This window comes from Microcaecilia unicolor, chromosome 3 (assembly GCF_901765095.1).
Source record: "Microcaecilia unicolor chromosome 3, aMicUni1.1, whole genome shotgun sequence".
NCBI classification, from domain to species: Eukaryota; Metazoa; Chordata; class Amphibia; order Gymnophiona; family Siphonopidae; genus Microcaecilia; species Microcaecilia unicolor.
In genome coordinates, this window is record NC_044033.1 from 85,165,444 (window position 1) to 85,370,856 (window position 205,413).

At 43.9% G+C, this 205,413-nt stretch overlaps 1 protein-coding gene across 5 annotated transcripts; it reads right to left on the reverse strand.

Annotated features, from left to right (window-relative positions):
* Nucleotides 1-36,665: 36,665 nt before the first annotated feature.
* On the reverse strand, nt 36,666-198,254 carry TOGARAM2 (TOG array regulator of axonemal microtubules 2). 5 transcript variants are annotated; one of them, XM_030196133.1, is made up of 20 exons: nt 198,123-198,254; nt 155,109-155,191; nt 147,504-147,635; nt 141,932-142,210; nt 121,447-121,661; nt 120,421-120,620; nt 118,039-118,085; nt 102,933-103,060; nt 96,324-96,477; nt 90,444-90,608; nt 85,692-85,833; nt 74,086-74,191; nt 72,114-72,349; nt 60,050-60,208; nt 57,523-57,640; nt 53,580-53,683; nt 44,554-44,752; nt 43,268-43,484; nt 38,307-38,393; nt 36,666-37,899 (listed from the first exon to the last, which is right to left on the reverse strand). In XM_030196133.1, exons 2-20 carry the CDS (start codon nt 155,134-155,136, stop codon nt 37,643-37,645), a joined length of 2,973 nt encoding a protein of 990 aa, XP_030051993.1. In that variant the 5' UTR covers nt 155,137-155,191; nt 198,123-198,254; the 3' UTR covers nt 36,666-37,642. The 5 variants fall into 5 exon arrangements, with proteins under 5 accessions (XP_030051993.1, XP_030051989.1, XP_030051991.1 ...); XM_030196129.1 differs by having other exon boundaries at nt 102,870-103,060; XM_030196131.1 differs by lacking the exon at nt 198,123-198,254 and adding an exon at nt 192,617-192,673 and having other exon boundaries at nt 102,870-103,060.
* Nucleotides 198,255-205,413: the final 7,159 nt, after the last annotated feature.

The following is a 205,413-nucleotide window of genomic DNA, read 5'->3' on the forward strand; positions in this document are numbered from 1 at the left end:
TTCCATTTCAATAGATGCCAATTTCTGTAAGAAATGTGTACTGTCCTTAATGTAAGATCTTATTTTTGGTACTTCAATCTTCAGAAATGCATCTAGGAACTGTGATAAAGGCTCTAAAACAGACTGTCAAGCAGATAGAATTGGTCTACCCGGTGGTTTGGTAAGATGTTTATGTACCTTTGGAAGGAAGTATAGAACTGGTGACTGGATGAAGGCAACAGAGAAATTTTTTATCCCTTACAGTAATAAAACCCTGTTGCACACCTTCATCCATTATTCTCTTGATAACTGATTGGAGGCATTTGGTGGGATTCAAAGGCAGTATCATGTAATTTGAAGTATTCGTCAACTGCCTAAGGCCTTCCTCAATGTATTGTTGTTTATCAAGAATTACAATCGCACTGCCCTTATCCGCCTTTTTAATGACTATAGATTCATCTTTCTGTAGATCTTGAATGGCGGCCGATTCGTCTTTACTAAAATTATATTTCCTTGGAAACTTAAAACCACCTTTCACTCTCCATTTGTCAATGTCTGCAAGAACCATTTGCTTGAACATTATTAATGCTGGATCCATCGGATTCTGTGGTCTCCATGTTGATTTTGGATTAATGATGGTGCGTTCATCCAAAGAGTGTGCATCTCCAAAGAAGGTCTTTAAATGTGATGTCCTCATGAATTTCTCCAACTCTACATTGAATTGGAATTCATCGAACTGCACTGAAGGAACAAAAGAGAAGCCCTTTGCCAATACACTCTCCTCAATAGTGGACAACTTTCTTGTGGATAAATTAATTACCACTGATTCTTGGATTGCGATCTTGTCCACGGTCTGTTGTTCCAGCCCCCTCTGTTTCTTCTTTTCCTGTTTCCTCTTCCCCTCCCTCTTCCTAAAAAAGTCTGTTGTTTGTTGGTATTGAGTGACTCATCACTCCCACTGGAGGAGGAGGAAGAGGAGCTTGAAGATGCCTGAATACTCCCTACAGCAATGTCCACACCGTTTATACATCCATGAATAAACTCTGTTGTTAACATAATCTTTTTCATTTCTGCCAAACTTCTTAAGCTTGGCTTTCTTAATATATTCATGAAACTTATCTAGAGTTTCCTTATATTCAGACAACTGTTTGTTAAAATCTTCCAAAGGGCAATTGTTCTTAAGGGCCTGAATATCTGCATCTAGTTCTTCCTTCAATTTGTTGGATTTCACAAGGCTACTCTCAATAATGAGCAACATTAAATCACATGAGTACTTGTTCAAAATGCAGTTCCACTTGTCCATAAACTCACTGTCATCAGTGAATACCTGTGGTGCTTTGTTTATTCTCAATCCTCGTGGAATATGTTCCACCTTACAATACTCAACTAGTACTCCACTGTTCATTTCCATTTTAATGATGGCTTTATTCTTGGAAATCACATCATTCCAACTATTGCTGGTGACAACAGTCTCTAAGTTTGAAAATTCTGTAGGTAATTTAGATCACTGGCCCGTTCCATAGAGAAACTGTACGCTGTGTGCCAAGAATTAGTAGACATACTGATTAGAATCAGATAACTAAGTCAATAGACAGTATGGACTGTTAATCCTGCTAAGGTAATCTAATACAAAAAAACTGAAAAACAGCAAAACACAATCTCAAAGGGTCATATGAAAAGAGATTGCACAGCAATAGCTAACTAGTGGGAAATACCTTCAGAAACCAAGGTCTTTGCCAAGGTCTGAACACCAGGACACTGATATCTACATGAGATTTTTTTGTGCCTGTGATCTTGTCTCATTCATAGGGTATAATATCCCACCTGTTTTCAAACAAAACTATTCACAACAAAACTAATGATTTGAAAAACATAATCAAAAATTATCTCATCTCACGATTTCCAATATCATCTTTATGCCGATGACAACCAGCTTTATCTCTCCACACCAGACATCACTGTGGAAACCCATGCCAAGGTATCGGCCTTCTTATCCGGCATTGCTGCCTGGATGTCCAACCGCCACCTGAAACTGAACATGGCCAAGACCGAACTTATTGTCTTCCCACCCAAACCCACTTCTCCTCTCCCTCCACTCTCTATCTCAGTTGATAACACCCTCATCTTCCCCGTCTCATCTGCCCGCAACCTCAGAGTCATCTTCGACTCCTCCCTCTCCTTCTCTGCGCATATCCAGCAGATAGCCAAGACCTGTCGCTTCTTCCTCTATAACATTAGGAAAATTCGCCCTTTCCTCTCCGAGAACACCACCCGAACCCTCATCCACTCTCTCATTACTTCTCGCCTTGATTACTGCAACCTACTCCTCACTGGCCTCCCACTTAGCCATCTATCCCCCCTTCAGTCCATTCAGAACTCTGCTGCACGTCTTATCTTCCGCTTGGACCGATATACTCATATCACCCCTCTCCTTAAGTCACTGCACTGGCTTCCGATTAGGTACCGTACCGCATACAATTCAAGCTTCTCCTACTAACCTACAAATGCACTCGATCTGCAGCCCCTCCCTACCTCTCTACCCGCATCTCCCCCTACGTTCCTACCCGTAACCTCCACTCTCAAGACAAATCCCTCTTTTCAGTACCCTTCATCACCACCGCCAACTCCAGGCCCCGCCATTTCTTCCTCGCCTCACTCCATGCTTGGAATAAACTCCCTGAGCCCATTCGCCAGGCCCCCTCCCTGCCCATCTTCAAATCCTTGCTCAAAGCCCACCTTTTCAATGTCGCTTTCAGCACCTAACCACCATACCTCTATTCAGGAAATCTAGACTGCCCCAACTTGACATTTCGTCCTTTAGATTGTAAGCTCCATTGAGCAGGGACTGTCCTTCTTTGTTAAACTGTACAGCGCTGCGTAACCCTAGTACCGCTCTAGAAATGTTAAGTAGTACTAGAATTCCAACAAACATGAGTCAAATGAGAGCCAGGAAAGGGAATGACAAAGCCAAAAAGAAAACCTATCCCAAACTAACTGAGTGGATGTACAATCAGTATACACCTGCAAACATAAATGCCATGCAAACAAATTAATGGGTGAAGGTGCCTTGATCAAACACAGAGCACACCCGTATCCCTCCACCCTTGCCAAATTGTCCACGACCTCTCTGTCTGGAATGGAAACATCTGAAAGCAGGGTGTGAACCTACACAGTGGCTACAACCATGTCAGTAATGACATCCTGTTCAATCACAATGCCCTGCACTGAAATGGAAACAAAAATTGCCTCCTTCCCCACTCGCTCTGGAGGGTAATGGAAAAGAAGAACTTGATCCATGCAATGATCTGGACATAGGACGTCTCAAGGAGGACCCAGAAATCGCTCACTGAGCCCCCACCCGCCAAATGCTCCAAAGGCAGATCCTGAATGAAAGGAGCCGACCTTCGAGGAGGTTATTTCCATGATCCATAGGTCAACATCACGAAAACCCCAATGCTCAAGCCTGGTCCTTGGTCAAACTGCACCGAAAATGCTCATCATAATTGATCAAAAACCATCCACCATTTGTACGATATGCATGCAAAATTAAATCAGAATACTTCAACAACTGAGGATAAAGCACGGGTCAAGCCTCCCCTAACACACACTGGCATAAATATGAAAAGCCAGCATCCAATTGAATATTGTTTTTGGCACCCTCGCTTTCCTTCCCTTACCCTCATCCTTAGAACTATCCCGCTTTTTATCAGACCCCTCCTGCTCCCTAGACAACAGGGAAAATATATCAACATATTTCCCCCTCAAAATCTTACGACACAATTTTTGAGACAGCTGAAAATCCAAGGGTGCTATTGTACAGAGTGTATGACCCTGGCCTCATACTAGAGCCACTAGGAACAATGCCACGCTACACATGAGGCAAATCCTGAGAGGATGATTTTGCATAATTAACAAAAATATTAATTTAAACTTTAAGATAAGTTACCAGAAAACACAAGTCCTAGAGATGCCTTTCTATTCTTTTCAAAAATGAAGCCAGTCGGTGCCGAATTACCCTCGGTAAGCACTTAGCCTTACCCTCATCCAATCCCAAATGTCCGCAGTAATTCAGGACTTGGCAAATAATCATGGCGACGACACACATGATGTAGCAAATCCATTATTTTCGTTCATTGCCACACTTTACAAAAGGCCTTCCCGTCAATTTAACCAACCTCCAAAATTTTGCCACAAGCGGTGACAGCCTAGTCTGTCACTGCTCTCCCCCCCCCACCCCCCAATAAGCTGCAGCCTCTTCAGCCACCTAAACATGGCCTCCAAAATATCATGAATACTGCTAATGAAAATATCCTGCCCATTTTCAGACAAGTGGATTCCATCTGACCGATCAGGACCATTAGCAGAAATCAATTTGTGGGTATGAACCAAACCCCCTAAACCCACAATAAGCAGTACCTCAGAAATCACATGATTTTGAAGGTGCTCAGTAGCTGCTACTTTCCTCACCTCCTTCTACACCAAATGAGGGAGGATACAAGACCACACTAAACATGCAGAAGGAAAAGAACTTTTCACCACAGCCGAATCCTGGTTCATATAATGAATTAAATCAATCCCTTTCACCCGGCATAAGTCATTCCCCCTAAATGAATTAGGCATCAGCTGATCCCACAGCATCCCACGAATCCCCAGCAAGTGAATCTGAATGCCTTGTTCGCGCCCCACTGGGACTCACGTGCCCCCTTCTGGGCCCAGAATACATGTGAATGTACCAAGAGCCAAACGCAGAAATCAGGAAGAAAAAACTCTGAAAAAGAAACTCAGAAAATAAATTAACAAGCATAGAATCAATAAAACATTGCATGTAACCCCAATAATGGTGGGAATGACAGCACATCAAATGACGAATAACATAAAGGCAACCCCCCCCCCCCCCCCCTCACTGTGCAGCAGATGAAGCCATCCCAATATGAAATGAGTAAGTCCCCAAATGGAAAGGCTCAAAACCCAAATAACAAAGATCCACCCGTAAAACAGCAGCAAACTGAAAATGAGTCAAATGACTCCAGTTCTCATATACCAGCCAAAGTAAACCACCAAGCGGACGTATCTAGACATAAGCCACAGCACAACGTACTGTGCAAGCCACCAATCCAGCAGAAGTTCGCAGATGAACCCAGGTACCCCTAACCGCCTGGTCTGCCTTAGAACGTTGAAGCTTCAAACACAAACTCCTAGGCCAGTGATGGCGAACCTATGGCACGCATGCCAGAAAGGGAATGCAGAGCCCTCTCTGTTGGCATGCGGGCCCTCGCCTCAGCCAGAGTCGTACTGCCACTCATAGGCGCCGACTCCGTGGGTGCTGTGGGTGCTCGAGCACCCCCAATATTCACCCACCGGAAGTTCGTTCCCTCCATCCCTCCGAGTTCTAGGGTCCTCGTCCATCCTTCCCTCCCAGTTTCAGGGTCCTCCCTCCAAGTTCCAGGGTCGTCATCCCTCCCTTCCAGTTCCAGGCCCCCTCCCTTCGAATTTTAAAAATCATCTTGACTTACCTCATCGGGGTTACGGCGGCCGGCAGCAGCAGTAAGAGGCGTGCAGGCTTGGCCCTTCTCTCTCTCTCTCAGCTCTGGTCCCGCCCTTGCGGAAACAGGAAATGAGGGTGGGACCAGAGCTGAGAGTGAGAGAAGGGCCGAGCCCGCACGCCTCTTACTGCTGCTGCCAGCCGCCGTAACCCCGATGAGGTAAGACAAGATGTTTTTTTAAATTCGAAGGGAGGGGGCCTGGAACTGGAAGGGAGGGAGGAAGGGGGAGGGATGACGACCCTGGGAATCGGAGGGAGGGGGAGGGAAAGGATATAGAGAGGGAAGGGAGGGAGGGAGGGGGGCCTGGAACTCAAAGGGAGGGAGGGGGACCTGGAACTGGGAGGGACTGAAACTGGGAGGGAGGGAGGCCTGGAACTGGGAGGGAGGAAGGGAGGGACGACGAACCTGGAACTGGGAGGGAGGGCCCTGAAACTGGGAGAGAGAGAGGGACGGACGACGACCCTGGAACTCGGAGGGAGGGAGGCAACTAACTTCTGGTGGATGACTATTGGGGGTGCTCGAGCACCCACAGCATCCACGGAGTCGGCGCCTATGAGCGGCAGTACGACTCTGGCTGAGGCGACGGCGCGCGTGCCAACAGAGAGGGCTCTGCGTGCCCTCTCTGGCATGCGTGCCATAGTTTCACCATCACTGGCCTAGTCTGAGGCAACGGCGCGTGTGCCAACAGCAAATCAGTGGATCCATCTGCACGCTTTGAAGGAGCTACCAACTCTCCAACATAAAAAACGCCAAAGAAACAAACTGTAAATGCCAACTGAAAAAGAACCATCTCAAAATATGAATGACAAACCTACCTCTCTATCTGGAATGGAAACATCTGAAAGCCGGGTGTGAACCTCCACAGTGGCTACAACCATGTCAGTAATGACTTCCTGTTCAATCACAATGCCCTGCACTGAAATGGAAACAAAAATTGCCTCCTTCCTCACTCGCTCTGGAGGGTAATGGAAAGGAAGAACTTGATCCATGCAGTGATCTGGACATAGGACGTCCCAAGGAGAACCCAGAAATTGCTCACTGAGCCCCCACCCCCCAAATGCTCCAAAGGCAGATCCTGAATGAAAGGAGCCGACCTTCGAGGAGGTTATTTCCATGATCCATAGGTCAACAGCACGAAAACCCCAATGCTCAGCCTGGTCCTTGGTCAAACTGCACCGAAAATGCTCATCATAATTGATCAAAGACCATCCACCATTTGTACGATATGCATGCAAAATTAAATCAGAATACTTCAACAACTGAGGATAAAGCACGGGTCAAGCCTCCCCTAACACACACTGACATAAATATGAAAAGCCAGCATCCAATTGAATATTGTTTTTGGCACCCTCGCTTTCCTTCCCTTACCCTCATCCTTAGAACTATTCCGCTTTTTATCAGACCCCTCCTGCTCCCTAGACAACAGGGAAAATATATCAACATATTTCCCCCTCAAAATCTTACGACACAATTTTTGAGACAGCTGAAAATCCAAGGGTGCTATTGTACAGAGTGTATGACCCTGGCGTCATACTGGAGCCACTAGGAACAATGCCACGCTACACATGAGGCAAATCCTGAGAGGATGATTTTGCATAATTAACAAATATATTAATTTAAACTTTATGTTTAAATTTGTTTATTAATTTACAACATATTCATAGTAGAAAATATTTTGCAGTACATCAGGGGAAAAGAAACACAAATAAACATGTTTTATAACAAACTCTTCTGTGCGAATAAAACAGTACAGTACAAAGGCAAAGGGCCTTATCTCTGATGGCCCCATACCTATACCTCCGGCAGCCAGAAAGGCTACTCAATGAGCAGTTCTTGCTGCTGATCCTTACTGCCATTCTCAAGCAGACCTGTGTAACCGCCAGAGGCTTTGCTGAAGAAAAACTGTCATACCAAATTAGGTGTCTATTAGCACCCCCGGCTCACCGGTCCATACTGCTAAGATTTGACCAAAACAAGTTTACAGCGCTTTCCAGAGTAAAGAAAGTATTGTCACGCACCCCTCTTACATCATAGTACTGCACTCCTAAGGTTATATAATGTAAACTTAACATACCTCAGATCCCCCTTCCCCTCCCTCACCCACCTCCCGCCCTTCCCACCCCTCCCCTTCCCAGATAAGCATATTTATATTTCTATCGGGAGTAACCGCCTTCGGTTCCAACACACCTTGTGGAAGCTAGCCAGAGTTAACGAGCAGACTTCTCCCACGGGGGCTTAACATCTGTAAGTAAGGAGACCAGATTTGAAGAAAGCGCTGTCGGCGTTTAACTGAGGATTTAGACTCTCGGGCTTCCCAAGAAGCCAGGAGATGAACCTGGTTCCTCCAATGCCAATAGGCAGGGGCCTCCGGGGAAGTCCAGTATTGCATAATACATTTACGAGCCACCAAACACAGCTTCCTCCCTAGAAGGGTCGCCGGTGCTCTATTGGGAGCAAAAGACCCGGACTGGTCGATCAAAAATTGCCTCTCATTACCCTGGACCTTGACACCCAGCCGCGCCAAGAGGCCTCGGACACGCTGCCAAAATGTCCGAACCTTAGGACATTTCCAAAGAGCATGGTAAAACGTGCCCGGGGCTACTTCACATTTAGAACAGGTATCACTCCCTGACCTTTGCATGTGGGCCAGCTGCACTTTGGTCATATATCCCCGTAATATAACTCTATACCCACACTCTCTCAATCTTTCGTCTGTAACTAATTGTCTAATCCCTTTCAAAGAAGCCACTATATCCCAGGATGCCAATGAAGTCCCAAGGTCCTGCTCCCATTTAACTTTAATTCTCTCATACTGTTGTATCGGCCTCCTACGAGCCAGGGCCCCATATAAATCAGATATCGCATGTCTTTCCGTCGCCAGATCCCTGAAAAACTCCTGTATCTTGTCCCCCAATTGCCCTTTCAAAGCTTCTTGGGGCATTGCCTGTATATAGTGCTGAATTTGTAAATAAGCAAAATGATTTCCCCAATCAGACCCTATCTTCTGTTGTAAGACAGCGAACGACACTAGACCCCCCCCCGTTCCGAAAGCAGATGTTTCATCTTTGTAATACCACGCTGTCCCCAACTCTGAAATATTGGGTTACCCATTCCCGCTTCAAACGCTACGTTCCCCACAATCGGAAGTTGGTCTGAAATATTTGGATGTCCCCCCAACTGTTCAACCCACCACTGCCATGTTAACCGGAGAGGATTGAACAGTACACTGTTCCTAAGATGTGGGGGTATAGTATTTCGGGGTAGGTGGAGCAGTGCAATCATGTCATGTGGCGCTAGGCATGCCCGTTCTAAGTGTACCGGCGTATAGTACTGTGTTAAATCAAGCCAATCTCGCACGTGTCGCAGCAGGCATGCCTGATTATATAGGAATAGATCTGGGAACCCTATGCCCCCTTGTTTCCAGCCTCCCACCAGCAAGCCCTGCTGCAGCTTTGCTTTCTTGCCGGCCCAACAAAATTGGCCACACAAGCGATTTATATGCTTTAGATCTTTCTTTGTCAGACGTATGGGCAAGGTCTGTAAGGCATATAGCCAGCGTGGGAAAACCACCATCTGTATCAAATGAATCCTGCCCATTAAAGACAAGGGTAAACCCCTCCAAGAGTCCAATTTATCTCTAGTGTAATCCAAGAGGGCCTTAATGTTTAACCGATGTAGTTCTGTTGTTTGCATCGTAAGACGAATACCAAGATATTTAAAAGAGTGAATTGCCCAACGTAAAGGAAACTCTTCCCCCCACTCCTCTGCGCCTATCGTTGGGGATGCCAGTGCCTCAGACTTATCCAAGTTGATCTTGAAGCCTGAGTAATCTCCATACTCCCTAAACGTTTCCAGTAGCGTCTCTAAAGACACCTTCGGGGAGGTCAAGTGAACGAGAAGGTCGTCCGCGAAAGCTGCAATTTTAAATGTCTGTCGGCCCATGCTCACTCCTTTAATCAAGGGATTTTCCATAATGTCACGGATAAGAGGGTCCAGCACCAGCACAAAAAGGAGGGGAGACAGGGGACAGCCCTGCCTAGTTCCTCTTCTAATAGGAAAGCTCGCCGAAGCTATTCCATTGACCCATATCGAGGCGCTTGGGTTGGCATATAAGGTTTGAATTGCCTCGATAAACCTGCCGGAAAAGCCATAGCTTTCCAACGTGTCAAAAAGAAATGTCCAATGCACCTTATCAAAGGCCTTTTCAGCATCAAAGCTGACTAGCAGAGACGCCAGACCCTTGCGTTCCCCATACTCTAATGATGCTAAGATCGCCCTCAAATTTTTGCTTACCGCTCGTCCCCCCACAAAGCCCACTTGGCTCTCGTGTATCAGCCGGGGCAGAATTCTTGCCAATCTATTTGCCAATATTTTTGCCATCAACTTAGTGTCATAGTTTAACAGAGATATGGGCCGATATGATGTTGGCTCCAATGTATCCCTCCCCGGTTTGGGTAATACTATAATTTGTGCTCTATTCAGGTCCAGCGGCATAGCTTTCTGATCTATCATCTGATTTAAAAATTTAGATAGATCCGGAACAATAACCTCCCCCATCATTTTGTAAAATTCAGCCCTTAACCCGTCCGGGCCTGGGGCCTTTAACAAGGGGCTCTGCGTTATGACCATATGCACCTCATCTTCCGTAAATGGTTGATTCAATTGTTCTCGCTCTCGTTGGGTAAGCTTAGGGAAATTGAGGTTATTTAGGTACATCTGGCTCCCCAGACCTTCGTCCTCTGGGGGGGCGTAAAGATCTTTATAGAAGGTCTGAAAAATATTACAGATATCCCTGTCTGCGGTTTTAAGACCTCCTCCCGTCCCTCGAAGGGCTAGAATATGTTTGGCACCCCCTTTTTGTTTGAGAAGCTTGGCCAGTAGTTTGCCTGCTTTGTTACCGTGCTTATAAAGCATGTATCTATAATATATGTGCGACTTGCGTGCTCGCCTATGCAAGAGTTCGTTCAGTGCTGATTGTAGATCCAGCACCTGCTGTTTGGCCTCTGCCGTATGTGTGTCTCCAAACCTCATCCTCGCACGACAAAGCTGAGCACTTAATCGCAGTATCTGCCTATCCCTGGTAACCCGAACATAGTGCACGTGGCTAATAATTTCCCCCCGGAGCACAGCCTTTGCGGCTTCCCAGAATAAGACCGGGTCTGTCTGATGTTCATGATTCTGTGTCGTGTATTCCACCCAGCTAGCCTGCAAGCGCCCTTTTAGTATGTGGTCCGTATAGAACTCTATGGGGAATTGCCATCTTCTGTCTCTTCGAGCCTGGCCACGTGGCTTCCACTCCATATAAACCCATGCATGATCAGATATCACATATGGCCCTATCTCTGCCTTCACAATTTCCCCAAACATCTGACTGGAAACCAAAATATAGTCAATACGCGACTGTGTTGAATGAGCCCGTGACATATGCGTGTAATCCCTCATACCCGGATGAAGTACCCTCCAGACATCCGTCAGGTCTAATAACTGGCTCATCTTCAGTAGACCTCTATTATTATGATATGTCGCGGAGTTGCTTGGGACTGATTTGTCTAGTGAGGGATCCCAAACTGCATTAAAATCGCCCCCTATTATGAGTTCAGTGTGCGGCTGCTTAAGGAGGAAGTTAGTTATCGTTTGGAAAAATTTTTTGTCGTAGTTGTTAGGGGCATATATATTACCAATAAGTACTTTTTGCATACCTACCGTGGCCTCTAATAAAACATATCTTCCCAAGGCATCTACTAAGAGAGGGCGTATCTCCAGTGCTACACCTTTACGGATCAGAATGGCCACTCCACCTTTTTTCCCCTGTGCATGCGCCGCTACACACTTATCTACCCACCACGTATTAAGTTTGACATGCTCTGCCTGCGACAAATGCGTCTCTTGTATCAATGCAATGTCTATGTGATGTCTATTTAAGTGCTGCAAGATCTTGGATCTTTTAATAGGTGAATTTATCCCCCCCTACATTCCAAGTTACAATGTTCACCATACCTCAAAATTAACCAAAATGGCATATATTGCAGAAAACTGCGATAATTGTGGGAGGGGACATCCCAGCCTCTGTCTCCCCCCCGTTCGCTCTCCACCAGCTACTCGTTGGCCAGCCTCCGTAACATGCATCCCCAGCCAGACTTTTTCCATCGTCAGTGCCCGCTTACCTATCTGACTCCCATCCAGCCAAGCATACAAAGGGACCTGCCTAACCGCGATTACTCCCGACTCCCAAAGGCCTAGCTTCAATCTCACCCCTTCCCTTCCCGCTCCTTCCCTCCCCCCCCTCCCCATCCCCGTTCCCCCCCTCCCACTCCCCGAACCCTTAGAACCGGACCCACTTGCTGGGACCATAACTTCCTACGTCTCTCCCTCCTCCCCCCAGAACCTCCGGGCAGGCTCCAACTATTCTCCAAACCAAGGCTTAATACCCCCCACTTGTTATTTCTTCTATTAAACATTCCTGTGTAAGTCTGAACCTATTAACTTACAGACTCATATAACTTTAACCTTTAAACATATCCCATAACATTCCTCATTAGATCAGTTCTTACGCCCGTGGGCGCCCGTTGATATACCAACTCTCCAGATCATCCTCTATTCATGCTCTGGTCTGCCTTCCTCTGCTGACAGCTCCACTCCTTTTTCAGCCGTCCTCTGGTCTATCCATTTCTAGCTGCTTTAAAAGTTCTTGGGCGGCTGCTGCAGTCTCATATATCTTAGTGGTACCTTTATAGGTGACCCGCAGCTTTGCAGGGTATTGCAGCGCAAATCTTATTTTCCTCTGAAACAGCTTAGAACATAATTCCGAAAATTGGCGCCGTTTTGCTGCTACGCCGGCGGAGTAGTCCTGAAAACATCTAATTGTCACTCCTTCATAGATCAGAGGGTTCCCGGTTCTGAACCGCTGTAAGATCTCTTGCTTTTGGGCATAGTCCAAAAATCTCAGGATGATTACTCTTGGCCTGCCAGCTCCTGCACTCTTCTGACCCAGCCGATGGGCTCTCTCAATGCGAATCGGCCCTAACGTTTCTGGGAGTTGTAGTTCTTTACATATCCAGGTAGCTAAGAAAGTCTCCAGGCCCCGTTCCGGGATACTCTCCGGGAGCCCTACCAGACGTACATTGTTCCTTCTCGACCTGTTTTCCAGGTCCTCCACTTTATTTTCCAGCGCCCGCAACTGATCTTGTATCTGGCTTTGTGACCCTTCGACCACTGCAACGCGGTCTTCCACTTCCGAGACTCGCGATTGAAAGGCCACACAGTCTTTCGACAGCTCCATAAGCTGCGTCTGTACGCGCTCTAATTTAGCGTCAATCGGGGCTAACCGGCGATCCAGTAGGTCCTCCATCACTGTTCTCATTTCTGCTGTAATTTCGGCTATCCATGCCGATGAGACCGACGATCCGGGCGGGCTTGCGGGCGGCGCCATTTTGTCCTCTCCTACCCTGCCACGGAGTCTGTCTTTCGGGGCGGATTTCGCCGCCATTTCAATGTCAGGCAAGACAAAGAGGAAATCGCCCGAACTGTAGCTCTTTCTTCCGCGAACCCCGGAGAGTTGTAGTCAAATTTATATGTTTTTCACGGCTCTTGGGGGGAGATAGGAGCCGGAGAGATTTCCCTTTCAACCTCTCACGGTCATGACGTCACCGGAAGTCTCCTTAATTTAAACTTTAAAAGATAAGTTACCAGAAAACACAAGTCTTAGAGATGCCTTTCTATTCTTTTCAAAAATGAAGCCAGTCGGTGCCGAATTACCCTCAGCAAGCACTTAGCCTTACCCTCATCCAATCCCAAATGTCCGCAGTAATTCAGGACTTGGCAAATAATCATGGCGGCGACACACATGATGTAGCAAATCCATTATTTTCGTTCATTGCCACACTTTACAAAAGGCCTTCCCGTCAATTTAACCAACCTCCAAAATTTTGCCACAAGCGGTGACAGCCTAGTCTGTCACTGCTCTCCCCCCCACCCCCCAATAAGCTGCAGCCTCTTCAGCCACCTAAACATGGCCTCCAAAATATCATGAATACCGCTAATGAAAATATCCTGCCCATTTTCAGACAAGTGGATTCCATCTGACCGATCAGGACCATTAGCAGAAATCAATTTGTGGGTATGAACCAAACCCCCTAAACCCACAATAAGCAGTACCTCAGAAATCAAATGATTTTGAAGGTGCTCAGTAGCTGCTACTTTCCTCACCTCCTTCTACACCAAATAAGGGAGGATACAAGACCACACTAAACATGCAGAAGGAAAAGAACTTTTCACCACAGCCGAATCCTGGTTCATATAATGAATTAAATCAATCCCTTTCACCCGGCATAAGTCATTCCCCCTAAATGAACTAGGCATCAGCTGATCCCACAGCATCCCACGAATCCCCAGCCAGTGAATCTGAATGCATTGTTCGCGCCCCACTGGGACTCAAGTGCCCCATTCTGGGCCCAGAATACATGTGAATGTACCAAGAGCCAAACGCAGAAATCAGGAAGAAAAAACTCTGAAAAAGAAACTCAGAAAATAAATTAACAAGCATAGAATCAATAGAACATTGCATGTAACCCAAATAATGTTGGGAATGACAGCACATCAAATGACGAATAACATAAGGGCAACCCCCCCCCCTCACTGTGCAGCAGATGAAGCCATCCCAATATGAAATGAGTAAGTCCACAAATGGAAAGGCTCAAAACCCAAATAACAAAGATCCACCCGTAAAACAGCAGCAAACTGAAAATGAGTCAAAGGACTCTAGTTGTCATATACCAGCCAAAGTAATCCACCAAGCGGACGTATCTAGACATAAGCCACAGCACAACGTACTGTGCATGCCACCAATCCAGCAGAAGTTCGCAGATGAACCCAGGTACCCCTAACCGCCTGGTCTGACTTAGAACGTTGAAGCTTCAAACACAAACTCCTAGGCCAGTGATGGCGAACCTGTGGCACGCATGCCAGAAAGGGAATGCAGAGCCCTCTGTTGCAATGCGCGCCCTCGCCTCAGCCAGAGTCGTACTGCCGCTCATAGGCGCCAACTCCGTGGGTGCTGTGGGTGCTCGAGCACCCCCAATATTCACCCACCGGAAGTTCGCTCCCTCCATCCCTCCGAGTTCTAGGGTCCTCGTCCATCCTTCCCTCCCAGTTTCAGGGTCCTCCCTCCAAGTTCCAGGGTCATCGTCCCTCCCTTCCAGTTCCAGGCCTCCTCCCTTCGAATTTTAAAAATCATCTTGACTTACCTTATCGGGGTTACGGCGGCCGGCAGCAGCAGTAAGAGGCGTGCAGGCTTGGCCCTTCTCTCTCTCTCTCAGCTCTGGTCCCGCCCTTGCGGAAACAGGAAATGAGGGTGGGACCAGAGCTGAGAGTGAGAGAAGGGCCGAGCCCGCACGCCTCTTACTGCTGCTGCCAGCCGCCGTAACCCCGATGAGGTAAGACAAGATGATTTTTTAAATTCGAAGGGAGGGGGCCTGGAACTGGAAGGGAGGGAGGAAGGGGGAGGGATGACGACCCTGGGAATCGGAGGGATGGGGAGGGAAAGGATATAGAGAGGGAAGGGAGGGAGGGAGGGGGGCCTGGAACTCAAAGGGAGGGAGGGGGACCTGGAACTGGGAGGGACTGAAACTGGGAGGGAGGGAGGCCTGGAACTGGGAGGGAGGAAGGGAGGGACGACGAACCTGGAACTGGGAGGGAGGGCCCTGAAACTGGGAGAGAGAGAGGGACGGACGACGACCCTGGAACTCGGAGGGAGGGAGGCAACTAACTTCTGGTGGATGACTATTGGGGGTGCTCGAGCACCCACAGCATCCACGGAGTCGGCGCCTATGAGCGGCAGTACGACTCTGGCTGAGGCGACGGCGCGCGTGCCAACAGAGAGGGCTCTGCGTGCCCTCTCTGGCATGCGTGCCATAGTTTCACCATCACTGGCCTAGTCTGAGGCAACGGCGCGTGTGCCAACAGCAAATCAGTGGATCCATCTGCACGCTTTGAAGGAGCTACCAACTCTCCAACATAAAAAACGCCAAAGAAACAAACTGTAAATGCCAACTGAAAAAGAACCATCTCAAAATATGAATGACAAACCTACCTCTCTATCTGGAATGGAAACATCTGAAAGCCGGGTGTGAACCTCCACAGTGGCTACAACCATGTCAGTAATGACTTCCTGTTCAATCACAATGCCCTGCACTGAAATGGAAACAAAAATTGCCTCCTTCCTCACTCGCTCTGGAGGGTAATGGAAAGGAAGAACTTGATCCATGCAGTGATCTGGACATAGGACGTCCCAAGGAGAACCCAGAAATTGCTCACTGAGCCCCCACCCCCCCAAATGCTCCAAAGGCAGATCCTGAATGAAAGGAGCCGACCTTCGAGGAGGTTATTTCCATGATCCATAGGTCAACAGCACGAAAACCCCAATGCTCAGCCTGGTCCTTGGTCAAACTGCACCGAAAATGCTCATCATAATTGATCAAAGACCATCCACCATTTGTACGATATGCATGCAAAATTAAATCAGAATACTTCAACAACTGAGGATAAAGCACGGGTCAAGCCTCCCCTAACACACACTGACATAAATATGAAAAGCCAGCATCCAATTGAATATTGTTTTTGGCACCCTCGCTTTCCTTCCCTTACCCTCATCCTTAGAACTATTCCGCTTTTTATCAGACCCCTCCTGCTCCCTAGACAACAGGGAAAATATATCAACATATTTCCCCCTCAAAATCTTACGACACAATTTTTGAGACAGCTGAAAATCCAAGGGTGCTATTGTACAGAGTGTATGACCCTGGCGTCATACTGGAGCCACTAGGAACAATGCCACGCTACACATGAGGCAAATCCTGAGAGGATGATTTTGCATAATTAACAAATATATTAATTTAAACTTTAAAAGATAAGTTACCAGAAAACACAAGTCTTAGAGATGCCTTTCTATTCTTTTCAAAAATGAAGCCAGTCGGTGCCGAATTACCCTCAGCAAGCACTTAGCCTTACCCTCATCCAATCCCAAATGTCCGCAGTAATTCAGGACTTGGCAAATAATCATGGCGACGACACACATGATGTAGCAAATCCATTATTTCGTTCATTGCCACACTTTACAAAAGGCCTTCCCGTCAATTTAACCAACCTCCAAAATTTTGCCACAAGCGGTGACAGCCTAGTCTGTCACTGCTCTCCCCCCCACCCCCCAATAAGCTGCAGCCTCTTCAGCCACCTAAACATGGCCTCCAAAATATCATGAATACCGCTAATGAAAATATCCTGCCCATTTTCAGACAAGTGGATTCCATCTGACCGATCAGGACCATTAGCAGAAATCAATTTGTGGGTATGAACCAAACCCCCTAAACCCACAATAAGCAGTACCTCAGAAATCAAATGATTTTGAAGGTGCTCAGTAGCTGCTACTTTCCTCACCTCCTTCTACACCAAATAAGGGAGGATACAAGACCACACTAAACATGCAGAAGGAAAAGAACTTTTCACCACAGCCGAATCCTGGTTCATATAATGAATTAAATCAATCCCTTTCACCCGGCATAAGTCATTCCCCCTAAATGAACTAGGCATCAGCTGATCCCACAGCATCCCACGAATCCCCAGCCAGTGAATCTGAATGCATTGTTCGCGCCCCACTGGGACTCAAGTGCCCCATTCTGGGCCCAGAATACATGTGAATGTACCAAGAGCCAAACGCAGAAATCAGGAAGAAAAAACTCTGAAAAAGAAACTCAGAAAATAAATTAACAAGCATAGAATCAATAGAACATTGCATGTAACCCAAATAATGGTGGGAATGACAGCACATCAAATGACGAATAACATAAGGGCAACCCCCCCCCCCCCCCTCACTGTGCAGCAGATGAAGCCATCCCAATATAAAATGAGTAAGTCCCCAAATGGAAAGGCTCAAAACCCAAATAACAAAGATCCACCCGTAAAACAGCAGCAAACTGAAAATGAGTCAAAGGACTCTAGTTGTCATATACCAGCCAAAGTAATCCACCAAGCGGACGTATCTAGACATAAGCCACAGCACAACGTACTGTGCATGCCACCAATCCAGCAGAAGTTCGCAGATGAACCCAGGTACCCCTAACCGCCTGGTCTGACTTAGAACGTTGAAGCTTCAAACACAAACTCCTAGGCCAGTGATGGCGAACCTGTGGCACGCATGCCAGAAAGGGAATGCAGAGCCCTCTGTTGCAATGCGCGCCCTCGCCTCAGCCAGAGTCGTACTGCCGCTCATAGGCGCCGACTCCGTGGGTGCTGTGGGTGCTCGAGCACCCCCAATATTCACCCACCGGAAGTTCGCTCCCTCCATCCCTCCGAGTTCTAGGGTCCTCGTCCATCCTTCCCTCCCAGTTTCAGGGTCCTCCCTCCAAGTTCCAGGGTCGTCGTCCCTCCCTTCCAGTTCCAGGCCTCCTCCCTTCGAATTTTAAAAATCATCTTGACTTACCTTATCGGGGTTACGGCGGCCGGCAGCAGCAGTAAGAGGCGTGCAGGCTTGGCCCTTCTCTCTCTCTCTCAGCTCTGGTCCCGCCCTTGCGGAAACAGGAAATGAGGGTGGGACCAGAGCTGAGAGTGAGAGAAGGGCCGAGCCCGCACGCCTCTTACTGCTGCTGCCAGCCGCCGTAACCCCGATGAGGTAAGACAAGATGATTTTTTAAATTCGAAGGGAGGGGGCCTGGAACTGGAAGGGAGGGAGGAAGGGGGAGGGATGACGACCCTGGGAATCGGAGGGATGGGGAGGGAAAGGATATAGAGAGGGAAGGGAGGGAGGGAGGGGGGCCTGGAACTCAAAGGGAGGGAGGGGGACCTGGAACTGGGAGGGACTGAAACTGGGAGGGAGGGAGGCCTGGAACTGGGAGGGAGGAAGGGAGGGACGACGAACCTGGAACTGGGAGGGAGGGCCCTGAAACTGGGAGAGAGAGAGGGACGGACGACGACCCTGGAACTCGGAGGGAGGGAGGCAACTAACTTCTGGTGGATGACTATTGGGGGTGCTCGAGCACCCACAGCATCCACGGAGTCGGCGCCTATGAGCGGCAGTACGACTCTGGCTGAGGCGACGGCGCGCGTGCCAACAGAGAGGGCTCTGCGTGCCCTCTCTGGCATGCGTGCCATAGTTTCACCATCACTGGCCTAGTCTGAGGCAACGGCGCGTGTGCCAACAGCAAATCAGTGGATCCATCTGCACGCTTTGAAGGAGCTACCAACTCTCCAACATAAAAAACGCCAAAGAAACAAACTGTAAATGCCAACTGAAAAAGAGCCATCTCAAAATATGAATGACAAACCTACCTCTCTATCTGGAATGGAAACATCTGAAAGCCGGGTGTGAACCTCCACAGTGGCTACAACCATGTCAGTAATGACTTCCTGTTCAATCACAATGCCCTGCACTGAAATGGAAACAAAAATTGCCTCCTTCCTCACTCGCTCTGGAGGGTAATGGAAAGGAAGAACTTGATCCATGCAGTGATCTGGACATAGGACGTCCCAAGGAGAACCCAGAAATTGCTCACTGAGCCCCCACCCCCCCAAATGCTCCAAAGGCAGATCCTGAATGAAAGGAGCCGACCTTCGAGGAGGTTATTTCCATGATCCATAGGTCAACAGCACGAAAACCCCAATGCTCAGCCTGGTCCTTGGTCAAACTGCACCGAAAATGCTCATCATAATTGATCAAAGACCATCCACCATTTGTACGATATGCATGCAAAATTAAATCAGAATACTTCAACAACTGAGGATAAAGCACGGGTCAAGCCTCCCCTAACACACACTGACATAAATATGAAAAGCCAGCATCCAATTGAATATTGTTTTTGGCACCCTCGCTTTCCTTCCCTTACCCTCATCCTTAGAACTATTCCGCTTTTTATCAGACCCCTCCTGCTCCCTAGACAACAGGGAAAATATATCAACATATTTCCCCCTCAAAATCTTACGACACAATTTTTGAGACAGCTGAAAATCCAAGGGTGCTATTGTACAGAGTGTATGACCCTGGCGTCATACTGGAGCCACTAGGAACAATGCCACGCTACACATGAGGCAAATCCTGAGAGGATGATTTTGCATAATTAACAAATATATTAATTTAAACTTTAAAAGATAAGTTACCAGAAAACACATGTCTTAGAGATGCCTTTCTATTCTTTTCAAAAATGAAGCCAGTCGGTGCCGAATTACCCTCAGCAAGCACTTAGCCTTACCCTCATCCAATCCCAAATGTCCGCAGTAATTCAGGACTTGGCAAATAATCATGGCGACGACACACATGATGTAGCAAATCCATTATTTTCGTTCATTGCCACACTTTACAAAAGGCCTTCCCGTCAATTTAACCAACCTCCAAAATTTTGCCACAAGCGGTGACAGCCTAGTCTGTCACTGCTCTCCCCCCCCACCCCCCAATAAGCTGCAGCCTCTTCAGCCACCTAAACATGGCCTCCAAAATATCATGAATACCGCTAATGAAAATATCCTGCCCATTTTCAGACAAGTGGATTCCATCTGACCGATCATGACCATTAGCAGAAATCAATTTGTGGGTATGAACCAAACCCCCTAAACCCACAATAAGCAGTACCTCAGAAATCACATGATTTTGAAGGTGCTCAGTAGCTGCTACTTTCCTCACCTCCTTCTACACCAAATGAGGGAGGATACAAGACCACACTAAACATGCAGAAGGAAAAGAACTTTTCACCACAGCCGAATCCTGGTTCATATAATGAATTAAATCAATCCCTTTCACCCGGCATAAGTCATTCCCCCTAAATGAACTAGGCATCAGCTGATCCCACAGCATCCCACGAATCCCCAGCCAGTGAATCTGAATGCATTGTTCGCGCCCCACTGGGACTCAAGTGCCCCATTCTGGGCCCAGAATACATGTGAATGTACCAAGAGCCAAACGCAGAAATCAGGAAGAAAAAACTCTGAAAAAGAAACTCAGAAAATAAATTAACAAGCATAGAATCAATAGAACATTGCATGTAACCCAAATAATGGTGGGAATGACAGCACATCAAATGACGAATAACATAAGGGCAACCCCCCCCCCCCCCCTCACTGTGCAGCAGATGAAGCCATCCCAATATAAAATGAGTAAGTCCCCAAATGGAAAGGCTCAAAACCCAAATAACAAAGATCCACCCGTAAAACAGCAGCAAACTGAAAATGAGTCAAAGGACTCTAGTTGTCATATACCAGCCAAAGTAATCCACCAAGCGGACGTATCTAGACATAAGCCACAGCACAACGTACTGTGCATGCCACCAATCCAGCAGAAGTTCGCAGATGAACCCAGGTACCCCTAACCGCCTGGTCTGCCTTAGAACGTTGAAGCTTCAAACACAAACTCCTAGGTCAGTGATGGCGAACCTATGGCACGCATGCCAGAAAGGGAATGCAGAGCCCTCTGTTGCAATGCGCTCCCTCGCCTCAGCCAGAGTCGTACTGCCGCTCATAGGCGCCGACTCCGTGGGTGCTGTGGGTGCTCGAGCACCCCCAATATTCACCCACCGGAAGTTCGCTCCCTCCATCCCTCCGAGTTCTAGGGTCCTCGTCCATCCTTCCCTCCCAGTTTCAGGGTCCTCCCTCCAAGTTCCAGGGTCATCGTCCCTCCCTTCCAGTTCCAGGCCCCCTCCCTTCGAATTTTAAAAATCATCTTGACTTACCTCATCGGGGTTACGGCGGCCGGCAGCAGCAGTAAGAGGCGTGCAGGCTCGGCCCTTCTCTCTCTCTCTCAGCTCTGGTCCCGCCTTTGCGGAAACAGGAAATGAGGGTGGGACCAGAGCTGAGAGTGACAGAAGGGCCGAGCCTGCAAGCCTCTTACTGCTGCTGCCAGCCGCCGTAACCCGGATGAAGTAAGACAAGATGAATTTTTAAATTCGAAGGGAGGGGGCCTGGAACTGGAAGGGAGGAAGAAGGGGGAGGGGTGACGACCCTGGGAATCGGAGGGAGGGGGAGGGAAAGGATATAGAGAGGGAAGGGAGGGAGGGAGGAGAGCCTGGAACTCAAAGGGAGGGAGGGGGACCTGGAACTGGGAGGGACTGAAACTGGGAGGGAGGGAGGCCTGGAACTGGGAGGGAGGGAGGGAGGAAGGGAGGGATGACGAACCTGGAACTGGGAGGGAGGGCCCTGAAACTGGGAGAGAGAGAGGGACGGATGACGACCCTGGAACTCGGAGGGAGGGAGGCAACTAACTTCTGGTGGATGACTATTGGGGGTGCTCGAGCACCCACAGCACCCACGGAGTCGGCGCCTTTGATCGGCAGTACGACTCTGGCTGAGGTGACGGCGCGCGTGCCAACAGAGAGGGCTCTGCGTGCCCTCTCTGGCATTCGTGCCATAGTTTCACCATCACTGGCCTAGTCTGAGGCAACGGCGCGTGTGCCAACAGCAAATCAGTGGATCCATCTGCACGCTTTGAAGGAGCTACCAACTCTCCAACATAAAAAATGCCAAAGAAACAAACTGCAAATGCCAACTGAAAAAGAGCCATCTCAAAATATGAATGACAAACCTACCTCTCTATCTGGAATGGAAATATCTGAAAGCCGGGTGTGAACCTCCACAGTGGCTACAACCATGTCAGTAATGACTTCCTGTTCAATCACAATGCCCTGCACTGAAATGGAAACAAAAATTGCCTCCTTCCTCACTCGCTCTGGAGGGTAATGGAAAGGAAGAACTTGATCCATGCAGTGATCTGGACATAGGACGTCCCAAGGAGAACCCAGAAATTGCTCACTGAGCCCCCACCCGCCAAATGCTCCAAAGGCAGATCCTGAATGAAAGGAGCCGACCTTCGAGGAGGTTATTTCCATGACCCATAGGTCAACAGCACGAAAACCCCAATGCTCAGCCTGGTCCTTGGTCAAACTGCACCGAAAATGCTCATCATAATTGATCAAAGACCATCCACCATTTGTACGATATGCATGCAAAATTAAATCAGAATACTTCAACAGCTGAGGATAAAGCACGGGTCAAGCCTCCCCTAACACACACTGACATAAATATGAAAAGCCAGCATCCAATTGAATATTGTTTTTGGCACCCTCGCTTTCCTTCCCTTACCCTCATCCTTAGAACTATCCCGCTTTTTATCAGACCCCTCCTGCTCCCTAGACAACAGGGAAAATATATCAACATATTTCCCCCTCAAAATCTTACGACACAATTTTTGAGACAGCTGAAAATCCAAGGGTGCTATTGTACAGAGTGTATGACCCTGGCGTCATACTGGAGCCACTAGGAACAATGCCACGCTACACATGAGGCAAATCCTGAGAGGATGATTTTGCATAATTAACAAATATATTAATTTAAACTTTAAAAGATAAGTTACCAGAAAACACATGTCTTAGAGATGCCTTTCTATTCTTTTCAAAAATGAAGCCAGTCGGTGCCGAATTACCCTCAGCAAGCACTTAGCCTTACCCTCATCCAATCCCAAATGTCCGCAGTAATTCAGGACTTGGCAAATAATCATGGCGACGACACACATGATGTAGCAAATCCATTATTTTCGTTCATTGCCACACTTTACAAAAGGCCTTCCCGTCAATTTAACCAACCTCCAAAATTTTGCCACAAGCGGTGACAGCCTAGTCTGTCACTGCTCTCCCCCCCACCCCCCAATAAGCTGCAGCCTCTTCAGCCACCTAAACATGGCCTCCAAAATATCATGAATACCGCTAATGAAAATATCCTGCCCATTTTCAGACAAGTGGATTCCATCTGACCGATCATGACCATTAGCAGAAATCAATTTGTGGGTATGAACCAAACCCCCTAAACCCACAATAAGCAGTACCTCAGAAATCACATGATTTTGAAGGTGCTCAGTAGCTGCTACTTTCCTCACCTCCTTCTACACCAAATGAGGGAGGATACAAGACCACACTAAACATGCAGAAGGAAAAGAACTTTTCACCACAGCCGAATCCTGGTTCATATAATGAATTAAATCAATCCCTTTCACCCGGCATAAGTCATTCCCCCTAAATGAACTAGGCATCAGAGTGTATGACACTGGCGTCATACTGGAGCCACTAGGAACAATGCCACACTACACATGAAGCAAATCCTGAAAGGATGATTTTGCATAATTAACAAATATATTAATTTAAACTTTAAAAGATTAGTTACCAGAAAACTCAAGTTCTAGAGATGCCTTTCTATTCTTTTCAAAAATGAAGCCAGTCGAAAATATTTAATCCAGTGTCTGAGAGGTGGACCCCATCAGACAAATATAGGCCAGGATAATCAACAGCTATCAAATCATGGTAACATAACATAGTAGATGACGGCAGAAAAAGTCCTGCTTGGTCCATCCATTCTGCCCAACAAGATAAGCTCATATGTACTACTTTTTGTGTATACCTTACCTTTATTTGTATCTGTCATTTTCAGGGCACAGACCGTATAAGTCTGCCCAGCACTATCCCTGCCTCCCAACCACCGGCTCTGGGACAGACCATATAAGTCTGCCCATCAATATCCTCGCCTCCCAACCACCAGCCCCACCTCCCACCACCTGCACCACATAACCTCCCATTAGCAATACCAACCTACCCTTCTCAGAATTCACCCTTTTTCTCAAATGCTGTATAGCTTTCATCACACGTGCACCTAATCGAACTCCCCTCGGAATACTATTAGAGCAAGAAGGATTATATTAAGAAACATATCATAAATCTCTAATATATCCATCTTCATCTGTATAATAAGGTCCACTCCCTTAACAATATATAAATCATTACACCCCCCCCCCCCCCCCCCCAACCAAGTGCAGCAACAAAACTTTTGACTCAGTTAAACATCTTCTAGCTTGCCACAAGGAAGGCAGCAACTGGTCCCAGAACATTCCTTGTAGTCCAAGCCAATAAATCCAGAATCCCATGAAAGCCAATCCCAAATATATTCCGTTTGATGAGTTCTTCAAAGACTTCTCATCCCAGAAAACTCAGCGATGGCCACAAATCCAAAGAACAGTCTCCTCACTCCGAAGCACTGTAATGGAGACTACAAAACATTAATGATATTAACAGCAAAGAATGCTAGCACAGATAACACTTATAGCTGGATGACCGCCATCTGCCAATCTTTTGAGTATCAGCTATAGACATCCCTTGCACGGCTGCAGATGAAGCTGCTCCAATCTTAAAATAATGTGTTCTAAATCTTGACAGATTCAAACCAACCAATTTCAAAGATAATTTCAAAACAGTATTTAACTGATCAAAGGACTCAAATCATCATATATGGACCAATAAACTCCCCCATTTCTCCTTTCTTTCATAAAAACTTCACCTGCGTACAGTGGACAAGTGACCAATCCTTTTACTCTCCTTAACATTACAAAAACACCTTTTCCCAACTGACCTGTCTTACATTTCCTAATTGACAAAACAACTTTGTCAGAAGGAATTTTTTTTTGTTCATGTTCACTTGAAAATTTCAATACCGTAAGGGAAACAAACCACAGTTTAACATCATCCACTCAAAGACCCCTCATGGACATGTCTGTCTTTGAATTTGCAACTTATTCACTAACTGTAAATGCACCACAAAATTCCCATGAAAATGGAGCTTGAAACAATTACCAACTCATACTCCAAAAAACAAATTTTCTGGAGCACAGCATGACATAGGCAAACATGCCTTAGCACCATTAACTTTCAAAACAGAGACGTGTAGGATCTTTAAACCCAGTACAATTACAGTAAAAGGCTACCCTGACTTTGACCAAAACACACCCACCACCTTCACAATGAATTGGGTTATCACATTTTTTCCAACAGGAGCACCAGGAATAAACTTCCAATATCCTACTGCCACCCCAAATGTTTTCAAAGCAGCAGAGTAAGACTTCAAAATATTGGCAGATAAAGATTCAGATAATATCTTCTCCACTAATGCAGGAAAGCTACCCAAAATTCCTCTGGCATTCTTGTTGCACTTCTTTCCGCATCCAGAGCAAGCCGCCAAAAACGAGACCACTGAAATTGAGACAATGAATTAGCCAATACATTATTACATCCAGGAATATGACAAGCTTTCAGCAAAACATTCAAATGCAAACATCTCAAAATAATCATATGCAACACAAAGTCAGCTCACAGTGTACAAACTGTCTATTAATAGCGAAAACAACAGCTATATTATCAGATCTAATCACCAATTTTCCGTTACATAATCTATCACTCCACAACATTAAAGCCATCCAAATAGGAAATAATTCCAAAAAGGCTAAATTGCTAGTCCAACCTCATTGAAACCACAAGAAAATCATCCAAATTATAAATGATATTAACATCACCTGAAACCTTCTCTACCACCCAATGAATAAAAGTAGAGAATGCTTCAAAACGAGAACTGGAAATAGAACATCTCATTTGCATATTATCAAAGAAAAACAAAGACTGGAACTTAAAACCAAGCAGATGAAATGATTCTAGATGCACAGGTAATAATCTGAACACGTACTCGATATCTGCCTTCGCCATTAATGCCCCCTTACCACAGTGCTGCAACAGTGACACTGCTTGATCCAGCGAGGCGTATCAAACCGAGCAATCATCAGGATCAATAAAAGCATTAACCAGAGCTTGAATAGGACATGAAAGATTATGTATTAACCAAAATTTGCTATTTTCTTTTTTAAGCACCACACCCAAAGGTGAAATCACCAAATTGCTAAAAAGAGAAGAAAAAGGATCTGCCATCCTTCCCAAATCTAATTCCTTACATAATTTTTCAACCACCACTTCACTGTGTAACATAACACATGAAGCATTGTTTGCCTTATGAATTAACACAGACCCACAAAAGGGGATCTTAAAACCTTTCTTAAATCCTCCTTGCAACAAATCCACATCATTCTTTTTCAGGTAAAAATTCAACTATTCTTTCAAAATAATCACATCAATTGGTGATGGGAGCTTGCAGGAACACTTGCAAGGGGGCATTGGTTTTGGACCAGGGCCCTTAGAAGCTGCGCCTCCTTTGAACTGACAATGGAAGGCTGCATGACTTCCCCCACAGACGGAATATCTGTGCCTAAATTTACAAAATTGACAGGAACATTGCCCTGAGTTAAAATGGAAACAGACATTGTCAATTCCAACCCCTCTACCCCAAACTCCTGTTCCTTACATACTGGGACCTGTACCCGATGACCCTCCTTGAAAATTTTTTATGTCTTTGTCAGACGTTGCTGATTGCTGTCCCCAATGCCACTTTTGTCTCCTACAGAGGAACGTTTTCTCCTTTATTTGGAAGAAACGCCCACCAAGGGGTATCTAAGATGGTGATGATGCAGAGACAGGACTTCAATGGGTTGGGAGTCCCAGATTTTAATAAATATTATTAGACTGCTCACATCAGACCTTTATTTCAGTGGTACAAAGATAAATCCAATGTATGGGTTTGCATTAAGAGACGGGATATGTCAGATCCAGTCAGTGATCTAACTTACAATGGGCACCACTTATTTATAAAATTCAACTGCAGCCTGGTAATCTTGATTAATGCATACAATGTTCTTATGTGCTAGAATATGACCACAGTAGTTGGGCCTGAAACAGTTATCTATGGTGGCCCCAATTCGAGCCTTTCTGGTGTTTGCCCCACACTGGGACAATGCATGTATAGCTCAGTGGGAGTTTTATGGATTGTTTAGAGTTGACCAATTTTGCTCAAAGTGCTCCACTAGTTCTCACATCTGAGAGAAATGTTTGGAGTGCCGTCCTCTGACATTTATTTCTACTTAAAATTACATCACCTACTTCAAGATAAATTGGTTGGGAAATGGGCTGGAGGAAATTAGACTTCTACAGAAGAAATTTTCTATCATGGTGCATCCCAAGAGAAATTGATTTCTAATATTTATACTTTGCTGTTAGGAGGGGAATCTCTCAAATCCAGGTACCAGCAACAATGGGAATATGATCTAGGTGTGGCCTTACTAGTACAGCGTGGCAAATTATTTGGCATATCTCTGCTAATTTGGATGAGCAGGTGATCAAGGTATTATATTGATGGTATCTCCCTCCCACATGTTCTGGCCTCTGTTGGAGGGATTATGGCACTCCAGGCACTTACTTTCACATCTGTTGGGGAGCGCCACAACTTTAAAATCTTTTTGAAGATCTTATAAAAGTTATATTGCTTCTAGACCCTAAAACTTTTCTGCTGCAGTGGCAGCCACCTGGGCTAGATATGTCATAGCCTCCGAGCTCCCCAGCCTCACCCCTCGCGTCTTCCATTCCCACGTTGGTTCCCTGCAGAAGGGGGGGGGGTCACATCTGTCACGCAGCCACCAGCAGCTGACCCCGTCTGGAAACCCGCTTGATGGTGGGCCAAAGGTGCATGTTCAATCGCGTGCATTTCATGAAGAACAGAGGAGAGTGCCACTGAATGATGCCACTACGGGGGTTCTATTTCAGACACCTGGTACCACAACTTGTTGCCTACCACACCTCGTTACCTTTACATCACTTCTCTCCTCTTCCCTGCCAAGCATCATCACATCCAAGTTCCATTTCCTACCAAGCTACAGCCAAGCCAGGTCCTGCCATGCTCTAGTTCCTGCCAGGCTCCAGCCAAGCCACTTCCTGTCAAGCTTCAGGTCCTGCCAAGCTCCAGTTCCTGCCAATCTCCAGCCTTGCCGGGTCTTGTCAAGCTCCAGCCAAGCCAGGTCCTGCCAAGCTCCAGCTTGTCCCAAGCTCCAGCTAAACCAGGTCCTACCAAGCTCAAATTCCTGCCAAGCTTAAGTCAAGCCAGTTACTGCCAAGCTCCAATTCCTGCCAAGCTTCAGTCAAGCCAGTTCCTGCTAAGCTCTAGCCAAATTTCAGTTCCTGTCAAGTTCAAGCCAAGCCAGTTCCTGCCAAACTCCAGATTCTGCCAAGCTCCAGCCAAGCCAGGTCCTGCCAAGCTCCAGCCAAGCCAGATCCTGCAAATCTCCAGCCAAGCCAGGTCCTGCCAAGCTCCAGTTCCTGCCAATCTCCAGCCCTGTCAGGTCTTGTCAAGCTCCAGCCAAGCCAGGTTCTGCCAAGCTCCAGTTCCTCCCAAGCTCCAGCTCCAGCCAAGCCAGGTCCTGCCAAGCTCCAATTCCTGCCAAGCTTAAGTCAAGCCAGTTACTGCCAAGCTCCAGTTCATGCCAAGTTCCAGCCAAACTTCAGACCCTGTCAAGTTCAAACCAAGCCAGTTCCTGCCAAAATCCAGATTCTGCCAAGCTCCAGCCAATCCAGGTTCAGGGCTTGGCAAGATCTAGCAAAGCCAGGTCCTGCCAAGCTCCAGTTCCTGCCAATCTCCAGCCCTGTCAGGTCTTGTCAAGCTCCAGCCAAGCCAGGTTCTGCCAAGCTCCAGTTCCTCCCAAGCTCCAGCTCCAGCCAAGCCAGGTCCTGCCAAGCTCCAATTCCTGCCAAGCTTAAGTCAAGCCAGTTACTGCCAAGCTCCAGTTCATGCCAAGTTCCAGCCAAACTTCAGACCCTGTCAAGTTCAAACCAAGCCAGTTCCTGCCAAAATCCAGATTCTGCCAAGCTCCAGCCAATCCAGGTTCAGGGCTTGGCAAGATCTAGCAAAGCCAGGTCCTGCCAAGCTTCAGGTCTTGCCAAGCTCCAACCAAAGCCAAGTCCTGCAAATCTCCAGCCAGGCCAGCTCCTGCCAAGCTCCAGCCAAGCAAAGTTCTGCCAAGTTTCAGGTCTTGGAAAGCTCCAGCCAAGCCAGGTCATGCCAATCTCTAGTTCCTGCCAAGCTCTAGCCCTGCCAAGTTCTGTTTCCTGCCAAGCTCCAGCCAAACTTCAGTTCCTGTCAAATTCAAGCCAAGCCAGTTCCTGCCAAACTCCACATTCTGCCAAGCTGCAGCCAAGCCAGGTCCTGCCAATCTCTAGTTCCTGCCAAGGTCCAGCCAAGGTCTGCCAAGCTTCAGGTCATGGCAAGCTCCAGCCAAGCTAGGTCCTGCCAAGCTCCTTCTACATCTTATATATTAAGGGGGTGATTTTATAAAGAATTGTTCATGCTTACATGCCAGTATACATCAGTAAAATGCTTCTTATAAAATTAAGCTCTCCCTCCATGTACAACTATACTTGGTGGCACATAGGCATGTACCTGTATGTGATCCAGATCTGGATGTGTTCAGTGGATTAGTTTGGGTGGAGTGATAAAGTACACTTGTAGGTTATAAAATGCACACCCAGTATAAAGGCTTTTGTACTTTGATCTATTGTCATGGCAAAGACCACCATACTTATGGACTGGCTTTCCACTTACAGACCCTCTATACATCAATGGAGAGCACAAATGATATCCCTCTTGTGAATGGAAAGACACGGAATCAAAGATATTTCTTCTTCTATTTTGGGACATGTTATCACCAATAGCACGCAGTTGACTGCTGAATTTTTAATATGTAGAAATTAGTATGTTTTGCTTAGATAAGCTATAACTCAGTAGACTGAAAAGGACAGGGGAGTGGGAGGGGGGAAGGTGGGGCACAGGTGTTGGGATGGATATTGGGAGATAGACCTTGGTTTGTTTAAAATGAGTGTTACCTATTAATGCATTGTCTCCTATGTTTCTGTTGAATAAAAATGAATTTAAACTTAAAATGTATGCCTATGCCTGTACTTCATCCAGACCCAAGCTCCTATAAATATACACAGCTGCATTTTAACCATAATTTCATCTGCTTCTATGGGGAAAATTTTAAGAAGACACACAGAGGGGCATTTTCAAAAAAATGTCTGAATGGAGATGTCCTGCTCTTACAAAAACATCTCTCTCACAACCATTTTCAAACAACAGAAATGTCCAGATTTTCAGTTTGAAAATGGCTGTGAGATGGATGTTTTTGTGCTGAGAATGTACAAAATGAATAGCCATTTTCCAAAATGAAACATCCAATCTGAGCTGCAAAAGACCAGGGAAAGGGGATGGATGTCTGGTATCATTTTGAGAAAAATAGCCATATGGATGTCGGGCAGAGCAGAGGGGTAGCCAAGGGACCTGGGTTCAAGTCCATTTTGTTTTGCAGTTGTGAGCCCTCCAGCAACATAAAAATACCTACTGAACATACAGCACTTCAATAGTCTTCAAACTTGCAGACAGCTTATATAGGGGCCCTTTTACAATGCCGAGGTAGAGGTACTGCAGCACTGGCATACGGCAATCCTGTTCAATAGCAACATAACAGGTAAACTGATTGTTTCAGTGGCTAGCTCAAACAGTAAGGTAACATGTTAGTAGTATACCTCACCAGCATTTCCCAACCGTTAATTATCTTGTTCAGCTACTGTAGTTTTTGAATTTTAATTTTTCTTGCTCTTTTAATATGAGTTCAAATGAGGGATTGGATATCAGTATGTCACTGACTGAATGTAAGTATGTTAGTAATATGGAAATGAAGCTCATCTTGTTAATTAGACTTCAAAGATTTTTGACGCTACACGGACCGTCATGATGTTATCACTTTTATTTATTTTATTATTTTATTTATTTATTGCATTTGTATACCACATTTTCCCACCTATTTGCAGGCTCAATGTGGCTTACAGAGGTCTGTTATGACATTGCCATTTCAGGGTGTTTGATACAATTGTTGATGCAAAGAGATTAAGGATGGAAAGAAGTACTAAGAAAGTAGATATAGAAAGATGACTTTCGGATTGGGGTAGTTTGGTGAGGTAGTATAGTTAAGCTATGGGTCTTCTTTGTAGGCTTTATTGAAGAGATACGTCTTCAGGGATTTACGAAAGTTGGATATTTCGTCGATTGTTTTCAGATCAGCTGGTAGTGCGTTCCACAACTGCGTACTCATGTAGGAGAAGGAGGTCGCGTGTATAATATCGTATTCATGTTAAAATAATCTTTTGGATCGCTTACGATATAAAAGTGCTTTCTGAATGATTAATTTTGAAATTATGCTATGAAGTTTTGATTTGATTAAGTTTACAACCTATGACGGTTGGTTACCTATGTGGTGAGGCTTTAAAATGTGGGATGTGGTATACTCAGTAATGCTGACGCACAGCATTACAGAGTGTTGGATGCTAAACAGCGAAACAAGCACAGTGAGTACTTGATCTGGACATTTCATCTTATGTTACAAAGTTTGTTTTTATACACCGAGTTGCTTTTAAGAAAGGATTAGAGCGGCGTGGTTTGTGACTGTCGGAGTATGCTAAGAAATCAATAAAAAGCTGGATTGTAAACGTGCAATGTGGTTTATTTAGCTCTATACAGATACCTGTTTATGGTCTATATATATAATGTTTATACAAAGTGGGATTAGTGAATTCTTATTCTGACCCTTAACCATGTTGGGCATTCGGAGTACAGTGTGCTCAGTTACATTGGTACGTTTATGTTATAAATGAGGCATGCTCATCATTGTCAAACACGCTAAGATATTTACAAGTTGTAAGTGGGACATAAAATGTAAAAGGAATGAAATAGGCTGGGTCACATGATGCCTGCTACCTGAGAGGCAGCGAGAAGGAGAGGCTCCGCACCCAACCTGCCAATATCTGCTATATTACAGGACTAAAACTCTGATGATCGAGGGGACCTGAGCGTACAGATCCCAGGACCCATCTGGTATATACTACAGGGGGTTCAGTCGAGGTATGCCCTCAAGAGCCAACAGAAAATCGACAAATCCTCCCAGGAGCAACCACAATAAAATGGCGGAGGCACGGCTTGCACAGAACGCACTCCCAGTCCTGACTACAGAATTGGCCCAGGAGATCTCACGCTCAGTCTCTGCCATACTGGAAGACAAGCTAAACAGTCAGCAGTAGATGAGATAAACGAGAAATTTGATTCACACTCGGTACGCATTACAGAAGTAGAGCAATGGCTCTCAGCGAGAGAGGAGGAGGCCCAGAATGCTGCCACGTGGTTGGCGGCGCTCCAAAAGGAACTGGCAGAGATGCGAGAGCGCATCAAGGAACAGGAGAACCACTCTCGCTGGAACAACGCAAGGGTCATAGGACTGCCTAAAACAGTACCGGACAAAGATATCTATGAATTCTTCGCCAAGTGGTTCCCTGAACATCTGGGACTGGAGGAGCAAGGGGGCCTCTTTGGCTGCGATAGAGCACATTGGGTGCGATCCCAGGGGGAAGGTAACAGCAGACCCCGCACAGCGATTGCTCATTTTGTAAATTGGCAGGCAAAGGAGAAGATCTTGAAAGCCTCCAGAGCCAAGGAGCTCCAGTACGAAGGGCATCGCTTGCTGTTGTTTAATGATTATTCGACGAGGGTCGCGCTGTTGAGGAAGGCCATGGCTCCCATGTGCTCTGTGCTTTACAAAAAGGGGGTCCGATTTGCCCTAGTGTATCCGGCCAAGCTGAGAATTTGGGCCGAGGGGAAAACCATTGTTATAAACGATGCGGCTGCTGCAAAAGACTATCTGGACAATTATAATAAAGGGAATGGGCCAGATCCCCATGGACCGGAATAGATAGAGCCCAGTGGAACAGGAGTGGAGAAGGCTGGCGCAACGCTTGTAAATTAGATATCTGGACAGGGGACCGGAGCAGACGGGACTCTGTGAAATAGAAGGGGTGGCGTTGAGCACAACATCAGTGCCTGTTTTGAATCAGGAACTGGAGACCAAAGCCAGACCACAAGGAGAGGTGCAGCGATTGACTATGTTGTGAATACCCATGGAGGTCAGAATAAGGGCTACTGTACAACAGGCTGGAGAGAGTGGAGGACTTACAAATGAAGTGGCTGAGAGGAAATAAAGTTTATGTTATGAGCATATGTTTGAAGTTGGACTGAACTATTACCCTTTCTCTCTTTCACTTCTATGAAATTGTTTGTTTGCTGAATTGTTGTATTTTTTATAGACTGATGTACACCACATTGAGCCTTCCCGTAGGTGGGAATATTGTGGGATATAAATGCTATAAATAAATAAAGTGAGATCACTGAGTCCAAGGGAGGAGTATGGCAAGCATGTCTGGGAAGCGGTCGTAAAGAAAAAGAGGTCCTGCGGGTCCGGCTGGGAGACCGGCGAGGTATATGGTAACTTGACCAAGGTTAAAATGCAAACACATTCACAATATGGGTAGTCTGAAACTCATCACGCTCAATGTTGACGGACTACACTCCCCGATAAAAAGAACTAAGATCCTCTCCTGGTTGAAAAAAGAAAGGGCTGATATTGCATACCTCTAAGAAACTCATCTATCAGCCCTAGAACACCAAAAACTGAGGATGGAGGTGGGTGGGCGAAGTAGGGTATTCAGCCTTCAACTCCAGGCAAAGGGGGGTGGCCATTTTAATTCATAAACAAATACCATTCCAATGCCACAAGGTAATTCAGGACAAACAAAGTAGATATGTGCTTGTTATAGGTGAATTGTGGGGACAGCAACTCATCTTATGTAATGTATATAGGCCCAATGTGTACTCCCATAAATTCTTCTCTGACCTTGTGGCAAGAGTGGTACCCTATTTCAACTACCAGATTGTTATGGGGGGGGGGAGATTTCAACATAGTAGCAGACCCCATGAATGACTGTAAACCACCGAAGTCCAGGGGGAAGAACTGGGAGGCCAGGGGGATCCCCTTCGTGGCCTCTCAATTGGGACTGGTGGACATATGGAGGCTCCTGCATCCACAGGATGGGGAGTTTACATTTTATTCCCATCCCCATGGGGTATACTCCAGATTGGACTACTTATTAGTAACGTCCCCCTTAGTCTCTAGGAATGTGAGAGCGGAGATAGTTGATAGTGTCTTTAGTGACCACCTGTCAGTTAAAATGGCGATTTCCTTTGCGGCAGATCCTGGCGAGAGGGTGTGGAGATTTTCCCCCTCCCTGTACCAAGATAGGGAGTTTCAGGAATTCTTGCGCACCAAATGGATGGAATATCAGAGGTATAATAACACACCGGAGGTGAACGCAAGCACATACTGGGAAGCATCAAAAGCGTTTATGCGAGGCTATGTTATCGCATATGTGGCAGGGAAGAGAAAGCAGAGAGAAGCAGACCTGTTGAGGTTATCACAGAAGTACCATCAATTGAGGCGGGCACATATGTCACATATAAATGATACATTTAAAACACAAATGGCACAAGTCAAGAAACAAATAGATTACATATTGACCAGCAGAGCAGAAAGGGATATATATTACCAGCGCTTTAGATTGTTCAAGTGGGGGGGGGGGGGGGGGGTAGTAAGGCGGGCAAATTACTGGCTAACTTAGGCCCACATGAAAAAGGCAGATCATCTCATCCATAAAGGATGATAAGGGGGGAGTATATACCATGGAGTCCCAAATCATGCAACAATTTGTTAAGTATTATAGTTCACTATATAAAGCCCGGGATTTTGATGCAGATAAGTATGACGAGTTCTTTCAAGGGTTAAGGATACCGCGGTTGACGAGGGAACAACTGGATACTCTAAATGGGCCTGTGAAAGAGAAAGAGATAAGGCTAGGTATTAAAATGCTGAAACTTACTAAAGCGCCGGGACCGGATGGCTTTGGGCCTGAATACTATCACATTCTAAGCGATCTGGTGGCACCATCATTGGGGGCGTGGTTTAATGGGCTAGTGGAGGAGGGATTGACCATACAAAGCAATATGGCCCATATAGTGCTTCTGCCAAAACCTGGTAAAGACCCAGCGCAGGTGGGTTCATACCGCCCGATATCTTTGTTAAATCAAGATGTGAAGCTACTTGCAGCTATATTGGCCAGACGTATAAACCAGGTACTACCGGAGCTGATTCATGAGGACCAAGTAGGCTTTGTCCCAGGTCGCTATGGCTCCATGAATATCATGAGAGCTATGATGGCTATCCAAGAGTGTAAAGGAGATTGTTGCTGTGTCTGGATGTTGGAGGACAAGAGGAACCTCTCTATTCTTTCTGTTCACAGAGGAGAAAGAGAAATTGGGCTACAATTTCTGAGTTCCATCAAAGCAACCTAGCCACCTAGGCTAGTGGTACAGGAACAACTTATAGCATCCACTGCCTATATAGGGTTCCAGAGAATCCAAGAACCCTTCATCTGATCCTAACTACCAAGGACCTCCAGCATAGTCTCAGAAGCCATGTCCCATCCCAACTCATCTTAACCCTACACCTTCCCATTCTGCCCTAGTCCTGCCCCAACCCCTCTCCACTTTATCCTCTCCAAACATCTAAGTCACCGACCACCTATGCAACTCAGGTCAAAAATTAGAATTAAGGATAAATTTGAATTGGTTGAAAAGAATATTTCAGTCTTAGGCTCTGTAACAGTCAGTGGCTGAGGGCAGTAGTCATCATCAATTAATTTTTTTTAAGGATATAGAAGAAACATATTCCTGAAAACTGGCTTCTTGCCTTTGCAATACCAACAAAGCATTAGTCAAAAAATATAAGGTTGCCAGCTGCCTCTTTTTTTTTACTGGCAATATGATCCATTTCTAACTTTAACCCTGTTGCATGCATGAATTTGTAGAAATGCTTGTTGTTGGGAAATCTAAACTACAAGTTTATGCATTCAACAGGATAAATGCAGGAGTTAATTGACCTATTCTTATAAAATGGAGGGAGTTAGCAATAGGGATAGGCAGCTGGAAATTTGTGTTGTGTCATTTCCTGTTTAATTTCTGGGAATTTTCATTTTATTCAGGTTTTCTTGGTCATTGAGTTGCTATGAGAGCAATGTTGTTAAGAGTGTGTTCTCTTTACAAACAGTGTGCACTATTTGCAAGGGGGGGGGCACACTATTCTTGAAATAGTGTGTTCGCTTTTCTGCGTGTACGTGCAACGGTTAGTGCATGCGCACAATTGGGAAAGATTATGCAACCTTTCCAAAAGAATGTATGCGGTCTCAAAAAGCTTTTTTCAGATCCATAGACATCTGCAGAAGGAAATTCCATGATCTAAAAAGTTCATGTACATCACCATTTTTGGATATTTGGCAACAAGACCCTTAACCTATTTTTCTTCTTTCACCTTCCTTGTCCTGCCTCCCATGTTTTCCTCAGCACAGTCACTGTTAATAATCCTGTTTTGCTATATAATTATATGGTCACATTATAAGAAAAAAGAAAAAAAAAGTTGAACAAGTAAAACCGTAGAAAAATATGAGACTTTATTTCTAACTCATAATACAATATGTACATTTAGACCTAGACTCTACCCCAGAGGGGTTTATTTTATGCTTGACTTGATTATCAGGTTATACTAACAGCTGAACCTTTTTAATGTAGGCTTAAAAGACCCAACATAAGTTTAAACAACGACCTGGAACATCACCAAAAATAAAACCTGTAGTGATATTCTTTCAGTCTCTTCCAATTATACTATAGTCAATATTTAAATAGTATTTCCAACTTACCTTTCAAATGGAAAAAGTTTTAATAATTTTCTGTGTTTTGCGGTAAATTCCAAGTCTTGCTCTTCCCTGCTGACCCTCTGGGAGAGCAGCTTCCAGAGAACAGGCAGCTTGACAGGATAGAGTAAGCGGTTACAACAGTGGTTCTCAGCCCAGTCCCTGGGATACATCTAACTAGTTTAGTTTTCAGAATATCTATGATGTATATGCATGAGACAGACTAATGGAGGCAATGCATGCAATTGTGAAAATCCTGAGAATCTGACTGCCTGGGTGTGTCCCAAGGACTGGTTTGAGAACCACTCAGTGGGAGACCCACAATAGAAAGGATTAATTTTTCCTCACGTACATTCGTTTATACATAAGATATACAGTTCATTTTGTCTCAAAAAAAGCTGCATAGCACTATATTATAGCACCTGTATGCCAACACTTGAACATTGCACCAGAGACAGTTGTTGGATTGACCTGGCTGAAATAATGCTTCAACAAAGTCCTTGTGTGTTTCCATGACCAAAAGCCCTAGAATGCAGTGCTTAGCTGCTCATACAGGCTGTGCTGAATAAATCGGAATGTCCCGCAGACAAAGCCTCCTGTACAGGATGATCACGGACTCCAAGTCAGATTCCAGGAACTCATCTGGGGTTTCTTCAGGATCATGTCAAGAAATTATCCATCTACAAGGTGCCATACTGCACACCTTCTCCCAAAAGATAAAGCAAGATATGGTCATTGGTGCTCCGTGTCCATGAGAGCCCGTAGAGTTTTTGAGACATGTTGGGGCTGACTGGATGCGTATTCCTCTAGACTAGATCCCATCTGTTCATACAGAGACTTGATGAGCTTACAGACCACAGTCTTGACATTTCCACTCCTGCCAACCAGGACCCCATTGCCCGTTATGTTGTTCAGGAAGTACCACAGTGTAGGTAGGATATGACGCTCCACAGCTTGAGGTTTCCGGGGATAGACAGAAGCCACCATGACTACAAGACAGAAGACAAAAGAATTTGACATATACAGGCAGTGGTGTGCTGGTAAATTTTTAACAGGCTCTGCCCCGGTTATAGACAGCCCTGCAATTTAGGGGGGGAAGGGTGCAGAGGTGGACTGGGGGCTCTGCCCCCCCAAAAAAAAATAAATGCAGAGTTGGCTATACCTGGTGAGAGAACCTGGGGAGGCAATGCATGACTGTCTCCAGGAAAAAAAAAAGATTTTAAATGTTCCCAGTTTCCAATCTAATTCATGTTTAATGTGGGATAAAATGCTATAAGTAAGTAAATAAATAGATAGAAACTCTGAATGTATTTGAGGATTAGGTTGACAGCCTCAGCCCATCTGTGCAGATCCTGTGTGCGTGAGATGGAGCCTGGCACTGCCCTGGCTACATTACCTGACAGGCGCTCTGTGATATCATTGACAGCTCGTCCACTGAGGAACTTCACCCTGCTTGCGAATGGCTGCAGAAGCCATACATTATCTGAAATAGAAAAAGAACCTTTGAATCATTTCACTATTGCTACTGAAACGTAACAAAATAAAAGCTACCTTAATTATGTTTCACTATCAGACACATAACCATCCAAAAAAGTACCGTAAGTTTACTGTACACCAAGGGAAAAACCATTTTAAATCAAAATGGGGCACGCAAATGAATTAGTTTCATGTATGATTCAATTGTTCCTTTCATGTGCCTAATATAGGCTTCAAGAAGCAAAACACACAAACATGAGGATGTCTCTAAACAAAATCCAACAAAAGAAAGCAAAAGTAGAGGATGCCACAAATACAACCAGCCAAAGAGTAAAAGTCAAAGTCCTTTAATCAAAACACCAGTGACCCCACACGGTCCATGTTTTGGCAGGAAATCGCCTGCTGTAGGGTCACAGTGAAACTTTCCCAACAACAGTAAAAAGACAGGGAAGTCTGTTGCAGAGTAATGATACAGAAAGACAGGTATGGCAGTAATATCGGACAGATGGAGTTACGCAGTAAAATCCAGCAGCAATTCAAAATGGAGTCTGTGATGCCTGAGGCTGGTGATTTCCCGCCGAAACAGAGCTTCACTTATTTTCATCATGTGTAAATTTACATCTATGAAAACACCATCTTCAAGTGTATCTAAATCAAGTAAAAAAAAAAAAAAAGTCCATGATTCTTCTTTGAATCCATCAGGTGGATCTAGATTAAACAAAAATAGTCCATGACTCTTCTCCTTCAAACTCATCAGAAGTCATTGGTGTGGGTGTCATACCAGTTGTTTCTATTTGAGGGTCAGGTTTCTCCCTTATACAGGCAGCTTTTCTGCCTTTATCAACTACTTCTAATTAACAAATCCATCCTCCCCCATGTTCTTGCCTCTTCAACACAGCTTCTACCAACTTCCATGTCATTCTGTTATTTTCAATAGGGTAATGTACCACTGGAATACTTTGGAGTCTTATTTCCCTTTCTAAGAAAATACAATTATCAGGGACTGGGTAGCCAACATGAAGTCTACTTCTAGATTCCTGGACCAGACAGATCAAAAACTTTGTTGAGTTTGGTCCACAGGTATAATTGGCATTATCTGACTTCCTCAAACATGCATACTTGTTCATTTCTCTGCTACTACCACTTGACAAACTTCCTTCTGTGGAGATGGCTCAGATGTGGAACCCTCCTAGCATCTTTCCTTCTTTGCCTTTCAGTACTAGGGAAAGATCAAAAACTCTTCCTCTCATAGGAAGGGTAAACTTGAGATTGAAACTTTCCTTCGGAGGGGGTCTCTACATTTCCTCTCAGTGGGGATGAGTAAGACTGAATCGCTTTCTGCATCAATTTGCTAACTAGAAAAAAAAAGATGCAGGTGCTATAAGAACAAAGAAACAAAAAAACCGAATAGCACCAAATATTAGATAAATAACAAAAATAATAAACAAACAAAACAACTGAATAGCACCAAACATTAGCTAAATAACGAAAATAATAAACAAACCTGACACAACCATATTTCAATAAAAATCTGCATCAAGGGTCAATAAAACTGTAAAATAACAAATAAAAGTCAAGGGAATAAGAATCAAATTAAAGGGTCTTTATTAAGCTACATTAAGCAGCTAACGTAGCGTTTGTTGTGCACAGACTCATGCTACTGTCTCCTGCACTAAAAAAGCAACCACTGAGGTAAAAATCCCATGCTACCTGCCTAATGTGGGAGTTGGTGGGTTCTGGGCATGATTTGGGCAGCAGAGGTGTAGCTGGCTGTGACAGCTAGTACACGAGTCATTACTGTGTGTTAGGTCTCATCTCAAGAGGAAGTGGTAAGTGCAGCAGTCCTCTAGAGCAGCTGTCAAAATTCAAGTGCCAGGCCAGCATACTTGCTGGCCTCCTGATCCCCGTCCCCCTCAAGTTCAGATCTCCCATCCCAATGTTGGATGTATCCAAATCCATACCTTCTAATTAACAGCCCAACTCACTCCAGACAAACCTGACCCCCCCCCCCACACCCATCAACACCCCCCGATAGAGAGCCTGACTCTCCCAGAAAAACCTGACCCTCTCACCAACTCCAAACCTCACCTCCCAACAACAAAACCCCACGCCCCAGTTCTCGTGCAGGCATTCTGGCTATTTACATGTTTTCTTGGTGCCCAAACATTGCTACCCTCTTATAGAATTACCCCCATAGTGGCACTACATGAAACGTTTTCCCTTATACAGGCTGGCTAATTTTCAAAAAGCTTTTTCAGCAAGGTAGGCAGCCATTTATACTGTTTAATGGATTTTAAAAATTGTCCTTTCTATCACATAATAACCTTTGTGGGTCAACGTTGAGAGCCGCCGGTGATCAGCATTTTTGCTGACTGCTAACGGCATCAAACCCAGAGATTCAGTGCCACAAACCCAGAAATTCAATGCCAGGCCCTGGAACTAAATTTTGAGGCTTCCAGAACCAGAGGACACATAACTGGTTGAGTGTGATGGCATAATCAGGGCTTAGATCAGCCATTAAGGTTCATTTGCTACTAATCATTTCTATAGTGCTACTAGATATATGGAGCACTGTACACATTATATGTAGGTACTTTATCTGTCCCTAGTGGGCTCATAATCTAAGCTTTTTAACCTGAGGCAATGGAGGGTTACATGACTTGCCCAGCATCACAAGGACCTGCAGTGAGAATTGAACCCAGTTCCTCGGGATCGCAGTCCCCTGTGCTAACCATTAGGCTACTCCTCCTTCATTTTACAACAGGGTGGGTTTTCCTCCATGTTATATACCCTCTTTTATTTATTTATTTATTTATTTATTTATTTATTTATTTATTTATAATTTTCCATTAAACTCACAAGCACAAACTTGCATAAGTAACATGAGAACAATATCAATTAAGGCATAACTATGAAAAATAAAGGCAATTAAATTCTCTTCTTAGACCACTAAATAATAGGGGAGAATCCAGAAAGTTGAGAAGAACACATTATCGTAACATTTCAAAAAGAAAAAGGCCTGGACGTAAACCACGGTATCATATACATTTCTCTCAAAACTTTCGCCTGGGGATCACTGGGCAATTTTCTTTAAATCAACAAGTTATATACCCTCTTAACTTACTTTTAGTCCAGCCATTTCAGCAACACACCTCAGCTGGGCTCCATCCTTAGGGATCCTTCTGAAAACCTGAAGTCATGGGCCCTAAGTCTGGTCACTAGGGTGGCATTTCTATAAAGGGGCGCCTAGATGTAGCCCAGGGAACACCGATTCTATGGATCCATGATAGAATCCAGCGCATGCCTATTTACACCAGCACTTAACCAGCTATGGGTTACTGCATAAAGATAGGACTCACTTTTTATGTGATCCTATTTACGCGGTTAACCTGGCCAGTTAAGTGCTGAATATCGGCCCTTTACTGGCCAAGTGCCAACTTCGCCCCCAGAATGCCCCCAAAATAGTTGGTTTTCAGTTTGGTGCCAACCAGTTATTTTGAACAGCACTAACCAGTTAAGTGCCACTGACAATTAGCAGTTAGCCCCAAAAAGACGATTTAACCAACCAGGAGCCATTTCTGGCTGGATAAATCACTTTAAATAATGACCCCTCAGTCATTTTGTACAAGTTTAAGAATATATATGAAACATCAGACTTAGCACACAATGGGGTAAATTCTATAAAGTACTAATATTTACGCACCAGATATGTGTGTAAAGATTTGAATACTGACATATAAGCGCATTAATGTCTATACTCTACCTAAGCGCTATTCTGTAACTATATGCATATCTTTCATAGCACATAGTTTGCAGGTAGGAATACACCTGGGTGGGAAGCAGTTACGCGCATAACTTATAGAATTCTGTAAGTTACGTGCATATTTCCCCAAAACTAGGCACGAGCATTTACCCCAGCTATATGGCTGGCATAAGGTCTCATGCCTAAGCAAATACACATATATACTATAATTTCCTTCAAAGAATTATAGCTTAAGTGCCTACTTTCTTTTTTAGAATAGGCTCCTACCATAAGCACATTTGTTATAGAATTTTTTAAAAAAGTTTTTGAAGGAATTCACTCACGGCAGTGTACAGCAAGAATAAGTCAAACATAGGCAACAGACAATTACAGCAGTACAAATAACAACACAAAGTACAGCATAGTATACTACATTACAATATCAACACAATACGCAATAAAACATTTTAATAGCATAGGGTGTAAGCAAAGATGAAACATATAGATAGATACGATAGAGTAACAGGAGTTAGAAAATAAGGGGACTAATTTAGGGACCCTTTTACTAAGCTGCGTAAGCATCTACGCATGCCCAACACGTGCCAAAATGGAGTTACCGCATGGCTACCATGTGGCCCTTGTGGTAATTTCATTTTTGGCACGCATCTGCTACACACACCCGAAAAATATTTTCTGCTGCGCATCAGCTAAGCTCACCAAGTGGCATTTGGCACGCGTAGGTCATTACCGCCCAGTTACCGCATGAGACTTTACCGCTAGGTCAATGGCTGGCGGTAAGGTCTCAGACCCAAAATGGACGCGCGGCGATTTTTAATTTGCTGCACATCCATTTTCGGCAAAAATTTTAAAAAGGCATCTTTTTCAAGTGCGCTGAAAAATGATTCTGTGCGCTCCCAAAACACGCATCTACACTGCCGCAGGCCATTTTTCAGCGCACCTTAGTAAAAGGACCCCTTAAAGTTGCACTTGAGGTCAGAAAAGTGCTTGAATATTATCTCAGCTAGGGTAGGAGTGGAGAAACATGTCCAGTTATAGTATGTATGTTGTAAATATTAGTTGGATTGTGCCATCCTCCTACTCTTCTTAATCTTAGAAAAGCATAAAGAGCAAAGGTTTACCTAAATTGGCAATGAGCTCATCAAGAACCTTGACAGCTGCTGTGTAAATACCAGGATTCTTACAGTTCAGTTTGTCAGTGACAGCAATTATGATGGAGACCAAAACATGGTGCAGACTGTCTTTCAGCAGAGGGATCATGATTACCGTGGACTCCAGTGCATATTGGTTCACTTTCTTATTGGAGTCCTGGAGTCTCGGAGTGAAAGAATCAAAGATCTAAAAATAAAACATAAATAAACATAAATTGCCAGGCAGTAACATGACATTTGCATTGTACTTGTAGTTACTGGACCCTTTTACTAAGCTGTGTAAGGGCCTATGTGCATACAACATGCGCCAAATCGGTACTACTACCCAGCTTGCTCGTGAGCTAGCCAGTAATTCTGAATTTGGCGCGCACCGAATCCCATGGTAGAAAATAATTTTCTATTTTCTACTGTGGGTCGCTTACCCGACAGTAAACAGCAGTTGGCGTGTGCTGCATGCATACCTCACGGGCAGTGCGTGAGACCTTAACACTAGGTCAGTGGGTAGCAGTAAGGTCTCAGGCCAAAAATAGATGTGCGCTGGTTTCAATTTTAGCACATGTCCATTTTCTGGCCCCCTTTTAAAAAAAAAAAAAGGCTCTTTTTCCTAGACACGTTAAAAAATGGTCCAGCGCGCGCCCCAAAGATGTGCTCGCACTACCGTGGCTTAGTAAAAGGACCCCAGAATCCTGTATCACAATATTCAGAACCAGAGTGCTGATGATTTACTGACTGATTTATTTATTTATATACACCGCCTACATGTTAATGAAAACAATCGAAGCAGTTAACAAATGAAATCACCATTCAAAACCTGTCCTATCCCAACTTCCTTAATAAAACCTTTAACATTCCTAGGTACAATTTCCCTAATTCTTGACCTATCTTGATCTAACCCCTTATTATTACCATTGAATAAAAAACTAAGGGGTCCTTTTACTATGCCGTAGTAAGAAATTGCTTTAGCATGTCTTATGTAGGTCTTTCCTGTGTGCACAGGCCATTTTTACTGTGACTGTGAGCTATTTTCTGTTGTTGTTTTTTTCCAATGTATGGCTAATATAAGTGCTAATATTCAGCAGAGATAACCAGCTATCTTTTGCTGAATATTAGCACTTAGCCGGCTAAGCGCTATTTAACCAGCCAGGAGCTATTCCTAGCTGGTTAAATAGTGCTGAATATTGGGCTGTAAGTGTCAATTTTTGCGTTGTTTTTTAAATAGAATCCAGGGGTATGTCCTTAACCTGAAAGACACTGACCTGGATGATGTTCGAGGAGACAAAGTGGGGGTTGTTCTTGCAGTGCTGCAACAGGAGTGTCACTCCCTCCATCTTGTCCTGAAAATCCTTGGCTGTCAGCAAATTGCTCAGCTCTTTTATCTGCTCTGTAACTTCTGCCGTACGAACAGACTGCTGGTGGGTCGCTGGAAGTGACTGTGCCGAAACTACAGAGTCAGTCCTTGATTTAAAGGAAAAGAAAGGTTTATGGTACGGAAGATATTCCAGTGAGAAGAAACAAAACTGCTAAGGTAAAAAAAAATCAGCTAATTGTCATCAAAACATTTACCCCCAAAATTTAAGGAACACAAGTGCCCATCTCTGCCAGAACCTATATGAATGCATTTTAGTAACCAGAATATTAATCCACGACCTGAAAAGGAAAATACTTGGGCCCCACACATTAAGCTTTCACCTACTTCAGGAAGCAGGTGAAAGCTTGGCTCTTCAACTAGGCCTTTAATGGAATAAATAACTAACCTGTTAGTCTCACTCACGCTCACAAGGAGTGCCTCGGGCTGCACATACTGCAGCAGGACATGTTTATCCACTCCTGCCCTAGCTGAGAAAATATTTAACCATCTCTCTGACCTCATGTGCACCTTTCTTTAAATCAGGCACCTTAATTTCTACTATTCTTACTCTCTTACCTATCTATATATTCCAACTTTTCTTTACCCTTCACTATCAATTAAAATGTTCTATTACGTATTGTGTTGACATTGTAAGTAGTATACTATGCCATACTTTGTATTATTTTTGAATATTTTAATTGCTGTAATTGTTTATTGCTCATGTTAGATCTATTCTTACTGTACACCACCTTGAGTGAATTCTTCAAAAAGGCGGTAAATAAATCCTAATAAATAAATAAATCATGCCTGTTTTCCAAATTATAATTACAGGACCCTCATTTTTTACTTGTGGCATCCTCTGCTCTTGGTGAACTGTGAATCTTATCACTAGTTACTCAGTTTGTTTGAAAATGCTCAATCAGATGGAGTAGAGGAGTAACCTAATGGTTAATGCAGTGAGACGTGATCCTGGGGAACTGAGTTCAATTCCTACTGCAGATCGTTGTGACCCTGGACAAATCACCTCACCCTCCATTGTCCTAGGCACAAAAACTATCTAAGACTATGAGCCCACTAGGGATAGAGAAAGTACCTGCATATAATGTGCACAGTGCTGCACACTAACACTACAGAAATAAGTAGTAGTAGTAATGGACCAGGCCCAAGGTGATTTCCACTTAGAGACAAGATTGTGACAGGTTGGGCTCCCTTCTTTCCTAACAGCTGGCTAATTCACACAGGTCCTGGAATCTTTTTTCTATTTGCATTTTGAAATTATATTTCAAAAAAGAATAAAAGGAAAAAGAACAAAACTGACACAAAAAAATACAAAGCAACCATATACATTAATAAATCTATACAGACCGATCCAAACTAGTCCATAAGAAAGAGACATCAGTGGAAAATAAAGAAGATAGAAAAGTTACAAGATTTGCTTTAATGGAAATATTGTCCTGAAAATTCTCTAAAAAAAAAAAACACCACAGTTAAGTCAAAACTGTGAGGTAAGAGTATCCAATTCCTCAGTTAAACTCAGTACAACTCTTAACAGGAATATAGTAAAAATTTCCACAACCATAGCATCAGATGAAAAATTTAGAATCTCTTTAAATTATTTCTTTACAGGAATTTTTAGAATGTACATTTCACATTCTAGACACATTCTCTACAGCCTCTATCCTCAAATTTAAGGTAAGAGAATCTTTAATAAAGAGGATATAGCCTGTCGTCCCCCTTCTCTCCCACTGCTAACTCCCGGCTCCGTTCCTTCTATCTCGCTGCTCCCTATGCCTGGAATGGACTCCCTGAGCCAGTACATCAGGCTCAGTCTCTGGCTGTCTTCAAGTCTAGGCTTAAAGCCCACCTCTTTGCTACTGCTTTCGACTCCTAACCATGACTCTCTTACTCAACACCCTCACTTATCACCTCTACCACTGCAATTTCCCCACCCCTAGCTGTCTGTTCGTTGTCTGTCCAATTTAGATTGTAAGCTCTGTTGAGAAGGGACTGTCTTTTCATGTTAATTTGTACAGCGCTGCGTAAGTCTAGTAGCGCTATAGAAATGTTTAATAGTAGTAGTAGTAGTAATATAGCCTATGGAGAATAAATTTGTGATTCTAATTGAGCAGAATACAGCAAATTAGAGACCACATTAACGAACTTGGGGATCCTTTTACCAATTTTACTGCAGCAGGTAAAAAGCCAAAAAAACAAACAAACAAAAAAAAAGGAAATGGCTGTGCGGTAAGTAAACAGTTGCTGTGCAGCCATTAGCCATTATCGCCACCTATTTAGGTGATGGTAAGGGTTCCCGCGCTAACCCTAATGCAGACATCCGTCACAATGTGACTGCTTTGGGTATTGCTGTGGATAAAATACCTTTTTGCCACACCTTTTTGTTTGTTTGTTTGTTTTTTGAAGTGATGGTTTCTCCTGGCCAGATCCTCCTTTTTTTTCAGTCCTAACTGCTAGAAAAAGGCATACAGGCAGTGTTGCCAGGTGGGCGGTTTTACCGCCCAATTGGGCGGTTTTCCGCGACCCGCCGCGGGAAATTTTTGCCCGCGGCGGGTTGCGGTTTTTTGGCCGGTTTTTTGGGCTTCCGGGCGGCTTTTTGGGCGGCTTTTTGATTTTTTTCGGCTGCGGGGGGCGGGGTTAGTGACGTTTTTGGGCGGGGTTAGTGACGTTTTGGGCGGGGCCGATGACGTGGGAGGCGGGGCCGATGATGGGGAGGCGGGGCTGATGACGGGGAGGCGGGCCCGATGACGTGGGAGGCGGGGCCGATGACGGGGAGGCGGGGCTGATGACGGGGAGGCGGGCCCGATGACGTGGGAGGCGGGGCCGGTGACGGCGGGGGCGGGGCCGGTGACGCGGGGGTGGGGGTGTCAGGGGCGGGGTTTGTGTTTGGGCGGGTTTTGGGCTGGTTTCTGGCCTGGATTGGGCTGGAAAAAAAATTTCTACCTGGCAACCCTGCATACAGGGCCTCCTTCTCCCAACCATAGCTCCAAACTAACATGTACAGAAGAATCTCTGTTCACCTTCAAGTTTCACAGTACAGAAGCCCGATAGGGTTCCAAGGGCCCTTATTAATTTTCACTCTATTTCCATAAGGTGATTAGGCAAAACCTGATCCTCACTCTAAAAATAGGGCTGCCAGCTCCAAGCTTAAGTTTAAAGAGCACTGACAAGCAGATGATCAAAAGCCCCGCGCTGTTCCAAACAGTGCTCTAAAATAGCGCTGGAACAGCACGGGGCTTTACTGCACCGATGATCAGAGATAATTGCATGCAAATTTAAGCACGCAATTATCTCTGATCATGGGGTAGAAGTCTGGGAGAATTGTGCCTGAGCATGCACTCAGCACAATCCTCCTGCACTTGTTTGACAGGTCTGGGCTGTCAAAAGCCCAAACCTGTCAAACACAGGGGCTGGAGGTCCATGGGACCACCAGGCCTCAACCATCCCTGCCCCGAGCAACGTGGGCTAGAGGTCCGGCAGACCTCTGGTTCCCCCCCCCCCCCAAGTTCAGGGAGGGCTAGAGATCCGGTGGGTCTCCAGCCCCCCCAACTCCCCTCAACAAACAGTCCCTGGTGGCCTAGTGGGCGAACAACCAACCCCTCCCCCCCCCCAGCAACAGGGGGGCTGGAGGTCCGCCGGACCGCCAGTCCCCCCGATGATCTCCCCCCCAGGTTCTGGGAGGGCTGGAGATTTGGTGGGACTCCAGCCCCCCTAACCCCCCCAGCAAAGGGTCCCTGGTAGTCTAGTGATCAATCCACCCCCTTCCTCCCTACCTACCCACCTACCCCACCCCCCTACCTTGTGGGTTGGAGGAGGGAGGGTAGCTTGCCTCCCTCCTCTTCCTGCACACTGCAAAATGGCAACGCCCAGCCCTGTCCAGTGTATCCTGGGATGCGCTGGGCGGGGCTATATACCATATAAGAGAGAAAACTCTCTTATATGGTGTGTAGCCCTGCCCAGCGCATCCCAGGATATACTGGGCAGCGCTGGGCACCTCCATTTTGTGGCGTCACAGGAAGAGGAGGGAGGCAGGCTATCTTCCCTCCTCCAACCCACAAGGTGGGGGGATAGGGGGCGGATTGATCACTGGACCACCAGGGACCCTTTGCTGGGGGGTTAGGGTGGGCTTTAGAAGTGTTTCCATTAGTTTACTCACCACCAAGGTCAGACTGACAGGTCTGTAATTCCCAACCTCCTCCTTACTTCCATTCTTGTGTAAAGGGACCACATCCACTCTTCTCCAGTCCTCCTGGACCACACCAGGCTCTAAGTAAGCATTGAAGAGGTCAGTCAGTGGAGCCACCAGAACTTCTGAGTTCCTTGAGCACCCTCGGATGTATCCCATCAGGCTCCATCGCTTTGTCTACTTTTATTTTAGCTAGCTCCTCACAAACACTGTCCTCTGAGAATGGGTCTTGTTCTATCATACATACATCCCCTTTTGCATTTGTTTTCTGTGGTCCTACCCCCGGCCTTTCATCCATGAACACAGAACAGAAATAATTGCTAAACAGTTCAGCTTTATCCTTATCAGCTTCCACATATTCCTCCACTTAACTGGCTATGAAGAACCACATAAAGACAGAAACATAGAAACATGACGGCAGATAAAGGCCATATGACCCATCCAGTCTGCCCATCCTCTGTAACCCCTAATTCTTCCTGTTCCTAAGCAATTCCACATGCTTATCCCATGCCTTTTTAAATTCTGGAACAGTCCTCAACTCCACCACCTCCACCAGGAGGCCATTCCACGCCTCCACCACCCTTTCTGTGAAATAATACTTCCTTAGGTTACTCCTAAGCCTATTCCCTCTTAACTTTGTCATATGCCCCCTTATTCCAGAGCTCTCCTTCATTTGAAAAAAGGCTCTCTTCCTGTACATAAATCTCCTTGAGATATTTAAACGTTTCTATGTCGCCTCTCTCCCTCCTCTCTTGCAGCGTATACATGTTGAACTTCATAAGCCTGTCCCTATAATTTTTGCATTCAAGACCGCTTACTAATTTCGTAGCCACCCTCTGGACCAACTCCATCTTGTTTATATCTTTCCGTAGGTGCGGTCTCCAGAACTGCATGCAGTACTCCAAATGAGGCCTCACCAGAGACTTAAACAACGGCACTATCACCTCCTTTTTTGCTGGTCATGCCTCTCTTTATGCACTCAAGCATCCTTCTGGCTTTGGCCGTCGCTTTTTCTACCTGTTTGAAAGCTTTAAGTTCGTCAGACACAATCACCCCCAAGTCCTGCTCTTCCTTTGAATTTTGACAACACTAGTGGATGCTGTCATTTTTTCTGTAAAAATATAATCTTAGGGATAACTAGTTAATGGGAGTGCAGTTTGATATAATCAAGGCCTCCAGGGCCAGAAGTTGTGGCCCTTGACATTGGCTTGCCAGGTGCCCATAGAACTGGAGGACCCAAGAGTCAAGTTGATGACATACAGGTACATTTCTCCCCACTCCTTACCCCAGTACCCACTCCAACTCTTCCCCCAAAGTTAATGAACAATTATAGAATGAAACATAGCCCAAAAAAGTCATGGCTATATGATATAAAAACCTTCAATTAATGTGCAGACCTATTAGGTCACAATAATCAAAAACTAGACTGTAGATGTGATCCTAGTTTAAACAGAAAAGTTTTTACTGCCTTACAAAAAGGCCGTCTGCTTTCCCCTGATATGCTGAGGGAGTTTATGTTAAACCCACCAGGAGGCATGCTCATGAGTGGCTTTACAATGTGCTTCTTTTATAGGAAATAGAGCGCCTAATTTTCAACACAAATTACATGTTCGCCTGTGGATATTTTAAAAAATTATCCAGTTAAAATCAGGCCATTTAAATTGCTAAATGACCAGATTTTATCCAGATATTAAGGGGCTGGGCTAGGGGAGGAGCAAAGACAATGCCAAAAAATGATCTGTTCAGCAGCAATAATCAGCAGTTAAGTAGATAAGTTATCAGCACAGATTTAAGCCTACCTGTGATCTGACTTAAGATGTATATTCAGAGCTGCAGTTTATATGGAGAGTGGCACTGAATACACATATTTAAGTTAAGCGCTGGTGCCATACAATAACCACACCAGTTGAAATTTAACCCTGTAATATATAAAGCACCTTATTTATTAGCTTGTTATATGAAAATTACAGTTTCAACCAGCAGGAAAAAGATAACTAAACTTCTTGCAAATGGTGCAATTTTCCCCCAAAGGACAGAAGCTAACTAATTACCTGAACGTACTACAAGGCTGTGAAAGACTTAACCTAGTATCACACAATTCAATCTTTCTTCATCACAAGCTGTATTGACATCATCGCCTGGTTTTTAAATGCTCTAAATTAGGGGTGCCTGGATTTTTCAAGCAGGACCACACAGGACATTTCAAATCACTGAGAAGGCCAGGCAGGAATGGGGATACCCTCAGAGGAGAGTTTGATGAGGAAGGCTATGTCTGGCCCTTTCAGTGATTTCAAATGTTGGGGAAGGAGGGAGACAGGGAGGCAGAGTTCCCAGGAATGTGGAAGATAAAGTGAGGGAGGAAGGGGGTTAACCAGCATCTGCTTCATGGGAGAATGGTTGGGCAGAGGCGTACCAGACCTCGATTTTTAAGGGAGGCCTGAGCCCAAACTGGGGAGGCACATTTTGCCCTGCCTTCCAACCACTCTCAACCCCCCGCCGCAACCTCACATACTTAGGCTGGCGGGAGTCCCCATGTCCCGCCAGCAGAATCCTTCCTGCAGCGATATTTGATGCCGTGCTACCTGCCCAGCTTGTCCACCCTGATGTGCATGCTAGGTTTTAGTGAAATTGAGAATGCGCGAAGCTTGCATATGCTCAATTTCACTCTAACTGAGCATGTGTGGGGGGGAGGGTGAAAACAGGACAGGCCGCAAGAAAGCTTCTGCAGGCAGGGATTGTGGACCCTCGCCAGCCAAACCAGTAGACCTTGGGGGCTTTAACCCAAAATTGGAGGGCTCATGCCCCCCCCATGGCTACGGCACTGGGTTGGTGGGTGGATTTCATGACTGGGGTATGTGTGTGGCACACTCTCTCCCACACACACTCTTCCAACATTCTCCAAAACAGCCCTGGATTAACCATTAAGCAAAACAAGCACATGCTTAAGGCACCAAGGAAAGAGGGGCACCATAGAGTTTTCTCCCCTTTGCTATCATGCCCTTAATTTTCACTGCTGTCTGCCACGCTCATTTTCCAACATGAATTTCAGTGTTTTTCTAATCATTGTATATATGTATGATGTATGAAGTTTTGTTTTGTACAATATTTCTCAGTACTTATTGAGTCTTAATGTCTTTTCTGTTAAGCAAAGGGCACCATTGTTGAGCTGTGCTTAGGGCATCAGTTGGACTTAATCTGGCCCTGAGCCAAAAAGTACATATTCCCAGTCCTGCAACCCTAGAGCTGTATTGATGGTGTCCATTTTGTGACAGGTGTGAGCTGGGGTGAGCTGCAATTATAAGGATCAGAGACATTTGGGTGGATTCACTTTTGGAAGGTTCCTGGAGGCAAAGGCTATTCCTGGGCCTATCACTCTCGTGCCTTATTCCTGGTGTCATTGCCACATTTTCAGCAGAGGGAAGGAGGAGGAGGTTCTGAGTAATGGAAAAGCTTTGTCAGACAGGGATAGAGAGGGAAGGACCACTGAGGCTGCAGCTGGGCTACACACAATCTCCTTCCTGGCTGAAATCTCCCAGCTGCAGCAGGGTGACAACATGGAGTACATGGACAAAAAAAAAGCACACACACACACACACACAAAAAAAAAAACCCCAAACCCTCAACTTACTGTGTGTATGGATAGAAAAAACATCAGGCCCTCGTGTCGGGCAGTATTTTAGCGGTTCCCCATTTTCAAGTTCAGATATGACCAACTTCTTGAATACAGTACAAGAGCCTCTTGAGCCAGAATTGTGCCCAGTGCAACATGCCCCCATTCTGCCCACTGCATCACAGCCACCACAGGGGAAACAATGGACAGGGTATGATTTTCATGACCCCCATCTCTCTTGCACTCTGTGTGGCTGCATCACTTGAACAGCCCTTGGGATGGTCATGATACAAGGTGGTGGTTGTGAGACTAAGCAGCACATGCCTGACCCCTGCTGGAAAATGGTTCTTGGTTCACTAGATAAGGAGAAACCTGAAGAGATCCGACTTTGTACCAGCCACACCACAGGCTACTGGAACTGGTATGTCTCAACCACTTGACACATGTGGTACCTTTAATTCTTTTTGCTCTCCTGGCCTTTAAGGTAAATGACTGTGAACTCAACTCACACACTCAGCAACCGTCAGCACCACATGACATCTTTTGCTCTCACGAATGAGACTGAAATCCTTCTAGAGTGAAAAATATCTCTGTGCAATCTTATTGTTCCAGGGTACTCATCCTATAAATCCAAGCAAATTCCCTTTACTGATTGATATTCAAAATGATTTAACTGGTTAAATCACTTGTTCAGGGTTATCCTCTAATTTTCAGTGACACTTAACTGGTTATCACCACTGAAATTTAGCGGTTAGCACCTAAGTGAAAACCAGCTATTTTGGGGACATTCCAGGGGCTGAGTCAGCAGTTGGTCGGTTAAGTGCTGATATTCACATTTAACTGGCCAGGGTAACTGCACAAATTGGACTGCATAACACAGTCCTGTCCTTATGTGGTAACCCATAGCCACCTAAGTTCTGAATATCGACTTAACCGGCTATGCGTTAGCTGGCTCCATACAAACCAGATACTCAGTATCAAAGCTCAGACATGGCCCGATATTGAATATCTAGAAATAACACCAGCGACGGTCAGCAAAACGCTCACCACTGTCAGCTCAATATTGGACCCCCCCCCCCCCTAATTATCAGGGCAGTAAGTAAAGGACAGAGCAGAAACCTACCCTTCGTCCGAAAGCAGGCTGTCTCGGGATGCTGTGGTGCTGCTGTTGCGATGTGCTCTTCGAGTTTTAGCAGAAGGTGGTTCTGATAGACTGTCACATGTTCCCTTTAAAAGAAAGGATAGATTTGTTATATATTGAGGCTCATTTTAAAAGCACATAGACTTACAAAGTTATACATATTACTATGGAACTTTATAAGTCTAATTGCTTTGAAAATGAGGACCATGAGCCTTTGTCACTTGTAGCTCGAGATGAGTTACATTCAGGTACACTAGATATTTTCCTGTCCCCAGAGGGTTCACAATCTAAGGGGTCCTTTTACAAAGCTGTGGTAGAAAGTGGCCTTAGCACAGCCACTACGTGGCTTTCCCTTACGTGGGTCTTTCCCGAGCATTAAGACCATTTCTAATGCAGCTGGAAAATGGCCAATTTTCCATCTTCTAAATTAATGGCCATGAACTAATGTTGCCATTAGCGTGAGGCCATTAACAAAAATTAGCATGTGAGCCCTTACCACCACCTATTTTATAGGCAGTAAGGGCTCATGCACTAATCCTGTGCTTCAGTGGCGTAGCCACAGGTGGGCCTGGGTGGGCCGGGGCCCACCCACTTAGAACTCCGGCCCACCCAACAGTAGCACATGTTTAGCGGTAGCTGGTGGGGATCCCAAGCTCTGCCAGCTGAAGACTTCCCCGATAGTAACAAAAGTGCTACTCTCCACGACACCAGCACCTACGCATGCTCAGTTTTCAGTGCATGCCTGCTGCGGACTGCCAAGCTGGAAAAAAGCATTTTTACACCAGCTGAGATATTTCTTGGGTGGTGGTGGGGGAGAATGCTTGGTGCCCACCCACTTCTTGCCTAGGCCCACCCAAAATTTGTTGTATGGCTATGCCCCTGCTGTGCTTATCAGTTAGAACGGGGCAATGCTGACGCATTGATTAGTGCAGAAACTCCCACTCTTCGCCCCCAGACATGCCACCTTGGCCCAAAAGTTTAAAATATTTTTAAGCACTTGGGGTAGCACATGCACATTTGAAACTTACTGTGGGATGCCTCAGTGCATACCCTGTGTTAAGCCCTTTTAAATTGCAGTAAGCACATGTTAGTGCTTCACGCAGCTTAGGAAAAGGACCTCTAAGTTTGTAGCCAAGGCAAGGGAGGGTTAATGTGCTCTTCACTGTATTTATTTTTAAGTATTAAAACATATATTTATTTTTACTTTTATTTAACTACTTTGACCTAGTACTTTGAACATCAGTGCTGAATTTCTGGATCTCTCTCAGGAATACACATTGTGATGCGCAAACGAGCATTGCCAGTTGCTGTAGTAAAGAAAAATTAGGCACACTGAAATAATACCTATCTTAGGGGGTCTTTTACAAAGGTGCAGTAGCGTTTTTAGTGCGCGCTAAATGCTAGCGATGCCCACAGAACCCATTACCCCTTTAAAAAGGTGAAATTAAGATTTCCTTCTTGGTGAACTACATGTCCCAGAATGCACTGGGCACTTTAGCTCAAAGCAGAGGAGCTGAGGCAGTTTAGGTAGGGGCTGAGTATTCAGCATACTAGAAAAAGCAGTTAAAGGCAATTACTGTGCTGACAGGTAGGAAAGCTTGAGAGTTCTAACAAGCTCGTGCATGTTCAGTTTCATTAAAATGAGCATGCACAGCGCTGAAAGCAGGACAGGGCGCCAGGCAATCTAAGAGCAGCGCGGGACAAACACTTTAGCCAAGGTACCTTCCAGTGGCAGAGGGAGGAGCGGGAGTGGCGGCAGTGACAGGAGGGAAGCGGCAGCGGCAGAAGTGGTACCTTCCAGAGGCCGCAGGGAGGCAGAAGTGGCAGCGGAAGGGGGGAGTGGCAGGGAGGCAGAAGCGGTGGCAGGGAGGACAGAGGTGGTGGCGGGAGGGCGGCAGCAGGGAGGTGGGCCAAAATGTGCCCCCCCCCCCCACACCTTGGGCTCTGGCTCCCCCTCCTGTCGAAGTCTGGCTACGCCCCTGCTAACAAGGCTACCAGGAAGAGAGCACAGGTGCACCCAGTTTTAAACCAGAGACGCTTGGAAGGGAGAGGGGAAGGTTCTTCAGGGGAAGCTCCCACCACGCATCCTCGGGACACCCAGATGCTCTTATGATTGGGATTCCAGCATGCATCCTCGAGATGCTCAGATGCTGTTATGAATAGGATTCTACTGCGCATCCTCAGGGTGCCCAGTTGTAAAATTGCCCCCTACTACAGCAATTATCACAACAAAAGTACAGGCACCAGTGCTTTGGATTGGGTGCAAAGCCCCCAGCTAAAAAACCTATGCCTGGTCTTTGTCCTAATGCTGACAATTTGAAAATACTCCCCCCTCCTTACATATTCATGATGAATATCCTGCAAACCAGGTGTGTTTGTGACCCTTGAGGATCTCATCAGCTGTTGTTAGTTTTGCCATCTCTGGATGGACCTGGTCCTGGCGAATATAAGCTCAAACAGATGTTTATGGAAAGAGCAGCTCACATGCAAACTTTTCAAGTAGGCTCAATATTCCAGCCTGCTACATAGACAAATCAATATTGGAGACTGCTGGTAATACTAGGAATTCCATTTCCATGTTTCATTTCACTTCTTATGTATGTTAATGTGTGAGGATATTAGTTTATTACTTTTAGGGCTAGATTCAGTAAATGGTGCCTAAAGTTAGGCACCAGGATGATTGTGCACTAGGCACAAATTCTATAAAGGCAGTTCCATGCTGAACTGTTGTTAGAGTAAGTACTAGTTTAAATCATTTTCATGCCTAACTTTAGGAGCAAGAATTTACACCTGCAAAGGTTGGTATGAATGCTTACACCTAGCTACTGTCAGGAGCAGAAATAGAAGTATTCTATAGCTCCACACCTAAACCATGGGAATGCCCATGACCACTGTTTCCTCTAAGCTGAGCAGGAGTCCTCCACCTATGTTCCTGCCAGTACGGGGTGCTATTTCACTGTCACATTTTCAATAATGAGTGACAGGCAAGCTTTGCAGGATTCCAGGGAACCTGTGTGTCCTTAGTCACTGAAAATACAATAGTGAAACACCAACCCCCACTGGCAGCAGTGCAGTTTCCCCGTGCAGCTTAGAGGGGACAGTGCACATGGCTTGCCCATACCCCTCCCTTGGCCTCTCCCCCTTTGCAGTTTCACGTAAGTGAAGTTAGGCGCTCAGTTTACAGAATAAGTAGTGCTAATTAGTGCTTGTTAACACCAATTATTGGTACTAAGTTAGTGCCAACTAGCTAATTATGTTATGCACATAACTGACCCTGTTTTATAGGGTGGAGTGGCCTGATGGTTAGTGCAGCGGTTGTGGATCCAAGGACCTGGGTTCAATTCCCACTGCTGCCTGATGGCCTGCAGTGGGTTGAGGCCCTGGGGAACCAGTTTCAATTCCCTCTGCAGCTTCATGTGACCCTGGGTAAATCACTTAACCCTCCAATGTCCCAGGTACAACAGTAATACAATGCACTACTTAAACTGTGATCCCAGTATATAAAGTGCTTAAGTGAATGAAATGAACTAGGTGAACGTTTGCACACCCAGCTTTAGGCACCATTGGGTTTTATGTTTTAAAAATAGGACAATATTCAAAGAGACTTATGTTTAACAGCAGCAGCAAAGAGGATAATTTTATAAGAAGTCACTGAGATTCAGGCAACAAGAATGCTGGCATCACTTTACTTTTTGTGTTGCTGGAGCTTGAATTACATACAAGCTCAGAGACAGCAGAGTCTCATTTTCATTTTTCTAACTGCATAAGGGGAGTTGGATGTATCCAGGCACCCATAACTGAATGGTTGGGCTTTCAGCTGATCTCAAATAAATACCAGAAGGTACAAGCGTGCTGATCCCAAGTAGATACCAGAAAGTACAAGTTGCACATGGCTTTGCTCATAACCACCATCCCATCCACTTACTTTCTGTTTAATGGTAGCCATAATTTCCCGCAGGTCATGAGAGGGGACCAAGCGCTCCATATACACGTCAAACTTTGGGTGGGACATCAGTACCAAAAGCATCTTCCGGCCAAAGAACCTGGTGAAGAACAACACAGTTGTTAGTGGTTGTGCAGAAAGGGAAGCTGGGGGACCAAATCTGTTACATCAGCCTCAAGCCAGAAAACTTGTTTTAGAGTACTCTTAATCTGGTGAAAGAATTAATCATTAGATGGTTTCCAAATTTTCACTGTTTGGTTGAATATAAGGGGCCCTTTTACTAAGCAACATAGAGGGGCATAATTGAACGAAAACGTCTATCTCCATGGGCGTTTATCTCCGAGAACGGGTCCGTGAAGGGGCGGACCGAACCGTATTTTCGAAAAAAATAGACGTCCATGTTTTATTCGACAATTTGTGAGCTGGGCGTTTTTGTTTTTCAGTGATAATGGAAAATGAAAGCGCCCAGCTCAAAAACGAATAAATCCAAAGCATTTGTTCGTGGGAGGGGCCAGGAGTCGTAGTGCACTGGTCCCCCTCACATGCCAGGACACCAACCGGGCACCCTAGGGGGCACTTTTACAAAAACAAAAAAAAAGGTAAAAGAGCTCCCAGGTGCATAGCACCCTTCCCTTGTGTATTGAGCCCCCCAAATCCCCCTCAAAACCCACTGCCCACAAGTCTACACCATTATTATAGCCCTAAGGGGTGAAGGGGGCACCTACATGTGGGTACAGTAGGTTTGGGGGGTTGGACGACTAATAAGCATTAAGCAGCACAATTGTAACAGGTAGGGGGGGATGGGCCTGGGTCCACCTGCCTGAAGTCCACTGCACCCCCTAACAACTGCTCCAGGGACCTGCATACTGCTGCCAGGGAGGTGGGTATGACATTTGAGGGTGAAAATAAAAAGTTGTGAAACATCATTTTTTGTGGTGGGAAGGGGTTAGTGATCACTGGGGAAGTCAGGGGAGGCAGGAAGGTCTCAGACCCAAAATGGACGCACGCCAATTTTTATTTTGCAGAACATCCTTTTTCGGCAAAAATTTTAAAAAGGCATTTTTTACAGGCACGCTGAAAAATGGATCTGCATGCACCCAAAACCCGCGCCTACACTACCACAGCCGATTTTTCAGCGCACCTTAGAAAAAGGACCCTTAAACCATTGTAAAAAGCCTTCTGTTGCTCTATAATGACCTTTTTAGATAGATAAGATATTAATGAGCAATTCTACCAATACACATCTCCATTTAGATGCACCAAGGGTGCGTGAGAGGAGCCTACTTTCCATTAACTAGCATAACCCAGTATCAGCCTACCTAACATTTACACGCCTGCAGTTACACCAGCCACAGAACTAGCATAAGTACTGGAGCTGAAATGCAGCAGAAATTTCTGGAACTTACCCATATGAGTGGGAGACAGACATGCCTATGTCCCACCCATCCTCCACCCTTGTGGACGTCCCCCTTCTCTTGTAAATATGTGCATGTAAGTTAAGCGGGAATGTGCAAAATAGCACCTAGGCACCCTAGCAACACTGAAATGGGTATGTCCATACATGCATGCGTAAGTGCTCGTATTCTAAACATAAACATTACAATGTAACGTGTGCATATATGTGGGCACCTGAGTTATAGAATTGCCCTTTAAATAAATACTATAAAATGCATAGATAATGTAGAAATGAAACATGGCATCCCAGGATGCAGCACGGGATAAGAAAGAAGCAAATCGCCAAAACATCTTTCATAAAAAATGAATTTATTCACCACTAGAGTTTAATACAGTCATAAGCCTAACACAGCCATGTTTCACCCTCCTAAAGGGCTGCGTCAGGGGCTTTATATATCACCCAGTGGTGCAGTGCAAACAATTCCACCTGCTGGACTAAAATAGTTCCTCTCTAGTTCCTCTCTTGAGAAACAGCAACAGCAATCTGTGATGAATATGCAAAAAAAATGCTGTTGCTAGCCCGGCAGTACTTCCTGTATAGCGAGCGGAAGGAGCCCTTGCTTCTTATCCTGTGCTGTATTTTGTGAGTCACATGCCTACCTGTTTTTTTTTATCCCAGGATGCAGGACAACACATACTCTGTAAAAAAAAATGTGTGTATGTGTGTATATATATATATATATATATATATATATATATATATATATATATATATATATATTCTGTAATAAAATTCCCCCAGGAAGGGGGGGGGGGGTTGCAGCAGGTTTCTATTTTCTTTGGAGGGGGAGAAGGGGGACCGGGGGAGGGGGGGAAGGGAGGTCCCACCAGATCTCAGTTTAATCGGGCACCAAAAGTTTTGTGCATTTATTAGCGTGTCTTATCTATCTACAGTTTAGAATGAAGTCTCGTGGTACTACAGTCCTAGCATGAGAGGCTGACTGAGTTGGAAGCCCAAAAAAAGTCAGAAGGAAACTGCTAGGCCACAAAGCAAGTCTTTATTCAGTGATTTGGCAGGATAAAAGGGTGGAATCCCTGAAATCCACAGTATTACCTTGTGTCCTGGTGCCCATCCTGAGTAAGCTTCACTGTTGTCCGCAGCATCATCTCTGTATTGTCTTTGGTCCCTGCGAGAAGTTTTTCTGCCCCGAGCTGCTCCACCACATAGAGCAAGTGTTCTGCGGTACACCTCCGGACAGTACTGTTACGATGGCTGCAAAACCAACAAAGAAAATGCAAATTGCAAACATCCACTGATTTAGCCAAAATAAGGGCTGTTTTACATATTTACCCTTCTAAAGGTTTTTTTCTTTGATTGTTTGGCATGACTGTATAAGAGAAACACTGTTCTCCTCCATATCAACTCCTCTAAGAAAGAAACTGGTCATATTTCTGTTATTTTTCAACCTTTTTTTCTTTTCTGGGAAGAAATGCTTTCAAGTTTTTGTAGGCTTCTCCAAGTTTCCCACTTTGGTAGGTCATCTCTTGCACTCCCACCAAAGTGGAAAATTCTCCAGCTGAGCCACTGCCACCACCAAACCTGTTGCTGCCGCTTCTCCCGACGAGCAGCAGCGGTGGCAAAACAATAAAACACTGGTGCGGGGCCGCAGTCTTCAAGCATGCACTGTTGGTCCTGCCGGCCCCTGCTCCGGAAAAGGAAGTTGACATTAGAGGGATCAGGAAACTGGCAGCGCCAATAATTCATGTCTGAAGACTGCGGCCCCATGCCTGCATTTATTGTTTTGCTGCCACTGCTGCTCATCGGGAGAAGCAGTAACGGCCCACGGGAAACAGAAGACACCATATGGAGGGAGGGAGAAGTAAGAGGTGATGAATAACAGGGGGATGAGAAAAGATGAATAGAAGAGGAGAAATGCTGAATGGAAGATGGGGAGAGAAAGAGGAGATATGCTAGATGGAAAAGACAGAAACTGCTGATGGAGAAAGAAAGAGAGACACTATGGATGGAGAGAAGAGTGGAGATGCTAAATGGAAGGATGGGGAGAGAGAAGGCGCTGGATGGAAGGATGGGGAGAGAGAGAGCACACTGAATGGAAATGGGGAGAGAGAAGGTAGATGCTGGGTAGAAGAATGGGGAGAGAAAGGGTGAAGGAAAGATGAAAGGCTTAAGTAAATTAAGTAAAACGAGGAAAATTAAAGACTGGATAGTAAGAATGAATTACATCTGGATAGATAGGTAGAAAAATAAATTAAATAAAACTGAAAGAAAAAAAGAGAAAAGAAAAATGACAAATGGACAGGAAACCCTGGCAAAAAAGTTAAGAGAAGATGAAGGAAAGCGGAAACCAGCGACTGACCAACACATTTAGAAAAAGAAAAATCTCCAGACATCAAATGTAGGAAAAAAATATTTTTGATTCAGAATAAAGTAATATGTTTAATAAAGGTTGATAAATACAAATAAAACATAAAATGAAAAATCAGGTGATATCTTTATATTGGGCTAATTTTAATACATTTTTGGCTAGCTTTCAGAGACCAAAACTTCCTTCCTCAGGTCAGGAGAAGATATCATAACAGCAGTATACTGTCTTGACCTGACCTGAAGCAGGAGGTTTAGGCCTCTGAAAGCTAATCAAAAAATATATTAGGCTAGTCCAATAAAAGGTATCATCTTATATTCCATTTCTCAGTACCTGAACTAAGCATGCGCGGGAGTGTTGGCATTGCCAACTTCTGCACTACACAAACAGCACGGGAAGGGGCAGAACCATAAGATAGAGTGGGAAGGGCTGGAACATGTGCTAAAATCTCCCTCTTAAAACTTGGGCCCCCTTGATAGCTCTATAACCACGTGAGTGTCACATGTATGATTATCACCCAGTTGGCAAGAGGTTATATGTGTGTGCTTGATGCAAAGAGCTCCTAGCTCTCGAAGAATGAGTCTGTTCTCTTGAGGCCAGAGTAGCAGAGGAACTGAGGCAGGCAGAAAGGTACAAAAAGGAGGCCTAGGGGACGTTGTAGAGAGTCCCACCTCCATTCTGGAAGCCCCTGTGCTGCCTTGGAGGAGGGAGGTCTCCTAAAAGGAGAGCATCACCCTAGTGAAGTAGGAAGTAATCCTGTAGCCAGGACTTGCCCACCAGGGATGCAATATTCTCTCACACTGAGGATGTGTCTCTGGGAGCTTCTGCCCAGGAGGGAAGGGTTAGGACAGCTGTACTAGTTGGTGATTCATTCATTAGGCATGTAGATAGCTGGGTGGCTGGTAGGCATGAGGATCGCATGATAACTTGCCTGCCTGGTGCAAAAGTGGTGGACCTCATGTGCCACCTAGATAGGATTTTAGATAGTGCTGGGGAGGAGCCAGCTGTCTTGGTACATGTAGGTACCAATGACATAGGAAAATGTGGGAGGGTAGTTTTGAGGTTTTGGAAGCCAAATTTAGGCTCTTAGTAGAAAGATAAAATCCAGATCCTCCAAGGTAGCATAATGCTTCCCATTCCACGCACATGACCCAAGAGGCAGGCAGAACTCTGAAGTCTCAATGAATGGTTGAGACGATGGTGCAGGGATGAGGGATTTAGATTTGTTAGGAACTGGCCAACATTCTAGGAAAGGGGAAGCCTATTCTGAAAGGATGGACTCCACCTTAACCGGGATGGAATCAGGCTGCTGGCACTAACTTTTAAAAAGGAGATAGAGCAGCTTTTAAACTGAATTGGGGGGGGGGAGGGGAAGTCAATAGTCACCCAAGAGCACATAGTTCGGGGCTGAGTATCCTTCAAGGATACTATTGAAACAGGATCTTTAGGGAATCCCAATAGAGAGGTTTCAATAATAGTGAGAGAAAGCCAGGAATGTTTAATGGGAAAACATGTAAAGGCTGCAAATTTCAATATGTTTTGCCAAGAATCATTTGGGGAGAAGAAATAAATGTAAATATCTTATAGTTAAATAATGAAGCCTCAACTGTCCAAGGGAAGTCATAGACTTTTCAACAAACCCTTAAACAGATTATTTATCACTGGCTTCTCCTAAACCAGAAAAACAACAGGATGATGCAGAGTATCAAAACAAGGGATCTGTGTGCTCCCAAAACCCGCGCCTACACTACCTCAGGCACTTTCTTCAGTGCACCTTAGTAAAAGGACCCCTTAGGGTCCTGTTTTACTAAGCCGCGCTGTAGGTGCGCTAACTCTTTAGCTCACGCTAAAAATTAGCACACGCTAATGCTAGAGACACCCATGGGTGTTTTTAGCACACGCGCTAAAACGTTAGCACACCTACAGCGCAGCTTAGTAAACAGAGCCCTTAATTTTCCGGAAAGCTATTACTCTATTTCCTGTTTTTCTAAAATGTGGTTGCTGTAGGTTGAATAGTTTTGGAAATAATGTGCTTGCAGATTTACAGTGACAAAGGAAAACATAAGCAATGTTTTCTAAAAAAAAAAAATGATCAAAAAGAAGGTACACCAAAGTGACTATGGTACATATCGTATCTGTTTCTCTCTCTCTGGGGAGTCTCTGCTGCAAGCTGAGCTGGCAGTGGGTCAACAAGCAAAGAGGGAATGTGAACCAGGATTCCCAAAGACCGGACCACAGCAGTAGTAAAAACGAAGCAAAGTTTATTAAACAATAAAATGACTCGACACAACGTTGTGTTTCAGCCAAAAGGCCTACATCAGGAGCCTATGGCTTGAAAACTATAGAGAAATTAAATTTAAAACATAAAAACACAATGAAAACAGAAAACATGAACATATGGAAGTAAACAAATATATAAAATAAATGAGAGAAATATAATATATAAAATATACATGTGTATATTATACTCCATCTGTTTCTGGTATAAATGCAACATATATTTATAGGTTTTCCATGAAGGACCTGATGGAACATTGATATATCATAACAGAATTGATTAATCAAACATAAATGTGACACAAATGTATTGATTAAGCATGAGTACACCTTGACCCATATTTAACAAACTTATAAACAGCAAAAAAATATAACAAATGTAATAAACATCTATAGAGGAAAAAATGCTCACATGGATAAACATGAAGTAAGGCCTTGGTGATTTACCAGTAGGAAATTGAACACCCACCTGTATGTGTTTGACCCAAAAGGAGTGAAATCCACACAGACTTGTGAAAGTATAAAGAAAATGTGTGTGTGTGTACCAAAATGAGAAACTCTGAAAGGACTAGCCTGTATGCTTGATATGAGAAAGAAAGCCAAGAAAATGGTGACGATTGGTTATAATGGTCTGGAAAAAAATATATAATAATTATGATGGTTTGAAAGAATGAATAGTAGAAAAAATAAAAATAAATAAGATGAATAAATAAAAAGTAAAAAAATTATTAATAAACAATAAAAATAAAAAATAAGAAGTAAAAATTAACAATAAAATCTAAGGAGATACAAATGCTGAAAAAGGCTACTGGTGAGGGAAACAAAACAACCGGATGAATAATTGAATAATAATAATGGTGGGAAAATGTGAACGGTATAGGGGAAAAAATTTGCTGCACACACGTGAGTGAAGCAAGAATGTGATACAAGAAAATGATGAACATGTGCACCTTTGTTAAGTGCCTATATAGACACTAGTAGTGAGCAGAAAACCGTGCCATAGCAGTATGGCAGTACACTTCATTAAGAGATAAACAACCAATTTGTGATAGCTGAAGTATAAAAATGAAAAGAGTGAATAAAAGCTACCAAATTGTGCGGGACACAGTAGGCCGAACAAACTGGACGTCTAAATGAAAACATTGGACAGTAGGAAACAGTGGACTAGTAAAAAAGAGAGTATATGCTGCACCATCATACACAACAAAACTGTGGACGAAAATGTGATCAAACCACAAAAGAACATATGTGCCAGTTATAAGCAACAATGTAGGCACTAGTAATAGTGTAGACCAAAGAAAGGTGCTGTAGCAGTGCAGTGGTGCACTGTGAAAAAAGAGGGAAAATAATATATGACACGATCGTTGTAGAAGCCAAGATATAACAATACATGTAAAAATGACTCAGAGCAAACTGTGTCACACGTGAATCTTACCTTTAAGTATGCCTGAATCGTAGGCAAGGCAATGTAGTGAACAGCGTTGAAAACAGCTGTCAGACAATGACCCACTTTTGAAAGAAAAAGTGCGCAAAAAGCAAGGGATGTGACATCACGATGACGTGACACGAGGGTACTGAAAATGTAGATAATTTTGTACAAAACTAAAATCATCGGAGGGGACATGATGGAACCAATGAACATCTAAAGCAGTAACCCCCCCCCCCCCCCCCCAAAATTTTTAAAATAAAGTGAAGCCGTGACGTAGCTGAAATGAGCTATGAAAGGGTGAATGGTTGTTGATATGGTTGAGAGATGAAAAGCACTGCATACATTGAAGTTAAAACGGAGCATGGGGAATATGAAAAAGCAATGTGAATAGAGTGTGTGAGTGAGTGATGTGTAGAGGCAAGTAAACAACCAGCATAGAGGTGTTTAATATGGAACAAATAAAAACATTTTGAACTAGATAATTTAATGTAATTACTTGAAATATTGGCATAATGGGTGAAAGTTGAAATGATAAGAAATATAACTGTCAGTATGAGGAACTATGAAACAATATGTTGTATAGGCTAGAAAAAACTGACTTACCAATTTAATAATCTGCGTAAAGAGTACCTATTACATGATTGGGAAATCAGATGTATCTAGGTTATATGTGAAATGACATATGTTTAGTCAGGACTGTGGCAGAACAAAATGTATTTATTATTAAAGTGTAACGGATGACCAGTTTAAAATAATAAATGGTATACTATTGTGCTGTAAATAGTAACTAAAATTATGTATCAAGGATGAACATGAAAAACCATATACAATAACAGTGATGTTACCAATGGAGAATATAAGATAACAATCAGGCTTATTTTCGAAAGTGATCGCCGGCGATCTATTTCACCGACGACGTTCAATTATGCCCCTCAATGTTACCAAACATTGTGTGACAGTGCCATATACATAAAGTCACACACCTCATGTAGCAAATAATCAATAATCAGTAGCGTGAAATATATAAAATACTTTTACAACCTTGAAGAATGAACATTGAGCATTCAAAAAAGATAGGATAAACACAGTACAAAAAAATAGGACATTTACAGTCAATATAATTGCAAATAACAACCCTAAACATCCATTATAAATAATTGTGTGATGATGTGAGCGACCACATTAAGACATATTTTAAATATATACAAGATATGGTTTGAAATGAAAATTGTATATTAAAAAAAGGTGAAGAATTGCCATTTGTATAGGTATAAGAGCCATATGTTGAATTAAAATATTTATAAGCCTGTAAAACAATGTACATAGACAACAATAGTTAAGAAATGATAAATGAATTAAAATATCATGAAATTGAAACTCACATAAAACTGTACTGAATTACACAGTAAAAATATCAAAGAATAATAATGATAAAACTATAAAATATTATATAGGTTCCTTATGTGTATGAAGACACAATATGCTGAGGGCTATAAACATAACCTAGACAAAATGTGCATGTATATGGAATGTGCTCAAGGTACCTTTCGTGCAGAATCAAAACTGTTGAAAGAGTCTGTATGGGTGCAGATAAGATGAGGACAGATGTAAAACAAATCCTAAAGGAATGGGCGGAAATCAGTTTCATTGTTGAGACCATGGGGACTGAGTGTGTTCACCTCAAAGATCAGTTTCTGTTCTTGTAGTAGGAGTTTGTCAAAATTACCTCCCCTCCACAATGAAACGTAAGTCTGCTGCAGTGTGGTTAGCTAACAAAACATAGTAACATAGTAGATGACGGCAGAAAAAGACCTGCACGGTCCATCCAGTCTGCCCAACAAGATAAACTCATATGTGCTAGTTTTTTGTGTATACCTTACTTTGATTTGTACCTGTCTTTTTCAGGGCACAGACCGTATAAGTCCACCCAGTACTATCCCCGCCTCCCAACCACCAGCCCCGCCTCCCACCACCGGCTCTGGCACAGACCGTATAAGTCTGCCCAGCACTAGCCCCGCCTCCCAACCGTCTCTGCCACCCATTCAAGGCTAAGCTCCTGAGGATCCCTTCCTTCTGAACAGGATTCCTTTATGTTTATCCCACGCATGTTTGAATTCCGTTACCGTTTTCCTCTCCACCACCTCCCGCGGGAGGGCATTCCAAGCATCCACCACCCTCTCCGTGAAAAAATACTTCCTGACATTTTTCTTAAGTCTGCCCCCCTTCAATCTCATTTCATGCCCTCTCGTTCTACTGCCTTCCCATCTCCGGAAAAGGTTCGTTTGCGGATTAATACCTTTCAAATATTTGAACATCTGTATCATGTCACCCCTGTTTCTCCTTTCCTCCAGGGTATACATGTCCAGGTCAGCAAGTCTCTCCTCATATGTCTTGTAAGGTAAATCCCATACCATCCTTGTAGCTTTTCTTTGCACCGCTTCAATTCTTTTTACATCCTTAGCAAGATATGGCCTCCAAAACTGAACACAATACTCCAGGTGGGGCCTCACCAACGACTTGTACAGGGGCATCAACACCTCTTTTCTTCTGCTGGTCACGCCTCTCCCTATACAGCCTAGCAACCTTCTAGCCACGGCCACCGCCTTGTCACACTGTTTCGTCGCCTTCAGATCCAGATTGCCAAACCTTAGACCATTCTTCTAGCTTTTTCAGATCCTTTTTCATGTTTTCCACTCCCTCCGGGGTGTCCACTGTGTTAAAAATCTTAGTATCATCCACAAATAGGCAAACTTTACCATCTAACCCTTCGGCAATGTCACTCACAAATATATTGAACAGAATCGGCCCCAGAACCGATCCCTGAGGCACTCCACTACTCACCTTTCCCTCCTCCAAGCGAACTCCATTCACCACCACCCTCTGGCGCCGGTCCGTCAACCAGTTCCTAATCCAGTTCACCACTTTGGGTCCCATCTTCATCCCATCCAGTTTATTTAAGAGCAACCTCTGGGGAACCGTGTCAAAAGCCTTACTGAAATCTAAGTAGATTACGTCTATAGCACATCCACGGTTCAATTCTCCGGTCACCCAATCAAAGAATTCAATGAGATTCGTTTGGCACGATTTTCCTTTGGTAAAACCATGTTGTCTCGGATCTTGCAGCTCATTTTCTTCCAGGAAATTCACTATCCTTTCCTTCAGCATCGCTTCCATTACTTTTCCAATAATAGAAGTGAGGCTTACCGGCCTGTAGTTTCCAGTTTCTTCCCTATCACCACTTTTGTGAAGAGAGACCACTTCCGCCGTTCTCCAATCCCTCGGAACCTCTCCCGTTTCTAAGGTTTTATTAAACAAATCTTTAAGAGGACCCGCCAGAATCTCTCTGAGCTCCCTCAATATCCTGGGGTGGATCCCATCCGGTCCCATGGCTTTGTCCACCTTTAGCTTTTCAAGTTGTTCATAGACACTCTCTTCTGTGAACGGTGCTATATCCACTCCATTCTCAAATGAACTTTTGCCAGACCATCGCGGTCCTTCTCCCGGATTTTCTTCAGTAAAAACAGAACAAAAGTATCTATTTAGCAAATTTGCCTTTTCTTCATCATTATCTACATAGCGGTTTGCAGTATCTTTTAGTCTCACAATTCCCTTTTTAGTCACTCTCCTTTCACTAATATACCTGAATAAATTTTTGTCACCCCTCCTTACATTTCTAGCCATTTGTTCTTCCGCTTGCGCTTTCGCCAGACATATCTCTCTCTTGGCTTCTTTCAGTTTCCTCCGATATTCCTCCCCGTGTTCCTCATCTTGAGTTTTTCTGTATTTCTGGAACGCCAACTCTTTAGCCTTTATTTTCTCAGCCACTTGCTTGGAGAACCATATCAGTTTCCTTTTTCTCTTGCTTTTATTTACTTTCCTTACATAAAGGTTTGTGGCCCTATTTATAGCTTCCTTCAGCCTGGACCACTGTCTTTCCACCTCTCGTACGTCCTCCCGGCCCGTCAGCTTCTTCCTTAGGTATTCCCCCATTTTGCTAAAGTCAGCACGCTTGAAATCCAGGACTTTGAGTTTTGAGTGGCCGCCCTCCTCTTCAGCCGTCATATCAAACCAAAGCATTTGATGGTCACTGCCGCCCAGGTGGGCTCCCACTCGGACATTTGACACTCTATCCCCATTTGTGAGCACCAGATCCAGCGTCGCTCCCTCCCTTGTGGGTTCCATGACCATTTGTCTGAGCAGAGCACTTTGGAAAGCATGCACAATCTCTCTACTTTTTTCCGATTCTGCAGACGGAACCTTCCAATCTACATCCGGCAAATTGAAATCTCCCAGCAACAGCACCTCTCTCTTCTTTCCCAACTTTTGAATATCTGCGATCAGGTCTTTATCTAATTCTTCCAATTGTGTCGGAGGTCTGTAGACAACACCCACGTGGACAGAGGTTCTATCATCTCTTTTTAAGGTGATCCATATCGCTTCTTCCTTTCCCCAGGTGCCTGTCATTTCAGTTGCCGTGATATCATTTCTCATATATAGAGCTACTCCTCCACCTTTACGCCCCTCTCTATCCTTCCTAAATAGATTATAGCCTGGTATGTTTGCATCCCATTCGTGGGAACCATTGAGCCACGTCTCTGTGATTGCAACAACGTCTAAGTCTGCCTCCAACATCAGGGCTTGAAGATCATGGACTTTATTGCTTAGACTGCGAGCATTTGTGGTCATTGCTTTCCATCTACATTTCCTGTTATGTGCTTCAACATTTGTGATTTGGGTGTGTCTTTTCTCTTTGGGTCCCTTCATATCCTTTTGTTTCAACTTCATATGTTTCTCTTCTGCCTCAGTTCTATTATCAGGATAATCACTGTGATCATCATTCTCTTTGGGTCCCTTCATATCCTTGTGTTTCAACTTCATTTCTTTCTCTTCTGCCTCAGTTCTATTTTCTGGACCATCACTGTGCTGTAATAGAGCAAACAAAATTCTGTAGGGGCAACACTTGTGAGGGCGGATGCTTGTGTGTCACATAACGAAGTCTGCCTGAGCCTACTGTGAACCATCTATTCTTAAGTGGTTTTATTCTTTGAGGTAGTGGTGAGAAGTTATGATTCTGTGCAGTCCTAGAAGCTGCTTTAAGAGCATCCAATTCCTGCTTTACTTTACTGAGCTCCTGTTTTAAACTAGATATCTGAAGGCAGATAGGACAAGACTTAATCTACAGATGATTGGCCTTAAAATTAAAGCACCACAATTGTTACAGAGAATAAAAGTCATCCTGTTTGGCTGAAATGGGTATGGACAGGTGTACTATGTTGGGGTGAATACTCTGTAAGATTGCCTGTGTATGGTTGAGGAGCAAATTTAATGAGTTTTGTCTTGTCTATAAATGAGTGGAAAACCCTGGGGTGGGTGGGATTCTATAAGTCCCTGTGAGTCAGCTAGCTGCTGTTACAATGCAAGCTCTCTAGGGTTTGAGCAGAATGAATGGTAGAGTCTGCTCAAGGAATTTTCAAGATTAAACTTTTCAAATTCCTTTGGAATATAGCTTTCTTTATAGCTGCATACCAATGTTGGACAAGAGGTGCAGATTCTACTTTCCTGTTGATGCAGCTCCTGTGCTCTATGATACGCGTTTTAATTGTTCTAATGGTTTTTCCCACGTACAAAAGAGGACATGGGCATTGATATAGATAACCGGGGCAGTGTTACAGTCAGATGTGTGCTTCAAAGAAAAGGTTTTGCTCATAATGGGATGGGTGAAAACAGTGGCCTCAAGGCACAGATTGCATACACTACAGTGTCCACACTTGCTATGTCCTAAATGTGGAGTGCCTAATGTGGTTTTAATTTCTGGTAGAGTGGAAGGAACCAGATGTTCTCTAAGATTTTTATTTCTAGAGTATGCAATAACCAATGATTTGTTTTTAAAACACTCGAGACCTTCTAGAATATGCCAATATCTTCAGATAGAACGTGAAATGTGTTTAGCCAAAAAAGAATACTTCAGTGTACAAACTATGTCAGGAGCCTAGTGTATCTGCTGGTGATGTGCCTCTGAGGATATCCTCTTGCTGCAAATCTATCGCCCATGAATTGCGCCTGCTGATTGAATTCTTCAAAGTCTGTACAAATCCGTCATAGACGAAGAAACTGGCACAATGGCAGGTTGCTTTTGAGTTTGGCTAAGGTGTTTGGCACTTCTCAGTGATGCTGTCCACTATAATTGTTGGTAACAAAGTTTATAATGCAGGAGATATGTTGTAAGCTAAACTTCTGCTAGAAAAGCAAAGAAATGCTGATAAAAGGTATTTGGAAATAATGTATGTTGAATTATAATGCTTTGTGTAATTATTATGTGTAAATAATACATTAAAACAGGGATCCCATAATAAATAAATATTTGGGTAAGGAGTGGCCTAGTTGTTAGAGAAATGGGCTCTGGAAACTAGGCTTTATGTTCTGCTTCCCCCACTGATACTGCCTATGACACTGGATAAGTCATTTTATCTCCTGTTACCTCAAATACAAATTTAGATCTTCTTTTACCAAACCGCGCTAGCGATTCCCGGTGCAGCAATGCCAACAAAGCCCATTCACTTTCAATGGGCTTTGTCTGCATTGCCATTTGGTAAAAGAGGCCCTTAGATTGTAGGATAGGTACTTCTAATTGAAAAAAAAGATGTTATTATAAATAACCTTGAACTACTACTAATACTACTACTTATCATTTCTATAGCGCTACAAGGCATATGCAGCGCTGTACACCATACACAAAAAGACAGTCCCTGCTCAAAGAGCTTACAATCTATAAGACAAGCAGACAGACAGAACAATTAAGGGTAAGGGAATAAAGAGGTAAGGATAAAAGGACAGGGCAAGTGAGCAGTGGTTAGGAGTCCAAAGCAGTGGTAAAGAGGTGGGCTTTTAGTTTGGACTTGAAAACGGCCAAAGAGGGGGCTAGACGCACAGGCTCAGGAAGTCTATTCCAGGCATGAGGTGCAGCAAGATAAAAGGAACGGAGTCTGGAATTACAACAAAATATGTGGAAAGGTAGTCTAGAAATACAAGATATTATTACTATTTGTGCATTTAAGTTCCAGACAGTAGAAAACTGAATAACTACATACTTGACACCGCCTACTGTCAGGGCAGTCAATGCTTTGGAAGGGCTGACATTCTCCACCATGATTCCCAGGGACCTGTCAGATTCTTCCCGAATGAATTCGTTTGAATCGCTTGTCTTGTGGAGGAGGACTCGGGCAACTTCTTCTACCTCTTGGTCCATATTTTTCTTCATGGCCAGAAAGAGTTCTCCAAGAGACTTAATAGCATGGCGGGACACCTTGGAGCGCAGATTGTTGACCTGACCAAGGGACAGGAAGTGTAAGTTGCATGGTTTGCATATGAACACAGGATAGAGCAGGCCCTCTAATGGTTAGGCATACAGAAGATAAATGAAGATTGCCATTAATTCCACTAAAACATCAATGTTTGCTATAATCCATTCCAAAGCTGCTTTCCATGTTTGAGAACCAAGTACTTATGAGGGTTTATTTTTAACATACTTTTCCTATTTGAAATTAAAATATTTTAATTTAAAAATGTTAAATTTTAGTATGTACAGTTCATTCAATGGCTCATTTTCGAAAGAGAAGGACGTCCATCTTTCGACATAAATCGGAAGATGGCGTCCTTCTCCCAGAGACGTCCAAATCAAAACCCGATTTTGGACATCTCCAACTGCAGTCCGTCGCAAGGACGTCCAAATTTCAAGGGGGCATGTCGGAGGCATAGCAAAGGCAGGACTTGGGCGTGCCTAACACTAGGACGTCTTTGACCCATAATCGAAAAAAGCAAGGACGTCCCTGACGAACACTTGGACGTTTTCACCCGGACGTGTTTTCATTACGAATAAGGCACAAAAAGGTCCCCGAAATGACCAGATGACCACCACAGAGAATCAGGGATGACCTCCCGTTACTCCCCCAGTGGTCACTAACCCCCTCCCACCCTCAAAAAACATCTTTAAAAATATGTTGTGCCAGCCTCTATGCCAGCCTCAGATGTCATACTCAGGTCCATGACAGCGCATGCAGGTTCCAGGAGCAGTTTTAGTAGGTACTGCAGTGCACTTCAGACAGGCGGACCCAGGCCCATACCTCCGCTACCTGTTACATTTGTGGAGGAAACAGCAAGCTCTCCAAAATCCACCACAAACCCACTGTACCCACATATAGGTGCCCCCCTTCACCCGAAAGGGCTATGGTAGTGGTGTACAGTTGTGGGTTCACTGCAGTGCTATCTAGGGTGACCGGCTGGTGTCCTGGCATGTCAGGGGGACCAGTGCCCTACAAATGCTGGCTCCTCCCACCTCCAAATGGCTTGCATTTGGACGCTTTGACATGGACATCTTTGGTTTTGAAAATTGCTGAACGTCAGAAACGTCCATGTCTAGGGTTGTCCAAATCTAGGGACGTCCAAAATTAAGGATTTGGACATCTCTGAGGGTATTTTTGAAATTAAAGATGGACGTCCATCTTTTTTCGAAAATACGGTTTTTCCTGCCCCTGAATTTGGACGTTTTACAAGGACGTCCAAATCGCAACTTGGACGTTTCTTTCGAAAATGCCCCTTTCAGTCACCTGTATATAGAGTCATTCAACAACACATGCATCCAGTTTTTCTTACATAGGCACGCAGCTATGGAATGCACTGCCAACTGCTATGAAAAAAAATACATGACCTAATCAACTTTCGGAAATCCTTGAAGACCCATCTCTTTAACAGAACATACCATAATGATCCATCATTTGAACTTTAGTAAAGCACCGTCTTATCTGTTATTCCATTAATGTTTTCCCTATACATGTTACTTTATACACTATTTTTCCCATGTTTCTTATGTAATTACTAATTGTATATGTTTATTCATTCATGGTGATACCATGATGGAGCAATGTAAGCCACATTGAGCCTGCAAATATGTGGGAAAATGCGGGATACAAATGCAATAAATAAATACATGCATGCAGATTTTTCAGTGCTATCTGAAGGTGCACAGTATCCATGCATAGCATAACATAATGAAAAATGTCCTACCTCCCTTGTGACTGCCAGAGACACGTCGTGAAGTCTAAAGAGGAGGACATCTGAGTGATAGACAGCCAGGCGACTCACACCATGGAGTCCTTTCTCTTTCTGTTCCCTTCAAAGCAACAGTCATAAATGTGAATTCAGGGGTGAAACTCCAATGGCACAATACAGCACTCATCTAAAACAGGTCCCCTATATCTCTCCATACCACTCCAAGACTAGTAGGTTTACAGAGAGATGTGAGGCTCGATTTTTTTATAGGTCATTTAGGTCAGAAAAAAGATATGCAGGTTAGGATGTTCATTGCTACATTTGGAACCTTTTGTAAAATGCTTATATGGTCTTGGGAAAACGTGTACTTGATGCAGGGTCAGACTAAGGCCAAGTGGACCATTATCCTTTTTGTGTCAGCGTCAGTGAACCTGGGAGAAGGAGGGAAGGGGAGGAATTCTGGACACCACGGGGGAGGGAGGGAAGGTGATGAATGCCAGAATATAAACCCTCGGTTCATATTTGAGTTAACACCCCCCCCCCCCCCATTTTTTAAAAGGTGCCCCTTGGCCCTTCTATTGCTTAACTGAAAAGACATTAAGATTCAATAAGTGCTAAGAATTATATCATTATTGTACAAAACATCATATATATTTATAGTGATTTAAAAAACACTGAAATTCATATTGGATAATGGGTGTGGCAGTGAAAGAGTTAAGGGCATGATAGCCTTCCCTTGATGCCCTAAGCCCAAGCTCATTTTGCTTAATGGTTAATTCAGGGCTGATTTGGTGGCACATAAAAGCAAGAGCAACCTTTTTTTTTTTTACAAAAAAATATCTTCTTGACAAAAATGGCATCACTCAGAACTTTGTGGGGGTAATTCTATAACAGGATACCTGATATGTGCGTATTCTAGAATGGAAAATGGGTGCCTATTTCCTTTATAAAAAATTAGTGTAACTGGGTACATACACGCATATGCATTTAGGCACATAGGGCCCAATATTTAGACTGTGCAAGTTAGCCTGGCTAACTCCCTCAGTCGGCGCCCGGATATTCAATGCCGGGCTGTTTCTGATGACCAAAATATTTGGTTTATTTTGGACTGGTTTGAACTTAACTGGCCAAGCCAATATCCAGCGCTGTCAGTTAAGTTGGAACCAGACAAAGATATTCCGCCATAATTGACCACCAAATATAGCCGGCCAGATGCTGAATATTGGCGGTGACCAGCTATGTCACATGTCATCTGAATAGCTACTAAGTGCTAATAGTCAACTAAGATAGGCTATCTCACCAGGCAATGTGAAACCAACGCTACCGTGGCTTAGTAAAATACCCCTAAAACAGGTCTTGGATTGTCTGACTTCAATAAAGATTGCTTTGAGTACAGGGTCTACATATGCCCTGGGGAACCTGCCCTGTTTTAATTGATTTCTGATATATTAAGAACCGGGTTCTTGCGACCAATTCACTCATTTGCCCTAGTATTCCTAAATGGTCCTGGTCCATTCCTTGCCTTGCCCATTCCTGAGTGTAGGGCTAGTGCTCTTGTTGGGTTGTTTTCCTCAATCAGCTCTTCACTGAAACACAAAAGTTATTCTACAAATCTCTGTGCCTTTCCCCAGCATATTTGCCAACCCATTCATTCATTCATTCATAAAGAGGCCCACAGTTTCCCTTATCATCCTTTTATTATTAAAACACATGAAAGACACTTTTGGAGTTGTTGCTATTTTTTGTCATATTTTCTTTTGGTATTGTTTTTCTCTGATCTGATCATTCTCAAGCTCCCTTGCTTGTAGTATGTGTGCTTTCATAAGACTTAACCTTTGTTGCTTCCCCTTTCATTAGTATAAACGCAAAATCTTTTCTTGACTTCTTGATTATGCCACATGAGATTCTCATTTCTCTTCTTAACATTTGCCTCCCAAAGGCAGGCACACTTCTTGGAAACATTGTAAAATCTTTTTTAAACACCTCCCATCTCCCCTTGGTATCCTTTTCAATGAGTTCTGAGTCCCAGTTCATTAACCAGCAGACTCTGATAACCTTAAGGCCAGTTCTTTTAAACTTTAATGACCATGTTTTTCTGCTTGTTTTTTCTATTTTTGTCATCAAGGTACAACAAAATAAGTGTTTGTGAACTGATACAGCCCAGGAGAGCCCATCAAATCTCTAACCAAGAGGTTAAATGGGAGCTTAACATAAAATTGAACAGCAGCTGGTGGATTCCTGTGCATCACCGAGGGGCAGAAAAAAAAGCATTCTCCTCGTATCTTGCAGAATATTTTCACATGGTGACCCCATTGCATTAAAAAAAAACTATACCAACTCTCAGCAAGGCAACACTACAATTAAGTATGGTTGGAAAGAAAACAAAGAATACATACTGGCAACATGTCGCCCAGGATAAAAAAAGGTCCCCACCCATTGCTTATGCACTAAAGCTAGAGATGGTGATCGTAATAGTGCAGACACTGCATATAAAGATAACACGGCTGCAGCAATCTACTTGCATGTTACTGGCCACATGATGCAGATAAAATTTCAGTGCCAAAATGAACATGTGCAGTAGACATCAGCAGACAGCATATTGGAATGTATACTAAGGAGGCTAGTAGTTAAATCACTGCAATGTAGAGAAGCTATTGAGGGAAGACAACCTAAGCACAATGCGTGAACTTTAACGCCAGGTCTGAGGCAGCGAAGAACGGTAAGTTGAGAGCTCCCTGACCTGATCCCTTTCTGCCTCCAACGTTAAAAAATTACCTGGTAGTCTAGCAGACTCCCTCCCTTAGTTCACTCCCCCAAACATAAAACAATAAATTTCTGGTGGTTTAGCAGCCCCTCCCTCCCGCTGACTCAACCCAACCCTTCTGCCCTGACATTAAAACAAAATCCCTGGTAGTTTAGCAGCCCCCACAACATGATCCCCTCCTCCCCTAACTTAAAAAAAAATCCTCTGGTAATCAAGCATCTCCACCTGACCTCCCTGCCGCAGTGGCATACCAAGGACGGGGCGGTGGGGGCGGTCCACCCTGGGTGTATGCTGCAAGGGGGTGCAGGGAGCAGCCATGCGGCTATTGGCTCCGCTGGTTTCCTGCTCCCTCTGATGTTACTTCCTGTTCCGGTGCAGGAAACCGGCAGAGCCAACAGCTAAGCAACTGCTCCCTGCACCCACAGGAGGTAAGAGCGATGCGCTTGGGGTGGGTGGAGGTGATGCGCTGGGGGCACTGTTATTCAAGGGGGGGGTGATGCACCGGGGTGCGCAGCGGCAATCCGCCCCGGATGGCTCACCTAGGAGCACCACTGCCCTGCTGCCTTTTAAAAAATATCCCTGGTAGTCTACTGTACTCCCCTCCCCCACAGACCCTCCTCACCCACCTCAAAAAGTTGAAAGGTAGAAACAATGAACTGATTATCTAACTTACTCTATAATATACTCTATCATTTATTTCAGAAATTGCGATCGCTGCTACGGCATACTGTAAGCCACATTGAGTCTGCAAAAAGGTGGGAAAATGTGGGATACAAATGCAAGAAATAAAAATTCCTACTTGCTCCTGCCTCTGGTGACACTCATTCAAAATGGCGACATCTGATCCTAGCAGTGTATTGTGATATACCACCAGGGGTCAGTCTACCAAATAAGGATCAAGATAGCCAAAGTCGCATAGTTGAAAAGAGGTATAGCCATGGGCAGGGCATGAGCATTTCTAAAATCTATGTGCATTATTATAGAATACACCCTATCTGCACCTAATTTAGGCATTGGGATTTACATGGCGTAAATGGCTGCAGCTAAATTTAGTCACCTGGAGAGGCGCTTGGTGTATTCTATATATCACGTAGAAATGTAAACCTATTCTATAAAATATAGACATGCTTTAGAGTATATGCCTAGGCAGAGTGTGCATATGAGAGCTTAAAAAACATACAAGCCTGCATACAAAGGGAAAACACACACACAAAAAGTGTATATAAGGTGTGTAAACATGAATAAATATGTTGCTTAGTTAAAGAGGAAACTTGAATAACCTGGAAAAAAAGTGGTAGTTCAGATTTGCCCATTTTAAAGAAACCCTCCACCTGGTTATCACCAAGTCCGGTTGACCCTTTAATGCATGCCTTTAGTCAATGTGTGCATAGAGAGGTTTCCACATTAGAAAGGAAGAAAAGGCAAAAATTATTTAATTTTTCATCAGATGAATTCAGAGTAATGCAATCTTTAGCTAAGAATAAAGATGTGGTTATTAAACTAGCGGACAAAGAGGCGGGTTTGTCCTTGAATAGAACTGACTACATACGAGGAATCAAAAGACAACTGTCAGATCAGTTATATTATACTGTGCTTTAGCGTGATCCTACATAAACTTTACAAGAAGAGATAGGTTGTAGATACAGGTTTTCTTACACTAAAGGACAGTGGCGTTCCTAGCCTGGATGGCACCTGGGGCGGATCGCCGATGCGCCCCCCCCCCCCCCCCCCCCCGCCTGCGAAATGACACCCCCCGGGTGCACGCCGCTGGGGGGGGGTGCCGCGGCGCGTGCCTGTGGGCTCCGACTTTGCTAACTTCACTCGTTCGCTGCAGCTCCCTCTGCCCCGGAACAGGAAGTAATCTGTTCCGGGGCAGAGGGAGCTGCAGTGAACGAGCAAAGTTAGTGAAGTCGGAGCCCACAGGCGCGCGCCGCGGCACCCCCAAGCGGCGTGCACCCGGGGCGGACCGCCCCCACCTCCCCCCCTTGGTACGCCACTGCTAAAGGAAAAACTATTCCTGAAAATGAAATCTCCAGTAGTCCTGACAATGTATGTTCTACCAAAAATACATACGTCCACTACATACGTCTCTGGGAATGAGTCTGTTCTTGAGCCTTTATCTCAATTTGTTGATTTCTTTTTGCATCCACATGTACTGCTAATAGAATCGTATGTCAAGGATTCCTCTCATTTCATTAACATTTTGAACAGCATACATGATGATTTGTCTGATACCCTTTTGGTAACCATGGATATCGACTCACTATATACCAATATACCGCAATTACAAGCTCTGTTAGTCATTGAGAGCACATTAAAAGGGAGGTCGACTTACCGTTGTATACCAAATTATTTTATTTTCGACATTTGCAACTATAGCCCTCACTAAGGATTATTTTTGTTTTGAAGGCCAGTACTATCAACAGATCAAGGGCACCGCCATGGCACTCGATTTAGCAAATTTATATGTTGCTGCATTTTGAGGATTCTTTAAAAAAAAAAAAAAAGAATCCTCAAATGCAGCAACATATAACTTTGCTAAATCACCCATTTAAAAACAAAATATGCCTTTAGAAGCATTATATTGATGACAACTTCATCATTTGGAGAGGCAGCACAAAGCATTTAACAACACTTCACCAATGGTTGAACTCTAGGAACTCCCATCTTAAGTTCAAAATGAATTATCATGAGAATGAAATTAATTTTTTGGACGTATTGGTTAAGAAAACTGGAAGTGTTATTCACATCTCCGTATATAGAAAACCTACAGATCACAACATCTACTTACGGTACAACAGTTTTCATAGCAGAAACTTAAAGAAAAATCTCCCCTTATGTCAGTTTCTTCACTTACGTAGGTTGTGCAGTGACCATTTAGATTATGAAATACAAGAGGTAACCATGGCTTCCAGGTTTAAAACAAGAGGTTATCCAGATACATATATCCTTGAGGGTTTTCATAAAGCAAAAGTTGCCAATAGGGCAACTCTCTTGACCACAAGAAAGGAGAGGGTCACTCTGGAATTTGTGTGTACCTTGCAATATTCCCACTTAGCAAAAGATATAGGTAAGATTTTACATAAAAATTGGTATATCTGAGAGGGCCACAACTGTTTCAAAGCACATTTAAGAGATAACAATCTCAAGAATTATTTGGTACCATCAGTTTTACCTGAGATAACACTCTCATATGAGATGTCTACTGGTGTACGCATTCTTTAGATATGAATGAATTTACTCATCTAGTTACAGGTAGAGTGTACAAATTGGCACACACTTCAAACTGTAATAGTTCAAATGTTGTATAGATCATTATGTGTCTGTGCCCAATGCTTTATGTGAGGAAGAGTAATCGAATGGTCAAGACGAGAGTAATTGAACATCACAGTTGTATTAGTAGAAATGTGGAATCTGCCCCTTTTGTTTCCCATTAGTATCATTTTCATCATTCAATTAGCGATTTTTAATTTTTTGTGTTTAAAATAACTTGTAAAAGCTGGAGAGGTGGAAAAATTAAGTCTACTTTACTTAGGGGCCCTTTTACAAAGGCCCACCAAAAAGTGGCCTGAGGTAGTGTGGGTGCGTGTATTGGACTCGCACTGGACCATTTCTCCAGCGCATCTGGAAAAAAGGGTTTTTTAATGGGGCCAGGAAATGGGCACATGGCACAATGAAAACCAGTGCGTGTCTATTTATGGCCTGAGCCCTTAACACCAACCACTAACTTAGCGGTAAGGGCTCACGTTTTACCAGAGTCGTAACCATCCATCCAGTGTGTGCCAACTGCCAATTTCTGCCAGAAGCGCCCCCGCGGTAGAAAATAGAAAATTATTCTCTACTGCGTGTTTTCGGCACATGCCAAACTTGGAATTACTGCCAGGCACACATGCTAGCCAGATGGTAATGCTGATTTGACGCACACTGCATGAGCATAGGCCCTTACTTGCCTTTGCAAAAGGGCCCTCAGAGAGGAACAGAAGTGTATATTTCAGCTTAATACTGTTTACCCCCATGGTCTAAATGCTGATATAGATTATAGATCCTTCTTGTGAATAGTATACCTTTTTATCCACACACTTCACATTTCCATTTCTGTTTTGTATACAGCTTTTGGTTTTAACCTGTTCACTCCATACACTTAGGTTCGTTATATACATTTTGTCTGGTTTCATAAAAATCACTGTATTTTTATGACTCACATTTCTTATTCACTTTTTTTAGTGTTAAGTAATTTTATTTTTTGTTTTTATGAGCTTCAGTTCTATTTCCTCCAGTTTTTATTCATTAATGTTTACATTTTGGAAGAAGTTTTTTCAAATTGAAGCTTGGCATCATTTTTTTGTTTTCATGGCCATTTTTTACATACACTTCATATTAGTTGTATATTCTTGTTGCTTATATACTATTTTATCCGCATTTTATTTCCATTTTTTATGGTTTTAATTATCAGTGCTGGGGGGGTTCACTTTTTGTTTCAGTTATTTGTGCTGTTTTTTCTACATCTTTTCATATGGAGGCTTGATTAGGGTCACAATGATAGGCATTAGTTTCTTCCACATTTTTCAGATGGAGGTTTGGTTAGGATCATAATGAGGCTTGGCATTACTTTTTCCACATTTTTTCAGACGGAGGCTTGTTTTGGGTCATACCAAAGTTTGGTTTTAGTTCTTTTAAACTATCCCTGCCACTGTCGAGACTATTCCGCAACTGAAGATGCAAGAAAGCTTTGTGAGACTGAAAGCAAAAAGATGTAGAACTGGAGTGCCTCACTGAGCTTCTATGAGATGAAACGCTGAAAAGGTGAGAGTCCATTCCCCTGGATCTAGAGCGTGACAACTGAGAAAATTCGCTAGAAAAGTTTTGACTCCCGCCACATGGGAGGCTGAAATAGTAGTGGAGCGAATGTCTGCCCATGCCAAGAGACTCGCCGTCTCCCGTCTCAAGAGAAGAGTCTCTGTTCCTCCTTGGCGGTTGACATAAGCCACTACCATGTCATTGTCCGACAGAACTCTCACCGCCTTGCTTGTCACTAGGGGATGAAACTCCTTCAAAGGTAGACGAATTGCTCTGGACTCCAAGAAATTGATGGACTGGGATGCTTCCAGGGGAGACCAAAGGCTCTGCGCTAACCTGGCTAAAGGAAGGGCTCCCCAGCCACGGAGACTGGCCTTGGCCATTAAAAAAAAAAAACTATCAACTGTGTAGCCTGTAGAGGCATTCCTGCAGTGAGATACTCCATCCAGAACCACTAGAACAGACTGCTGCACTCTTGGGAATGGAGAGACAACCTCATCTGAAGGGATTCCATCCAAGAGGACCATCCAGATAAGAGAGAAAGTTGGAGAGACCTAATGAGAAGCCTGGCCCAGGGAACTAGCTCTATAGTAGCTGCCATGGAGCCGAGGATGAGAAGATAATCTTGAGCACAAAGAGTGCGACCGATTCTATCCGAGAAAACCATCCGGATAAGAGAAAAAGTTGGAGAGACCTAATGAGAGGTCTGGACCAGGGAACTAGCTCTATAGTAGCTCCCATTTAGCAGAGGATATGAAGATAATGTTGAGCACAAAGAACGCGACCAAGAAGTAATGCTGAGACTGCAACTTGAGAACTCTGCCCTGGGAAAGAAAAAGAAAAAACACGACCTTGCGCCATGTCGAAGATAACCCCTAAATATTCTAGAGACTGCAAAGGAATCAGACGGCTCTAGGCCACCATCACTAGGCAACCTAAGAACTGTAAAAATTGTACCCCTCGGTCTGTGGCCTGCCGACTCCATCAATAAGATTTTTTTTTTTAACCAGTCGTCTAGTAACGGGTTAACAAGAATTCCCTCTTTCTTGAGAGCTGGTGCCACCACTTGCATAAATTTGGTGGGCCCAAAACAGCAGATAGTACCCCAGAGTCGCAAACCGGAAGAACATTTGGAGACTGGTCCTGATAAGAATATGCAGATAAGCTTCCGCCAAAAACCCTCCTGCACAAAGCGCCACTATGATAGACTGAAGATCCAAGAGCCTCTGTAGAGTCTCCCCTACCTCACCTGCATTGCAGTGAGAGCGACAGGAAGACTGTAGAAAGACATCTGAGAGAAGCGTGGCGAAGTGTAAAGCAGAACCGTCTCGAATAACCTGCAAAAACCACTGGTCAGAGGTAATATGACCATAACTCAGCTGTAGAAAGTGGAAACAGGGGTCCTGAACTACAAAATCTGTCATGCACACTTGGTTTCTAGGCCAGTGCCCAGATACGAACAGAAAAAACGATGTATACAAAGGCTGTCAAGTAAATATTATTTCATCACCTAACACAAAAGGGGTGAGAACATCAGTAGAGCTAAACATGCACGCATAGAAGATGTCTCGTACACAAGAAGAAGGTATAGAGATCCCTGTCGCAGAATTAACTATAGTCCCAGATGAATTGCCAACCACTGGAGTTGCACAAAATACCATTCAGGCACATATGTTATCTATAGAAATATGTCTCAAAGTGCAATTCATACCAAGCAGTAAACGCCTGAAGATGCTGCCCCTGCAAGGAGGCCACCAGTGGCTTTTGTGCTAGAGACTAAACTTGAGAGTGCTAGAACTGAAGCTATATGAGTTAACGTACGTGGGCATTACCCAGAGATGGTGCTGGTCATGGTGCCTGAAATTATAGATACTATTCAGCAAGCCAGAGAATGATTTGAGATCTACCAGGCCATGAAACAGCAGATCCGGAGAGGATGGCTCACTAATGATGAGATGTTGCAGCCAAAGATTAGACATTTTCACAGCTTCTGTGATGAACTCACTGTTGAAAAAGTCTGATTATAAAGGTGAACTGTATGTTCCAGCCAAAAGGCAAAAGATGCTTGAAAGAATTCATGCAAGTCATATTGGTATTAATGGATGTATTTGACTTGCTGAAGAGGTACTTTTCTGGCTGTCCATGAATCATGAAATCAAGAACTTTATCCAGAGGTGCTATATATGTTCTAAGATCCAGTCGGACACTGACCGGGAACCCCTGTGCTCTCACCTGGCACCTACTAGGCCGTAGCAAAAGGTGGGAATCAACATATTTTAATTTAAGGAAGTTGAGTACCTCCTAGTAGTGGAGTGCTTGAGAAATTACTTTGAAATTCATCATCTGGATAGGAAGATGTGCGAAGACATCACATCATGTCATATTTTTCCAGAAGAGGTGTTTAATGACACTCTCCGTTCAATTCCAGAATCTGCAGAGTTTGTATGATTCTATGAATTTTGATATACAGGGCAGGATTCAGTAAATGGTGCCCAAAGTTAGGGGTCAAAAAGATCCACACTAAACTAGTATTGCAAAAGGCGCTTGCTCTTTGCGGAATACTAGCTAAGCGTGGGTTTGCGACTAAAGTTGAGCACAGGAATTACGCCTGCTAAAACCTGGTGTAATGCCAGCACCCAATTTAGGTGCAGATATGACATTATTCTATAATATTGTGCCTAACTTCTGGGAATGCCCCATGATCCACTCATACTCCTCCCATAGGGCCCCTTTTGAGTTGTACACTATGAAATGTAGGCGTTGACGTTATAGAATAGAGGCTTGGGCAGATGCATGCACAAATCCAAATTGCTGCCAATTAACTCCAATTATTGATTGTTGATGCCTCATTAACTAATTAATTTGCAAGCACATCTGCCATGTGAATCCAAATTTGGGTGATCTATATTGAATCCAGGGGACAGTGTCCTTCCCCAGATACCCTCAATGAAATGGGAAGGCAAAAAAATGCTGTCCAAATGGCAAAGTGAATTTTATAGAAAGCCTCAGAGGCATTACTCAATCCATTCCTGTGCCTACTGGATTGGAGGAATACCCCATCCAAGGCATTAGGAGATTCTCCAGTTCAAATCAACCTGGACTCTTCTGCCTACTATGAATGCTCTGCTGGAGATTCCATTGGCACATACAATTCATCATTGCCAAGAGGCAGATAAAGATAAACAGGCCTACTATTACAATAGGACAACCAAAGAAAGACCGGTCCTGAAAGAAGGCCACACCATCCGGGTTGAAATTGATGACAACAATGACTAGAGGAAGGCAGAGGTTACCAAAGAATTCCCACATCGCTCATTTTTGATCAAAACAGATGGAGATCAGAGAGGAGAAGACATCCAGACATATTTGACTAAGTCATGACTCCCCAATTGCTGTGAAAGATCTGTAGGGATACCTTTGGTTACCACCGAAGAGATACCGCACGACCCAGACATCCTACAGTGCAAAATACTCCAACCATGAGCCCAAAGAACCCAGAAGTGCTGCACTCCCCGATACCTGGGACACAGCAAGACATGGAACTGCTGCAGATCACGGTACCCACCAGGACATGTTTTGGATGAGTCATAAGAAAACCAGCTCAATATATAGGAAAACTGCTGATTGAATAGAAGAAGATGTGACAGGTCATGCTAGCACCTGTGTAAGTCTTTACGATCTCTCTAGGAAGTGGAGAGTGCAGCTAGGAAAAATACATCACTTCCTGTTATTGATGTAAGTTTTAATAAAGCAAGTAGTTGTGACTGTTCAGACACTCTCAGGCCACCTAAATACATTACAGGGCAACATGTGGAAGCCAGATTGGAAAAAGTCTTCTCTTTCCTCTTTTTCTTTCTTTGAGTCAGATCCACCATTACTGTATCTCTAAAAAAAGAAAAAGAGGACTTTTTCCCTTCAAAGTCCATCAGACTGAATTTATCGTAAAATAAACACAACCTACATAGCAAGATATTTCATCACCTTTCTCTCTCTGAGGTGAGATAATTTGCCTTCAGAAAACATTATTTGGCTCTCCAGTAGCAGTAGATTCTTTCCTTACCAGTCCTTATGATGGAGACACTTCAGAGCATCAATTAACCCCTGCTCTGGGTGGGAGAAAGGCCTCATTTCCCAGGAGTCTCCACTCTCAGAACTGTCATCACAATCTGGAGAATTCAGAATATTCACTGGCAGAGAATTAGCTAAAAGTAAAATAAAATGAAATAGGAATATCAAACACTACTACTACAACTTATCATTTCTATAGCGCTACTAAAGATTCACAGGGCCTCCGAGAAGGGGTGGCAAAGGGGAAAAATTCCCCAGGCCCATGCCTCCAAGAAGGGCCCGGCGCTGGGATCGCTCTCTCTCTCTCCTGCTTCTGACGGGCCCCGAGTGCTCGGGTCCCAACAGAAGCAGGAGAGAAAAAAACGGACCCGGGCCCCCCCTCCAGTGCTGCTCCTCGCTCACTTCTACCACCATGTTGAGTGGCTGCTTTTCCCCCTCAAGCAATGAGAGAAAAAAGCAGCCGCAGTGGCAGGGCAGGCATGGAGTGAAGAGCAGTGTTGGATTCTTCCGCTGGTGGGGATCCCCGCCAGCCCCAAGGCACCTCAGTTGCGGCAGCGACGATCCTAGGGGGAGAAGGCGGGAGTGGCAATGATTCGGGGGGTGGTTGTGATTGGGGGGGGGCAGCAGCAGCCTTGCCCTGGGCCCGGCTCAGTCTCTAGGCGGCCCTGGAGATTCATTTGTAATCAAGGCAGAAGACCCTTTCTTATATCTCATGTGCATAGTTAAGAACAATTAAAGTGAATAACTCCCATCATGATAATCATCTCAAACTACCATAAGGAAAAACAAAACAATACATATTTTTAGTGGACCATCAGAAGGTGAGACTACCAGTGTATCTGTCAGTTACACCAGGGTATATCAGTCACCACAAATTGTCATCAAACCAATTTTAAATGTCCATACATTTACATGGTTGACAGAACAGCACACACAGTACATCCTCCATTGTGCAAAGAAACCTCCCTGTTACTAATTGGTCTTATAATGAGGCTTTATTATGGAGATAACTGCTGCAATAACACAAAGGGTATTTTTCTTTTTCTTTTTTTCATATTTTATACTAAGGTCATTTTCTGTGGATATATTTCTTGTGAGAGCTGAGGAGCTGAGTAAAAGAAATTGGGTTGTTCTTTCTCTTCTCATTATTAGTTATGAAGCAACTTGTGTGCTGACATTTATTCAAACTTTTGCAGGGTCCAGTTGAGGGAGATTGAGCGGGTGAAGTGGGAGCTTCTTTAATTTTGAAGATCAGACCAGAAGGAGAGAGGGAATTCCCAATCTTTGAAAATTTAAAGAGCTCCAAGGGAGATACTGAAGCTCCATACATTCTCTTTCCTGCTGGCCTTATCTTCAAAAACAAAGAAGCTCACCCTCCCTCAACTGGACCCTGTAAAAGGTTGAATAAATGTCGGCTGGTGGTAGAATCTCGGCTGTTTCTGAACATTTATTGCCTTTTCCTAACGTTACCACAGGTAGCATTGGACTGTCCATTTTTCCACTTTTGGCTATCCTGTTTTACAGCACATAACAACTCCTTAGGCTCAGGGCAGCTTTTAAGAAAAAGGAATGAACTCAGAACTCTCAGGCTTCTATCAATCTTGCTTATCCTACCTTGGTAACTCAGCATCTGGGGGAAGAAGGGCTGGTCAAGCCCAACCTGGCATTCCTGGAGATATCTCAGCCTCCAGGCTACTAGTGTTCCTCCCACTTCTCTCAGGAAGGCTTGCAGTACATCTTGCCTAACATCAGGGGAACCTGACTGAACTCCTCCCATTTTTCCCCTGTCTGAATTCTTCCCCCTTTTTCCAGCTGCTTGGTAGCAGGGCCGGTCCAAGGCAAGATGCCGTCTGAGGCGGAGCTAACATGCCACACGCCCCTGGGCCGAGATGCCACCCCTCCCCTTGCAGCGTTTTACCTCACGGTGACGTTCCAAATCCGGCAGCAGCAGCAATTCCCATATGCTGCCATGTCGCCACCAGCACCCGCCTCTTCCCTTTACTCCAGCTGCCTGAGCCTCTGACGAAACAGGAAATTATATCAGAGAGGCAGCTGCATTAAAGGGAAGAGACAGGTATCGGTGGTGGCAGGGCAGTGTATGGGGATCGCTGCCAGGTTTGGAACATCACTGTGAGGTAAAATGAAACGAAGGAGGCGATGCTGCCCCTCCGAGGTGCCGCTCCTGATGAGTGCCACCTGAGGCCCCCGCCTCAGGTGACCTAATGGTCAGGCCGCCCCTGCCTGGTAGCACAGTGAACCTGCAGAGCTACCTTATCCTTTTCTGTTTTTCTCATTTGCTTGCCTGAATTCAGAGCAGGGAGCTTAGCTGTGCTGCTTTGTATTACTCAGGTCTTCTCCCCTGCCCCAGGGCATGGCAGGTAAGAATGGAAATGCCTTTTAAAACTGTGGGGGAATATTTCAAACCTTTCACATGGTTCTTTCAGCTTCTTAATCCAGCTACTTCTGGGGCTCCTCTATATCCATGTCACATATAGAGGAGTCCCAGAAGTAGCTTGAATGACTTTGCAGAATGAAATTCTATCATATAAGTAATGTAGAAGAATTTTTAATTTTATGTGAGATTGGGGAGATGACATTTGACATCAATGAGCTGAGGTTATTGCTATGAATGATGTCATCACATCGGGATCGCAGTCCTGGGGGTGGAGTTCCCCTGGGCATTGTTTTGCCAGTTGGGATAAAAGCTTATAAAGGGCTCTCCAAAATGTGTATAGAAAGCCTGCTTATTTACTCTTTGGTGGGATTTTAATTGGGACAAATGAAAATAATTTGCAATAACAGTTCCTGAGGAAGAATACGAAACGGGGCACCTCACTGAGATGCAGTGAAACCAGTCTGCTACCAGTTGTTCATGAAGTGAAAAGTGAATGAAGTTTGTTATAGGCTAAATTTTGAGTTTTGCAGGCACATTTTGAAGTTGAAAGAGCAAAACTGAACCTGAATTCCTAACAGTTACTAATTAAAATTATATTCCACAACATAGGACATCAAGGATGTGTGGATAAGGTCATTATATAAGCAATAGAAACTGTGTAAGGCTCTAAATTTTCTGTCTTTAAAAAAAGGGCACTGGTGAGTGCCAAGAGAATATACTGGCACACTGAGAGATTCTATTTACACACAAAAAAAAATGTTGCACTTAAGTACACCATCGAGCTCATTTTCGAAAGAGAAGGGCGCCCATCTTCCGACACAAATCGGGAGATGGGCATCCTTCTCTCAGAGCCGGCCAAATCGGCATAATGGAAAGCCGATTTTGGCCTTCCCCAACTGTTTTCCGTCGTGGGGACAGCCAAAGTTCAAGGGGGGTGTGTTCGCAGTGTACCGAAGGCGGGACGGGGGCGTGGTTAAGAGATGGCCATCCTCGGCCGATAATGGAAAAAAGAAGGGCGCCCCTGACAAGCATTTGGCCGACTTCACTTGGTCCCTTTTTGTTCATGACCAAGCCTCAAAAAGGTGCCCAAACTGACCAGATGAGCACCGGAGGGAATCGGGGATCACCTCCCCTTACTCCCCCAGTGGTCACCAACCCCCTCCCACCCAAAAAAAATTAAAATACATTTTTTTGCCAGCCTCTATGCCAGCCTCAAATGTCATACCCAGCTCCATCACTGCAGTATGCAGGTCCCTGGAGCAGTTTTTAGTGGGTACTGCAGGGCACTTCAGGCAGGCGGACCCAGGTCCACTCCCCCCCTACCTGTTGCACTTGTGTTGGTAAATGGGAGCCCTCCAAAACCCACCACAAACCCACTGTGCCCACATCTAGGTGCCCCCCGATACCCTTTAAGGGCTATGGTAGTGTTGTACAGCTGTGGGTAGTAGGTTTGGGGGGGTTGGGGGGCTCAGCACCTAAGGTAAGGGAGCTATGCACCTGGGAGCAATTTGTGAAGTCCACTGCAGTGCCCCCTAGGGTGCCCGGTTGGTGTCCTGGCATGTGAGAGGGGACCAGTGCACTAGAAATGCTGGCTTCTCCCACGACCAAATGGCTTGGATTTGGTCGTTTTTGAGATGGCCATCCTCGGTTTCCATTATAGGCGAAAATCGCGGTCAGCCATCTCTAAAGTCAACCTAAATGTTGAGATTTGGCAGACCCCGACCGTATTATCGAAATGAAAGATGGCCGTCCATCTTGTTTCGATAATACGAGATGCCCCGCCCCTTCGCCGGGCCGCCCTTAAAGATGGGCGCCCAGTTCGATTATGCCCCTCCATGTACACTTGCCATAGACTTGGTATAAGCATGTCTAAATGTACACACATTTCTGCTGACTTAGGCTAGTATTCAATAGAAACATGCATGTGTTTTATATAGATTAAGTGTACAGCACACACAAATCTGGTGCCTAATTTCTAGCGCCCAGTTATAGAATTACCCCCCTTATGGAAAGTTGTCTTAGAAATGAACTCATAGATGTGCTGAAAGATATCAAGCTTAATTACTTGCCAGCTTCCTAAGATAATTATTGTGCCAATAGTCATACTTTAAACCACTGTTGAATATCTTCCCTCCTTTCCAGGTCCACATGGACTTTTTTCAAATTGTCATACTGTGAGGAAACATCTCAGCCAAACCTAGAATCAGCAACCTCCAGGTATACAGGCAGCTGCTCAACTGATCGGCCAAAAGAGAGCGCCTTCTGCCGGTTAAATTGTAGAAGCTCTTACCTTTTCTCACCTTTAGCTGTTATCTCTCACCACTAGAGGGTGTTCATTATGATACACACCTGAAGGACGTCGGCAGGTACTGAGATCCTGACTCGTGACAGGAATGCTGGGTAAAGAAGGCCTGTCCACCCTCTTCCTTAAGCTGATGCCACCACTCGCTCGGTGTGAATCCTTCATGCTGACTGCTACTTGGATCACACCATTGAGACTACCTGAGACAGTGTCTGCAAGAGAAGGTTTGGATCAGTAAAAGCTTCTGTTCTTCTGATTTTTGAAACCACCACATATTCATTAGTGGTGACAGTAAGCGGTAAAGTAGTGCAACAGAGATTCCGTGGTCAACGAGATCCCTTCTCTGAGAAGTCAGATCTTAATTCTGTGTTTGACAGGTTATGTGACTCACTCAAGATCACACTAAACAGAAGAGGAGGGAATCAATGGCAACTTATACAACCCATTTATTCCTGGCTATTCAGGAATCAACTAAAGAGATCATGTCAAAATAAAATTAAAGCAAAGGATAATTAAAAGTACTGAAACCATCCAAGCAGAAATTAATAAAGCCTGGGCAAATATTCAGCTGGCAGAGGCTGTTTAAACACTGACTGCTCTGTCCAATTCAGACCCAAATTGACTTCTGTAATTTGATTTATGTTGCTTGTCCTAACACCATTTCAAAAAAGCTAAGAACTATTCAAAATACAGCAGTAAGACTGATCATCTCTTTAACCACTACTGATCATGATTCACCATATTTGATCCACCTGCAATGGGTTAATGCAGTGGACTTTGATCCTGGGGAACTGAGTTCGATTCCCACTGTAGCTCCTTGTGACTCTGGGCAAGTCACTTAACCCTCCATTGCCCCTGGTACAACATAAGTACCTGAATATATGTAAACCACTTTGAAAGTAGTTGCAAAAACCTCAGAAAGGCCATCTATCAAGTCCTATTTCCCTCCCTCCCCCCCCCCCCCCCACCTTTCCTTTTGAAAGTAGAGTGATGTTTAAATTTTATTGTTTTTTGTTTAAAGATCAGCATGGGGTAGTACCCTATTATATGTATGATTTATTCTGTTTTTGTCAGAATTCCAATTATTCTTTACGTGATATCCACTATTTTAGTTTTCCCAGTTCTAAAGGTAAGAAGTCGAAGCAATTGACAACTTCATCTTACGCATATCAAGTTGCTAAATTGTGGATAGAACTTCCTACTCAGATCAGATATATATCTGATTATCAATAGAAATAAAACAAAATAAAACATGGAAAATAAAATAAGATGATAACTTTTTTATTGGACATAACTTAATACATTTCTTGATTAGCTTTCGAAGGTTGCCCTTCTTCGTCAGATCGGAAATAAGCAAATGTTGATAGATGACAGTATATATAAGTGAAACATCAAAGCATTCCAGTGACAGTCTAACAGGATGGGGGTGGATAGGTGAGAGACAGTAAGCGGCACAGGAAGGAGGGTGACAAAGCAGTACGATTTTCAAGGCAGTACAATTTTATGGTTTATAATGGGCTAGAAAACCCAGATCTTTGTTAAGTCCTGTCTGCTGGGTGTCAAAATATTTAATCATTCTGACTTCAAAGGTCTTACGTTCCTGTATTGTTTAAAAGTTCCCTTTTAAGATTCTTACCTTGAAGTCACTGGTACAGTGTTCTGGTTTTGTAAAGTACTGCCCCACAAGCGTGACATCTTTATTAGTACTGGCATTTTTCATATGGTGTCTATGTAAATTAAATCTCTTCTTTAGCATCTGACTAGTTTCTCCAATGTAGCAGCCTTCGTTACATTTTTTACACTGAATGATATATACCACATTGGAAGATGAGCACGTGAAAGATTCCTTAATGCTGAATATTTTTCCTTTGTGAATGACAGTGGGGTCCTGCGAAATGTTTTGGCATAGTTTGCAGCTGGATATATTGCAAGGATGTGTGCCATTCTTTTCTTTTTGAGTCTGTGTTGGGAGCTTACTTCTAATTAGTTTGTGTTTTAAGTTGGGTGGCTGTCGGAAGGCCAGCACTGGGGGGGATGGGAATATCTCTTTTAGTAATTCATCCTCCTGGAGTAGAGGCTACAGATCTTTTATGATTTTTCTTAATTTTTCCAGCTGTGGGTTGTATGTCACTATAAGGGGGATTCTGTCTGTGGTTTTTTTTACAATTTAACAATTCCTTCAATACATACCATCCTACAATCAGATTCAAAATTGACTACTCCCCAGAAAAAGTCAATTTTTTGGACACCACAATCTCAATCAGCGATAGATATATACAAACATCCATATACAAGAAACCTACAAACAAATGCAGCTACCTCCACAACGCCAGCTTCCACCCTTCACATAGAAAAGATACATTATTTACAGCCAAGCCAGAAGATACCACCGTATGTGCTCTGACCCAGGGGACATTGACAGACACCTTGAAACCCTGACTGCATCCTTCGAACAGAAAGGCTACAACCCCAAAATAATCTCCAAGAATATTGCCTCCTCCCTCAAAACACCCAGGGAAAATCTGCTACAGTACAAAGAAAAAAAAGCCACAGACAGAATCCCCCTTATAGTGACATACAACCCAGAGCTGGAAAACTTTCTAACTTCTTGGGGAGATACTGTGCCAGACCTCCTTCTATAGTGCTGGGGTGAAGAAAGACCATTATTTTGTTTACTTTCAAAAGCGTGTTCTGTTTGTATTTACTAGATTCAAAGTTCCTACCAGATGGTATTTGGTAGATTCTCTCACAGTGTGTAAAAAGCAGATGCTTTATCAACCACGGACCTCAAAGCTTCCAAGCCTGGCAATTCTAAACAGAATAAGTGTTCCTTTCAAAGAGCGCCAACGCTATATCTGGAGCTATATTCTTATCATTGGTCCAAATCTTTTTATTAAAACGGGTAAAAAACAAACCAATGTAAAAAAAACTCTTCTATGAGAAAAAACCCCTATGAATAAACAAACACTACTACTGTGAGAAAAAATGTGCCAGGAATTTAGTTTTCTCTGCATTTCTACTTGTTGGCTTGTAGAAATCAGCTCACCACAAATGGTTCTAATTATATTATATATAATATATAAATTATATTAGTCTTATCTTCCTTAAAATATTGATATATTATTGTTTTTATCATTGTTTTTTATCTTTGTTTTCAATATTGTTTTTAAATATTGATATAATGGTTATGCATATCTTTATATACTCCAGATGAAGGTTTGTTAGTCAAAACAAGGCCCATGTCAACTCTCGGATGTCAATAAAAGATTTGAACATATAGAGTGTCCTCTTATGATTTTTTTTGTATCCTTCACTGTGTTTCCTGTGTACTCCATAACACTGACATGTCCAACTGTTTTGCATTTTCTGATCTCAAAAAACATACTGGCTGATGCAACTTTAATACCAAGGAGCTGTAGCTTAGATGGCTTGATGAATAAGTGTTAGAACTTTAAACCATGTAAGCAGTCAGTTTTAGACCAGCTTTAAAGCTCAGATAAGAACTCTCTTCTGGCAAATCTTGAAATAGACGGTTCCATGAGGAAAGAGCAAGGGCACAGAAAGTCCTCTGGCAAGTGAATTCAGGTCAGATATTTGACAAGAAAGGGATCTTAAGGAGACTGCACTGAGTGAGAAGAATGGGAAATAAGGAATAAGAAAAGATGTTACAAAGCTTTCAGTGGGCAATTAGAACTTTAATGTTCCCTTGTCTTAAATTTTCCATCTTGCTTTCAAATGTTCTGCATTAGTCTCTTCTACTGTCATTAGCTCTAATTCCCCACTTTTGGTGAATGAGACACTGTCCTTTTCTACCTACTCCTAATGGGCTGAATAGAAAGGCTCCTCTACGGCAAAGCTCATGCATGCCACAACATCACCTTGTACTTGTTTCTCTACCGGACTAGGCGAATGCCTTTATGGTACTATGTAAGCCACATTGAGCCTGCAAATAGGTGGGAAAATGTGGGAAACAAACGTAACAAATAAATAAAATAAAGTTTATGTCTGAAACTAGAAGACATCGCCACTACAGAGAAAAGAAGCTCATGTTTTCCCAACATGTAGCTCCACAGTATTCAGAACTCCTCTGAGAAATCCATTTGCTGCATGGATTTGGTCAAATTTTGGCCACCGTTGCTACCTCTACTTCAGGAAGCAGGTGGAAGCCTGGCTCTTAACCCAAGCCTTTAATATGTAGGGTGACACCCATTCTGTACCTGGACTAGCATGCTACACATACTGTAACTTAGATCAGTTTCTTATCTCTTGCTTAACTATGCAAAGAACTTGCCTTGATTTTAGCTAACCATCAAATTGTCCCAACTGACTCTGTACCACCCATCTTGTTCCCACCATATATCTGCTCTTGGTCCCTCAGCTATATGGTAAGCCCTATTGTAGAAAATCCTTAGCATCATTTCTATGTTAGCTGAATGTTCTAATGGATGCTTATTAGGTGTATCATTAGTATTATGCTAATATTGTATTATATCTCTGGTATTTGAATTCCAGCGCTGTTAAATGTGTCTATTTTTGATACTGCTTCATAGTAGTCCTATTATTAGGTTTCAATTTACTGTTGTCAAGTTTACCTCATTTATTGTATTTTTGTTTATTGGTTAAAATTGTAAGTTTTATGTTAAACTGTACCTGCTGTACACCACCATGGGTGAATCTCTTCATAAGGCGGTTAATAAATCCCAATAAATAAATAAATATGTTTGTTTGTTAAATGCCAGGAAGGTGACAAAAATGACATGGGGCTTGTGCGAAAAGATGTATGACAAGAGAAGACCTGAATATGTATACCCTAGACTAGCAAAGGAGGAATAGGAGGGACATGCAGTGACGTTCCTAGGTCGGCTGCCACCCGGGGCGGATCACCGATGCGCACCCCCCTGGGTGCAGCACGACACCCCCCCCCCCCCCAGCGCATCAACCTCTCCCCCCCTCCCCCCCGTGCATTCTTGGCTGCTGGGAGCAGCTGCGCAGCTCTCGGCTCTGCTGGCTCCCTGCTCCCTCTGCCCCGGAACAGGAAGTAACCTGTTCTGGGGCAGAGGGAGCAGGGAAACAGTGGAGCCAAGAGCCACACAGCTGCTCTCTGCACCCCTCCAGCGGCGTGCACCCGGGGCGGACCGCCTCCACCGCCCTGCCCTTGAAATGCCGCTGGGGACATGATACAGACATTTAAATATTTAAAAGGTATTAATATGCAAACTAATCTTTTTCAGAGACAGGGAAGTGATAGAGCAGTCATGAATTGAGGTTGCAGGTTGGGAGACTTAGGATCAATATCAGGAAATACTTTTTCACAGAAAGGGTGGTGGATGTCTGGAATGCCCTCTCGTTAGATGCAGAAAAAGGATGGAATCCAGTTAAAGCAAAACTTAAATGACCTCATAACAAGTAAGCTTTAACAGCAGCTTCAGAGGTTGGGGAGTAAGACCAATGCCAGACAGACTTCTATGGTCTGAATCCCGTAAATGCAAAAAAACAGATCAGGATCAAGGTTGCAGAGTGCTTCGACAGCAACTCCAGTAGTTGGTAATTATAGGGCCACTGCCACATAGACTTCTATGGTCTGTGCCCCAGAATTGGTAGAAAGAGATAGATATTAACTATGCCAGTGTTTAATTATGAAGAAGTGGAACCTACGGAAAGGGCCAGGTACAACTCTGGCCACTTTGTTGGGTAGACTGGACGGACTATGCAGGTCTTTATCTGCCAACATTTACTATGGTACTGCCCCTCATGTCAACCCTGGGATCCTCCCCAAAACTGCATTCCAGTTATGCCACTTTCCTCCAGGATAAGGTTTAGAACTGCTGACCTAAGCCAAAAACAGATTAGAAACTGAACATATTTTTGCAACTTGAAATTGTATTAACCACATTAATTTCTTTCCTTTCATTGCACTTTCTGCTTACTTTCTTGAGTGACACCCTCAAGCTCCAAGCTCTTCAGAGTCCGCAGATGATGCTGGGACCATTCCACTTCCCTCTTTTGGCGCTGATATTCAATCTCTTCCATCCGTTTCTGGCGCATCTTGTCTTGAGCCGACTTGGATATGGTGACATTGATCTATCCACATCAAAAAGTTTAAATTAATCAAGGGCTGGATATTTCAGTGCACAGCTGCTGTGCTGCCAGTATAACCAGGCAGGACTGAGAGTATGAAAGGAAAGTTAAGATGAAGGTTACAGAAATCAATAATCCTGGCCACTTAGGGGTTAATTTTAGAAGAGGTTTCCACATGTATAATGGGGCTGGACATGCAAAAATTGCCTCTTATAAAAGTATGCATAGGAGTCAATCTCACACAAATGTTTATGCATTTGGAAAGTGGATGTTCTGTGAGCAGACTTTGCATATTTCCATTTTGTATTTGTATTGTATGAATGCATAAAAATGCCAAATTATATGTGTATATTTATACCTGCCCCTGAGCAGGCATAGTTTATGTATTTGGCTTTAAGTATCATATGTGCATATATGCTATTTTACACAGGAAAGTACCCAAGAAGGCTCCACATTGGGTCTTTGGCCATGCCATACCTGCCCAGGCTGCTTTCACTGGGATGAATGTAATCATTAGTTTGAAAAACTTGATTATTGTGCTTACAGCATTCAGTTATAAACCTCTAAACAAGAGGGATTTTATTCTGTTTTCTGATTTCTGATTTCTTTTATGCCCTTCTACCTTATACCCTTCTTTTATACCCTTCTAAGTATTGTATCTACCTAAGTTTTGATACAATAAAATGCAAGCATTAAAGGGTCAATATTCAAAGCAATTTTACTGGGCAGCGGATAGTGCCACTGAATGTCCCCTCTAACCACTTAAGCCGAAACTGGCAATGTTGTGGGTGACCCGGAGCAGAGTTCAGGCAGAGTTGGCAATTATCCGGTTAAGTGCTGATATTCAGTACTTAACTGGATAAGGTAACTGGACAAATCCAACCGCATAAAACACAGTCCTATATTTATCCAGTTTCACTTATCTGCTTAAGGGTTGAATATTGGTGAAAGGGGATAGACTCAGAAGTAACCTGAGCAAATAAATACATCATTAACAGAAAGGGTGGTGAATTCATGGAATGGCCTCCCGGAAGAGGTGGTGGAAATGAAAACAGTATCTGAATTCATGAGAGCTTGGGACAAGTACACAGAATCTCTAAGGGAGTGATAGGGAGAGTAGATGGCATGGATGGGCAGGCTGAATAGGCCATATGGTCTTTATCTGCCTACATTATTCTATGTTTCTTAGCCAGATAAGTGCTGACTTCCTGCACAAACCCAAATATTCAATGCCAGTGCCCAGACATGGCCTGGCATTGAATATATACACAGGCATAAAGCCAGCAGTGGCTAAAAAATCATCAAGCACTACCAGCTGAATATTTATCCTTAAAGGACTAGATTCCACAGAAAAATATAAGAACTGAGTGCTGTTCTATAAAGAATCCATGTCCTTTACAGAATAGTGCTAAGCGCATAATTCCTAATTTTAGGTGCCGGCAATTAAACCTATTTTCACCTAAGTTAGGCACTGATTGAGTCTATTCTGTAACAATGCACCTAAATTCTAGGAATGACCCTGGAATGCTCTCTGAAACATCCCTGTCCATGCCCCCTTGAAATTGCATGCTATAGGAGTTCCACGCACAGTGTTATAAAATACATTGTGCATGTAACTCCCAATTAATGCCAATAATTGGTTGTTAGCCACTTATTGGCACTGATTGGCTCATTAATCAATTAAGTTGCATACGTAAATCGGCTATACATGCTGATTTGCGCACGCAACTTTAGTTGCCATATATAGAACCTGGGAGAAAATGTCAACTATTATCTTTCCCTTTGTGAAAGATGTAAATCATGAGGTCAATCTATGGCGAGTCATCAACCAAGTAAAATTGTCCTGATGTCATTAACTGTATTTTCAGCAGACTTAGCTGGATAAATTTAATTGCTGAATACATCCAGTTCAAGTTATCCGGATAAACATATCTAGGTAACTTTTTATGCCAGCCATTTGTACAGCCCAATTTACTTTATTAAGTTTAACCAAACAATACTGTATATCAGTGCTTAATATTGGTCTGACCAAACTAAAACTGCGTCCCTGGATCATCCCAAGCACCACCCCCAGATACCTGGATTCATTTTATTTGACCAAAAAGTTGACCTGACAAATGTATGTGATCAGAAGAGGAAGGATTTTTAAAATTAAAGATTTGGCCAAGTAACTCTTGAAGTTACCTGGTCAAACCTTTGAATGTCGGCCTCCAATTTACTTTCCTGTAAACATCTCAAATATGAAGAATTTTGAAAAAAAAATATGGACAAATACAACTTGATGCCAAATTATGACCACTAGTCCTCCAACCTACTGAATCTCTAGTTTGATATTTGCTTTCCCATGTTTACTGCTCTTGTAGCCATCACCCAAGAAGTGGCTCCATGTGTCCACCTCCTTATGTTACTCCTTTGTCTACCTTTCTCTAAATTTATTTCATGACCCCTTTATTCTAGAGCCTTCTCCAACAAAAAACAATTTGCCTCTTGTGTATTATTTATATCCTTGATATTTTGGAATGCTTTTAATCTGACCCTCCTAGGACCTATGATGGAGACCCAACTCTATCCTGCATTGCCTCTGCTCTATGTCCTTTCTATTCTATTCTGTTCATAACTTATATTCCGCTATATCTCCAAAAGGATTCACTGCAGGTTACAAGAAAAGAAGCATCTCAGTTAGATGGAATTATAAAATTATATTAATAAAATTAAATCAAACTGAATTTATGTCCAAAAACCGTAAAGCCTTCAACTGCTGTCTAACAAAAAATAAGACTGGATAGACTTAACATGATAATTAACAAGATGTAACCCCCAAAACCAGATAAAATGAGGAAATTCTACCACATAGGAGCTAAATGTTTAGAATAATAGCAGTTAAGTGTGTATATATCTAACTGCAGAATTCCACTATTCTGTATATACCTGCTTAAATTAGCATGTATTTGCAAGTGGGTGGAGCACAGGTGGGGCTCAAATGCACATGCTTAACTTATAGAATACTAAAGTTACATGTACATCTGTGATAACTAGGTGCTAACATAGGTGCTAACACACCACCTTTTTGAGGCTGCTTTTAACTCTTAACCCCCTATTCACCTGTTCAGTACCCAAGTTTAATTTAATCACTCCCATAATAAACTCCCTAATCACTATTTGTCTGTCTTGAATAGATTGACATCTCTGTCGAGAAGGGGACTGTCTCTTAAGTGTTTTCCCCTGGATTCTATATGGCACCCAAATTTGGGTGCACTGCCAAGATATGTATGCAAATGAATTAGTTAACGAGCTCTTAACCATCAATAATTGGGTTCTAGCAACCAATTTTTCAATGATAATTGGTGCCCATTAAAATTTACGTGCATCTGGGGGTGTGGACAGGAACATGTAGGGGCATTCTGAAAAGTTGTGTACATGGTTATAGAATACTGACTCAGCGTGCCTAACTTGGGTGCCAGCATTTACACCAAGTTTCAGTAGCTTTAAGTCTGGTGCCTAAAGTTTGGCACAGCAATCTGCACTAAGGGCTATTCTATAAAGGGTATGTGACCTTTATAGAATAGCATGTAGTGCCTTTTCTTTCTATGCCCATTTTTGAGTGTCATTTACTGAACCTGGTCCTTTGTGTACAGTGATGTGTACGTGTAGTAGCGCTATAGAAATGATAAGTAGTAGTAGTAACCTGTGGCTAAGTGTGTTCAAGAGCTACGTAAGGATACACAAAAGGTCCACCAGGGTGGAGGAACGCTGCAATCCCACGAAGAGCACAAAGATACAAGAACAGTAGGAAGTGGACCAGACTCTCCAGGGACAAATCACAGAGACGTCAGGTTCTTAAATACACAACATGTATTGACAGAAGACTCAAACAGCACTGTGTTTCGGCCAAGGGCCTTCCTCAGGAGTCTTTTTATATAATCTGTAGAGTAAAACCATCTAATGGTAAATATGCCAATTGGCAGTCAAAACAATGTCAGACTTCTGAGTTCTTGTACCAAGTAGAGTGCTGCTGAGCCCGGTACTTGGACCAGGATCTGCTTGGTGGCCAGACAACCCCGGGTTTCACCTACGCTGACCGCTGTTCCCCAGAGGTCGAGCCCCTAGGTGCAGGTGGCCTGCAGGGCTTACAAGACGGAGCAGGAAGCGGGGTGGTGAACGTGACAGCCAGACAGGCAGCAGGCAAGAAAGTGATCCTGGTATGGGCAATGTCAATAGGCAAACAACAGGCAAGAGAGTAATCCAGGCACAGGTAAAGTCAATAGGCAGGCAGCAGGTCAAGAGAGTAATCCAGGTACGGGCAAAGTCAGTAGGCAGGCAGCAGGTCAAGAGAGTAATCCAGGTACAGGCAAAGCCAGTAGGCAGGCAGCTGGGAAGAGAGTAATCCAGGTACAGGCAAAGTCAGTAGGCAGGCTGCAGGTCACGAGAGTAATCCAGGTACAGGCAAAGTCAGCAACAAGGGACAAAGTAGAGAAGAAGCATACTACTGAGCAAGTAACACCTACCAAAGTAGAAGCCGAAGCATGGAGTCCAGGAAGAGCTCAGCTGATAAAGTGCTGGCATCTGACATCAGCAGGGACCAGCAGGGAGAAGGAGCACAGCCATAGGACAAGAGCAGGGGAAGGAGGAACTGGAAGACCAATAGGAGAGAAGCAAGGGAAGCCAGGCAGAGAGAGAGAGCAGACACAGGTGGGTGGAAGCAAAGCAATCAAGGAGCCTGGAAGCCAGGCAGAAAGAGAGCAGACCCAGGTGCATGGAAGCAAAGCAATCAATGAGTCTGCAGCCAGAGAAGAACTACACACACATGGCTCAGGGCTGTGCCAGTCAAGTATGCGTGTCGACGGGATCCTGCGCAGCCTGAGGACGCCGCTTACATTGAGGTAAGGGACATGACAAACAAGCAGTCTTAAAAAAGACTTTGGTGAAAACGCAAGCAGAGATGATCGTGCTCTCAGTCTTCTATCAATAAATTTTATGGATTTAAGAACATGGCGTCTCTGTGATTTGTCCCTTGACAGCCTGGTCTAGTTTCCAATGTTCTTGTATCCAAGAGCTACTGGGTCAGACCAATGGTTCATCTAGCCCAGTATCCTGCTTCCAACAGTGGCCAGTCCAGGTCATAACTACCTGGCAGAACCCCAAAAAGTAGCAACATTCCATGCTACCAAACCCTGGGCAAGTAGTGGCTTCCCCAGGTCTATTTCAATAACAGACTATGAACCTTTCCTCCAGGAACGTGTCCAAACCTTTTTGAAACCTGGGTACACTAACCGCTATTACCACATCCTCTGGATGTAACCACTTAACTGTGACATCAACATCACTCTCCCCTTTTATGAGTACCAGTCCAGTATTGCCTCCTCATATGTATGGTCTGTTACTGGTTACCTAAGAAGCAGCCCCTGCAGAAAGTTACCTCTTTACTGTACCCCTAGCTGAATCTGGGATGCTTCAACCAACAATAAACAATTACTGTCTCCACAAAATACTGGAACTGGTAAAATTTGTTTGAATGGATTACAAAGAAGTGATGTAGACCTGGATTACTTAGGACAAAAGTTCTCCAGATAATAATCTATTTGGTTAAGGAGGAAGCTTATCAGCATGAGCTACCATTAAGGCGGGTTATTTTCCTGTTACCCGGGTTATTAGTAACTAGGTGTCAATGCATAAAATAGAACCCATGTTGAAATAGCACAAGTTAGTTTATTTATTTTATTTGTTACATTTGTATCCCACCTTTTACTACTTATTAGTAGCCTCAAAGTGGCTTACATAGTTCCGGAGAGGTGGTTACAGACTCCGGTGTGAACAAATACAGTATAGGGGTACTATTCCAGTGACAAATACAGTAAAGAAGTATCGGTAAATAGGTTGGGGTGATTCAGACAAAATGTTAGGGTGTGATCATGCATCAGGGTGGAAAACTGTCCGTTTCCTGATTAAAATGTCATATTTCATTATTCGGTGTTTATGTCAGATACTGTGGGGTATGCCTTCTTGAACAGGTGAGTTTTTAGGTTTTTTAGGAATTCTAGATTATTATTCATAGATTTCAGGTGTTTTGGTAGAGAATTCCAGAGCTGTGTGCATATGTAAGACAAACGACACGTATGTTGATTTATACTTCAGGCTATTACAACCTAGGAAGTGAAGAGTTAAGTACGTTCTGGCTCATTCAATTGTGTTTCTAATTGGTAAGTCGATTAGTTCAGACATATAGCTCGGAGCTAGACCATGTATTATTCTGTGAACAAAGGTACAAATCTTGAAAGCGATGCGTTCCTTGATTGGTTGATAACTACGCCCCTAAATGCCACTGAATGTTGGACCTTGTGTTTTTAAATTAGATCTGAGAATAGTTGGATGGCAGAAAAAGGAATGGGAACACGTACCCTTGCATTATTCTCTTTCTCATCCTCTTCATTAAAAAACTGATGGTGCAATATCAGATCTACCTCTTTTGGTGGACTGAGAAAGATGGTGTTCAGTGGAATAGACTGTGTTGGATTGTCGATGAGCTTTGTGGCAGTAATAGGCAACTCAGTCCTTTGAGGAGGCGACCCGGACTCCAAAGCTCTGATATCTAATTGGTCGAGAACACATAGTTTACGTTAGTACATAGACTTCACAGACTCTGATACTTACAAAAGAAATTATGGGGCTCTTTTACAAACCTGCGGTATGTACTAATGTGTGCTTACCACACCTTAAAATGGCATGCCTTGCGGCGTGCTGAGGCATCTTGCAGTAATTTGTGCACGTGTGCACTCAAACTGCGCACTAAAATATTTTTTCAATTTTTTTTCCTGGAAGGGGCATGCCTGAGGGCAGAGAATGGGCATTTCTATGCAAATTGGTTAGCACATTGGCATTACCGCATGCTAACTGATTAGCGCATTAGTCCCAACCGCCTATAAAAATTAGTGGCAGTAGGGGCTCATGTACTAATGACAACATTAATACATATGTAGGGGTAAACTATAAATAATATAGGGGAACAGGTTTCCTCTCTAATATAATCATATAAACCTTTAAATCCAGAAACCCAGTCTTGGAGTAAGCAACAAGGAAAAGTTATTATTTCCAAGGAGGAAAACGCCTCAAGAAGCACCTCTTCCGCTGTTTTGCAGGAGGAGGGCTAGGGCTTCTAAATCATGGGCTAAAAACCTCCTTGTCTACATTGCTTATATTGCAACCGTCAGCAGATTGAACGGTAAAACTTGTGACCGGTGGTTCTGAAGCAGCAGAGGCGAAACGGGGGCCAACGTTGACCACGGTCTGAGTAACAGCTGAAGACTGAAAGAAAGCACGCACCTTTAAGTTAAGTAAATCCTTATAGTGTTAAGGCAAATGAAGGTGGATGTGTAGAGTGCTTTTCTATACGACATAAATATAAGCAATCTAGACAAGGAGGTTTTTAGCCCATGATGAGGAAGCCCTAGCCCTCCTCCTGCAAAACAGCGGAAGAGGTGCTTCTTGAAGCCTTTTCCTCCTTGGAAATAATAACTTTTCCTTGTTGCTTACTCCAAGACCTTTTGCGTAGCTTACCCCTATATAAGCAAGCTAGGAACAAATGCATTCTGCCACTAGTAATATTAGTGATTGTGAAGCGTTATGCAACCCTTTACAATTCCACAGTAGATGCAGTCTCAAAGAATTTACAGTCCAGAAGATTAATCAACGGGGTATGGTGATCACACTTGGCAACGTGCTTGAGGTCACAAGAATGATGCAGAAAATCATCTAAACTCTCAGTCTCAAGCAAACGTGACGTTGTTGGCACATTTAGGACTGAGGTTTACCTGAAGAACATACACCTCAATCAACTGGAGCGGGCTTTAACTGCGCTGCCTACCACTGGCTGAATATTGGTCACCATCCCGCAGATTCTATATAGCGTGCTAGAGATCTGCACCAAAATCGGCGTGGATTCTATAACAATGTGCGTAACTTAACAAGCCAATGAGCACTGATAACAGCACTTAACAAGCAATAATGAGCACTGTGAGCACTGATTAGAATTAACATGCATAACTCGCTAAGTGTATTCTATAACGAAGTGCAACAAACTTCTAACGTGTGCAGGCAAAAAAGGGCCATGGGTATAGGTGGGAAAATGGGCATTTTGTGAGCCTTCTGAAATATATGCGTGTAGTTATATAATATGGCCCAGTGCAACTAAATCTATATGCAAGGATTTACACCAAGTTTTCATTGGTGTACATGGATGTGCGTAGATTTAGGCACTGATATATCAACTAAATGTATTCTATATACTGTGCCAACATCTAGGTGCCGATTATAGAATACGATTAGTTGGCACTGATTTCAGCAACAGCTTTTTAGGCACCATATTGTCACGATTGTGGCCATGTCTCATGCACTCATTCATTTCACCACCTGGTGGTTCGACCTGGTGGCTGCAGCGGACTGTCTGGTTGTTGTTTCCCCCGTTCCAGAAGTCATGCCGGTCCAGTCCGGATCTTCTAGCCTGCCAAACTGGCTTGGGACTTTTGGAATTTAGCAGCACCCTTACCTGGTGAACTCCCTTGTCGGTTGCCTTTATGAACCACCTGGATACTTTCTACTTTGGCAACAGAGTTCATCTGATGAGCTTCTCGTCGGTGAGAGTTGTTGCAGTGCTTCCTGCTTTCCTTATCCTGTGGTGGACCGACCCTGCTTTTTTTCCTGATTATTCTCTGCTCGCTGCCTGCCCTGACTTCCGCTGGTATCCTGACTACACTCTGCTCGCTGCCTGCCCTGACTTCCGCTGGTATCCTGATTACTTCTCCTGCTTGCTGCTTGCCCAAGACTCGGTGTATTTCCTGGTTTACTTCTACTGCTCACTGCCTGCCTAAGACTCTGTTTGGTTTCCTGGAAGCCTCTACTGGGTACTGCCCTGCCTGTTCCAGCTTATGGTTTTCCTTTGTTTTCAGTATCTGGATTTACACTTTTCCAGACTCTCTGCTGGTGGAGATGTCTTGATGAGCCTTCAGGTACCCACCTTAGTCATGCTTTTGTTACCAGTCCTTCAAGTGGGCGGAGAAGGAAGTTTTATATTTCTGTGAAGCAGTGCCCTTTTGTCTCTGTTAAGTGTTCCCAAAGGGAGGGGGAAGAGGGATTTGGAGTTCAGATCAGTTTCCCTGTTGCAGTTTCAATAAGTCTTTTAAAATTGTATTTTTATATTGTTATATATTTGTATCTGATTCAGCACAATCAATAATTATGCTACATATATTTCAATAATCCTGACAATTTAAACTGATACCATTACAGCTCTACTTCAGCTGCAGCTTCAGTCCAGCTGCTCCAGTCCGGGTTGTATCAGACTGTCTGTGTTCTGCCTTGTCTCTTGTTTTGGGGTGATTCTCCTGCCACTACCGCTCCTCGGCAGCAGCCCAAGGGCTCACGTGTCCTCACTAACGTGACACATATATACATATATAGAATTTCTCCCCCCCCCCCCCCCCCCCCGGTATGTTTTTGGCATATATAAACACAGGAGGTGGAGTGTGCCTGCTGGAACTGTTGCTTCCTCCTGAATGACAAACATTTTACCACATGATGGAAGAAAAGGTTCCCTCAGGGCAGCAGGGAAAATGGCATTCTCTTAAGTGCTTTTCTTCAACAATTCTCCCCCACAGGCTTGCAGCTATTAGGCTATGGCTGTTCCTTAGCACCATAAGACCTCAGAGGCAGTTTCTCTCATGAGGCCTTCAACAAGTGGCAGAAATCTCAGAAGAGTCTTCTGAGGCAGCGCATATGAAAGTATCTCATTCTGACTGAACAGTAATCCAAAGCATGAGAAGCAACGATTTAGCACCTATAGAACAGAGGTTGCTTCTTGGCCCATGTGCGTATTTTATGACATGTCATTTGGTCCCCCCTCCCTCCCACCCAGCTTCATTTTCTCTTAGTCGAAATAAGTATTCTTTGAGGTATTATAAAGTCAGTAAAATATACTTCTCATCAAACGTCCAAAAGGGATTTTGTCCACAAAATCAAATATTGTTGCTAGAATATTTAGTGCTTCAAAAATTTCCCTGCAAGCAATAAAGTTCCATTAACCATATTGGTCCTAGATAAAACAGACGGCTCAATGTTTAAAGGATTTATGCTCCTAAAGTGCTGCCACTGGGACTTATGTATGTCCCGGCTGATAACCAGCTGAGATCCATATAAGAGAATCTCTATACTCCACCATTCTGAATGCCCCCTTGAGCAGCACCCCCTTCCTACTACCTTTCCCCAAAGCAGCAACCTTTCCCAAACACCCCTCTTCAGCAGCTCCCACTTCCAGAACCCCTCACCAAAGCAGTGCGCACTTCTGTCCCCCTCCCCAAGAGAAATGCATCCTCTGAAAGCATACACCCCCCTTCCCTAGCCTGCCTGAACATTCCTTAGCCTAATGTGTCTTCTGGGCAGGAGTAATCCACAGTCACTCCTGCCCATGCCAGCTCTGTCCCCAGAATTGCTGCCGTGACCTCTAGCTAGAGGTTGCAGCAGTTATTTTGAGGCTGAAGCCAGCTTGGGCAGGAGCAACTGGAGATCACACACTCCAGCATGGAACACCCACTAGACTACCAAGGAACGTTTAGGTAGGCCTGGGGCTGGGGGGTTTGCAGGAGATGTAAGATGGCCAGAAAGAAGCACTGCACAAGGAAGGGGGGGGGAAGGCTTTGAGAAGGGGCAGCTGCTTTGGGGAGGGGGGTGGAATGGCTGGAAGGGGGTTCAGTTCTTGTCTGGGGGGAAGGGAGGGGAGGGAGGGGACAATAGAACATTATTCTGGCCACAATCCAGAATTCATGTGGGTGCTGGTCAGTATGTTTTTTCTAGGAAAAAAGGTGCTGGTACTCAAATGCCAGGCCACCCTTCAGGGATCATTGAGGGACCCACCCCCCAATAGCCAGGCCCCCTGCAACCAGTTACAGAATCTGTGACATGGCAGAATTGGTGTGCAGGGCCTGAGCACTTTCATTAAAATTTGAGTACCATGGGTCAATTTTAGCAGACAATGGAAAAGGTGCCGGTACTCAGTACCCCCAAGTACCCCCTCAAAAAAAGCCCTGGTGCCAGTTGATATTTGGTGGCAGCACTCGCATAGCTAAACAATGACAATTAAGACTGCCTTTCGTGCAGTCCTATTTGGTTGCTTATTTATGCAGGCACCAGCACTTAATACTGGCTGTGCTCACATACCTCCTAGCTCCTCCTTGACTCTGCCTCTGGACACCCCTCCACTGTCTAGTTTTCCTGTATGTAGTTGAGTGCTGCCCAGTTAAGTGCTGGCCCGCTAAGTACAATTTTATTGGGCAAGAACATTTCCAGCCTTTCCAGCCTAAGAATCACTTTGAATGTTGATTCTTAGGAGCTTAGCACTGATTTTCAGTACTAGACTCATATATTAGGCTCTTAAATGCAGGCAAATGAATAGCAGGCCTAAATTTATAAGCGTAACTTTGAAGTTCTTAAATTAAGATAAATTTTCAGCTGAAAATGTGACAGGCTCCTCAGTTAGGAACCTAATTTAGGAGCCCAGGTATTTTTGGGTATCAGGCCCAGAGTTTTTTGTAGACTGTGGTATCTAAAGAGAGCAACACAAGAATTACCCATAGAGGCTGTTGAACATCTTCTGACTTGGTGGTAAGGTCTCATGCGCTAACCAGGTGGTAAGCGGCCAGCGCGTGTAAACACCTGATTACCGCCAGGTAAGCGCCACGCGGTAGAAAATAGAAAATATGTTTTACCTCGTATTTTAGACACGCATCAAAAATGGAATTACTGCCCCGGAGCACACGGTAGCCAAGTAGTAGTTCCAATTTGACGCTCATTGGATGTGTGTAGACGCCTTCGTGTCTTAGTAAAAGGGCCCCTATGTTACTTCATGTTATTATATGTTATCCTTGTATTTAATGAATGTTCTTCTAGGTATCTTAGCAAAGGCTCTCTGTCAGCTCCAGTCCCTTATTTGGCAGCTTGACCTCTAGCAGTAATACAATAAAACTACCACTAGGAGTCCAATGAGGCCATTTTCAACCCCAGCGCCCATGGAGCAGAGCACCTGCCCCCACATCAAGCCACCAGGAAAGCCCAGTAGGTGTTGAGGGTGGGATTGGGTTATTTGTCATTTAGGGGGCTGAAATTCTGAACCTTCCCATCTTTTAGTATTTGTACCTGCCCTGAGGCAGATGTAAACACTGACATGGAAATTATTTCAAATAGATGTGTATTTCTCATTTTACAATGGAAACACACATCTGTTTTGAGGGACTGCCCAACCCATGCCCCACTTCAAAAGCTATGGATCCTGTGGAGCTGAACAGGGGGTTTCTAAAATCACTGTTTGCATGTTTCTATTAACTTACCTAGATGCTTCTAAAATAGTTCATTTGATTGGTGAATTGAGGCCACCCTAAGCTGTTCATTTACTCAACCTGATGAGTTTTGACCACTATCCCAAGGGAACAATATTAACTTGGGTACTAGCTTCACCTAGTTGCTCTTTGACCAAGTACGTGAAATTAGAAGTGGAAAATTTTAAATGATTAAACAGTAAGTAAAATCTTGCCATTTAGTTTACTTTAAATGTTTAATATTGGCAAAGCTATCAACAGCTATCTTACTATAAACGAAAGAACAGACAAAAGATGGAAAGAAATGAAATACAAAATGGATGGAAAGAAGGAAGAAAGGACACTGTACTTTCAAAGCAAGCATAGAGCCTTGGTAACAATTTATTTCTCTAGAGATATTCACCATACACATGCACTCAGGACTTATTATCAGCTTTCATGCTTTGCAGTTGAAATTCACAGCACGTCCAGGCAGATGCCCTATGGAGGTGGTGTATATGAAAGTTTGACTTTAACTCTTCCCTGACAAGCCCAGCTATCTGATACACAGAGCTATTCTGCTTCTGCCCTTGCAGGGAACAGTTATGTGGAATTGCTTAACCCAACTGCTTTGTGCCAATGCAGTGATATAGAGGTTTATTTGATCCACTTCTTATCGAGTATGTTGAAAGACAAAAAAAGGCGAATGGCTGAGATCCAGGATGTTTTCACTTATGGCTCCACTTTGCCAAAAGATCTTAGGTTGCAAACTAGTATCCATAAATTTAAAAGAAGGCTGAAAGGATATTATTTGAATGTGAGTGTTGGATCGCACATCATTTATTAAAACTTTTTATACTGCCTGGCTACATATGATCACAGCAGTTTACAAATACAAATTATTTAAAATAGAAAAGAATTCCATAGGTTATTGGAATGACCTACATCACACATACACTAGAGCAATGTTTCCCAAGCCTGGTCTTGGAGTACCCCCTTGCCAGTCAGGTTTTCAGGATATCCACAATGAATATGCATGAAAGAGATTTGCATGTAATGGAGGCAGTATATGCAAATCAAGTTCATGCATATTCATTGTGGATATCCTGAAAAGCTGACTGGCAAGGGGTACTCCAGGACTAGACTCGGGAAACACTGCATTAGGGTATTCTATAAATGGCGCCTAAAGTTAGGCGCTAATTAGGTACCCAATTTTCAACATGAAAATGTATTTCAGTAGATGCAAGGTACTGAACGGGACTGAAATAGCAGATTGGCAGGCAAATACATGTCCAGTTATAGGAAAGGAGGCAGGGCCACACAATGGGCAGGGGAGAGGCATGGGCGGGTCAGGGGCATCCTGGAAAATTGCGCGCAGTTTTATAGAATACTGCAGAAGTGTGCTCAACTTGCACACCAGGTTTCAGTTGTTGTAAGTCCTCAGATGAAGAGTGTTCATCTTGGAGTGCCCTTTATACAATAGTGCTGGGCACCGATTTTTCCCAGTACCTAAATTTGGGCGTGTTACACTCAGTGTATTGTTTCTAGCAAAAAAGGTGCCGGTACTTAAATGTTAGGCCACCCTTCAAGGGTGGGGTGATCACTGAAAGACACACTTCACAATAACCAGGCCCCCTGCAACTAGTCACAGAATCTATGACAAGGCAGAATTGGTGTGTAAAGCCTGAGCTCTTTCATTAAAACTTGGTGTTTATGGGTCAATTTTAGCAGACAATGGAAAAGGTGCCAGTACTCAGTACCCCCAAGTAACCCCTCAAAAAAAGCCCTGGTTATACTGAATCCAGCCTACAATGTATAGAAAATGGAAGAGGTGCCTCTTTATTTAGCTAAAGAAGAATGAAAACTTTGCGACACTACATAGGAGAGGCGAAGTCAGTGAGACAGACACACATACACAAACACACACACACACTACACACTGTTTCCATGCTCCTGAGTCTACCCTTATGGAGCTTCATATCATCAGGGGAGGAGGCTAGTTTTGCAGGGAAAGTACCAGGGGTATTAAAAAAACCCCTATTCTCATGTGAAATTCTTGTCTTTGGCTCCTTGTCTCCCCGGCAAATGACCTGAATGTGAGGGGAGAGCCCATCCAGCCCAAGGACACTAGCCATCTAAGCCCAAGCAAACAGAGGAGATAGAGATGCCTCACTGCACTACTCAGGACAATCTGTGAGTAGAAACCTAGGAGTATCTAGCAGTGACAGCAGCCACTTAAGCTCTGTGCTGTGATTGGGACAGTAGGAATGGGGAACTTGATACACCTACTCCTGGAGCCAAGGAGTAAAGGAGAAGCTGGGTATAGCTGTATTTCCAGCAGCGTAACCAGGACCACCTATTATCTACACCATTTCCTGGAACAGCTGCAGAGGTTGAAGAAATGAGAACCACTTACAGGTTCCCTAGCAACATTGCACATCCAACCAAGACCAAACTAGCTAAAGCACTGCTTAGGAGCTTCAGAATTCCTGAGTCTCTCAACACCTCTAACTTCTAAGACTGAAAGTCATAATCTTCTTTTAAACATACTTGAACTATTTGCTACATTGTTATTAGGGAAGGCTAAGGTGAGAATATTGACATATTTTTGAGAAGGAGAACAAGAGACTTTGTAATACTGTTTACATTCTGCCTCTACCATAGTTATTCAAAGTTGTTACATCACAAGAGGATTGTGAAAGATTGCAAGAGGATCTCATGAGACTGAGAGCCTGGGCATCCAAATGGCAAATGGCATTTAATGTGAGGAAGTGAAAAGTGATGTACATAGGAAAGAGGAACCCAAACTATAGCTACGTGATGCAAGGTTCCACATTAAGAGTCAACACTTAGGAAATGGATCTGCAGCTCCTCAGTACCTCTCCACTCTCATCTCTCCCTACACTCCTCCCTGGGAACTCCATTCAATGGGTAAATCTCTCTTATCTGTACCCTTCTCCTCAGAGCCGGTCTTAGGCAGAGGCGACCAAGACGGCCGCATAGGGCCCTGCACCTAAGGGGGCCCCGCGCGGTGTGCCTCAACTCTGCCTTGCTCATGCCTCCGCTCCGACCTCCGCCGCTGTTCGCCTTAGTTGCCTGAGATGATCCCCATTCCCGCGGCTCAGCCGCTCCGCTCCCGCCACCACCGGCACGGCGCCCACCCCCGGCTTGGGCCCGCTGAGCCCGCCATCAGCTCCAGCGTCCCTGGACCCCGGCGACTAACTGAGTGATGCCAGCGAGCCAGCCCAGGCAGCGATGGCCCCGCCCCCGACAGCGACGACAGATAGCTGCAGCGCAATGGCTCACCTCCAGGTTCCAGCTTCCCGCTCAATGTCCCGCCTTCTGATGTATTTCCTGTTTCCAGACGCGAGGGTGGGAGTCACTGAGCAGGAAAAGCTGGAGCCTGGTCGGAGGTGGTGAGGACGTGGGGTGAGCCATCGTTGCTGACGCCAACAGTTGTGCACTTATGCCAAATCGGAAATCGAAATCGGATTCCATGCAGGCAGGAGATCAGGAGAAGTGTCTCTCTCATCTAATGACACTTGCGGATGGTGCAAGGGTTGGAAATGTCTGCCTCCCTGAGAGGAATTTGGCCTAACAACATTAGTTGCTGGAGAAGCTGAGCAAGTAAGATCTTCTGGTTTGGAAGAGGCTGTTTCTAACATATCTGGGTTATTTTCACATAGATCTGCAGATATTTCTCCTGATAAAAATTTGGATGGTAATAGCAGATTTAGCTAAAACACTGCTTCCAGTAATTAATGATATGACACCTCGAATTAATCATTTGGAAGCTAGATTGCAATCACAGGAAGAAAAGGTTACTAAGCTAAAATCTGAGAATGGAAATCATGAAGTAGCAAAATCTGATATAAAGTAGGTACAATCAGTTCAAACTATTTTAGTAACTGATGTGGCTACTTGCCTCTCTGGTTTGATGGGTTACAGAGTAATAGGGGAATTTGAAAGTATTGGATCTTTTCTTAATATTTTTCCTTTATTCTCCTTTGTTATGAGAATTGGAACTACTAATTGTAGTGGACTTGAACTGAATAATTTCTGGGGAGGGGAGGTTTCATGATAGCATTGTGCTTATTATTTCAATCAGTTTTTTGTACAAGTTTAGCTTCATTTGTCTTTATTTGAAATTTTATAAATAAAAAACATTTCTAAAAATGGAATAATCTTATCAATGGGGTGGAGCTAGGGTGGGGGCAGAGCTAGGGTGGGGCGGGGCTAGGACGGGGCCCCACCAAATTGGTCTGCATAGGGCCCCGCACGTGCTAAGACTGGCCCTGCTTCTCCTCCACCACTAATTCCAGACTCCGTTCCTTTTATCTTGCTGCACCATATGCCTGGAATAGACTTCCTGAGCAGGTATGTCAAGCTCCATCTCTGACCGTCTTCAAATCTAGGCTAAAAGCCAACCTTTTTGATGCTGCTTTTAACTTCTAACCCTTACTCACTTGTTCAGTACCCTTATTTTATCATCCCCACCTTAGTAATTCCCTTATCTCTTATTTGTCCTGTTTGCCTGTCCTAATTAGATGGTAAGCTCTGTCGAGCAGGGACTGTCTCTTCATGTTCAAGTGTACAGCGCTATAGAAATGATAAGTAGTAGTAGTAGTAGGTATCATTGTTGATGACATGTTGAAACTCTTTGCTCAATGTGCAGCGGCAGCTAAGAATGCAAATAGGATATTAGGAATTATTAGGAAAGGAATGGAGAACAAAACTGAGAATATTATAATGCCTTTGTATTGCTCCATAGTGCAACTGCACCTCGAATACTGTGTGCAATTCTGGTCATCGCATCTCAAAAAAGATATAGCTGAATTAGAAAAGGCACAGAGAAGAGGATGGGACAACTTCCTTATGGGGAAGGACTAAAGATTCTAGTGCTCTTTAGCTTAGAGAAGAGACAGCTGAGGGGAGATGTGATATAGGTCTATAAAATACTGAGTGGGGTGGAACGAGTAGACGTGAATCGCTTGTTTAATCTTTCTAAAAATGCAGGGGCTTGGGGGCACAAAATGAAGCTGCTAAGTAGTAAATGTAAAATAAGTCAGAGAAAATATTTCTTTATGCAATGTGTAATTAAACTCTGGTATTCGTTGCCAAAGAATGTGGTTAAATCAGCTAGCTTAGCAGGATTTTTAAAAGTTTGGACCATTTCCTAATGGAAAAGTCCATAAGCCATTTTTAAGATGGACTTGGGAAAAATCCACTGCTTATTTCTAGGAAAAGCATCATAAAATCTGTTTTACTCCTTTGAGATCTTGCCCAGATACTTGGACCTGGATTGGCACTGTTGGAAATAAGATACTGGGCTTGATGGACCTTTGGTCTATCCCTGTATGGCAATACTTATGTTCTTACAGTTACTGCCTCTGCAACTGTTATTATCCCAAATCATTTATTGAAGAGACTAAGTAAATCAGTTGGTACAGAATACCAGTCCTGGAGTGGTCTGCCTTACTGACTGTAGGGAGAGTGCAGCATGTGTGGAACAACTGCTTACGGCCTCCTGGCATCTGTCAGTCCCGACTCTGTTCCCAAACCAATAAATTTGTCATGTAAGCAGTTCACTCATAGAGATAGGACCCGAAGTGGTGAACTGGATTAGGAACTGGTTGACGGACAGAAGCCAGAGGGTGGCGGTGAATGGAATTCGCTCGGAGGAGGGAAAGGTGAGTAGTGGTGTGCCTCAAGGATCAGTGCTGGTGTTAGAAGAAATGATTTATTTTGGGGAAAATAGCTCTAGAGCAACTCGCCTCTCTAATGGGACCGATTCTGTTCAATATATTTGTGAGTGACATTGCCGAAGGGTTAGAAGGTAAAGTTTGCCTATTTGCGGATGATACTAAGATCTGTAACAGAGTGGACACCCGGGAGGGAGTGGAAAACATGAAAAAGGATCTGAGGAAGCTAGAAGAATGGTCTAAGGTTTGGCCATTAAAATTTAATGCGAAGAAATGCAAAGTGATGCACTTAGGGAATAGAAATCCTCAGGAGACGTATGTGTTAGGCGGGGAGAATCTGATAGTTACGGACAGGGAGAGGGATCTTGGGGTGATAGTATCTGAGGATCTGAAGGCGACGAAACAGTGTGACAAGGCGGTGGCCGTAGATAGAAGGTTGTTAGGCTGTATAGAGAGAGGTGTGACCAGCAGAAGAAAGGAGGTGTTGATGCCCCTGTATAAGTCGTTGGTGAGGCCCCACCTAGAGTATATTGTTCAGTTTTGGAGGCCGTACCTTGCGAAGGATGTAAAAAGAATTGAAGCGGTACAAAGAAAAGCTATGAGAATGGTAAGGGATTTGCGTTACAAGACGTATGAGCAGAGACTTGATGACCTGAACATGTATACTCTGGAAGAAAGGAGAAACAGGGGTGATATGATACAGACGTTCAAATATTTGAAAAGTATTAATCTGCAAACGAACCTTTTCCGGAGGTGCGAAGGCGGTAGAACGAGAGGACATGAAATGAGATTGAAGGGGGGCAGACTCAAGAAAAATGTCAGGAAGTATTTTTTCATGGAGAGAGTAGTGGATGCTTGGAATGCCCTCCCGCAGGAGGTGGTGGAAATGAAAACAGCAACAGAATTCAAACACGTGTGGGATAAACATAAAGGAATCCTGTTCAGAAGGAATGGATCCTAAGGAGCTTAGCTGAGATTGGGTGGCAGAGCCGGTGGCGGGAGGCGGGGATAGTGCTAGGCAGACTTACACGGTCTGTGCCAGAGCCGGTGGTGGGAGGCGGGGCTGGTGGTTGGGAGGCGGGGATAGTGCTGGGCAGACTTACACGGTCTGTGCCAGAGCCGGTGGTGGGAGGCGGGGCAGACTTACACGGTCTGTGCCCTGAAAAGGACAGGTACAAATCAAGGTAAGGTATACACAAAAAGTAGCACATATGAGTTTATCTTGTAGGGCAGACTGGATGGACCATGCAGGTCTTTTTCTGCCGTCATTTACTATGTTACTATGTAAGTGGGCAAACACAAGGGGCCACCCTTATAACTGTATATCATGTTCCCTACTTCTACAGTTTCTCTTCTTTGGAAAAGGTTCATAATATCTTTCAGGTATTTGAACATCTGTATCATATCTACATTGGCCCTTCTAATTTGCAAAGATAATGATTCATAATGATTTTCACTATTTAAGTCCTGGAAAACATTGGACAGTCAATTATAAATTTCACAGTCTGCACTCAAACAGACTCAAATTTCTAGGATCATACACAAATCTCTGTGGCAATAGAACATTTCTTATGTCCCTCCCATCCAAGAATGGCAGAAATCAGTGAGAAGAACAGTTCACCAACAGTACGTCACATAAGCAACAATTCCCAGTACGTATTAAAACAAATGGAAAGGGTCATTAGTAGAATGGTAAGCTGGAAATGCCTACAAGACAAATTATTAGACACATGTTATGTGTTCCCAACTTTGCAGTTACATTATACATTTATTTTGGTGGGAGTTTGATGTTTTGTTAAGTTTCCCAGTAAAAACTGGGCATTTTATAAGGCCACGGTGTGAATGGTCAATGTTAGTTTATGACCTTGGTGCAAATGGAACGACAGAACCTCAGCAGCAGTTCAACAGGACATGATTCAGCATGGTGGGCCCATTTTATTGCGTTCATTTGCATAGCTTTGCTATGTCATCACATCTGTTAACACATGGTAGCCAGAGCTGGATTAAGGCCTACGCAAACTAGGGATGTGCCTCAGGCACAAAAGTTTAGGGGTCCCTGTCAGATGTGCTCAGGATTCAGGACGCTAGGATTGCCAAATGTCAGGATTCTAAAAATTAGGATTCTAAAAATGTGTACACTATCTGTTTCAAAGCCAGAAGGATGGCTGTGTGGATATTTTCCAAAGTTTAGCCCACTACAGCTCTTCATCATGCTCCCCCCCCCCCCCCCCCTCTCCAGTACAGAAGCTGTGGTAGAATCCAGCCAGTGAGAAGGCTTCTAGTCACAGGAAGGAGGGGCTGTGCTGCAAGGGCTGTGGGGAAACTTGAGCCCTGCACAGGGTCTTTGGAGATAACTAGTGGAACCAATCAGTGTTTTGGAACTGGGGGTAGGAGGGGAGGGGAGGGGAGGAGATTGTTGAAAAGGAGTAGGACTGAAGAATAGAAACTGTGAAGGGTCTACTGTCAGCTGAGGAAAAGGACTTTCAATAGAGAGTGAAAATGACTTGCCCAGTTTTCCTGGTACTCAGTCCCCCAATGCAGAGCTGCCATGTTACCCAGCTCCATGAGGGAGACATTTTGGCCCGTCCTGTTTTTGAACTTATATCCCAAGTCAGTGTTCGATTTGTAGTCTGATACAACCAATTGAAATCAGCACTTCAGGTCCCATAATGTACCAGGATAGTGTTGGATAAATCCAGGACTGGCTCCAGTGGCGTTCCTAGGCTGGCTGACACCCGGGGCGGATCGTCGATGCGCCCCCCCCCCCCCCCGGGTGCATTTTTACCTGCTAGGGGGGTGCCACGCGCCTGTCGGCTCTGAGTCCGCTCGTTCCCTGCTGCTCCCTCTGCCCCGGAACAGGAAGTAACCTGTTCCGCACAGAAGGAGCAGCAGGGAGGGAATGAGCGGATTTGGCCAACAGGCATGGGGCACCCTCCCAGCCCCCCTTGGTACGCCACTGACTGGCTCACAAAGAGACACACACAGGCTGCAGCCGGCAGACAGAGACAGAGCAACAGAAACTGCAAGCAAGGAAAGGAGTAATCAAACTCCACGCAAGCACAGAGCTAACAGCTCAGCACCCGCCCAAAACACGCACCAACACTACCGCAGGCCACTTTTACCGTGGCTTAGTAAAAGGACCCCTAAGTGACTTGCCCGGAGTCACAAGGAGCTGCAGTAGGGAAAAATATAAATAAATAATATACCTTTAATGGCATGATTAATCGTAATTAAAATATTCATCAAAATGCAACCCTAATTGGTGTTCTCTGTCTGAATTACATACAAATTTAGACATAACAATGTTCCCTGTATCATAAGATTCACAACTACAGTGTTTGATTCAAGAGCTTTCAACTGAATTGAAGAACAAATCCAGATGTCTCAATTTTGTTACAGAAATGCCAGTGGAAGGTGGGGTTTTATTTGTCTCTTTCCATTAAAATCACAAATCCTTTCCATGTATTGTAGACATCTACACAACTCTTAACTTGTTCTGAGAGCCTAAACATTTGAGGAACACATACCCAGATATTCAAAGGTCTTCTCAGCAGTATCACCATCTGGAGTAATCCTGCAAAACAGGGTGGAATATGCAAAATGAATTATTTCCAGCACGACAGATGAGTTCAGTATTTACTTTTTGCCAGTTTTGCTATACAAGGTATGCATTCTGCTTTCTTTACCATTCAACGGTTCAAGAACTAGACAATAATTTCAATACTTCTGTATTTTCTAGTGCAGGGAGCGAGACCAGTGGTAATCGTTATCGCCAGGCTACTCCCAGAGCCCCTACGAAGGTGGTAAGGGATCCCCCAGGAAATGGGTGCGCCAATGCCTTGACTTAGCACAGGGCCATTTTCTTCCAGAAAAAAAATACCTTTTACTGACAGCGGTAAAAGGGGGCATCGGTGTGCAGCAAATTCACATGCTAATGCTACCGCTGGGCCCCTTTTACCACCATTTGGTAAAAGGACACCTAAGTGTCCTAAGACAATGAACAGGAAAAAAATCCTTTAGATACCACATTACTAATTTCTTCATTAAAAGTAAGATGAGACGCCACAATAACTCGGGGACGCCCAAATCTTGACATTTAGGTCGTCCCTAGAGATGGTCGTCCTTAGACTTGGTCGTTTCTGATTTTCAGCAATAATGGAAACTAAGGATGCCCATCTCAGAAACGACCAAATGCAAGCCATTTGGTCATGGGAGGAGACAGCATTCGTAGTGCACTGGTCCCCCTGACATGCCAGGACACCAACCGGGCACCCTAGGGGGCACTACAGTGGACTTCAGAAAAAGCTCCCAGGTACATAGCTCCCTTACCTTGTGTGCTGAGCCCCCCAAAACCTCCCCAAAACCCACTACCTACCACTGTACACCACTACCATAGCCCTTACAGGTGAAGGTACAGTGGGTACAGTGGGTTTGTGGTGGGTTTTGGAGGGCTCACATTTACCACCACAAGTGTAACAGGTAGGGGGAGATGGGCCTGGGTCCGCCTGCCTGAAGTGCACTGCACTCGCTAAAACTGCTCCAGGGACCTGCATACTGCTGTCATGGAGCTGGGTATGATATTTGAGGCTGGCATAGAGGCTGGCAAAAAATATTTAAACATTTTTTTTTAGGGTGGGAGGGGGTTAGTGACCACTGGGGGAGTAAGGGGAGGTCATCCCCGATTCCCTCCAATGGTCATCTGGTCAGTTCGGGCACCTTTTTGTGGCTTGGTCATAAGAAAAAAAGGACCAAGTAAAGTCGCCCAAGTGCTCGTCAGGGATGCCCTTTTTTCTCGATTATGGGTCGAGGACGTCCATGTGCTAGGCACGTCCAAGACTCGCCTTCGCTACGGTTCCGACACGCCCCCCGGGAACTTTGGTTGTCCCCGCGATGGAAAGCAGTTGGGGACGCCCAAAATCGGCTTTCGATTATGCCGATTTGAGCGACCCTGGGAGAAGGACGCCCATCTCCCGATTTGTGTCAAAGATGGGCGTCCTTCTCTTTTGAAAATAAGCCTGATAGTATTTTATAATGCATTTCCTAGAGTTGGGCACTTTCTACCAACAACTTCCCCCCTTGCCCCCAAGTCCTTCTTGGAATTTTATGTTTGTATACTCCTCTTCAGTCACTTGTGCCCATTTTTGTGTGCTGTTCTCAAATGGTAATGGTGTATACTGTTGAATGTATTCCTGATAATGGTTTCCTATCAATCCTTTATCTATTTTCAAGGAGCCACAATTTATCCAAGTCTATCTTGCATAAGGTACTTGGATTCTGTCTTAACCAGGAGTATAGCCAGCCCTCCAGTTTTGGGGGCACTTGTGTGAGAGGACCCGGCATCGGTGGCTGAAGGCACATGCCAACTTCTGCCTTAAGGAAGCAGCGTGAGGAAGAGGGCAGCTACAAAACTGTATTTATTTGGCAGGCAGGGCTTTAGCATCCCCACCAGCAAAGTTAAAGGGGTGCTGTAGTTCTGGAGGGGGACTGAGCCCAAACTGGGGAGCTCAGTCCCCCAAGGCCCCCCCCCCCATGGCTACACCACTGGTCTTAACAAACCCTCTATGTGTTCTGTTTTAATGTGAACTTTTATTATTTATGTACGTATTTTCCCAGCTAGCTAAGGTGGATCTCTTATTTCTATTCATTTTGGTGGAATATAAATCATTAGATTAGATTAGAAATTAACCAGGATACTTCAACTATGAATCATGCAAGAGGTGAAACTCTTGAGGCAACCCTGGCAGCAGATGCTTCATGTGCAAAAGCTGTCAACTGATGTAATGCAAATGGAAAAATGGATATAATTATGTACAATTTAATTTCATAACATTTTTCTAGACTCATCAGATTTTATAGACCGTAGAATGAATGTCATAGCAAAAGAAATGATGCCTCAAGAAGAGGTTTACCTGACATGAGGAGACCCTTGGAAAGGAGGAACAAGCTGGTCATCTCGTCGGGAATTTGGACCAAGAGGTAGAGAAGTATCTTCCAGGCTAGTGTCTGGTGATGACCTCACTGAGTTGGGAATGGGTGGGATTAATGCTCCTGACAGAGATTTACGTTTCTTCTCAGCACTGCAACGCACGTACTGTAAGGACTTTTGCACCTGCAAGAAGAAGTGATAAGCCAAGAAGAGGGGTTACACTGTAAGTCTGTGCACAGCCCAACCCAAAATAACCAACAGCACTATAGCACCTTGGCCACAACCTACCACAGTATCAGTTCACTTGCCAAATCCATGATATTGTTTGCAGTGTGGACCTTAGCAGTTCCAAATGGGGTCTGCACCAAAAAATATTTGGGGGGATTTTTTTTTTGGGTGGGGGGGTATTAATTTTTTATCAAAGAAAAAAATAAAAGTAAATGAAGGGCCCTCACTTCACTGAAAAAACCCCAGTAATGCCATTTAGAGAATGAAAACTGTCCTATCCCCCCGATCTTACCCAATGCCCTTATACCCTTCCTGAATGCCATCCAGGGGTTCTCCATAGTTGCAATGGGGCAAGAATGATCCCCAGTTGCTCCTGCTCCACTGGCTATCATTTTGTAAAAGTGCTAGGCAGCCCTAAGGTCACCACTTTGATGTACAGCTATATCACAGTACTAGTCATACAACCCGTGGCGCTGGCCTCAGGGTCAGGCACGATCATTCCAAAAATGGGACCTACTGGACAGAAACAACTAGGGATCACTACTCCTCCATTTTCACTGCAGGGACCCCAAGGAAGGGGTAACTGGCATCTAGTCAGAGTGAAGATGGGGGAAATCAATTTTTAATTCAAGTGGCACTTCAAGTTTTATGAGACTACCATGTAAAAATACATAGATGTCTATGTTGGCTTTCATTGTCAACAGAGACTCCATTTCTAAGCATACATTTCCTCAAGCTCCAAAGAAAACTCAAAATAGAATTCTAGTTTTCACAAAGTTACCTCCTTGGGTGCAGGAGTTTGCTCTCCACTCACAGGACGGTGACTACTATCCTCTGCAGGCCTCTGCTCCTTCTCTGTAGATCTGCTGGCTCCTGGGGTGGGGCTTCTTTGAATAGGGGGCATGGGCTTCGGGGCATTCAGCAGCCTCTGAGAGGCAGATCTTGGGACAGCAGGCTTTAGAATGATGCCAGTGCAACCACTGGATTCAGATGGGGCTGTAGTGAAGAAATAAAAAGTCTTTAAGGGAAAACCACGCTGCAGTATTGAGCTGCGGAGTCAGATCGTATAATGCTAAAATAGTAATTCAACAGTCAGTTTGTTTTTTAAGTGAAATTTAATGTTAGTAAAGGTACAATTCACAAATCAGGTGCAGCATGGGAAGATGTAGGAGAAGATTCCTTGCGCTGGTATCTTTTCCTCCCAGTTCTTTAACCGGCATACTATGCAAAAATTGAAATGATCAGTCCCTCTCGCCATCACTGGTGGCAGTGGTGGTGGCCCTATGTCCCCTGAACAGCAGTATCATTCTCTCTCTCTCTCTCTCCCCACATCCCATCCAGTATTTCCTCTGTCTCCCCTCATGCAGCAGCATTCATTCCCCCGTCTTTCTTTCCCTTCCCAGTAGCATGCCCACTCTCTCTACCCCCTATCCAAAATCCTCCTTCCCTCCATACACTGTACAACACAATTTCTCCCTCTACCCAAGCCCCTTCCCTGCATCTCCTCTCTGTCCCCCTGTCCAAAATAGCCCCCTCTCTCATCTTAATGTGCAGTATCTGTTTCTCTCTTTTTTTTTTCTCACACACACTACCTTACTCTCTCCCTTCAACACTCAATATTACCTCAAGGTAGGTAGCACTTCTGTGCACCTAAGTTCACTAGTGAACTGGATAGAGATCTCTCATCCTCTTTCCCTCTCTCACTTTGCACTGTTTCCCATTCACCTCCACCCCCACCCCCTACACCACACACACACACACACACACACACATATACACACACACACCTTCCTGAGCAGTAGTGGGTGGCCCTCTCTGTCTCTTTAGCAGCTGGTAGAATGGACTTTACCAGTTGTCTGCAGCCTCATCGTCTCGTTAGCGGTTGATAGAAGGGGATCCACCAACTGCCCTGGGCTTCTTTTTCACTTCAGCAGCTGGCAGAATGGGCTCCATCAGCTGCACCCAACCTCATCTTCACTTCAGTATCTGGTGGGATAACTTTTGCCAGCTGCCCCAGTTTTCCTAGTGGAATGGACTTTAGTAGACACCTTGTGCCAACAACACAAGCATTGTCAAAATGGGTAGACCAATGTTTCTTGTCTGCTGCTGATTTCATAATGCCTGAGCTGAGATCACAAGCCAAACAGTGCCAGCCTGCGGGTTCTGAAAAGCTTTTTTGGACCTTAGAATTCTATCATAATGATGATCAAGTGTTGTCCAGTCCTGCAGAGTTTCTTTCATTTCATGGCTTCCTTGCCTACAACAGACTAGACAGGTTCACTTCCACTCCATACTATTAAACCCCCTTCAAGATTCATCAGGTAAGAGGAGAATAAAGAATCACAGCGCTGGGTTGGGACCGGTGATCACTGCATACCTTGAGTGGTGCCAGCCATCAAAACAGAGAAGCGCACGTCGTGTAAAGAGTAGTTACTTACCTGTAACAGGTGTTCTCCGAAGACAGCAGGCTGCATATTCTCACAAGTGGGTGACGCCACGTCGGCCCCGGAGGATTTTAAAGCAAAATCTAAAAATCTCTTCTACGGCGTTCCGTCGCGCGAGCAAACGCACTGCGCATGTGCGCACACCTCTTCCCGCTCGCCGTGCGGACACGCCCCTCAGTTAAATCCAAAAGATGGAGGAGACAACTCCAAAAGGGGAAGGTGGGAGGGTTTGTGAGAATATGCAGCCTGCTGTCTTCGGAGAACACCTGTTACAGGTAAGTAACTACTCTTTCTCCAAAGACAAGCAGGCTGATATTCTCACAAGTGGGGTATCCCTAGCTTCCAGGCTTACACAACACAACAAACAGTGGTCAATTGAGTCTCGCAACGGCGAGGCCAGAATAAAATTGACCTGAAAAGAAGAAATATCTAAATGAGTGTAGCCTGGAACAGAACAAAAATGGGCTTAGGAGGGTTGGAGTTGGATTCTAAACCCCAAAGAAGTTCTGCAGCCCCGACTGCCCAAACCGACTGACGAGTCGGCTATTGCTGAAGGCAGTAGTAAGATGAAAATGTGTGGACTGATGACCACGCCGCAGCTTTGCAGATCTCTTCAATAGTGACTGATCTTAGATGAGCCACCGACTCAGCCATGGCTCTAATTTTGTGAGCCGTGACATGGCCTTCTAGAGTCAGTCCAGCTTGGACAAAAATGAAGGAGATGCACTCTGCTAGCCAAGAAGAAATTATGCAGTTTCCGACAGCAACTGGCATTAAAAGAAATAAACAACTGGGCGGACTGTCCGAGGGAGCTCGTCTGCTCCACGCAAAAAGTGCGGAGCTTGCTTTCGCCAGGGCTTGTAAGATGAGGGAGAAAGAATGTTGGCAAGACAACTGACTGGATCAGCTGGTACTCTGATACCAGCGCCAGTAAGAACTTTGTCTGCATGCAGAGAACTACTCTGTTAAGATGAGAAGTAAGGTAAGGCGCTTGAGCTACTAGAGACCGAAGCTCACCGACCTTACGAGTTGAAGGAACAGCCACTAAGGAAAACGACCTTCCAGGTCCAATACTTCAGATGGCAGGAATCCAGTGGCCCGAATTGAGCTTGCAGCAGCTGGATGAAAACGACATTGGGACCCCAAGATACTGGATAAGGAGTGATAGGAACTCTGACCGAAGCATAAAAGCCAACTGTCAAAATTATTGTGGGTGCTAAGCCCAACAGAAATAATCTCCCCTAGACACATACAAGGAATTCTCTCAATATTGGGGGAGAAATAAACCTCTCGTGACGTGGACAGCTAAAGGCTGACCTTTCACACGTTGATGATAAGCTCTATTGCACAAAGATGAATACTGACAGAGTTGGTCTTGAGACCAGACTCAGACAGGTGTAGAAAGAACTCAAGCAAGGTCTGTATAAGACAAGATGCAGGATCTAGGGCCTTGCTGTCACACTAGATGGCAAACCTCTTCCATGAAAAAGAATAACACCTCTTTGTGAAATCTTTTCTGAAAGCAAGCAAGAGTCGGGAGACACTCTGGAAAACTCAACGAAACCCCACTCTCAACATCCAGACCGTGTGAGCCAGAGATTGGAGGTTGGGATGTAGAAGTGCCCCCTCGTTCTGCGTAATGAGAGCTGGAAAACATTCCAACTCCAGAAGAAGAGGGAATCCTATTTGACGCAGCTAGAAAAGAGCAATCAGAATCATGGCTCCACAATCTTGCTTGAGAATCAGCAAAGTCTTTTCCACCAGATGTATGGGAGGATACGCATACAGAAAACCTGTCTCCCAAAGAAGGAGAAAGGCATCCGATGGTAGCCTGCCGTGAACCTGCAGCCTGGAACAGAACTGAGGGACTTTGCGATTGGACTAAGTAGCAAAAAGATCCACTGAGGGGTCTTTCGAACTAAAGGCATGCTCAACTGTAGCATTATCCTGCTCAGCCTGTCGGCCAGACTGCTGTTTACGCCAATTAGATAAGTGGCTTGGAGAAAACATGCCGCATTGCGGGCCCACCGCTACATCTGCATGGCATCCTGACTCAGAGGGCAAGATCCAGTACTCCTTTGTTATCGAGTACATCACAACCCGATTGTTTGTTGAATTAAAATAATTTGGTTGGATAGCCAGGAGGGATGCAACCTTCGTCAGCAGCTTTTGACTGAGTAAGATGCCTCAGAATCAAAATAGAGAGAATTAACCACCTCTGAGGTGAATACCGAAGACTGGCGAACAGTTGGGTTACATCCTCTAGATACCCTAAACTTGATACCACTGGGAAGCTAGGATGCACTGAGCGGATGTCATGTGCAAAAGTGCCATGGGAGTTACATGAACTGTGGAAGCCATGTGTCTAGAAGTCTCAATATGTACTGTGCTGTAATCTGTTGAGACGGGCAATCATCGTGTTAAGGGAACACATGCACTCCCAGTCCATGAAGATACGCTGCAACAACAGCCAGGCACTAGGAAAAAAACATACTCTGGATGGAAAGAGAGTATAAGTATCCTGTAAATCCAGAGAGCATAACCAATCGTTTTCCTGAAGTATGGGAAGAAGGATGCCCAGGGAAAGCATGCTGAACCAAATCTCTTTAGGCCCCTTATGTCTATGATGGGACGCAACCCACAAGGAAAGACCTGGAATAGAATCTCAACCCTTCTTGCCCTGGTGGAACGGGCTCGACTGCATTGGCGCTGAGAAAAGCAGAGAGTTCCTCTGCAAGTACTCACTTTTGATGGAAGCTAAAGGATTAAGCTTCCAATGAACAATGTGGAGGGTTTGATTCCAGATTGAGAATGTATCCTAACCGGACTAGTTGAAAAAACCCACCGGTTGGAGGATAAAAGAAGTCACCTTTGGTGGAGAAAATTTAAACTTCCCCCCCGACAGGCAGATTGGCCGGTACGGACATTTTTTTTTTTTTTTTTAGTGGCTATACTGAATTGGAGCCAGTCAAAAACCCCTCTGGTTCCTGGGGAATAGCTGCAGGGGCCTGATTAGGTGCACGCCGCTGACTAGAACGAGCGTGCTGAGGCATAGCCCGAACCGGCTGTCGAGAAGTAGGAGTATAGGTACGACCCCTTAAGGCACAAGGAAAACTACTCCTCTCTCTAAAGAACTTCCAAGATGAGGAAGTGTATGCACAGCATATCTACAGTTTTCTGCTGAGTCTCCTCCTCCAGGAGAGAGGCACACAGTCATGAGAGTCTGCGCATCACTGTACCTAGAGCAGAAATCTAGGTGTTACATTACAAGTGTCGAAAATGCCCTTGGACAGGAACCTGCGACACACCGTGTGCTACCTGACCACTTGGTGAAAAGGTCTAGCCTACTGCGGTGGGAATGCTCATAAAGATCTGACAAGACTTGATTTGGGATGCGATCATGCCAGCCTGGTACGCCATTCTCCAAAAGAGGCTAAGGATGTATGCTCTGGCCCCGGGGGCGCCGAAGTAAGTTCTTAGAACTCCTATCTGTTCTGAGTGCAGAAGACTCAGGTGAAGATAGTAGTCCAGGACCTCTAGCATCTGGGCATTGGGATTCACAATCTCCACTGTAATGTCAGATGACCATCATTGAACTGAACTAACTACTCAAACAGAGCAGCTCAGATCCAAACACGTCCGATATGGAGGCTACTATGGGTCGAGAAGTTACCCCAGTAGGGTGCGAACACCCATGCCAGAGGCAGCATCGGTGAAGGAGACCAGGTGAAAAGCTAGATGCCGCAGGAGGCGGTAGCACCCATGGCATCCAATGGTACCCATGGTCCCGAAGCCAAGGACAAAGTCTGGAAATGCAAGAGAATCGAAACCAGACTGCTAGACCATGGCACCGACGGTACCGATGATACACATGGTACCGATGGACCCCGGTACCAATGGTACCCATGGTACTTGGTACCGATGATAGTCATGATATCTGGTATCGATGGTAGCCATGATACCTGGTACCGATGGTAGCCATGACATGTGGTACCGATGGTACCCATGATATCCGGCACCAACAGCACCGACGGTACCAATGGTACACATGGCACCGACGGTGCTCATGACACCTGGTACCAATGGCACCCATGGCACCGATGGTACCTGGTCATGATATCTGGTATCGATGGTACTCATGTGCCGACGGCATCCATGATACCTGATACCCATGTATCCACGGTACCGACGATACCTGATACTATGGTACCGATGGTACTCATGATACTCGGTACCGATGGGCGATGATACCTGGTACCGATAGTCGATGGTGCCCATGATACCTGGTGCCGATGGTGCCCATGATACCCGGTACCGACAGCACCCATGGCACCGATGACACTCGGCATCGACGGCACCCATGGTACCGATGATACCCGGTGCCGACGGGACCCATGGTACCGATGATACCCGGTACCGACGGGACCCATGACACTGACCATGGTACCAATGTTCTTGGTATCGATACTCCTCGGTACCGACGCACCGATGATATTCGGTATCGACAGTACCCATGGCACCGATGATACTCGGTACCGACGGCACCCATGGCACCGATGATACCCGGTACCGACAGCACCCATGGCACCGATGACACTTGGCATCGACGGCACCCATGGTACCGATGATACCCGGTGCCGACGGGACACATGGTACCGATGATACCCGGTACCGACGGGACCCATGACACCGACCATGGTACCAATGTTCCTGGTATCGATACTCCTCGGTACCGACGGTACCCATGACACCTGGCACCGATGGTATCCACGGCACCGATGATATCTGGTACCGATGTACCGGTGCATCGACGTCCAATGCCAGGATACCTCCATAACAGAGGGAGCAACGCTCTCGGCACCGACTGATGTCTGAAGCCCGGATACCTCCATAACCGAGGGAGCAAAGCTCTGGGCATCTCCTTTGGGCATCCCTGGCAGAGTAGAATACGTCTCGTCTTTGAGACACTACTTGCGCTTCACAGGGAGATGATCCGGCCCAAGACACATCCGCCGATGCGCCCGAATGACCTGCCAAGCAGGAGGCGCCGAGGCAGGTGGAGACCTATTCGATGCATAACTATACCCAGCGTGCATCGGTCTCTGTCGGACTCCAGAATGATCTCCTTTGGGCATCCCTGGCAGAGTAGAATACGTCTCGTCTTTGAGACACTACTTGCGCTTCACAGGGAGATGATCCGGCCCAAGACACATCCTCCGATGCGCCCGAATGACCTGCATAGCAGGAGGCGCCGAGGCGGGTGGAGACTCACTTCAAAGGTTACACCACTGATATTGTGTCACCAGGTTGCCCATTCAGTGGCTGACCAGGAATGCACCTGCTTAGGTTCCTGGTTTTTCCTGTGACATACACCTTCACCACTTGTGGGGCTTAAAGACAGTGGTGCGCTGGAGCAGGCTCTCACAGCTCTGGAAAGCCATTTGTAAAGTTTTAATAAATGGATCCTAAAAATGTGGGCTTGTTTAGTTTGCTGGCGAGAGAGAGCCCACAGATAACAATATGCCAGCACTTTTATAAGAAAAAAGAAAAAGAGAAGCTTATATGCTTTGTTTTCCTTTCAGGCACAGCCACTTGTGACTCTGGCAACTACTTAACTTTTCCTTGCCCCAGGTACAAAAAAGTACCTGTATATATAAGCCACAATGAGCCTGCCATGAAAGGATCAAATGAAAAAATAAAGAACACCCAAAAAGGGTAAAATAAAAAAAGAGATTTTACTCCGAGGACCTGAAGAAAACACGAAGCACTAACGAACTCCGTGTCTCCTCAGACGCGGAAAAAGAAAAACTGAGGGGCGTGTCCGCACGGCGAGCGGGAAGAGGTGTGCGCACATGCGCAGTGCGTTTGCTCGCGCGACGGAACGCCGTAGAAGAGATTTTTAGATTTTGCTTTAAAATCCTCCGGGGCCGATGTGGCGTCACCCACTTGTGAGAATATCAGCCTGCTTGTCTTTGGAGAACTAAACTTTAATTATCCCGAGAACGCTAGATCCTGACAAACCACGCCCGTTCAACATAACGCTACCTTCGCAAGATTGAGACTACGCAACTCTTAAGGAGGACAAGGTTGCTACGTAAATACGAGGGTCCGGGAGAATTACTGCTACTACTATTTAGCATTTCTATAGCGCTACAAGGCATACGCAGCGCTGCACAAACATAGAAGAAAGACAGTCCCTGCTCAAAGAGCTTACAATCTAATAGACAAAAAATAAAGTAAGCAAATCAAATACAGCAACAATCTTCTTCTAAATACTACTGAAATGATACCATAATGAACACCAACAAACTGCTCCTTACAATCTACTCCTTATCCATGATCCACCTAACAATGACCACCACTATCGCAGAAATCAACAATATACCCAGACTAATCAATAACCGAATACTGACCACATCACACCAAACCAACATAAACCAAAACAAAGGAAAAGAACCAACAAGCATACAATCTCAACAAAATGATAAGAAAGATCATAAAAAACCCACACAAGCCAAGAAACGACAACTAACAAAAGTCCACATAACACCGAATGTAGATGACCCATACCAAAAAATTCAAATAGGCTATGTCAACGCCAGATCCGTAGTAAACAAAATAGCAATAATAACAGACTGGATCACGTTAGAGAACCCTGACCTACTCTTCATCACTGAAACCTGGATCCACGACCAGAAGGACCCTATCATTTTAAACCTATGTCCTCCAGGATACAAAATCACCCACTGGACCAGAAAAGAAAAAAGAGGAGGGGGCATAGCACTCATATACCGATCTCACCTCACAATTGAAACCACTGCGGAATCTATAACAACCCAACTCGAAATAGCCTCAATCAGAATCCACCATAAAACACTTCTCGACCACCTAAATTGCGTCCTATTCTACAGACCACCATATAACTGGAACGAAAGCCAGGCGGACTTCATGGACTTCGTTTTAAATACATGTGTATCTAACTCCAATACAATAGTATTAGGAGACATTAACCTTCACCTTGAAGACCCAAACTCTACCAACGCACGAGATTGTAAGGACTTCCTTCATCTATGTACTGGAAAATTGGAGGGTGGCCAATGTAACGCCGATATTTTAAAAAGGTTCCAGAGGAGACCCTGGAAATTATAGACCGGTGAGTCTGATGTCGGTGCCGGGCAAAATGGTAGAGACTATAATCAAGAACAAAATTACAGAGCACGTTCAAAAGCATGGACTAATGGGACAAAGTCAACATGGATTTAGTGAAGGGAAGTCTTGCCTCACCAATCTGCTGCATTTCTTTGAAGGGGTAAACAAACGTGTGGACAAAGGTGAGCCAGTTGATATTGTATATCTAGATTTTCAGAAGGCGTTTGATAAGGTCCCTCATGAAAGACTACAGAGGAAATTAGAGGGACATGGGATCGGAGGTAGTGTCTTACTGTAGATTAAAAACTGGTTGAAAGATAGGAAACAGAGTAGGACTAAAAGGTCAATATTCGCAATGGAGAAGGGTAGTTAGCGGGGTCCCTCAGGGATCGGTGCTGGGACCTCTGCTTTTTAACATATTCATATATGACCTAGAGATGGGGATAACTAGTGAGGTAATCAAATTTGTCAATGACACAAAGTTATTCAAAGTGGTCAAGTCGCGGGAAGATTGTGAAAAACTACAAGAGGACCTTACGAGACTGGGAGACTGGGCGTCTAAATGGCAGATGACGTTTAATGTGAACAAGTGCAAAGTGATGCATGTGGGAAAGAGGAACCCAAACTATAACTACATCATGCAAGGTTCAGCGTTGGGAGTCACGGACCGAGAAAGGGATCTAGGTATCGTCGTTGATGATACGTTGAAAACTTCTGCTCGAGTATTGTGTTCAATTCTGGTCACTGCACCTCAAAAAAGACATAGTAGAATTGGAAAAGGTGCAGAGAAGAGCGACAAAGATAATACAGGGGATGGGACAGCTTCCCTATCAGGATAGGCTGAAGAGGCTGGGGCTCTTCAGCTTGGAGAAAAGGCAGCTGAGGGGAGATATGATAGAGGTCTATAAGATAATGAGTGGAATGGAATGGGTCGATGTGGAGCGTCTGTTTACGCTTTCCAAAAATACTAGGACAAGGGGGCATGCGATGAAGCTGCAGTGTGGTAAATTTAAAACAAATCGGAGGAAATTTTTCTTCATTCAACGCGTAGTTAAACTCTGGAATTCGCTGCCAGAAAAGGTGGTTAAGGCGGTTAACTTAGCGGACTTCAAAAAAAGGGTTGGACGGCTTCCTGGAGGAAAAAGCCAAAGAATGTTATTGAATGGACGAGGGAATACAGTATTTCTAGGATGGATGGGACAAATTGCTTGTTCTTCTGGCCGCTGTCGGTGACAGGGTGCTGGGTTCGATGGACCCTTGGTCTGTCCCAGAATGGTGATACTTATGTACTTATGTGACCTTACATGGCCAAACATGCAAACAACCCACGTGAAGGGTCACACACTTGACCTCATCTCATATAAATTGTCCACTGATCAGAACCTAACCATAACACAAACTAGTTGGACAGAAACACCATGGACTGACCATTACAAACTAAACCTAGCTCTAAAATGGTGAAAAAGGGGTTCTACCCACACACGAGAATACACAACTTATAGCACGAGAGGACAAATAGACCTGAATACGTTCTGGCAACAAATATATAACAACGATTGGAGAGCACAAACGGAATCCATATATTACCTCGCAGAATGGGTCAAAAGATGCAGACACATACTAGACGAAATAGCACCCTTACCTCACGTAGACACAACTCGATACCGTAGTTCAATGAAGAACTGAAAAAACTAAAAACACAAACTAGGAAACTGGAACGCGCATGGAAAAAAATAAAAGATGAACACACACTCAACGCATGGAAACAACTACAAAGGAAATATAAATACGCAATAAAACAGACTAAAAGGTCGTACTACAAAACTAAAATTGGACCAAACTACAAAAACACGAAGAAACTATACCATCTCGTGAACAAACCACTAGACACAACACCGGTTACCACAACCAACACTGACATTCCATCCGCAGACAGCCTTGCTAAATATTTCAATGAAAAAATCATAAACCTAGGCAAAACTCTACCTCAGAACAACATGGACACAGAAAACTTCATTAATGGTCTAGATCCAATCCCTGGTGAATACCCTGCTGACAGAATATGGTCCAATTTCGCTCTACTCACCGCCGACACAGTTACCCAGGCAATTAAACAATACTCAAACAGCCACTGTCAACTGGACACCTGTCCCAGCTACCTAATACGATCTGCCCCCCAAAGCTTCATAATAGATCTCACATCCCACTTAAACTTCATGCTTCAACAGAGTATATACCCTCAAGAAAAAGGCAACATCCTGCTCACCCCAATACCAAAAGACACCAAGAAAAAAACAAATGATATTACCAACTACCGCCCAGTAGCTTCTATCCCATTAGTAGTCAAACTCATGGAAGGACTGGTGACCAAACAACTCAATGACTATATAAACAAATTCACTATACTACATGAGTCACAATCAGGATTTCGACCCCTACACAGCACCGAAACAGTACTACTCACTCTCCTAACCAAATTCAAGCAGGAAATAGCAACAGGCAAGAGCATTCTCCTCCTCCAATTTGACGTCAAGTGCATTCGACATGGTTAACCATAACAAACTGCTAAGAATCCTAGAATACTTCGGAATCAGTGGTGGCACTCTGAATTGGATTAAGGGCTTTCTAACCACAAGAACATATCAAGTGAAATCAAAAACAAACATATCGTCAACGTGGAAACCAGGCTGCGGAGTACCGCAAGAATCATCACTATCACCAATCCTCTTCAACCTCATGATGACTCCACTAGCCAAGACCCTATCCACCCAAGGCCTCAACCCATTTATCTATGCTGATGACGTTACATTATACATCCCATACAAACATGATCTGGCGGAAATCACGTCTGGCGAAGGCGCAAGCGGAAGAACAAATGGCTAGAAATGTAAGGAGGGGCGACAAAAATTTCTTCAGGTATATTAGTGAAAGAAGAATGACTAAAAAGGGAATTGTGAGACTAAAAGATACAGCGAACCGCTATGTAGATAATGATGAAGAAAAAGCCAATTTGCTAAATAGATACTTTTGTTCTGTTTTCACTGAAGAAAATCCTGGAGAAGGACCGCGAGGGACTGGCAAAAGTACACCTGAGAATGGAATGGATATAGCACCATTCACGGAAGAGAGTGTGTATCAACAACTTGGAAAGCTAAAGGTGGACAAAGCCATGGGACCGGACGGGATCCACCCCAGAATATTGAGGGAGCTCAGAGAGGTCCTGGCGGGTCCTCTTAAAGATTTGTTTAATAAATCCTTGGAGACAGGAGAGGTTCCAAGGGACTGGAGAATGGCGGAGGTGGTCCCTCTTCACAAAAGTGGTGATAGGGAAGAAGCTGGAAACTACAGGCCGGTAAGCCTCACTTCGGTTACTGGAAAAGTAATGGAAGCCATGCTGAAGGAAAGGATAGTGAATTTCCTAGAAGCCAACAAGCTGCAAGATCCGAGACAACATGGTTTTACCAGAGGGAAATCGTGCCAAACGAATCTCATAGAATTCTTTGATTGGGTAACTGGAGAATTGAAACATCGACGTGCTATAGACGTAATCTACTTAGATTTTAGCAAAGCTTTTGACACGGTTCCTCACAGGAGGCTCTTAAATAAACTAGATGGGCTGAAGATAGGTCCCGAAGTGGTGAACTGGATTAGGAACTGGTTGACGGACAGACGACAGAGGGTGGTGGTAAATGGAGTTCGCGCGGAGGAGGGAAAGGTGAGTAGCGGAGTGCCTCAGGGATTGGTGCTAGGGCCGATTCTGTTCAATATATTTGTGAGTGACATAGCCGAAGGGTTAGAAGGTAAAGTTTGCCTATTTGCGGATGATACTAAGATTTGCAACAGAGTGGACACCCGGGAGGGAGTGGAAAGCATGAAAAGGGATCTGAGGAAGCTAGAAGAATGGTCTAAGGTTTGGCAATTAAAATTCAATGCGAAGAAATGCAAAGTGATGCATTTAGGGAGTAGAAACCCACGAGAGACGTATGTGTTAGGCGGTGAGAGTCTGATAGGTACTGAGGGGGAGAGGGATCTTGGGGTGATAGTATCCGAGGATCTGAAGGCGACAAAACAGTGTGACAAGGCGGTGGCCGTAGCGAGAAGGTTGCTAGGCTGTATAGAGAGAGGTGTGATCAGCAGAAGAAAGGAAGTGTTGATGCCCCTGTACAAGTCCTTGGTGAGGCCCCACCTGGAGTATTGTGTTCAGTTTTGGAGGCCGTACCTTGCGAAGGATGTTAAAAAAAATGGAAGCGGTGCAAAGAAAAGCTACGAGAATGGTATGGGATTTGCGTTCCAAGACGTATGACCAAAGACTTGCTGACCTGAACATGTATACCCTGGAGGAAAGGAGGAACAGGGGTGATATGATACAGACGTTCAAATACTTGAAAGGTATAAATCCGCAAAAAAATCTTTTCCGGAGATGGGAAGGCGGTAGAACTAGAGGACATGAAATGAGATTGAAGGGGGGCAGACTCAAAAAAGGTGTCAGGAAGTATTTTTTCACGGAGAGGGTGGTGGATGCTTGGAATGCCCTCCCGCGGGAGGTGGTGGAGATGAAAATGGTAACGGAATTCAAACATGCGTGGGATGTGCATAAAGGAATCCTGTGCAGCAGGAATGGATCCTCAGAAGCTTAGCCAAAATTGGGTGGCGGAGCAGGTGGGGGAAGAGAGGTTGGTGGTTGGGAGGCGAGGATAGTGGAGGGCAGACTTATACGGTCCATGCCAGAGCCAGTGATGGGAGGCGGGACTGGTGGTTGGGAGGTGGGAAATACTGCTGGGTAGACTTGTACGGTCTGTGCCCTGAAAAAGGCAAGTACAAATCAAGGTAAGGTATACACATATGAGTTTATCTTGTTGGGCAGACTGGATGGACCGTGCAGGTCTTTTTCTGTCGTCATCTACTATGTTACTATGTAAACTGAGCTTAAACATCATGAACTCATGGGCAAATGCATTCCGAGGAGTGGCCTAGTGGTTAGGGTGGTGGACTTTGATCCTGGGGAACTGAGGAATTGAGTTCGATTCCTGGCCCAGGCAGCTCCTTGTGACTCTGGGCAAGTCACTTAACCCTCCATTGCCCCATGTAAGCCGCATTGAGCCTGCCATGAGTGGGAAAGCGCAGGGTACAAATGTAACAAAAATAAATAAACTAAAACTCAATACAGAAAAAACACACTGTCACATCATCTCATCCCAATACAATACATACAAACCCACAAACATTAACACCCCAGGATACACCCTCCCTGTCTCAAACAGCATGAAAATTCTTGGAGTAACAATTGACCGTAACCTATCACTACAGACCCAAGCGAAATCCACCATAAAGAAAATGTTTTTCTCAATGTGAAAAGTCAAATGTGTAAAACCATTCTTCCCGAGGGAAATATTTCGTAACCTGGTACAGTCCATGGTATTAAGCCACGAAGATCACTGTAATGGAATCTATGCGGGATGCAAGGATCAAATCATAAAGAAACTTCAGACCACCCAAAATACAGCAGCCAGGCTTATATTTGGAAAAACAATGTTTTGACAGCACCAAACCACTCAGAGAAGAATTGCACTGGCTACCAATCAAAGAACGCATCACTTTCAAAATCTGCATGACTGTTCACAAAATTATTTACGGCGAGGCACCGGGATACATGACAGACCTCATTGACCTGCCAACCAGAAACACCACAAAATCTGCACGATCATATCTAAACCTCCACTACCCAAGCAGCAAAAGACTCAAATACAAATCCATCTATGCAACCAGCTTTTCCTACCTAAGCACACAACTATGGAACGCATTGCCAAAAGCAGTAAAAACTACGCTCGACCACCTAAATTTTTGGAAAGCACTAAAGACAGACCTGTTCAGAAGAGCATACCTCACTGACCCAACATAAAAATACCGGTCACTTGCGACACAACATAACCAAAGACTGCAACGGACATTACCTGACTCTTCTTCCCCCTTTCCCTCTCTAAGTTCCCCCCAACTGTTTCCTACCATACATATACCTCATTAAACCACAATAGCACTTTGTATTCATTCATACTATGTATTTGTTCAAACCATAATCGGCTAACACCATTAATGGTTATATGTAAGCCACAATGAGCCTGCAAAAGGTGGGAAAATGTGGGATACAAATGTAACAAATAATAAAATAATAATAATTTCAGTTCTGATGTTTCTTAGTGCTGATTTTAGCCATAACTGTTTGATGGGATAAGCCAGTGATTTCCAGACCTACATTTCATTTTCTCATGTTTAAGAATTACTTTCCAATTACCACAGAGCTGGGACAGCACCACTCCAGTCCTTGAGGGCCTCTGCTTTCCAAGCTAAGCAGTAGAATATGGTTCTAAGGCCAAATGTACAAAAATATATGTAAGGAGTATTCATTGGAGAGAATTGGAAAACAAGAATTATTGGCCCTTGAGGACTGGACATGTGAAGCCTTGCTATAGAGACTTTTGAAATGCTGTTTGATCTTGCATGGATTCTCTTTTCTAGATGAATTTGTCCCCTTATTATATCTCTGTGACTACTACTACTACTACTATTACTTAGCATTTCTATAGCGCTGCCAGGGTTACGCAGCGCTGTACAAGTTTAAACACGGGGATGGACAGTCCCTGCTCAAGAGAGCTTACAATCTAACGGTAACAGACTACGTAGTCAGTGTAGGTAACAGGAATGGGGAAGGTGGTTAGGCGCCAAAAGCAAGGGAGAAGAGATGGGCCTTGAGTAAGGACTTGAAGATGGGCAGGGAGGGCGCATGGCGTAAGGGCTCAGGAAGTCTGTTCCAGGCATAAGGTGCTGCGAGGCAGAAGGGGCGGAGTCTGGAGTTAGCGGTGGTGGAGAAGGGTACAGATAGGAGTGATTTGTCCTGAGAGTGGAGGTTACGGGTGGGAACATACGGGGAGAGGAGGGTAGAGAGGTAATGGGGGGCAGCAGATTGAGTGCACTTGAAGGTCAATAGGAGAAGCTTGAACTGCATACGGTAGTGGATTGGGAGCCAGTGAAGCGACTGTGAATCCAATTTATAGAACAAATTTGTAATTAACACACTTGGAAGCTTATTTTCAAAGCACTTAGACTTACAAAGTTACTTGCATAGTAACCTATAGAACTTTGTAAGTCTAAGTGCTTTGAAAATGAGCCCTATAATTATCATACCTTAGAACTGAATAGATGAGCTCATTCAGACCAATATTCAAAAGCAACAACCACATAAGTGCTTTTTAAAAATTTTTAATCCTACCACTTAAATGGATAACTTTCGACTGTTTGAATTGCTAAACAACCAAGGGAAGTGGCTATACAGAAAACAATTGAAGATCGCTGCCATCCATATAGGTAACTGGAATGCATTTGCTCTACCCTCGCTCCACTGTATGGTCAGGGAGAATTTTCAGTGGTGCTGTCCATGTGAGTGCTGCAAAAATTCCTAGATAAGGCACTGAAATTATGTGGCTGTGGTTAGGTGCCCCTTTGCATGCTTACAAGCACAAGAAAGTACCAAATACATGAATCATCCTCGATTCCCTAAAAGCTATTCTATAAGATATGCGTAAGTACTACAGTGCACAAATGCAAGGGGTGTACACATGGGTGGGGCAAGGGTGTAGCTATGGAGGGCACAGGCCCCCCTCCAACGCGCTATAAGAGTCTGCCAATAGTGGCTACAGCGATTTACAGCAGTCAGCCTCGGCTTTCTCAGTCACAGACTGGTGCTGTATGTTTTTGCTTTGGTTTAGCTAGTGTTAGGATGTGTAGCTAGGCTGCTTTTGTTCTTTCACCTTTATCTTTAAAATCGAGCGTGGTACCGGAAGATTGGAGGGTAGGTCATGTAACGCCTATATTTAAAAAAGATTCCAGAGGGGATCTGAGAAATTATAGACCGACTAGTAAAAAAGGCCCGTTTCTGTTTGAAAGGAAACGGGCGCTAGCAAGGTTTTCCTCTGAGTGTGTATGTTTGAGAGAGTATATGTGAGAGTAACTGGGTGAAAGAGGCTTCTGTTCCTGCTGCTGTGCATTCCCAGTGTTGTGCTGATTCGCTGCTCCCTGTATCGTGGCTCCGCCCCTCTCCCTTCTACTGGCGAATCTGGTGTGGGTTGTGTGATGTCACTATTATCTACTACATGAGGGACATCACCTCCAGTGGAAACAATGGTTCCAGGCAGCCTCAGAATGTTGGAGGTGAGAATTATTATATAGGATGTGCCTGACGTCAGTGTCGGGCAAAATGGTAGAGACTATTATAAAGAACAAAATTGCAGAGCATATTCAAAAGCATGGATTAATGAGACAAAGCCAGCATGGATTTAGTGAAGGGAAATCTTGCCTTACCAATCTATTACATTTCATTTCTTTGAAGGGGTGAACAAACATGGAGTGGAGGAGTGGCCTAGTGGTTAGGGTGGTGGACTTTGGTCCTGAGGAACTGAGTTCAATTCCCACCTCAGGCACAGGCAGCTCCTTATGACTCTGGGCAAGTCACTTAACCCTCCATTGCCCCATGTAAGCCGCATTGAGCCTGCCATGAGTGGGAAAGCACGGGGTAAAAATGTGGATAAAGGTGAGCCGGTTGATATTGTGTATCTGGATTTTCAAAAGGCATTTGATAAAGAACCTCATGAAAGACTCCAGAGGAATTGGATAGGAAGTAGTGCTCTATTGTGGATTAAAAAGTGGTTAAAGGAAAGAAAACAGAGAGTAGGGTTAAATGGTCAGTATTCTCAATGGAGAAGTGGGGTTCCGCAGGGGTCTGTGCTGGGACCTCTGCTTTTTAACATATTTAGAGATGGGAGCAAGTGCAAAGTGATGCATGTGGGAAAGAGGAACCTGAACTATAACTATGTAATGCAATGTTCCACATTAGGAGTCACCGATCAAGAAAGGGATCTCGACGTCGTTGTTGATGATACATTGAAATGCTCAGCTCAGTGTGCTGCGGTGGCTAAGAAAGCAAATAGAATGTTAGGTATTATTAGGAAAGGAATGGAAAACAAAAGTGAGGATGTTATAATGTCAGGTCTATAGCTGGTGTAACTGCAGGCACCTAAAAGTGAGGTTCACTGATACTGGGTTACACTTAGCATTCTACAGCAGAATCTGGATGCCCAGATGCCATCATAGAACTGGCACTTACCATACAGCATCGCATTGCCCACAATTGGGCACACCCGTATAGAATTACCACCCTAACGGCCGCCACTAAGCGTACAAATTTGTTCCCAAAGGGGTTAAGTCTAACTCAAGGCTATCTCTACTTCAGGAAGCAGGTGAAAGCCTGGCTCTTCTCCCAAGCCTGTAATACATAAGGTGACTGTCTATACACCACTCTGCACCTGGACTAGCTTGCTACACACACTGTAACTTAGACCAGTTCCTTATATCTCAACTATATAAAGAACTTGCCTTGAGTTTAGCCACCCATCTATTTATCCTAATTGACTCTGTATCACCCATCTTGTCCCCATCTATATATCTGCACTTGGCCCTTCAGCGATATGGTAAGCTGAATTGTAGAAAATCATTGACATCATATCTGTTATTTGAATGGTCTAATGTGTGCTTATATTTGATTAGTATTATGCTGACATCGTATTTTGAATTTCAGTACTGTCAAATGTGTATATCATTGATCCTGTTTCATGGTAGTCCTATTATTAGGTTTCAATCTGCTGTTTTCAAATTTACCTCATTCATTGTATTTATGTTCATATTTTTTCAATTTTACAATTGTTATGCTGTTAACAAAATTGTAAGTTTGATGTTAAAATGCACCTACTGTACACCGCCTTGGGTGAATCTCTTCATAAAGGCAGTTAATAAATTCCAATAAATAAATAAATAATTTTGAATATTAGGCCCTTAAGTTATCCATTTAGGACAGTGATTCCCAAACTTTATCGGTTCATGGCGCAACTGGGCTACATATTTACTCTCAGGTCCCGCCTCCCCAGTGCTGCCTGAGCTGCAAACAAATTGACGGCATGCTTCAAACACTACCAACTTCCTTGATGCTCAGGCAGCATAGAGCTCAGGCCTCAGCCAGCGGACCTCTTCAGCTGGCAGGGCTTATTTGCTTAGTTGATATCCCAGTGCCTAAAACTACGCGCATCCATTTACACCAACGAAAACGTGGCATACATCCCTGCATACAGATTTACGTACACTGAGCCATATCCTATAACTACGTGCGTAAATTTTGGAATGCCCATGAAATGCCCATTTCCCTGCCACTTTTGAACTGCACACCTTAGAATGCAAGTACGGTTCATTAGAGAATACATTGAGGGGCCCTTTTACTAAGGTGTGCCAAAAAATGGCCTGCGCTGGTATAGGCGCATATATTGGACGAGCACAGGTCCATTTTTCAGCGCACCTGCAAAAAAGGCCTTTTTTGCTGAAAACGGACATGCGGCAAAATAAAAATCAGTGCACATACATTTTGGGCCTGAGATATTACTGCCACCCATTGACTAAGCAGTAAGGTCTCATGTGTTAACCGGGCGGTAATCATCGGCACACGTACACTGCCAATTACCACTCAGTTAATGCCACATGGTAGGAAATAGAAATAATTTTCTTCCGCGCATGTTGGACGTGCGTCAAAATTAGAATTACGGCCCAGGGCATATAGGTGCCTACACATCTTATTAAAAGGTCCCCTTAGTGAGTTGTGCATGTAAATTCTATTTATTGCCAATTGGTGCTCATTATTGCTTGTTAGTGGAGGAGTAGCCTAGTGGTTAGTGCAATGGACTTTGTAGTGGACTTTGATCCTGGGGAACTGAGTTCGATTCCCACTGCAGCTACTTGTGACTCTGGGCAAGTCACTTAACCCTCCACTGCCCCTGGTACAAAATAAGTACCTGAATATATGTAAACCGCTTTGAATGTAGTTGCAAAAACCTCAGAAAGGCAGTATAACAAGTCCAATTTCCCTTTCCCTATTTGAGATTCTACATGGAATGTTGCTACTATTGGAGATTCTAGATGGAATGTTGAGATTCTGTTGCTACTATTTGAGATTCTTCATGGAATGTTAATGTTGCTATTCCACTAGCAACATTCCATGTAGAAGCCTGCCCCTGCAGATCAGCAATGCGTCTGCGCAGGCTTCTGTTTCTGTGAGTCTGACATCCTGCACGTACGTGCAGGATGTCAGACTCACAGAAACAGAAGCCTGCGCGGCCGCATTGCTGATCTGCAAGGGTAGGCTTCTACATGGAACATTGCTAGTGGAGGAGTAGCCTAGTGGTTAGTGCACTGGACTCTGATTCTGGGGAACTGAGTTCAATTCCCACTGCAGCTCCTTGTGACTCTGGGCAAGCCACTTAACCCTCCATTGCCCCAGGTACAAAATAAGTACCTGAATATATGTAAACCGCTTTGAATGTAGTTGCAAAAACCTCAGAAAGGCGGTATATCAAGTCTCATTTCCCTTTCCCTCCCCTTATCAATGCTGATTAGCTTGTTAAGCCAATTAAGTTGCATGCATTGTTATAGTATATTCCTGGATTTCCACGCAGATCTCTAGGCGCGCTATATAGAATTGGCAGTATGTGTGTATGTAGTATTTATTGGTCTGATCTATAATTTTATAGATAAAAAATAATCACGGGAATGATAAACTGTGAATAGGTCAGTCATACAGCTTACCTGTCTGAAGTCCGAAACCCTCTGATATCTTCCTCTTCATCTTATCCTTGAGCCGAGCAGTCTCCACAACCGCACTGTACACCTCCGGCTCCATGCAATCTAACGCCAGTGCAGGGCTGGGTGTCTGGTTCACATCTCTTGTATCCTCCAAATCCCGGTTAGCGATTCTGCTCTCACAGCTTTCAGAAGCAGACACTGTTCCAGAATAAGGCTGGTCACCATCAGTATCCCAGGGAAATGGCTTCTTCATCTGCATGCTTAGTGCAGACTGCAAAGAGGCTGCATGTGGAAATAACGCAGCTGGTGAACTTATGACCAAAGCCAAAGCAACAAGCTGCTTATCAACCTCCCCTACAATTTATTTATTTATTTATTATCTCATTTATACCCCACATTTTCCCAACTGTATCAGACTCAATGTGGCTTACATCGCTCCGCAGAGGGGAACGCCAATGCAGTAAATTAATCTAATACAATAATAAATCTACAATTGAAATAATAGGGAGGAAGGGGAAGGAATGAAAAGAACAGGGGAACAAGGGGAGAAGGGGGGAGGGATGGTATGTACAAAGTTGTCAGTAGATTTAGTGTATCAGGCAGTGGAGACATATGTTGAGTCCTTGGAGTAGGCTTTTCTGAATAATATAGTCTTAACAGATTTCCTGAAACTCAGATGGTTGTGGATGATTTATAGTTTTTGGTAAAGAATTCCATAAATGTGAGCTTATAAAGGAGAAGGATGAAGCATATGTGGATTTATACTTAAGCCCGTTGCAGTTTGGGTAATGAAGATTTAGATATGAATGGGATAGTCTCAGTACATTCCTTGGTGGTAGGTTGATTAGGTTAATCATGTAACAAAATTACAGAGCGTAAATGGGAAGGTGAGTTTAAAAGGGAAACTGTACTGGTGCAACATTGCAAGACTACTCCTAGCAAGCAGACATGGACTACATTTTGGCATCTGTTTAAAATAAAATCCAGGTACTTTCTAGAAGAGTAACCATTTTCTAGACTGCCATCAGCCCATCTCTCACAGGAAGTACCATAGGCACCTGCTGTGTCAACAAAACACAATTGTATTGTGATCTTAAACAGAGAAACATAGAACTTGACTGGAAATAAGGACCATAAGGTGCCTCTAATCATCCCAATTTCTTTTCTACTACCGTGAACCCTACACTGTCTCTGGTCTTCCCGTCATCTCATGCCTTCTTGAATTATGTTAGTGTTTTGAGCTCCACCACCCTTCCTTTGAAAATGTTTTGTTACCCCTGATTCTACCACCCTCGCAGCATTGTATCATGGCCGCCTGCACTAGAAGAAGGATCAGCAACCCTGTTACAGCACGTGGGCACATTCTGCCTGGCACATTGCTCCCTGTAAAATGTCAGCATTGTAAGAATTGTCAGAATCTTGCAATACACTACATCAGTGTTTCCCAAGCCCAGTCCTGGAGTACTCCTTGCCAGTTAGGTTTTCAGAATATCCACAATGAATATGCATGAACTTGATTTGCTCTGAGCTGTGGGGCTGATTTCTCTCAACTTTTTAGCAATTCATTCCTACACAAGCCAAAGCAGCAGCGGTGTGAGCCTTGAATGCTGGCACAAGAGAGAACTTGGATTTAAGAATGACATGGCATCGGACCATCTTTTATAAAAAAAAAAGCTAAGTGCCTTTAAAAAGTTTTTCTCCTTTTTTCCCCCAGAGAAAGATATTAATCCTTATGTATGGACTTTTATGGGGTTTAGAGACTGAAGATTTAAGAGAAAGCACTTTCACAGAACTATTATTGAGTGCTAGTGTGAGTGTCTCGGGTGGGGCACCATGAGAGAATAGGTATTTTTAATGAAGTTAAGTTTATTTCAGAGCACTGGGTTTTTGCTCACTAAAAAATTGAAAATTACGGAGTAGATCAATGATCTAGAAGCTGGTCCACCCTTAGAGGGATAAAATCACTTTGGCGTTTCCTCGCTTGGGTGAGTTATTACTCTGAGACTACTCCACACGTATATTAATTATTTATTGATTTGTCACTATTTATGTAGTTATATCTGTTCTTTTATTGGTTCCTCCCCTGATAGAGACCCTGGTTCTTTTATTGCACCAAAAGTGAGTGGCATACTTTCTGCATTGCATGGGGGCGGGCATTGGCGCGGGGCACCACTGAACTGGTCAGCACAGGGCCCAGCAATTGCTAAGACTGGCCCTAGGCTATAGATGCAAGATAGGCCACAGACTCGGTACAAGCAAAGCAACAACTTTGCTTGACTCCATGACGCTTAGGAAGGAGTATGCTGTTATATCAAATCCAGAGAAATCAAAGAGAGTTTATGGATTTGCAGAGAAAACAAACGCCAAGTGGGCAGGGATGAAACACATTTCCAAGGAAGAGGCCAAATAGAGGCATGAAGTCATAATTTAACTAACATATGTATATGTAGTAATAAATCCTTCAAAGTCTTTGTATTCTATAAGTCAGAAAACCTACATAAGCCCCAGACCGTTGTTTAAGAAGAGAACGCCCCATGTTCTCTGCATATTAGTTTGTGTTAATAAAACTTTGAGCACATCTAGTGTTTGTTAATAGATTTATTTCCATAGTACCTTTCTGCTTTAATTAAAAATTACAGGTAATTCATATAAAAAGGCACACAGCCTAATGGGATGTTGAAGAGAAAATTGCAGTGTCATGCTGTGTTATGTGTGTATTGCACTAACTGATTTCCATTGGTTGGTTAAAGAAGAAGGGTTACCTTCGAAAGCTAATCAAAAGATGTATTGTTAGTCTAATAAAAAAGGTATCATCTTATTTTCTTTTCTATATTTTTATTTATTTCTATTTATTACCTAAAATAAACAGAAACCTTCATCTGTCAAAGATGTGTTTAGAATTATTTCATGTCAACAGTATGAATGGGATCAGCATTTACTCCACTTTGGAGGACAATTCCAGATCCAGTTATATTTCCAATGCTCAGTGTATTCAGAAACAGCCAAACCTCTCTCCAACCCCTTTTTTTTTTTGTTACACTTGTACCCCGTGCTTTCCCACTCATGGCAGGCTCAAAGTGGCTTACATGGGGCAATGGAGGGTTAAGTGACTTGCCCAGAGTCACAAGGAGCTGCCTGAAGTGGGAATTGAACTCAGTTCCTCAGGACCAAAGTCCACCACCCTAACCACTAGGCCACTCCTCCACTCCCACCCAGGTATTTCATAGCAAACAGCATACTTGAGAACATTTGAGCCAGGAACATAACTGCAGGTGGGCCTGGATGGGCACAGGCCCACTCATTTTTGGCTCAGGCCCACTCAAGTCTTGTGGTCAATCAGGCGCTGCTTTTCTCCTTAGCTGCCACCCTCAGTCCCTCTAATGGTACCCTCTTAAATTCTTTTGAATATCGGCCCGCCTCTGCTTCCTGCTCCAGCCCCTCCCTTTCCAGACAGAAGGAGATGAAACAGAGACTGGAACTGGCAAAGCAGAGAAGAAACGAGTCACCCTAGTCTCTAATCCTGCCCTCCCTTTTTCTGTTACAGGGAATGGGAAGGGGTGTAAACCTGGAGTGGATGAAGCAGTGCAGAGTAAAAAAGAGATCTGTTCCTTTAACCATCAACTCTGTTTCTGTTCTCCCTCTCTTAGGAAGCCTGCAGCTAGCACAGGTCAGCACTGATTTATAAACAGAGTGCCCTCAGTATGAACTCTAGAGTGATTAACTGGGTTACACACTGGTTCAGTGGAAGGCAACAAAGGGTTGTGGTGAATGAAAGAAAAGGGATTACCAGCGATGTGCCACAAGATCGGTTTTTGATTCAGTTTCAAGTTTATTATAAGTCTTGATATATCACTTAGAGACAAATACTATCAAAGTGGTTTACAACACACAATTAAAATTATTATAAAGAAAAGACAAGAACTACAATGACGACAGGAAAGGAGATGAATTGGGAATAAGAGGGGTAATTGAGAAGAGGTGCAAAGCAGCAGGAGGCGACATCATGAGGTCTCAGTCAGTCCAGTGGGAGATGAAACATCAGACAAATCATAGGCCTTGGAAAACAGGTAAGTCTTAAGTTGGGATTTAAATGAAGACAATACAGGCTCTAGCCAGAGAATCTGAAGAATGGAATTCCAAAGAGTGGGACCTGTCACAGAGAAGAAACAAGATTGCAAGGAGTAGAGATGAACAACGCATGGAACCTGGAGCAGATGGTCTTGAGAGGAACAGAGCAGTCTTGGAGTACAAAAGTGATTTGTAAAGAATAATACGGTAAGAGACGGGCAACCAATGTTCATTATGGAGTAAGGGGGTAACATGGTTAAAGTGTTTGACTCCAGTAAGTAATCATACTGCAGCGTTTTGAACCAATTGCAAGCGGTGAATGTCTTTCTTGCAGAGCCCCTGCAGCAGGGCACTGCAATAATCAAGGCCAGTAAGAACATAAGAATAAAGGAGGAGATGAAGTGCCAAGGAAGTAAAAAAAACATCATACTGAGTAAAGTTGTTTCAACTTGAAGAAGCAGCCACGTATGACTTTAGCAATGTAAGGTTGGAAGGACAATTTGGTAAGCAATATTGCAGAATGGTTGTCGGTAAAGGTTGCCTCTTTGCAAACGATACCAAAATCTGCAATAGGGTGGACATCCTGGATGGAGTAGATAACATGAACAGGGATCTAACAAAGCTTGTATAATGGCTCAGAATACGGCAGCTCAGATTTAATTTGGCAGCGTTTAGAGTTAATGCAAAAAAAGAAATGCTAGTTCAGGCATTTGGGCCGCAAAAACCCAAGAGAGCGGTACAATATAAGAGGTGAATGAAAGAAGAGAGGGACTTGGGGGGTGATCATACCTGATGTTCTTAAGGTGGTCAGACAGGTACCAAAAGTGATGGCAAAAGCTAGAAGGATGATTGGGTGCAAAGGGAGAGGAATGGCCAGCAGAAAAAAGGAGGTGATAATGCATCTGTATAAGTTTCTTGTGAGACCTCATTTAGAGTACTATGTACTGTTCTGGAGACCATACCTTCAAAAGGAAATCGACAAGAAGGAGCCGGTCCAGAGGGTAGCTACTAAAATGGTCAGTGTTTTTCATCATTAAACATATGGGGATACAGATTTCATTACGTATATTTTGGAAGAAAGGCAGGAGAGAGGAGATACAGTATGACAGGAGTTACTTAAATACCTACATGGCATAAATACACAGAAGGTAAGTCTCTTTTAATTTAAAGGAAACTCTAGAATGAGGAGGCATAGGATGAAGATGAAAGGGTATAGTCTCAAAAGTATCTAAGGAAAGGGTGGTGGATGCATGGAATGGCTTCCCAGTGGAAATAGTGATGAGGACGGTACCTGAATTCAAGAAATCATGGCACAAGCACAAAGAATCTCTAAGGGAGGAGGGATATTAGAGATTAGTAGTTAATATGGGCAAACTGGATTGACCATATGGGTAAATACCAGGCAGAGAGGTTACAGACAGTTCACCCTTCCATAGGAATTTCTGATTGTTTCAGCACTTCTGCTTTTAAGGTTTAGAAAGTGACTGCATTTCTGTTCCATCCTTACCTTTGTCTGGTGCCCATCTGTTCCCACAGAGCTGAAGGTTTGCATCAACACTACCAGTCCTCAATGATCTGCATCCTGGTTTCAGTTTTGGAACACTTCCACAATACACTGCAACAGGCGCCCGGAACTTGGCTTTGAAAACAAAATCACAGTGAATCTGAAATTAGCAATCATGTGTTACGTTACCTTCTAAAGACTGTGGATTAGAGAAAGTGAAGAGCAACTCCTATTTCAACCCAAGATCCCCTTCCCTTTAAAAGGCACTGCTACACAGCCCCATACCTTATCAGACATAAACTAGCATGCACCCTGCAGTACACGTCATCCCTCAATGATAATGTACTGTACTCTGATTATATGTTGATAATTAACCTATTTATTAGGATGTAGTAAATTAATAATTAGTAGTGGACCTATATTAATGATTGGAGGCTACTGAAATGAAAGAAATGGGAAGAGGTTGATTTATTTAAGTTGCGGATGTTGGTTAAATTGAAACCTATGCTGAGTGCTTATGATTTTCATACAGTGGTGCAATGCAAGACTGGATTACTGTAGTGGTCTGTACTTGGGAATGGCAAAAGTCATGTTGTAGAGCACTTCAGGTAATTCAAAATGCAGTTGCTCGGATGATTATACTCTGTAAGCCACATTGAGCCTGCAAATAGGTGGGAAAATGTGGGATACAAATGCAATAAAATAAATAAAGGCAAACAAAATAAACAGGATATAGGAATGAAATGAGCAAGAGAAGAAAATAGTAGCAAGGCAGAAAAATCTAATGCAAAGCCTGAGAGAATAGAATGGATAATTGAAAGTGGAGACACAGAAATCAAAGAGGGAGAGGAAAAATAAATGAGGATGGTTTAGAGAAATTAAAATTGAAAAACTAAGGGGGTGTTTTACTAATGATTAGCACATGTTATCTGCCACACAGCTCGTTTTATTCCTATGGATCTTCCTGCAGATAACATGTATTAATCATTAGTAAAAGACCCCTAAAACTAGGGAAAAAATTGAAGAAAGATCAAGAAAGAAAGAAAGATATAAGAAAAAGAATAAAAATAGAGGAACAAGAACTATAAAGGTGTGAAAATATTATATTAAACTTTTCTGCTGCAACTGAATAGGTGGAAGGGTTGAAGCTGGTGGAGTGGATCCTATGGGCCTGAATAACCAAAACCCCTGCCCAAACCAATGGCTTGCTTCTTTGGTCTCTTTTTAAGCTGACTCCTTACCACAGCCCCTCCCAAGTCAGCAGCAGGAGAAACACTGAACTGAATGTCATTTCATGCTGTTGCAGAACCAGTCTCACAATAAAAGTCACAAAATTTCACAGGTTTTACCATGAGATTGACCCCACGCAGCACACTGAGCAGATGATTTCTATGTATTGTCCAAGTAGAGGAGTGTGGTAGCCGTGTTAGTCCACTCTTAAGGTTATCAATAGAAATCAAACAAAATAAAACATGGAAAAGAAAATAAGATGATACCTTTTTTATTGGACATAACTTAATACATTTCTTGATTAGCTTTCGAAGGTTGCCCTTCTTCGTCAGATCGGAAATAAGCAAATGTGCTAGCTGACAGTGTATATAAGTGAAAACATTCAAGCATTACTATGACAGTCTGACAGGGTGGGAGGATGGGGGTGGGTAGGAGGTATGCATGGGGACATCAAAGCATATCATTGATATTCTAACAGGATAGGTGTGGATAGGTGAGGGGAGGGTGATCAACAGAGAAATACAGCTTTATGGTTTATAATGGGCTAGGAACCTCAGATTCTTGTTAAGTCCTTTCTGTTGGGTGTTAAAATATTCAATCATTCTGACTTCAAAGGTCTTACGTTCTTGTATGGTTTTAAAGTTACCTTTCAGGATTCTCACTGTGAAGTCACTGGTACAGTGTCCTGGTCCAGTAAAATGCTGACCAACAGGGGTGGGAGCCCTACTGGCACCAGTATTGTTCATGTGATGTCTATGTAAATTGAATCTTGTCTTAAGCATCTGGCCTGTTTCTCCAAAATAGCATCCTTTGTTACATTTTTTACACTGAATGATATATACCACATTGGAAGATGAGCAAGTCAAAGATTCCTTTATGTTGAATATCTTTCCTTTGTGGATGACTGTGGGGTCCTGTGAAATGTTTTGGCATAGTTTGCAACTGGATAAATTACAGGGAAGTGTGCCCTTCTGTTCCTTTTCAGTCTGTGATGGAAGTTTACTTCTGATTAGCTTGTGTTTTAAGTTGGGTGGCTGTCGGAAGGCCAGTACTAGTGGGGATGGGAATATCTCTTTCAGTAATTCATCCTTCTGGAGTATAGGTTGTAGATCTCTTATGATTTTCCTCAGTTTTTCCAGCTCTGGATTGTATGTCATTACAAGGGGGATTCTGTCTGTGGCTTTTTTCTCCTTGTACTGTAGCAGATTCTCCCTGGGTGTTTTGAGGGAGGAGGCAATATTCTTGGAGATTATTTTGGGGTTGTAGCCTTTCTGTTTGAAGGATGCAGTCAGGCTTTTAAGGTGTCTGTCTCTGTCCCCTGGGTCAGAGCAGATACGGTGGTATCTTGTGGCTTGGCTGTAAACGATGGATCTTTCTGTATGTGAAGGATGGAAGCTGGTGTTGTAGAGGTAGCTGCATCTGTCTGTGGGTTTCTTGTATATAGATGTTTGTATACATATATGTATTGTCCACAATGACACTTATGGGTCCTTTTACTGAAGTGCGGCACTTTTTACAGTTACTGCATGTTTAACGTAATGTGCAGTAACTCCAAAGTCTTTTGTGGTAAATACAGGGGGGAGTGGTCAGTATCTGCCCTAAATTTATGACTCAGGGCAGACGCTTACTGCATCACATGGTACTATGGTATATACAGTTTCAGATAATGCAGGAGCATGGTATATGGTGCTGGGCCAGCTGCAAATAAATAAATAGAGTTCTGGCCTGGCATCCCTTCCCCAATCCTCCCAGTCACACATTCCATTCCCCCGCTAGCACCCGATCACTAATCCGCATCCCCGATACACAGTAAATAACCTTCCTGCACCTCAAGAAATATATCAGGTCCCTTCCCCCACAATCCTGCACCCCCAAACATAACCTCCCCCCCCCCCCCCCCACACTGGAAAACCATGCCTCCTGCCAGAAAAACCCACCCTCCTGATCTACCCTCACCCCCTGGATGCCCCCCTAGTTCCTGGGCAGCAGCAATCCGCCTTTGCTGCTGCCCAGATCAGTGCCTGATTCTAAAATGATGCTGATGACCCCTAGGAGTTGCCTAGCTGTAGACTGGCTTTGCTGGCAGGGAGTGGAGTTTGCTGGGAGGGGAGCAGGGTTAATGTTTGGGGAGAAGGGTTATTGGGGGAATGGACGATGTGTTGCTCAGTGAGTGTGGGTGGTTTCTTTACTGTGGATCGGGGTGCAGGAGGGTTGTTGATTGTGGCTCAGGATGTGAAAAGGTTCTTTACTGTGCATCAGAGGTACAGGGTAGGGATCAGATGCTATCGGGGGGGGGGGGGATAGAATGCATGACGAAGGATCATGGGATGTGGGGGAGGGGAGAGTGCCGCATCACATCACCCTGACAACACACAGCGCTCCTGAACTGCTGGTAGCTTCACTTATTGCCTCCTCTCGAGAAGCTGGTAAGATCAGCTGTGCTATCGGCATTCCTAACAGCTAGCATACAGTATCGACCTATGCACTAACTGGCCCTGATGATCAATTCCCCACACTGTTCCAAAACAGCACCCTAAAAATAGCATCAGAACAGCGAGGGGAATTAACTCCCCAATGATCAATGCTAATAACATGCAAATTTAGGTGTGTTATTAGTGCTGATCATTGGGCTGTCAAAAGCCTGGACTTGCTAAATGTTCAGCAGGAGGTCTGTAGGACCCCTGAACCTCCCCCCAAAAGACAAGGTCCTGGTGGCCTAGTGCCCCCCCAAGCTCCTCCCCCAGACAGCAACATGGGGGCTGGAGGTATGGTAGACCTCCAGCCCCCTGACATCCCTTCCCCATGACAGGGGGGCTGCAGGTCCGGTGAACCTCTAGACCCCCTAGCCCCCCAGTGGGCTACATACCTCCACCCACTCTGGAGGTCTAGTGGCCCCCTCACCCCCCACCGGTACCTTCTAGTAGCAGAGGAGGGAGTAGCACTCCCTCCTCCTTCCAGCGCCACCTCCAAAATGGTGGTGCCCTGCTCTGCCTAAAGCATCCTGGGATGCACTGGATGGGGCTTCCCTACCATATAAGGAAGAAACTTTTGTTGTGACGTTTACGTACATGGGCGTAGACGGGGGGCGAGGGGGGGCAGTGCCCCCCCAAACGACGAGTGACTTACCCGACGTCGCTCGGCGAACTGGCGGGCGGGGCACCACTGAGTAAAAGCAACAAGCAGGCAAGCTCGTCTATGTCCGCTTCCCTGCCCTCTCAGCGTCGAAGGCGGGACACAGGCTCAGAAAGGGCAGGGACGCGGATGGAGACGAGCATGCCTGCTTGCTGCTTTTACAACCTCCGCTCGCTCGCTCACTGACCCGCCTGTTCGCCGCTGGGAAATGCTGGCTCCTCGCTCCTGTCTAGTCCACTGGAAGGTAGGAAGCCATTTGGTAAATCTCTGCTTCCACTCCCCCGCACAGCCATCGCCGTTCACTCAAACCTGTGAGCTGCTGCATCCACGTGTTCTTTATAAGAGACAGATGCTGGGAAGGGGGAGGGGGAGAGACGCTGGATAGAATGGGGAAGGGGATGGATAGAAACATATTAGCATATTCATTTGCATATATATATATATGCAAATGAATATGCTAATATGCTCCGCCCCATCCTTTGCCCCCCCAAATGAAACAGTCAAACTACGCCCATGGTTTACGTTTAATTGGTATTGTTGGGAATTGGTTCTCGTCTTTTTTGAATCAGCGTCAGTATTGTGTTGTACAAGAAAAAGATAAGTCAAAGATAATTAATTTAACTACAGGTGTTCCCCAGGGCTCTGCCCTGTCAGCTGTTTTGTCTAATATTTGTATTCAATCTTTATGTACTATGTTGAAGGGATTAAGTTTTCATTACAGAATATATGCTGATGTTATTCAATTCTTTTTCAAAACTGAAAACACTATGGCAGAATGTGTTGAGCTGTTACATTCTGCAGGTGGTGGAGAAAAAACTGGTGGTGGAATTCAAAAAGGCGTGGGATGAAGACAGAGGATCTCTAATGAGAAAATGAATAGTATGTCAAGTGGTACTTAGACGGCAACTCTGGCTGTAAAAACTAAGACCAGTGCTGGGCTGGCTTATATGGTCTATGTCCCGCACATAGCAAACCAGTTTAGGGTGGGCTGGAGAGGGCTTTGATGGAGACTCCAGTAATTTGGAATGTAAAGACAGTACCAGGCAGACTTTTACTGTCTGTGTCCCGCGAATGACATGACAGATTCGGATAGGCTGGAGTGGGCTTTGATGGTAACTTCATTAGTTGGAACATACGGACAGAGCCAGGTGGCTTCTACGGTCTATGTCCCAGAAACACCAAAGAAAGACCATGATCAAGTATATAATCTCACATTCATTGTTGATTTTAATCTTGAATTAATAATGAGTGTGATCATTCGTCAGACTGGATGGACCGTTCAGGTCTTTATCTTCCGTCCCTTTCTATGTTACTATGTTACCGGTATTTGAGGACTGTTAAACAGTGGATGAGAGCTAATCATCTTAGCTTGAATATGTCTAAGACTCAGGTTATATTAATGTCTAGTTTTCAATTGATGGATGCCCCTGATTCTTTTTGTATAGATGGAGTTGCATTAGCTTTTAATAAGACAATTCACTCTTTAGGTGTTATTATTAACCATACCTTAAGTATGAAGCTGCAAGTTGCTAAAATAATTAGTACAGTTTTCTTTAAATAAGCTTCTCAGACTGTTGAGAGATTATCTGACTTTTGAAAAATTTCAGTTGGTAATTCAAAGTACAATTATTCCTTATTTTGATTATTGTAATGCTTTGTTACTAGGGTTGCCGAAATATGCTCTTTGAAATTACACAGAATACTGCTGCTTGAGTTCTTCTGGGATTGAAACATTTTGATCATGTTACTCCTGCATTTATTCATTTACCCTGGCTTCCAGTTGGTTATAGAATACGGTATAAAATATTATTACTTGTTTTTAGTTTTGACAAATAACATTTCTCCTGTAATTTTTTCAAGCTTACATTTGCACCAACCATCAAGGTTCTCTCAATCTATTAGATGTTCCATCATTCAAAACGGTATATCTTGATGAGTATAGAAACTCAATTTACTATATTGCAGGAGCTAGTTTGTGAAAACTCGTTACCTCAAGAAATGAGAGTTATGAGGAATTTGAATGATTTTACAAAGGCCTTAAAGACCATATGCATTCAACCTCAGGACAAGAGTTTCTGATATTTGTTGTTGCTCTCAGATTGTATACTCTTCTATGTGTATTAATCTGGGTCATGTTCTTGTACTAATTTATTTGAGTTTTGTAAGTTTTTTAATTAGTTTATTGCATGTTATTTGATTATGGATGTTTTTTGTACTCTACCCAGAATTGTAGATGGTGTGGACTAGAAATGTAATAAATAAATAAATAAATAAAGCGGTCCTATTTGTTTCCTTTCCCCTATAAGAGGAATACTGATGTTCTAAGGCTTTATTTTATTTATTTATTTATTTACAACATTTATATTCCACGCGTTCTAAACTTTAAGGTTTGATGTAATATTTGCAGTTTTGCCTTTTCATAGATATGGGTAATGCAGTTTGAACCCTTGGAGTCAGTGCTGATTTGGTATGGTGTTTGCTATATAGTTTTTAAATGTCTTTTTATTTGCAAGGCCTTTTGCTACTTCGAAGTATCTAGCAGTCAAACATGAGTTGTTCCTGAGATGATACCACAACTTGAATATTTATGTATTTTTATATGATGAGTTGGAAGGGAAGGGATATTAAGCCTAAAGGCCAGGGAACAGGTGTGCTTATTACCCTAGACATATACTCACCCTCTGTTACTCCTACAAGAGGATACTATAATATCATGGAATATTTATAAAGCTGCCCTGCCACTGGTCGGCTATGATGTCAAGGAACATTATTTTTACAGTTGCTCTTCTGTAGATTAGGGTCTGTGCTCACTAGTTGACTCCATTCCTTGCTCAGTTTTCTATATGGAAAAGCTGTCTCTAATGTTTAACAATGTACTTATTACACAGAAATTTGCTTAACAACCATTATCATAAGTCTATGCACATTTCTCTACAGAAGGAGGAAACTAGGCAATATGGAATATTAACACATCTCCTTGTTCTGACATGCGGGTTTGCTTGGTCTTTGTAAGTAAAAAGTCTGGTATCCTGAAAGTTCTTTTACACTCTCTATTTAATAATTAACAGTAAGGTAACAAGAGAGAAACTGAGATATTGCTCAGACCCTAGTGCAGTTTCCTACAGCCCCCTCCTTCTTTGTGACTGAAGGACCCCCACAAACAATGTTGAATCTGTAACCAAAATTCCTCCCCCTCCCTCTCATCCCCTGAGGTATAAAAGGGTGTTGTGCAATCCAGATTCTTACCAACTGCAAACTCATTATGTGTAGCCATGGTCAGTGCAGAGCCTGATGAAACTCCCTCACCAGATAATCACTGGAGGCCTGGGCTGAAGAAAAGCAATTACAGAAGCTGTTGGTAACAGAGAAATCCATGGTTCTTTCATCACAATTTACAGATGAGCCAATGCAGTAAACTTTTTCTAACACAAGCATAACACCAAATATTTGCTCGCTAATACAATAAACAAATTGTATGCAAATATGACCTGGAAAACTTGAGTGCTAACCTGCGGCAGCTCACCAGAAGCATGTGCATAAGGTTCTGCACTAATGGGATGATGCTCAGAACTCCCATGGTAAAAATAACAGCGCAGAACCCATACTGCTGGAACAGCGCAGAAAACTAGCTCACCAATGCTCAAAGGAAATGGTGTTCAAATTATATGCACGTTGTAAAGCAAAAGCAAGAGGAGGCACGTGTTGGGCACTTGTACAAAAGAGTTTTGCAGTAAGCTCAGCTCTTGTGCAAGTGCACCAGTCACACCTGAAAGTGAAGCACACATTAGCATCTGTTTTGTTCACCTTTAAATATGAACTTTTCAATTTTTTTTTAACTTGGAAGGCTTATATTTAAGCGCAGGAAACAGGAGCCAACGTATGCTTTCACTTTTGGGTTTACTCTGACTCTCGTCTCTCACCACCAGCACTTAGGGGCTTGCATGGGCTTCCTTCTGCTTCCAAATTAAATGAAAACTGACAGGTTTTAAAAAGAAATCCTCTCTTCAAACACCCTAATGCCTGCTCCGAGCTGTCATTAGTTTTCCAACGGTAAGGGCAGCTTTGTTTTGTGTGATGTCCTCTGAGAACTGGGAAGGACTAGGAAATGACCTCATTAACATCCGTTGACTACATTTGCATGCTATTTGCGCTAATTTTGGTGCGCATATTGTCTCCCACACTAGAGCCCTCTTAGCAATCTGCGCTCATTAACACCGGCGCTAATCGCCTCTACTGCTGGCATTACATTTTGAGTTTAGGCCAATAAGGCAGCTAGAGCTGCGCTCATATCTGAGCAGTGAAACACATATCGCCACACATCTGCGCCTGTGCTGTGGAATGTTATTCTGTGCATAAAAGTTTTGCCATACCAATATTTATGCACAGAATAGCATTTCAACACATGCACAGATGTGCCGATACAGTTTTCTTCTGCTCACGCCTGTATGCAGCTCTTGTGCAGAACTGTGTGCTCTCAAAAGTCCACCTCTTTTATTTTCTTTACCGTGCTCATCACGGAGGCCATTAAAAAAATTGCTAAGGTCTGTGTATTCACAGGAAAGGGAAGAAATTAGCATTAAATTCTCAAAACCCTACAGCAAAAGAACAAACTTAACTCTTCTACACTTCCTCAAACTTGGCATTTAAGCCCCGGTGTTGTGCTCAGCCTTTAAATCTTATGCGCACTTTTCTGCATCTGCGTAGAATAGCTAATAGCCTCATTGCCATGGTTTTAAATAGGCTGTTTGCTTTTATTTAACCCAGGGCTTTTTGCAGGACTAGCTTCTGCGACAAATTCTTTTTGCATCTATGTACCCAAAAATTAGGGCGCAAAAGCCATGCTAACCCTGCACAATGCCTTGAGCTCGTTATTACAATGCCCTCAGAATTCCATCCTGGCCTTTGTTTAAGGAGTTGTGGAGCCAAAGATAAGTGCCACATTGTTTTGTTCATCAATTTAGATATTTGTTTAAGCAACACGTTTAGCACATTATGAGGGGCATGTCTAAGAAAGACATGTCTAAGTTTGGATTTGGACATCTTTGTAAAATGTCCAAATCCAGAGGCGGGGCGGGGGAGGGGGGAACGTCCATCTTTCGTTTTGAGAATACCGTCGAAGATGTCCTTTCAGCCATTTTCGAACACAAAGACATCCAAATGCAAGACATCCAAAACAGAGGAGGAGTGGCTTAATGGTTAGTGCAGCTGGTTTTGATCCTGGTAACATGGGTTCAAGTCCCACTGCTGCTCCTTGTAACTTTGGGCAAGTCAATTACACAAGGGGCATTTTTGGATATGACATCTAAGTCTGAATTTGGACATTTTTTGTAAAATGTCCAAAATCAGAACAGGAAAGGTCATTTTCTAAAAAAAAAAAAAAAGTCTCTCTTTTCCTTTTGAAAGTGCTGTTTGGAAAAATGTTTTGTGATTTGGGGGAGGAAGGGGAGGTGATCCCCAAGTCCCTCCAGTGGTCATCTGGACATTTGGGGCACCTCTTGTGCAGAGTAGAGGAATAGCCTAGTTGTTAGTACAGCAGACCTTCATCCTGGGGAAATGGGTTCAATGCCCATTGCAGCTATTTTTTTTATAAAAACAGGTCTAGCTCAAAATGTCTTTTAGTCTTGAACGTCTTTGTTTTGATCCATTATTGCTGAAAGACGTCCATGTCTTAGGAACGCCCAAGTCCCGCCTTGAACACACCCCTAACATGCCCCCTTGAGAATTGGACTTCAGAGAAAGGTGTCCAGAAAGAGGTTTTGATAATACTAATTTGGACGTTTCTGTGAGATAAACCTCCAAATGCTGACTTATGTCACTTTTTGGACGTCTATCTCTTTTGAAAATGAGCCTGTATATGGTTTTGGAGGGAGTAGGTTTTGGTCGATGATTACATTTATCACTGAAAGTCTTGAACATTGCTCCCTAAAGTTTAAATGAGGGGAGAACAGACTGGGTGATTTATGAGACCTTTCCTCCTTCTTTAAGAAAAGTTTTTGATTGGTGATCCATTGGTCCAAAATTGGTTGAAATTGCCTTGTTTGATCTGGACCAGAATTATAAGCCTTCAAATTGCTTCAGTACTGTATTTAAATAAAAGCCACAGGTCTGTTTCATTTTGCTCAGGAGCCCAGAGTCTTGTTTACAAGTGAGCATTGTGCCTGTTTGCAGAACAATTTAGAGACTTCACACCCTGTCCAGTAATTGGCAGTGGAACATAATCCCTTCTGAATACCTTCCATCCCCAAGCTGTTGAGGAGGAAGGTTACCAGGATCTGTGCGATAATAGGCCTCCTCTCACCTATACCTACACTGTCCACGGGGAGTTATTTCCACTGCACAGAAGGAGGAATTTAGGTTCAAAAGTAGAAAAATGGGCTGAACAATCAGCACAAGTTTAAAACTTGTGAGTAGTAGTCAGGTTTTGACTCTGTTAGACACAGAAAAGTAATAGAACACTGTGTTTTCCTCTTGTTCACCCAGGGTCCATGGTGATGTAGTGGAGCTGTATTGGAAGTGGAGAGGCAGCTTGTGGTCTTAGGATCTTTCATTTTATTGTAGGTGGAACAGGGGGGTCTGTTAGGGAGCCCCATTGTCTTTATGTTGAGGGATCACGACTGATTTCACACCTAAATTCCAGGAGGGGGTTTTTAAGTCAGACTGATCTTTCCTGCCATTCAATTCAGTCAATTTGTTGGTATTAAAAAACAGCAGTATTACTTCTGAAAATTCCTCCTTATTGACTATGTCATGTCCTGTTTGGGTCTTAGTCTTAGGTCTCCTATTTTTGGGCTCCTTTTACAAAGCTGCGCTGCCAATTAGCGGTGCGCTGAATGCGAAGAAGCCCATCAATTCCCATGGGCTTCTTTGCATTTAGCTCATGATAATCAATAGGAACATAGTAGATGATGATGGTAGAAAAAGACCTGCACGTTCCATCCAGTCTGCCTAACAAGATAACTCATACTGTATGTGCCACTTTTTGTGTATACCTTACCTTGATTTGTACCTGTCTTTTTCAGGGCACAGACCATACGAGTCTTCCCAGCACTATCCCCGCACCCCAACCACCAGCCCTGCCTCCCACCACCGGCTCTGGCACAGACCGTATAAGTCTGCCCAGCACTATTTCTTTGCAAAAGGAGCCCTTTATGTCTTAATATCATTTATTTCCAATTTAATAGACCATCAAGGCTCCCGATCCGCTACCGTATACAGTTCAAGCTTCTCCTTTTAACCGTCAAATGCACTCAATCTGCAGCCCCCCCAGTACCTCTCTACACTCCTCTCCCCGTATGTTCCCACCCGTAACCTCCGCTCTCAGGACAAATCACTCCTATCTGTACCCTTCTCCACCACCGCTAACTCCAGACTCCACCCCTCCTGCCTCGCATCACCATATGCCTGGAACAGCCTTCCCGAGCCCATACGTCATGCGCCCTCCCTGCCCATCTTCAAGTCCTTACTCAAAGCCCATCTCTTCTCCCTTGCTTTTGGTGCATAACCACCTTCCCCACTCATGATACCTACACTGACTACATAGTTTGTAACCTTTAGATTGTAAGCTCTTTTGAGCAGGGACGGTCCTTCCCCATGTTAAACTTGTACAGCGCTGCGTAACCCTGGCAGCGCTATAGAAATGCTAAGTAGTAGTAGTAGTAGTAGGTTTATATCAAAAACAGTCAAAACAAAAGAAAGGAACTCCATTTTCAAGATAGGAAAGTAAAACTACTTATTTATGATGTAACAATTTTGTACACATATTTCATGCATCCATCCATTACATTATGACATCTTATCTGCCTATAACCTGCCCTTCACTTCTACAACCCAGGATGCACCGGTGCTTGGAGTCTAGTCCTCTCAAGCTGACGCTTTCCACAGGCTCACAAATCTACCAGAAAAGTTGGTTTTAAAAACACATGAAAAAAATCACATCACTTGGTGTCTGCTCATTTATTGTTACCTCCTAGGGCACTGTGCCTGCTAGGTGCACACTATCAATAACGGAATGTTTATTAAACATAACAATGAAGTTACGTGACCTATATAATTGTAGAGGGCCATGCATGCCCATTTGTGTTTCATTCTTCCTCTGACCCCTGTGAAATGTACCAAAACAAAGCACTGCTAAGTGAGCAGACAGTACATTAATACCATTGCCAGGAAGGTGACCTCAGCCCTGATTTTGGAATCCCAGAACACCTTGCTTCTTCTAAACATTGTTAAACACATGGCCAAATGTTTGAACATAGTTTGTATTAAAGCATTGTTTCCATATATCTTCCCATCTAAGTTAGGCCTCTCATTATGATGTTTCCATTCAGCCCTGATTCTCAGTTCTGACGTGCTAAAGGCCAATTGTACTAAATCACTGCTGTCCAAACTCAGCCCTCACTCAATCGGATTTTCAGGATTTCTACAATGAATATGCATGAGATCTATTTGCATACAATAGAGGCAATGTATGCAAATAGATCATATCTATATTCATTGGGGAAATCCTGAAAACCTGACTGGGTTGAGGACCGAGGTTAGACACCCCTGTATTAAAGAGTTTCCTTAATTTTGTGTCTATGGGAAAACAAAGTTAGCACCTCCGGCCCTTGATGTTTGTTTGGACGATACATTTTAGACACAAGCTGTTCTCCAGAAGTCTTCAGCTGAATGCAGGGGACCTGCTGCTAGACATACTATAAACATCCATTTTGTAACATCACCTGCACAGAGTAGGTACCTACTTTCCTTTGTATAAAACTAGTGTAACTGGGTATTAATGTGCCCACCATTTAGGCACTCACACTAACGCCAGTCATAGAGCCTAAGTGTGACAGGTACATGTATACCTTACAGTATTCTGGAAGTTACAGGTGTAAATGGGAGCCCCAACTATGTCTTGCCCATGCCCTCCCCAGTGTACACTCCCTTGCAAATACACACTATATAAACTAAGCAGGTACAGTAAAGTCTTGATTATGTGATGTAAATGGGACCGACCCATTGTCAGATAAGTAAAATTTGGATAATACAGGAAACAATGGTAACCCCTCAAACAGTGCAAAAACAAATGCTGTAAAAGCAGGGTCTCAGGTAACAACGGTGCTGTTCTGCTATAAAAGAAAGGTCCTGGGTCTGAAACAAATTGTCTCAGGTGCAAAATTTCCCCTCTGTGCTAAGTTGGAAAATGAAAAGAGACATGATGATGTCACCGAGGGTTCTGTCGGATATGCCAGATGGTGGGATTAGTGAAGGTCAGATAATCGAGACTGTACTGTATTTGCAGAATAGCATTTAGGGATCATTCTAGCACTTATGCATGTATGTGTGCACATATGCATGTAAATGATAGTTTTCTAAACATTTACACCCACGTAAATAAGAGCAGCTAGGAGATGAAAATTCAAATGGATGTTCAAAAATGCAGTTGAAGCTTTGTATTCATGGTGAGCCTGCTACAGAACCATTTCTCTAGAGCTCATTACCTGGCAAAAGTGGAGGAATAGCCTAGTGGTTAGTGCATTGGACTTTGATCCTGGGGAACGGGGTTCAATTCTCACTGCAACTCCTAGTGACTCTAGGTACATCACTTAATCCCAGGGCTTTTTTTGAGGGGGTACTGAGTACCGGCACCTTTTCCATTGTCTGCTAAAATTGACCCATGGTCCCCAAGTTTTAATGAACGAGCTCTACACCAGTGGCGTTCCTAGGGGGGGCGGTGGGGGTGGTCCGCCCCGGGTGCACGCCGCTGGGGAGGGGCAGAGGGAGCATGGAATGAACGACGGACAGGCGCGCGCGGCACCCCCCCCCCCCCCCAGCGGCGTGCACCCGGGCGGGGGGTTCTTTCGCAGGGGGGGTGTCCTTTCACCGGGGGGGGGGGGCGCTGCACCCGGGGGGGCGGGGCACATCGGCGATCCGCCCCGGGTGTCATTCCCCCTAGGAACGCCACTGCTCTACACACCAATTCTGCCTTGTCATGGATTCTGTGACTGGTTGCAGGGGGCCTGGCTATTGTGGGATGGGTCCCTCAGTGATCACCCCACCCCTGAAGAATGGCCTGGCATTTGAGTACTTGCACCTTTTTTGCTAGAAAAAATGCACTGCTTAATCCTCCCCATTACCCTAGGTACAAATGAGTACCTGTATATACTATGTAAGCCACTTTGAATGTAGTTGCAAAAACTACAGAAAGGCAGTATATCAAGTCCCATTCCCTTTTCTTCAGGCAGGACAAAGACTTTTCTTCATTTTGGCATGAAGGTTGATCTTTAACACACAGCTTCCAATATTTTGCATTTCTGCTTTTGCTTGTGCCTCCATCAATAAATTGGATCTGCAACTGAGAACAGGAAACAGTCCTATTCCCAGCTTTCTTTCAGTGCTGTTGTTTAGTAGGCCCATAGGTGTCATCACCAGGGCATTTTCTTGGGTCTGTCTTCCCCACGTCCTAGGTACTGTACATAGTCATTAAATGTCACAGCCTGACATTGTATGATCATAGCCCATCTCAATTCATACCCTGGCACTGCTCAGTCAAACTATAAAAGACTATGGTGCTGCAGGATTAAGAAATAAATCACACTAGTATACTGCACGATCAAAACAGAAACTGGGTACTGGCATTGTATGGCCATGAAATAAGTCACACCACGGAAACAAATCATATTATGAGGCTCATTTTCAAAGCACATGGGCTTACAAAGTTGGATAAGTTACTTTGGGGCTCATTTTCAAAGCACTTAGACTTACAAAGTTCAAAACGTCCAAAAGCGGCATACATCTGCATTTGGACGTTTTTCTCACAAAAACATCCAACTTCGTATTTTCAAAACCAATTTTTAGACATTTTTCTATGAAATCCATCAGAAGTGCATTCAAATCACCAGTGGCGATACTAGGTCGGCTGCCATCTAGGGCGGATCACCGCTGTGCATTCCCCTCCCCCCCGGGTGCAGCACGACAACCCCCCCCCCAGCGCAATGACACCCCCCTCCCCGGCGCATCAAGCCCCTCCCCCCTGGGTGCATTCTTGACTGCTGGAGGGTGCAGAGAGCAGCCGCAAGCCTGTCGGCTCCACTGCTTCCCTGCTCCCTCTGCTCCAGAACAGGAAGTAACCTGTTCCGGGGCAGAGGGAGCAGGGAACCAGCGGAACCGACAGGCGCGCAGCTGCTCTCTGCACCCTCCAGCAGTGTGCACCCGGGGTGGACCGCAAATCACAAGGGCATGTTAAGGGCAGGATCTGGACGTTCCTACACTTGGAAATTTTTCTGCCATAATGGAACAAAAGAAAAACGTCCAGGGCTATAAGTTGGATGTTTTAGTCTAGACCTGTTTTATTAATGAATAAGCCACAAAAAAGTGCCCTAAATGACCAGATGACCATTGGAGGGAATCAGGGATGAACTCCCCTCCCACCCCCAGAAAATGTGATTAAAAACATTACTTGCCAGCCTCAGATGTTATACTCAGGTCCATTGGAGCAGCATGCAGGTCCCTGGAGTAGTCTAATGATGGGTGCAATGCACTGCAGACAGGTGAACCCAGGCCCATACCTCTCCCTACCTGTTACACTTGAGGAGGAAACTGTGAGCCCTGCAAAACTCACCAGAAACTTACTGTACCCACATATAGGTGCCCTCTTCATCCATAAGGGCTAACTGTAGTGGTGTACAATTGGGGGTAGTGGGTTTTGGAGGGCTCAGCAGTCAGCAGACAAGATAAAGGAGCAACAGTGAGATATGTACATGGGAGCATTTATTTGAAGTACACTGTAGTGCCCCCTAGGTTGCCTCCTAGGGTGGGATGTCTATGTGGCCAGTCTACTAAGAATGCTGGTTCCTCCTATATCCCAATGGCTTGATTTTGTGCATTTTTTCACTTGGACATGGTTTTTTTTTCCCGAAAATGGACCAAAAAAATAAACGCACAGAGCACAAAAATATCTAGCAAATAGCCATTTGGGGGGGGGGGGGGGGGGGAGGAAAGACATTTTTCTGTTTTGAAGATGGCTATATTCCCCCACTTGGACATTTTTAATAAAATATTCAAAGTTGGACTTAGATGTCATATCAAAAATGCCTCACCACGTAACTTTGTAAGTCTAAGTGCTTTGAAAATGAGCACCTATATGTATTTGTAATATATGACAAAAAGATGCATAAGATTCCAGATTCAGCATGTTCACTATTGATGATTTTTTTTATGAAGGGTGAGCCATGAATAAACCAAAGTGCTATGATATAGTCCATGTTGTCGCATGTTGTTAAAACCTGGAAACAAGCAGAACCCCCCCCCCCCCCCCCCACACACACACAAAATGTGTATTTTCATTTGCCAATAATACTGCCCTGCAATGGCAAAGTGATACAAGTGCCTATTTTTACTGAAGCACGTGCCTCCTTTCGCCATTGCAGGGCAGAATAGTGCACACTATTTGGAAAGAGGGCACACTCCTGCCTGATAGTGCTCTCTGAGGGAGTGCGTAGAGTAAACACAGTTTCCTTAAGAGCACTCCCTCACCAAGCCACCTTAAAGGAATGTTAGCTAGACTGCTGAGTCAGGAGGTTGGGGCTCAGGCAGAGAGCAAGTTAAAAATCCTAGTGTGGAACAGAACAGGGAGGCCCAGAGCAGGGAGAAGGGGGTTCTCCAAAAGAGATTCCTAGCCTGTGACTGCAGTGTTTGAAGACAGGTCAAGCTAGGAGGATTCTATTGTGAAATGTTTACCCAGCCTATGGCTGTAGTGTTTGGACGGGCCAAGGTGACAAATTATAGAGTACAAGTGGAGTACTGAAGCTGTTCCTGCTAACAGCTGGTCACTGTGGATGTTAACAAGTATGAGTTCAGCTAAGTTAGGCTTCACGGAACCTGAGAGGATAAAGTTCCTTTTTCTGTGAAATGAAGTTTCATGTGAATTCTGCCTGTGTGCTTACCAGGTCTGTGACAACAACATACTTTTGATATCTTTTGGCTTATAATAAAGATTTTCCTTCTCATTTACACTGTCTACTGCCTGTTTCTGTGAAAGCTTCATGCCTGTCCACCATCCATGCTACCACATGCTCCCATTGTGTATGCACAAACCACTGCACATACGCGAATAGTGCATGCATGCACGCACTACCAAGAAAAGAGTGCTCTCTCTTTCCAAAAGAGTGTGCCCATTTTCCAAATAGTGTGCACATATTAGAGAGAGTGTTAACTCAACTACATCATGAAAAAATGGTTAACAAAAATGTTCAAAATGAACATTCCGTGAAATGATACAGGAAATGACACAAAACAAACATTTCCTGACTGTCCATCCCTACTGAAAGCACAGAGAAATGAGTACAGTAGAACCAAAATTAGCATAGAGACCCAAAGACACTGGGAGAGTGGAAAAGCAACACCAGAATGGGAGGGAACACCCCAAGGTACTGGAAGAAGGGCAGAGTAGAGCCAACAATGGCATGGTGACCCTAAGGTACCAGAACAGGAGCACAACAGCACCAAAGTTAGCATATATATATCAAGGCACCGGGAGAAGGGTGGAGCAGCATCCACTTTTGGAAGAACAACAGACACTAGGCAGAGTAGCACCAAGATTGGCAGGAAGATACCAAGGCAATGAAGATGAAAAATTTGGGTGTAGGTGTTCAGCAGGTGGACATGTTATCTGCCAGTAGACAGATCAGCATTGGAAGTGGCATGGATACTCAAGGTCTCCTCAGGTAACTGGGTGCATGAACTTTATTAACCTAGGAGGAAATGTTATCCTTGAGGACATTTAGTAAGAGATACAGGAATCATTTCCTTTCTGCACCACCATGTAAAGAAGGTAAAGTGGCACCAGCAACAGTGGAATGATGACCCAAGGCACCAAGAAATCTGCAAACCAGGCAGAAGAAGAAGACTGGCACATCAATGCAAAAAGTCACTGAATGCAGATGATGTAAATTGACAGCATAGGTGGTAGGATCAGAATGGCAGATCATTTGATTATGTATAAGAAACGTTAGGAAGAGGTAGCAATGTCAGAGAACAGAGATGGGTGCAGCAGAAACTTTATGCCAGGAACTTCCCCAGTAATGTCTGCATGAGATATGTAAAAAGTAAAACCTGTTCTTCAAGTATAAGCCAAAGCATATCCATTTCAAATCTTTTTTTTTTTACTTCATCTGCTACATTAACAGGAATTTAAGTCAAAGCACATTTAATAGCTTGGATAGGAAAACAAAGGATTTTGTTTATATCACTTGGAGTATTGCAAACACGTGCTCTAATAATGTAGCATTATCCATCTTGAAAATATTTAGGTAAAGCAAGCCAATTTGTTGTAATGTGCATACTATACTATATACTACATTCTTAGGCCCTGATGCTCAGTAGCAAATGTGGGAGCTAGAGGCCATTACCACCACACTAGTGCCCGCATTTGCTACTGCTGAATGTTCAGAGCTGGCGAGTGCATGAAATAACGAGCTTGCCAGCTCCGAACGCAAAGAGCATGCAAATGTATACTAAACAGGGTCATCAGTATTCCTCCCCAATGCTGAGCAGGGTGCTGCTCACGCGACAAACCCTATGCCAGCTCGGAGCTGGCATTAGGGTTTGCCAGGGCACTGCAGTGGAATAGGGAGGCCCTGTTTAGTATGCATTTGCATGCTTTGCAGGACCTCCAGGCCCATCATTCTCTCCTATACACAAGGGCCTGGAGGTCTGGTGGATCCCCAGACCCCTCACCCCCCCCCCCCCCTCCAAATGCAAAACCGTCCCCACAGAACATACATAAAAACCTGGTGGTCCAGTAAACCCATTACAGGACCCCCCACCCACGGGCTAGCCTGGTGGTCTAGTGGTGGGCCCACCCTCCAAACCCCATAATACCTTAAAGCAGGAGGAAGGACTAGCACTCACTCCTTCCTCCTGTGGCCACCACCTCAAAATGGCGGCGCCCTGCCCTGTCCGGTGCATCCTGGGATGCACTGAGCAGGGCTTAAATACCAGTCTTTGTGTTTGAGGGCGTGGGGGATTCTGAGGTCCACTGGACCATCAGGGCTTTAGATTTGAAAGGTCCAGGCTTTAGTCTGGACCTGTCAAACCTCTTCTGCGGGAGGATTGTGCCTTGGCTCTTACTACTACTACTACTTAACATTTCTAAAGCGCTACTAGGGTTACGCAGCGCTGTACAGTTTAACAAAGAAGGACAGTTCCTGCTCAAAGGAGCTTACAATCTAAAGGACGAAATATCAAGCTGGGTAGTCTAGATTTCCTGAGTAGAGGTAAAAGGTTAGGTGCCGAAGGCGACATTGAAGAAGTGGGCTTTGAGCAATGATTTGAAGATGGGCAGGGAGGGGGCTTGGCGTATGGGCTCAGGGAGTTTATTCCAAGCATAGGGTAAGGCAAGGCAGAAAGGGCGGAGCCTGGAGTTGGCGGTGGTGGAGAAGGGTGCTGAGAGGAGGGATTTGTCCTGTGAGCAGAGGTTTCGGGTAGGAACGTAAGAGGCTCAATCTGCCTGCTTTACTCCCTCATGCTCGAAGCTAATAGTGCACAAATCATTTGCATACTATTAGCTTTGAGGAAGTTATTGTTGGGCGCTGTTGCAGCGGCAAACTCTGGCGCTGTTCCGTACAGGGTTGCCAGCTAAATCCAGATTTGCCCGACAGGGTTGATCCAGTCCTGGGCTTACCCCAATGCATGCAGGGACACGTTATGTTATGGACAATTTATCTCTCGCCCACTCTCAATATAATAGATTCAAGGTGAGTTACAACCAAAGCAAGCCAAAAACTGACAACAAAACATCAGGAAAATACAAATAATCAGAAAAAAAATATTCAAAATATACATTTTTTAAAATGAGAAAATTAAGAAAGTTACCCCCCCCCCTCCCCACACACACACAGTCTAATAAACAGGTGAGTTTTCAAGGCTTTACGAAACAAAAAATAATTCTTCATCAAACATAATTCAAGTGGAAGGTGGTTCCAATAACGAACCACTAAGAAAAGAAATGATTGAGAGAAGGTAGCCTTAAATTGGATATTTTTTGTTGAGGGAAAGGCTAGCAATAAATAATTGCATCTCCTGGAAGTTATCCTAGATTTTAACACAGTCACCAACTAAGAACTGCCTTTAGGAAACATACCTTCCAAAAACTTAAAAACTAAACAAAGTGCCTTGAAAATAACCCGAGACTTCATAGGCAGCCAATGCAATTCACCTAATAAAGGACTTACATGATCCAGCCTACTCTTCTGAATTCAGCTGAATTCAGAACCAACTAAATTCTAGAAAGTTGTTTAGAAGAAATACTCAAGTAGAGTGAATTACCATAATCCAATAATGGTAAGATTGTTAACTGCACAATAATCTTAAAATGTTCTTCTAAAAAAATAAGATCTCAACAAACGTAATTGTTTTAACTTAAAATAAGCGTTTCTAATCAGATTATTAATTTGTTGCTCCATTGATATAGATTAATCCAGTATCATTCCCAAAACTTTAGAAGTTCTTTCTACCTTAAACTGAGATTCATCATTATCCATAATAATCTGGGGAAGTTTAGTTAAATCCATAGCAAACTACAATATCTTGGTCTTGTCAGCATTAAGTTTTAGTTTAACCCAGACAACCCAGTCTTTTATCCTTTTTATACAACTATTAATTTTAGAAGAGACAGAGTCTATAGCCTGTTCAACAGAAAGCAAAAAGAAAATGTCATCTGCATATGACAACACAATCTCACCAGGTGCCAATAAAAGGTGACCAAAAGAACTCATATACAAATTGTACAGAAGTGGAGAGATAGGAGCACTTTGGGGAACTCCACAAGGAGATACCCAAGAAGATGAATAACTTCCGTCCTTTAAAACTAGATACTGTCTATTTTCCAAAAAAGATTTAAACGAATTAAAAACTGAGCCACAAAAAACAAAATCAGATAACATTAATAGTAATATTTCGTGGTTCACAGTATCAAAGGCGGAAGAGATGTAAAAAAAAGTTTTTTTTGCATAAATAACCCCTTCAGTTTGACAATCTGTATTATATCTCAATGGATGTTAAAAAAACAAAACAAACATTCACTTCCATTGCATGCTGTCTACAAAATTACATTTCAAATGACCGTTAGCATAAGAAAGTTCTGACCCAGTAAAACCCACAGAGTTGTCCACCTCTGAAATGCAAAACATAGAGGGTCTTGAAATTGCACACGAGGCTGTAGTGCATGTCAGTGGTGCCGTATCATGAGATGTCAAATTTTAATAATACCATCTCCCCACCACTGCACAAAATACGTCTTACCTCAGATGTTAAAGCCAACAACAGAGTATCTGTACTATGATATGATCAAAAACTTTGCTGAGAACTATGCACAAGATTATGTCCTTCAATATAATTTGATAGTTGAGAACCCAATGCAAACTCAGTCAACTTTGCAAGAAATGGAATATTTGCTATAGGTTGAAAATTAGAAGCTGAAGTTAAATCCCCATCAAGCTGTTTTACAATGGGTATAAGAACCATAGTCCCTATAGCTTGAGAAAACCAACCCAAATTAACAAACAAAAAAAAGCCAAGTTAATAGCTCAACAGGAAGATCCCTCCATAGATTGGACGAAATGAGATCTAATGGCCAGCTGAATTTAGACAACCTATTTTACTAAAGGACGAACAGAAGATAATGAGACAGGTTCATAAGTAGACCACAGCCTATCAGTAGGAATATCTGCAAAAGCCACATCTTAGAGAATATAATAGGGAAATCAGAACTACAAGTCCCTGTATGCAATGGGGTAAGACCAGCACTGGATCAACCCTGTCAGGTGAATCCAGATCTAGTTGGCAACCGTAGTTCCTTACAGCGCCGGAGTTTTGCCCATCAGTCCATTAGTTATCCAAAAACTTTTACACTCTGTTGAAAAGTGTATTAAGCAACTTTTGGCACAGACAGAATCTGATGAATCCTCATGTCAGGGATTTCCATTAGGAACATCAGATATTGAAAATATCATAGCCAAGGAGAGTGTTGAAAATCTAGATGTTAGCATGCTAAGTGATAAGAAGGTAGGAAGTGAGGAGGTAGGAAGGGAAAGTACCAGGGCCAAGATTATCCCACAGGTAGAGCAGGCAGTAGAGAGTATAAAGAATGCCATTGGTCTTTCGTTTTCTTCCCGTCCTCAAACCCAACCCAGAAGCAGCAGCAGCAACACCACCACCAGCATCCCACAAGGATGGAAAGAAAAGGAAGAGAACATACTGGCCACACATTGCCCAAGATAAACAAGTGACCACCTATAGATTAAGCACCAGGCCTAAAGCTGGTGGTAGCAATAGTGCAAATACTGCAGGTGAACATAATAAAACTGCTACAGATAAAGGCCATGGATCCACTGCCTCAGAAGATCAGCCACAAAAATGAATGAAAGGTAAGAGGATTGACTACAATTAAGTGGACTTCTGCAGATAAGATGATAACATGCTGCTATCTTTATGTTACACCCCTTATATTTAGACTAAGAGGGTTCTCCAAAACCTAGAAGACAGCAGAATTTTGCCACTGGAAAAGCTGCAAAAAGAGACTCAAAAAAGTTATAAAGGAATTAGAAAAGGTGCAGAGAAGGGCAACGAAAATGATAAAGGGAATGGAACGACTTCCCTATGAGGAAAGGCTGAGAAGGTTAGGGCTCTTCAGCTTGGAGAAAAGGCGGCTGAGGGGTGATATGATAGAAGTGTACAAGATAATGAGCGGAGTAGAGCGGACAGATGTGAAGCATTTGTTTACGCTTTCAAACAACAACAAAACCAGGGGACACAAGATGAAGCTAGAATATGGTAGATTTAAAACAAATAGGAGAAAGTTTTTCTTTACTCAGCGTGTAGTTAGACTCTGGAACGCGTTGCCGGAGAATGTAGTGACAGCAGCTAAAGGGGGTTTGGACAGATTCCTGAGGTAAAAGCCCATTGAACATTATTAATTTTTTTTTTTTTTTTGGGGGGGGGGGGGGTTGCCGGGTTCTTGAAGCCTGGATTGTCCACTGTCGGAGACAGGATGCTGGGCTTGATGGACCCTTGGTCTTTCCCAGTATGGCGGTGCTTATGTACTTATGAGACTGATGCAAATTTAAGATTCCTAATTTTAAAGATCAAACCAAAGAAGTATGTAAATGATAGCATCTTAATAAAATTGAAGGCTTCAGTAGAAAAAGAAATGGAGGGAAAAGGAGATTTTGGTGGGAGCATTGGAGGAAGGGTATCTGCCAAAGAATGAACAGAAGTCTTAGAAAGAAACCACAGAAGTAAAGTTGGTATAATGAAAGAAAGATCAGGTTAAAAAAAAAAACCTAGCATTAGAAAGGCTAATGTAGAGGGGGGTGGAGGAGATCCAGAAAGGAGTGCAAGGGAAATGGTTGAAGTAGAGAAAGAAAGAAGAGTAGAAAAGATCATCAGGACAAAGGCTGATAAGAGAGCATGAGAGAGCTCAGAAAGAGTACTAACAATAAGGTATCAGTAGACAGAGGAAATCTAAAATCACAAGAGAATGAAAAAATGAAAGGCTAGCTGTTAACTGAACACGAAAAGGAAGAGAGATTCCCAGAGGTGAGGGGGATTAATAGATAAATATGCTGTGATCCAAAATGGGGAAAGATTATGCAAACTGAATTTCACAGCTAAAGTGAGGAGTATGATAAGTAAAATATCAATGTCTAGATTGGTTGGTTGGTTGGTTGTTTTTTTTCTGCTGCATTACGGCCTCTTTTATCAAGCCACTCTTACGGTTCCCTGTATGACAATGCCAACAAAGCCCATTCACTTTGAATGGGCTCTGTCAGCAGGTCCCTTCTTATTATTTGTATTCCTTTACCCTTCTCCTCCATTGTCTGGAATCTTCCTTTAAAAATTCCCTTTTCTCCAATAGGGGCATAAAATCATAAACTCCATCTGATCCATCCTTCCTGATACCCACATCCATCTCATATAACATAAAGGATACCCTTTTGTTTATCAGAATAACTACTCCCCTCTTCTCTGAATTATGTTTTTTTTTCCTCCCTCTCTCTCTCTCTCTCTCTCTGAGTTATGTTGATTAAAAGCTCTATTCCAATTATCCCTCTCCAATTTCTATGGTTCAACATTTTTTATTAACGATTGACAAAATAACTACATCCAATATCTGGCAAAACCATAGATGTCTCCAACGAACTTCAGAGTAAAAAACAAACAAACAATGATTAAGTCAATCATCAATCTTTTAACACTTACTCCCCTCTCCCCTACCCCACCCTCCTTCCCCTCTGTTTATGTTACATCATTTTTTTTTGTTGTTGATGAGATTCCTCTCCAATTTCTAATGAGTGACTCTGGTACAACTGCCTGTGAATATATCTAATTACCTGTAACAATAATAATACTTATCATTTTTCTAGCACTACTGGATGTAAGTGATGGTGATTAAGTACAACAGGTCCCTGCATCCAGGAGCTTACAATCTAACTAGGTACCTGAGGCACTGACGTATCCATTCAAGGTGCGTGTATTGTGTACGCACCCCCTGTCAGTCCCTCCCTTCTCCCTCCTGCAGCATCTCTCCCTTCCCTTCCTGGTCCCGCAAAGCTCTCACCATTCTCTCCTCCCCCCCCCCCCCCCCCCCCCCCCACCCCGGTGCCTTAAAATCACCTCCAGTCTTTGCTCGGGCAATGACAGCAGCAGTGGCTCTCATAGGTTGTCTGTGGCCTGCACTGTGGCTTTCTCTCTGAACTGTCCCGCCTCTTCAGAAAACAGGAATTTGAGTCAAAAAGGGACAGCCTCACTGCAGGCAGCTTATAAGGGCCACTGCCATTTCCTGGGTGAAGACAGGAGGTGATTTTATGTTACAGGCAGGAGCAGGGGGAGGGAGGGAATGGTGAGAGATTTGTGGGGCAGGGAAGGGAGAAGGGAGGGAAATGCAGCATGAGACACACCCCATCTTCAAAATTCCTGGCTACACCACTGACCTGAGCCAATAAGAGATAAAAAAAAAAGGAAATTCTATAACTGGGCACCCATGTTCACACGCCCCTTGTGTGCGTAAATTTACAAAATACTAGCAGGGCGCCTAATAACTATGCTGTAAGGGCATTTTAAGTGGCACAGCGTGTAAATTCAGGGGGGCGTACACATGGGTGGGGGCTCCCACCTACAAGATAGCTTATAGAATACTGTAAGTTATGTGCATCCCTGTCGTATTTATGCAACTGCAGTTAGGCATATGCTATTCTAATATAATAATTTGCTACTTGAACGTTCGAATGTATCTCACTGGGATCGTAACCACCTGCTGACATCATTGGCCAGCACTAGAACCCTGGTTGCCTGACATCAGGACTCATGAGGTGGTTATGATCCCAGTGAGAGAGCGGGAAGCGCACGACCGGCAAAAAGAACAGCGGACAGTTGAAGAACAGAGGGAGCGGGCAGAGACGTCCCTACGTGCACATCGCCCCCCTCCAAAATCGCCAACCCCCCCCCCCTCTGCTACCCTCCCCTCCTCTTACTGGGGTCCCAGCGGCAGCAGTGAAGAGCGAGCAGGCTTGGCGAGTCTGCTGCCTTCCCTTCTCTTCGTTCTGAGCTCTGACTTTGGTCCCACCCTTGTGGAAACAGGAAATGAGGGTGGGACCAGAGTCAGAGCGAAGAGCAAAGAGAGAAGGGAAGGCAGCAGACTCACCGAGCCTGCTCGCTCTTCACTGCTGCCGCCGGGACCCCGGTAAGAGGGGGGGAGGGGAGGGTAGCAGAGGGGGGTTGGCAATTTTGGAGGGGGGCGACGTGCACGTAGGGGGATGGGCGGGGCCAGTGTAGGGGAGGGCCGTGGATGGAGGCATCTCAAGGACGTGTCTGTGAGACTGAGAGAAGGGGGTGGCAATTTTGGAGGTGGGACGGGAGGTCTGGAACTCGAGGGGGGACTAGAACTCGGAGGACGGACAGAGGGAAGGAGAGAGAGAGGGGGGCTGGAACTCAGAGGAGAGGGGAGGGGGGACTGGAACTCAGAGGGGGGGGAATGCACCACCTGTAAAAATAAAAAGAAAACAGCACCCCCAATCAGGCCTGCAGAGAACACCTAAAAACTTATGGACAAAGTGGTGAGTTGCAGGAGAGTGGGAGAGGGGAGGGAGGACGGCCTGGAAAGGAAATCGAAGGGGAGGAAAGGGGGCCATGGGACTTGGAGGGTACAGAGGGAGAGAGCGAGGGAGGGGGGGGGGGGATAACCTTGCTAGCGCCCGTTTCATTTCATACAGAAATGGGCCTTTTTTACTAGTATTCTATAATGGAATCTGGGTGCCCATATGCGTCCTAGATTTGGCTGCCACCACACCGCATCCAGGCGCCTAAATGGAGGTGCCCAGTTATAGAACTGCCCCCTGAGGTCACAAAAATTGTCAGTGGCAGCAGCAGGATTTGAATCCTGGCTTCCCTAGGGTGTCGCAAAGCCAAATGTCATAAAAACAATGCACGACCTAACAAACTTCCGAAAATCACTAAAAACCAACCTGTTCAAAAAGACATACCACAATGATCCATCCTAAATACCAGACAACGAAACTTATACCAGAACTGGACAAAACCAAACTCTCTATACCTGACTGCTTCATTTACTCTGTCACTTATGAACTTTAATGCAATACCACTTTGTATTTCTCATTCCGGAAATGGCGATCGCCATTACGGCATAATATAAGCCACACTGAGCCTGCAAATAGGTGGGAAAATGTGGGATACAAATGCAACAAACAAACAAATAAATAAATAAACAGAGAGGGATGCAAAGTACAAAGTAAACAATCCAAAGCAAAAAGTTGTTATACAGACACAGGAACATCAGAGTTTTTGACTGCTTTGAAGGTCAACTATTACCATTTGGAGCCTCAGTGGTGGACTAGCTTTTCTTCATTTTTGAAGGTATTGTCTCATGACCCCTGATGCAGGCACTGCGAGTCACTGATGCACAACCTGTGTTGAGTCATTGATGTACAACATCATTTCTACTACTATCAATTAAAGGACATGTTCCAGTCTTCAAGGCTTTTGGTGCTTCTTGCTTTGGATTCCGTAGGGTGTCGCTCATTGCTCTATTCACTAGGCCAGTTCTACTGCCTATGCTTTAATCACTTAAGATAAGATGATCTGTTCTTTGTTTCCCTAAACCTCATACCATCATATTCTTAGATTTTTAATCCTATATGGAATGAAGTTTAAAACTGAAAAAAACAATGACAGGCTGTCATGTGGGTAACTTGGATTTGATTTTTGAGCACAGCATTACTGCTTCAGGCTGTCACACTTATCTGTGTCCTTCTCTTCCACCCCCACTTTACTGTGCTGTACACCTGGAATACATTTCCTCACTGGGTGCAGTTATTCTCCCACTCTGGTACTATTTAAATTCAGCCTGAAAGCCCATCTTTTGAAGTTGCTTTTAACCCCTTATTAAACTGTTCATATCCATGTTGTTTTTATCCATTCCCTGTTGTCTCTCTTAAATAGAATATTTTATTTATTAATTATTATTTTTAACAAAGTTGACTCATTGTCCACATATATGGGTATGGAGATTTTTATTATGACACTAGTAAAAGAGGCCCGTTTCTGAGCAAATGAAACGGGCGCTAGCAAGGTTTTCGTCAGCAACACCCCCCCCCCCCCTGCCAACCCCCTTCGTTGTTGTGGCATTGCTCTGCCCTCAACGTCATGATGTTTGACACGAGGGCGGGGCCCATAGCGATTTCCCACCCCACCCCCCGCCTCCCTGCCTCCCTCTCTGCCAACCCCTTCGTTGTTCTGCCATTGCTCCTCCCTCGAGGGTGGGGCCTGGAGCGATTTTGGTGGCTTCACTACCACGAACCTTCGAACCTTTTTGAAGGAAGTCAGGGCTTGGCTTCACTGACGTCACTGTCTTCAGAACGTTGAGGGTGAGTTTTATATATATAGATTTGTACCCCGCATTTTCCCCAAGAAAGTTCAGGTTCAATGCGTCTTACATAACAAATTAAGAAGAAGCATTAGAAGACAATTAATATTAAGACAAGAATACAACTATTAAAAAAAAATCTTTTCATATTAGCTGAACACAGATCTAAAGGAGGGGGCTTTCAGTAAACTTCTAAATGACATATAATTGACTGAGTGTCCGATATACTTGGGTAATGAGTTCCAGAGTTTGGTACTTTGGTAAGAAAAATTAGCATTACGGATAGTTTTGTAGTGTTCTATGTGTATGGTTACAGCACTGTGTACATTTAATAGTGCTACAGAAATGATCAATAGCAGTAGTAATAGGGCTGGCCAGGGCACGGAAAGGAGTCTCAACCATCGCTTAACAGTGATATCTAGTAGCCAGATTCACAGAATACACATTCCAGGATCTGAAGGCAGGGCCAGTATTAAACAAGCTGAAGCCCCAGAGCAGATACATGGGAATGGGCCCTGCATCTCCTTCAGTTTAAGCAGGCTTAAAGGCACCCGCTGTAGCATGGGGGTCCAGGCCAATTGCCCTGTTTGCACCTTTGTCTGAAGAGGACCCAGAGCATGAGGAAGTTGTATTGCTACCTTGCTGAGGAAGAAGGATCCCTGGAGCATCTCGCTAAAGGTTGAGACACAGTGCTACAAAAGGGCAGGAGACCTCAGAGAGTGCACCGAATCCACATCACTCATTCTTGGTGCACAAAACCACCAGAACTCATGGGAAGCTCCTGAAAACACAGAAAATGCAGGTTCTCCTCTGCTGTTGTTTCTGTCTTTAGCAAGGAGATGGTGCCAGCAAGACTTTTGTTCCCACAGCCAAGCAGTCACACAGACCCAAGCACACAAAGCGCAAGGATTGAAAATTGTCAACAGTGGTTTGTGACTTCACTGACAATGGATATCCAACACTAGATGACCTTTTAGGTACAGCCTCATGGACCAGTGCCCTGAATTTGTTGACAGGTTTCTGAATAAAGCTGTCCTTATGCAATCCATAGAGCCCATGTACCTTTATAGGGATGCATTAGAGGGGATGCTGCCACCTGACCTGCCCCATAAAGGATCAGAATAGGATAGTTTCTGTCCTCACTTTTTTGGAGGGGGCCCTGTCTCCACTTCTTCAGAGACCCACCACCCACCATTCTCTGAACCATGAATCTGTTCAGAACTGGCCTGCCTGTAGAGCAGCCAAGCAGTCACACAAGCCCATGCCTCCACATACTGGAAGGGCTGGAGATTAGCAATCAATAATGCTCGATAGACCTTCCACTGCACAAGAAATGCACTTTCATCAACCTCGTTGTTTATTACCCAATCCTCGTTTTTAAGGGACCCTTTTACCAAACTGCAGTAAAAAGTGACCTTAGCACATCCTTAAACAGGTCATTCCTACGTGCTAAAGCTGGGGTAAAATAGCCACTTTTTGTATGTTCTGTGATTTTCCCATTAGAGCGTAAGCCCCTACCATCACCCATTAAGTAGGCAGTGAGGGCTCACATGCTAACCATGCGCTAATCAGTTAGTGTACAGCAATGTAGCTGCTCTAACTGGTTAGCGCAGAATATGCCAACTCTCCACCCCCAGACCCGCCCCAGCACTAACAAAAATAAATTTAGCCCATGCAAAACTTACTGCGAGATGCTTGAGCATACCCTGCATTAAGCTTTTTTTTTTTTTTTGGAGTGGTAAGCACGAATTAATGCTTACCGCAGCTTAGTAAAAGGACCCCTAATTTTTTCTACTGAATGTAGCACTTGTAAAATGTTCCAAACCAGTGGTGTAGCCACAGGTAGGCCTGGGTGGGCCGAAGCCCACCCACTTAGGGCTCAGGCCCACCCAACAGTAGCACACGTTTAACAGTAGCTGGTGGGGATCCCAAGCTCCACCAGCTGAAGACTTCCCTCTAATGGTAATGAAAACGCTACTCTCCACGATATCAGCACCTGCACATGCTCAATTTTCAGCTCATGCCTGCTACAGACTGCCAAGGTGGAAAGAAGCATTTTCCCACCAGCTGAGATATTTTTTTTGGGGGGGGGGGGGGGCGGGGGGAAGAACACTTGGTGCCCACCCAAAATCTGTTGTCTGGCTGCGCCCCTGTTCCAAACTGAAAGAAAGCCGGCGCCCTCTAGTCACAGGATAGGGTAAAGCACATGCAAACAGTGCAAGCTTTACATACATACGCAGCCACCCATCCCCAAGAATAGATGCAGTCAGACAGCAGCAGCATATGCTTCACTCATACACAGCAGTCCCAGTAATTGCTTACCAAAGTTTTCTGTAGCCTTCAGTTTTTGGATTCCAGACAGAGCCTCCTCATCACCTGACCCAGAACCAGTGGTGCTTATCTGTTCCAGTGCCAGTTTTAAACAAATACAGAAGAGAGGACGTTTGATGGACAGTCAGCGTGACCGGTGAGCATGAAGCCAAAGACACTGGAGGTGCAGCCTTATTTTTTGTGCGAGAACGTGAAACCCAATACCCAGAAACACAGCTGTCTGATAGTCTGCTCCGTTAAGACAGAACATTCATTCTGTTTTAAAAAAAATTATAAGTGCAATTGGACACTAGGAAAGGACAATAACTTGCAAAGGGAATGCTTTAGACCTGGCACGCAGGCTAGGAAAAGCCAAAATAACTTAAACCCCCACAAATCCTGAGAGATTTGGCATGTGGCCACACTCGCCGGTGCCTCCATCATCTACATCCAAACCTTCACCCCTACAGAGTTAATCAAGGATGAATGACAGCATTTAACTAACGATGCCATCAAACCTCTCTGATAAAGGAGAGGTGCCAAGCCTAAAACATGATCTTTTGGTGGCACAGAAAGACTGGAGCAGGAAGGAAAGTTTGTAGCTATGCTGCAGCACAGAGAGCCACTTGGGCAAAATCTTCCCAAGGGATAGATGGAGAGAAAGACAAGAATGAATAGCGAAATACATGTTTAATAATTCACAAAGGAAGTCTCCTTAAGTCACAAGCTGCTCCCAGCGGAGCCTCGGTGTTGTCTGACAAGTTGGTATCTTTGCAAACAAGCACAGGAAGATACAGACATCTTAGAGCAACGGAGAAATGGATAATGTGACGGCAGAAAAGTTCCGAAAGGCCCATCTACTGCACCCAATTTCATTCTTGGTGCAATATCACTGAACCCACTCAGTCTCCAGCTTTATCCTCAAATCCTCATAATTTAGAATCCTCTTGTGTTTGTTCCAGGCATTCTTGAATTTTCTCTCCATCACCCCTCCCCTAGGAGGCTGTTTCTTACTTTCATCACCTTTTCTGTGAAGAAATATTCCCTGATGTTGTTCCCAAGTTCGTCCTTTTGGACCCTCAAATCAGAACCCCCTTGTTATAGAACTGTGGTTTTCAAGATGTCCAAAATGAATACTTACTGCATCTGTAGCATACCTTGCATACAAATATATTCATGCATATTCATTGAGAACCCAACTGGTTGGGGGGTCCTCCAGGACATAGTAGAGAACCATTATTCCAGAACTTCCTTTCTACTGGAAATTTTTGCTGGATCTGCATTATTTATACCATTGAGGTGCTTGAATGTCTTTATCACATCAGTTTTCTTCTGTCTCTCCTCTAGGGCAATGGTTTCCAACCCAGTCCACCTTGCCAGTCAGATTTTCAGGATATCCACAACAGAAATTTGCAAGCACTGCCTTCTTAGTATGCAAATCTCTGCCATGCATATATTCATTGTGGATATCCTGAAAACCTGATTGGCCAGGTGGTCCCTGAGGATTGGGTTGAAAATCACTGCTCTAGAGCATACATGAGTAGGTTTTTAAGTCTAATTTCATAGGCAGGGTGGACTGTCCATTCAGGCAACCAGGCAGTGCCTGAGGACCCAGGGCAGTGGGGGGTCCAGTGCTAACCTCCCAAATGACACATGCCCTATGCCCACACCCCTCTCTCTCCTGACCACTACCGCGACACTCCCCCTCTCTCTTCCCCTCCGGCACTCTGCTCCCATCTCCAAACCTCCATTTCCTCCATGCAGGCAGGGCAGCACCAGCAGCTACATTGGCCGATGCTGCTGATGCCAGAGTTTCTGTCTCCCGCAGCCCACCCCCTTTCTGGGGTAACTTCCTTCTTCTGTAAGGGAGGGCCATGGCAGAGAGAAGTTCCAGCGTCAGCAGCCAGGCTCAAGGATGGACAGTAATTGTGGGCTTGGCTTCTTTCTTTAAGCAAACTTAAAAAATTAGATGCAATTGCGTAGTGCATGATCACCCCTCCTCCCACCCTTCTGCTTTCCCTCCATTCTTGTGCTCTGTCTGGTTTCCTTTCCATCTCTCCTGAAAGTTTCCTCTCCTTTTCTCCTGCTCATTCCCTCTTCCTTCACCTGATGACCACCCCTCCTTCCATCCTTCTTCTTTCCCTCCACTCTTGTGCTCCGTCCAGTTTCCAATCCTTTCCATCTGTCCTGAAAGGTTCCTCTCCACTTACACCCTCCCATTTTCTCCAGTTCATTCCCTCTTCACCTGATGACCACCCTTCATCCCATCCTTCTGCTTTCCATCCACTGTATTTCATGGCTGCCTGTTTCAAACTGTGCATGATCGGTCAGCTTGTAATGTCCTTTCCAGAAAGTGCTGTAAATGGAAGAAGTCAAAGAAGGCTGTGTGTGTTGAAGGCTGATATGTAGGAGCTAACCATCTAAGTTTTGAGAAAATTGATAAAGGCTATAAAAAAATATGTATATAATGTGCAGATTTACTAAAATCTGCTACATGTATAAGTGATCAAACAAACAAACCCAGATACTGTATATCACACATTCATTTAGTTTTTTTTTTGCTTCTCTTTTCAAATTCCAAACTAGGTTCCAACTGACATAACAAAGTTCTTGAAGAATTCTTCAAGAAAAAATAGTTTCAATAGTTTTGACAGTTTTATCCAGAAAACACTCTCAGCACTTCAGAATTGAGAGATTTTGCACTGTGCCCAAGAGCACCTTTAATCCCAGACTTCAGGTGGGATTTTTTTCATGTTCACTAAGGCAGCATTACTTGGTTTTAATAGGAGGACCTGGAATCTAATTTAAAGTTTCAACAGTGGTGTCATTATAAGGAATATTATTACAGTACTTTCTTTTGCAACCCCTAACGCAGGCGTTTGGTTGCTGAAACACAGCCCATGTCGGGTCTTTGCAATAAGGTTTTCTCTTGTCCTGTTCCTAGAAGCCAGTTTGTGCTTTTTTTGCTTGCATTGACATTTTCTATATCATTGCAAACAACAGCCCATCCCTAGATAGATCTAGAGAACCTAATATTGTGATGGACTGATGGGGGATATGTGTTCTTCTTAAAAATGACGTATGTGTTGCTTCTTAAAAATGACGTATGTGTTTGTGTAATTTTTTATGTTGTAATCTGCCTCAAATTACATTTGGTTAAGTGGAATATAAGTGTTAAAATTAAATTAAATCAAATTACTGTGGACTGATTCTGCTCTTTGATAGCATTAATTGCTGGTATCCAGACTCAAGCGAAAAGATCCTGCAGCAGAGAGAGGATGAAACTGGAAAGAAGGAAAGGAATATGGCCCTGAGGAAACACAGCTGTCAGGCTCTTCCAAAGGAGGTTTTGGCTTTTCAGTACACTTACAGGATTATGTACTAAAAATGTTTTCTCCCATGTTGTGTCTACTGGAAAATGCTTTGTACATTTGCAACATCCTAAGGTTACGATAAGCCTTGAGTAGTTAGTTTGAAGGGTATTTGTTCAAATGACGGTGAAAAAATGACTGCCCATACTCAATAATAGACAAAACTCTTATTTTAATTTCTGTCTTTAGTTGCTTTTCGCTAAAGTGATAATGCTTGCTGAGGCGGGTCCATCTGTCTGTCTATCTGTCCATCTATCCATATGCACAGGTTTGTTGGCATATCTGCAAACAAACCAATATGTAGGAATAAAGATAGGAAGAGCCTGGAGCAAAAGTCAACAGAGAGGCAAGGAAGCCAGGCTACACCTGCTAAAGAAGGCAGTGATGAAAAATGCCAGTGTCCCAAGACCCCAATCCCCCAAAAGTTGAAAAACCTGTGATGATGTTGTCTTCACTGTATCTGTGGGATCCCACCTCCACTGGCAGAATTTGATTTAATTTCACACATTTATATTCCGCTCCACCACATAGTTCAAAGCAGATTAGAAAAAGATTAAAAATCACAATTAAACATAATGCATAGCAACATATAAAATACATACACAATAAAGCATTTTTGTGTTGAACTTCTGTATACATCCGGAACACTTCATATTAAACAAACCCTTCAGTTAAATAGAACCAGTCAAATACATTACTGAAGAGCCAGGTTTTTAAACTATGCCAGAATGTCATATAGCTCTTAAGAAAACAAATAGAGAATGGAAGAAAGTTCCAGAGCTCAGAAAAGAAAAGCCACAGCTATGGCACAGAATGTTGCACACTGCTGCAGGGCCCAAGCCACAGAGTACTAGAAGAGCCACCCAGCATCAGAATGTGGTAATTAGGTGGGAGGAAGGAAAGGATGGAGGAAGTGCAAGGGGGAGACCAGAGGAAAAGGAAACTGTAAGAGGGAGAAGGATGGGAAGGAGGAGAGGGGGAAGAGGAGGTGAAGGGAGAATATAAGGGGAAGAGGAAGGATGTAGAAAAAGTTCGAGGAAGAGGAGGAAAGGGTACAAGGGTGGGAGGTTGAGGAATTGTGCGCAGAAACTAGGGGAGAGTACATAGGGGAGGGAAATGTCTATATGCCAAGAGTCACAAATATAGACTGTATGACACGCGTGCACACACAAACACATGCACACACATGTCCACAACCCAGCACCCCTCATACCTCCCCCCCACACACAGAAACCACCTACATGCTCCTGAAGACACAAATACACACCATGGTACTAACACCCCTTGCACTTACCATAAGGCATCCCATCCACTGACCCAAACCCTTGTCACCCTACCAAGGCACATGTTATAATTTCTTTTTCCACTGAGTCCCCCACACAGACATACTCAAGTTGAGAAAATGTGTCATTGTGTCACATGGTAAGTGTGCAGTGTTCAACTGCTTCTATCTTATTTTGGTATTGGTCTTATAACAGGAATAACTTTTACAGTCAAACTCTAGTAATGTGTTATTTCTACATGCTGCAGGTCCTATGGTGTTTCTTTTAAAGGACCAACAGTGTATTACATAGGCTTTTGAGGCCATACAGGTCCTTCTTGTGTGTTTTAAAATTTTATTGAGAAACCAGCAAACAGAAAAGGACTTACAAAACAATAAGACAAATCAAGCATAACAAAGAGGCAACATACAGTTGTCCAGGATACAACAAATTGATCTAAATAAACTCTCAAAAGATTTTCTTCCAAATTAACCTTCAGTGACCTACTTTTGACCAAATTAATGACCCTACTCTAATTTCTCCCTTCATAGCCCTTAACAAAACACCCTATCCCAGCTTGTTTTTCTAAGCAGTAGACTGAATTGTGAAGTCAAGTACACATTTTTGAACTTAAAGAAGTTAGCCCTTATCTACTCAAAATCTTCTCCAGTGTTATACATTCTTGCAAATACTTAATCATAAAATGGTGTAGACAAAACAAGATTATGCCATGCTCTGAAAAGGTTTTCTCTGTCCTAGTTAAAATAAGTGGTAGACTTCATACTGTATTAACTAAAAAAGATTTAAAAATGAAATTCAAGATCTCTCTTGAGTTTAATGTTTGGTATAACAAATTGAGTGAAGTGTAAGGTCTTGGCATTTCTTCAATACATTGCCCAATCCAGCCTCTTTATTAATGGCAAATTAATACAGGGCTTAACACAGAGTGAAGAAGTAGTTTCGAGGTCTGAGTACTTTGTTTGTGCTTTGAAGTCCTTTCAACATTATCTCCTAGTCCTTCTGTCCCATCTTCACGTTAAACTGGAGAATATGCATCAATCCTGCTTTCAAGTGATGGTACCTTTTTCATGGAATGGTCTCCTTTTGCATATCCACTCCAAATCATCAGATGCCAAATTTAAATCTGCTTTGAAAACATGTTATTTTTTTTGCAGACGTTCCCTAGGGGTTGATTTTTGCTATGTTGATTGGCTGGGACTCTCTGTGGCATGTACCTTGGACCTTTGGTTTCATGCCTTCCTTTCCCTTTTGTGTCTTCTTGTAGAGATAATTTATTCTTGGGTTTTTGATTAACTGTATTCTAGTACCTCTTGATTTCTGTTCATGCCTTGTCTTTCTCCCTTTGACTTCTATTATAAACCGTGTAGATGCACTGTTGGCTATGAGGTATATAAAAATAAAGTTGATGATTATTATTATTATTATTTATTGTATTTGTACCCCACATTTTCCCACCTTTTTGCAGGCTCAATGTGGCTTACAGAGTATAGATATGATAACATCGTTACATGATTTAAAAAACAGTCGATCATAAGCAAAGGTGAAAGAGAATTTAGATGGAAAGGTGTTCGGTAAGGTCGTGTGCGAGGTGTTTTTTGGTGATGGTGGCTGACAATCAGGGAACCCAGATACAAATCCCAGTGCTGCTGTTTGCAATCTTGGCAAATCACTTTAACCCTCCATTGCCTCAGGTACAAAGTCAGATTGTGAGCCCTCTGGGGACAGGAAAATACCTATAGTGTTTCTGCATGTAATTCACCTTGAGCTATTACTGAAAAAGGTGTTAGCTAAATCCAAATAAATATACCTGGCTAGTTGCAAAACTCAATAATAAAGTCTGTCATTTGAGAAACCAAAGCTCCCCTCAACTTTTGGATACTTGTAAAATTATTTTTTTTCCTTTCGTTATTCTGGATTCTCTTTCCCCATCCAAAGAAACAGAATATATAGCTCTTCTATCTTTGAGAAAAATGTATCCTCAGTGCACAAAGGGAGCTGATTTAGTCAATGGACACTCAGTTCTACATCTACGCGGATGATGTGCAGCTACTTACCTAAAGCCTTGAATAAACTGATTACCTGTTTAACATCAATTCAAGAATGAGCTAAACACAATAAACTTTGCCTGAACCCAAGTAAAACCGAGCTTCTTTGGGTCCCTAACACAAGTGGATACATATCTGACATCAAAATCTCTTTTGGGAAGTATGAACTCCCCCTCAAATCACAAGTCAGGAACCTTAGAATACAGTTAGATTCAACACTTACTCCGATTCCCCAAATCTAAGCAACCTTCAAGAGCTGCTTCTACTATTTGCGACAGCTACGCTGCCTTTCTCCTTACATCGAGAAGGTAAATCTTATCCCAGCTGTGCATGCCATGATAACATCAAGACTGGATTACTACAATGCACTATACAATGGTCTGACTACAAAGGGCCTGCACCAGCTCCAATTGATTCAGAATGCTGCAGCAAGACTCATAGAAGGTTGTAAACAACGTGAACACATCACACCATTTTTGCAAAAACTTCATTGGCTACCAGTACAATACAAGGCTAAATTAAAAACTCTATGTCTGATCTTCAAGGCCCTTAAAGGAAATGGTCCTTAGTACATGAAGAATAGGATGATCCTCTACACACCGCCAAGGACATTACGGTCTTCTCAAGGACTATCACTAACCACACCTTCTCCAAAAGACATTACACAATGTGATACCTGCAAGTGAGCCTTCTCCGGAATAGCCCCCACACTCTGGAATGCACTGCCTGAAAGGCTCTGCTTAACACAAGACTATCCAGCTTATTTTCGAAAGAGAAAAACGCCTATAGTGCGACCTAAATCAGGAGATAGACGTTTGTCTCGCAAAGGCGCCCAAATCGGTATAATCAAAAGCCGATTTGGGGCGTTTCCAACTGCACTCCGTCGCGTGAACGAATAAAGTTGACGGGGCGTGTCGGAGGTGTGGTGGAGGCGGAACTGGGGCGTGGTTATCAGTCGAGGCGAGATGGGCATCTTTAGCTGATAATCGAAAAAAAAAGGCGTTTTTACCGCGATTTTGGGTCACTTTTTTTTTACCCTTTTTTTTCACGAACAAGTCCCAAAAAAGTGCTCCAACTGCCCAGATGACCACTGGAGGGAATCGGGGATGGCCTCCCTGGACTCCCCCAGTGGTCACTAACCCCCTCCCACCAAAAAAACTTTTTTTCCAGCCTATATGCCAGCCTCAAATGCCATACCCACCTCCATGACAGCAGAATGTGTTCGATCCTCTCACAGCCTTTCCATGGGTCAGATGTGGCTCTCGTGTGCAGTACAGGGTCACATCAGCATTGCATTGTGGTGGGTGTAGGCAGTGGCGTACCAAGGGGGGGGTGGTGGGGGCGGTCCGCCCCGGGTGTCAGTGGGTGGGGGGGTGATCCGCTTTGCTCCCGCTGCTCCCACTTTACCTTTAAAAAATTTTTTTGAAGCGTCGTTGCAGGCAGCGCCTTGCGTCTGCCCTGCTTGTTGTAAAAGAAGTAAATCTCTTCGCTTCGTCATCGTCGGGCCTCACTATGTCCCGCCCTCGCGGAAATTACCTCAGAGGAGGGCGGGACATAGTGAGGCCCGACGATGACGAAGCGAAGAGATTTACTTATTTTACAACAAGCAGGGCAGACGCAAGGCGCTGCCTGCAACGACGCTTCAAAATTTTTTTTTTAAAGGTAGGGGTGGGAGCAGGAGAGTCGGGTCGGGGTGGGCTCCTCGGATGGGAGAGGGGTATTGTGGGGGTTCTCACATGGGGAGGGGAGGGGAGGGGGTTTTCATATGGGAGAAGGGGACTGAGTGGGGAGGGGGTTTTCAGATGGGAGAGGGGTGTTGTGGGGGTTCTCACATGGGGAGGGGAGGGGGGTTTCATATGGGAGAAGGGGACTGAGTGGGGAGGGGGTTCTCAGATGGGAGAGGGGTGTTGTGGGGGTTCTCACATGGGGAGAGGAGGGGAGGGGGTTTTCATATGGGAGAAGGGGACTGGAGTGTGGGAGGGGGCTCTCAGATGGGAGAGGGGTGTGGGGGTTCTCACATGGGGAGGGGAGGGGGTTTTCATATGGGAGAAGGGGACTGGGGTGGGGAGGGGGTTCTCAGATGGGAGAGGGGTGTTGGGGTTCTCACATGGGGAGGGGAGGGGGGTTTTATATGGGAGAAGGGGACTGCGGTGGGGAGGGAGTTCTCAGATGGGAGAGGGGTGTTGTGGGGGTTCTTAGATGGGGAGGGGGGTTTCAGATGGGAGAAGGGGACTAGAGTGGGGAGGGGTTTCCAGATGGGAGAAGGGGACTGGGGTGGGGAGGGGGGTTCTCAGATGGGAGAGGAGAGGGGTGTTCTGGGGATTCTCAAATGGGAGAAGGACTGGGGTGGGGTGGGGTGGGGTGGGGGTTCTCAGATGGGAGAAGGGGACTGGGGTGGGGGTTCTCAAATGGGAGAAGGGGGCTAGAACTGGGGTCTGAGAAGGGGTCATGATGGAAAATGGGGCATGCCTGGGTCAGGTGGGAGAATGGGTCGGGCTGAAAAGGGGGGCAAGGCATGTGGATGAAGGGGGCTGAAACTGGGGGCTGAAAGGAGGGTAGGTGGGATAAGGGGGCTAATACTGGGACTGGGGGCTGAAAGGCAGCAGGGAGAAGTGGCTGGGGCTGAAGCTCAGGACTGGTGAGAGAAACGGGCTGGGGTTGAAACTGGGGGATAAAAAGAGGACAGGGAGAAGTGGCTGGGGGCTAAAGCTCGGGACTGGTGGGAGAAAAGGACTGGGGCTGAAACTGGGGACTGGTGGGATAGTGGAGCTGGAACTGGGGGCTGAAAAAAAGGGGCAGAGAGAGGGGACAGATCCTGGATGGAAGGGGGAGGAGAGGGAGGGCAGACCCTGGATGGATGGGAGAGGGAGGGCAGACCCTGGATGGATGGGAGAGGGAGGGCAAATGATGGATTGAAGGGCAGAGAGAAAGGGCAGACTGGATGGAAGGGATAGAAAGGGCAGACAGTGAATGGAAGGGGGAGAGAGAGAGAGGGCAGACAGGGGCAGATGGTGGATGGAAGGGGCAGAGATAGAGGGCAGATGTAGATGGAAGGTGTATGGAGAGAGGGCAGACATTGGATGGAGGGGACAGCAGAGAGGGCAGACACTGGATGGCAGAGAGAGAACAAAGACAGATGCTGGATGGAAGGAAGACAGTGAAAAGAAGATGAGGAAAGCAGAAACCAGAGACAACAAACTGTAAATAAAATATATATTTTTTATTTTTTTTTTTGCTTTAGAATAAAGTAGTATTGTAGCTGTGTTAATGTTTATAATAGAACATGTAAACAAGGTAATCTTTTTATTGGACTAATTTTAATACATTTTGGCTAACTTTCGGAGAACAAAACCCCCTTCCTCAGGTCCGGATAGGATATTGTAACAGCACTATACTGTATTGACCTGAGGAAGGATGTTTTGGCCTCTGAAAGCTAAATGTATTAGTCCAATAAAATGGTATTATTTTATTTTCTATATTTGTTTTATTTCTATTTGTTAATTTGTAAAGTGGTGATTGGTACTTGTTAGTTTTTTCAAATTTACATCTGCTGTCTTTATATTTTGCACAGTACTAGAGAACATTTTCTGTTTCTGTGGTGTTGCATTGTATGCAGAGTCTGGCATCTTGGGGGTTCAGTTTAATTTTTGTATAAATAGAAAGGTTATTATTGCTTATTCTATAGTGGATTAGGGTGTATCTGTGTTTGTGAAAAAGACATGGCTTTCGGTTGGCATTGACTGTGTAAGATGGACGATCTGTGTTATTCTGCCTGGTTTCGTTTTACAGTAGGTGAATTGATGTTCTAGTACTCACTGTAGTGTTTAAGATGCTTTCCTTTTCCTTGTGTGACTTGTAGAAATTACTGCTTATGGTATGCTAGAATTGCTCTATAGGTCCTGAGTGTTTTGTATTCTTGGCATGCCTAGTACTAGATTTTGGAGGGGGGGGGGTGTTAAAAAATGACCGGCCCCGGGTGTCAACTACCCTAGGTACGCCACTGGGTGTAGGGTATTGGGCTCCGTGATTTCATTAGCTTGTGTTACAGTCTCACGATGTTGGTAGTTGGTAGGCTCTTCTCCCATGGTGCTTTTCCCCCTGCCTACTGGGTCAGAGTATGCCCTGTTGTGTTTCCTGTTGTAGTCCATGCGGTAGTGACCATTTTTGTAAGCCAGTTTTAGTTCCCTTTCCTGTGTTAGCCACGTTACAGAGCTTAGTTCTTCCCTTGAATGTGGCTGAAAGAGGGCATTGTACAGCATTCTGCCAGCTCTGACCTACTGCTCATCTCAGTACCAGGGAGACTCATTGCCAGTGGGGCACAACCTCTGATCTGCAGTTAACTGTGAGTAAAGGCGGTTATTCCAATAAAGGACGTTTTCGGAGAGATTAGTCTTCAGGTGTCAACTGGTGTGCCAATGTTTTACAGCAGCAACCAGTCCTAGAGGCTTGCGTGTATGCAGGTCCCTGGAGCACTTTTAGTGGGTACCGCAGTGCACTTCAGCCAGGTGGCCCCAGTCCCATCCCCCCCACCTGTAACACTTGTGCTGGTAAATGGGAGGCCTCCAAAACCCACTGTACCCACATGTAGGTGCCCCCTTCACCCCTAAGAGCTATGGTAGTGTTGTACATTTGTGGGTAGTGGGTTTTGGGGGAGGGGGGTTGGGAGCTCAGCACCCGTGGTAAGGGAGCTATGCATGTGGGAGCTTTTTCTGAAGTCCACCACACTGACCTAGGGTGCCCAGTTGGTGTCCTGGCATATCAGGGGGGCCAGTGTACTACCAATCCTGGCCCCTCCCACGACCAAATGGCTCGGATCAGGACGTTTTTGAGCTGGGCGTTTTTAGTTTCCATTATCGCTAAAAAAAACAAACGCCCAGCTCAAAAACGTCCATTTTTTCGAAAATTCGGTTCGGCCCGCCCCTTCACAGACCTGTTCTCGGAGATAAACACCCATGGAGATAGGCGTTTCCGTTCGATTATGCCCCTCCACCTCTACTTCAGGAAGCAGGTGAAAGCTTGGCTCTTCAACCAGGCCTTTAATGGAAGAAGTAACTAACTTGTTAGTCTCACTTACACACACACAAGGAGTTACCTGGGCAGCACATACTGCAGCAGGACATGCTTATCCACTCCTGCCCTAGCTGAGATAATATTTAACTATCTCTTTGACCTCATGTGCAACTTTCTTTAAATTAGTCACCTTATTTTCTAACTCTTCTTACTCTTTTACCTATCTATATGTTCCATCTTTGCTTATACTCTTCACTGTCAATTAAAATGTTCTATTACATATTGTGTTGACATTGTAAGTAGTATACCATACTTTGTATTGTTATTTTATGTTAGCACCATGGTGTGTATTTTTACTGCTGTAATTGCCTATTGCTCGTGTTTGATCTATTCTTACTGTACACCGCCTTGAGTGAGTTCCTTCAAAAAGCCGGTAAATAAATCCTAATAAATAAATAAAACATTACTGTGAAAGGCAGTTACAAAGTTACTAAAGCAAATCAAATCAAATGAAAAAGTTTCATTGAGTTTGTTGTACCATTCTGTTTACATTCTCCCTTCCCATCAGAGTCAAAGACACACCTCTCTGACATCATATATATCCACTAATTGTGCCAATTAAATAAACCAATATTGACAGAAACCTCTTCATTAGAGCAGCTTCCTCAATATCCCCAGAAAGAACCAAACACTCTGATGAAGTCCAATTCACGTGGAGGGGCATAATCGAATGGGGTGCACAAATTTTCATGAGGGCGTCCTCGCATGACAGCCCCATGAAGGGGTGGGGCAACCCATATTATTGAAACAAGATAGGCGTCCATCTTTCATTTCGATAAAACGATCGGAGATGCCCAAATCTCAACATTTAGGTCTATCTTAGAGATGGTCGACCTAAATGTTGAGATGGTCAACCTTAGAGATGGTCGTCCCCGGTTTTCGGTCATAATGGAAACCGAGGATGTCCATCTCAAAAATGACCAAATCCAAGCCCTTTGGTCATGGGAGGAGCCAGAATTCGTAGTGCACTGGTCCCCCTGTCATGCCAGGACACCAACCGAGCACCCTAGGGGGCACTGCAGTGGACTTCACAAATTGTTCCCAGGTGCATAGCTCCCTTACCTTGGGTGCTGAGCCCCTCAACCCCCCCCCAAAACCCACTCCCCGCAACTGTACACCAGTACCATAGCCCTAAGGGGTGAAGGGGGCACCTACATGTGGTTACAGTGGGTTTCGGGTGGGTTTTGGAGGGTTCACATTTACCACCACAAGCGTAACAGGTAGGGGGGGTGAGCCTGGGTCCACCTGGCTGAAGTGTACTGCACCCACTAAAACTGCTCCACGGACCTGCATACTGCTGTTATGGAGCTGGGTATGACATTTGAGGCTGGCTGGCAAAAAAAAAAATTTTTAAGTTTTTTTTTTAGGGTGGGAGGGTGTTGGTGACCACTGGGGGAGTAAGGAGAGGTCATCCCCGATTCTCTCCGGTGGTCATCTGGTCAGTTCGGGCACCTTTTGAGGCTTGGTCGCAAGAAAAAATGGACCAAGTAAAGTCGGCCAAGTGCTTGTCAGGGACACCCTTCTTTTTTCCATTATTGGCTGAGGACACCCATCTCTTAATCATGCCCCAGTCCTGCCTTCGTTACGGTGCTGACAGGCCCCCGTGAACTTTGGTCGTCCCTGCGATGGAAAGCAGTTGAGGATGCCCAAAATCGGCTTTCGATTATGCCGATTTGGGCGACCCTGAGAGAAGGACGCCCATCTCCCGATTTATGTCAGAAGATGGGCACCCTTCTCTTTTGAAAATAAGCCTGCTAGTGTCCTACAAGTGCCTTCTTCAGAAATTATACACATCTTGAGCAATTACACTGTTTCCCATCACAGCAAGCTTCTCAAAAGACCATTCTATTTCATCTGTCCCATATTATAAGAACATATTGCTTATCGGAATATTTATTTATTAACTGCCTTTATGAAAAGATTCACCCAAGGCAGTTTGACATAAGCAACTTACACTGTTTTAACAACATAACAATTGTAAAATGACCAGATATCAGCTTAACACACAATGAGAACAGTGAAGTAAAATTTTGAGACAGATAAATTAAATCCTAATAATAGCAATAATACGATACAGTGTCAGTAGCACAGTAGAACATTCATATGTGATACAATCTCACCACAATACACAATACAAATGAATACTTAATAGGCAGCACAGTAGCACATTCATGTAAAACAGCTATGAGGTAATGCAATCCAAGCATATTCTTTTTCTAACCTCACATTCACTGGTTCCAAAAGTGTTTGTTGAAGAACCAACAGCAGGAAACGTTGTGTGGCCCTGTGACAAGTCAAGTCAACAAACAGTAGACACAAATGAGCATTGTGCCTACTATTTGCTGAGTTGGTTTCCATTAAGGAAGTAGACCATTCAGAGAGCCATTATATTTCAATCCTGTGACAAGTCAAACATCTTTTAGTTTTAATGTAAAACTGCACTGCCATTTCACTCAGGATTAATTTAATAAAACTAGTGTTAAGTCTATTTTAGTTACAACAACAAAAACAAGGTAAAAAAAAAAGAATATCAATACCTTAATTGTTAATAATTCACAAGCGCTTCGCAAGCAGTTTTTTGTTCTAGTTTTCTCTTAAGCAAATCCCAAGAACACACGACTTATCTTATATGAGTCTGATGTGTGCTGTCCTAAGATTCATAACGTGAACAAAAAAACACTGGCCAGGAAACCAAAAATCTCATCATTCTGCAAAACTAGCAATAATTAACTGTAAGCAAACAAGAAAGTTCACATACCAGGGCCTCATCCAGTCTGTGATTTCAACCCATAAGCTTCTGAAACTACACCAGGGCTCTGTTACTCAGATAAAGGAGTAGAACAACCTAGAGGCGCTAATAAATGAATCTGTTGGACTGTACTCTGGTTAATCATATACCTCCCTTTATCGCCCTTCACCCAATACCCTGTCACATGAAGCTGCCAGACCTGGATAGTGCAGTCTGTGAAAGTAAATCCTGAGGGTCCTTGTCCTGGCACAGTTTGAGGAATGCATACCCAGACAAATGGTATGTCTCCCCACAGAGATACAGTGGGGGAAATAAGTATTTGATCCCTTGCTGATTTTGTAAGTTTGCCCACTGACAAAGACATGAGCAGCCCATAATTGAAGGGTAGGTTATTGGTAACAGTGAGAGATAGCACATCACAAATTAAATCCGGAAAATCACATTGTGGAAAGTATATGAATTTATTTGCATTCTGCAGAGGGAAATAAGTATTTGATCCCCCACCAACCAGTAAGAGATCTGGCCCCTACAGACCAGGTAGATGCTCCAAATCAACTCGTTACCTGCATGACAGACAGCTGTCGGCAATGGTCACCTGTATGAAAGACACCTGTCCACAGACTCAGTGAATCAGTCAGACTCTAACCTCTACAAAATGGCCAAGAGCAAGGAGCTGTCTAAGGATGTCAGGGACAAGATCATACACCTGCACAAGGCTGGAATGGGCTACAAAACCATCAGTAAGACGCTGGGCGAGAAGGAGACAACTGTTGGTGCCATAGTAAGAAAATGGAAGAAGTACAAAATGACTGTCAATCGACAAAGATCTGGGGCTCCACGCAAAATCTCACCTCGTGGGGTATCCTTGATCATGAGGAAGGTTAGAAATCAGCCTACAACTACAAGGGGGGAACTTGTCAATGATCTCAAGGCAGCTGGGACCACTGTCACCACGAAAACCATTGGTAACACATTACGACATAACGGATTGCAATCCTGCAGTGCCCGCAAGGTCCCCCTGCTCCGGAAGGCACATGTGACGGCCCGTCTGAAGTTTGCCAGTGAACACCTGGATGATGCCGAGAGTGATTGGGAGAAGGTGCTGTGGTCAGATGAGACAAAAATTGAGCTCTTTGGCATGAACTCAACTCGCCGTGTTTGGAGGAAGAGAAATGCTGCCTATGACCCAAAGAACACCGTCCCCACTGTCAAGCATGGAGGTGGAAATGTTATGTTTTGGGGGTGTTTCTCTGCTAAGGGCACAGGACTACTTCACCGCATCAATGGGAGCATGGATGGGGCCATGTACCGTACAATTCTGAGTGACAACCTCCTTCCCTCCGCCAGGGCCTTAAAAATGGGTCGTGGCTGGGTCTTCCAGCACGACAATGACCCAAAACATACAGCCAAGGCAACAAAGGAGTGGCTCAGGAAGAAGCACATTAGGGTCATGGAGTGGCCTAGCCAGTCACCAGACCTTAATCCCATTGAAAACTTATGGAGGGAGCTGAAGCTGCGAGTTGCCAAGCGACAGCCCAGAACTCTTAATGATTTAGAGATGATCTGCAAAGAGGAGTGGACCAAAATTCCTCCTGACATGTGTGCAAACCTCATCATCAACTACAGAAGACGTCTGACCGCTGTGCTTGCCAACAAGGGTTTTGCCACCAAGTATTAGGTCTTGTTTGCCAGAGGGATCAAATACTTATTTCCCTCTGCAGAATGCAAATAAATTCATATACTTTCCACAATGTGATTTTCCGGATTTAATTTGTGATGTGCTATCTCTCACTGTTACCAATAACCTACCCTTCAATTATGGGCTGCTCATGTCTTTGTCAGTGGGCAAACTTACAAAATCAGCAAGGGATCAAATACTTATTTCCCCCACTGTATGTAAAATCAGATTAGAAGAAGATGGGTTGCATGCCTGGTTTCCAGTTTGATGGAATGTTTGCATTTTCCCCAGGTTCACAGAGAAAGTTTTGTTAAAAGTTTCCCCAGCGAGTGCATTCACTGAAATTCAGCATGTATTCAACAAGTCACAGGAGCGTCCTTCAGATTTTTTTTTTTACAAATAACATTTTGGTAATCTAAGAGGGCAAACATGAAAACTCTCATAGGTTTCAGTGAATATTGTGCAGACCTTTATTTGGGGGGGGGGGGGGTTGCTGAGGAAAATTCCTCTTGCCTGGTGATTTCTGGATGTTTAGCTATTTACAGGGTTCGGGGATTTTGCAAATTTGAGACCTTTTCTATAATTTTGCATGGGAAATATTTTATAAAATCCAGCATTGGGAAAATAAAAACCCCTAAGAATGAGTCTTCAAACCACATACAGAGAGAGGCAAGAAAAACAAAAAGTAATCCCTAGAGTTTTTTGCCGTTTTCTCAACAACCACTTTGAATTTCAATGAGAAATTTTACATACTTGTTTAGTCATCATATTTACAAATTACTATTAAACAACATTTAATTATCTTAAGCTATGTTGATGTTACTGACATTAAATTAAATACAAAGCAACCTATGCATCCAGCTTCTCCTATACAGACACACAACTATGGAACGCACTGCCTAAACCTGTGAAAACAACCTAGGACCACCTAAACTTTAGGAAATCACTGAAGACTTACCTGTTCGGAAAGGCATACCCCGCCGACCCAACTTAGATGCCTGAGCCCTGCAACACATCACAACCAAAGCTTGTACCGAACATTAAATAATCTCTCCCCTCCTTGATTCTGATTGTAACTGAAACATATGTTCTTTACTCAACCATATTATCACCTGTATTTGTTTCTTTACCGAACTGGCGAATGCCTCTACAGTACTATGTATGCCACATTAAGCCTGCAAATAGGTGGGAAAATGTGGGATACAAATGCAACAAATAAATAAATAAATAAAAATGTTTGAGCTAAAACACAGTACAATAACTTCATTCAAATGATACAATTAACAATGTGCCAGAATTTCATAGTCACTGTGAATGCTCAAAGTGTCCACCCCCAGCTTTAGCACAGGCGTTCAGTTGCTTTGGAAAGTTCTTAATAGTCTTGTCGATTGGTCCCTATGGTAGGCTGTCCCAGGTCATCTGCAGTGCTTCCTTGACGTCAGCGATTATTTGTGGGTGGAGCTTGTGATAGGCCTACAACATTGCTCCCTAGACAAAAGACTACGTCACTGTGGCATCATTAACAGTAAGCTGGTACTCCAGGGTTTGTTTGTTTGTTTGTTTTTTAATGTAACAAGGTGGAGGGCCCGAGTGCACAAAGCCGACATTAACATGGCACCGTGCACCCGAGCACCCATACCCCGGCAGCAAGGGGTTGTTGCAGAGAGGCAGGGAGGACAGACAGCCAGAAGATAATTTTTCCGCGTCAAAGCTAGGGTTCTCTGCTAGGAAGGGAGATGCTGGAATCAAGGTCTTAAAAGCCTACAAGCTGATAGGAAGAGCCCTCTTTGCTGCCGGGGACATTACGGGGAGTAGCCTACCCTCCCACCAACCCTTTGCTTGCTGTTTTTCTATTCTAGGCATGTTGCAGCTTGGATGGCGGGAATACCCAAGCCTGGGTGATTGGATTAGTGCTAATTAATCAAGTTATGGTTTAATGCAGATGCGTTCACTGCAACTGGATTGGATGCACCTTGATGTGTGGCGGGAGCATCCTGCGTACAGCATCTAGTGCATGGGACAGTCTTGCTTATGGCGGCAGACTGGGTGTATTATTTGAAGCTGTAAGAGTCTACAGTTTGGCTCAGATATCCTGGTTTGGCTGTTTGTATTAAATACAGTCATGTCTTTCTAATAAAGCTGAGGCCAAGTTGTTCCCACTTAATTAACAAACTGTATGTGTTGTTATTTATTTAATTGAGGTTCATGGTGGAAAGGGAGCTGGGTCAGGGTGTCACGGTTGCCTATCTTACTCAAATAAAGGTAGTTTTACAATGCACTTTGAAGTGTTTTGCTTTGTTACTGATGGTTCTTTGCAACACTGACAGTATTAGTATTGAAGTGTTTTGCTTTGTTACTGATGGTTCTTTGCAACACTAACAGTATTAGTATTGTCTCTCAGTGTGTATTCTTCACACATGCAGACTCATTTAAAAATTATTTTACCTACACACAAATTTGACACCTACTTGACTAGATCTTGAGACTCCTGAGGAAGGCTTTAATAGCCGAAACACAGATCTCTGTGTTGAGTCTGAATCTACAGACTTATGTTACACATTACTTGTTTGTATGGTATACTACTCAAGTGTGGACCTATTAACTAACTGTTTTATTATATTGCATTATATTTTAAAGTTGGAATCAAATTGGTCTTCCCCGACTTTCTTCCATTTGATACAGTTTTACAGTGCAAACATTTTTGAACATGTGAAAATCGCTGGGTGGTCATGCTAAAAAGTTTGTAACTTTGCCATGTTTAAAGATAATCTCATTCTACTCAGCTAATAAACATAGATAGTAACAACAACAAATAAAGCTGTAAAATTTCACATTGAAATTCCAAGCGGTTACTGAGAAAACAGCAAAGAAAACTGTACAGGGTTACTTTTTTTTTGTTTGTTTTTGCCTCACCCTGTATATCAAATCCTAACTAGAGAAACACATTTAGCTTCTCAGTTGAAACAAACTTGGCGGTGTCCCTTTGGAAAGCATCAGAGGTGTTTGTATACCAGGCAGGTAGGGGGCTGGGGATACAGAGTTATAAGGAGTGGTTTGTGAGTGGGGGGGGGGGGGTTCTTTTTATAACAGGAGGGCTAGGAGCTGGGGTTTTAGTGATATAAGGAGGTGAGTACGAGGGGAAGTTCTCTTTATAACAGGAAGGCTATGTATTGTGGATACAGAGCTTAAGGAGTTGTTTGTGAGTGGGGCTCCTCTGTATAACAGGAGTGATGAGAGCTGGAGATGTTTGCAAGGAGGGGTCCTGTCTATAACAAGAGGGCTAGGACTTAGGGCCAGTGTTATAAAGAGGTATTTGTGAGTGAGGCTCCTCTATTTAACAGGAGGGCTGGGAACATGGAATGACAGACCTCCACTTGGTATGATGGGGGTTTGCTATTGGAGGGGGGGAGGGTGCATTTATACCAGAAGGCCACTAAGTCTGTCTCTCTGGGGTCCATCTACAGTCATGAAGGCCTCCTGTACTGGAAGTGTCTAGACAGTTCGGACACAACTGGTTCTGTAGGTCTGTCAATCTCACTATCACTCGCCTATCAATCTGGTTAACCAGTCCATCTGTGATAATGGAATGCCCTTCATGCAGTGCAGAGAAGGAATGGACTTCTCTCTACCTGTGATTCTTCCTGAACTCCCCCTCCACTTAAGAAAAACAATTCCTAGCCCTGCCCTGAGCCACCTGAAAGTAAATTGTAGTAAGGTCAACAGTGCGTCCCTTCTCTAAGATGCCTGTACACCCACACAGCCCGCTTTCAGACGCCCCATCCTTCTTCCAGAAGAAGAGAAATGAGAAGTCACTTTCAGCCAGATTGCTAAACTGACCTTTCCGTGTTCAGCTTTCCATTTGTCAACTGCTCACCGCTCCGGTAACCACTAGGGCAGGTGTAGACTGCTGCATCCCCGAGAGCTGGCACTGCCTGCGGGTTTCTCCCTGAGCCGGGGAGCAGTGCAGAGTGGCAGACACAGGTGCAGGAGGAGGAGGAGGAGGAGGAGGCTCCTCGAAGCCCAGTCAGGGAACAAACAAGGCTGCGTAGCAACCGGCCGGCAGCACAGTGCGAGCGCTCACCTGGCGGGGCGCAGCTCGGTATTGTTATGGTAATGGAAGGGCTGGGAGCTCGCCTGGCTCTGGCACTGCTTTCACGCTCTGGTTCTTATTCTTAAGTCCCCTTTCATTTTTTTGACCCAACAATATTACTTTTTTTAGGATTTAGTGAAGTTTTGTCAATTATTGTTATCTTTTTTTATTAGTGAACTATAACAGAAACCCTTATTGAAGCTCTTAAAATATTGGGAAAAATTCCCATTTACTCATGCTATACAAATAATTCTTTAAAAAAAAAAAACTCAATAAAGTTATATAAATATTTATTTGTTGTGCTCAGTTTTGTTTTGTTTTGTTTTTTTGTGTGTGTATTTTTATTAGTGCCATGTTCACTGTTTTTTTTCATTCAGCTACTACTACTACTTATCATTTCTATAGCGCTACACCATACACAAAGGTTATCAATAGAAATCAAACAAAATAAAACATGGAAAAGAAAATAAGATGATACCTTTTTTTATTGGACATAACTTAATACATTTCTTGATTAGCTTTCGAAGGTTGCCCTTCTTCCTCAGATCGGAAATAAGCAAATCTGAGGAAGAAGGGCAACCTTCCAAAGCTAATCAAGAAATGTATTAAGTTATGTCCAATAAAAAAGGTATCATCTTATTTTCTTTTCCATGTTTTATTTTGTTTGATTTCTATTGATAACCTTAAGAGTGGACTAACACGGCTACCACACTCCTCTACCATACACAAAAAAAGACAGTCCCTGCTCAAAGAGCAGACGAGCTAAACACTGGAGCTTTGTAAAAAAAAAAAAAAATTAGCGTGTTTGTCTCCTCAAGGGTAAAATAAACATAAGAAATACAGAAAAAGGAAAATTCTAATGATCTTGTTGGTTTCGACTGGCAGCTGTTTTATCTAAAAGACGTTTTGCTTGTATTACTGCTGCCTTAATTCGTGGTTCAAGGTTGTGTACTAAATATTGTACAGTGGATCACCTTTTGGCAGGAGGTTTCTCTGAAAGCTATAGAAAGAATATTTATTTGGTTTTTTGTTTTGTTACATTTGTACCCCGTGCTTTCCCACTCATGGCAGGCTCAATGTGGCTTACATGGGGCAATGGAGAGTTAAGTGACTTGCCCCGAGTCACAAGGAGCTGCCTGTGCCTGGTGAGAATCAAACTCAGTTCCCCAGGACCAAACCTAACCACTAGGCCACTCCTTTGGGTGCCCTGACATACATGTCTTGCTTCTCTCTCTATAAATATATATTCTTTGAATTGGATGCCCCTTTTTAGGTGCCCCAGTGCCACGCATTGAGAGCCTATTCTAGAACAGCATCTGGTTCCATTATAGAATACTAGCATAACCCGGTAATGGTACAGTGCGCCCATAGAGTTGGCATAACTGCAGGTGCCTAAATGTGACAAGGGTGAGCTTAATTTACTGTATTCTGGAAGTTGCACGCCTAAGTGGCAGCCCTGCCCATGCCCCTCCCATGTGAACATCTGCCTTGCATTTATGTGCTATGCCACTTACACATCTGCTCCTATAGAATTGGCACTTAGTTGCATGGCTGGCCACTTACATTAGCGTTCACTTACCTGCAAAAGGGCTGCTATTCTGAACATTTATGTGTACAAGTAGCATGTAAAGGCAATTGTAGAATTGCCCTTTTTGAGTTCCTCCTTCAGATCTCAGGTTCATGGAACCTCCAGGGACCTGCAAAAGCTGCTTCCAAAAATAGACAACAGTCCTCCTCTTCACAAAACCCTGTCTTGCTCCTTCAGGCTCATGGAGCCACTAGGGAATCTGTGTGGACAGACTCCAAAATGTAGATGCACTTCTCAGGTTCCTTGAGTCATTAGAAGATGTGAGAACAACCCCCTCCGTCTAAATCACACATGCCTCCTCTTCAGCCCTTGAGCTACTTTGGGCTCTCTCCTGGAAATCCAGGCCCTTCTGTTCCGTGCTTGATCCTTTCACAGGAAGGTTTTCAGAGGTAGAAAACTCCAAGAGCATTTGCATTCAAGCCGTAGGCCTCTTGGCCCAAGGACCACTCTTCAGAGAGTCCAGCAGTCCACACCATGTGCTCTGGCAGCCATGGAAGTGGGAGAAGGTAGAAACCTCCCCTCCTTCCCCTCCACCATTGCATTTGTCCATAACTGGTTTGGTGCTTAGGACTCAGCTCTTAGAAGTTATGATACTGCATTCTTGAGCACCTGACACTGTATTTGAGCTACAGAAAAGATAAATCAATAAAATATATTTTTTAAATCCCTCCCAACAGGGTTTTAATAATAGAAATGGCCTCCCCAATCCATATGAATATCCCCTCCCAAACTTCTCCTGGGAAGATTTTACATAAACACTCCCCTCCTTTATTCTGACTTCAGAGAACGGTGGCTGAATTTATCTCTGAGGCACTAACATAGCCAGTGAAATTTCAGTGATGGGACACAAACAGTTTAGAAAGATTCATGCAGCTGCCTCTGTGACAAAAAGGCCAACTACAAAATTTGGAGAGAGGTGGGGCGGGAACCCAACTGTTCTTATTCCTGCACTAAATTTGGCTGAACTGAGGCCAAGTGAGGTAAAGTGACTTGCTCAAGACTTGCAAAGAATCAGGTGTAAACCCAAGTTTGAACTCGTAAACCTCATGAGTATAAACCAGTTTGCTGAACCTTTTTTTTTTTTTTAAAAGAAAGAAAGCTTTATTATCAACAAATTAAAATCCATTGCAGATCCTCTGATGTCAGACTAGGGTTGCATCTCACTCCAGATCAAGCAAATAGTCCCATTCTGATGCTTTACTGGGTGATTTATTAGGATTCAGTGCATATGATAGCCTGGTGTTGCTCCATTTTTTGATCTGCTTTAAACAGGCCTACTTTACATAGAGTATCTACGATCTAGGTCATAAATGGAATAGTCAAGTCAGGGTGTTTAATGTCCAGCCTATTTGACAAAAGGCCCGCTAACTGAGGGCAAAGCCTTTTGTAAAATATGTATAGGGCTGCAGGGAACAGGTGAATTTTCCCAAACAGTGGGAGCAAGCAGTAATGGTTTGTTGCAGGGGGCTGAGAACCTGGGGAACTAGGTTTGATTCCCACTGCAGCTCCTTGTGACCCTGAGCAACTTTTTATTTACCCAGGTACAAAAAAAATAAAAGGATGAGACCACTAGCTTCAGAGAAGGTACTTGCATATAATATGTAAACTGCTTTGGTTGTACTACAGAAAGGCAGTATTTCAAATCCATTACCATACAGAAAAATGCATGGGTATGCAGAGACCCTAATGACCTGCTCTATTGGGATCCCATAGTGACCTCTGGTGGCTCTAAAAAAGTACTGATGGTTAACTGTATTTCTATCTAGCAGTTTCCAGAAAGAAGTTCCCCTTAACCAATACTATAATCAGGAAAGAGGATTGGTTTTGGAGGGAACTTATCTGGGGTATAAAACCCTATGCATAGTTCAAATCTTTGTCTTTGGCTCCTGCTTTGTTGGCTGCTGAATTGCAAGTGAGATGAGAGTCCATCTAGCTGCAAGGCTCTAGACAACTAGCTACAGCAAAAATACAGAAGAGAGTTCTGGCTACCCCAGCCTGAATATGTAATTAGGAGAAACCCATGAACCTTTAGTAGTAGCAGCAGCTGCTTAAGTTATTTGGACAGTTATTGGGACAGTGAAAATGGGGAATCCATTGTACCCAATCCTGGGACAAAGGAGAAGAAGAGAAGCTTAGCATAGTTATGTATTTCCATCAGGGTGCCCAGGACCACCTATCATCTGTACAGCAGCCTGGGATATAGGCAGAAGAAAGAAGAGCCATTTGCAGCCACAGGTCTCCTGGGGACCATCTCACACCCAACCAGGACCAAGTCACCTAAAGTGCTGTTTTGGAGCCTCAGAATCCCTGGATCTCTCAGCATTTCATACAAAGAATATAAGTGATACCTCTTTTAAAACTAACTAAATAAAAAACAAACACATCAACAAATTGATTAGTAGCTTCCCTTGGACCTTTACAGCGGATTCAGACTGAGTGGGGAAAGTAAGGAAAGAATAGTGTAAGATAGAAAGGAGAAGAGGAATATAAAGAGACTTTGTAAATACTATGTTAATACTGGTCTCGCCATATTTGCTGCCTCTGTTATTGTTATTGTCCCAGTTATTTACCTAAAGGGACATAAATAAATTCATTACCCCAAACCTGGAGTTGCCATATTGCCTGAAGGGAGCATACAGCATATGTAGTAATGACATCCTATGGCCTATTGTCAGACCTGACCCTGGTCCCAAAGCAACAAATTCTTTGTGTGAGGACAGACACCAGGGACCCACCTTATTTATATGTACAAAAAGAGCAACATCACTGAAGTGTGTTGATCCTTCTCAGAACCTCATGTAGACATTACACACTAACAGACAAAGCAGGAATACAGCACAGACAGCTGAAGAGTGTATCTTCATCAGAACCCCATGCAGTGCCGCACTGATACATGTAAAGGATGAATACAGCATGGAAGGCTGAAAAGCAGATCTTTAGAACTCCATTCATCTGTTATACTGATACACATAAAGCATATATAATCTGGGGGGTTGTGTTTTGCCTAGGCAGTGCCTAGTGTGTACCCAGAAAGTGGATAACCCTTGTACATAAACTTTAGGTCCATTGTTTTTGCTCATATCACTCCAATATTCGACTACTGTAATGCTTTGTTTATGGGAGCTTTGGGGACAATATTGCATCCTCTTCAGATGGCACAATATTCTTTAGCAAGGACAGTGACCAGAACAGCTAGATTTGACCATATCATCCCAGTTCTGATGAAACTCCATTGACTGCCGGTTAAACGGCACTCACAATTTGAGATTCTGACATTAATTTATAAGTGTCTGAACAATGAGGCTCCAGTCAGTTTGACTACTCTATTACAAATTTACTGTCCAAAAAGGTCCCTTCACTCTGATAACAAATTGTTACTTGATATGAAATATATACAATTGGAAGATCATAGACTGAGAAGTTGTTTTATGTGGAAGGAGTTAGGCTGTGGAACCAGCTCCCAGATCAAATTCACCTATTGAAGAACTATGGTCAATTTAGAACATGTGTGAAGGCATTAATTTTTAGGGAGGCCTTTGGTATTGATCTGGAGGCTTAGGGATGTTTGCTAAGAGCAAGTGTTGTAATTGATCTGTCTTTATTGTGTATGTGGAAATTGTAAACCACCTAGAAAGTTTGATAGCACAGTATAGAAACTGTGTAATAAATAAATAAATGTATTGGTTGGGACCAGGGCCAGGACAGAATTCCTTCCAGGAGGCTGATAAGCAACTCCATTCTTTTGCTACTTAGTTCACTCTCTCAATAAGGACAGGTAACAAGTAGAGCATATAACGCCACAGATGGAAAATCAAAGCAGGCTCAGGATTCGAAGGAAGCAGATGTTTTATTCATAACCCAACATGGCCAGTGTTTTGGCTATTGTTTGCATCAGAGCTCAGTCAGAATTAAAACATCGATTGGAAAATAATACGGGAAAATACACAAGCGTTCTCTGCACAACTCATGAAAAAAGCAGCGGTGGTAGGGTGATAGTGTTTGAGGATCTTAAGGTGGTGAAACAATATGACAAGTCGGTAGCTGTAGCTGGAAGGATGCTGGGCTGCACAGAGAAAGGCATAATCAGCAGAAGAAAGGAGGTGTTGATACCCCTGCACAAGTTGTTAGACCCCACCTGGAGTATTGTGTTCAATTTTGGAGGCTGTATCACTGTGAGGACATATAAAGACTTGAGGTGCTTCAGAGGAAGGTGAGAAAAATGGTACAGAGATTACACCAAAAGATGTATGAGAAGAGACTGAAAGACTTGAATATGTATACACTAGAGGAAAGAAGAGAAAGAGGAGATATGATATAGATATTTAAGTACTTGAAAGCTATTAATATTCAAACAAATCTCTTCTAGAGATGTGGAGTGGTAGAACTAAAGGTTGCAGGGCGGTAGACTTAGGAGCAAGGTCAAGAAATACTTTTTCCACAGAGAGGATAGTGGATACCTGAAACACCTTTCCAGGAAAGGTGGTGGAGTCAAAAATGGTGAGGGAATTAAAAAATGTCTGGGATAAACACAGGGGATGCCTAAACAGAAAAAGGATGGAAACAAAACTTGGCTATTGAGGTGTTATGTTGGGCAAGAGTAGTTAAGAACTAAGGACAATGCAAGATGGACTTCTACATTCTGTGTCCCACAAATGGCAAAAGCTAGATGAGGATTTGGCAATTCCAACATGTGAGAACTAAGGCCAGTGCTGGACGGACTTCTATGGTCTGTGTTCTGCAAATGGCAAAAAAAACAGATGAAGATCAAGTCTGTGTATTCTATATCAATTTATTGTCATATGCTATGAGCGAGGGTGCTGTATATCTCAAGGGGGAAGGGAATACATCTTAATGTTGAAATTAGCAAGTTAACCAAAAGTATTCCTAATAGTATTTATAGCATACACTCCATATATCCCTATGACTGCCTATATGATGGCAAATTGCCAACCAGTGTTTAAACATGAGCCCTTGTTGGGCAGACTGGATGGACTGTGCATCATGCCATTTACCTTCAAATTCTATATATGTCGTGATCCCGAGATGTGCGTGCAACTTAATTGGCTAATGAACCATTAACAAGCAATAATTGGCCACTAACAACCAATTATTGACTCTAATTGGCAATAAATAGGATTTATGCACATATCTCGCTGGCCACTGGGAGGCTATTCATCCACCTAATTTCTGTAAAAGTGAAGATACTTACCTATAGCAGGTATTCTCCGAGGACAGCAGGCTGATTGTTCTCACATGTGGGTCGACGTCTGCGTCAGCCCAGGAATCGGCATTTTGCAAGCAAAACATAAAAAAAGTTTTGCCAGAGTCTTCTGGCGCGTGTGCAGCGCACACCACGCATGCCCAAACTGATTGAGCGCGTTCCCTCAGTTAAATCAAAAAGCATAAAAAGAAGCAAATAACAACTCCAAAGGGGAGGTAGGCAGCCTGAT

Bases quoted from the DNA above. Each gene is read 5' to 3' on its own strand.
- TOGARAM2 (XM_030196129.1), bottom strand. From the start codon at position 155,136: ATGGCTACACATAATGAGTTTGCAGTTG. The intron at 103,061-118,038 runs GTATGTGTTCCT...TCGACCAATTAG, and splicing joins GAAGACCTTTGAATATCTGG to ATATCAGAGCTTTGGAGTCC. The intron at 57,641-60,049 runs GTAATACTGTGG...GTTCTTCACCAG, and splicing joins GATGGGCACCAGGACACAAG to GTTCTTTGGCCGGAAGATGC.